The 240,971-nt window shown below is 43.0% G+C and overlaps 5 protein-coding genes and 54 non-coding genes across 78 annotated transcripts; 56 read left to right on the top strand and 3 right to left on the bottom strand.

Annotated features, from left to right (window-relative positions):
- Positions 1-1,278: 1,278 nt before the first annotated feature.
- On the bottom strand, positions 1,279-17,249 carry EFHD1 (EF-hand domain family member D1). Of its 2 annotated transcripts, none has more exons than XM_027464297.3 (4): positions 16,890-17,249; positions 9,490-9,637; positions 4,026-4,160; positions 1,279-2,922 (listed from the first exon to the last, which is right to left on the bottom strand). In XM_027464297.3, exons 1-4 carry the CDS (start codon positions 17,183-17,185, stop codon positions 2,788-2,790), a joined length of 714 nt encoding a protein of 237 aa, XP_027320098.2. In that variant the 5' UTR covers positions 17,186-17,249; the 3' UTR covers positions 1,279-2,787. The 2 variants fall into 2 exon arrangements, with proteins under 2 accessions (XP_027320098.2, XP_071898467.1); XM_072042366.1 differs by lacking the exon at positions 16,890-17,249 and adding an exon at positions 15,398-15,717.
- A 1,511-nt stretch (positions 17,250-18,760) lies between these two features.
- Positions 18,761-18,879, top strand: LOC119717801 (5S ribosomal RNA). The gene has a single exon (XR_005268104.1). It is a non-coding gene; the product is annotated as a 5S ribosomal RNA (ribosomal RNA).
- Positions 18,880-19,013: 134 nt separating this feature from the next.
- On the top strand, positions 19,014-19,132 carry LOC119717800 (5S ribosomal RNA). Its single transcript, XR_005268103.1, has one exon. It is a non-coding gene; the product is annotated as a 5S ribosomal RNA (ribosomal RNA).
- Positions 19,133-19,266: 134 nt separating this feature from the next.
- Positions 19,267-19,385, top strand: LOC119717799 (5S ribosomal RNA). Its single transcript, XR_005268102.1, has one exon. It is a non-coding gene; the product is annotated as a 5S ribosomal RNA (ribosomal RNA).
- A 134-nt stretch (positions 19,386-19,519) lies between these two features.
- Positions 19,520-19,638, top strand: LOC119717798 (5S ribosomal RNA). The gene has a single exon (XR_005268101.1). It is a non-coding gene; the product is annotated as a 5S ribosomal RNA (ribosomal RNA).
- Positions 19,639-19,772: 134 nt separating this feature from the next.
- Positions 19,773-19,891, top strand: LOC119717797 (5S ribosomal RNA). Its single transcript, XR_005268100.1, has one exon. It is a non-coding gene; the product is annotated as a 5S ribosomal RNA (ribosomal RNA).
- A 134-nt stretch (positions 19,892-20,025) lies between these two features.
- On the top strand, positions 20,026-20,144 carry LOC119717796 (5S ribosomal RNA). The gene has a single exon (XR_005268099.1). It is a non-coding gene; the product is annotated as a 5S ribosomal RNA (ribosomal RNA).
- A 134-nt stretch (positions 20,145-20,278) lies between these two features.
- LOC119717795 (5S ribosomal RNA) lies at positions 20,279-20,397 on the top strand. The gene has a single exon (XR_005268098.1). It is a non-coding gene; the product is annotated as a 5S ribosomal RNA (ribosomal RNA).
- Positions 20,398-20,531: 134 nt separating this feature from the next.
- On the top strand, positions 20,532-20,650 carry LOC119717794 (5S ribosomal RNA). Its single transcript, XR_005268097.1, has one exon. It is a non-coding gene; the product is annotated as a 5S ribosomal RNA (ribosomal RNA).
- Positions 20,651-20,784: 134 nt separating this feature from the next.
- LOC119717793 (5S ribosomal RNA) lies at positions 20,785-20,903 on the top strand. Its single transcript, XR_005268096.1, has one exon. It is a non-coding gene; the product is annotated as a 5S ribosomal RNA (ribosomal RNA).
- Positions 20,904-21,037: 134 nt separating this feature from the next.
- Positions 21,038-21,156, top strand: LOC119717792 (5S ribosomal RNA). The gene has a single exon (XR_005268095.1). It is a non-coding gene; the product is annotated as a 5S ribosomal RNA (ribosomal RNA).
- Positions 21,157-21,290: 134 nt separating this feature from the next.
- LOC119717791 (5S ribosomal RNA) lies at positions 21,291-21,409 on the top strand. The gene has a single exon (XR_005268094.1). It is a non-coding gene; the product is annotated as a 5S ribosomal RNA (ribosomal RNA).
- A 134-nt stretch (positions 21,410-21,543) lies between these two features.
- LOC119717790 (5S ribosomal RNA) lies at positions 21,544-21,662 on the top strand. The gene has a single exon (XR_005268093.1). It is a non-coding gene; the product is annotated as a 5S ribosomal RNA (ribosomal RNA).
- A 134-nt stretch (positions 21,663-21,796) lies between these two features.
- LOC119717789 (5S ribosomal RNA) lies at positions 21,797-21,915 on the top strand. The gene has a single exon (XR_005268092.1). It is a non-coding gene; the product is annotated as a 5S ribosomal RNA (ribosomal RNA).
- A 134-nt stretch (positions 21,916-22,049) lies between these two features.
- On the top strand, positions 22,050-22,168 carry LOC119717788 (5S ribosomal RNA). Its single transcript, XR_005268091.1, has one exon. It is a non-coding gene; the product is annotated as a 5S ribosomal RNA (ribosomal RNA).
- Positions 22,169-22,302: 134 nt separating this feature from the next.
- On the top strand, positions 22,303-22,421 carry LOC119717787 (5S ribosomal RNA). Its single transcript, XR_005268090.1, has one exon. It is a non-coding gene; the product is annotated as a 5S ribosomal RNA (ribosomal RNA).
- Positions 22,422-22,555: 134 nt separating this feature from the next.
- LOC119717786 (5S ribosomal RNA) lies at positions 22,556-22,674 on the top strand. The gene has a single exon (XR_005268089.1). It is a non-coding gene; the product is annotated as a 5S ribosomal RNA (ribosomal RNA).
- A 134-nt stretch (positions 22,675-22,808) lies between these two features.
- LOC119717785 (5S ribosomal RNA) lies at positions 22,809-22,927 on the top strand. Its single transcript, XR_005268088.1, has one exon. It is a non-coding gene; the product is annotated as a 5S ribosomal RNA (ribosomal RNA).
- Positions 22,928-23,061: 134 nt separating this feature from the next.
- On the top strand, positions 23,062-23,180 carry LOC119717784 (5S ribosomal RNA). The gene has a single exon (XR_005268087.1). It is a non-coding gene; the product is annotated as a 5S ribosomal RNA (ribosomal RNA).
- A 134-nt stretch (positions 23,181-23,314) lies between these two features.
- LOC119717783 (5S ribosomal RNA) lies at positions 23,315-23,433 on the top strand. The gene has a single exon (XR_005268086.1). It is a non-coding gene; the product is annotated as a 5S ribosomal RNA (ribosomal RNA).
- Positions 23,434-23,567: 134 nt separating this feature from the next.
- LOC119717782 (5S ribosomal RNA) lies at positions 23,568-23,686 on the top strand. Its single transcript, XR_005268085.1, has one exon. It is a non-coding gene; the product is annotated as a 5S ribosomal RNA (ribosomal RNA).
- Positions 23,687-23,820: 134 nt separating this feature from the next.
- LOC119717781 (5S ribosomal RNA) lies at positions 23,821-23,939 on the top strand. The gene has a single exon (XR_005268084.1). It is a non-coding gene; the product is annotated as a 5S ribosomal RNA (ribosomal RNA).
- A 134-nt stretch (positions 23,940-24,073) lies between these two features.
- On the top strand, positions 24,074-24,192 carry LOC140003272 (5S ribosomal RNA). Its single transcript, XR_011811598.1, has one exon. It is a non-coding gene; the product is annotated as a 5S ribosomal RNA (ribosomal RNA).
- A 134-nt stretch (positions 24,193-24,326) lies between these two features.
- On the top strand, positions 24,327-24,445 carry LOC140003271 (5S ribosomal RNA). Its single transcript, XR_011811597.1, has one exon. It is a non-coding gene; the product is annotated as a 5S ribosomal RNA (ribosomal RNA).
- Positions 24,446-24,579: 134 nt separating this feature from the next.
- On the top strand, positions 24,580-24,698 carry LOC140003270 (5S ribosomal RNA). The gene has a single exon (XR_011811596.1). It is a non-coding gene; the product is annotated as a 5S ribosomal RNA (ribosomal RNA).
- Positions 24,699-24,832: 134 nt separating this feature from the next.
- On the top strand, positions 24,833-24,951 carry LOC140003269 (5S ribosomal RNA). Its single transcript, XR_011811595.1, has one exon. It is a non-coding gene; the product is annotated as a 5S ribosomal RNA (ribosomal RNA).
- Positions 24,952-25,085: 134 nt separating this feature from the next.
- On the top strand, positions 25,086-25,204 carry LOC140003268 (5S ribosomal RNA). The gene has a single exon (XR_011811594.1). It is a non-coding gene; the product is annotated as a 5S ribosomal RNA (ribosomal RNA).
- A 134-nt stretch (positions 25,205-25,338) lies between these two features.
- Positions 25,339-25,457, top strand: LOC140003267 (5S ribosomal RNA). The gene has a single exon (XR_011811593.1). It is a non-coding gene; the product is annotated as a 5S ribosomal RNA (ribosomal RNA).
- A 134-nt stretch (positions 25,458-25,591) lies between these two features.
- On the top strand, positions 25,592-25,710 carry LOC140003266 (5S ribosomal RNA). The gene has a single exon (XR_011811592.1). It is a non-coding gene; the product is annotated as a 5S ribosomal RNA (ribosomal RNA).
- Positions 25,711-25,844: 134 nt separating this feature from the next.
- On the top strand, positions 25,845-25,963 carry LOC140003265 (5S ribosomal RNA). The gene has a single exon (XR_011811591.1). It is a non-coding gene; the product is annotated as a 5S ribosomal RNA (ribosomal RNA).
- Positions 25,964-26,097: 134 nt separating this feature from the next.
- On the top strand, positions 26,098-26,216 carry LOC140003264 (5S ribosomal RNA). The gene has a single exon (XR_011811590.1). It is a non-coding gene; the product is annotated as a 5S ribosomal RNA (ribosomal RNA).
- A 134-nt stretch (positions 26,217-26,350) lies between these two features.
- On the top strand, positions 26,351-26,469 carry LOC140003263 (5S ribosomal RNA). Its single transcript, XR_011811589.1, has one exon. It is a non-coding gene; the product is annotated as a 5S ribosomal RNA (ribosomal RNA).
- Positions 26,470-26,603: 134 nt separating this feature from the next.
- LOC140003262 (5S ribosomal RNA) lies at positions 26,604-26,722 on the top strand. The gene has a single exon (XR_011811588.1). It is a non-coding gene; the product is annotated as a 5S ribosomal RNA (ribosomal RNA).
- Positions 26,723-26,856: 134 nt separating this feature from the next.
- LOC140003261 (5S ribosomal RNA) lies at positions 26,857-26,975 on the top strand. The gene has a single exon (XR_011811587.1). It is a non-coding gene; the product is annotated as a 5S ribosomal RNA (ribosomal RNA).
- Positions 26,976-27,109: 134 nt separating this feature from the next.
- Positions 27,110-27,228, top strand: LOC140003260 (5S ribosomal RNA). Its single transcript, XR_011811586.1, has one exon. It is a non-coding gene; the product is annotated as a 5S ribosomal RNA (ribosomal RNA).
- A 134-nt stretch (positions 27,229-27,362) lies between these two features.
- LOC140003259 (5S ribosomal RNA) lies at positions 27,363-27,481 on the top strand. The gene has a single exon (XR_011811585.1). It is a non-coding gene; the product is annotated as a 5S ribosomal RNA (ribosomal RNA).
- A 134-nt stretch (positions 27,482-27,615) lies between these two features.
- Positions 27,616-27,734, top strand: LOC140003258 (5S ribosomal RNA). The gene has a single exon (XR_011811584.1). It is a non-coding gene; the product is annotated as a 5S ribosomal RNA (ribosomal RNA).
- Positions 27,735-27,868: 134 nt separating this feature from the next.
- LOC140003257 (5S ribosomal RNA) lies at positions 27,869-27,987 on the top strand. Its single transcript, XR_011811583.1, has one exon. It is a non-coding gene; the product is annotated as a 5S ribosomal RNA (ribosomal RNA).
- Positions 27,988-28,121: 134 nt separating this feature from the next.
- On the top strand, positions 28,122-28,240 carry LOC140003256 (5S ribosomal RNA). Its single transcript, XR_011811582.1, has one exon. It is a non-coding gene; the product is annotated as a 5S ribosomal RNA (ribosomal RNA).
- A 134-nt stretch (positions 28,241-28,374) lies between these two features.
- Positions 28,375-28,493, top strand: LOC140003255 (5S ribosomal RNA). The gene has a single exon (XR_011811581.1). It is a non-coding gene; the product is annotated as a 5S ribosomal RNA (ribosomal RNA).
- A 134-nt stretch (positions 28,494-28,627) lies between these two features.
- Positions 28,628-28,746, top strand: LOC140003254 (5S ribosomal RNA). Its single transcript, XR_011811580.1, has one exon. It is a non-coding gene; the product is annotated as a 5S ribosomal RNA (ribosomal RNA).
- A 134-nt stretch (positions 28,747-28,880) lies between these two features.
- Positions 28,881-28,999, top strand: LOC140003253 (5S ribosomal RNA). The gene has a single exon (XR_011811579.1). It is a non-coding gene; the product is annotated as a 5S ribosomal RNA (ribosomal RNA).
- A 134-nt stretch (positions 29,000-29,133) lies between these two features.
- LOC140003252 (5S ribosomal RNA) lies at positions 29,134-29,252 on the top strand. Its single transcript, XR_011811578.1, has one exon. It is a non-coding gene; the product is annotated as a 5S ribosomal RNA (ribosomal RNA).
- A 134-nt stretch (positions 29,253-29,386) lies between these two features.
- Positions 29,387-29,505, top strand: LOC140003251 (5S ribosomal RNA). The gene has a single exon (XR_011811577.1). It is a non-coding gene; the product is annotated as a 5S ribosomal RNA (ribosomal RNA).
- A 134-nt stretch (positions 29,506-29,639) lies between these two features.
- On the top strand, positions 29,640-29,758 carry LOC140003250 (5S ribosomal RNA). The gene has a single exon (XR_011811576.1). It is a non-coding gene; the product is annotated as a 5S ribosomal RNA (ribosomal RNA).
- A 134-nt stretch (positions 29,759-29,892) lies between these two features.
- LOC140003249 (5S ribosomal RNA) lies at positions 29,893-30,011 on the top strand. The gene has a single exon (XR_011811575.1). It is a non-coding gene; the product is annotated as a 5S ribosomal RNA (ribosomal RNA).
- A 134-nt stretch (positions 30,012-30,145) lies between these two features.
- LOC140003248 (5S ribosomal RNA) lies at positions 30,146-30,264 on the top strand. The gene has a single exon (XR_011811574.1). It is a non-coding gene; the product is annotated as a 5S ribosomal RNA (ribosomal RNA).
- Positions 30,265-30,398: 134 nt separating this feature from the next.
- On the top strand, positions 30,399-30,517 carry LOC113844551 (5S ribosomal RNA). The gene has a single exon (XR_003499298.1). It is a non-coding gene; the product is annotated as a 5S ribosomal RNA (ribosomal RNA).
- Positions 30,518-30,651: 134 nt separating this feature from the next.
- On the top strand, positions 30,652-30,770 carry LOC113844540 (5S ribosomal RNA). The gene has a single exon (XR_003499287.1). It is a non-coding gene; the product is annotated as a 5S ribosomal RNA (ribosomal RNA).
- Positions 30,771-30,904: 134 nt separating this feature from the next.
- Positions 30,905-31,023, top strand: LOC113844685 (5S ribosomal RNA). Its single transcript, XR_003499400.1, has one exon. It is a non-coding gene; the product is annotated as a 5S ribosomal RNA (ribosomal RNA).
- A 134-nt stretch (positions 31,024-31,157) lies between these two features.
- Positions 31,158-31,276, top strand: LOC113844582 (5S ribosomal RNA). Its single transcript, XR_003499329.3, has one exon. It is a non-coding gene; the product is annotated as a 5S ribosomal RNA (ribosomal RNA).
- A 134-nt stretch (positions 31,277-31,410) lies between these two features.
- On the top strand, positions 31,411-31,529 carry LOC113844674 (5S ribosomal RNA). Its single transcript, XR_003499389.3, has one exon. It is a non-coding gene; the product is annotated as a 5S ribosomal RNA (ribosomal RNA).
- A 134-nt stretch (positions 31,530-31,663) lies between these two features.
- Positions 31,664-31,782, top strand: LOC113844663 (5S ribosomal RNA). Its single transcript, XR_003499377.1, has one exon. It is a non-coding gene; the product is annotated as a 5S ribosomal RNA (ribosomal RNA).
- Positions 31,783-31,916: 134 nt separating this feature from the next.
- Positions 31,917-32,035, top strand: LOC113844642 (5S ribosomal RNA). Its single transcript, XR_003499356.1, has one exon. It is a non-coding gene; the product is annotated as a 5S ribosomal RNA (ribosomal RNA).
- Positions 32,036-32,169: 134 nt separating this feature from the next.
- On the top strand, positions 32,170-32,288 carry LOC113844534 (5S ribosomal RNA). The gene has a single exon (XR_003499281.2). It is a non-coding gene; the product is annotated as a 5S ribosomal RNA (ribosomal RNA).
- Positions 32,289-38,549: 6,261 nt separating this feature from the next.
- Positions 38,550-42,768, bottom strand: LOC101804575 (uncharacterized). 2 transcript variants are annotated; one of them, XM_027464097.3, is made up of 2 exons: positions 42,609-42,768; positions 38,550-42,149 (listed from the first exon to the last, which is right to left on the bottom strand). In XM_027464097.3, exon 2 carries the CDS (start codon positions 42,114-42,116, stop codon positions 41,250-41,252), a length of 867 nt encoding a protein of 288 aa, XP_027319898.1. In that variant the 5' UTR covers positions 42,117-42,149; positions 42,609-42,768; the 3' UTR covers positions 38,550-41,249. The 2 variants fall into 2 exon arrangements, with proteins under 2 accessions (XP_027319898.1, XP_027319899.1); XM_027464098.3 differs by lacking the exon at positions 42,609-42,768 and adding an exon at positions 42,275-42,589.
- SCLY (selenocysteine lyase) lies at positions 42,729-47,938 on the top strand. Its single transcript, XM_038183542.2, has 13 exons — positions 42,729-42,843; positions 43,132-43,293; positions 43,376-43,476; positions 43,567-43,714; positions 44,090-44,217; positions 44,347-44,511; positions 44,814-44,920; positions 45,029-45,065; positions 45,432-45,515; positions 45,647-45,749; positions 45,907-45,982; positions 46,592-46,779; positions 47,676-47,938. The coding sequence occupies exons 2-12, from the start codon at positions 43,143-43,145 to the stop codon at positions 46,749-46,751; spliced, it is 1,260 nt and encodes a 419-aa protein (XP_038039470.2). The 5' UTR covers positions 42,729-42,843; positions 43,132-43,142; the 3' UTR covers positions 46,752-46,779; positions 47,676-47,938.
- Positions 47,939-50,348: 2,410 nt separating this feature from the next.
- On the bottom strand, positions 50,349-56,785 carry SLC35G2 (solute carrier family 35 member G2). 11 transcript variants are annotated; one of them, XM_038183788.2, is made up of 4 exons: positions 56,634-56,785; positions 55,212-56,470; positions 53,370-53,465; positions 50,349-52,165 (listed from the first exon to the last, which is right to left on the bottom strand). In XM_038183788.2, the coding sequence occupies exon 4, from the start codon at positions 52,141-52,143 to the stop codon at positions 50,908-50,910; it is 1,236 nt and encodes a 411-aa protein (XP_038039716.1). In that variant the 5' UTR covers positions 52,144-52,165; positions 53,370-53,465; positions 55,212-56,470; positions 56,634-56,785; the 3' UTR covers positions 50,349-50,907. The 11 variants fall into 11 exon arrangements, with proteins under 11 accessions (XP_038039716.1, XP_038039718.1, XP_027320192.1 ...); XM_038183790.2 differs by having other exon boundaries at positions 55,212-55,855; XM_027464391.3 differs by having other exon boundaries at positions 53,370-53,443; positions 55,212-55,262.
- Positions 56,786-57,397: 612 nt separating this feature from the next.
- Positions 57,398-238,668, top strand: STAG1 (STAG1 cohesin complex component). Of its 8 annotated transcripts, XM_072042767.1 has the most exons (35): positions 58,127-60,350; positions 60,848-60,977; positions 94,675-94,809; positions 101,330-101,434; positions 110,778-110,955; positions 124,574-124,670; positions 155,072-155,148; positions 160,785-160,989; positions 163,745-163,896; positions 168,515-168,588; positions 172,676-172,799; positions 176,803-176,901; positions 181,636-181,715; positions 184,252-184,359; positions 186,631-186,745; positions 189,589-189,706; positions 190,835-190,938; positions 193,881-193,973; positions 194,096-194,185; positions 194,367-194,570; positions 196,589-196,659; positions 202,018-202,105; positions 203,625-203,705; positions 210,722-210,814; positions 214,257-214,431; positions 216,800-216,939; positions 217,846-217,947; positions 219,534-219,682; positions 222,255-222,383; positions 226,666-226,871; positions 230,139-230,310; positions 233,290-233,400; positions 234,341-234,455; positions 236,185-236,265; positions 236,359-238,668. In XM_072042767.1, exons 3-35 carry the CDS (start codon positions 94,781-94,783, stop codon positions 236,380-236,382), a joined length of 3,789 nt encoding a protein of 1,262 aa, XP_071898868.1. In that variant the 5' UTR covers positions 58,127-60,350; positions 60,848-60,977; positions 94,675-94,780; the 3' UTR covers positions 236,383-238,668. The 8 variants fall into 8 exon arrangements, with proteins under 8 accessions (XP_071898867.1, XP_071898868.1, XP_071898869.1 ...); XM_072042766.1 differs by lacking the exons at positions 58,127-60,350; positions 60,848-60,977 and adding an exon at positions 57,398-57,581; XM_072042765.1 differs by lacking the exons at positions 58,127-60,350; positions 60,848-60,977 and adding an exon at positions 61,511-65,138.
- The last annotated feature ends 2,303 nt before the right edge of the window (positions 238,669-240,971 follow it).

Genomic DNA, 240,971 nt, shown 5'->3' with positions numbered 1-240,971 from the left:
GGCATCAGCTAGCAGCACCTGTTTGAGTTGAACAAAGCTACTCTGGCAGAAAACTGAACATTATAAAACTTGACACTCTTGTCCTCTAAACGCCAGAGAAGGTGATCCTCATAGAAGAAAGATGGGCTGGGACAAAATCCAATTAACCCAGGAGACTGGCATCCTTTTGGAAAAGGACTAAGGAGCAAAATCTTGATCACAGACAGATAAGTTCCACAGCTGACTGATACTCTTTTAGGAGGGCAGCTGCAGCAGTTATTTTCCCACATTTACAAGTTCTCCCTGTTCCTATTGACCCACGCAGCCACCTTGTCCTGCTACAAATGCACAGCTAAAAGCAAGAACCCACTCACCCAGGCTCTGCAGCCTGAGCTATGCCCAGGTCAGACACTGTGGATTTCCTCATTTAAACTTGTCAGCTGGAATTGAATCAAAGTTATTAAAAAACAAACATTAGAAGTTTTCTTTCCACTCTCCCCTGCTGCTGCCCCAGGCTCCTCACACAAATGCATGTGCAAATCAGCAAATGGCAGCAGTGCTTACTTTACTGCATGGAAAGAGAAAAAATAAAAAATAAAATTGAGAGCTGTAGCATTGCCATTTTCCCACAAAAATGAAGACTAAGGAGCCCTCATCCAGGTTTTATTTCACCTCAGAGACCCAAGGGCTCAGACACACAACAAATCCGTCAACTACCTACAACACACAGAGCCATACTGAAGGCCTGTATTTACATTTTCCCTTTCATCACTGGATTATGCTTGCACTGATGCACAGTTAAGCCTGCTCTCGAGCCCTCCATGCTGGCCCTGGCAGCAAAACTAAGCAGATCAGCAACAGCAGAACCCAAATGCTTGGACACACATTCAGACTTCCATGCATCTTTTTCCCCCCTCCTATAAAAAGGGAAGGAAGAAATACAAAGCCATATGTAGCTGAAGCAACCTGCCCAGCTCCCAGCTGGGGCAGTACCAGGGCTGAGATACAGTGGCTATTTTAAGAAAAGGGAAGGCTGACAGTGTTCAGCTGTCAACACTTAGCAGTGGACAGCATTTCAAATATTTACATGGTCATGCCTCTTTGTAAGTTGCAAACATTGGACTTTTTCAACCAGAACTGCTCTGTAGAAGGGGAAAGTTGCACTCTTCCTTGCTCATCCAAGTCAGGATGCCAAGCTCTTGGGCTCAAACACTGGCACGGTCAGGAGTGGGGGCCACTGGGGTAGTTTGTGCACTTAACAGTGCAGTCAGGAGATCTAAAATAAGCCACAGACAAGACTGGAGATAACAATGCTTTATTTGTACATTTCAGCAACAGGAGAAATAATTGAAGATGAAATTATCTGCTTTGTTGTAAAGTATAAAAACATTTAATTATAAATATTTAGCTAAAAAAGCGTGATTTTATAAAATATAATCTGTGAAGATATATACACAGTTTAATTGTTTAGCAATTCTTTCACCTGATATTAAAGAGTAGAGGTTTTTCTATTCATTATTCCATGCTCACAGTTTAGTGCTCACAGTTTAAGAAGCAAAACAGACAAGTGAAAAGATGACTAGTGAGTTTTGATCTGGAAAATAAAAAAAGCACAAACTGGGGCAACAGCAGAGGCAGAATTTGAGCAAGTTCATGTTTGGAGAGGTCTCCCCAAGGGAACATTGCTTCCCTCTGTCATGACCTACAGTGTATATCCAGACAAACATCAGACATTTTAACATTTGTGGACAAGTTTCCTGTGTTTGTGAAAGAAAATGGCTAAATACAGTGCAAGCCCTCTGAATTCAATTCAACTAAACATGCTAACCTCTCTGGTTTTCCCTTCTTGAGAAAGGATTGCTCAGTATGCTGGGCTGGTTTTATCTGTCGTGGCTCTAATGAAATCAAACAATGCCACCTTTATGATTCAAGATGAGCACATCTCCAAATAGAAAAACCCAGCATTCCATTCAATTTTGTCATCCATCTGGCAAAGCCCCTTAAAAACAGATTGGAAGGTTGGAAAATACAGTAAAACCATACAGTACACTAAACACGATGGAATGTGAAAGAAGATACATGATTAGGCAACTCAGTTTTCTATTCCTTGTTTAAGAGAGCCAGCTTCCTCTCTTCAAAGTTTTCAGAAACCTTGCATCTTATTGAAAAATTTGTTAGTATGGCACTTCAGAGAAGGAAAACTGGAAGACTCTCCAACATGCTGGACAGCAGAAAAATCTACAGGAAATAATTTGATCCATAACCCTAGTAATTATCTTTCTCTCTTCACAGTGTTTTCACAGTGTCTGGGGCAGAGGGCTTTGAGGAAGAAGAGGGATGAAGTCAGGGATGTGTGACAACACCCGACAGCAGTACAAACATACAGGAAGTCAATCTGTACTTTGTACACCCTGCTTTACACAAGACCTCATTTGTCTGTAAGCAAGGAATGAATTAAGAAGTTAAGAGAAAAGTTATGTATAGAAAAGAAGGAAAGAATGAAGTGGCAAACAACACTTCTCAGCACTCACCCTGATTTGCTACCTGCTGTTTCTACTTCAGGGTGATGCGCTCCTGATGGTTCAGAGGAAACAGCACATACACAAGTCTTATGATTCACATCGTTATGAATGCACAGTAACTGCAAGAATTGCATCCTTAGGAGCTCAGGAGAATCTTCAAGAAAGGAAGACTAGCAAAGCTGTAACAAATTTTAGACAGGATCCAGGCAGTTCTCTCCAGGTAGAGCTCTGATCTGGGAAACGTACCAAGTTATGTGCAATCTTGGAGTGCATATTGGCTGGTTGGTTACTGGGTGAATGCAGACTTTAACTCCCTGAATGCTGCTCGGCGGTGCTTCCTTTCCTCCTCTTCCCGCTTTCGTTCATCCTGTTCAGCTCTTATCTCTGCTTCAAACTTACTTGCTGAAGAAAGGGCTTGAACCTTTATAAGAGAAAAAATAAAAGCTCATCAAGCCTTGCATCCAAAGCAGAGTCTGAATTACTCTTGAGTGAGCAATGCAGAACTGTTTGCTGCACCTCTCATTGCTTGCTGGGAAGCTGTCAGGATGGGTCAAGTATTAATTACACTGCAATGCTTGGGTATTTACACCCAGTACCTGTTAGTTCACTTTGACATCAGTAAAAGAAAGGTCAATTACTAATAAGTCACTAGCAAGTAACCAAAACAATGCCATCAGTGCTAGGTCAAATGCATTATTTCTGTAAGCAGGCAGCATAGCATAAGTTGCAAGTATACAGTGGTAGAAACTACTTCAGAAAACAGTTCCGAATCAAAGCCAAATCTGAGAACATCAGACTACCACAGATAGTCTGCAGATCAAAGAGATGTTTTTTCTTTTTCTGGCTATTTTTCCAGCTTTCATCTCAGTACATCTGCTGTGCAATAGCTGTGCTATACTCTGAGGACAAAACTTCTTATGTAAACAAGCAGGATTATTCTCTTTCCAAAAGAACATTCAAAAAGGGTGCTTTGTCAGATTCGAATTGTATAAAGCTCTTTTTGCCAGCTCCAGGACCCTGTGGAATAATTTTGATTCCAAAGGTTACAAAGAGCTGCTCAAGAGAGACGTCTGAAATTCCATACTCCAAAATACTCCATTCACTGCTAAACTCTGAGTGCTGTGGTCAAGGCAAGTTTTGCAAAATGAGAAAGTCAAGTCCTCCACATGAGCTTCCAGGACGCTTTTGTCTTTAAAAGCGGTCAGCCAGCTAGTCACGTACAGCTCCCAGCCACAGGGATGCAAGTCAGCCAGTCAGCTCTATCAGGGCAGGACCCACAGCAGAGACAGTGTATGAAGCCATTTCAGTGTTGACTGATTCACAAAGGAATGCCCTAGCTAGATTATAGCAAAGTTTGAAGGGAAAAACAATGGCTACGGTTAGGGGCAGATGAAATACTTCCTTTTAGATAGGTAGAAAACTATCTTCTACTGAAAAGCAAGTAGGGTCAGTGTCTCTGTGACAATTAAAACAATTAGTGCCTGCATGCAGAGTTGTTTCATGTTCCTCTTTGCCACACCATACCTTGGCTTCAAAGAAGTTCTTGGCTCCTTTGACTCCCTCAATGGAGACATCTATCTCTGAGAGCTTTGCAAGAGTCAACAGGCCGCTGTCCTCTTCAAGTTCCCCAGCTGCAGCTTTATGGAATATCAGCAGGAACTAGCAAGACAGAGAAGAAACATTCAAGTTCTTTGCTGAGGTGAGAACTTAAAAGTACAAGCAGAGCAGACATTCATCTGGGAGGTAGGAATTTACATTTCAGAACAAAGGAAACCAGTTCTATATAAACCAAATAGCACCATGCAACTTGTGCTTCAGTGCCCTGGCTCTACTACACAGCCCTATTGGACTAACAAGAGTAATATTTTTTATTATTATTTATTGTTGTTTATTTATTTATTTAAGGAAAAGAGGGTTTTCTGTGGAGCAAAGCCATGATGAATCACAGCTCCTAGACCGCTACAGGGCAGGAGGAAGGAGGCCATCTCCACCTGCCCGGTACAACCATATGGTGGGCCCTGATCCAGCATTCTATGTCCCCACACCCTAATGCTGTATCACAGTCCCCCTAGCAGTTTCCCCACTGTTTTGGGGTCTCAGATCACATCCCACAGGAATGAAAGCAGGGCAAAGACTGGCCTGTCTCACACCCAAACCCCAGCCTCCTTGGACAGAGGTGCCAGCACAACTTTGTTAGGGAGGACATCAGCTCAAAGGTGTGCACTTGAAAGTAATCTGGAGACTGCTCAGCTGCCAAGAATCTTGCCTTCAGTCCTTTCTAAGCCTAATTGTCTGTACAGTACGGGAGGGGAAAACCAAATTAAGGTCAAATGCATGAACAACAACAGAACACGGTCACTTCAACTGGTCCTTGCTGAGTACACAGGAAAAGCCACTTAAATCAGTCCTTGGAGTTATGCCTTAGCCTGTTCCAGGGAACCCAGACTGGTTTAGCTATAATGAGCAATGGCAGTGTATTTCTGTTGTGCCCATTAAGTAACACACAGGAGAGCTTCTCAGACGTATCCATCAGGGGTCAGGTCGGGGGCATGCCCTTGTGATAGTCAGAGATGACCAGTGTCTATAGAACAACTTGCTTTGAGACCATTGTCCTGCACTGGACTACAGATGTTTGGCAAACACAGTGTCACTATAGCAGAGTGCAAATTGGCAACCAAATTGCAAAAGAAAACAAAAAAATCTATCATCTCTCAGGAAAGCACTTTTTTTTTTTTTTTAAACAGGAGGGACAAGACCAACCTGCTTGAAGACAAATACCTCTGCATCATCTTCCAGCTCACAACCACACTCCTGTAACTCCCTGCTATTCTCGGGCATCCCAGGAGGTGTCTCAGTGCTGAAGCACGGAAGGAACAGAGACAGGGACAAGTCACCCAAGAACAAAGCAGCACAAGCAGCGACGCACCACTGCGGCACTTCAGTCCAGGGCAGAGCTGAGAACACCACATAGGATTACTGTGAAATCTATCTGCACAGGCACATCTGACATCCTTGGCACTTTATGACTTAGTTCTCTCCTCCAGACAGCCTGTGTTATCCCAGAGGAGGGCAGCAGAGTCCCAGCATCTGCACCGAGACAGCCCCACAGTACCGTTTCAAGTTGCTCGCAGAAACCAGTGGAGATGCAAGAGTTTGGGAAGATTCCCATGGGGAAGGGTGTGGAGATGACGGCAACGCTGGCTGCCCTCTCACAGAGGCAGTGTTACCAGGCCTTGCTTCATGCAGCGGCCTCACGGCCCCTGCATGCTCAGCACAGAGCCGCCAGAAAGCAGGCTGTGCTTGGGGAGGGAAGTTATCCCCCTCCAAACACATGTAACGAATTAAATGATGCTCTGCTGAACAGGCAGAGCATCTCAGAAAGAAACCGAATCTTCCCCAAGACACCCTCTCTGTGCTCGGATCCGCTAGGTTCAGGCTAGTTCCTCTCACTTGCCCGCACCACAGAGCGCAGGGACACAGAGGGCCAGCCGCCAGGCTGCACACGCTGCTGTTAGTCATGGTTCCTCCTTGCAGTTTCTGCTCCACCCTTGTAAGTCCCACTTCCTGGCATTGGAAAAGGGCAGTGGAAGCAGCACAGTCCTGAGGTCTGGTACAGCTGTCGCACAGGGAGGGACTGGAAACACCCAGTCACAAGTGCGCATGAATCATCCTGAAACTAGGGGATGGGGCAGCAATCCTCCAGTGGAACACGGGCTGCTGCAGCCGGGAAAAGCAGGCTGAGCTAAAAGGAAAGCAGGGACCAAGCCATCACAGGGGTGGAGACAGCATAGCTCCGGCCCTGAGGACCTAGTGAGGCAGACTACAGAGCATCATACTGGCTTCCAGAGGAGCTCAGGATCAATCCTTCCTCATGTCAACATACCACCCGCAGCCCACTGGTGATTTGCTAATGAGGCATCAATCCTCTCACTAGAGAGCAGCAGCAGGAATTTACATTAAGTTACCCAATGAATTTCCATTCCTAACTCATCTCATCCCCTTGCTAGGCCCAGGCCCTACCACACATAGCTAACTAAGCCTCAGAAATGTCAACAGAAGCTAAAGTGAATAATGCTGTTACTGATGAAAATCCTGCTCTCGTGGAACATAGACAGCAGGACACTCTTTGTACCCCATAAACATTGTCAGAGTTAAAAGATATATCCACCCTCACATCACTCACTAGCAGAGACCTAACCAGTGCCAGGTCTCAGAGCAATGCTGCAGGCATGCACCCCACTAAACACTGTGGTTACCTCCAGGACATGAGGGCAGGCATTGGTCTGACTGACAGCAGAAGCCTTGCAACAGCTTACCAGAAAAAGCTGTGCCACCCAAGTCTGTGGTTTGCACAAACCCTGCTAGCAAACACATGACGTGGGCCTGCACTTACACCAGTGGAGGTGTGAGGGCAGTGGGTGGATTTTCGTAGGCTGTAGATAGCAGCGGGGATTAGGCATTACTATTATACCAATTATCTCTGGTTTCCTGTGGTAATGATAAAACCAAACATTGAGATATTTTTTCCCCCAGCTGTACCTGATGTTTTTTAAGCCTAAACTGCTTTGCTCCAGTCACAGAGGGAGTCTTGTGCAGTTAATTATTGATGGATTTGTGGACTCTTAAAGGTCAATGGTACAGGCAGCATTCCTAACAGGGCCAGCAGTTTGTCAGCAGCAAGTCAGAGCAACACAGGCCTGCCTTTCTGCTCACACAGGGTGGGAAGGCAGGGCACTGCTCAAACCAGCAACAAAAGGTGACCTGTTGCAAGTGGAAGAGGTCCTTCGCAATTCTCCAGACAGACCTCGAGCAGCACATCCTCAGGCAGGTTTGTCAGCACATTCTCTGGAGAGAGAGACAGGAACCTGAGTTGCACACCGCTAAGTTCGGACATGCATTTAAACCAGGGTTTCTCCTCGGGTTATCAGAGTGGTCTGAGTCAGCTTGATCACTCCTCATGTGCTTCCTGGTCAGTACCAGCAGCAAGAGGAACAGGGCAGGGCCACAGGCTGGTTCAGGCCTCCTCACCCACCAGGAAACCTGCCTCCCTGCGGGTCCTCTGCCCAGCACACCTGCAACAAGGCAAGAAGCATCCTGCTCCTCCCTCCCACATGAAGCCGTGAGCACCTGCCAAAGCTGCTATGTAATTTGTCCCCAGAGCTCTGCCAGCAATACTCCCTTGTTCTGATCTGTGTACCACTCAAGCTCGCATTTGCTCAACCATCTTTTCACATCTGGTGAGAAGCTGCAGCAGCACCAGCTGCCTCCTGCCATGTGCCAAGGGCTGGCAGCAGGCAGTCCATGAGAGCGGCCGTGCTCCAAACAGGTGGCAACAGAAGAGGAGCCACACTGCCACTCGTGCTGCACCGACAGAACCAGGACACCAAGGCATCTCCCAGCACCCTGGGGGATAAAGGCAATTTGCTTTTGTGGGAGAGTGTGTCTGCAGTACTGTTTGCAAAGCCCAGAAGCTGTTCCCAACTCTTTTCCCAGTCTGACAGCGAGCTCAGGCAGCACGCAGCAAGGCAATGAGGGCTCCTCCAGCACATGCAGAGATTTGGCAACCACAGCTGCGTGTCTGCGCTGCCTCCAGTGCTTATCTTGCCCCAGTCTGACCTGGGGCCAAGGACATGGTGCTCTTCCTGCTCCGCTGGATTCTTTGCTACCTCCAGTTCACCTCTGCCTGTGCACATACCCTCCACTGTGTAGAGGAGCTGCCAGCTTTGAGCTTTGCAGGTGCAGGCTGAGAGGCTTTCACTCTGGTTGGAAGCATTCCTCCAAGCAGTACTGGAAGCACAGTGCATGAGAGGGGACAAAGCAAAGGTGTACAAGGAACAGGAGTGTACAGAAGTGTTTCACACAGCTCACTTCAATGCTTAACAGAGTGGACAGGCAACCTCCTTCCCCCCCCCAATATTCCAAATAAAGTACAGGACACATGAAGCCACATCCTCACAACCAAATTCTCATTCTAGAAGAGGCACAGCAAGAGCACGGCCCCTTCACAAACAGGGAAGCCTAGCTGGTCAAGGCACATATCCAGCACCTCCTGGAGGGGGAAGAAGCAGGATAACCACACAGCCCACAGCTGCCACAGGATACAAGCAGTCCAGGCTCTCATGCTGCCTGAGGAACTGTTGGTTAATTTAGAAAGCCACAGGGTTACGCACAGTATTGATTCAGGCAGCAATCAAAGCCTAGCAGAAGATGATGCAAGAGGACGCTGTGATAACTGCTGAAAAGAGGGCTGGGTACCCTTGTCCACATGCAGGTCACTGAAGTGTCCTCTCTTCCTTCACCCAGCAGATGCTCCTGTCCTGCCCACAGTGCTCTCAGCTGCCTCAGCACGACTGATACCCTAGCTGTCTCAGAGCACAGTGGTGACAGACAGAACGACCTGCTTGCTGCCTGTCCCTGCTGAGCCAACACAAAGTACTGAACCACAGCATCACCTAGTTTATTCCTTGCTGCAGGGACACAGAGCTTGCTGTGGCAGGTCACTGTGTGATGTAGAGGGGCCCAACATAAACTGGAAGGAGAAGCCTTCTGCACTCCATAAAACTGGCTGCTCTGAGCAGAGTCCTTCCCCTGCACTTGAAATAAGGCCTGAGCCGCTGTACTGCAGAAACCCAGCAAAGGCTCCTTGTGACTGCAGGGATGTGCCAAATCTGTGCCACCCCCAGCTACAGCAGGGAGCTGTCAGCACTCCTGGGTGGCTGCAGCAGGACTCATATGTGCTCTCCAAGCAAGTAGGGAGGTAGGAGCTCTTCAGCACCTGGTACCATTGTTGCCACATGGAAATGGATGCTGACAGTGCTCCAGCTGAAGCTGTCCACGGTGTGGGGAAGCTCACCTGCTTCTCCGCTGTACCCCACAGCTGGAGGCACACAGAGGGGATGGGGCTACCTACAGCCAGAGAATGGGGCCCAGATGCCTCCTCTCTCTGCCCCACAACCATATTCCCAGCTGTGCCCATGGCCACCCTTACCTCACGGAAGCTGAGCTTCCCATCGAAGTCTTCATCCACCTCCTTGATCATGTTCTTCAGCCCCAGGTGGGTCTGAGGGGCTCCCAGCTTTTCCATCATCAGTTTCAGCTCCATCAGATCGATGTACCCGTCCCGTCCTGAGTCGTACCTGTGGGGTACACAAAGGGGAGAGGGTCAGCCCTCATCATTCCCCCCTCCAGGAATGATCTTCCCAGAAGAGGAACTGTGCAAATGGAAAAAGTGACATGGTGGTTCAAAGCTCAGGGGAGAGGAGAAGCTGTACAACACAGATATATTAAGTTCAGGGAAGTGGCTGACAGCCTTCAAAGCTGTCTCTTCAGAGAGGGAAGTACTCAGGGGAGCTTGGGCCAAATGGCCCCACACAGAAAGAACACAGAGGAACTCAGCTTGTCTCAGTGGGATTTCCATCACACCCACTTGCATGTCCAGCACGAAGGTCACTTGCACACAGCTTACACCACGCAGCAGCATGGTGGGGAAGAGACATGCCAGCTGCTGCCAGGTCTCAGGCTCATTCAGAGAAGAAACAGGGAGCACAGACCAGTCACAACCTCCCAGCAGCAAAAGCACATCTTTCTTTATAAGCAGAACACACCCGTCTGGCTGTGAAGCTCTCTCCTCTCTGAAATGCTTTTGTACTGCACAAGTGCTCTGCTTCAGGGCAGCTGCTTGTTCTGTGCCCCGAGGCTGAGCAGAAAGGCAGGCCAGGGAAGCACTGAACATAGCAATAAGGGAATCCTGGCTAGTGCCCGAGGGCTAAAACACAGCCACTGGTGAGATAAGAAATCCACACCCATCTCAGGACAGCTCTAGGAGCAAGGCTGGAGCTGGCCCATGCTCCCAGAAGAGTGCAAAGGACTGTGAGGACTCCTTGAAGGAGGAGACAGCATAGACAGGGAGGCAGTGCCCTGCGACTGAGCACCCATTCCTCCAGAGCGTTCAGGATATCCAGCAGTTCATATCCGTGAGGGTCATGACTGGGTTTCAAAGTCCAAAGCCTCAAGGATGAGCACTCTGCTATCAGACAGCCCTGTGGCCCTCCCTCATACCACATTCACAGGGAGTGAAAGGCCCCACCACAGCCTGTTTCAAGACATGTTCCCAGAGCAGAAAGCAAGCCAGGAGAAGTGCTGGCCATCGGGGCCTAACACAGACAGGGCTTACACAGGGGGACGGGGCAGGGTCTGCCCAGCTGGGCTCAGCCCTGGAGCCATGCCTGCTGTTGCTCCTGGCCTCCCTCCCCACCACCATCTCAATCCCGATGGAGTTAAATCCTTTCAGCTTGTTGGGGAACAAATCCTAGGCACAGTGCTGAAGCTCTCCCCCCTGGCGGGAGCTGGTGAAACCCTTCCACCCTTCATTCATTCACTGTTAGCTCTCTTCCAAAGAAAACGACAGCTGTAGCCATCCCAGCCCAAGACCTGCACAATTGTGGTTACCCTGGAAGAAAGCCCTTTCCAGCCGAGAAGCCTTGCAGCCGCAGAGGAAGCTGTGGCAGAGGAAGGCGTGAACAAAGCCGCTGGCACTGAGCCACTGGAAGGCGTGGGCGGCATGAGGCAGGGCTGCGGCCCAGAGCATTGCCCCTGCCACAGCACCAGGTGCTGCTCCCCCAAACCAGGGATGCTCTGCTGCTTGTCAGACAGCCCCACCGCTTCCAAAACCAGCTTTTATCCCGTCTCTTCAGTTCCAAGAGGACCAATGTTTCAGGCCCATGAGACCCCAAGTGGCAGGGACATCGCAACCAGGCTGGCTTGCAGAACCTGCTACCAACCTGCCAGCACGTCTGCATCCAGCAAGTGCAAGACCACCAAACTGGACAGCTTTCTGGAAAACTAAGAGAGAAACCAGGTCACAGAGCTGACAGGTCAGGGAAGGAAAGACAGCAGGTAGGTACACTGTAGGAAGGCATTGTTTAATTAAGGCACATGTTAGCAGCATTATCAAACCCAACTCAGAACTGCACTTTCAAGGCATCACAGAAGCACATTAAGTGCAATCTCTCCCATATCTAATTGGGAAATTGCTTTTCCTGTGAATTTGGGAGTAATGGTGTGGAGCTGTTCCTTTGGAGTGAGGCAGCTGGAGAGGCAGTGCCTTTGATCAGATAAAGCAGCAAAACATATCATGGCAGGGGGACACCGGGGATTTTTTATTTTATTTTTTGTTGTTGTTTTTGACCCTAACAAGCTAATGTTGCTCTTTGGCTGTCTGTGGAAGCAGGCTACAAGGAGTCCTTGAAAAAGGGCTGCTTATCTGCAGTCAGGACACTGCCTCACCACTCTCAGAGTGGATGAGCAATGGAGAAGAAGTCAGGAGGAGGAAGACACTCAGCCCATTCCTACCGTACTCACCTTGCCCTTGTGCTACAGGCACTGCCTGCACGAACACCAGGCTCCAGTGCCTGTCCCCATCCCGGCATGGAGCCTGAGAGGCAAACACTGCCCCAAAGGGTTAACCAGCCATGCTGCTGGGCAGAGCTTCAGGGCTCCACCGGCCCTGCAGAGAGGCAGCACAAAGCCAGGATTGTGAGGAATGGGGCAGCCAAGCAGCACACAGTGCCAGCCACACAATAGGTGCTCAGTGCACAGGCAGCGCTTCTCCAAGCGGGACACTGCGTGGGACCAGCCAGGGACAGGGGCTCAGGTGGCATCCATCCACCCCAAAACAGTGCTACCAGTCACCCACAACAGGGGTGACACTACAGCTCCCAGATGCCCAGTGCAAGCCATGGGGCCGCGCAGCACCCTGCTCACTGCTGCATTTCCTCCCTGCCCCCACTCGCCTCCAAAAGCAGCCCGAGTATTTTAGGACCTCGGCACAGCCACACGACTGTCACAGAGCAGCACAGCCAGACTATTTAGGGAGAGGCGTATTTATAGGGCATGAGAGACGGCGTAATTCATTCCCCGCCACACCCCCACGGGCGCAGGCTCTCAGCACAGCAGGCACAGCACAGTTAGTAGCACGGCAGCATTGGTCCTGGCACCCCTCAGCCCTGCCCCAAACCCACCCATCTGTCTTCCAGGAGCTCCCCAGGCCCTGATGGGGCTCTCACCTGTTTCACTGCCTCACAGCAGCCCTAGGGGGTGATGGACACCCCTAAAGGGTAGCACAAGTACAAGCAGAGCTGGAAGAGGACACCACAGCAGGTTTGGTGCCTAAATGCACCCCAGGAGCCACCCCATCCCATACTCCCGGAGGGGCATAGCAGGGCTGTGCCCCACTCGTATACCCAGGTGCCACAGCAGCCTCCTGGTGCCCAGCACCCGCTGTCCTGCTGTGACACTGGAGCTTTGCTCCCTTTGGACTCAAAGCTCCCTGGGCCGCCAGCCAAGCCTCTCCCTGGTGACGCGAAAGCATTACGGAGGGGCTCTTGTGCTGACGGGCAAAGACGTCTCAGATCTCTGGCATGCAGGAGGCAGGGAGGCCACTAGCAGCTCATCAGTGCCGGGCCACTGTGTGTCCCCTCCTGCCACAGCACAGCCAGGCCCCTCGGGACAGCCAGAACAGCGCACGCAGCGATGAGCCCCGCAGCCAGCACAGCGAGGCTTCGCAGCACAGCCGCAGCCACAGACCTGGCAGCAGACGAGACACACAGGGCTGCTGCCAAAATCTGCTGCAACGAGGATGCGGGTGGATTCCCAGGCTGGCTCCCTTCCACCCGGCTGCTGGGGCACTGGGGGAGGAAAGCAGCAGCAGAAATGAGGGGGAAAGGAGAGAGAGGGAGTACTTGCTGGACAAACTTGCTGAAGAGCAAGAAATGTTAGACACAGTTATTGCCCTAGTACAATCACTGCAATGGTGCTGTACAGCATGGCCAGAGGGTTGCACCACAGAAGGAAGGATTGGGAAGGGAGGAGAAGGAAAAGCTGAGGACTGCATTACCAGCACTGACTTGGCAGTCGCCTCCCCACCTGCCTGAATTAAAAACAACTTAAAGGATAGTTGAAAGAAATTCGAAATCCTGGAAGATCAAAGAGCAATTTCTAAACATTCATGCTTCTTGAGAAAGCCTGCCCTCCCTGTGTATGCTCACTGTACCTGAGCAACTGTACTTTGATCTACAACTCCTGCGTGTTGCAATGGCCTAACAGGCTCTGAAACAGAGTAATGGTGCAGAAGCAGTAATATGCTCTTCTTAAATATTTCAAAATCCTTTCTAAGTAGTACTTTATTTCCACCAAGCATTGCATATCACCTTACACACCAAGAGCTTTGAAAACAACTCCTCCATACCAGGGGCAGGAGCAGCCCCACACCACCAGCGAGGGTTTCCAGCTCCTCAGCCACACACAGCTCCAGCTCTTGAAGTGACGTGGGGGCAAAACGAAAGCCTCCTACACCAGGATTTCCTCTGAGGCATTTGGCAAGACCCTCACAGGGCCCAGGCCAGGTGCTAGGCATGCAGGGTGGTCAATTCCTCGTTGGGATTACCTCCCTGACCACAGGGGTCCCAGACACAGCTGGTGACAGTCGGTGACAGCCGGTCACAGCGGGAGCACGGCAGTGTCAGGAGGGTGAGGGGAGTCCGCAGCCTCTCTGCTGGACAAGGCAGGAGGAGGCACAGTCGCAAAACGAGTGGGTGACACACTGAATTCCCTGAATGCAGAAGTGACAGCAGTGCTGGAATTCAAGCGCTTCCTCCCACCCTGCGGACTAATCTGGCGGCTGCTGTCCTCCCCCGCCACGTCCCTCAAAGGTCGCTCAGACCCAGCACGGCCCGGCTGTCACACGCACCCTGATCACGCAGCTGTCCCCGAGCTGCCTTGGCCTGGGAGAGATGGCAGCAAGGTGAGCTGCAAGACCCCAGAGCTACTCGGGGTCTGCTGGCAAGGCTTTGGGAAGGGAGGTTATCGTGGTTACCTCCATCCCCATGCGTTGTCAGAACAGGCAGCTAATTAGGTCACGTTATAATTAGCCTGAGCTGCAGACTTCCTGGTCCCTCTGCCAAAAAAAGCCCACCCCAAGAGCACCTGGGGCCATCTGTGACCCCTCTGGGCTTGGCAGCTGTGGCCCATGGGGCAGCACAGCCCCAGCACCCACTGCAGGCACCAGCACAGCTCAGCATGGGGACACGAGGCTGGAACAGGGGGAGGTGAAATGAGCCCAAGCAAGCCCCTCGTGTGGGGGCTCCCAGACCCACAGAAGGGAAGTCTCACTGCTGGCATCCTGCAGCAGTGAGATGATATCCCTGGCCATCAAATGCTTGTTTTCTAACATTAGTAAAAAAAGATCCTGGGTTGTAGCCGCCGGGACCAATAAGCTACACAAAGAATAAAAGCCTTAATCACATTAACTCAAGCTCTGATTGGCAGGACTTAAGGGGAACATTTCCTCTCCTTCTGGAGCACGTGGTGTTGGCCAGGACTTGAAACAGGTCTCTGGGACCAGATGGAGCAGAGACCAGATCCTCTGCAGCACAACTCCAGCTGCCTTGAACAGAGCAAACCCCAGGAGGGGGTTTCTGTGCTCCTGTCCGCAGGAGGATGCCCAGTGCCGCATGTGGCACGCAGCCCGACCCTGTCCCACTGGGTTCCCCCAGCCCGCACTCAGCTGCGGCCATCCTCACAGGGCACGCAATGTTTCCCAGCGGCACTCAACAGCTGATTAGCATTCAACTGCAAAGCCTAGGTTTCCCACTTGCAAGGCCTGCATTTAATGAGCTCATTGTCTAAAAATTCAGCTGCAATTCAGTTCTTCCACTTTTTATTTCCCCAACCAATGCTATTCCTCCCTTTACCCCTATGGAGTCGGTGCCACTGCCTGCTCCTAGCTCCTACTCTCAGCCTCTGGGCAGCATGCACCACAGCGGGCTGCCTGCACACTTTGTCCTCCCGCCCTCATAGTCCGACATCTCGGCCCCCCATACTGCAGGGTCGCCTTTTACCAGTTATCAGAAGAGGCGCAGGAGCGAGCAGAGCAGAAATCTGGCCCGGACACCTCCCTCCCCGCGCCCAGCTGCCGATGCAAAGCAGCCTGCACAACAAAGAGCTCCGGCACGCTCACAGAAACGCCTTGCCAAAAGCACACGGCTGTTTCTCCCGCAGCAACAGCCCTGTCTGGGGCCAGCAACACCCCACGGAGCAGGGAACTGGAAGTGTTCAAGCAGGCTCCATCTCTTTGCAATGGTTCCAGCCTCCAGGATGCTGAGGGCAGCGTGCAGGCAGGAGGAGGACCTAACAAGTTACAAACCCTGCCGCAGACATCTCCGTAAGCTGAAGTGGCTCTTGGCCACTGACTTTATGCTGACAGCCCACATAGCGGGAGTCCTGCCTCCTCACACCGGACATCAGCTCACCCCCTGCCCTGACGTCAGCCCCAGGAGCACAGCAGTTTGTAGCCCTGAAGGGGAACCTGAGCACAAGCAAACAAAAGTACCCAGGCACAGCCCAACTGCAGGAGTCAGCTGGGGGACAGAGAAGGGTTGGAACACGGCGCTGATAAGGGGCAAGCCTTTCTGCTTACACAAACAACTCCCTGCACTGCCGGCTTGAATTCAGTACAAACCTTCCTGCTGAGAGGGGAACTCCATCCCAGCCCCCAGGAAGGGGGGAAAAAAGAGGAAGCCATGCTCAAGCTTCATTTTGGTACGTGGTAGGGTACACAAAGCCAGGCAAACAGGACTGTGGAAGGAACTACAACGCTGCAGAGCAGAGCTGCAGGGGACATTCAGGAGCTCAGCTGCTGAGGGCAGACATCAGGCATCACTGCGAGCGCTGGGGACGCAGAGCCACCAGCCACCCCGGGGTGTGAAGCAAGGCTGCTGCAGCAGGCTGTGCCCTCCTGGCCACGCAGAGGTACACAGGAGGGGACAAGAGCAAAAGGGGAGCCAGGTGGGAGGGCTGGAGAAACTGGGAGCTAGTGACTGTCACCAGTAATGATCAGCCATACAAAGTGCACAGCATGCAGCCCATGCACCCACCCCCTGATGCAAGGACTTGGACTTGTGCCTCTCCCTGTCCCATACAGAGTTTCTCTGGAAAGCCCCAGCACAGGGGTCCACCACAAGAACCCTTCATCCCAAACCCAGGAGGAGCAACCAGACACGGCCCTGAGCTGTAAGCTGAGCGTGGAGCTCAACAGCAGCCCCCCAGCCCGAAGCAAGCTCGGCAGCCCTCTTGCTGCCTCCTCCTCCCTACCTAAAGCACGGGGGCAATGTGTGCATCAGATGGTGCTGCTGATCCCCCGGCAGCGCCTTCCATCAGAACCGCAAAAACGTGCGGAAATGCAGACACGGCGCCAAGAGCATGCAGGCTTGGGACAGATGTAAAAAAAATAAAAATAATAATAATAAAAAAAGGGGCTGCAGGCGAAGGGCAGCTGGCAGAGCCCCAAAACCCCAGCAAGACCCCCCCCGACCCCCTCCCCCCGGCACTCACAGGCGGAACATGCGCTCCATGTCCTTGATCTGGCGGCGGCTGAACTCCTTGAACTCGGTGTAGGGGTTGAAGACGGCGGCCAGCCGGGGCTGCGCCGCGCCCTCGTTGATGTCGTGCCGCCGGGCCAGCTTGGCGCTCAGCTCCGCGCCCGCGCTGCCCGTCAGCGAGCCCCGCTCCTCCTCGCCCCCGCTGGGGGCCGGGGCGGGGGTCGGGGCTGCCCCCCCGTCGCCCTCCGCCCCGCTCTCCTCCAGCTGCAGCCGCCGCTGCAGCTTCTGCGCCAGCTCCTCCGAGGCCATGGCCCCGCCGCTGCCGCCCGGGCCGGCCCCGAACTTTATTCCCGCACTCGCCGGAGCGGGGCGGGACGGGACGGGCGGAGGCGGAGCCGGGGCGGGCGCTGAGGAGGCGCCGTGGGGACTCGTGGGGGGGGGGGGGAGCGGCACACGCCGCCTCGCCGACCTGACCCCCTCGGGATAAAATTTAAGCCGGGACAAAACCGAGCTCAGCCCTGGCCCCCTGCGAGGGGGGAAAGCGGGCGGCCCCTCGGGGCGAGCGGGTGACCCCGAGGCAGCCCCCGGGCGCTGTGGGACGGGGCAGCCTTAAGGGCTCGGCGGGGCGGCCCTGCGGGAAAAGCCCCCTCGGGGGCACGAGCGGGGGCGGGACACTGAGCCCCGGCACAGCGAAGCCTGAGCCCGGCCCCTGCTGCCCGCCCCGACGTTCCGCACGTCGCGGTGTGCGCTCACAGCGCCTGTGCCGTCACGGCTTCGCACCTCGGGGGCGGCACGGAACGGCGCTGGGCAGGCGGCAACCCGCCGGGCCGCCCCAAAAAGCCACCCCGAGGCCTCTCGGAGCGACCGCCGCCACCTCCACAGGTACCCCAGCTCCGCGCAGCGCACACACCGTGGGGATGGTTCACACTGGGAACACCAAAACCGCCACTGCTTTGCCTAAAGGCCTTGCTAAAGGTAATGGGCTCTCAGGCACTGCCACGAGGGTGGCAGAGGGCACCTCCTGCGAGCACTGGGGAATGCGGACACCTGGGAAGTGCTGCAGGACGATGGAGGCACCACATGGCTCTAGGCGCTCTGATGGCTGCTGGTTTTGCACGTACCTAGCCACATGGAGGGTGCTGTTAGGGACAAATTTGACGCTATTCCACATGCTTGAACTACTCTACAGGAGTATACCAGAGTGAGGAGTAAAACTAAGCGAATAACACGGAACCTGATTGGCACATTAAGAAAGTAATGCATATGTTGTACGATAGCACGAAGAAGTTCAGAAAAAAAAACAAAAACATAAACTAAAAAAAAAAAAAAAACAAATAAAAACAGTACCATTAAAAAACTACCATAACACCTTCCAACTGAACTATTAAAAAAAAAAAAAAGAAAAAAAACATTTTGAAAAAATTGTCAAAAATTGTATTGAAAACATTCTGGAAAATTTTTGACTGTTTTTCAGAATTCACCATTTTCAAAATTCAATACAAAAATGTTCATTAATAAATAATATTATCATTCAACATTGAAGATAAAATCTTGGAATATTCAATATAAAAAAAATATTCCCACTACTCAATATTTTAAATCTTCAATATATCGAAGATATTATGAAAAATAGAAAAATATAACAACACAAAAACAACCCTGGCAACACCGAATCTCAGAGGATAAGCAGGGTCGGGCCCGGTTAGTACTTGGATGGGAGACCTCCTGGGAATACCGGGTGCTGTAGGCTTTTGTCTTTGCCGTCGGGGGCGCTTTTGCGGGGCCAGGGGCGCCGCCTGTTGGCAGGGAGGCCGTGGCACAGGCCGTCGCGGCGGCGGTTGTGCGGCGGCTGTTGGGAAGAGGGCTGTTGGCGGGGAGGAGGGTGCCTACGGCCATACCACCCTGGCAACGCCCGATCTCGTCTGATCTCGGAAGCTAAGCAGGGTCGGGCCCGGTTAGTACTTGGATGGGAGACCTCCTGGGAATACCGGGTGCTGTAGGCTTTTGTCTTTGCCGTCGGGGGGGCTTTTGCGGGGCCAGGGGCGCCGCCTGTTGGCAGGGAGGCCGTGGCACAGGCCGTCGCGGCGGCGGTTGTGCGGCGGCTGTTGGGAAGAGGGCTGTTGGCGGGGAGGAGGGTGCCTACGGCCATACCACCCTGGCAACGCCCGATCTCGTCTGATCTCGGAAGCTAAGCAGGGTCGGGCCCGGTTAGTACTTGGATGGGAGACCTCCTGGGAATACCGGGTGCTGTAGGCTTTTGTCTTTGCCGTCGGGGGGGCTTTTGCGGGGCCAGGGGCGCCGCCTGTTGGCAGGGAGGCCGTGGCACAGGCCGTCGCGGCGGCGGTTGTGCGGCGGCTGTTGGGAAGAGGGCTGTTGGCGGGGAGGAGGGTGCCTACGGCCATACCACCCTGGCAACGCCCGATCTCGTCTGATCTCGGAAGCTAAGCAGGGTCGGGCCCGGTTAGTACTTGGATGGGAGACCTCCTGGGAATACCGGGTGCTGTAGGCTTTTGTCTTTGCCGTCGGGGGCGCTTTTGCGGGGCCAGGGGCGCCGCCTGTTGGCAGGGAGGCCGTGGCACAGGCCGTCGCGGCGGCGGTTGTGCGGCGGCTGTTGGGAAGAGGGCTGTTGGCGGGGAGGAGGGTGCCTACGGCCATACCACCCTGGCAACGCCCGATCTCGTCTGATCTCGGAAGCTAAGCAGGGTCGGGCCCGGTTAGTACTTGGATGGGAGACCTCCTGGGAATACCGGGTGCTGTAGGCTTTTGTCTTTGCCGTCGGGGGCGCTTTTGCGGGGCCAGGGGCGCCGCCTGTTGGCAGGGAGGCCGTGGCACAGGCCGTCGCGGCGGCGGTTGTGCGGCGGCTGTTGGGAAGAGGGCTGTTGGCGGGGAGGAGGGTGCCTACGGCCATACCACCCTGGCAACGCCCGATCTCGTCTGATCTCGGAAGCTAAGCAGGGTCGGGCCCGGTTAGTACTTGGATGGGAGACCTCCTGGGAATACCGGGTGCTGTAGGCTTTTGTCTTTGCCGTCGGGGGCGCTTTTGCGGGGCCAGGGGCGCCGCCTGTTGGCAGGGAGGCCGTGGCACAGGCCGTCGCGGCGGCGGTTGTGCGGCGGCTGTTGGGAAGAGGGCTGTTGGCGGGGAGGAGGGTGCCTACGGCCATACCACCCTGGCAACGCCCGATCTCGTCTGATCTCGGAAGCTAAGCAGGGTCGGGCCCGGTTAGTACTTGGATGGGAGACCTCCTGGGAATACCGGGTGCTGTAGGCTTTTGTCTTTGCCGTCGGGGGCGCTTTTGCGGGGCCAGGGGCGCCGCCTGTTGGCAGGGAGGCCGTGGCACAGGCCGTCGCGGCGGCGGTTGTGCGGCGGCTGTTGGGAAGAGGGCTGTTGGCGGGGAGGAGGGTGCCTACGGCCATACCACCCTGGCAACGCCCGATCTCGTCTGATCTCGGAAGCTAAGCAGGGTCGGGCCCGGTTAGTACTTGGATGGGAGACCTCCTGGGAATACCGGGTGCTGTAGGCTTTTGTCTTTGCCGTCGGGGGCGCTTTTGCGGGGCCAGGGGCGCCGCCTGTTGGCAGGGAGGCCGTGGCACAGGCCGTCGCGGCGGCGGTTGTGCGGCGGCTGTTGGGAAGAGGGCTGTTGGCGGGGAGGAGGGTGCCTACGGCCATACCACCCTGGCAACGCCCGATCTCGTCTGATCTCGGAAGCTAAGCAGGGTCGGGCCCGGTTAGTACTTGGATGGGAGACCTCCTGGGAATACCGGGTGCTGTAGGCTTTTGTCTTTGCCGTCGGGGGCGCTTTTGCGGGGCCAGGGGCGCCGCCTGTTGGCAGGGAGGCCGTGGCACAGGCCGTCGCGGCGGCGGTTGTGCGGCGGCTGTTGGGAAGAGGGCTGTTGGCGGGGAGGAGGGTGCCTACGGCCATACCACCCTGGCAACGCCCGATCTCGTCTGATCTCGGAAGCTAAGCAGGGTCGGGCCCGGTTAGTACTTGGATGGGAGACCTCCTGGGAATACCGGGTGCTGTAGGCTTTTGTCTTTGCCGTCGGGGGCGCTTTTGCGGGGCCAGGGGCGCCGCCTGTTGGCAGGGAGGCCGTGGCACAGGCCGTCGCGGCGGCGGTTGTGCGGCGGCTGTTGGGAAGAGGGCTGTTGGCGGGGAGGAGGGTGCCTACGGCCATACCACCCTGGCAACGCCCGATCTCGTCTGATCTCGGAAGCTAAGCAGGGTCGGGCCCGGTTAGTACTTGGATGGGAGACCTCCTGGGAATACCGGGTGCTGTAGGCTTTTGTCTTTGCCGTCGGGGGCGCTTTTGCGGGGCCAGGGGCGCCGCCTGTTGGCAGGGAGGCCGTGGCACAGGCCGTCGCGGCGGCGGTTGTGCGGCGGCTGTTGGGAAGAGGGCTGTTGGCGGGGAGGAGGGTGCCTACGGCCATACCACCCTGGCAACGCCCGATCTCGTCTGATCTCGGAAGCTAAGCAGGGTCGGGCCCGGTTAGTACTTGGATGGGAGACCTCCTGGGAATACCGGGTGCTGTAGGCTTTTGTCTTTGCCGTCGGGGGCGCTTTTGCGGGGCCAGGGGCGCCGCCTGTTGGCAGGGAGGCCGTGGCACAGGCCGTCGCGGCGGCGGTTGTGCGGCGGCTGTTGGGAAGAGGGCTGTTGGCGGGGAGGAGGGTGCCTACGGCCATACCACCCTGGCAACGCCCGATCTCGTCTGATCTCGGAAGCTAAGCAGGGTCGGGCCCGGTTAGTACTTGGATGGGAGACCTCCTGGGAATACCGGGTGCTGTAGGCTTTTGTCTTTGCCGTCGGGGGCGCTTTTGCGGGGCCAGGGGCGCCGCCTGTTGGCAGGGAGGCCGTGGCACAGGCCGTCGCGGCGGCGGTTGTGCGGCGGCTGTTGGGAAGAGGGCTGTTGGCGGGGAGGAGGGTGCCTACGGCCATACCACCCTGGCAACGCCCGATCTCGTCTGATCTCGGAAGCTAAGCAGGGTCGGGCCCGGTTAGTACTTGGATGGGAGACCTCCTGGGAATACCGGGTGCTGTAGGCTTTTGTCTTTGCCGTCGGGGGCGCTTTTGCGGGGCCAGGGGCGCCGCCTGTTGGCAGGGAGGCCGTGGCACAGGCCGTCGCGGCGGCGGTTGTGCGGCGGCTGTTGGGAAGAGGGCTGTTGGCGGGGAGGAGGGTGCCTACGGCCATACCACCCTGGCAACGCCCGATCTCGTCTGATCTCGGAAGCTAAGCAGGGTCGGGCCCGGTTAGTACTTGGATGGGAGACCTCCTGGGAATACCGGGTGCTGTAGGCTTTTGTCTTTGCCGTCGGGGGCGCTTTTGCGGGGCCAGGGGCGCCGCCTGTTGGCAGGGAGGCCGTGGCACAGGCCGTCGCGGCGGCGGTTGTGCGGCGGCTGTTGGGAAGAGGGCTGTTGGCGGGGAGGAGGGTGCCTACGGCCATACCACCCTGGCAACGCCCGATCTCGTCTGATCTCGGAAGCTAAGCAGGGTCGGGCCCGGTTAGTACTTGGATGGGAGACCTCCTGGGAATACCGGGTGCTGTAGGCTTTTGTCTTTGCCGTCGGGGGCGCTTTTGCGGGGCCAGGGGCGCCGCCTGTTGGCAGGGAGGCCGTGGCACAGGCCGTCGCGGCGGCGGTTGTGCGGCGGCTGTTGGGAAGAGGGCTGTTGGCGGGGAGGAGGGTGCCTACGGCCATACCACCCTGGCAACGCCCGATCTCGTCTGATCTCGGAAGCTAAGCAGGGTCGGGCCCGGTTAGTACTTGGATGGGAGACCTCCTGGGAATACCGGGTGCTGTAGGCTTTTGTCTTTGCCGTCGGGGGCGCTTTTGCGGGGCCAGGGGCGCCGCCTGTTGGCAGGGAGGCCGTGGCACAGGCCGTCGCGGCGGCGGTTGTGCGGCGGCTGTTGGGAAGAGGGCTGTTGGCGGGGAGGAGGGTGCCTACGGCCATACCACCCTGGCAACGCCCGATCTCGTCTGATCTCGGAAGCTAAGCAGGGTCGGGCCCGGTTAGTACTTGGATGGGAGACCTCCTGGGAATACCGGGTGCTGTAGGCTTTTGTCTTTGCCGTCGGGGGCGCTTTTGCGGGGCCAGGGGCGCCGCCTGTTGGCAGGGAGGCCGTGGCACAGGCCGTCGCGGCGGCGGTTGTGCGGCGGCTGTTGGGAAGAGGGCTGTTGGCGGGGAGGAGGGTGCCTACGGCCATACCACCCTGGCAACGCCCGATCTCGTCTGATCTCGGAAGCTAAGCAGGGTCGGGCCCGGTTAGTACTTGGATGGGAGACCTCCTGGGAATACCGGGTGCTGTAGGCTTTTGTCTTTGCCGTCGGGGGCGCTTTTGCGGGGCCAGGGGCGCCGCCTGTTGGCAGGGAGGCCGTGGCACAGGCCGTCGCGGCGGCGGTTGTGCGGCGGCTGTTGGGAAGAGGGCTGTTGGCGGGGAGGAGGGTGCCTACGGCCATACCACCCTGGCAACGCCCGATCTCGTCTGATCTCGGAAGCTAAGCAGGGTCGGGCCCGGTTAGTACTTGGATGGGAGACCTCCTGGGAATACCGGGTGCTGTAGGCTTTTGTCTTTGCCGTCGGGGGCGCTTTTGCGGGGCCAGGGGCGCCGCCTGTTGGCAGGGAGGCCGTGGCACAGGCCGTCGCGGCGGCGGTTGTGCGGCGGCTGTTGGGAAGAGGGCTGTTGGCGGGGAGGAGGGTGCCTACGGCCATACCACCCTGGCAACGCCCGATCTCGTCTGATCTCGGAAGCTAAGCAGGGTCGGGCCCGGTTAGTACTTGGATGGGAGACCTCCTGGGAATACCGGGTGCTGTAGGCTTTTGTCTTTGCCGTCGGGGGCGCTTTTGCGGGGCCAGGGGCGCCGCCTGTTGGCAGGGAGGCCGTGGCACAGGCCGTCGCGGCGGCGGTTGTGCGGCGGCTGTTGGGAAGAGGGCTGTTGGCGGGGAGGAGGGTGCCTACGGCCATACCACCCTGGCAACGCCCGATCTCGTCTGATCTCGGAAGCTAAGCAGGGTCGGGCCCGGTTAGTACTTGGATGGGAGACCTCCTGGGAATACCGGGTGCTGTAGGCTTTTGTCTTTGCCGTCGGGGGCGCTTTTGCGGGGCCAGGGGCGCCGCCTGTTGGCAGGGAGGCCGTGGCACAGGCCGTCGCGGCGGCGGTTGTGCGGCGGCTGTTGGGAAGAGGGCTGTTGGCGGGGAGGAGGGTGCCTACGGCCATACCACCCTGGCAACGCCCGATCTCGTCTGATCTCGGAAGCTAAGCAGGGTCGGGCCCGGTTAGTACTTGGATGGGAGACCTCCTGGGAATACCGGGTGCTGTAGGCTTTTGTCTTTGCCGTCGGGGGCGCTTTTGCGGGGCCAGGGGCGCCGCCTGTTGGCAGGGAGGCCGTGGCACAGGCCGTCGCGGCGGCGGTTGTGCGGCGGCTGTTGGGAAGAGGGCTGTTGGCGGGGAGGAGGGTGCCTACGGCCATACCACCCTGGCAACGCCCGATCTCGTCTGATCTCGGAAGCTAAGCAGGGTCGGGCCCGGTTAGTACTTGGATGGGAGACCTCCTGGGAATACCGGGTGCTGTAGGCTTTTGTCTTTGCCGTCGGGGGCGCTTTTGCGGGGCCAGGGGCGCCGCCTGTTGGCAGGGAGGCCGTGGCACAGGCCGTCGCGGCGGCGGTTGTGCGGCGGCTGTTGGGAAGAGGGCTGTTGGCGGGGAGGAGGGTGCCTACGGCCATACCACCCTGGCAACGCCCGATCTCGTCTGATCTCGGAAGCTAAGCAGGGTCGGGCCCGGTTAGTACTTGGATGGGAGACCTCCTGGGAATACCGGGTGCTGTAGGCTTTTGTCTTTGCCGTCGGGGGCGCTTTTGCGGGGCCAGGGGCGCCGCCTGTTGGCAGGGAGGCCGTGGCACAGGCCGTCGCGGCGGCGGTTGTGCGGCGGCTGTTGGGAAGAGGGCTGTTGGCGGGGAGGAGGGTGCCTACGGCCATACCACCCTGGCAACGCCCGATCTCGTCTGATCTCGGAAGCTAAGCAGGGTCGGGCCCGGTTAGTACTTGGATGGGAGACCTCCTGGGAATACCGGGTGCTGTAGGCTTTTGTCTTTGCCGTCGGGGGCGCTTTTGCGGGGCCAGGGGCGCCGCCTGTTGGCAGGGAGGCCGTGGCACAGGCCGTCGCGGCGGCGGTTGTGCGGCGGCTGTTGGGAAGAGGGCTGTTGGCGGGGAGGAGGGTGCCTACGGCCATACCACCCTGGCAACGCCCGATCTCGTCTGATCTCGGAAGCTAAGCAGGGTCGGGCCCGGTTAGTACTTGGATGGGAGACCTCCTGGGAATACCGGGTGCTGTAGGCTTTTGTCTTTGCCGTCGGGGGCGCTTTTGCGGGGCCAGGGGCGCCGCCTGTTGGCAGGGAGGCCGTGGCACAGGCCGTCGCGGCGGCGGTTGTGCGGCGGCTGTTGGGAAGAGGGCTGTTGGCGGGGAGGAGGGTGCCTACGGCCATACCACCCTGGCAACGCCCGATCTCGTCTGATCTCGGAAGCTAAGCAGGGTCGGGCCCGGTTAGTACTTGGATGGGAGACCTCCTGGGAATACCGGGTGCTGTAGGCTTTTGTCTTTGCCGTCGGGGGCGCTTTTGCGGGGCCAGGGGCGCCGCCTGTTGGCAGGGAGGCCGTGGCACAGGCCGTCGCGGCGGCGGTTGTGCGGCGGCTGTTGGGAAGAGGGCTGTTGGCGGGGAGGAGGGTGCCTACGGCCATACCACCCTGGCAACGCCCGATCTCGTCTGATCTCGGAAGCTAAGCAGGGTCGGGCCCGGTTAGTACTTGGATGGGAGACCTCCTGGGAATACCGGGTGCTGTAGGCTTTTGTCTTTGCCGTCGGGGGCGCTTTTGCGGGGCCAGGGGCGCCGCCTGTTGGCAGGGAGGCCGTGGCACAGGCCGTCGCGGCGGCGGTTGTGCGGCGGCTGTTGGGAAGAGGGCTGTTGGCGGGGAGGAGGGTGCCTACGGCCATACCACCCTGGCAACGCCCGATCTCGTCTGATCTCGGAAGCTAAGCAGGGTCGGGCCCGGTTAGTACTTGGATGGGAGACCTCCTGGGAATACCGGGTGCTGTAGGCTTTTGTCTTTGCCGTCGGGGGCGCTTTTGCGGGGCCAGGGGCGCCGCCTGTTGGCAGGGAGGCCGTGGCACAGGCCGTCGCGGCGGCGGTTGTGCGGCGGCTGTTGGGAAGAGGGCTGTTGGCGGGGAGGAGGGTGCCTACGGCCATACCACCCTGGCAACGCCCGATCTCGTCTGATCTCGGAAGCTAAGCAGGGTCGGGCCCGGTTAGTACTTGGATGGGAGACCTCCTGGGAATACCGGGTGCTGTAGGCTTTTGTCTTTGCCGTCGGGGGCGCTTTTGCGGGGCCAGGGGCGCCGCCTGTTGGCAGGGAGGCCGTGGCACAGGCCGTCGCGGCGGCGGTTGTGCGGCGGCTGTTGGGAAGAGGGCTGTTGGCGGGGAGGAGGGTGCCTACGGCCATACCACCCTGGCAACGCCCGATCTCGTCTGATCTCGGAAGCTAAGCAGGGTCGGGCCCGGTTAGTACTTGGATGGGAGACCTCCTGGGAATACCGGGTGCTGTAGGCTTTTGTCTTTGCCGTCGGGGGCGCTTTTGCGGGGCCAGGGGCGCCGCCTGTTGGCAGGGAGGCCGTGGCACAGGCCGTCGCGGCGGCGGTTGTGCGGCGGCTGTTGGGAAGAGGGCTGTTGGCGGGGAGGAGGGTGCCTACGGCCATACCACCCTGGCAACGCCCGATCTCGTCTGATCTCGGAAGCTAAGCAGGGTCGGGCCCGGTTAGTACTTGGATGGGAGACCTCCTGGGAATACCGGGTGCTGTAGGCTTTTGTCTTTGCCGTCGGGGGCGCTTTTGCGGGGCCAGGGGCGCCGCCTGTTGGCAGGGAGGCCGTGGCACAGGCCGTCGCGGCGGCGGTTGTGCGGCGGCTGTTGGGAAGAGGGCTGTTGGCGGGGAGGAGGGTGCCTACGGCCATACCACCCTGGCAACGCCCGATCTCGTCTGATCTCGGAAGCTAAGCAGGGTCGGGCCCGGTTAGTACTTGGATGGGAGACCTCCTGGGAATACCGGGTGCTGTAGGCTTTTGTCTTTGCCGTCGGGGGCGCTTTTGCGGGGCCAGGGGCGCCGCCTGTTGGCAGGGAGGCCGTGGCACAGGCCGTCGCGGCGGCGGTTGTGCGGCGGCTGTTGGGAAGAGGGCTGTTGGCGGGGAGGAGGGTGCCTACGGCCATACCACCCTGGCAACGCCCGATCTCGTCTGATCTCGGAAGCTAAGCAGGGTCGGGCCCGGTTAGTACTTGGATGGGAGACCTCCTGGGAATACCGGGTGCTGTAGGCTTTTGTCTTTGCCGTCGGGGGCGCTTTTGCGGGGCCAGGGGCGCCGCCTGTTGGCAGGGAGGCCGTGGCACAGGCCGTCGCGGCGGCGGTTGTGCGGCGGCTGTTGGGAAGAGGGCTGTTGGCGGGGAGGAGGGTGCCTACGGCCATACCACCCTGGCAACGCCCGATCTCGTCTGATCTCGGAAGCTAAGCAGGGTCGGGCCCGGTTAGTACTTGGATGGGAGACCTCCTGGGAATACCGGGTGCTGTAGGCTTTTGTCTTTGCCGTCGGGGGCGCTTTTGCGGGGCCAGGGGCGCCGCCTGTTGGCAGGGAGGCCGTGGCACAGGCCGTCGCGGCGGCGGTTGTGCGGCGGCTGTTGGGAAGAGGGCTGTTGGCGGGGAGGAGGGTGCCTACGGCCATACCACCCTGGCAACGCCCGATCTCGTCTGATCTCGGAAGCTAAGCAGGGTCGGGCCCGGTTAGTACTTGGATGGGAGACCTCCTGGGAATACCGGGTGCTGTAGGCTTTTGTCTTTGCCGTCGGGGGCGCTTTTGCGGGGCCAGGGGCGCCGCCTGTTGGCAGGGAGGCCGTGGCACAGGCCGTCGCGGCGGCGGTTGTGCGGCGGCTGTTGGGAAGAGGGCTGTTGGCGGGGAGGAGGGTGCCTACGGCCATACCACCCTGGCAACGCCCGATCTCGTCTGATCTCGGAAGCTAAGCAGGGTCGGGCCCGGTTAGTACTTGGATGGGAGACCTCCTGGGAATACCGGGTGCTGTAGGCTTTTGTCTTTGCCGTCGGGGGGGCTTTTGCGGGGCCAGGGGCGCCGCCTGTTGGCAGGGAGGCCGTGGCACAGGCCGTCGCGGCGGCGGTTGTGCGGCGGCTGTTGGGAAGAGGGCTGTTGGCGGGGAGGAGGGTGCCTACGGCCATACCACCCTGGCAACGCCCGATCTCGTCTGATCTCGGAAGCTAAGCAGGGTCGGGCCCGGTTAGTACTTGGATGGGAGACCTCCTGGGAATACCGGGTGCTGTAGGCTTTTGTCTTTGCCGTCGGGGGCGCTTTTGCGGGGCCAGGGGCGCCGCCTGTTGGCAGGGAGGCCGTGGCACAGGCCGTCGCGGCGGCGGTTGTGCGGCGGCTGTTGGGAAGAGGGCTGTTGGCGGGGAGGAGGGTGCCTACGGCCATACCACCCTGGCAACGCCCGATCTCGTCTGATCTCGGAAGCTAAGCAGGGTCGGGCCCGGTTAGTACTTGGATGGGAGACCTCCTGGGAATACCGGGTGCTGTAGGCTTTTGTCTTTGCCGTCGGGGGCGCTTTTGCGGGGCCAGGGGCGCCGCCTGTTGGCAGGGAGGCCGTGGCACAGGCCGTCGCGGCGGCGGTTGTGCGGCGGCTGTTGGGAAGAGGGCTGTTGGCGGGGAGGAGGGTGCCTACGGCCATACCACCCTGGCAACGCCCGATCTCGTCTGATCTCGGAAGCTAAGCAGGGTCGGGCCCGGTTAGTACTTGGATGGGAGACCTCCTGGGAATACCGGGTGCTGTAGGCTTTTGTCTTTGCCGTCGGGGGCGCTTTTGCGGGGCCAGGGGCGCCGCCTGTTGGCAGGGAGGCCGTGGCACAGGCCGTCGCGGCGGCGGTTGTGCGGCGGCTGTTGGGAAGAGGGCTGTTGGCGGGGAGGAGGGTGCCTACGGCCATACCACCCTGGCAACGCCCGATCTCGTCTGATCTCGGAAGCTAAGCAGGGTCGGGCCCGGTTAGTACTTGGATGGGAGACCTCCTGGGAATACCGGGTGCTGTAGGCTTTTGTCTTTGCCGTCGGGGGCGCTTTTGCGGGGCCAGGGGCGCCGCCTGTTGGCAGGGAGGCCGTGGCACAGGCCGTCGCGGCGGCGGTTGTGCGGCGGCTGTTGGGAAGAGGGCTGTTGGCGGGGAGGAGGGTGCCTACGGCCATACCACCCTGGCAACGCCCGATCTCGTCTGATCTCGGAAGCTAAGCAGGGTCGGGCCCGGTTAGTACTTGGATGGGAGACCTCCTGGGAATACCGGGTGCTGTAGGCTTTTGTCTTTGCCGTCGGGGGCGCTTTTGCGGGGCCAGGGGCGCCGCCTGTTGGCAGGGAGGCCGTGGCACAGGCCGTCGCGGCGGCGGTTGTGCGGCGGCTGTTGGGAAGAGGGCTGTTGGCGGGGAGGAGGGTGCCTACGGCCATACCACCCTGGCAACGCCCGATCTCGTCTGATCTCGGAAGCTAAGCAGGGTCGGGCCCGGTTAGTACTTGGATGGGAGACCTCCTGGGAATACCGGGTGCTGTAGGCTTTTGTCTTTGCCGTCGGGGGCGCTTTTGCGGGGCCAGGGGCGCCGCCTGTTGGCAGGGAGGCCGTGGCACAGGCCGTCGCGGCGGCGGTTGTGCGGCGGCTGTTGGGAAGAGGGCTGTTGGCGGGGAGGAGGGTGCCTACGGCCATACCACCCTGGCAACGCCCGATCTCGTCTGATCTCGGAAGCTAAGCAGGGTCGGGCCCGGTTAGTACTTGGATGGGAGACCTCCTGGGAATACCGGGTGCTGTAGGCTTTTGTCTTTGCCGTCGGGGGCGCTTTTGCGGGGCCAGGGGCGCCGCCTGTTGGCAGGGAGGCCGTGGCACAGGCCGTCGCGGCGGCGGTTGTGCGGCGGCTGTTGGGAAGAGGGCTGTTGGCGGGGAGGAGGGTGCCTACGGCCATACCACCCTGGCAACGCCCGATCTCGTCTGATCTCGGAAGCTAAGCAGGGTCGGGCCCGGTTAGTACTTGGATGGGAGACCTCCTGGGAATACCGGGTGCTGTAGGCTTTTGTCTTTGCCGTCGGGGGCGCTTTTGCGGGGCCAGGGGCGCCGCCTGTTGGCAGGGAGGCCGTGGCACAGGCCGTCGCGGCGGCGGTTGTGCGGCGGCTGTTGGGAAGAGGGCTGTTGGCGGGGAGGAGGGTGCCTACGGCCATACCACCCTGGCAACGCCCGATCTCGTCTGATCTCGGAAGCTAAGCAGGGTCGGGCCCGGTTAGTACTTGGATGGGAGACCTCCTGGGAATACCGGGTGCTGTAGGCTTTTGTCTTTGCCGTCGGGGGCGCTTTTGCGGGGCCAGGGGCGCCGCCTGTTGGCAGGGAGGCCGTGGCACAGGCCGTCGCGGCGGCGGTTGTGCGGCGGCTGTTGGGAAGAGGGCTGTTGGCGGGGAGGAGGGTGCCTACGGCCATACCACCCTGGCAACGCCCGATCTCGTCTGATCTCGGAAGCTAAGCAGGGTCGGGCCCGGTTAGTACTTGGATGGGAGACCTCCTGGGAATACCGGGTGCTGTAGGCTTTTGTCTTTGCCGTCGGGGGCGCTTTTGCGGGGCCAGGGGCGCCGCCTGTTGGCAGGGAGGCCGTGGCACAGGCCGTCGCGGCGGCGGTTGTGCGGCGGCTGTTGGGAAGAGGGCTGTTGGCGGGGAGGAGGGTGCCTACGGCCATACCACCCTGGCAACGCCCGATCTCGTCTGATCTCGGAAGCTAAGCAGGGTCGGGCCCGGTTAGTACTTGGATGGGAGACCTCCTGGGAATACCGGGTGCTGTAGGCTTTTGTCTTTGCCGTCGGGGGCGCTTTTGCGGGGCCAGGGGCGCCGCCTGTTGGCAGGGAGGCCGTGGCACAGGCCGTCGCGGCGGCGGTTGTGCGGCGGCTGTTGGGAAGAGGGCTGTTGGCGGGGAGGAGGGTGCCTACGGCCATACCACCCTGGCAACGCCCGATCTCGTCTGATCTCGGAAGCTAAGCAGGGTCGGGCCCGGTTAGTACTTGGATGGGAGACCTCCTGGGAATACCGGGTGCTGTAGGCTTTTGTCTTTGCCGTCGGGGGCGCTTTTGCGGGGCCAGGGGCGCCGCCTGTTGGCAGGGAGGCCGTGGCACAGGCCGTCGCGGCGGCGGTTGTGCGGCGGCTGTTGGGAAGAGGGCTGTTGGCGGGGAGGAGGGTGCCTACGGCCATACCACCCTGGCAACGCCCGATCTCGTCTGATCTCGGAAGCTAAGCAGGGTCGGGCCCGGTTAGTACTTGGATGGGAGACCTCCTGGGAATACCGGGTGCTGTAGGCTTTTGTCTTTGCCGTCGGGGGCGCTTTTGCGGGGCCAGGGGCGCCGCCTGTTGGCAGGGAGGCCGTGGCACAGGCCGTCGCGGCGGCGGTTGTGCGGCGGCTGTTGGGAAGAGGGCTGTTGGCGGGGAGGAGGGTGCCTACGGCCATACCACCCTGGCAACGCCCGATCTCGTCTGATCTCGGAAGCTAAGCAGGGTCGGGCCCGGTTAGTACTTGGATGGGAGACCTCCTGGGAATACCGGGTGCTGTAGGCTTTTGTCTTTGCCGTCGGGGGCGCTTTTGCGGGGCCAGGGGCGCCGCCTGTTGGCAGGGAGGCCGTGGCACAGGCCGTCGCGGCGGCGGTTGTGCGGCGGCTGTTGGGAAGAGGGCTGTTGGCGGGGAGGAGGGTGCCTACGGCCATACCACCCTGGCAACGCCCGATCTCGTCTGATCTCGGAAGCTAAGCAGGGTCGGGCCCGGTTAGTACTTGGATGGGAGACCTCCTGGGAATACCGGGTGCTGTAGGCTTTTGTCTTTGCCGTCGGGGGCGCTTTTGCGGGGCCAGGGGCGCCGCCTGTTGGCAGGGAGGCCGTGGCACAGGCCGTCGCGGCGGCGGTTGTGCGGCGGCTGTTGGGAAGAGGGCTGTTGGCGGGGAGGAGGGTGCCTACGGCCATACCACCCTGGCAACGCCCGATCTCGTCTGATCTCGGAAGCTAAGCAGGGTCGGGCCCGGTTAGTACTTGGATGGGAGACCTCCTGGGAATACCGGGTGCTGTAGGCTTTTGTCTTTGCCGTCGGGGGCGCTTTTGCGGGGCCAGGGGCGCCGCCTGTTGGCAGGGAGGCCGTGGCACAGGCCGTCGCGGCGGCGGTTGTGCGGCGGCTGTTGGGAAGAGGGCTGTTGGCGGGGAGGAGGGTGCCTACGGCCATACCACCCTGGCAACGCCCGATCTCGTCTGATCTCGGAAGCTAAGCAGGGTCAGGCCCGGTTAGTACTTGGATGGGAGACCTCCTGGGAATACCGGGTGCTGTAGGCTTTTTTTCCTACTTTTATATTTTCATATTTATTAAAATCTTTTCAATTTACTCACTTGTTGAATTTGTGATCACATTCTATCCTCTTTTTTGTTCCCTCTAGTTATGTGTATGTCATTTAGCTATTTTATTAGGCTGTGACTTTTTTTTTTTTTATCTTATTTTAATATGTGTTGGTCATTTGTATCCATCCGCCTGTGCTCTTAGCATTGCACAGCTGTCCTTTAGCATTGGCCTGCAGCACGTCAGCTCCCCCCGTGTCAGCTGCATGCACTACACGAAGAGCCCATGGGTGTCTACGAGTGGCCGTGCCATGCTCTGGAAAGCCCACTGCAGGATCCCGTCCCAGGCGCCCTGTGGGACAGCCCATGGGAGTTTGCTCTTTGTTTTCACCTGCTCCCAGCCTCTTGTCTTTACCCTGGATTTCACTTGCGTGCCCCCCATAGGCTGAGCACCTGATGTGGGGTTACCCCAGGCATTCAGTGTCCCATGGTTGGGCTCTGCCTGTTGGTGTCACCACCTGTAAGTTACCTCGCCCAGGAGGGCGTCGAGCTCATCCCTGCTCAATACGGGGTCACCTCCGGGGTTGCCACACTCTGCCTGCGGAGGAGATGGGTTGTGTCTGGTGACGTGCTGGCTTCAGCCCTTCAGTGCCTGCCACCCAGCTGGCGGCTGCCCCGCAGTGTGCTGCTCCCCTTCCAGCCCAGCTTCAGCAACACCTCCAGCTATAGCTGCTTGTCCCTCACCCAGCCCAAACCATCACTCCTCAGCTCCATCTCTCCCATCTCGTCTCCCCCTCCAAACGCCCTTGCCCAGTGCTGCCACTCCCCGGGCTGTTCCCCCCGTGGTGCCTTGCACTGACCTTTGCTGCCTGATGCGCGTGGTCTCCGGTAATTGCGGTGCTCCCCACGCTGCCTGTTTCTGGTGCACCCACGCAGGAACTGCAAAGCAGCAGCCCCCTGTGACCAAAGGCAGTGTCACAAACTCTCCAGGCAGTGAGACCAGACCCAGGGGGTTTGGGGTGAGAAGTGGGAGGTGGCAGGGGCCTCACCCAGGGTTCCCGTTAGGTACAGGGCAGTGTTGGGTTGTAGGGATCCTGCTGAAGCAGCGGCTGCAGACACTCCCGTCACCTCTACCCATGTGGGCACCGTGTTCTTCCTCCCCGGGGATCACGGGGGGCTGCTCTGCAACCTTGTCTGCCTCCCGCAACTGGCCTGGCTTGACCGCACATGAGCCGCACTGCCACGTCCCGCTGCGCAGCCAGAGCGCGGCTGTGAGCGAGGGCAGGGACGCCCAGGGACACCAGAGCCACATGGCCCGCGCTGGGGCTCACCTGGGGACGCGGGGCAGCGGGGGCACCAGACAGGCGAGGTGGAAAGCCCGGGGGCAGCCATCGCAGCAGATGAGCTCTCCGCCGTCACCGCACGCTGCGCATTCATCCTCGTTCTCCTGCCACGGGGGAGCAGGCAGGGGGGCGCTGCCACTGCCACTATGGGTGGCTCCAGGGGACGCCGTCACCCACTGCCTCCTCGACACCTCTTCCCTCGGCACTTGCCCTGCAAACACCTAACACGGCAGTGCCTTTTGGCACAGGGGTCACCTGTTCCCAGGCTGCCTGTACTCAGGTGGATACACCAGGAGTATCCTGATGGCCCCAATTTCACCAGGTGACATTTGGGGTGCTGAAAAGCCCCGAGCTCACCTGCTGGGGTGTGGGGTCCTGGCTGTGCATGGTGGGCGCTGGCAGACAGCCCTGGGGTGTTGCTCGCAGCCCCCCGCTCTGCGGGCAGAACGAGAGAGGGGTTTTGGGGACCATCAACCACTGGGAGAGCTGCAGGGAAGGGAGGATCCCTGCTGCTGGGAGGGCTTGTATGGCTGTAAGGTGCCGGGGGGGGGCAACACCGTACGCTTTGGGGTGCCCTGGGTCGGGCAGCAGGTTTCAGGCTGCGGCTCCTGCTCCTGGCCCCAAGTTCCTCGCCAGCAGCTGGGTCATAAAGCTCATCCCCGGCTCTGCTGCCCACCTTGGTGCTGCCTGGAAGAGAGGCCAGCACCGTCCCTGCCGCCCCTGACCCTCTGCAGGGGCCCTCCCGAGGAGGGGGGCTCCAGAGGCTGGGGGCTGCCCAGTGCCTGCGCTTACTCACTCGGCTCCAGCCCATGTCTGATGAGGACGTGCTTCCCCTCAGCAGCGCCACGGGTGCCGGGCACCTCACTGGCTGCAGCCTGGAGGCCTGCAGGCAGGGGGGGCTCAGACGGCCTCATCTAAAAGCGAACGCTGTCCCACTGCTGCCCCTGTCTCCCCTTGGCCCAACCCACCCCTCTGCCCAAGCCTGCTGGCTGTAGGTGCCCGGTGGCCTCTCGCAGACCATCACCGTCTGACTGGGACTGTTTGGGGGAGAAACCTGTGGCTGTGCTTGTCCCCAGGGAACAGGAGAAGAGCTTGGCACTCACTGCTGCTACGGGGTGAGCGTGTGGTGTCCACACTCTCCAGCTTCTTCGTGGTCTTTGCTTTTGTCAGGGGCCCTGGGGGTGTTGCAGGATGGGTCACCCTGGGTGACACGCTCCAAGTGCCCCGCCACATTTCTTCCCTGCACCCACCCTGACCAGGTCTCCATACCGGGGCTGGCAGCATGCCGTGGCGAGGGCTGTGCCATGCGGGCCCCATCCCGCTCCTCAGGGGCTTTTCTCTTGCCTTGGGGTCTGTGTGGGACTGGTGCCATGGGGCTGGGGGACAGGTGCCGGCTGCGGCGCTGCCGCCCGAGGTCCACCTCTGCAGAGGGGGCAGGGACAAGCACAGCCACCCCGGGGGTCACCCCTGCTGCGGGAAGCCCCCGGGGGTGCCAGCTCCTGGCCTCTGCCTACCTTTGGGGAAGGCGCTGTGGAGGGGCCGGAGCCGGGTGTAGCGCTCCAGGTTGTAGTCCTTGAAGAGCACTGCCCAGAAGTCACGGACAGCGGCGACATCGCAGCCCAGGAGCCAGGTGAGCAGCGTGTGGAAGGCGCGGTGGGAGCCCTCCCGCTCCGTCTGGCTCAGCGTCTCCTGCCAATGCCACCACCAGCCGTGGGCACGCGTCCGGGTGCCAGCAGCTGGCCCCAGTCCCTGCAATGTGGCCGGGGCTGCGTTCGTCCACCCCGTGCCTCACCTTGAAGACGTGCTCGGGGATGACGTCGTGGTCGGCGAGGCCGTGCAGCAGCGGGAAGACGTCATCCACCGCCATGGCGATCTCGGTGCGGTGCAGCTTCAGCAGCTGCCGCAGGTCCCCATCACCGCCTGGCCCAGCCATGCCGAGGCGGCAGCGATGCGGCTGGGACGAGCGGCCAGCCCCGATGCTCCCCTTTAATACACCCCGGCTGCCAAAAGTGGGAAAGTCGTCAGGCTCCCACAGCGCCACTCATTTCTGTACAATGCGTAACCTGAGCTCGCACCCCTGGCCGTGCCAGCTCTCCCTGCAGCACTGCAGCTGGGCTTGCTCCCGCGCTGCCGGCCCCAGGGGTCGGGGTGAGGCAGATCTCCACCCGACCTGCTACCCGCTGCTGGGGGCAACAGGCACAATCCCACCCCGCCGACCACCCCAGGAGAGGGGAGTCAGCCAGGGTGCTGGCACAGGCAGCCCCCACTTCCTTCGTCCCTGCGGTCAGCCAGGCGTTGTCCCAAAATTTCTGGACTTTCCACAGCACCTGCTTCTCTCATCCAGAAACTTAGCCGCACATGGGAAGTAAAGCCCTGAAATCTAGGGAAAAAGAGACGTATTTGCTGTGGTTACACTACCTGCAAACCACCTTCTGCAGGCTCACAGCTGAAGCACAGTGGGCCCAGGGAAGCACTGACACCTAAAAAACTGCAGGTGCCTGTCTGGGTACAGTGACCAAGCAGCCGTGCTGCCACACAGCGTGACAGTGACGGGCAGTGCCCTGAGCACACCCGGGGATTACCCAGCCGCACACGCAGCTCTGTAATTGCCCATTAAGGGGAACTGGGCAATAAAGTGATTTCTCTAGAAATGCACAGCTGGAAAAAACTTGAGAGCCAATGGGGAATTGGCACTTCATGCATCTTGCATTTAAAAAAAAAAAAATGGGGTTGATATGTTCTAACATACCTGGTCACTCCATACCAGGAGCACAGGAAAGGGAAAGCTCCAAGGCTCCCCTCCCACTCCCCAAATGTTTGGGATTTCCCCAGGATTAGTTTCCAGCCCCTCTCCAGAGACCTGTCCCTGCTGCCAGTCAGCCCAGGCAACTCAGCTGCAGCGCCGGGGCTGTGCACCGCCCTCCCTGCACTGGGGCCATGCCTGACACGGTTTGTGCAGCAAAACCCAGCTCGGGTGGGACCAGGAATGGGCCCAATAAGGGAGACAACCTTGTGCAGAGAGCAAGGTGACGTGGGCAGGGACGTTCATCAAGTCCTGAAAGACTGGAGTGTGTATCTGCTTGATACAGAGCCGTGCCAGGAGACAATGGCTGCTGTCCAGAAACTCGGGAAGAATAACAAGACAACGCCCTCTGCAAGGGCAGGAAATGCCCTCATCCATTTCTGGTTAATGCACTAACATGTTTACACAAAGGAACTCTCTCCCCGAAGCTCCTCTCAGGATCTGGAGAGATTTTTCCCTTGGAGGCAGTGGGAGCAGTGGGATGGAGGCCAGGCAGACGCCGTGCCAGGTCCTTGTGTCCTACAGCAGGGTTCTGGAGTCCCCACCGGCCCCTTCCCAGCAGCATCCGCAGCCCCCAGGAGCTGGCTGAGCAGCCAGCTCTGCCGCAGCGGGGACACACCCGTGGCACCCAGGGGACACAACACGGGTATTAACTGGAACAGGAGGTTCATCCCCTGGCCGGGAGCTGCCGCAGCCTGGCAAGGCACCGAGCATCAACGCAGCCGTGACACAGTTTCAGGGCCTCCACCCTCCACCATGAAAACTGTTTTCCTCAATGTCCCACTCAACCTGCCAAGCCACTATCTGTCACTGCCACCCTTTGTTGTGTTCCAGCACCGCCAAGACAAGGCAGCTGTGCCCTCCCCATGCCCACACACCCGCACACCCACGGCTACAAACGGCCACTCCTTCGTGCACGGGTGCTGCCCAACGCCGCCAGGAGCCGTGTGCCCACAGTGCTGTGCTTGCTGGGCTTGATTGGGCTTGTTTTAAATTCCAACTTTGTGACTGCTTCTCTGCTTGGAAACACAGATAGATTGTTTTTCATGTCCAGCTAGCTCAGCAGTGCAATGATTTGCATTTTGGGTTGTTTTTGTGTGTTCCTTCCCCTTTCTGAGGTGCTGTGCAGGAGGCAGAGTAGGGGCTGCCAGGTGCTGTATGAAGAGGCACGTACTTGCTGGCAGATCAGAGGGGTATTTCTGTAATACCTTGCTTAGTGCAGACCTCAGCAGTGAAAAGGCTGAGAAAAGTCATCTCGTGCTTGCAGAGGGTGTAAAACCCTCCCTGGGGCTGGCACAAGCCCTGCCTGGCCCCGAGGACTGAAGGCTGGGGTGCAGGGGCACCTGGCCACACTCAGGTTTCAGGATGTCCTCTCGTTTGTATCGCTCCTGCAGAAATCAAAACAAAAGTTTCAAGGTCGGAGAACACAATTCGCACCATCCAGCTGCAATGGCTGGAAGTATTTTTCCACAGACGTCCAGTTAAATCAGCACCTCAGTATCCATCAGAAGCCCTTGTAACCCCTGGGATGCGCTCTGATTCCTTCTTCTTGTGAAAAGCTACTGAAGCAAAGGTGCTGTTAACAGCATTTTTTCCTCCCCCACTTCCCCTCCACCCTCCTGAGGCCCCTTAGGCCATCACCCTGTGTGTCTCTTGGACACTGCCTGCCCCCCACTTGTCTCTCACAACCCCCCGAACACGGCCCCGAGTCACAGGGAGGAGCAGGCACCAGGGGGAACTCATCCACAGGGCAGGATCACGGGACCACTGCCGGGAAGGAGAGCGTCTCCAACACTGCCTGCAGCCCACAGCCAGTCCGAGTGAAATGCCACCACCAGGCACATGAGTCTCAGCCCCCTCCCCTTACCTTCAGCGGCTCCAGGCTCCAGCATTTGTTGTAAAAAGGCTCCACGTGGGGCTCGGGTTCTCCTCCTCCTCTCTCTAGAAGCTTTCCTACTGCCGCCCCGCACAGTCCAGATGAAAGCGGATCCACCCACATGCTTTGTGGCTGCTCCTGCAAGAGCCTGGTAGGGAGAGCTGTGGTAGAGAAGATTAATTTTAGCTTCAGTTTCCTCTTTCCTCCTCCTTTAGAAAGAAGAAACAAAAGCCCAGAGGTATGTTATATTAATTTATTTGGGACACACCAAAAAAGGAAAGTCAACAACTGTTAACGTACAAAAGTACAGAATCTGGGACAAGATTTACTGTCCTGATTAAAAAGGCACCATGGTCCCAAAGAAGAGTAATCAGAATACATCATTATAGAAATCTCCCCCCTGTTGCAGCAGAAACAGAGCCAGGCTTTGGCTCTATCCACAGTCAAACCCAGTTAAAAAACAAATATGATTTAAATGCAATAAACACTGCTCAGCCTGTACACAATGTCATGAAAAGAATCACAGCCTAGAAGATGGTCATAATTATTAAACAGCAAACGATTAAGTATGTAACTGAGGAAGACAGCAGGCTTCTGACGTCTTCAGCTCAACTTTCTGCAAGACACATCAGTTAAACTGAAACCAGTAGGCTGAGTATGGGGCTTCTGAATGAAATGTAATTCCCTGTGGTATACAGGAAGTCAGATTCGACAACCTTAAATTCCCTGAATCCCTGAAAATCCTGAAGCGCTATACAGCTGTGTTCCATACTCAATTCAACCCTGTCGGATTTACTTTACATGCTAGCACTTATACTTCATCTATATTTTTAATACAAAGGGAGTTTTACAGCAGTTATTACAAAAACATCTATTTCTGCGAGGTCCGAGCTTGGCTATATTCCCTGCTGAAACAGAGCTGCTGGTGTAAAAGCCCAGTGAGAGGCTAGAGTCCAGCACCTCAGGGCTGGAAGGCAAATAGTTTAAACGTGACATCATTTGCATGGGGAAGCCAGTGAAACACGTCAGAGAGAGGAGGAGAGAGAGGGCTGCGATCTCTCAAGCAGAGGAGGCTGAAGGGTGTTGCAGAACGCGGGTTCGTGCAATGAAACCCGTAACGACACCAGCAGTGACGCGGAATGCACTGCGCTCACTGGATATTCTGCAGCCCCTTACCAAGAGGAACTTCTCAGAGACACAGGGTAAAGATCCTGGCAATTAATAAAGAGCGAGTTCACTGGGAAGCCGACTTATCACTCAGAGCTGGACAAATCCATCCCTAGGCAGAGGGACAGAGCAGATACACGCTGCAGCCTGACTACGCAGCAGGGCCAGGGCTGCTGCTGCTGCTGGGCTTTGCCTGGCTCCGCTGCATCTGACTTGGAACAGCAGCTACCTGGCGTTTCATTCCTCCTTTGGCATAGGACTTCAAAGCAGTCCAAGAACTGATTCATCAAAGTAACAGGAGCTGTCAAAATTATTTGTACATGCATTTATTGTTAAAGGAAGCAAAAGCTAAAGAATGAAACTGCACGAGTTAATGTCAGTAAAATGATATGCAGGACATCTAGGAAAGAAACGGGGAAAAGCTGAGATACTGGAGTGGGGAAATCAACGTTCACACTGAAAGGTAAATCTGAAAACCAGGCAAGTTTGAGCTCTTTCTACCAGAGTATTTCTGTGGACAAACCGAGACTTCACTTTGTGCTGTTAAATGTCATCTGGCAAGCTCTGGGAATCTCACCAGAGAGATCCCCAGCGCTGGGTTCTGTACAAAGTTCAACTCTCTCATCTTTAAAAACCAGTAAAGCAACCCTAACTGAGAAGGGCAGATACCCTTGTACTGCATGTATCTAAAATCACAGACACATCACTGCTGAGGATATATGTGGGCAAGAGGATGACACCTTTTTCAAGCAAACTCTTGGTGGAAAACTATCACTTCCACCCCACTGGTCTGCACGTACCTACAGGGGGAAGAAAAGCAAGCCCAGACTTCGGTGCCTTTTGCTGCAAATACCACAGCTACACACGGGGAAGGTTTTTTCTTCCCTACATCCTAAGACGACAGGACAGTGCAATGGTTTCTAAAACTTCCCATTTTAAGTTGAACGATGCAGTTTGCATCCTTCCCTCTATCTTCAGACCACTCCCCCTCCCTGGGAAGATAAGACTACACCAGTTCGTTTAGGATTCACACCTCTGATCCTAGATTAGGGACTTTGTATTAACTCATCCAATTAGAGGAAGGTCTACCCTGATCAAGGAAACATAGTTAAAATAGAGTCCAGAATAAAGTATCCAGAACCACCGCTGCTTTTACAGCCAAAGCACTCAAATGCCTCCCGATCCCTCTCTCCCTCCCTCCCCAAGCAGCAGAGCAATCCCTCCACAACATGACAAGACGCCTCTCTAGGACTGGGTAACACAACATGAAAACCAGCTTCCTTCCTCACAGAAACGCCAAATTCTGCTGAAAAGGGCTGAAGACCTCTCCCTCCCACGGGAAATGGGAGGAGCGAGGTCTCTTCAGCACATTCATTTTCTATTAGCAACAAGTCCGAGTTATTTCCCTGCAGTAAATCAGTCCTGTTAGGCCACCACTGGCTCAGAAATGGTGAGAGACTTCCAAAAACCCACCGACGTAGACAGGACCTTGGAAGAAGAGGCTCATGCACTACATAACCTTACATCATCCGCTCCGTTTGAGTCTTCGTGTCATTAGTCGCCGACTACTTATCCTTCCAAGTCCACGTGGTTTAGTCCTTGTGTCACTGTTGTTGTCGTCCCAGCACCCTTCCCCGGAGGCAGGATGTTCCTGAGCTCTGGCTGGGGATCTGCGACACTCACTTCCAATTGATTGTGGGATTTCAAACTTGCCTAACGTGTGTACTGCCACCTTGTACTCCAGCAGCTCTGCTTGCTGACCACAGCATACACTAGCAGTTTTCGACCTTGTCCACAGTCTCGTAGAACCCAGGCCTAACTCTCCTGATGCTCATCCGTATATGCTGGCACTCCAGGGGCATGGCATCGCTGGCAGGAGTCGCGGCACCGGTGGACCAGGCAGTGCAGCGGCGCTTCCTTCTGCCCCTCAGCGAGAAGGCAGGAGCCCCTCCGTTCTCTTCCTCAGCGAGATAGGATTCATCCACACTCCTGCCTTCATCCGATTGCTCATCGCTTTTATACGTCATTTCCTTCGATTTGTTTCCTTCCTTCTCCTCCCTGGCAAGCTTCCTGAAGTGCTCCAGACACTGTATCTTCTGCCTTCTTTCCATCATCTTCAGTTCCTGCTTGTCCGTGAAGTCTTCATAGTACATTTTCCTTTCGCTTCTTTGATCTTCAAGAAATTTCCATTCGATGCCAGTCATTTTTATTCCACTGTATTCCTCCAATTTATTTCTCAACTGCGCGTCTGTACAAAATATGTCAAAGAGCTTCTCCGAACTCTCGTTGAATTTGTCTGCTCTCTCCGTAAAAGCCTGGTTCTGTCTCTGCTTTCGGGTCTGATACAATCGGGTAAACTCCTCGTACATTTTGAGGATAAGTTTCTTTATATTTTGTGTGCCGATGGTGTGCAAGTTGCAAACCAACCAGTGCTCTTGCAGGTGCTCAGCAAGCAAGTAGGCTGCATCCTCCTTGGAGCGCTGGGCCTGGCCCGCTCTTTTGGGCTGCAGCAAGTACAGCATGTTCTGCACCACATCCTTCTTGGTCGGCAGTATTCCCTGCGTGAAGCCTGAAGACTCCACGTACTCAACAGCTCCCAGAGTCTTCCGTGCTTTCACCTCGCTGTCCAGTGCTTCCATCACTGCTCGCTTATCCCGCGGTTACGACATAACCTGAAAGACAATTTGAGAGGCGCTGCGTGAACGGGGGCATCTTCTCCCACACCGCCAGCGAGCGGAGGGCAAACCCCGCTCAGCACCGCCGGGCCGGGGCCTTCCCAAGGCGCTGCGGGGCCTACCCGCGGCCGGTCCCGCCACCCGCGGCCAGCGGCGCCCCGCGGGATCGCTGCGAGTCGCCGGGCGCCGGGCTCCGCTCGGGGCACACGCAGGGCCCGGCCCCAGGCCCCGCCGGGCGCTGCTCGGGGCCCGGGGCGCTGAGGGGGCTCCGGGGGAGGCCCGGCCCGGCCCGGCCCCGCCGCCACCGCCTCGCCCCCCGCGGCCCGGCCCCGGGCGCTGAGTCACGGCGCTGCGGGAGCGGGGCCGGGGCCCGGCCGTGGCCCGCTGAGGGGGCTGAGGGAGCCGGGCCCCGGCCTGCCCCCGGCCCGGCGCGGCCCCTCCCTCCCCGGGGCTCACCGCCATCTTGGAGGGGGCTCTGCCGAGCTTGCGCAGGAGGGCGCGGGGGGAACGGGCCGAGGTCGCCGCCGCCATCTTGGAGAGGGGCAGCGCCGCGAGCCGCTCCCGCCCCTTCTCCGCCCCGCCCCGCCCGGCCCCAGCGGGCACGCGCCGGAAGTGCGCAGCGCCCCCCGCCTGTTCCGCCCGCCTCGGGATTGGCCGGCGCGGGGAGGCGGGGAGGGAGCGGCGCGTGACTGTGAGCGCGCGCCTCGCGGCGCCCCGCGGGAGGGGGGGAAGGGGATGGGGGGGGGGGGGAAGGCGGGGGCCGCCTGCCGGGGACCAATGGGGAGGGGGGGATGCGGGGCGGGAAGGAGGGCGGGAGCTGATTGGTCGCCGCGCGGGTGGCGGCTGCGGGCGGCCAATGGGGGCGGGCGCCATTACTGTGGGCGAGGCCCTGAGGGGAGCCCTGAGGGGAGCCCTGAGAGGAGCCCTGAGGCGCCGCACCCAGCGCGGGGCCCCCACAGCTGCGCCCTCGTCCCCACAGCACCGGGAGCGATGGGTGCCGGGACGGAGCCGCCGGGCCCCGCGCCCAGCAGCGTGTACCTGGACTACAACGCCACCACCCCGCTGGCCCCCGAGGTGGCCCAGGCGCTGGGGGACGCTGCCTGCCAGGCCTGGGGGAACCCCAGCAGCACCCACCCCGCAGGTAAGGCCTGGGGCAGGGGCTGGGTGTGGGGGCTGTGGGAGCAGTGACAGCAGTGACGGAGCGGCTGGGCCTGGCCCTGCAGGTAGGAAGGCCAAGGAGCTCATCGCTGGCGCCCGGGAGAGCCTGGCGAGGATGGTGGGAGGCCGGCCGGAGGATGTCATCTTCACCTCAGGGGGCACGGAGGTGAGGGTGCTGCTGTGTGAGGAGGGTGGGGAGGAACGGCGCTGTGCTTTCTCCAGGCGTTCATTGTTCTCTCTGTGTTCCTCTCCCCAGGCTAACAACATGGTGATCCATACTGCTCTCAGGCACTTCCAAGAAAGCAAGGGGCAGGACGGGGCCACGCCGCACATCGTGACATCAAGTGTGGAGCATGACTCCATCCGTCTGCCGCTGGAGCATCTGGTGAAGGAGAGCCTGGCAGGTGAGCTGGGTGCTGGTACAGGGACAGCGAGAGGCAGGTTGTGCACATTTGGCCCCAGGCTCAGGTTTGCAGTATGGAAAGCAGGGGATTTGCCCTACTGGCAGTTTTGCTATGCTAAAGGTGAAAAGCAGACAAAGACAGGGACCTGCTTGCTCTGTGATGTTCCTCTTTTTCCCCCTCAAATGGCACTGATTCCTGAGATGTGCCCATGTTCCCACCAGCTGTATGTTTCACCTGGTTGGCATCTGATGCTGGTACCCTCTGGTTGTATGCCAGCTGCCCACGTAGCCCTCCTGCCCTTTCAGTAGTGTTTGGACAGCCCTGGACGCTGCTGCGCTGTCCAGCAAACCTGAGGGCTTGTTTCTTGACTTGCAGAAGCCACCTTTGTGCCTGTGTCCCCACGAAGTGGGCAGGCCGAGGTGGATGACGTCCTCGCTGCGGTGCGGCCGACCACCTGCTTGGTTTCCATCATGCTGGCCAATAACGAGACAGGGGTCATCATGGTGAGTCTGTGGGCAGCAAGCGGCACGGGATGCGGCCAGGAAGGTGTCCAAGAGACATGGTCACAGAAAGGTCCTTGATAAGGGGGAGCAGACGGTCCCTGTGATACAGACCTTTCTCCTTCCTGCCAGCCGGTCTCAAAGCTGAGCCAGCACATCCACGTCCTCAACCAGAAGAGGGTGGCTGAGGGGCTGCCCAGGATCCTGGTGCACACGGATGCGGCACAGATGATTGGCAAGGGGCGTGTGGACGTGCAGGAGCTGGGGGTGGACTACCTCACCATCGTGGGGCACAAGGTACAGCACTGCTTGCGTGGCCCAGTCGCCTTCACAGATATTCCTGCTGGGGGGACCTTGGGTGGCTCCCACAGCATGGCCAGAGCTGGGCAGCTGTAATGGGCTTTTGGGAGATCACTGCGGGGGTGCGAGTCCCCCAGGTGAGAGCTGGGGGACAGCTTCTGCCAGTCAGGGGCTTTGTTTGGAGAGGCTGCAGGAGGTGGCTGAGGCTTGGGGACAGCTCTGGGGTCGGGCAGGGTGCCCATCACGGGGCACCTGGCGCTGTGCCCACGTGGCTGGTGCAGCTCTCTTCCTCCCTGCAGTTCTACGGCCCGCGGATCGGCGCGCTGTACGTGCGTGGCCCTGGCACCACCACCCCGCTGCACCCCATGCTCTTCGGAGGGGGACAGGAGAGGAGTTTCCGGCCAGGGTAAGGTGCCCGGTCAGTGGCTGAACAGCCAGGGGTCACAGGCGGGGAGGGGCTGTGCCCTGAGGCTAGAGAACAGACTTCTAGTCCAGCAAAATGCTTCCCTTCCAGCACTGAGAACACCCCAATGATCGCTGGCCTTGGCAAGGTGAGTGGGTGATGGTGGTGGAGGAAAGGCTTCTCAGGGCTGCTGCCTGGCAGAGCCAGCATGGACGCATCCTGCTGCACTACTACACCTCTAGAAGTGACAAGCTCTGGGTGCGGGAGGGCAGGTGAACTGCAGGGGAAGGAGATAGGACTTCTGGTGCCAGTCCAAGGAGCTGCTTCCAAGTGTCGGCTGCAGGTTTTGCCCCGCAGTCTGCCTGGCAGCAGGGCAGGCACAGCTGGCACCGCTCTGCAAGCTGTCGGGATGGGACCTGGTGGGGGCAGCTGCTGGGCTGCACTGACGCTGGGAGGCTGGATGTGGAGGGAGGTGTCTGGGGATTGCTGAGGGAACCTCTCTGGGTCTCCTCAGGCTGCAGAGCTCGTGAGCAGGAACTGGGAGGCCTACGAGGCCCACATGCGGGATGTTCGGGACTACCTGGAGGCCAGGCTGGAGGTGAGCGGATCCAGTTCCTGTCCATCTCTCCCCTTCCGGGGACTTGTCCTGCAGGGTGCGGGGCCTTGAGGACACGCTGGGACAGAGCTGCTCGCTTCCCAGAGCTGTCTGCAGCCCTCTGGTCCTTCCAGGCATCCTTTGGGAAGCAGAGGCTCCACTTCAACAGCAAGTTCACGGGCTCCAAGCGACTCTGCAACACCTGCAACTTCTCCATTCTGGGCCCAGGCCTTCAAGGTAGCTCTGCTCCCACCTCCCCTGCGCACGCTTCCCGTGGGGTGCTGCGGGCCTGAGGCACGTGGGAGCTCGGCCACGGCTTGGGCACGGAGATGAGGCGGGCAGCGGCCCTCAGAAGGAGCCTGGGCACGGGGAGACCCGCGTGTGTGTGCTGCAGGGCGCAGGGTGCTGGCTCACTGCAAGACCCTCCTCGCCAGCGTTGGGGCTGCCTGCCACTCCGAGAAAGGGGATCGGTAAGCAGCCAGCTGGGCCAGTGCCTCTCCTCCCAGGAGAGAGGGAGGCAGGGAGAGGGGCCAGGGGGTGGCTGTGGGCAGCACTGCCTGGAGCAAAGCGAGTGCAGAGCTTTGCTGAGAGCAGCACAGGAGGTTGTTGCATAAAACACGGCTGGAACACGTGGCTGCTGCGGGAGGGACTTTGTTCCCCTGGGCTGTGGTGATCCAGCTGAGCCTGGAAGCACTCCTCAGCGTGTGGCACTGCCGGCAGTCTGCCTGTGTCTGTGTGCCTGGCTTGCCCAGCCAAGCCTATGTAGGGTCTCCAGAGGGCTCCTTTGGGTGTGTGTGGGACAGCAGGTGCTTTGGGGCTGGTTTAGAGCGGTGACACGTAGAGCTTGCAGTCCCTGGAAGTACTGGGGAGGTTCTCAGAGGGGAAGAGCCAGATCTGCCCCAGGGCAACGAGCTGGGTGCGAGCAGGTGCCTTTGGGAGGTAAGCAGGGCACTTCACTGTTTTGCCTCGAGTGCATCTGTCCAGACATGCTCCTTTCTACGGCTCTGTGAATCTCTCAAGCGATGTGTGCACTTCTTTGGCCTCCCAGTTAAACCCTCTCCCCCCTGCCTGTGTTTCAGGCCCTCGTCGATCCTGCTCAGCTGTGGGATCCCCTACGAGGTGGCGCAGAACGCCCTGCGGCTGAGCGTGGGGCGGGACACCACCCGTGCCGATGTGGACCTGGTTGTGCAGGACCTCGTGCAGGCTGTGGCACAGCTGGGCGAGGACGGAGCCTCGTAGCCCCCAGGACTGCCCAGCTGCCCCCCAGGTTCTCGGGGTGGGATTTTGCTCTGCTTTGTCCCTGGGAGCTGGCTGCAGGCAGGGCAGGGAGCAGGAGCTGCATGGTTGAGGTGGCCACCCCTTTTGTGGTGGCTGTGCAGGGGCGGGATGGTGATAAGCTGGCAGCAAGCCCCTGCCCACAGGATGTGCCCTTCCTGTCCTGTGGCTGCAGGCTGAGTCAGTTTGGACTCCAGCTCTGACAGGAATAGCTTTCTGCCCAACGCCCCAGCCAAACTGAGCCAGCCTGCAGTTTGGAATTGATGTGAGGGAAGCAGTTGGCTGGAGGGGGAAGCGAGATTCCTGCTTCATCAGCGACGTGCTCCTAGTCCTGCTTTAGCTGTCTGTCAGCTCCTGCTCGCAGAGATCGTGGCGGTGCTGGTTTGTCCCCACAGTGCATGCCCCTCAAGCAGAGAAGCTTGCTCAGATGCTGGGGGCTGTGCTGGGGAGGGGGCTCTGCTGCTTTGGGGCTGGGGCAGCTCACCAGGGGCCTGCTCGGGACTCCCCGCTGCGTGGTGTGCTCAGAGCACCTTGCTGTCCAGAACTCCTGGCTTGCCAACACATTGACACGTGCTCAAAAGGTGCTCCAAGCTTAGCTCCCTCCAGAGCATAACAGGCATGGAAGCTGCAGGGGTTGGAGCCTCCTGCCCTGGCTGTTTTCCCCAAAGGAAGGCAGCCCGCTGCCTTATGGCTCAGAGGAAGAAAGGCCATCTGGCCCCGGGCAACACGGGGACTTGGCAGCAGTGCAGCAAGAGGCCGGGCTGGGAATTGCGCTGCTGCTGCCAGAGCCCTGAGCTCCCAAAGGACGCTGTGGCTGGGAAGGGGGCAGGCATGGCTTTCCCAGCACAGCGTTGCGTTACCTGCTCCCCTTTCCTCCCCTCCTTGCAGCGGGCAGAGCCCCTGGTGCCAGCTCTACGTGCTCCAAAAGGAAACAGCAGTTGTGCCTGCCCTAAATGTGTGCCAGCACCGGAGGAAACGTGTCACCCCTGCGTGCCAAGGCACTTGTTGTGATCACTGCTGTAGGAGGACACGCGTGCCGCACACAGGAGGAGCACGGCAGCTGGGCTGCTCAATCTCGGGCAATCTGTTCTCCCTTGGTATTCATAGGAATAAAAGCAATTGCCACTGCTGTGGCTCTTTCCTAAGTGAAATGTACTTTCTGTGGTGTTTTGGGGGATGCAGGGCTGGCTGGGGTCCTTAGAGGGATGTTTTCTCCCCTCGGTAAATGCTCGTGGCTCAGACCAGAGGCACAGCCTGCTGAGTGGGGAGGCGCTGCCGCAGTGCCCCAAGGCCTGGGGGGCCCTGCTCACTCCCTGCTGCTTGAGCTGGGAAGCCCAGAGCAGCAGTGGTGACACACGGGGCTCTTTGTGGGCAGCACATTTCCAGAGGGCTGAGGTGCCTTGGGACTGCCTGGGACGTGTGGTAGGCACAAAGCCGCCACCTTCTCTACTGCTGGTTTCCTTCTGGGCCGGTCCTGTGGTGCCCTCTTGCAGCCCTGATGGGCAGATGAGCTCTGAACACCCAAGTTTCCCATTTTGGATGGCAACTACAAGGATATCCTCAGCCAAAATGCTTCTTAGGGCCATGCTTCAGCTCCAAGCTGCAGCTGGGCTCCCAGTGCAGGTGCCAGTCCAAGGCTCAGCACTGCGCCCCTGCCACAGAGTCTGGGGTTGGGGGCACAGAGGGGGCTCCTTACTTGTGCCCCTGCTGCCACACTGCTCGGGGGCATGTGAACTTGTCACAGCGTGCCTGCCACCTGCTGCAGGTGCTTCCCAGATATCCTCCACACATGGAACAGCATGGGTGACTGGTGACACCTCCTGGTGGGGGGGGGCCTTGCACCCCTTCCTCTCCGGTGGTTTTGGGAGCCTGGAGCCCCTGGGCCACTGAGTGCAATGGCTTGGGGTTTGCAGCTGACAGAACAGCGGGAGGTGTCATCTTTGCTACTCTGCAGGTGGTCAGAATCAATGGGCTTGTGATGCTCTCTGTTATCATGAACTGTTATATCTGTTAACCCTTATCAACAAGGAGTCTTGTTGATATCTTATCTCCCTGTTCAGAGACACATATTTAATCTATTCCAACCGTTGCTGTGGTTTTCCAGCTCAAATACCCTAAGAGAGCAATTCCCGGCAAGCAGCACTGAAAGCCCCAGCCTCCTCCTGTGCCTGGTGGGCAGGGGGTGCAGAACAAACCCGTTGCGTGCTCAGATCCTCCTGCTGTGTCGTGTCACAGGAGGATGAGAAGCTGAGAGCCAACGCGCTGCTGCCCAACCTCACGCTGTTAGTGAAGCTCACAACAGAACCACAGAATCACAGAATTTCTAGGTTGGAAAAGACCTCAAGATCATCGAGTCCAACCTCTGACCTAACGCTAACAGTCCCCACTAAACCACATCCCTAAGCTCTACATCTAAACGTCTTTTAAAGACCTCCAGGGATGATGACTCCACCACCTCCCTGGGCAGCCTGTTCCAGTGTCTAACAACCCTTTCAGTAAAGAAATTCTTCCTAACATCTAACCTAAAACTCCCCTGGCATAACTTTAGCCCATTCCCCCTCGTCCTGTCACCAGGCATGTGGGAGAACAGGCCAACCCCCACCTCTCTACAGCCTCCTTTAAGGTACCTGTAGAGAGCAATAAGGTCACCCCTGAGCCTCCTTTTCTCCAGGCTGAACAAGCCCAGCTCCCTCAGCCGCTCCTCGTAGGACTTGTTCTCCAGGCCCCTCACTGGCTTCGTGGCCTTTCTCTGGACCCGCTCAAGCACCTCGATGTCCTTCTTGTAGCGAGGGGCCCAAAACTGAACACAGTACTCGAGGTGCAGCCTCACCAGAGCCGAGTACAGGGGGACGATCACCTCCCTAGCCCTGCTGGCCACACTGCTTCTGATACAAGCCAGGATGCCGTTGGCCTTCTTGGCCACCTGAGCACGCTGCTGGCTCATATTCAACAGAGCAGGAAAGGTAGGCAGGGGGATTCATGCAACTGCTGCGTCGCAGTTAGTGGCAGAAAGCACAACTGTGGCCATGTCCTTAGACACTGGTCTTGCTGTTTCCTAGCCATACGCTAGCACAACCAGGAAGCAAATTTGGAACCATAAATCAGATTGATGAGTTGAATGGGTTTTGTAACTGAATTGTTAAGATCCAATCACACTGACTTCAAAAAACAGTGGAAGAGGACTAGGACTTTGGTGTTTCCTTAGGCTGGGAAATTAATTTAGGGCTGACTGTCCTGGGAATGGCTGAACAGTCACTAGATGCCGGTCAGGCTGTTCCTTGTTAACACCACTGTTCGCACCTCAGTCTCAAATGCAAATCTTGTTTTTCCCCTTGTGTAATAGTTGAAACATCTTTTGGGAGAAGTGGTTCCAAAGAAAGAACATTGCGCTGCTCCAGGGGCAGCTTTTTTGTTATCAGAGATCTTCCAGTTCTTGGAGACCTCTTTCACAGCTGGGGACAGGTGGAGATCCAGTTTTGGGGGCTGCTTTTTCCCCCACGCAAGGGGTGGGGGAAAGAAAACCCTAGAAGTCTGGGCTTCCTGTGTCAACTGAGAGAGAAGTTTAACCACAGAGCACGAAATGCTTTACTGATGTATTCTTTTGTTTATACACACACAGGAAACACAAGTACCCATCACAGAAACATTACCATTTCTTCATTTAGAACATTACAGCCAAAGTGGAAGGAGTGTTACAGAGGACACAAACGCTCTGCTTGACCATTTTAATGTTTTTACCATTCATTTCCTACTACCCCAGCACACGGGACTGGCAGTCACCAGTGAATCCCTCTGTCTCCGTATTGCTTTATCCCAGGAAGGCGAGGAGGAAAATGCCTACGGCTCGGCCTGCACTTTGGCAGGCCATCTGTACTTCCACTCACGCACCCTATGTGCTGCAGACAAAAATCCTTTTCTCATACGACATAAAAATGTCAGTGGTTGTACACACTAGAACAAGTTCACCTGTCACAGAAATCTGAAATTACCTATGTTGCTACATCAGCTGTGAAGTTAAACAGTAAGGAGTGGAGCTGACCAGTACATGAGAACACAACAGAGTTGGAATACGTCACTTTCATGTGGTCACGCAACCAGGACTGGACAACAAAACTGCGCTTCATTTAATGGAAGAATCCACAATCTCCTGATAATCCTGTCTTCCTAAATTCTTCCAGGACAGTTTATAACACGCGAGAAAAAAAACACTAACCAAAATAACTGCTCCCCCAATGAGATCGTAAGTACCTGGGAAGATGCGCAGCACGATGAGCTGCAGGACCATGGCGATGACTATCTCCAGGTGCTGTACGGTGCTGACCAAAGCGGGATGGAACTTGCTCAGGGCGTAGTAGACGCCCAGGAAGGCTGCCGTGGAGCAGAGGCAGATGGCAAGGAGATAGCTCCAGGTTTCTCCATCCAGCGGGACGATTGGCTCCTGAAGCACGAACATGGTGGATGCTCCCCACACGGTTCCCGTCCAACTGAAGGTGAACAGTGCTGTCCACATGCTGATGTTGTCTTTGATTGACCTGTAGACTATCATGGAGAGAGCAGTGGTCAAGCCCGCCATAACGGTCATGGTGTAGCCAAAAGCTTCCTTCCAGGTGCTCAGCAAAGAGTTTTCTTCCTTGACGATGTTGGGGATCATGACAAGACAGACACCAAACACGCTGCCGACGACAGTAATTATGTCTACGTAAGCCATTCCTTCATCTACCAGTAAAAAAGCCAAAATGGCACTGAACACTGTAGTGGTAGCCCTCCACATGATGGTCCCATTACTGGGGGGAACTATGGAGAAGGAAGTGTAAGCACAGGTAATAGAGATAACGTTGCAGACCCCGTAGAAGAAGAGCCGGAGTCTGTACCCTTTGGGGCCAAAGGGCGGCTCATGGTAATAACACACAGCGGTAAGGGACAGCACCTGTAGGACCGAGCGGATAAAAATCAGCTCTAGGGATGGCACTTTGGAACGATCGGAAATTAATCTCGTAATTAGAGCCACACATCCATGAGCCACGGCAGATCCAAAAAGGACTATCCACATTTTCCTTGACTGCAGTATATTTCCTTCGGGAAAGTTCTGGAAATGCCCCATCTCACTGGCTTTTGGTAGTTGTGCTGGCTGGAGCTGGGTGTCTATCGTACCAAAAAAGGTCCTTCCTCTCTTTTTCCCATCGCTCAATAGTCTTTTTTTAGGGTTATCCTCCATAAATACACCAGTATCTTCATTACCATCCTCATATCCCTCTTCTCCTGGCTGGGGATAATGAGAAGTATATTTTACCGTTACCGTGTTGGGATGAATTTTCACTCGCTTTTTGACTGGGTATTTTGGGGAAGATGTATCCATTTCCTCGAAGAAATGTCCTAGTCTTGAGGAAAAAAATGGGGATGCACTGTTATCTTTTTAGGTAATGGACAGGGAGAGACTCATTAGTATGCAAATGCTGCTAGTGTTTACAAGCTATTTTTATGAACCAAGTCCAAGTACTAGTACATTGGTTTTGGTTTTGCTTTAATTTTCCAGTCTGCTACTGCTAAATACCTTTGATAGTCAGGCCATTTGGATCTCCTTAAAAGCCAAATACAGAACTTCACTTTAGTCACTAATTTCTGAAAATAACGTACATTCTCATTATGTTAGGGTGCATAATGTTCTAGTATATTCATATTCTATGAGGAAGTTCTCTTGCTAAAGCTTTTTGCATGGTAAATACCCTGTAATTATGAATTATATGTATTGTTAATTGCTTGCTAATGTTACAAGATTATGGAAGAAGTTTGGCAGGAGGAGACGGCATCCTTGTTTGTAAACTGACAGAGAACACTGCAGGGAAACTGGGAGGATCCCTGAGAATGTCAGCGTAGTACCTGAACAAACAACAAATTTTGTAACAATACTTTCACGGTGTTACAAGCTCTTTCTTCTTTTCACATCTTATTTCCAGTGATTGATTTTGCAACAGATTTGTTTTGCAAGTCTGAATCAATATTTAGTTATTTATTTCACATAGAGAAAATTTGGAAGGGCTGATCCAGATGACTAACCAGGCCTCCCGCTGGCTGCCAAGGGACAGGTGGGTTTACAGACACCCCCGCAGCAAGACCGCCCCTCCACCTCCTGCTGAAGGTCCACTTCACACCACACAGCAGCGTGAGCTCTCCCCTCAGTGCCTCTGTTGGTGCACCCTGTGACACACAGCAATGCACACAGCGCCGCTTGTGTCACCGTGGTGGCATCAGCCTCCTGAGGCGAGCAAACAGTCCCTTCATGGCACCTGGTCATCAGCACAAGCACTTCTTTGGCTTTGCTGTTGCAGACACGTGCAGGGGGCTCACAGGGAGCCCCCCTGTGGCCCGAACCCCCTGCAGCTCTCCCCCGAGTGTGCCATCGCTGTCCCCAGGCCCAGGATGACAGCACGGCATTGGTTTATCACAGGCACAGGGATGCCACCAAGATTACTTGGTTGTGCATGGTGCCCTCCACCACCAGCCCTTCCAAATGAAGCGGCAGCAAGGAAAATGTAATCTGCCTTCTACGAACACCACTGTGTCCCAGCAAATAAATATAATTACCTGCTCTTGAGAGGTTCAATTCCAAGCCCGAAGGGGAAAACACCTTTCTGTCATCTACATCTTTGTCCGGATGTCTAAACAGAAACAGCAGATGCTCTGATACCAAACAGAACGGGTTACAATGACCTTAGCACAGCAAGTAATACTCAAGGTAGGCACAAAATGTTTTGATTGTTGTTCAAAGTTGAAAATCTGAGACACACGCTACCATGCCTAAGAGGCTGTGCTCCTGGGGAACTGGCAACCCCAGTACATCATTTCGGAAAAGATAAAAAGAAAGAAAAGAGCAAGCAGTCTGTGCGACCTTGCTAAAGCCACTCCAACCATCTCTCAGAATTACTGACTGAACTAACCTAAAGAATGAATGGTGGTTTGTGAGTGTGAGGCTCCTGCAGTTTAATAGCAAGAAAATGTGATCATCCCATGCCCACCATCCTGCCTCACTGCCTTTGCAGAGGCAAGGATGCCCTGGAGGACCCATCCTCCTGACCCAGCCACCAGTCCAGCCCAGCGCTGCTGGTCACGGCGGTTTGGTCTCTCGTGCCTGCAGGGGACAGGTGTGGAGAGCACTGCAGTCCCTGTGCACAGGGCAACTGCACCAAGACAAGGCAGGCCCCGAAGGTGCAGGGCTACAAGGGAGCGAACAATCGGGCTGTGGACAATCAGGCTGGATGCACGGCAGCACATCCTCAGGGAGACTCAGGGGCGGAGCCACAGAGCAAAAGGCAATGTCAGAGCAGGTGCCAGAGCTCTTCACTGAAACGCTTCTGTCGGGGCCAGGCCTTGGCATTTTCTCCAGCCGTAATCTGCCTCAGCCAAAGCACTGCCTGCCCCTAGCTGAGGAAAATAATTTACATAAGAATGGGACAGGCTTCCTCTCTCCTCAGGGACTGAGGGTTATTAACCCCTTGCTATATCCCAGCTAAGCTGTCGCCTACTTCTTAGAGGTGGAGTGAGTGAATCTGGTAGGGACTGCGAGGAACTGGAGAGGGGCAGGCCCCAGTCCCAGTGCTGGAGCAGGCGGCAGGGCCAGGCTGGACTTGCACAAGTAAGCGAGGTATCCTGGGGCACCACCTTACTCTTGCTTTGGCAGGCTACACTCCTGGCCTTGCAACACCTCGCCAAAGCAGAGGTCAGTACATGTTAAAGGGGTCTGAGGGCAAGAAACACCTCTGGCTACTCAGGAAGCCTTCTGCAAGCACTCCTGTTTACATTTCTGCTGCCAACCCTATTTAAGCACAGCTCAGCTGACAAAATAAACTGTACGACTAAATGCTGGAGGGCTCCAGAGTTTCCATTCACACACAGTGTATATACGGCAAGAAACCTGAGAAGAAACAGCTGAAATGCCAAGGAGAGAAATAAAAAAAAAACAACAACAACAAAAAAAAAACTTAAGCCGGTAACGTAAGCCAGTCTTAACATCTACTACTTTTTTTTTTTTTTTTTCCCTTAAGGCAAGTTGTTAATTTCAGATTCTTTTAACAGGCAAATGCAAAATGAACTGAATGAGGCCAGGAAGGCAGTGCCCCTCACATCACAGCTTTTCCTACCTACCATTTCCATTGTGTTTTAAATTCACAATTCTGCCTTGCCCTCCTCCCCACATCTTAAAATTAAGACCTTCTTGATCTCCACAGTGTATGGATCAGGGACAAAGCATGAGGAAAATAATACAAATGGTGCACAACTGGCATTATTATCAGAGCGGCAGTGAATCCAGCCTGTACAACCTCAGTCATCTCATTAAGAAACAGATGAGTACATGCTGCAACTATTGGCTCATGGAAAAAAAAAAAAAAGGAAAAAATAAAAAAATAAAAATAAAAAAAGATTTCTTACCATGAGCATATCATGCTTTCTTTCTTGTCTCCTGAGGTTAGATTACATTTTCTTCCAACAAATAATGAAAAAGGGAGTAGAAAAGAGACAACATGCATTTGCAAATTTAGTACTGGACCTGTGTAATGTATTCAGGGATCTCTCTGGAGGAAAACAATAGATCATGAGCACATAACTCAAAATGGCTGTCCTATACAGACCCAGTATTTTCTTCAGCACCGTGAACACTAACAGTTGGAAGGTCTGGGGACCCGAAAGGCAAACAGATGAGGCATGAGAAAGGCAGGAAATGAGAAGTAACAAAAAATAGCAGGAGTGCTTAAATCGAAATTTAATTTTGTCCACTAAGCAGTCAATATATGACAAGTGTCATGTCATCTCTCACACAGGACATTTGTTCGTACTCTTTGATGATCTTGCTTCTCTTAACCATCAAGAATTTCAGTTTGGTGCATAACCCAAATCCATGTTTGTCAATCCTCAGCACAAACGTAAAACAAATGGAAGGTAGCACAGCCTGTGCAGAAAACTTGCTGCTTCTCCTTCTGTTGATTCCTTTTGTGGAGATCACAGGAAGGCTTTTTGGTTTGTTTGTTTGTTTCCCTTTGTATCTGGAAACTTAAGATGGTTTATTTGTATGTTCTCTGAAAAAAACAATTTGATTTCAAATCCAATTTAATAGAGTGCCAACAATTAAGTACTATGTCAAATTCTCATGTCATATAACAAAACAAACACTCTTAATTCAAACGACAACTTGAGGCGCCCATTTGAATTGGCAGCTCTTGGACATTGCCGGCTGTCAAAATGCGAACTGGTTTCCCATGGGTGAACACCTGATCACAAGGGATTCAGTAAACACTACAGATCACTAATACAACACACTCCACGAGTTCTTTAAATAAAAAGGCAACCTGCTGCAGCCCCCAAAGCCCTGCACAGGGGTGGGCACCTGCAGAGCCACACGGCCGTGCGCTGCTCCCCTGCCCAGGGCTGGGAGGCTGGGCTCGCTTCTTGCCCTGCCTGAAGGAATTAAGCCTTCGAGGTCTGTCTGGTGGTCATAACCAATATTTTCCAATAAACGCAGCAAAACAGTCTCGAGTTCTGCTGGATCTGGCCAAATTCAGCCAGCCACCTGCAAAGCCGTCACGAAGGGCTCGCAGGCAGGGCAATTGCCGTGCCCCCCGGAGTCAGGAACAAGCAGCCAGCCCTCCCCACGCCCTGAGGTGTGGGCCCGGCAGGTTGTTCCTCTGCCGCTTCTGGGGGAAAAACAAAACAAAACAAAACAGAACTGAATTCTGACAGACTCAGACCGCGATCGTCGCGACTGTCGGCGGGCCGCAGGCGGTGCCTGTCAGGGGCTGGCAGCCGCCCCCGTCAGCGCCCCGCAGGACGCCCCCGTCACCCCGGCGGCTCCGTTACCTGCCTCACCTCGCGCCTCCTCCGCAACGCTTCCCTCCTGCCCACCGCCCGCCGGCGTCCTCCCGAGCTGGCTCCTTCCCGTTCCTCCCCGGGAGCAGCGGCACCGCCCGGCCCCGTGGCCCCGAGCCGCCCTCAGCCCGCTGCCGCCTCCCGACGGCCCTGCCGGGCGCCCTCAGGGACAGCGGGAGGCCGAGGCGCCGTGAGGCAGGGCCGGGGCCATGCCTGCGGCACCGCCGAGCGGCGTGACGGGGGCACAGCACCCGCACGGCTGCGGCCGCGGCCCGGCGGCGCCAGGCGGGGTGAGGGAGCGCGGTTGTGTGCAGCGGGACGGAGTGGCGAGCGGGCTGTGTGTGACAGGGGCACTGCGGGGAGCCTGTGGTGCTTATGCACGGCGGCGAGCACCGCGCACGGGGCGCGGACCGAGCCCGCAGCGCCCAACGCGGGGCTCGGTGAGGGAGCCCCGGCTGTCAGGGGGCCCCCGCCCCGCACCGCCCCCCCTCAGGTCCCGCCCACCGCCGTCGCCATGGCGACGCCTCCTCCCCCCCCCCCCCTTCCCTCCCCTCCCTCCCTCCCGCCCGCACGCGCGGCGCACGCGCGGCGTTTGCGCGCGAAAGACGTTTGCGGCGCCGCGTGCCCGCCCCGGCCGCGCCCCCCCCGGCGGGCGGGAGGCAGTGGATGGAGGGGGGGGGAAGCGCGGGGGGCAGCGGCGGCGGCGGGCGGGCGCCAGGGGGCGCCGGGGCTCCGGGCTCGGCGGCGGCTGCGCCATTGGCGGTCGGAAATGCCGCCAGATGGCGGTTTAGGATTGCGGCTCCGCTGAGCGCGGCCCCCGCCGGCGCCGCCGCCGCCGCCGCCCCGGCCCCGGCCCGCACCCGCCCGGCCCCGGCCGGCTCCGGCGCTCCGCGGGGCTCCCGGGGGCGCCGCCCGAGCGCGGCGCGGCCGCGGGCCGAGGTGAGCGGGGCGCGGGGCGGGCGGGCGTCCGCGGCGCCGATCCAAGATGGAGGCGCGAGGGGCGGGGGCAGCGGGCCGGGGCCGCTCGCTCGCTCGCTCGGTCTCCGCGGCGGCCGGGCCGGGAGCGGGCGCTGCCCGTGCGAGGAGAGAGGCGAAGGGGAGGGGAGGGGAGGGAGGCGGCGCGGGGCGGGGCGGCTCCTGCCGGAGCGGCGGGTCCCCCGGGCGCGGCGCTCTTCGCCGCCATCTCATTGTCCCCGCCGGGGCCGCCGGGGGCGCGGGGCCGGGCTCGGCGGCCTTCCCCCCCCCCCCCCCCCCCCCCTACCGTTACGCCTCCCCCCCCCCCCCCTCCCCGCCGCCACCGCCCGGGCCTGGGCGCCGCGCCCCGGGGCTGCGGGGATGCTCGGGCGGAGCGCGGGTGGCGCTGCCGGGGCCGCGGGCGGGGAAACTCGACGGAGCCGCCGGCAGCCCGCAGCCGGCCCGGTTCGGCCCGGCACGGCCCGCGGGAGGCCGGCGGGACGGCGCCTGGCTGGCGGCCAGGGGCGGCGGGGGGGACCGGGGGCGGCTTGGGGCCGTGCCCGGCCTGTGGGGGCGGGAGGCCCCGGGAGGGCCCTTGGGGACACGAGGCCCCCTGGGGACACGAGGGAGCCCCCCCCCAGCCCCCCGCTGCGGTGTCACGGAGCGGTGGCCCCGGGGTGATGCTGGGGCTGGGAGATGTGCCCGGGGTCAGAGCCCCGCCGGGGGCTGTGTGGGGGACGGGGAGGTCCCGAGGGGCTGGGGGGGTCCCCAGCTGGCCCCCGCCTCGCCCGGAGCTGCGTGGGGGCCTTTGGGGAGAGCTGCGGCCCCGGGAGCGGGGAGCCGTGGCTGTGGAGCACAGCAATGGGACGTGGCTGCCGGCGTTGGTGTCAGAACAACTTAGTTTCCGCTAGCAGCGTGAGCTTAATTAAACTCAATCGAGCCGCTTGATGAGTATCGATGATGTGTTCCGCACAATTTCGTGGTACTTCTGGTTCCGTAGAGTTAATCTGGTCGTCGCCTGTAAGAAGTTGTTGAGGAACAAAAAGCCTTCTCCAGGTCACAGAACGAAGGCAACTGTGCCTGCCTTGTCTCATGAGTTTGGTACGGTGGATGACATTAACGGCTGGGTTCAGGCATCTTAAGGCTTGCCCAACTTCCCCGTGTTATTACACCAGAGATAGGGGTGGTGTGGATGAAGGATTAGTCCAGATTTTCCAGATCCAAAGGAGTTTTTGCCTTGCGTAGTGAGCTTTTGCTCATCTGTAGATAACGAGGTCATTGAGTGAGTATTTCAACACTATAATCCATCAAGCAATTTGAAGAAATCACTGGACAAGAGCCTACATGCATGTTTTCCACTTAAAGGTACCCTGAGAAGAAGTTCTTCTGAGGAGCTGGAGGCTGGTTTATCCTTTCTCTTTGGCTCTCCCATGATCGCCTTTGGTGGATAGCCCAAGAAAGTTCTTGTGGTGGGTGCGAGTTTCTCTTGAAATGGCCAGCCAGCCCGAGGGGCGGTGTGGTGGCGCAGCAGGATTTGCTGGGGAGCAGGGCGGAGAGGCTGACTCCGGGGCTGCGATTAGGCTGATAGGACTGAATTGTTACTGGTTGCTCAATGCAGGGTGCTCTGGTGAAATTCTTGGTCTCCACCGCCAATGGACATGCTGATGGATTTACAGCGGTAGGAGGGAGCAGTGAAAAATGGTACTTTACTGCAGCTGAATGGACAGTTAGGGCCAGCTGTGGAGGTTCAGAGCACCTCTGCTGAAACCGCTGAGCTTAAGGACCGGAGCACGTGGCAGCTGGCAGCGCACGGTGTCCCATGGTTCCTCACCTTTTACAAATGTGCTGAAGTTCACTGAGGCTGCGTTTATGGCCAAACTTCCCCACGCAATATACTGTGGATGGAAGTTCTGAGAGCAGCTGGGATCCTCATCTCAGAGCTTTACAGCTGAGGTCTCCGAGGTTTTAGGAGATAAGCTGCTATCTCTGTAGCCTGCCATTCATATTGCACCAAGTTTTATGTAACGTCTACTGAAACTGCTGCGCACCTTGTGATAGCCAAGAAGGCTCGTGAGTGTTATGTATTTGGATGCACTGGTGGAATGAGTTACTCAGAATGTTTAGGAGCTTGGTGGGTGAATATTCTTGATTTGAAAGAATGCTTGCGTAAAGAAGAACATGTACCTTGAGCTTGCTTTCTTGCTGTTTCCCTTTGTTGCAAGGACTTGCTGTGATATGAGGTGGCTCAACATTGGCATTTTAAATATAATTTTAGTAGGCAAGTGAGCCTGTGGGAGTGTAAAGATGTGGTGGGAGAGAAACGCTTAATTGTGATGACTTACTAAGAAAAGTCCTGTTACTGGGATAAGAACATGTCCTTAGCATAGCATTTGTAAATTGTTTTCTAGCAAAATGCAAAAAAGATTCCAACGTGCTGCCAAAGATTTGAAAGCACTAGCTCTGTAAACAAGGCATACCCCAACCAACAAACTTGGCTTCTTGTCTGCATAAGCTGTGCAGGGACAGCAGAGTGAGTTTTGATGCGGTGCTATTCCTGAATGGGTGGCTGGCATCAGAGATTTGGTTTGCCCAGCTCTGCACCTGGACGCTCCCCGAGTGTTTGGGTAAGGCTCTGCCTTCTGGTGCTTGAAGCCAAAACTGAAAGGCGATGCTGGAGCTGGGCACTGAGATAAGGATGCACCTCATCTAAATCTGACATACTACCACCCGGATTGGAAATGGCAACCAAAATTTGTAAGATACTTGGTGATTTATTCTATTTTTTGACTTCTGGGGTTTTTCCTCTCGTCACTTGTTTATCATGCGGAGCTCTCACGCTCCCCTATTGCAAGTTCCCATCTCTGCCTCATTTGCAGTGCAGCTGTGTTCTCTTGGTGGCTAAAAATAGAAGGTGTAGAGTTAGTTCTCTTTCGTAGAAGGGAAGGAGAAATCTTAGAAAGTTTGAGTTCAAGAGCAGATAATTCTTGTGTTGTTTCTGTTCAGGGCATCTAGAGATGCGCTTTGTTCTTCTTTATTCTTTAGTGTTTTGCATTTCCAAACTGATCTCACTTTGTAGGTTTGGGTGTTGAGTATGTGATCAGAAAGCAAAGACCTTTCTTTGTTCCTCTAGAAAATAAGAACTTGAGAGAACATTATTATAACCCCACGTTGCAACTTTCAGTGTGAAAATATGCTTCCAAAAGCAAGTGTGATTTTTTTGTGAAGTTTTTTTTTTTTTTTTTAATTTTAAGGTAAGCACCACCTTCAGCTGGCTGAAGGAACCAAGGAGGAGTTGCAAAGGGAAAATTCTATCCATTGTCTTCTGCCTTAGCTCTGATATTTCCTACGATCTGACAAGTTCTGTTGAATATCTGAGTACAGGTAATGATTTCACTGCTTGACAATCTGTGTGTACCGTCTGTGGGAGAACACCTATGGATTCAGGTCCTTCTGCTAATATTAAAGGAACTGCACTCCTGGTTTTAATAATTTTACAAGCTTTTTTCATTTACATCTCTGGAGGAGAGTTTGTAAAATGCTTTTAATAATAACTGTATACTTGAAATAGCAGGATGACTCGCACGATAGATGGGTCAGGTTATCTTTATTGATCCCAAATGATATCATGTGCCCTATCTGAAATGTAAGTCCAATCTAAACTTGGTGAATTTGGTAATTCCACTTTCATTTACACAAATGTCAGAACCACTTTATTTTGGAAGAAAACATCCACCTTGCAAGTATGGGTGATGCCGTACCTGGTACAGATGGTGCACATACAACATTTTTTTTCCCCTCAAGCATTCAGGCCCCCAGCTTGTACACGTGCAGATCCAGAGTGCTGCCCAGCCCCAAGCTGCATGTCAAGGGCTCGTTCCATGGCTACGATGCTCGTCTTGCTCGATGCTCGTCCTGCTCGGGATGGATTTGTAATCTGTTTTAAAACACACAAAAAGGCGTGAATTAAGAGCAAGAGGTTGAATTGTGAGGCCTCGCCTCCCTCAGCTGAAAGGCGAGCTGTTTCGGGTGGTTCCCAAAAGTAATGTTTTACTAGAAAGCAGCGTGAGGCAACATGCAGCCAGCATGTGTTCCTTGCTGTGCAGGAGTTCACCAGAATAAGTGCCATTTATTCTATAAATAAATCAAATGAGCCTATATTCTGTAACTTTCCACAGAGCAGACTTGTATTATATTGGCAGGTTAGCCGAGTGAAAACAACATTGACAGATTGTTCGGCTTGTAGGAAAAATATTTCCTTGTAGAGGTGCACGGGAACAGACCTGTGCGTCACAAGCGTTTCTAAATTCCAAATGTTTGCTACGATGAAAAAAATCAAAACAATTCCTCTTGGACGCATGCTTCTTTTATAGCAGAGGACAGCATGTGGTACTGTTTTTTGGAACAGAAAAATCAAATGACAAGCTGAGAACCGCTCTCCCTCCCCTTTTGAGGGTTAGAATCCCATAGGAGCAGGAAGATACCAATGCGTTAGTGCTTAAGAGTGGAAAATACAACTGCCATTTATAAATACTGTCACTTATTTTGCTGTCTACTGGTTTAATCTCTAGAATAGCTTCTACTAGCTGGTCTGTGGCTCTCTGGACTGTGGCCTCACAGAGTGTTGGGTGGGAGAAGAGGCACAATTATAAACTGCCCAAGAGTAAGCACCGCGTCAAGCAGCAGAATTTTTGAAGGCTGTTTTGTTTAGAGTCTCCATTACATGGCTTCTTTGGTGTCTGATCACGTAATCTTGCTGAATGTAGCAGGAATTGGTCCAGAGGTTGAAAATTAGGGATAGTGGGAATTAGAGGAGAGCACAGGGTACGCGTACAGAATGCATTGGTGTAGGCCTGTTTCTGTAGGATCACAAGGTCAAATTCACAGTTGTGGTGATACTGTAAAATAACATACAACAAAACAATACAGTACAGGGCGTGCAAGTTGCTGTCAGAACCTCCTCACTGATGGTGCTGAAGTCTGCCTGCTTTTGACTGCTTCCAAACTGCTTCTCAGCTGTCTTTGAGATGTGTTTTGCTGTATATAATGCTCGGAGAATGAAAGTGTGAGTGAAGATCAAAATGGTAAGGACATCTACCAAGTATTCTGAAGGACTTCTCTCTCTGAAAGACTGACGTTTCTGATCCTCTATCCTTTTAGGTACAGATCACAGTTTGTTTTTCTTTGTCTCCTTTCTATTCCGCAGTTCCAGGTGTCTTTCTTTATCTCATTGAGGCTCGTTCTATTTTAGCTCTAGCTGATCGTTCTACTTGCATTTATGGAAGTCAAATTCACTGATGTGTCCTTCCTCATCCTTCTAAAAAGGGCCAGAAGAAATGGTGTAATTTCTGTAGGTTTGCTTACATCTCCTGCCTTTCCCAGTTGTGGACAGTCTTCTAAAAATATTTTTAATAAGTATTGTTGCTGTAAGCTCTGTTTGGACCAGTGTTTTCTGTCAAAGCGGTTAACACGGAGCTGAAATTTTCTTTACCTAAAACACATTTTGAGACAATTTTTGGCTACTAATTGTTACCCTTTTGTGCAAGATGCTGGGTGCATTGAGAACCTCAAGAGGAAGAGATGTTGAATACTGTATTTCACTTGACATGGCCAGTCTGAATGATGGCAGTGCTGCCCGTTTGGCAGACAAAAGGATGGTAGGTTGGACGTGAGGACGTGCAGGCAGGTCCCATCGAGTGTCCCAGTGTTGAAGTGGAACGAGCAGAACTGCCTGAGTGGGACGGAAGGAGGGTCTCTGTTCCCGCAGCCTGCCCAGTGACTTGAAGACTTGATCTCTTTTGCATTGAGTGGGAGAACGCAGGCAACAGTTAGTCAAATGTCAGGTGTAACCTACGTTACCGGCACTGTCAGAAAAGGAATGGAAACAAAATGCCCTGCTTCTGGCTTTTTTTTTTTTTTTTTAACATGTGTGCCTCAAGATCATACTGTAATACTTATTTTTCTTCCTCAAAGAAACCAGAACAAGCTGTGTTTGCAAAGGAAAGATTTTACACGTTTCTGTTGCTGTGTTTAACTGCAGAGCGCCGGCATTGTGGAATGAAAGCACTCGTGGGTGGTTCTTGTGCGCAAACCTTAGCGCCCGAGGTGGCTGTTGAATTGTGAACCTCTTATCTCGGGGTTGAAATGTTTGTTAATGTTGTAGCCATTAAAGCTGGTAAAACAAACTTTTCTCCTTGGTACGCCTTACTTTTATGATTTCTTGTTACTGCTTGTGTGTCAGTGTCCAGGTAGAAAGTTTAGAGGGAAAATAAAAGTATATTAGTGAGAGAAATAAGAACCAAGGGAAGCAAAAAGTCACGCCTAAAACAGGTGGCTGGCCGTTGTAGCTGCCCTTACTTCCTAGACACTTTTTCTCCAGGCAAACAAATTGTTATGAAACTGCTAAAACTTGGAGTAAAACTACTCAAATCCTTCTGAATATTTTCCCAGAGACTTCTACCAGGACCTCACCCGTGAGGATCACGGGACCTGTTGCAGGAATGTTGTTGCTCACCATTGTCCATAGCCTTTGTGCAGAACTCGCTGTCTCTGCCGGTGCGGTGCCAGCATGTGTCACCTGTATCTTCTGTAGTAAATTCTGAAGCACTGCTAGGTTATGCCACTGATGTAGCTGATTTTATTGTGAAATAAGCAGCCAAGAATAACCCTTTCAGATCTGACTTGCTCGTAAATTTTTTTGGCAGTCAGCTCCTTTGTTGCATCTCCCTCAAACAACTTCCTTGACCTAAAGTCATGCTTTGATAACACCCACATCTAGAGTTTAACTATTGTATCTGCCTTTGTCCTGAAGGCAACGTGTTGCTCCTTTGTAAGTCGTGTTTGTATTCAAGCTTGTGGCAAAAGATAATGACTTTCTGTGAGGGTAATCACAAAAAGCATTCAGTTCGGGGGACAATTGGAACTGATTTGTAGTTCCCGGGTTCCGATCTCTGCAGCTACAGGGCCAGTGAATGCCAGTAGTGCCATTGCTGTCACAAAGCACGACTGCTTTTACTTAGGTTGTTGGAAATTGGAATGCGTGTGCAGGTTCCCTGCTACTGGCAGGGCTGAGCAGGACACGGGGAGAAGCTTATGGGATATACAGTTGAACAAATGTGTGATTGAAGACCATGGGAATATACAAAAATGTTGACTTGGGGCTAGCCAGAAGAAATAATTGTACTGTGAGCTCCTTTTGCACCAAATAGAGTGACAGGGATAAACGGACTAAATTGTTCCCATTGCATGCCTGTGGCTGCTAGTAAAGGAAGTACTGTGCGCAGTAACTACAGCTCCAGCTGTGTTTAAAAAAAAAAAAGTTATCCTTTTTAATCCCTGTTTAAGCTATTGCTAATATTTCTTACATGTTAGGCTCTTTCAGAGGTGACTCGAAAGAAGAATGTGTCTCAGGTTAGTTTAAGAACCATTCTGTCCTTCCTACAAGCTCCCGTGGCTGAAGTTACTGGCAGAGTTCCCTGAAATGGAGGCTTACGTTGAGAAGACAAAAAGTTGTGGTGAAGAAGGGGAAAAAGATACCGGTAGAAGGTTAGAAATGATCTGAACATCACCTTTCTTTTGCTAACCTTCCCTTTATTATTATTTTATTTTTTTTGCAGCAACAAAGACCAAAACTTGTAGACACAAAGAATGACCGTGTTTATGTTTTTCGTAGATGTAGGTTCAGGCAGTTAGGGACTCAGCTGCTGGTGGTTAGTTCTTGTTGTTGTTGTTTTTAATCCTAAAGGGGAACTTTGGTTATTGCATTGTTGTAGATGGCTCAGATGAGCATGCCTGTGGTTGGGATGGGTATTGTTAGGCAGTTCTTCAGATCTCGTTTCCAGCAATATATGCCTCTGACAAATGAACCATTCAGACTGGAAATTCCTGTATTAGGCTTTTAGCTGCAAACTGAATGTTTTTGTTATATTCCAACAACAAAAAAATCAAATTAATTCATGAATATGAGATAAAGGAAATTTTGTGGCCATGGTTAAGTATGCTTTTTTTTTCTCCTTAAGTATTTCAGTGGGAAAATGCTGCTGAGTTTTCATGCTTCAGAGTAAAAACCTGTAACTGACCTTTCTGTGGCTGTAGTGGGATAGCTGCAAGTTGGTACTTTAAAAAAAAATAAAATAAAATAGAAAATCTGTAGTAACCAGTGTATAAGCACCTGCAAAATAGTAACTGGTAGCTTAGTAGAGACCATAAGACATATTCTTTGTAGTAGATCTGCTCTCAGCAGATCTCACATAAGGAACAGATTGCATATGTCTCATTGAGAGTAACCTGCACCATATCCTTCCAGCTCTGTCATGGACAGGATTTTGACAGACATCAGTCTGCTACCGTGTAAACACAGGCCGTTCCCTGAACACCAGACCATCTTAAGCATAACTTCCAGGGTTTGCAAACCAGGCTTTGAGTTCTTTGTCTGCTGTCATAAGGTTGCTAAAAGGCAGATCTTGCCAGTTGGGTATCTTTTGTGCTGTGTTCACATTTCTTCCAAAGCATGAAAAGTTACCGAGAACTCAAATAATGAACAAATGTTTTTCCTAACTTTGTTTAGGAAAGAACATTTGTTTTGGCTGAAATCTTCCAGAGCAACTTAAATCGACACCAGCACGGGAAAATTAGTAAAAATGAGCAGGAGATTTTAGTGCTTGGGCAGCTTATAACATTATAGTGGAATGAGAAGGAAAAGAACAACGTAAGCTACTTTTACCCTTGCCAAGGTCAAAATTGTTAGTGCTTCAAAGTGCCCTTCAGAGGTGAGCAGAAGTGTCCACGTATAGAACTTCTCAGTTTTGCTGTGATGCATCTTACACCCAGGCAAGACGTCAGTCTCCTGGGGAGCAGTTTGGTGACTTTGTTGTATGGGTGTCGTGGCCAGCAGGGCTCTCGCTAGTGGAACCCAGTGACTCCGATGCTATTTTTTTTTTCTCTTAATTATAAATATCCTGATTATTTGTGATGGCAAAAAGACAGAGATGCCTCTGCACTCTCCATATTCTGTTCCTTACAACCTTTCTGCCTTACTCCGTCTTACAAGAATTTTCCTGTATTGCCAACACAGATTTAGCCTTGCAGTATGTTTTTCCTTGAAGACCACTGCCCAAAATGTTGAATTGGTTAATAGTTTAATGGTGATTTTGGAGCCTTCTAGCAACTAGCTTGCAAGTAGACATATGCTATTGTTTCATCTTGCAATTATTTTCCTTTAGAAGCCTTGATTTGTTTTTGTGAAATTGCTAAGTGTTTATCACACAGGTGACTTCACCCTCTAATGGGCATGTTCTAATGTGAGAATATATTCTATAAAGATTTTTATTTTTTACTTTTGTGGTTTTATCTGATGAAAGAACTGGTCTTGGGGAGACTATTAAACTGTGTTCATATCTAGTTATCCTTAATATTTTTACTGTTTTTGTTGTTGTTGTTCATTGCTGGAATCCCTAGCCACGTAACTCTAAATCCAAGTTTATGTTGTGCTTACAGCTACAGAGGGATGTCAGAAGTGTAGTGTCCTGAGATCTCTATCCAGTCATGCTTTTACTGTAGGAAGGAGTTGCACTAGAGCAGTTATTTACTTTTACTTTTGTGGTTCTGCCTGGGCTTTCTTCGTTCCTGGAAGAACACAGAGCAACAACAACAAAGGATGAAGAAGGACCTAGAGTTAATCCTTTGGTCTGTCTTTGGGGGAAGATCATTTACAATATTCTTGACAGATGCTCGTCTAATCTCTTTAATTGCTGAGAATGCCACTGCATTTCTTAAGCAGCTCATTCCAGTGCTTTATATTCTTGTTGCTTGATGTTTTCTTAAGGTTTAACTGACAGCCTTTGCAGTAAGTGTTGCTTTCTACTTTGTCATGTCCAGCTATTTCTGATGTACCTGGATGTATCTGAGCTGTCATTTTTCCCTTGATCTGTTCTCTATCACCGGTTGTGTGCCTTTAATTTCCAGTTCTTCAGTGTTTCCTTGCAGATCTTGTTTCCTTGTCTTCTGATCCAACTCACTGCTTTGTAGACTCTCCCCTATCGGTTCCTATCTTGAAGACTGGAATCCAAAACAGGGCATCCTGCTTTAACACTGAAGGCTTACTAGCGCTAGGTGGATTGCTCTCTGCTTATATATTTTTGGAGTGTTGTGCACAAGGCTCTGCTGCTCGGTTGTTTTCCTTTTGTTCACCCTTCGGTGTAATGCTTTGCAAGCAATCCAAGTTTGAGGTTCTGCGTTAGCCCCTACTTGGCTGCATGTCTGGGTTCACTGTTGGTTTCTGTCACTCAGAAGGGCACATTCATCCTCCTCCCAAATGGAGGAGTGAAAGGCAGGGTGGGAACCAGTATGGAAAACAATTGTCACCAAAACAAATGGGTGTTTGCCCCTCTGGGGAAGCAGCTTCCTCTTTGTGGTTAGCAAGATGTACAATATAAGCCATTTCTTGGCTTCTTGGCTGATGTGTTTGATCAAACAGGAGCTGTGGCTTTCTTCCTTGCTCCTGTCTAGAGCACTAGGACTTGCCTTTTTGATGCTGTTGCCTGATGCAGTTGTCTGTTGTCATTTGATTAGCTGCAGTCTTCAATATTCATGAAGAGTAGTGAAGAAAGAGGCTGCCTTGTTTGTTCACTGTTAAGCTGTTGAAAGCCTACGTGGAACATTGGTTTCTCTACATCCTTTGATTTCAAATGCTGTTTTTTGTTACTGTAAAGTGGTACAAATCCTTATGACTACCTCTGACAATACAGAAAGAGGATTTACTTTTTTTTTATGGTGAAAGTATAATAGCAGCTTTCGCAGGAAAAGAAGAAAAGATGGGAAAGTAAGAAAATGTATGCCAAAAAAGTGTAAAAGTGATATATTTAATGTGAATGTAATCTCTGGTTTTTAGTTTTCCTCTAAAATTTGTCCAATCAACAACTATCTTCCAGTACTGACTATATTTGCCACTTTGGTTTCTTTCAGGCTGTAGGTATACTATTGTACCAAGAGGTGTTTTGGGCCTTCTGACTAATCTTTTAATTATCATCTAATTTGCAACATTTATTAAACAACTGTTTGGATCCCAGCTTCTTCAAATAAGAGTATCTGTATCCTGTCAACATGTAATCTTCAAAGAGTTAGTTCAGACATAGATTTGAGTTGGTACTATAAAATATCATGTCTGTGATGATTTTGAGGCATAGATTTCATTCCTTTTTGATTATTTTTGAAGCTGTCTGTTAATGTGTTTTACCAGCTCATTTTTCTTGGGACTATTGGTAGGGGCGGGATGAAAATTTAGAATTGCAATGAGACTGTCTTGTGGTTTTTAGGTTTTACTGAATTTTGTTCATTCAGTAGCTTTATACAGATTAACATGCCTGAGGGTTTTTCGGTGCTTTTTTGTTCTCGATTAGTGTTGTCCCACCTCTTTTTTTTTAGGTGGCAATCACTGCTATCACCTCTGCTGCCCTCCTGTCATCCCAAAGTGTTCGCTTTTGACTGATGAGCCTCCATTCCTTGCACCCTTGTTGCTGCTGCCTCCACAAGCAATTTGGCTCCTGCTTGTTGGAGCACAAGGTCATCTGCCTGGCAGGGCTGAGGGGTTGTTCCAGGCCATGCCTCTGGTAGGGAACAAGTGCTCTGTACGGCTCTCCTAACAGAATGGGTGATACTGCTTGTTTCACCTTGCTGCTACGATGCTATCTGTGTGTGCTGAATCATTAGTAGCCACTACGCTGGCTCTGCTTTTCTGGAAACACTTGGAATGAATTTGAAATTCATTAGCATTTGGGTTGTCAGCAGATGAACAAGTCTTCCAGTGATGGAAAATCTAAGGTGGCAGTGATCAAAGAAGCTTCCTCTTGCCCTGTATCTCCTCTGTGTGCTAAACTACAGCTCCCTGGCAGTGCTGGCTGTATTTTGTTCTACTTTTTATTTGGTGGTGGCTGTCAGTAAAGGCATGTAGCAAGACAGGTATCTCTCTGCAAGTCAGGGAGTAGTCTGTGGTGTTATGTATAATAATTGTGATACTGAGGTTTGTCTGCAGGTAGAAAGGTAGCTGGCACTTTGCTCCTGTACTTGTGTACCAACCACATTCTTACTGCGGCTGTCTGCATAATGGAGCCTGCTTTGTTCTGTAATTGAGCATTTTCCTAGGTGTAACAGTGTATAGTGCAGGTGGTTTCTCAAACAAATGGTTTCTAAACTCACCTGGTTAGTTTTCTGTGAATATGGATTTCTTCCCTGTTGATGTGACTGGCTGACCGTCAGTACTTTGTTCTTCAGAAGTACCACCTCGTAGCACCCACAATTATATCGCTTACCTTGCCGATATTTTTCATAGATTACAGGAGGAACCTTTGAGAAGGTCAATCTCTTATCCACCTTCCCTTCTAAGAGCTCTCAAATATCCACGTCAAAACAAAGTCAGCTGCTTTCCAATTCCTTGAGAGAGTGGTGTTGGATGTGTGTGAGGTGCCTGAGCTCTACGTGTTTACTTCAAAATCCATTCAGTCTCACTGCCGCCTTTGCTCTGGTTTCACTATTTTCACCATTCTGCCAGTTTCTGTTCTGCTCTGTTCAGACTAAGTAGGGTTTTGAAGACTCTGTTCCTTGTTCAAGTTCCAAACCTGTTTCCTGCTCCTCCATAGCAGTCAAGGAGTTTTCCGCAGTGGCTGTATATGAGCACTCCGTCAAGAGAATTGCTGGGATTTTGTTTAGTTCTAAAGCACAAAACAAACAAACCAACCTTTTGTTCATGTCATTAATTTCACTAACTCGTAACTCTTCTTTACCTAAAACAAAGAGATAAAGAAAAAGAAAAAGCAGGAATAGAGTGGAACAAGAGCCAGCTGGAAGCAGAAGCTAAAAGACTACATATGGGGTATAGCAGCTTGAATCAGGATTTCTTGCCTTTGACAGCAAAGAACTGGATGCTTCGGTGTTAGGAGCGAGAGTCTCACCAGCTAGCCAACAAACTGATTTGCCCTTACGGTGCCTACTCACAGCATGAATTTCTTTTAGACGTGAGGGATTCGTTTCCCCCATAACTTGGGGTGGGGTTGTTGGACAAAGGCGCACAGACTCTGCTCAGAGAAGAGATCAGAGGCTTCAAAAGCTGATTTTGATATTACCTTGTAGTGACTGTAGCTTGTGGATTTCAGGAAACTATTTTATACTTGCAGGCCAAAATTTACTATACTTATCCCTGTCTTTTCCATCTCCCTCTAAGGCAGCCTAACTTTAGCCAAGTCATCATCGGTCCAAGACTTTGCATGTAGAGTAAAAATTAAATGTTGTGTAAAGGAACAGTCAATAATAAACATCCTTTTACATATTCCCATTTGAATAAAATGAAGTTTTATTTATTTATTTGCCTCCTAGTGAAAAAGATAAATACCTTACCTCCTTTGTATTTATTTACCTCCTTCTTAAAAAGAAGAAATAAGAAAAAACAAAACCAACTGTAAAACGTGTTCAGGTTCCAATTTTTCCAGTGAATTAGTCTCATTCGGTTTTCTTCTTTCTTCCTTTGGCAATTAATCTGATAATCTCTTTCTCCTAGATCACTCTCCTGGTGTTTGAGTAAGGTCAATAGCTACTTAAAATGACAACCTTTTTTCAAGTGTGTCTGCCAAATTGCATTTTCATGTTCAGAAGTATCTTCTGCCTTCAAAGAAAACAGGGATGCTCCTCTTACAGCAACCTTAACGGTTCCATTTCTGCTCATTTGTTTTAAAGAATTAGTGGCTTTTGTACCCATTGGTGATTAAACTTTTAAAGGTTAAAATACAGGAATTTCTTAGCTTTACTCTTAATGCTGGTGAGGTGTTTTTAGCTTCAGTATGGGAAATTTTGACGCAACTGAAAACTGGCTCATTTTGCTTTCTCTTAATCTTTCCAGCGTATCTGAAACTGGAAAATAGCTATGTTGACAAGCAATTAATTTGAGTGAAACATGGGGACTAAAATGTTGAAGAGTTCCCTGAATTCTGTCTGCAAAGGAAGATTTGTGTTGGGGGTGCTTTGCATTGTTGGACTTGGCTAGCATTGTTCAGATGGTTGGCATTAAAATGGATTTTTCTTTAAAAGCTGCAGTAACCACAAGTTCTATCACACTGAAACAAGCCTTTGAAAATGCTAATCTTTGGTCAATTGATGTTTCTGTGGTGACTGCCTGTGTCTTCTGCAGGCAAAGGAGTGAGTTCAGTCTTAATACAGCAGAGTAGCAACCTAATTACATTGCTTTAATGTGAACTGGCGAATGTGCTAGAAAAGCATATGAAGTTTGTAATAGTAGCATCCTTTTTTCCTGACCAGTCATCTAATTGTTAGTTGGTACGGTATGAGTCACAGCGCTGTGAGGTTTGGCTGTTCCTGTGACCCAACACAGGTAAGAGACTTCAATTGCAGCCCTCTAGGGGACGGAGAACTGGATCGATTTTAAACTGTGGTTGTGTGCTAGGTGTGTCATCAACTTGTAGCACAAAGCCTGTAAGAAAACTACTTATGGGTATTAATGAAACGAGCCAACTTAATAAAATGCTGTCAGATCTAAAATTTCAGTTTACATCATTGAAGACACCCGATGTATTGCAGTTGCATGGTGTGTCAGACTTGCTGGTGATACTCCTGCCTACAAGGTTATGTCCTAATTCTATTTTTGAATGGTGCCTGCAAAAATGAAAGGCTTTAGAAATGAATTTCATACCTTTCTCTTGTATAGATATCAGAAAGAAAAAAAAAAAGGCATAGGAAGAAAGCTCAAATGCAGTAAAACCTAGTAGATATTCTTATTTTTTTTTCCTAAATGTATCAAATGGGCAGTTAATTGTATGTTCTGTGGGAGTTCTATGTTCAGGAGTTCTTAATCCTTAGGAAGGGTGTGCTATTTTCAACATATATATTTTAGAACACTGAGCACTTGCTTTTGGCATACAAAAAAGTCCAGGTTTCATGCTGTAGGTAAGACAGTTGTCTTCCTGCAAGAATGGAAACGCAGAAGTGATTCCAGAGTTCTTGGAAAAGAGCAAGAAACCTACGGGGTGTTCAGTCAGAAAGGTAATTTGTGTCTTTAGCTATATTAATAGGAACACTTTTGATGAACCTAAAAATTGCTAATGGAAATTGCTTTAGAGTTGCACAGCTTCTGAAGCACCCATTTCTCTCTTGTTGCCTCTTCCAGCCAGGCGTGAGAATGCCGCTGGGCAATTCTAGTGCATGTGTTCTGGTTTGGATGTGTCTGGAGGCTTTGGTTAGGTTGGTAACATGTTTTGCTAGTGGTTTTACAAAGGCCTGTTAAAGAAGCATGTCCATACTGAAAAGCATTATTTAGCAGGCAAGGTATGACAATGGAAGAATGCTGTAATAATGGTAGAAAAGGCTTTGCTGAGTCAAAGAATGAAAGGTATGATTTCTTACCTTTCCTCCCAGTCATGGACTCAGAATCGATTAGGGCAGTACTAGATGTGAAGTATGTAATTAATGATGAAAGTGGCCTCAAGCAAATGGGGTGGTGTTGAACAAGAACTGTATCATGAAGCAGGGAGGTGAGCTCAACCACATTAAATGGGAGAGAGAACCTGTCACTTCTGTAGTATTAAAAAGCTGTTTTAGTATTAGAAAACTGCAGTGGTGGCATACTCCATTTTAGAGTACTTAGCGTAAAAATTTTGAATGAACCAATTAAGGGTGTTAAAATGGCTGCAATAAAATTTGAATATTGAAAGTTTATAAAAGCTCTAAGCAGTAATTAAGGATGCTATTTTAATTTATAAAAGCCATTAAAGTTGAGCGAGGAAAAATCCTGCCGCAGCCCATGAGGGTAAGTGTAAAAGGAGAGTCTGCTTTGAAATTCTTGTTATAGTCTCTGTTGGATTTAGTTAAACAGCTGTGAAACACGAAGCTAGGCAATTCTCTTCTCATATGTGGTATAATTTGTGATATTCCCATGTCCTTGCTAAAGCTGGAGAAGATGGTCCTTGGCATGTTTATCTAATTTTATAGTTCAGTTGATAAGGGATAAGAAACTAGATTTTTTTTGTCTGCTCTGTATTTTCTGAGATTTTTCCACTTTAGAGCTGCTGAGATCACAGTTGAAATAAAAATTATGCTTTTCTGCCTAATCAAGCAGCTTCCTCATTTTTAGCTGATGAAAGCTTTTTGGCACCTTGTTCTCAAGCTATCCTTGCCATAGCTGTCAGGTTACTGCTGCTTGTACAGTGGCAGCTCCCCGAAGGAAACGAAGAGGAGCTCAGTGTAGGAGCTGACTCCTGGTGTGCCTCTGGTGCCTGGACCTGCTCAGCCAAGCAGCAGGAGAAGGTCCAAGCTGCCTCCTGTTACGATCAACCTGCAAAGCTTTGGGTAAGCTCCAGCAGTAGCCAAGGAGCTAGAGGGAAATGAGGAAAGCTCTTCGGCAAGAAGTTCCCTAGTTGCACAAATTTCTTCGAAAGTTCGTCAAAACCTGTAGATGGTTATTTTGAGTATTGAGTTGCATCATGTCACCTGGAAAGATATTTCTCCAAAAATGATTTATACCTGTGGTTTTGAGCCACCTACCCCCTCTCATTCCTTGCAGTAAGGCAATTATTTGTCTTTTGTGTGGTGGTGAGTTAAGTAGAACAGGGCCTTTCAGCTTTGTCACCAGCTGCTTTATAACTGCATTCCACTATTCCATTGATCATAATCAGGATTTTTCATTTACTTCTTACCAGGATGCGCCCTTTTTTTGCTGAATTGAGGATGCTCTGTGTATAGCAAGTGCATGCTTACACCATTCAGAATTTGGGCTGCCGCAGTAGAGACGTATGTGGGCAAGCAAGTTTGAAAGGTGAGACTAAGGCAGATTACAGGAGCTAAGTTTAGCTTGGTGTAAGCTCTGTTAGTTGGTGTAAGCTCTGTTACCTTTTGCCAATAATGAGAAGTAATTGAAGTTCTCTATCAAGCTCTGAGCTGTTCTAGCTCACTGTTAAAGTCGGGTGTTTCCTAAATGAGGTTTGAGCATGCCCATTCCCTCCTGTTGAAACCCGAAGCAGGAGAATTGCTGTTTTGTCACTGAACAGATAATTCTGTAAATGTTTTCGTTTGCTTTTAGTTACTCTGAAGTTTATACTCCCTGAATCTTCCTTGAAGTATTTCTGAAAAATAAGGCTATTAATTTAGTTGGCTTTCCCTCAAATTAAAGGGAAGGGGCTTTTTCTTGTTACACATAGCTGTATAAGTGCATGGTTATTACCTTGACTACTCAAGTTCTTCACAAAATAGTACCAGTGCTCTTAGAGCACTTCTTTTTGTATATATGATTGCATTGATGTGATCTTCAGTGCTCCTCTTAGGAGGAATGCAATCAATAGGATACTTCAAGATTTCTCAGAACAGACTCAGAATCAGATAGAATGTGAATATTAATACATAAAAAAATATATTTAAAAATGGAAACTTTTCCTCTGGAAGTGATTGTGCTGTTGGCTCATTTGGGAGACAGAAATGACTTGTACTGGACCAGGAGGCTGCCTCTCGTCCTGCATCCTTACAGTTGTTCATTAAGCTGACTGTGTTCGTCGATAATCTCTGCTCGTACCAGTGCTTTACAAGTGCCTATCTAGGAAGTCATAAACGGCTTCCTTTTCTCTGAGATTATATTCTAGGTTCATAAAAGCCACTTATCATTCAACGTTTATTTAAACAGTAAAACAATTTGAAATGTCCTGGTTACGGAAGGTCAGCAGGGAAAATGACTGAAGCTAAGTGTGGCTGTGTTACTGTGGGTGAGCTGGAATAGAGTGGGGTGTTCTCTGCATCCGCAGCTGTCCTAGGTTCTTGGTACTTGCCCGGGCATGGGGAGTCTCTAAACCTATGATGCTGAGCTGTGCTTTTCTTATGGAAAGTCCAGGCATTTACTTTTAAAGGCTGTGGTCTATTGAGTACTGGAGAAAGAAAGGAGTTGGTTTAAAATCTCTCTCTTGGAGGAATAACTGCATTTATTATAGCAATTTATTATTTTTCTATTATAAGACACTCACTGAGAGATTTATTGTAACTTCCTAACTGCCCCCTATTCAGGGAGTGTAGTTTTGTGGGGTTAGACATTTCTAGGTACAGTTTGCTAGGTAACAAGATGCAAAATATCTCTGATGGTTTTCATGGATGTTAGCTGTGTTTGCAGTAGTCTTTAGATTTATCAGGTAGATTTTGAATTGATACCAGCTGAGTTAGTGAAGTGCTTTTTGGTCTTAAACTTCCTGAAGAGTTACCATACCCTGTTTCATAACATAAAACCTCGTAACTTTTCCTGAGGTTGTAAGGTAGTAACAGTTACAAGAAAAAAAATGCTTGTCACTGGAAACAATTGTTTGTAGTTTTTCCTTTCACTTGTTTTTGAGCCCTTCCTCTCTACTAAAAATAAAAAGGCTAATAACTCAGAAGGGTAGAGTGATAAGCACTAAATTCTGTGTTAGTAAAGCTGTGGGATATTTGAAATTGTTTCTTCTTGACCTGTGTTGAAATCTGGGTGACAGTGAAACAAGCATTTGAAGTAAGGATCATCCATTAGTTCGTGCACGGAGCAATCAATCCTTTAAAATAACCCTTCAGTACACGTCTCATCATCCATGTGTATTTCAAACGCTTTTAAAATAGCAATGGAGCCTGGAGATTTTTGGTGAATGATACGCTGCTTGGATGGAAAAACAAAATTTTTGCCTGTTGTTTCCTGGGGAATTTCTCAGCTTTTCTTGGTCTATGTGATTTATATCTCCATATAGGCAATTTGATGTCCTGTTTGGAAGATTCATGCTGCTTGGTTTGGTTTTCTAAGGCAGTGAGGCTTTGCAACTGTGTCAGGCACTGATGTCCTTGTCAGAACAGCAGGGTGTGCAACCGGGGACAGACAGACAGACAGGCGAGCAGAGGGGCATTGGGAGGGCTGTTACAGGAGCAGGACAAGAAGTGTTGCTGTTCAGGTCGCTTTTTATATTGTTAATTTTTGGTCTTGAGTTGCTTTGAAATAGGGCAGGGTTCAGATTTTTATGGTAAGGCATCACGTGGTATGTTAATGTATGAAAAGACTGAGTTGCTGCGTGCATCTTTGGAACACAATGGCCAATTTTGATTGAAATTTGAAGGGGTGAGGTGAGAAAAGAGAAATTCCTGTGGTTTTCGTAAGGGTTAGATAGCTGGATAGTTACTTTGTTAATATTAATCTCCCTTTCCTATCCCTCTCCTACCCGCTGCCCCTAAATAAAAGCAGCAGCAGGATCTAAATTATTTTGTGCACCCTCACTGGAATTTGTGCAGAGCTATAGGACAGCAATCTGTTGAGAACCAGGCATCTTTTCCGCTGCTTATGAAACTGCTGGAAAAGACAAACACAAGGAAAGCATAAGTACACAGAAGTCTCGGTTGGACAAACACTAAAAAGAGAACTCAAATGAGTCAGGATGGCAACACGGATTTTTGAGTCCCTAATTCCTGAGAGCAATAATAATGTTCTTACTCGTGAAGGAAATCTTGAACACAGGTTAATACAGAGCAATTAAATTCTTGGGAAAGAGAGCAGAAAAAACAATAAATGCATCAATACCTTCTCATCAATACCCTGTGAAGTAGTTCATCAGATTTTGTTTCCCACTTTATGGCTGAAGATGTGTGCTCTTGCAAATTCATTTATTTAAAGTAGGACTGCGCTTGCCTGTTCCAAAGCCACATAATCCACTTAGGGCCTTGACAGAGAGAAATCCATGAAGAAGAGCAAAATACTGTTAGATGAGATTTTCCTGTTGTCTGGGGGAGGAGAGTTTGCCTGTTCACTCTTTTTCACCAGTGGTTAAGGCAGTTCTCTAAAGGGAAGGGGGTGGTAGGCTCACCCTGTCACACAGAGGCAGCAAGTGGTTGCAGGATGGGAATGCACATTGATCAGTGCACTGGGGAATAAGGTTTTATTCAACTTAATGCATTTAAAAAGTTGAAATGTTATGGAAAAATATTTAAATTTAGGAAGCACTTCATTTGCTTTAATTTTTTTTTTTAATTAGGCAACTTCTTGAGGGCAGTGATCTGTTTGCTGGGGAAAAATCAGCTTGCTTGAGGCTTCAGGTCAAATTGGACACCTGTACCCTTCAAAGTGCAAATTCAGTTTTGTTCATTGCCAGTGACAAGCGGGGAATTATTACTAGACTGCTGGTAAATATCGCTTTCTACAGTTTAATGTTTGAAAAGGAAAAAAAACAAAACATAGCCCTAAAATAAAATAGAAAGCCTGGTGAGTCCCACAGCCTTATTACTGGTACCTTTAAAGAAGGAAAGAAAAAGTGTGAGAATGATGTTCATGATGAATAGGTTATTGGAAAAGAGCCAGGTAGGCTTCATTTAAACAATCAATTTTTCATGATGGTGCTAATGTATTAATTTAGTAAGAAACGATTATGTTCCAGGAATCCTGATAATAAAGCTGGTATTAACGTGGCCTCTTGACTTTGATCTGAAGAAAAAAGTCAAAAGATGACTTTAGTTTTCACTTGTAAGCATCATAGCTCAGATATTTAATTACAAAGGGAGATCTGTGTAGAAAGAAAACAGCGGACTTTGTAAAAATGCATCTTGTTTCTGTAAATGCTAGCACTGCAGCTCCTCCAAATGTGAAGACAGAAGCAGAATGCATGAGAAATGTAGAGACTCATTTGGGGCAGGGGGAGAACTGGAGAAGTGCTTGGATTTAAATGTTTAGGGTCAACAAATGAATTCTAGGAGGGTTTTATGGAAGGAAGGAAAGAATTCAGTTAAATGGTATTTTTCTCAAAACTGACTGCAGGCTGCTGCCAAAAAGTGTATCCAGTTTCTCCTCCATCCCTTTTCCCTTGTTTTCTGAACCAACTTTATGCTCTTGTCAGCACAACCTGCATCACAGCAACAGAAAGCTTCTCCGAGGGACGTGCTTGACATTTGTGAACGCATCAGTTTTTCACTGGAAATATTTCCAGCTTAGAAGGGGAGTCTTGGGGAGGTAGAGGAAATATTTGAGACTGAAGGAGAGAAGCAGGCTTTCAGAGGTGATCCTGCTGGCAGACCTGGGCCCACGGGCAGGAGCGTGAAGGGGGACAGACTCCAGGACGAGGGAGGGGATGGGGCCTGCGGGGGCCCTCACCTGGGCGGGTGGAAGAAGAGGGACAGGGAGGGGAGCTGGTTGCTGGCAGGGGGCTGGATCTGCGGGGCTCCTGTCGTGGTCGCTGAAGGAGAGGAAACTGCGCTGAGATCGGCACCATCAGCGTTCCTTCATGGGGAACGCTTGGAGAAAGCCTCCCTGATGGTGTGGAGGGGACACAGGAAGAGGACGGGGAGCTGGGCATGGTCGTGGCACTCAGACCGTGATGGGGAAACCTGGCATCGCATCTCCAAATTTCAGCTGGTGTCTGGAGGTCACAGGGAGGGTGACAGAAAGGCAGGTAGGGGGTTGTACTGGATAAGGGGAGAGGTAGATTTGGAAAGCAAATGGGAGCAGCTACAGCATGGAGATGATAATAAAAGATAACTTGGCTTGCTTCTTCTTGGAGGGGTGTGTTGGGGTGGGACATGCCTACCTTTCTGAATAAGAAAAAACAAATATCGGAGTGAAAAGGATCGAGTTCAAGGGTAGTGTTGATAAAAAAAATCTAATATATGTAAATGCATGCAGTCAGAAAGATCTGAGTTTTGAGATTATTCTAGGGGAACGTGTGTGTAGGTGCTTTGAGCCCTGCTTTTGGCCTCAGTCAAAATACCAGTCTTGGCAAATCTTTTTCTGTCCAGTGTGGGGTTTTTATCATTACTTATGTATTTATACTGGTGTTTAAAAACAATTAAGAATTTATATGTGAATGGGCATCACTTTTTGAATTACTTTGAAGGTTAAAACACCTTGCCTCTTTCTCAGTTACATAAAGGTTTGATCCATGAAACTGGTCAGCTACAATCTGGAATTGAAGTTGATTAGCATTTAAAACTCTGGAGACAAAACTGAGAGTTGTGTTTAATGGTATCTTATTGAAAAGGCTAAAGGAAACTGGATTGTCAAATTTCATATTGTTTAATCAGTCCTGTACCCCATGAGTGCTGCCGGCTGTCCACAGGCAGCAGGAAAAAAATTGTGCTCATCCTGATGTAAAGCTGGCCTTGTAATGCAGTGCTTTGCTCACTGTTCTTCAGTGTTAGATGGTCTATAACTGGAGATGAAACATTGGCAATAACCGCGTGTGATTTGTGCTCATGCTGCATGTCAGAGGGAGCTGTCCCTGGGCTGCCCCGCCGTGGTGAGCCCAGCACCAGTGCTGCTGGGTGCTGAGAGCTTGGTGTTTATCCTGAAGCAGCAAGTATAACGGGAAAGTGATTTTTTTTTTTTCCTTTTTAACTATGAGAAAATGATCTGAACTGGATTTGGAGGATGTGAGAAAGAAATAGAAACACTTTTCAAGGTTACATTACAGCTGAGAAACGGCTGCCGTGTTTCTGTATCGTTGACAGTGGCAGGCGGCACTTGATCATCCAGAGTCCTTACAAAACTCTCAGATAAGCCTCTGTGTTTTATAGGGGAAATGTTCTCCATTTCAACATGTGCTTAGCTTACAAAAGGTCAGAAAGGACAGTCCAAGAACAGGACATATGTCATAGCCGAGGTGGTAGGTAAGGCAAAAACTTGGCATTTAGTACATGTGCTTCCATGAAAACCTGCTAGTGCAAGGTGGGGGTTTCAGGAAACAGTACTAAATAAGCTACTCTTGGTAGTTTTACAATACCGCCAAGATTTTAAATTGCAATAGTTAATTTTTCCTGAAGTTTTCTTTTGTTAGTAACTAGCTGGTATTTTTGATGTATATTTCTTAACTGTAGCTAAGCTCTGTGCACCGTAGCTATCATACAGTAAGACAAAAGACATCCAACCAAAAATTGATAGATATCCAGGTCCAGGGAAAGTCGGTATTATTCACTTAACTTGAGTGGTAATTAAGAAAAGCTTTACTAGGTGATTTTGTGAAGTCCAGTGAGCTTGAAACTGTATACTTGATTTTGCTTTAATCAATATATCTAGACGTACCATGTTTTTTCTTATTTCAGGGTTTTTACCCTAAAAAAAAAACAAAAAACAACTCCAATTACTTTGTGTATGTTCCTACATTTTGATTTTACAAGTGGCTTAAACCATTTAATGATACATGAATGACTCCCCCCTTATGATTGCAGTGTTTTTTCCATAATTAATCAATTTTGTTCCCATACATAGAAATGCAGGAATTGTAACTTGCTGCTAAATATGTCATCAGATTTTTTGGTAGAGTCTAAACCTGCAATGGGTTTCCAGCTATTTCATTTCATAGATATAATGCTATACTATTTTTGTGTTGTTTTTTTTTTTTTTCTGTAATTTTTTTGGTGTATCTGATGTGTTATCCTGAGCCCCAGTTATTAATTGACAGATGAGTTACACTATGATGGCACTTAAAATGCACAACATGTATTTCTGAAAGCAGTCGTTGCTATAGCAACTTTCTAGTAGGTCACTGGCAGTGTTGTGTGAGTGTGTGCGTATGATTTGGCTGTTAATGCAGACTAATACTGATAGAAAAATGAGAAATGTAAGAATGAGGAAGGAGGTAGCCCTTCCCCCCTCCCTGTTCACTCCCCTCCAAAACAGGGTAAGATCATCTTGTGGGGGAAAAATGCTTAGTTAGGATATTGTGTGAATTGGCAAGAAATTGGCTATCATCTGCCATAATTAGATGCTTCTTTCTATTTATGCTAAGATTGTAAGACCCAATTGCCTTAATCTCATTCTGTTTTTCTTCTGGCATCTTCAAAGTTTGTTTAGGAAAGGAGTAGATGCTCAATTATCAGACAGCAATACCTGGTATTTATTGAGCGTGAGGATCTATTCTTAAAGACAAAGAGCTGCGTTACGCAATGAAAATTTTGAAAAGAATGCATTTTTTTCCTCATCTGGAAGACATTTCAGCAAGGTACCTGCATTTCCATAGCAGTGCGGCCAATCTGCGTGCCCTGGTGGTCCCGTTCCCCCTGGCCACGGGGCCGCTCCATTGCCTTCCTAGCGCTGGCCCTGCGCTCACGTGAATGGGGGCTGAGCCAGTTTAGGGTGCTGATCCAGACAGGAACGACTTAGAAACATGTTTAGTAATTTGTGGGTGATTGCCTGCATTGTGTAAATGGGCAGAAAGCCAAATGTCAGTACAGCCACAGGAGCTGCAGGTCAGGTCGCAGTCACTGCCATGTACACTGGGGCTTTTCAGAGGGGCCGAAGATGAGATTCCTTGCTGACCTATGGTTTTAGTTTGCTCTGAAACTTAACTAATAGTATTGCACAAATACATTCTTTCTTGCATTTGTGTTTTTCTTTGAAATAGATCTCTAATAGGGTCTCTTCTGGTTTTGGTGTTCTGTAATAGCAATGCTCTGCTTTAAGTAGAGATCACTCATGTATCTTTTAGAGAGGTTAAGTTACCGGCAGGGTATTATTTCCAGTCTCAAATTAACAGTGCCTTAAGATATTAGAGAACTTAGGATTTCATGTAACACACTCTAGAAATGATAAACAAAAACAATGTAAAGTGTAGCAAGTGTCCTATGATACTGTAAATCACCGTAATTTTGTCAAATCATAGAGCTGATTAAAAAGAAACATATATAAAAATTTGAATTTTGTTATGCGGTGACTGTTGTTTTCCAAAAGAAACCAACAAGTCGTGCTTCATTTATAATTGAGCCAGTAATGTAGAACTGGTGTGCTCTCTGGACAGAAGCAGTGAGAGATGATGGTAAGCAGCAGAGGGAGAGGGCCACCGGGCTTGGGCTGCCTGCCACCTTTTTTTTTCCCCTAGTGTCTCCTGTCCCTCCATTCACTGGTGCACGGTGAGTCAGACCAGTGTCAAGGCTGTTTTGAGGGCAGAAGCAGGAAGATGAGGCCAGGAGGAGGAAGGAGCAGGGACTGTGTTTCTGGACAGCAGCAACCCATCAGCTGGGTGCATGAAACCTCATCCCAAGACTACTGACAGTCTTTGCTCCGTGTATTTTTATACTGCTGTGTCACCATGTTCTCTGCATTTTGAGAACTTGATTTGCTGGAAGTGCAAAGTGTTGATTTAACCCCTTAAAAAAAATCTTCCTTGGTACTTTTGTATTATTTAAATGACTGTTGAATGCTTTACTAAATGTCCTCATTGTGGATACTGTGTACTCTGGAAAAGCTTGCTCTAGCTTTGCCTCAGGGGTGAAGGTAATGCTCAGAGACTAAAGTTTAAATTTGTTTGGATGTTTTGTAGGGAGATGGTTACAAGGAACAGGTACAAGAGAAAAGGAAAGCTTATCCTCTTTGTATCTTCTGTAAGAATTGTTCCCAGAGGAAGCGTTCCCTTATTTAACTCCTGGGGTTAGAGCTTTTGGGTAGAGCTTGTTCATATCTCATGGGAGTTGAAAATCTGTTTAAGGAAATGCTTCAAAATATTCCTGCTCTTGCTCTCACAGCCTGACAGCTTCAAATGCCAATTACAGTATGTATTTTCACTTTGTGTAGCTGTGTAAAAGATGCTGAAAATTTACTTCGTAACTTTCTGAAGTGCAGAAGAAAGTGTCTGCAACATGTAAAACTGTGTGCTCTGATCCCTTCTCTGTGAAAACAAAAGCCAAGAAGTCTTCCAGGAGAAAATAACCTCTTGGGTGGATCAGCTGCTGGAATTTCCTCTTTCACTGGAGGCCCTGAGCTGCTGGTGATGGCAGTTTCTCTCATCCAGGGCTTCTGTTATATTTCACTCAGTTTCACCAGCAGTGCTTAGAGAGATTTTTTCATTTGCAGTGTCTTCTACTTCATGAAAAAGGGAGGATGATTCTATTCTAGGCAGGAATATTTTCCCTTCATCCATTGCTTCTCTCATTGACTGGAAGGAGTTTTGTAAGCCGAAGGCTTGGTGTCAGCAGGCCTGTTGCACACCTTCATTACAATTACGCAGAGCTCTGTGAGGAGCAGATATTTTGTGCCATCTGCACTCTGAATGCTGACCTTAACCCTGTTATTATTCTCTTCCCCGGAATAAAGTTGTGACTTTCTGCAGAGTCTGAAACCAACCAGATACCCCTAAACACCCCATACCTTTCCTTTTTTCCTTTTTTTTTTTTTTTTTTTTTTAACGAGTTCAGTTTGTATCAGGATAGCCTCAGGATTCTGGGCTGCTCTTGCTCCCTGTTCTGGGTTCCTCAGAGGAGCTGGTTTGTGCAGCACGGCTTGTGTCCGTTCCTGGTCTCACGTTAGCCTGTTTTCTGTAAGGCAACTCACTGCAGCTGATCTATTTCTAGCTGAGGGGAGGTTAATCCTGTGTTTCCCATCTCAGTTCGCAGTGTAATTTAATCTTTAGAAATCATAACAGGGATTCTTTTTTCCCTGATGGAGGGGGAAAAGCTTGCTGTTTGGGTTGCCAAAAAAAAGCCCCCTGTTCTAGCTTTCCAGTACCACAAGGTTTCCTCTCTGTTTAGGTATCTTCAGCAAAGTAGAGCACTGTGCCAGTTCATACTGCAACCTTGATGGCTTCAGTGCCAACACCACGGAGCAGCTTTCATCTGATGAAAGATGAGGCAGGGTCTCTTCTTTCTTCTGTCTCTCTTTAAGTGGTCTGTTTTGACTAAGCAAGTCATTTTACTAAGCCCAACAGCTGCGTTGGTCCAACAAATTGTTTTGGTACTTATCTTCTAGGTCAAAAAAAAAAATATCTTCCTTCTCCAGGAGGATGGAGTGCTGTTGGTATTACTGGGAGAAAGCACATTGGACTTTTCTTCAAAGCTCACAGAACAGCACAAAAATAAGCGACGTGTTGCTCAGCCACACTTTGCAGTTTGTCGTCTGCTTTTCTAAGTAACTTCAGAAATAAAAAACAGGTGTTCCCATATTTCCTTCAGCAGTGCAAAATGCAGTAAAAAAAAAAAGTTTGCAAATACAGTCTGAATATCCAAGGAAATTGGTGACAGTTTCAGAGCTTGAGTTGTTGTCACATGTTCAAATAAATGTGTTTGTACTGACTCAGGAGGAAAAGCAATCTTCAATATACGCAAAGAGGGAGAAGGTGAGAAACATGAAGTTGTTCTAATGTTAGTGGAATTAGCAAAGCCTATTTTGGCCACCCTGTTATATTCCTTACTGCAGTGAATCCATGGCCTTCCCTGTGTCCTTGAAGGCTCCCCAATCTGTGCACTGCTGCACCTTCGACTTTGCGTGCCTTGCCTTGGGCCGAGCAGGACACACAGGTGGCTCTGAGCTGCAGCTCATGCCTCCGCAGGAGCACGAGGTTCAGCCAGTGCTTCCTTACAGAAACCAGCTTGGGGGTACCTGTCCTTCTGCCAGGTGTCTTTGGGTTTGCCAGCGTGTTTATCGAGAGACAGAGCGCAAACAGCCTGGGTATGTATGGAGTCCTTAGGAAGAGACTGGATCAGCTGCTTGTCTGGCTTGCATGTTGACTTCTCTGTCCTCGCCGCCTGTTCCGTATTTCAGATAAAGCTTATCTGGTTTTAGTTTGTCCGGTCTGGAGCTGGGTTCTCAGCTGGTTTCACATAGTACGATTATCTTCTGCCATCTCTACAGTCGTCATGCCTATATCCAGGCCAATGACTGAGCAGTGAAAGAGGCAGTATTTGCAAACATAATTTCCCAAGAAAGTTTCCTTTTACTGGATTTATTGCTGTGTGGAAGACATTTTTAAGCAGCAAAGAATAGGCAGTTTCACCCCCTACTGATTCTTCCTGGGGCTCTTGACTGACTGAGATTCATTTCATCGCTGCATGATAGAAGCTTTTCTTGAGGATTGTTTACTAAGCTAAAATAAATGTTGTCCCCAGGTGCTAATTTGTCTTTCCCTAGTGATATTTCCACTTTGGACTACTGCAGAACTATTTCCAATTTTGTGTAGTACTTGACAACAATTTCTCTCGTATTCAGTATCGTTGCATCGATTTCCCATGCCTGGTGTGTCGGAGTGCTCATTCGGGAACACGGGTGGGGAGCAACCACTTTTAGCATATCTGTAATGTCTTGAATCCTTCCGTTCCTCTCTTTTCTTCCACAGTGCCCTTGTGTTGGAATCCGAGTCAGAAGGCTTGTAGGTGCAGGTGAGGCACGTGGAGGTCAGATGATAGTGCTGTGAAATATCAGACACAATTCTGTATCAAACACCTTCAATGTGAAGTGAGATCACAACCCTTGGTGCAGGTGGGAAGCAATTGCTGTGAGGTCAGTTGCAGTGGGGGGAGAACATTAAAGTTATTTCCCATGGGACAGAGAGACAAGTTACCTTCACCATTGAATGTGGACATAGCGTAGCCATGGGGATGGAGGAAACTAGTGGGTAATTAAGCCACATTCACTTTTGAGTCAATTGTTTTAAATGATTGTCAATTTTTAATTTCCAGGCTTGTTTCAGTAATGCTTAGGATCATGAGCAAGAACTTAACTGGAATAGTTCTGCTCTGTGAGAAGTGTTCTGCTGGTAAATAGTTACTGAGTTGATGCTGTTAGTACTGCTGGTTTCAATGGTGTAGCTTTGGGCAAGTCATCTTCAGGCTTCGGTGACTTACATTAGCCTGGAGTATGCCTGTGTGAGACCGGTGGATTTGGGTTTGCATTTTGATATCAGTCTGAGACATCTATTGTGGTCACTGGGGAAATGTGTTTGCAGGTTGGTTTTCTTATTTTTAGCTCCAACATGGTTACCGGTGTCCATGGAAAAATGTGCTTCTGCTCACAGGTGTGTGACAGCCGGGTTGTTTGGAGACTGGGAGATGAGTGTTCGAAGCTATGCTTTTCCAGTAGAGGTTTTAACAGTATACTGGTATAAGTCATAGGCTGTGTGCCACTTGTAAAAACCAAGGACACGACCTGAGGCAGAGGCTGTCAGAGCATGGTTCAGTGATGTTTGTTCAGCTCATTCGAAACGTTGATAATCTGTCATGTAGGGGTGGCTTTGGGGAAAGTTCTCCTTAGATCAGCGAGCGAGCAGCTCCTGGTGTCTTGCAGCTTGTCTGGGCCCCCGGTGGCAGCGGGACTTGTGCCATCAGCTGGGGGGGTCCAAAGAACGGTCTGATAGCAACGTGGCTGAGATCATGGTTCCTCAGGAAGTGGTTGGGATTGGGAGATAAGGTTTGATTCTGCAATTGGAAGATGGTTTTTATAGTTTCGTTGGCCAATTTTACCTTATCTACCTCTGCTATGCTTCTTGGCTTGTTCAGTTTTCACAGACTCTTCTTAGGAAGTTCAGGTGTTTGTAGTTTAGGTACTCTGATGCTCTTTCTGTTAGCAGCTATGTGAACTTAGGGGAGGTTGTTATTTTAGAGTAAGGTCAAGAAAATGATAACCTCCCTTCTTGAGCATTTGTGTGCACCCTCTGAAGATCATGCAAGTACCAAAATCAGTCACTTCCCAGAGTTTTCCATTTATATGTGACTTCAAAATGCTTGTGTTTTTTGATAATATGGACAAATTGTTTTTCAGTTTCTCTAGGCTTTTCTTATTAGTCCTGTGTAGGGGGGCAGGGGGGTAATACAAAACAAAGAAATGCTCAAAGAGCAAAAGCCTGAATCGTTCTGAGTTTTCTCCTTTCCTCTACTGTTCTGCGTGTCAGGCTTTGCTTTTTTTTTTTTTTTCCGTGAAAATTGGTTTTATTGTTGGCAATTTTCCAGATGCAATGCATAATAGAACACCAGATGTCCACTGCATAGAAAAATTACAGATGAGTAAACACTCTTCTAAGGTAGCATAAAAATCTATTAACACTGCTTCTGGTGTGCCTGTAGCCTGTCTACAGTCTTGGCCCATTGTGCCTTGTGCTGTTTGGAGATGAAAATCCCAAGCCTTTGTGTCTAAGTGTGACTACATGAGGGACCCATGCCCTCCCCAAGATGGGGATTATTTGCAGGAATAAGCACTCATTCAGTGAAGTTGTTGAGTATGAATTTAATCACTGGATTTAACTTCAATTATTGTCACGTATGGATTTCATTGAGGATAAAAAACACGCTGAAAAAGAAGTTGTCCTCCTTTGGTCTCATCTGCTCCCAGCTTTTCCCTCCTGTTGTCTTCCTGTGCACAGGTGGTCTCGTGCCAACTGCAGCTCTGGCTTGGCTCACTGAAACTAACCATGCAAAACCATGAAAGTTTTTATGCTGTTTTAGTGAGCTAAGAAACCAAATGAGCAGGGTAGCCCTTTTTGGAGAGAAGCGTTTCACGTCACGATAACTAGTTTCTGAAACCTTAACCGAGGCTATATTGAACATTTATGCTCTCTATATCATCATTCAGTTTATTTCTGGGTTTTCATTGCTCAGTCATTTGTGTAGAGGATGACTCCAGTTTCATTTCTGTGTGCTAGGAAAGATCTCTTTACTTGAAATTTATCCAATGGTTGTTTTTTGTTTTGTGTTTTTTGTGACTCTCAATGCCCTTGCATCTCCTTAAAAAAAAAAAAAAAAAAAAAAACGTGACTGAGTTGATCTTATCAAGGCTTCTGAGTCTTGGAAATACAGGTGCAGAGAAGCAGAAGACCTCAAGGACTCATCTGTTTATGCTCACAGTCTGAGGACAGTAGAACCTAACTTTTTAGAGCCTGTTTGAACATAAAACACATGTAATAAAAAGCAGGTAGGGAAGAGGCTGGTAGATAACTAATCCTAATGGATGGCAAGGGGAAAACTATTCATTTAGACTTTAATAATCCAGATATTGGCCTAAGATTAGAACTCAGTGCCATAACTCTTAGTCTTGAGCAATCAGACCATAATTATTTGCTTATGAGTGATGGCATGCCTGGAGCCCCCGGTGATCTCGGTCACAGTTGTGAATGCTCAGTGCTGCAGAAAATCAGGTCAAGTGTCTTGCTGGGTGTCCGCAGAGCGAGGAGCAGTTATGGTTAAGAATTTGTAAGAATAACAAAAGAAAAGCAAGCCTGTCTCATATGTTCATTCTGTCAGATCTACTTTGATTTTGAAATAATAATCCAGAAAATGAAAAAGATGGAACTTCTGTTCTTGAGAAAGCTGTCTCTTCCAGGCAATCATCTGCTTTGGGGCAAATTATTAATTTCTTTAGTATTAGCCCTCCTAGGTGTTACAAAAAAGCAGTACATGATAATGGAAGACTAGTGAAATATAAACACTGGACACGATGAAACAATTGAATGACATTTGTCTTTGGAATGAACTACACTGTTAAAAACTGTGGCTAACAGATTGTATCAGCTTTCCTGGGCAAAGCTGGTAGTGTCAGTGCCTCAGTACAGGAATTGGCTTATACGTTTTGGAAATAGTAGCAGAAGATACAGAGAGATGGATTGGTTTTGGCAGTTCACACGTTTTTTGAAACAGAAAACTAAGTGTAGAAATGTGATAGTATAACTTAATGCTTGGAGGTTTTTGCCATTTAGGAATTTTATTCCCAGCTCTACAAGAAGTGATTTGCGTAACCTTTCAGTGTGAGGTCTTGCATTTGTAATTGTGGAGTGCGTGGAGTAATATTGCACGGTAGAAAGTGAGACTTGAGATGATATTTCTGGCTGGCTGGGCAGGACATCTCCAGGCTAAAAGCATTTGCTGAGAGGAAGTAGCAGCAGCTGTTCTGCACGTTGTTTAGAGTCAGTTCTACACATTGGTGAAACTGTAGATAAACTGAGGAGACAACAGAAATTGAAAGCGAAGTTAAATGGACAGCTAGGGGTTGCCACTAGATTATTTTTGTTCCTGCATTTATGTGTAACACATCTGGAAATGTCTTTAAAGAAGGAAGGGGGAGTAAGAAATCTCAGTCAATGGTAATGGACATCTACTGAACACTTTAATTTTGTGTTGGTTTTGATTTCACTTTTCTCAGCTGTCCATTAGCTTTTTGAGCCCACTTCCATTTTTTCATTTTATTCATTAATTTCCTGTTGAAGTTATCCAAGGAAAAACAAATAACCTACCTTCAACTTGGTGTTCTGATGTTGCCCTCCTGAAAGACCTATAACCAAACTGTATGCTACACTCTTCAAAGCTGTTTCTTTACTGCAAAACCAAATGTCCCTGTCTTTGTTGTACTGGAGAGCACAGCACTGGATATGGAGCTGCCCATGGGTCTCCCTGGCTCTGGGTAGAGCAGAAGGATCACCACCCATGATGTGCTGGTAGCGTTCGGCACAGTGCAGCCCAGGAGATGCTGTAGGCCTTTGCAGCAAGGGCCCATTGCTGGCTTGCCTTCGAGTGGTGGTCCACAAGGACCCCCAGGTCTTTTTTTTGGGAAAACCATTTCAGAAGGTTGCAGACCACACGGCAGCTGAGCTTGCTGTGTGCTTTGAATACTGAAAGCACTTGCCAGTGCTAGGTGTTTTTCTACCATTTAGACTTTTGGTCTTTGGCATACACATTTTAGACAATGAAATAATCTTAAAGGTAAGCTAAATAAGCATTATGTTATTTGGCTTTAAATTGTAATACTAATTTTCAAAGTCAGGGCTGTGAAAGAGGTCATTTAGTTTTGCTTTCAGCTTACGTGGCTGCAGGATTAACAAATTAAAGTTCCAAGCCTGCAGCAGAAATCAAGCTTATGCTTTTAGAAATGCATTGGGTTAGTTCTTGTCAACTTTTTTTTTAGTTCCTCGGGATTTAGAATTTACACTTTCGATTCCTAACTATTATTGTCACTTTGCAGATGGGATAGCTGAGCAGGAAGGATTTCAGCAATGTGCTCAAGGCCATGCATGGCGCTGGATGAAGCAATAAAAGGCTAGAATTTATCTGCCTGCCTGCAAGATCCTCTTTGCTCTCTCACCTTGTTGATCAAAGCTCTTGGAGTTCTGCTTCAGTGTGCAGCATGCTACCTTCTAACAGGATTGTCATTTGCTGATGATGCAGGCCTTTTACTAGCTGTCAAATGCTGCTGTTGGGTGGGATTACTGAGGGGACAAATCTTGTCTCTAAATATGAAAAACTTGAGTTTTATAGGTCTTGTTTTTTATCTAAATATGCAAAACTTGAGTTTTATACATCTTGTTTTATGGTGCTATGTCATGGTTTGCCATCGTGTGTTATAGCTTCTCATCTGCACAGGCAAGAAGTTTGGAGCTCTTGAGTTTCCTTTAGACCTTAATGGTGTCGAGAAGGGTTCTGCTTTATCAATTTTAAACCTGCAAGAAGAGATGTAACAGGAAGCATGGAGAGAGAGAAAGCAAAGTCATTTTAAATGGAAAATGAAGTTAAAATGAAGTTATGATGTGGGACATTACCATTTCAATAGTAGAAGATAGTGCACCGTTAGAAGGAGTATTGATATCTTTTGTGCTTGGTTGGGACAAAGTCACTTGGTCAACAAAGGAAAGGGTTTTGAAAAATGGAGTCAGTCAAATACCAGTTGTCTTTTATTTTGTGTATCTTCTAGGTGATGGAATAAATAATCATGTAACTCATTACTGAATTTAGTAATTACTTGTTGGTGTTTTTGTTTCAAGTTTTGGTTTCAGGTGTATGGCATGTAGGTACGTAGGTCAGTTGAACTTGCTCCAAGCGACAATCAAATCTGTCTGCTTTCAGGTTCATGTCAGGGGCAAATAATCTAAAGACCTTGGGGGGGGGGGGTAACTTTTCATGCTTTTCATGTTAGAAGAACCTAGAGCAAATGTTTGCAGAATGCATGTGTCAGACTTGTTGTAAAATTGCAAAGCTTTTCTTAAAGCTAAGCTCATTATGAAATACATATCAAAGAAAAATTAGCATAAAAATGATAACTTACAGGAAAAGGTTGTTTTTTTTTGTTTTTTTTTTTTTTCAAAGAAGCAATTCTATATAATGGTCATTGTTTCAGCTTTGGTTATTGTACATATGTTAAAAAAATAGAAGTGAAAAAGGGGATAGTAGACCTGTTTCTCCAATGTATGCTTCAGCTGAATGGTCTCTTCTACTCTCTCCTTCATACCCCTTTATTGGTCATTTGTAGCTATGCCAGTGTAAATTGATGTCATCTTAGAATCCAGATGTGCAGGTTCAAAAAGCTGCAAACATGCTAAGATGATTAAAACTGGGATTGAGAAAAAGCATCGCATCTTGAAAAATGCCTCAAATAGAAGCAGTTGGCTGCAATTTATTAGGACTTGTTTAACAGTGTCGTGTTTGTGATAAATAACCCCCAAAGTGAAAGTCTGGGTTCCTCTCCTACTCTTCTCCTCCTCTTCTTCCTTCCACAATGTGATAGGAAAGAGGTGACAAAACAGGAATCTTGTCTTAAGCTTTCAAGAGTTCGTATAAATGGCTTTATATGACTGAGTAAGACAAAAAGGGGGAGAATTTGACAAGTTCATAAGAACATCATTAAGAAGCAGGTGTTTCTTTTATTAAAACCAGAGAAAACACAATTGTATATTCTACAATGATCAAGGATTTTTTCACAATTGTTGGATTTTAATTGCAATACTAAATTGAGAACTCTGTTCCAAACTCATAGAGCTTTTCATTAGCCATTGCAGGAACTTAAATTTTATTTCCAGACCAACCTGAAGCAACATGGGTGATAATTAAAAACTGAATTTTGGAAACAACTGGTGGTGTTTCTTTGATGTTAGAGGAGTTTTGTCATTGTATGAAGTTGTAAAGCGGACTGTAAGGGTTTCCAAGCTTCAGCTGAGGAAGAAAGAACATATCCAGAACAACAGCCAGCACAACTGTATTGGATAGGGATGAAGGATACAGCTGACTCGGACTGTGTAATGGGGTGGTGGTATTCCATGCAGTGTCAGACTCCACTTCTGATCAGTTCCATGAGATGGGCAGGATTGTGATGACTCCTTGGATTGAGCTTTTGGCTCTGAGCTGTTCCTTTCTCAGCTTTTCAGTGCTGACAGTTCTTGTATTTATCAGTCTTTGGCTTAACACTTGTTAACTGCTTTTGAAACTTGCCTTTATTCAAACAAAAGATGTTAGAAGGACAACTTCACTATTTTCTAGCTGTCCAAGTCTGGATCTACTACATATAGATGTTTTTTTCCCGTTCAGCATAAGGACTTAGAGAACATACCAGAGGACCTTGCAGTTGCCTTGATGTCAGCTCATTTTCCATTTCCACTGTGTTGAGGCTGTGGGTCCAGCTTTCTTGGTTCCTCAGTCACTTCTGAGTGAAAGAGCTCACCTCTTCTCCTTGGGGCTTTTTATACCCTTAATTCCATGCTTTCTTTTAGGCCAGGATTGTACTTTTTAAGTTATAGCTGAGCAAGTACACTTTCTCTCATGTGTTGAAAGCACTTCTAGTTACTGCCTGAGCATGTAAAGCACAACAGCTGTTGAGGGTGATAACTAAGTTGAAAAGGAAAACTTAACAACAAAAACAACAACAAAAAAAACCCCTCCACATAGCAGCTGTCCAGAACACATTATATGCCTGTGTAAAATATTGCACCGGAAATGCATGTGAATTTTGTTGAACTCCTTTGGGAGATTGATTTGAATGCCTAATACCCTGTTAGAATTGTAGACAAACTGAAGATACAAGACAGATAGAAGAAGATCCTCTGAAGTCCAGTTAACACATGCAAGAGTATGTGTATGAGCGCATGTGTGCGAACACTAAAAACATATTTAGTCTGCTTTAAATAAAGGGAAGGTATTACTAAAATGGACTGACTTTTCCAGTCAAAAATGCATATAAATAATGGAGTACCTGATGTGCTGTCACAGTGATGAGATACTTTAAGTAAGCTGTAATGTAAAACTGTTTATACCATGTAGTAGTAAGTATTGGCAGAAGTAGTTGTAGGCATCTGTGAGTCAAATTGGAACTGTAACAACCAGAGGCAAAAAAAAAGTCTGTTCACATTGTACACTTAAGTTTTTGGTAAATAAAAACTGATGTGTATATATAGTAGGATGGAAAATAATACTTTACATGTTGTACTGTTTTGCTTACACTGGTGCAGTTTTATTTAGATATTGTTTGGTGCTAGTTACGTTACCTCTTTCTGGCTTGATTTTCCTGCTCTGTCTTGTGCAAAACTGCTAGAGCACAGAAAGGACTGCCTGGTGAGAAGAAATTAAGGACTTAAATAATAGAGATTTAAAATATACAGCATTCGATTATTTTTTTTTTAAAGGCAGCCAAGATAAATTCTTGGTAATTACCATTATTCAACTGTACTGCACCATGTAACTGTTCATATTACCACAAGATCTGTAAAAGGAGGGGGGGGGGAGGAAACAAATTATTTTAGTTTCTCCAGAACTTGCATTTTCTGGAAAAAGAGGATAGCAGCTGTATGTTGTATTTTAAGATTAGCACACCTGTCAACTCCTTGATTAGTCTTCCAGGTAGAGATTTTACCGGTGGGTCTAGAGGTAGCATGGATGCAGTCTATTTTATTGTTTAAACTTAAAACTTTGGTTTCATTAAATTAAAATATTTACTGTTGCAGCTAGACACTTCTCCAGCTTCTGACTTAGCTTCTCTGAAATGCAGTCACATAAAACTGTGAACCTGCTAGTGTGATTGGATAGGTGTAGTTCCATTAAGGGAGATATTATCAGGAGCACTACTTTTCACCAGTTTTGTTGTTGTGCCTAAATGAAAGCTTGCACATTTTTGGTGCAGGTCTTTAGTCTTCATTCAAAACCTTAAAAATGGATTGTTTCTCATGAAACAAACTTTTTTTCTTTCAAGTTTAGTCTATTGTGTGAGTAGAAAATAGATTCCTTAAATTTTTATTACCCCATGCTTTATGGTTGCTTATGCTTGTATATTTTTCTTGTTTATTTAAACTTTCTCAGAGTTCTGTTTGTATTTTTATATTAGCTACAGTAAATAAGCGCGTGGTAATACAATACTTTGTGTAATCAAAAAGAAAACAAAAATAGATTTAAAAAAAAAACAACACGTAAAGTTGCCTAAGCAAAATTGTAAAAGCTGAATGCAAGAATATCATTAAGGTGTCCTGGGGACATTTATTCAAAATTTCAGGTGGTCTAATAGTGATGACAATTCAAAGTTGAATTCAAAATTTTTGTTTATAGTGTTTTATTCAATGTATGGCTATTTAGAAATTGCAGCTAATGCTTTTTTCTCTTTTTTTTTTTTTTTTTACAGACTGAGCTTTGACGTTTGTTTCATGAAAGAGGTTTACAAGTAGTTGTCTTATAATAACTTTGAGAAGAAGTTCTATGTAGCTCTTACTTTCAAGAGTGCTGCAAAAATGATTACTTCAGATTTGCCAGTACTACAGTGAGTATTCTTTTTCTTTATGTATTTTAATTTTTCAGCTTTCAAAAGATAGAAGTGAGTAGTAAGCTGAGTATGAGGATAAAGTGTCAGCTTGAGAAGAGTAGATTAATGTGACTGTTCCAGGTCTTGTGTGTTGTATGCTGAAAAACTGTAAAAAATAAATAAACGCTTTCTTTAAAAGATGTTTCTTTACATGGAGATTTTATTTTGTGAAAAGCAAAAGCAAGTATTTGCTACTTTTATGCTTCTGAATGTTGTAAAATTTTGAAAATAGGATTTTTTTTTTTGGTTATAATTGATCATATTTGTGTATTCCTGTTGTGTACTTTCTTACAATAAGCTGTATTTATTGTGGAATAAGTCTGTGGCTTCTGCAATTGGAGAGAGCAAGCGGTGTTAGCATGTGTTAGTCATGTTGGGAAATGAAAAGCTTATACACATGGGAATGTCACTGTACCTGAACTGCTGGGGAGCATGGAGTGGCAGTCGATCATGAGAGCTGCATAGCTGAGAAAGGAATTTTAGAAGGGAGCAAAATGGAGCTTTATGTGATGTGGTGGGTTGGCCTTTGCCAGCTGTGCTTTCATACTCCTCCTCAGCATTCCCTCAGGACACAGAAGATGTCTAAGCCTAGAGATTGAGAGGGAGGTCACTTAGCAGGTAATGACATGGGCAAAACAGACTCAACTTGGGGAAAAATAAGTTGCTAGTTAAAACAGCTTTGGATGGTGAGTATTGGCTGCCACTCGTGCCTTGCCCCCGGCCTGGTGCCACTGCACTTTCTCCCTTCTGTTTGCACTTTGCTGCCCTTTTTGAACCCCGCTCCCACAGCGGTGCCACTGGCCTTGCTGGATGGCAGAGCTGCGGGGCGGCCATTACAGAACTGGCCTCTCCTCACAGCGCTGCTGCCCTGTGGCTGTTAACTCTGTAATGTTAACCGTATGTTGTTGGGAATCAACTATGCAAATGGCAATTGCAGAGTGTAAAAGAGCTGAGGTTTTGTTGAGTGATGTGCCAGACCTTCAAGTTCCTTTCTGTAATTTCTGTAAGAATTTGAACGTTTGGACAATTGTAAAGTTATTTCACTGCCCTTAATAATAGCATGCACAATATTGCCTTAATTTCCAGTGTCTTTAAAACCTTTTTCTGAGTAAGTTAATTCCTGTGGATGAACAGGTGGCTGAAAATGGGGATGACTGGCATGGATACCTCTGTTGGGGGTGGCGGAGCTGCTGGTGAGCTTGTAGGATAGTCTGAGAAAACATTTTAACATATAATATTTTTTAGATGTTCTGCATTACAAGAGTAAAAGTGTGCTTGTGAAATGTGCCAAGGACGAAAAGCTGTTAGTTTCTGTCATTGTAATAGTGGGAAAGGGATATTCCCATTCCCACTTCAAGAATCCAGATGGCTTTAAGAAGTGAATGAAATTTTGTGGAATTTTAAGTTATAAAATGCATATTAATGGATCCCATAACTCAGCATAACAGCTGAAAAACATGAGGCAGTTTGGCATTTTCTTCAATCAGAAGATTGTAAGCCCACCAATATTACACAACTTAAAAACAAAAAAAACCTTTAAGGCTATCCTGTTTAAGCAGAGTCTTAATGTCAATTTGTTATTGATACACTTTACTTAGAGCTGTATCACTTATTCCTTCCCATATTCTTCCCTTTGAGGGAACACCAAAGTAGAAATCCTCCCTTTTTCTGGATTTGTAGAAGTGGCTTCAGAATGCCATGAGGACAGAATTACACGTAACAGAATTATTGGTGTTTCAGATACCGGAGAAGAAAACCCACAACTGTCTGGTTTATTTGACCTGGGTGACAGACTGTTACGAGTCTTGTCTCAGTGGGATGACTCATTTGCTGTGAGGCATGTTCTTCTTTAGATTTTGAAGATCAACCATGAGAGCTGATTCATCCATGATTCATGAGCCCGTGCATTTAGCCATTTTTCTTCATGAATGCTTTTCTTCTCAGGGCTGAGTCTGGTGGTAGCAATTTATAATTTTATCTCTGCCAGAACCTTGAGAAACCTCAACAACATATAAAAAGCTTATAAAACTGTTTTTATTTCCTAAAACTAGTGCAAGTTTTTGGTGTGATTTTTTTTTTAAGGTCATGGTATGAGTTCTGTAGCAAAGACTTTATGTAATAGTAGAAGGTAAATTTAATTCAATTGATTTATTTTGTAGAGACATGACATTTACTAAGTCAATGGAAATACGTTCTTCAGAAGCATGACAGCAAGGGCCTGCCCAGTAACCTGTTAATTCTTCATTATCATATAGTTTCAATGACTTGCTATTATAACTTCAGAATAATACCTGGAGGATTTAGGGGGAATCCTGGAGTTACAGCCAGCTGTTCTAGGATCCCTGAGCCACTGCAGAAACCAGAAAGAAAAGCAGAGTATACCTGAGTTCCTAAAAGGACTTATGATGTATCTGCTTTCTCTGCTCACCTTATTCTTGTACGTCTTCTCACACTCTTGAAAGTTCTCTTACATCTCTATCATGTTCAAAGGTGTTTTGCAGAGGAAGGGCTTAGCCTTTGGCACTACCACCTCTCCTCCTCTTTCATGGTGCAGGTCTCCGTAGGCCAAGTTAACTTTCATAGAATCATAGAGGATGGAAAAAACCTCCAAGATCATCTGGTCCAACCATCCCCGTACCATCACTATCACCCACTAAATAATGTCCCTAAGTGCCAAGTCCAACCTTTCCTTGAACACCCCCAGGGATGGTGACTCAATCACCTCTCTGAGCACCCCGTTCCAATGCCTGACTACTCTTTCTGAGAAGAAATGTCTACTAATTTCCAATGTAAACCTCCCCTGGCACAGCTTGAGGCCATCCCCTGGTCCTATCACTGGTTACCTGTGAGAAGAAGCTGACCCCCAGCTCCCCACAGCTTCCTTTCAGGCAGTTGCAGAGAGCAATGAGGTTTCCCCTGAGCCGCCTATTCTCCAGACTAAACAACCCCAGCTCCCTCAGCTGCTCCCCACAGGTTTTGTGTCCCAGGCTCTTCAATTTCCTCCTCCAAGTCATCAATAAAGATATTAAAGAGGATGGGCCCCAACACTGACCCCTGGGGAATACCACTGGTGACCAGTCAACAGCTGGGTTTCACTCTGCTCAGCACCACTCTCTTGGGGCCTGGCCATCCAACCAGTTTTTAACCCAGCAAAGAGTGTAAATTTTCATCCCAACAGCTTCAGAAAAGAAGTTTTCCTCTCAGGTTACTAGTCACACATATGAAATAAGGATAGGATAATTCTGGTCTATTAAGATGTGGATGACTGCCATCAGAAAAATTGCTTCCTAGCAGCCTTATAATCTGTGTAGGGAATGAGGGAGATGGATGCTGGCCAGATGCTCTTCTCAGTAAGTGTTAAAAACCTGACAGAACTGCAAGCAGTTAAGAGATGCTTCGCTCCTCCCCTGAATTCAGAAATAAGAAGGAAGGGGGCTGCCTGTGTGTATCCAGTGCAGTCTTTGACAGGAGCGAGAAGCAGTTCTCCCCACACCAATGGAACTCAGCCTCAGTGCGAGGGCCTTTTTGCCCAGGAGCTGCATGGTTCAAGCAGAACTCCCTGCTTCTTGAAATGCTGCAGGTGTTTTAGTGTCAAGTCAGCCAAGGACTGTAGATTGTCCTTATCCTCTCTCCTCTCCCCAAATAACATGATTTGCTTATTACTTTGTAAGGAGTAAAGGGAGAACAAACTTATGCTCTGCAGGAGATGACCTCTTTGCCTCAGGTATTATTAGGGTGAGATTAAGCTTGATTAATTTTGGACATTTGTATTTGAGATGTTTGTCTAGATCATCTTACCATCAGTGGAGAGGAAAGAAAATTTTAAAAGCATAAACTGTCTGAACTATTTTGGACACTGACCTTAGCATGAGGTATATTGCACCTTAAAATTTTCTGTTATGTGCATTGTATACATGTAAAAGTTAGATGACATGAAACTTCCCCTTAGTGATTTACTGAGCCTTTCCAAAAGGGCTTCCAGCGAACCAGAGGTATTTTGACAGGAAAATTAGAGAAGTCTGCCTATGGGGTTTAAGACAACACTCTGCTTAAGAAAAAGAAGAGAAGGTTGTTAATTATTCAAATGTTCCTTCTGTATGCAGAGTCCTGAAGTGATTGAAATTTCAACTGCTAAGTATACAAATCTCAGTAGATTGTGCAAGACCTACCCACGGGGTGTAGCAAAATCAAGCTGTCCATGGACTAGATGCAGGCAAAGTAGTATGGTTTGATTAATTTGTTTATATAGCTCAGAGCTGCAGGGGAAGTGTTACAGCCATTTGTTGAGGTACTCTGCCGAATCTGGTTTTAATAGAGAAAAATATTTGTCTTGATGATATTAGGGGTGTGATTTTTACAAGCTAGCGAATCTATGACATTTCCACAGAAATGTGAACATTGCTGGGACTGGCCACGCCTGAAACTTTTGCAGTAGGGCTCTCTGTAGATAGGAGAGCAGTTTGTTTTTTCTATAGAGAGCAAGAGTGAATGTTTTAATTTATCTGCAGCAGTAGAAAGCAGCAGATATTTTTATAGGGGTTCCTCACGGCTGTATTGAGAAGTGTTCTTGTTTCTTTGTCTGTTTTTTAGAAAAAGCTGTCATTGTGAGCCATATGTGTTTTTGGCAAATTAAGTTGCGGTGTGATGGCTGGTCTTTGAGCAAAGGCTGGATACATCCATCCACATAGACATCTTTGCTGCATTGCTCTTCATCAATGACACTATTTAACCAAGTCATTTTGAACTGTTTTTTTTGTTTGTTTGTTTTTTTAAATTTGGTTTAATTTATTTTTTAAATTCATAGTTCAGTATTGAGTTTTCCAGATTTCATATATTATGATGCAGTGAAGTTACTTCTCTAAAAATCATCACAACCAAGCTACATCTTAAGTATTTTGTAGAAATACTGTTGTAAAAACACATAGCTTGGAAACTCCAATGTGCTTGAATATTGCTTGTTTTTAATCTAGGGTGCATGGACTTCTGGGATATGTAGAGCATTCTGTGGATGTTACTTTCAGAAAAGCAGATAATTGCATTCTAGCTTTTATGAAGGATTATGTACACACCTAGGTCTTTTTGTGCTTGCAAATTGGAAAAGGTTGGAAAATAATGCCTTAAAATGCTAGAAGGACACCTAGAAGAATACAGTAATTTCACTAAAGAGAAGTTTCAGAAGATTCTTGATTCTAATATAATGATGTTCGCATCTTTCTGCATTACTAAATAGCTTTCTTGGTGATGCAGTGAATTTGTGAAGTATTCCTCCTTTGTGTATTTTTAAAAAAAGTGGAAGATGTGTGTAGATCATGGCTTGCTGAAGCTTCTCAGTTTCTGTAAACCAGATTACCCAATGCCCTCTGTTGTATGTGAGGCTACACAATATAATGGAATAGGCATGATTTTTTTTCCCCCTTTCCCTTACACAAGTTTTAAAGCAATTAAACTCCTTTTAGTTCAAGGAAATTATATTGGCTTTAAGGAATTCTATGATTAGAACTAGACTTCACCAGTCGTTGAGTAAGCTAGCACATTATTACAGTTATTCCGTTTATGGAGATCTCGCAGATCTAGCAATGGTCTCTCATGGTCTGGCATAGTAGAAATTAGGCACATCAGTAACGAATGGTTTTGCTTGTGGGCTCGTCTTGGGCAAACTTTAGAGCCTCAGAAGATCACTCAAAAGCTGGGATTCTTCAAGCAGCCAAGCCTGTTCTGAAGGCAGTACCTTTGGACCTGGCTTACAAGGAGAAAATTGAAGAATTTTGAGATAATGTTTCTCCCCTACTTAGTACGGCCTTAGTCTAAAATGGGAATGATTAAAAAATTATATGGGTTTCTCTGCTAATAGCCTGAATATTTATTTATTTTTATCGCTGTACAAGTGAAAATGTTTTTCTAACCACAAGAATCTTAAATGTCTTAGGACTGAAGTGAGTTTTCTGGTTTAAGCCTCCTGGTCAGTGTTAATCCTTTCTTTATTAACAGCTGCACAATGGCATTGTCTTGAAGTGTGACTAAAACCACGATTTAACCCTAGTGGGAACCTGTGTAACTGTTCTAATGGTGTGGTGGCTGGATCAGACACCCAATTGCTTTCTCATGACCTTAAAGCAGCTCAAAAGTAGTTAACAAGAGTAAAAGAAAGTTGATACTAGTGAATACATTATGTGGGATGGGTATGTTGAGCTTGCTGTTTAATATAGCCAGTTTTTGAAGTGCAACTTGGTTTCAAAAGAAGCTGTTAATTTAAATAACTTTCAGTCCGTAAGATGACATTCCAGCCTATAAAAAAAGGTAAGGCTTTTTGCCAGGGCTAGCATCGCTTAGTTCCTTAGCTTGAAGAATAAATGTGGCAAAACTTTTAATGCTGACTTTTTTTTTCTTCTTGGCTTAGGACTAAATATTTAATCAGTCAGTTATAGATTACTTGTTGATTTCAAATCATTTTAATTTATCTAGTATTTTTCCCCCCTAGGGATTCTACAAATGAAACTACTGCACATTCAGATGCTGGCAGTGAGCTTGAAGAAACAGAAGTCAAAGGAAAAAGAAAAAGGGGCCGTCCTGGCAGGCCTCCAGTATGTGTAATTTAGTTTTGTTTTGTTATGCATCTATTTAAAATTGACTGCAAACTGTTCTTCATCTAATCATCTTGTGGTCACATAAATAGGCTTTTAATGAGTCCTATGTCAAACTTTATGAAGACTTCTAGTATGAAATATTTATCAGACTGAAATATAACTGTTTGAAGTGATGAAAAAGGGACATAAAATGAGATCATTGTAGCTTTTTTCTTTTACCAGGTATGTACATGAACACTGCAATTTTGTTGCTGTTGTCATATTACAACATTCTTCCAGACATGGGAAGAATCTCAGTGAACATGACCACTTTGTTTTGGAAGTTGTAATGGCCTTCTTCAAGTGACAATTGACCCTTGAGCTATCCTCTTTGTAATTGATAATCTCTTAATGTGAATGGAAGAGTTTCAGCATAGTACTAATATAATGTCTCAGAAGATCCATTAACACATCTTAATAATTTATGTAATTGACATGCGTGATGTCCTACATAAAGATGGGGAGCTTCAACTTTTTATCTAACATAAAATGGGAATCAGTCCTCAATTCTGCTGTCTAAATTTACTAACAGAATGCTTTTCTTCAGTTGTCTTTGTCTGTTGCTGGCCCATGAATGGGAGCATGCTGAAACAATTCCCTAGTATGCATAGTATTAAGGTGGATTTGTCTTCTATTTGCATTTATTTTATGAAATGTTACATAATTGGAAAATACAGAAGTTTTGTTGTGTCTTGTGCTCATTTGTTTCAGTTCAAGGTCATGAGATGCAGTTCTTGTTTGATTGTATCACTTGAAGTACACAATGTGGAATGAGATTTTTGGTGGTAAATCGTGTGTTTGCTGTTAATTGTTTTGATTCTCGTCAGGGTGTTTGTCTACAAGTATACTTCCCAGTATGAATGTCTACACAGCACTTAGAGATTGTTTGTACATGTTTGGTTTTTGTCCTTAAAGCATCCATCTAAATTCCTGGACAGAAGCATGTGTTCTACTCAAGCAAGCTGGCCATGCTGGAGCAAGTTTTGCCATCATATTGGCTTCCAGTTTGGTGCTTCACAGCTTCTGGAATGTGGGAGTGGACATTTAAATGCCAGTCTTTTCCATGCAAGTTTTATTCTTTTCTGGAGGCTTTTGAACAGGGTTTTCCCTGGGGCCCTATCTTCTTCATCAGATGGACATGTAAGCTCACTTTGTCTTAACAAGAAAGATGTAAAGAAAACAGGTTCTGTTTACACACCCTGTAAGCAAAGGGTGAAATCAGAAATTCTTAAGAATATCTCACTGGTAAACTTACCAATTTTTGATGGTCCAATTGAAGGAGGGGAATAAAAGAAAAAGACAGTGGTATAACCTGATTGCTAACCCAGAAGGTTGTTAGTCTAGGAATTAAAGCAAGGTGGGTAGTATTTTATACTCCTTTCGTATTCACTGGAAATGAAAGATGAATGTTACAAAAGGCATTCCTCATCCTTCTCTTTGAGCTTATTAATTGCTCCTTTGGGAATATTCACTGAAGCACTCTCCTGGTCCAGTTATCAAGTTTCTACAGGAGCCTTTGCTTATTACGTGTAGAACAACTCCAGGCTAATTAAGTGTACATGATTGGTAAGTGTTGAAAATAGAGGGGAAACAGTCATTACTCACCCAGAATGATGGGCTGTGAGCTAACTTTTACTGCCAAGGAGCAAGATGACACAGAAGCATCATATTAATGTTTAATCTGAGTCAAAAAAGCACATCCAATGTTAAAGCCAAGGAAGACAGCAGAAAATAAATAATACTGCATCCTTTTTATAACTCTGGCTTGCCCAACTATTGGAATACTTCCCCTAATTCTTGTTTCTTTATTCCTCCCTTCTACCTCCAACCCACAATCTCAAGAAGTTTATACTGGGACTGGAAGAGGTTCAGAGGAGAGCAACAGTGCTGGTCAATCATGGAATCATTCAGGGTGGGAGGGACATTTCTAACCTGCTCAAAGCAGGATCACAACACCCTGCCTGGACCTCTTCCCATCTGGTTTTGTAAACCTCCGGGGCTGCATACTGTACCGTGTCTCTGAGCACCCTGTTTCATTTCTTGACTTGCCGTGTGGTGAAAAGCCTCCTTTTAGCTGATCAGAAACTTTCTTGTTTCAGTTCTTGACTGTAGTCACTTGTCCTCCCACGGCATACTGCTGCAATAAAGCCTCATGGGGAAGTGCCCCCTGCCCGTGTTGACAGCCTGCTGCTGAACTTATTCTAGTTTATCAGTGTTTCTCTTGTGTGGGGCTGAAACTTGTCACAGTATTCCAGCTATGGGCTAACAAGTGCAGAGTAGAAAGGGACAATCCCTTTCCTTGGTGTACTGGCTGTGTTCCTGTTTGTGCAGCCCAGGTTATTGATGGCCTTTGCTTGCCAGGGCACGCTGCTATCTCCTGTCTGCCATGAACCCAGTGTCATTTTCCACAGAGCTATTCCCCAACTAGTCAGTCCCCAGCCTGTGTTGGTGCAAAGATTTGTTCTTCTGCCAGGGGCAGGTCTTTGTCCATGTTGAATTTTGGGTCCGCTGTTAGCCTAGCCCTCCAGGCTGGACCTTGCTATCAGTGAGTGGTCTTCTTGCCAGTTCCCTGCCATCTGCACGCTTGACAGGAGTCGATTGTTCATACCGTTTGGCTATCTGATAAAGATGTAAAGTGGGGCACATTCCATCACAGACTTCTGTTGTACTCCCTTATGGCCAGCATCTGGGTGAAGGTTGATCTGTTAACCTCTAAGCCCAGCAGTTAACCAGTTGTCCACCCATCTAGTTGTCGTCTGCCCATCTGGATCACAACTTCCCAACTTGAATACAAGAATGTTGTGAGAGACTGTTAACAGCATTTCTAACATTGAGATAACTGACATCTACTATTCTCCCCTCATCCATAAATTCAGTCTTTTTGTTATTTTTTGAGTGGCTTGACAGTAGATACGTGTGTTTGGATCCACAATTGCATCCATAGATGATACTGCAGCAATGGAAAAGAATAAATAAGAACATACTATTAAAAAAAAAAAAAAAGGACTGAAAAGGAATAAGCCACTCAATCTCTGCTATCCTTGAGGAGAAATGCAGGCACTTTTGAGAGACTAGTTCTATGCATTTACATTTATAACATTATTGAATACTGAAAATCACGGACTTAGATGAAGCATTGGTTTTGCAAACAATGTATTTTCACTTTTCCTCCTCCACATTGTGAGCCCATCCTTGTTGCAATCCTGTCCACATTCCACTGGTGAATTTGTCACAGGAGGTACAGCTCTAACATTTCTCCCCACTCCTCCATCTGCTAACGTGACTTTTATATTCTCTATAGATGTTGCCCACTTTCACTCTTAGGTGTACAACAAATTATTTAGAGCTATTCTTCTCAGCTGATGCTTAGCTTTGTTTTTCATTTTTTTAATGTTAAAGAAGGATTTCTGTGCCTGAAGGCACTAATGGGTTTTGTGTTTTTTTCTTTTTTTTTCCCCTCTAAAATATGGTGGTCAAATAAGATTATTGAATCTCTGCACACAACTGTTGACTTGCTTATGTCCTTAGGCCATTGCAGCTACAGTAACACATCTGCCGTAAATGTATTGACCTTTTTTGGAAAGAGAGTTTACTCTTCTGTGCCATTTTCCCTAGCTGTGTTGTTCTTTTACAGAGCTGCACACAATGCACTCTGTCAATATTTGTATTTATTTTAAAAAGATCGAGGAGGTAGTGTTGTAGAATGGACTTGTCTTTTATTAGAAAGATGGAGATTTTTAACAGGCTTCCAGAGAAAGAGATTTTCTCATCGCAAATGTGAGACTTCTGTAAGGAGTAGACCTCATTTGAGAATTCACCATTCGTAGTAAAGAACTTTCCAGTTCAGAGAGAACCTGAATGAATTGGGGAACCTTTCCGTCCTGAAAATGCTGCTTTCTGTGTTGCCCCCCTAGTTCTCTAGTTACTGTTCTAATAAGTCTCCTCTGTTTGAATGAGTCTAGTCTACTTCACTGAGTGTACTAGACAAGTGGTTTGCGAAGACATTAGCATCTTGGTCCTTCAGAGTAACTCTTGTAATGTAACCTGATTGTCCCAAATTCCCCAAACCATGCAGTGAATGCAGCAGGAGTTGCACCATGTCCTGTTCTAGCACTGACGGTGGCTGGGGCCTGCCTCCCCCTTGCACGTCTACTTCTAAACACCCAAGCGTGTAGAGCAGATGCTTGTGGAGCAATTGGCTGGGAGGTGAACCTGTCCAGTCAGTGGGATGTATTGGTGCATATATTTCCATGAAGCTGTATGTGAGCATACCATCTGGATACATATTTAGCAAATCGTGTGCTGTGTGTTCAGGGAGTGATGTATGGCAGCCCTCTGCTTGGAGTTGCTGAGTAACATCAGCTGTATAATGTCTTTTCTGGCTGCTGCGTTATTGAAATACACAGGCACGGATGCTCTCTTCTCTTCTAGGTAGGGGATTTGAAACCCCAGTGCTTCTTTCACCATAGTGAGCTGAGGCTCAGATCAGTTATTCATTTATTATTTTTTGCCTCCTCTCTTGGATCAGTGCTCTCTTAGAGGGCTGGTCAATTTAATTGTCATGCTTTATATTGTTTTATATTAACCTACCTGGTCTTACCTCCCCAGGACCTTGGAATAGCTCTTGGAGGTTGGAGGAAGTGAGAGAGACCCATGACTATATTTCAGCTATTGTATTTTGCAGAAGGAGTAGCTAGAGGTTAGCCTGTTTGACTTGGAGCATAAGAAACATCAGTCTGTCCCAGAGGGAGCAATTCTGAGATCTCTGCTGGTATGTGGCTCATCTCATAGTCATGGAAGCTGCTGCATGGCTTTCTCCAACTAACTCATCTCCACATGCTCCTTTCTGAGGCAAGGTGGAGCAAGGCACTTTTGATGCTTTTGTCCCCAGCACAGACTGTGCAGTTTTGCTTTTTGCTTTTTTTTTTGTATGGAAGAGAGGGACTACAATACCTCATATTTGTTTTCATATGTAAAATTTTAACTTTGCAGCAGACTCAACATTATTGAGTCTTGTGTTACGGATGATAAATACCCCAGAGGATTGACTTTCCCTCCTAGTTCCAAATCACACATCCTGATTAATAGTAGGAAGGAATATTCTTAGAAGTAGTTATTTTCACAGTAGTCGAGGTTTGTGGCTTAGTGTGATGTGCATCAGAGATGTCTTGTTTCAGCTTGCTTGCCTGATATTTTAGGTCTGTCCCTTAAAACGAGTTGAAAAGATCTGCCTGCATGGCTGATGCAGGTCTGTGTACACTGGGTGTTAGGGGCCCTGGATCTGTTTTTATTTGCAGGATGAGGTTTTTCACAGAGAAAACCTTGTTTGTTTCTGTGATGAAGATGTTCAAAAGGCGGACTGCTGGAATCCAGTAACTTCTTCCTGGATAACCATGATAATGTTATGAAATGTTCATGAGCTGCCTTTTTTTGATCAGTATTCATTTGGAATGAGCTCAGACATTACCAGAGACTCTTCTGCTTAATACTGTGTTACAATGCAGAGGCCTCTCAAGATGATGGTGCCTTTGAGAGGCAAGTTCTTCAGTCTTACTCAAGTGGAAGGTTAAAAAGTTCCTTCCAGCTATCTTAAGAAATGGGGTGTTGCTTTAAATGACTTATTACATACTATGTAATTACATGAATGCACATATAGGCCATTACTAGAGGGGGAAGACAGGTGAAATTAATGACCTGCAATGCTTTAACTGTCTTTATTTCTTCCTGAAGTACATCAGATCAACTTGGGCCCTGTTAATGGAAAATGTCAAACCGCTGTTTTTTTGGTTTTATTTAGTGTATAAGTTAACGTTCACTCTATTACTTGTTTTTACAAATGTGGGTCACTTTTTTCCCTTCAGAGTTATTTTAAAGACATTAAATGAAAAGTATTATCTAGCTAATGTATTACACAATTCTGAATTTTCACAATATCAGTTTAATTACAGTCTAGATAAGTATTTTGTTTCTTCTTCATTTAGTTTATACCATAAAACAACAGTTAAACTCTGGTCATCAGTATGGTCATTTTAAAGTTTCTTCTTGCACATTCTGGAACTTCTGAATTTCCTAATGCTTATGTGGATAAATTCTCAGCCTTATTTGCTGTCAGTTGAGTCTAATTTACAAATCTGAAAAATAATAACTTCTGTTTTCATGTGGCTGTAAATTGGAGGCTTTCACCTATTCAAGGCTGATCTCTGACAAGAATTACTTGGAACAATGTCCCGGTTGTGAGCATGAACAAAGTCACTTCAACTGATTCCTATGAAAATGAAGCTAATGTTCATATTCCTGGAAATTGTTTTGGTAGAATAATGGACGTTACAATGTAAAGTACTCTGTGTAGGTTGAGCTGTAGAACTTGGTCTTAGAATAGTTTAAATAAGGTAGAAAAGACAAAGATAGGATTTCTTCTGGTCTTTGTGGGGAGACCCTAGTTCAGATCTCACACACACTTGGACCTCACCACTGGTCTGACTCTGTCCTGGATCTCAAAGTGAAAGCGGGGATTTAATGCCCCCCAGCAGCACCTTTCTCAGTGTGAGATTGAAGCCTCCAGCCTGCTTTCCTTGCATTGCTTCTTTATTCCTCCTCCCTCTGGAAGTCTTAATTCACTTCAGCAGTGTCTGCTCTGCCATTGCAGCAGATGCCTGGAATATGAAAATCATTAGAAGGATTTATTAATGCATCTAGATACAATACAGCAAAACAGCTTGTCTTTTCCATGACTTTTTCAGGGATCCCTGTTATAAACAGATAACAATTTTGAGTCTGGAGAGCAATGAGATCTTACTTATCTTGGGATTCTGATGGATACTTAAAATGAAAAAGCAAACAAACAACAACAAAACATTGTGGGTGACTGTGAGCTTAAGAGGGCTTTAGGTAGAAGCCAGCAATTTCTGGCTTCTCACAGGGCTGAAAGGGTGAGAAGTGGCAAGCAGTAAGCAGCATTGTTGCTCCTATTAGAAAACACAGGGCTCTGTTTTTCCCATATCTTGAGGACCGTTTGGTGGATCCTCAGGAGAGGGGACTTAATGTCACTCTTGTTTGTTTGATCTTATGAAATGCTGTATTTTATACCTGTCAGTGATAGTCTGACAGGTTTACTGGAGCCAGGCTTACCTTTGTGCAGGGCTGTTTCTATGTGGAAGCTCTTTGTGGCATTCGAGGTCTGTCTTTTTTGGGTTGAGCTGAAGGACCACCCTAACCTGTGAATGCAAGGGTCTCTCTCTTTCGAGATGCAGGACTACCTGTGTTTGGCATCCTCAGTGTGTGCACTTCACATATCCTTTGATCTCCTATCTGTTTTCCCTTAATCCTTGAAGTATTTAACATCACCCTTTGAATTTCATTTTGAGGGGGACTGAGTACAGAAGGCACTTCTTCTGGCTTATACTAGCATCTGAAGAGGGCATCAGCTTGCCTTCCTGCTTTCATTTAGCAGTACTTCTAGCTAGTTTAAGTGCTTATAGTTTATTGTCACCCGTATTGAGTGAACAGGTGGATTATACATTCCCAAATGGAATCATAGGTTTAGGTTGGAAGGGACCTCAAAGCCCACCTGGCTCCAGCCCCCTGCTCTGGGCAGGGCCCCCTCCCGCCAGCCCAGGCTGCCCCCAGCCCCACCCAGCCTGGCCTTGGGCACTGCCAGGGATGGGGCAGCCACAGCTGCTCTGGGCAGCCTGGGCCAGGGCCTCACCACCCTCTGGGTGAAGAATTTCTTCCTACTATCTAATCAAAATCTAAGTCAAACAACTTTTTTTTTAATTATTATTATTATATTTTTTTATTAAATAGTGATTGTGTGTCTCTTCAGAGCTTGGTAGAGCTCAAACATTCCATGTATTTATTGATAGCTTTCCTGCTGGTAAAGGCAGCTTTGCAAAACAATAATTGGCAGAGATCTCATATTCTTCTACTCATAAATATAGATGTTATCCACAAAACTTTTCATAGAGATTCTCCCATTACTTGAAGCTTTCCATCTTGCATTTGTATGCAAATCCTTAACTGAGTATTTGCAAGAAGCAGTTGTGCCCCACCTTGCCCTTTTCTTTATCTCCCTGTCCCCACCAGCAGTGACAGTTTTAGGGCAAGGACAAGGCTAGGGTACCTCTTTGTCTTCTACTGGCTGTCTTCCAGAAAGGAGATTCCCTTCCTCTGCAGGAAAATTTGTAACATGTCTGAAGTTGGAAGATGCAACCAAAAATGCTGGCTTCACATTCTTTTCTAAAAGCTTTAATGGAAACTGCATGATAGTGTGGTCAAGGTAAATGGTATCATGAGGATACTGTACAATTGTAGAGTTGCTTGCATGTTTTCTTTAACATAATTCCTCAAAATAGCTTCATTGTTCTGTGGCACCTTTTGCTTTCGTCTGCCTTGCAGTAGGAGAAAAAAAAGATTTTAGACATAAGATTGTAGCAGGAATCTCACCTTCCCCCCTTCTTCCCCCAAAACTGATTTTTTTTTGCAAAAAGTGACTTAAATTCAAAACAAAATGTTCACTGTGTGACCTATCACAAGTGGAATCTATAGCATCTGATTATGAGCTTGAAGAATCTGGAAAAAGTTTACATTGAATAATTTAGTTTCCCAAAGAAAATGTTTAACTCCAAATTTTAAAGCAAGAAAGGGGCTATTATTATGATCTGTTAAATTTGATTATAAGTTTAGTTATTTAATTTTACTGGAACTGAGGAGTTGAATCTTTGATATAAAATTTCTATGTCTACTTAAATACAGAAATAGGCTGTTAACAGGACAAGTGTATGTTTCATAAATTATTTGTTGTCTTCCGAAGTTAATTATGTATTCTGAAAATTTACTTCGTTTGCCAACAGAAAACACTTTTTCTGTCCTGTCTGTAATTTGCTGCCATTCATATATGTATATCTACTCATTCTGTCAACTGTCTGTTTGTGTTGATTAATACTAATATGGATATTGATGTGAACTGGTACTTCAACACTGGGAATTCAGCAGTGTTGAATTCCTTGACTGTAGCTTTAAAGTTGTTTCTCAGTGAGTATTGATAATTAAAATTATATGTACCTGCCTGGATTAAGCCATAATCAACATGGTTGCATTTCATAGCTGACATTGCTTTGACCTTGCCAGAGGTCAGACTGGAGACCTGAGATCCCTTTCAGACTGACTTATTCTGTGATATCCGCATGTATTTATATGTGTGAGCGTGTAAATATATGTGTAATATCTGTATATGATTTATAGAGACACTTTTGAGTGATGTCAGATGTCACAGCTATAATAAATTTTTTTTTTCACTCTGCTGGTTTTCTTTGCCCAGTCTGCCGCTAAGAAACCTCGGAAGTCTCCAGGAGACAAAGGTCGTTTGGAGGCTGGAGCCAGAGGAGCAAGTCGTGGAAGAGCTAATGGCCACCCTCAGCAGAATGGAGAAGGGGACCCTGTCACTTTGTTTGAGGTGGTTAAGCTGGGGAAGAGTGCTATGCAGGTAAAATAACTAATTGTGTTACGCTTTCATCATTCAGTGTACCCCAACTGTAGGAGTTTGTTCTGAGCTATGCTTTTGTAAACAGTTGGCTTAACTTATAACAGTGTATATGATAAAGAACAGAATGTGCTGTCATTGAGTTGGGGACTTCCACGTATTTCTGAAAAAAGAGACAGATCAGAAAGGTCATGTATTTCAGTTGAATTATCCATTATTTTGTCCATTGCTTTCAAATTGTAAATACATGTTGGTATTAAGCAGTCCGTTAAATGATAGCCTGTAGTATGTTTTACAGGAAGAAAAAGTATAAGATGATACTATTGATGGATACAAAGTTTTCTTTCTTTTTTTCCCCTTTTTTCTTTTTTTCCCCAAAAACAGCTGCTGCTGGCTGAAGCACTTTTGAGTATTTCACGCTGCAGCTTGCATTCTTGCTGTTCCCCACCAGAGCTACAGATGAAGGCTAAACAAGTTGCCTAGACTTCCTCTGTGGCTGAGGGACAAAGATGGACACACTCTGAGGGCGAATTTTTCATTATAAGATAAATATCTAAGATAGTTATATTGAACCGCCTCTGGAGGTGTTTCTTACTCGTTTTAAGTTTTGATCAGTTACTGAGGTCTTAAAGCATTTATTGGGCCAGATGAGTCCCATCTCAAGAACCTCTATAGATGATTGTTTCTGACAGTATTTGTATGCTTTTTGTAAGTTACTGTGCTTCAGCTATTTGGTTTTGGCACTCAAAGGAGAAACATGGGCCCAGAATACCAATAACCCATTGCAGTTAAAAGCCAACAGTGGTTCCTACTGAAGGGTTGTTTAAGCAAACTTCTTTTACTTTGCATTTCAAAAAAAGGGAATCATGCAATATCAGTTTGTATGTTTTGCTTACGTGGTGCCAACTAACACGAGCAAAATTATAAATTAGGAAAATTAGGAGCAAAGTGCCATTCTTAATGTTGCTTTTGGTGTAGCATAAAACCTAGGACTAATGTAGTTTTCCACATGAGTTCCAGCTATGGAATATTTTCTCTGAGCCTCAAATCTGAGATGTAGTTTTAAAGTACTAATAAATAGGAAGAAAATATCAGTAATTTTGTTCTTCATAGTGGCTGTTTTTACAGTTACAAAGGATTGACCCTTCTTATCTACTAGGTGAAGACAGAACAAATTTACTGCTAACAAAGCTACAGATTCTTTGTGCCTCTTCTTCGTACATGTTTTATATTGGGGTTTCCAACTTTCCTTGGTTTTCGACACATTTTCAAATTTTATTTTTGGCAGGATTTGAGGAAACATCTGGAGTCTATTTTCTGGTTTTACTGCAGTACCGAACATATATTATGCTTTACGTAGTATGTTTGTCTTAGAGTTATTGATATTTGCAGGCGCCAAATGAGAAGGAATGTGTGATTGCTTTGATATTTGATGACTGAGTGCGTGTGTGGAATTGACTTTGATACATTTCATCTATTTCAAAAGAGATGCCAACAGAAGTCTTCCACAAATGAATTTCTTAAAAGAAATAGCCTGCATGTTTGTAGTAAGAAACCTTTGGAATTCAAGTTGAACTGAATTCAAAGGAATTGTTTTGAAAAAAGTACTATTTGTGTACAGATATATACATAAACACACACACCCCTATATATACATGTGCTTACACATGCTTAAAATGCCCTTAGCCTACATCTTGCTCAGATGAGAAAGAAGTAAATAGCTCTTTGGAAGCTGTTCCTAACATGTAAACAAATAGTAAAAGAGTAGGCAAGTCTATTTGAAGGCGTGGGGCATAAGTGCCCCATTTTTAGGGCCATATTTAGCAATCATAATCCTAAGTTCAAGAGTATGTGCCACTTGTGTACCTTCAAAAAATTTACTATTGATAAAAAATGAAATTGACAGACCCGTGTAGTGGGAAGCAAGATGCAATTACCATGTGATTAAATTATTTTTAACTTGAACTTCTGGATGATAATCCCACATTGAAACAAAGGTTCTATAAACCAAGTTTATTAGCATCTTTATATTTTTTGTTTTCCTTATTAGCTTAGGGATTTTTATTTAACAATTAGGAATGCTTGGCATTTTTCTTACTCATAGTTTTGATGCAGGTTTTTTTCTGGCCAATTTTAGCAATTTTGTCAGTATTGCCAATTTTCAGATAAATTACTTATATTTGCATTTGATAGAACCTCTTTTTTGTTGATATTCAGTTATTTCCCTGTAACATGAACCTACTTTTTTCTGTAGTGCACTTAAGTTTGCTTCCAGCAATGAAAAACAGAAAAGTTCAATTAATATATTTAGAGATTATTTGAAAATTTTCCTTAACGTGCTTTCATTCCTGACCTATCTGCTCCAGCTGTGTGCTCTCAGAATATATTTTAGTTGTTAGATTTTTCTATCTTTGTATTGCCACCTCATGGAAGCCTGTAGCTGAATTCAACTCTCATTTCTTTTAAGTTTGTCCTCTATTCTGGATCTTATCGCAGGGTTCCTTTACCTCTCTTCAGGATTACTGCCGTTTGGTTCTTCCAGGGAAACAAAGTAATGTTAATATTTTGTTTTTCAAGTACACATAACTTCAAAGCTGCTCTTTGCATATAAATCTTTGCTTCTGTTATGAAGTGTTAGTTGTATCCAAGCTAAGTTTCACTTGAACTCTGTAAATCAGTCTGATACCCACATTAACCTAGTATTGGATTGTTGGCACTTTTAAAAAGTTTGTTCTGTAACCTATTGTGTAGTTGGTTGCTTTGGAAGATTTTCTGTTGGCAGCTCTCTCCGTATGTAGTGCAATATGACCTACCTACCTTCCTGTTTTCTGCTGGTACTGTTCTTTAGTCCATTAAGATTGTTTGCAGAGCTTTTTAGACACACATTTTTCTTTGTTAGGGAATTAATGACACTTTTCTGCTTTTTGTCATTTGTCTCTTTTTTGCACCTTGAATGTTTTTATGGACACAGCTATATCCAGCATATTTCCCCACTCTAAACTTCTGCAGGCAGAGCAGACTGTATCATCATTTCTCATGTGCTGAACTGCCTGAGCTTACCCTGGTGGGAATGAAGGGCATGGATGAATCTCCACTCCTGCAGCTGAGCCCCAGTGCAGAGGCTGACTCGTAGCTTAACCTTTCGTAGGCACTTATGTACTGGTCTCTGACCCTGGTGTTAAGGCAGCAGTGAAGTAAAGAGCATGTGATGGTTGCAGATTTTGTTTAGGCTTCAATCTGAAAATTTCTTGAGAGTTAATTATGTCCAATTAGCTGTAATAAAGTTTGTACTTCGGTGTTGGTCAAAACAAGCGTAATAGCATTTTGCTTTCTTGTGTGCAAAGGAGATTTGTGCCTCCCCCAGAAAATCGAAGATAATCATCAGTAATCATACAACGCATTTGATACCCAAACCTGAACAGATCTATGCCGAGATTACTCTGTATTATGTGCATAGCCAGTTGTCCTTATCTGCAGTAAACTGCAAACGTCAATTTAGATGTTGATTTTTGAAATATTGGAACCCTCTGCCTATGCTCAGCTATTAAAAGATACTGTGGTTTAGAGTTAGACATGGTTCAGAGTAAATATGGTTCCACTGTATGGCAACGTGCATTTAGGATCTGTATCCAGAGAGAGCTTTCTGGCACACTGAAGGGGAATTTTTCATTGTGCTACTGGTTCTTTGTCTCACCAGAAGTCAAGAATATACCTCAGTCCTCGCTCTTCTTGTCTGCCCATCTGGGCACACTTGAATACTTTGAGATGCTCTCCCTGTTCAAGTTTAGTTGCACTTGTAGCAGGGTCAGCTTACCCTGTCCCATGAGGAAGTTCTCTTGGTTTCCTAGTTTCAGTTCTTCACACATTATTTCTTCCTCGCACCTGCTGGGCCCAAGCTGGCTAACTGTGACGCTCATTTACTGGCTACAGAGTTCACGAGCATGAACTTTCATGAGCAGGAGGAACATCATGAGACCTCATCTTTCCACTCAGTTGCTTATCTGAAAGGATTAAAACATGTCATTAATACTAATTTAAAATATTTCCGAAACGTTAACAGTACTTTCAATACAATACTGATTTTCAGCGTTTACCCACCTGCCTTTGTTGCAGACTGTGGACTTCAAAATCAATACCTGCAAAAATAAAGGGTATGCATCCCTTACAATTACATGTTTGATCTGTTGGAAGTAGGAACAGAGAGGGAAAGCAGACAAAGCTTTCAGCAGCGCTTTTTTTGTTGTTGTTCTGTATGCACTAGCATCATACTGCATGATTGCCAGTTCCTTTTAGTATTAGGTTTAGAATAGTTACAGTTACCAACATCTGTATCCAAAATAGTTTTCTGATGGGAATTCCCAGTACCTCCAGTGTCTTCTCCTATCGCTTTTAGATTTGACAACTTGTACCAGATAGGTAAGATAATCAGTTCTTCCAGAAAGCTGATGTGGCTTATATATCTTGTTAATAGGGCACATCCTCTACTGTTCTAATAGCTTTGGATATACATAACGTTTGGGGCAGAAATAGACCATTATGGTCTGTAAACTACCTCCTTGCACAGGTCAGGCTGTGGAATTGCACCAGTTCCTGTGTTAAGTCAACAGATTCTTCTCCGCCCCTTTTTTCTCTAGTAATAATAATCTGAGTTTCATTTAAGTACAGGTTAGGGTGGGCCAACCTTAGCAGCTGCAGAGAATCAAAGGGTTGAACCTTACCCTTCTTCCTCAGGTCTCGCTGCAGAAGGTGCTGGTGGTGGCAGGCACCTCGGCTGTTGAGCGGGGAGCAGGAGAGGGCACTGCCTTGAGGCAGAGGCCCCCAGCACCACCCCACAGAGCCAGGCTGCTCCTCAGATGTGCTTTCTCCCCGGGAAGGAGGCTGACAGCAGGGCAACTGACTGCACAGCTTAATCAGCTGCTTCCCAGCACATTCAGCGTGGATTAGATTTTGCTTTGCTTACTTCTCAACTCCCTGGAATTTTATCACACGGTTATTTTAATTACATAATTACTATGCAATATAGATAATCTCTATGCTCCTTAGTCCTCCCAGTGGTTCTAGTTAAGAGGAATTGTTATGTGCTTGCTTTAATCTTGCATGAACTAAGGCTGCTGTTGAACAGATTGGTCCCACCTTCTCTCACACCTACAGCTGTTGTTTTTTTACACCTTTCTTGTGTGTTTTGTAGTCACACCAAGAAATAAATTTAATTAGAACATGACACTTTGATGGATTTTTTTTCAGCTGGATCAGCTCCCTGATTCAATTCATCTCTGGCAGCAGCTCAGACTTATTCTTGATTGAAGTGACTGTATAACCATGACAATAGCTACCTTTTACGGGAGGAATTGTTTTACGTATATGCCTTCTTACTCGAGCTCAAAAATGAAACCCTGCTGGGTCTAACTGGATCATACCAAAAGTCCAATATCCTGTCTCTGTCAAAGGCAGATAAGCAAGAGGGTAGATAAGAAGGTAAAATATAGTTCAGGAGTTTTCCCTACCTCTGTCTGTTTGCATCTCAGGGTGAATATGGTTTCTGTATAAACAGTAGCCTTAATGGCTTTCTTTTTCCCGAATTTGTCTGTTCTCCCTACTAGAAGTCCTCTTCAATGGATAGTGTCTCTGCATCTACCTTGACTATTTCAGTAAAGGTCTTTGCTGAAGATGTAATAGTATACAAACATATGATATACAGAATCACCCACATTTTTTTTATGTTGAAGGCATTTTTTTAGTTTAATTATCCTCTGTTGAATTCAGACAGTGCTTTTTTCTTTGACTTGAAGGATGAATAATGACCTTGAGTTTCACCAAGCTGTCTCAGAAACTCCTCAGGAGTTTTAAGTACGCATTCTGTAAAGCTTACAGGATAAAATAACTGCAAGTATTATTGTCATTGGAAATAGTATTTAGTTCTGATATTGCTAGATGGATTTCTTCTGCAGCCTAACCTTGCTTTGCTTTTGGTTATATGGTACTGGATTAAAAGGAAAAATCAAAACTAGGTACATGTTCTCATGATTGTCACGCTAGCAACAATTTCGCCACCAGATAAAACATGAATTAATTAAGGGGGCTTCCCTTAATACCAAATGAGTTTTTCTGCTGCTTCTCCCTTGTGTAATTCACAATTGATGATTTCACTGCTAAGGTATGCTGCTTGTATGCCAGTGGTGCAGCACTGAAGACATTTATGCCTGAAAATACCCATTACAGTTAAAGCCAGAGAAGTTTTTTACTCTCCAAAATGCAATCATTTTTTGAATTATCTGGGGTGATCCACGAACTCTTTCCAAATTAGGCTAGCAAAAGAATTTGGAGTATGGCTTTTAATAAATTGATGGGTCTCTTCGTGGTATAACTGATTTTGTTTCTGCACTCCCTGAGGATTTTCAAAGCTCATGCACAGTGTATATAACTGGTTTTTATGCTTAGTAGCACCTCAGAACCATTCATGCCTGTGATTGGCTCCAGTTAAACAGACACAACCCTTAAGAAATTGTGTAGTATGTAAATTGTGAGAGATCAGCAGCTAACACGAAATCTGTACCACTGTGGAAAATTGTCTTGGTATGAGGCCTTTGCATATTCTACATCTTTTCTGAGGACTCAGGTGAGGAAGTGCAGCTCTGAGTAATGCAGATGCGCTGTAACAAGAGTACTTCTCAGTAGTTCTTACAATCTTAATCCATCTGCAAGGATAATTTTTCCAGTACCTTTTATGCACATAAGACTAATGCCACTTAAATCATGCCATTGTAGCACTCTGAGAACTAAATATTTTTATCTTTCCAAAGTATTTTTATCTTTCCAAAGCGTGTTTTTTTCACCCAAATGTTTCCCTGTAATGTGTTACAGTGATTTCCCTGCATAAAGTTATTTCATACACATTCTACTGCACAGAAGTAAGTATTTATGTGAAATGCCAAACACAGATAGGTCTGTATGGAGAGTGTGGATTTCTTAGTTTTATTGGGAATAAATTACTTTAAGATTTTATTCCTTCCCACTCTATGCTTCAGGAAAAAAAAGAAAAAGCTATATAGATAGACACTGCATTAAGCAGATTTTCTTGTCTCTGCTTATGAAAAAGAGAAACAAGAAACAGGTAGTGTTACATTAAAGTAAGATTTACCATAAAGAATCATTTTCAGAAAATACTCACTAGGAGTTAGCAAAGCATGAACTCTCATAATTTAAAATGACCATCTTTAGAGAAAAAAGGATAAATTGCAGCTTTTCAGTCTACAGTTCTGTTTTATTAACCTTATATTAGTTTTTTCAGTGGGTGTCTATTATACTTGCTGTCTGCAATTTGGAATGCTACCAGTCATCTTGAGGTCTAATGCAGAACGTGAAACTGCACATACTTGTACGTGCTAGGGACTACCTTCTCCCCAGTGACTGTCTGGGTGATTACCTCAGTCTTCACAAAAATTGACCTTAAAAGATTTGTGTTATTAAAAAAAAAAACAAAACTAAAAAAAAATGCATAAATTAACTTAAAGAATTTTACACAGAGCACTACAAGTCCTTTGCTACTTCCATTTCTTACCTTATGTTCTTATTTTCACAGTTCTCTAAGTTGCTCTCACCACCTGTTAAAGCACGTTCTTTAGCTTTTCTCTTCAGGCTGCTCTTTATACAGATAGTGGAAATTTTTAATTTCTCTCTGCTTTCCTTTCTTGTTTCAGTAAGCTTCAAATTTCATATGAGTAACAGTTTATTGGCAGAAGACATTATTATGCCTTATATACTTTTATTTTGATTTTTTTGGTAACTTTTATATAAACACACTGTACGCCCATCCCAGTCATATTTTGTCTGTTGTTTTCACTGTAAGTGAAGCATGACCATGATCAGCTGTATGAAACGGCAAATTATTTAAATGTTCTTCAGCCTTGATTTGCCTTAGTTTACAGTTGACTCAGATCTTACACTTGAACATATAGTGTCATTTGTTTTTACTTTGTTTTAGTAGCACTGCTGCCAAATTGTTACTTAATTTAAATTGGGAAGTAGCTTTATGAAATGAACTTTCATTAATATTTAGCGAGACTGTATAATTTACATGAGCTGGCAAAGTATCATCTGCAGTTAGTCCCTGTGGTTCCTCCAGCACTTAACGCTCTGAACTGTAGTAATGTTCTTGCTCTGAAGGAATATGAAATGGATTCGTAGCTGAAAAGCCTACAGGAGGTAATAAGATAACTAGTTTCATTATTTCGTTCATTGCATCACACTTTTGCTTTTACTGGCAAGTCAGGCTGCTATTTCTCTTCAGTACTAAAAAATTTTCTGATTTATCTTTTAGCGGACTTGAGATGTGAAGGTCAGTATATCTGTAGAGTTTCCATGATTGGTTTTAAGCTGTTTATTCAGACTGTGGATCTATTTTGCGACTTCCTTAACTTTCTTTAAGCTTCTCATTTCTTGCCTATTAGGCATGTTAGATTTTGTCTTCCAACTGTGCTACATGGTAGTTTTTGAAGCAGAGTCATTGCAGAGTAAATTTCTGTGAGATTCTCTTGAAAGCTGTTACGGGCTTTTGAAAATCTCTGTGCTGACTACGTATTTGTACTATCTGTCATCTGTCATTTGCAGAAGATCTTGATTTTTCACTCAGTTCTCATAAGAATAGAAGCATTTTTCAAATTTGAAAAAATACTGAATCTCATTTATGTAGAATGTACTTGTACGGGCTTGTCACAATGACTGACTCAGAGATGTGGTGCATCTCTGTATATATACGTATATCTATAGCTTCTATAGATGTACATGCATGTATATATGTGTGTGCGTGCATATATATATTTATATGTAGCTGCTTTCTTTTTTCTTTTGTGAGCAGGGAGTGAGAGGGAGTTGTGGGTGGTACTGGAGTAATTTTCATCTCTGTAATCAAGCTCAATAGTTTTTGACTTTTCTTAAAATTTAGTTACAATACTCCTTGCCTTACTCCAAGCTGGTAATGACGATGAGAAGCTCACGTAATTTCTCGTTTGTTGTACTTCATAACCTTGTCAGGGCCCTTCCCTTGTGCACACTCACTGCATGTGGTGAATCCTGAAAGTGCTGGTTTCCTGCACCTGGGCAGAATACTGCGGCACATGCTTCCTAGGAATGCTGAATTTATCACCTCTGTCATGCAGAGCACGTGAAGTGCCTATTTCCGTATGGTAGATCCATGCTCCCTACTGCATCTGAAGGTAGAAACATCTGGCAGCAGATGGGCACCACCAGAACAACTTGTGCAACCTAAGCTTGCCATCTTGCAGAAGTGTTTGGCAGCAGTAGGCGAGAAGCCTCTCATTGGGATTAATTCTTCTGGATGGAGCCTGCTTGTAGCTCCCTCCTTTCCAAAGGTCCTTCCCTCCTCCTGTCACTACATGTGCCTTCACTGCACTGTCCATCCTGTGTTTGGGACAGATGACAGGGAGGGGCCAGGGCAGGATGGTGACCAAATGTGGGCCATTGCTGGGAGAATTATTAAGGGAGTTTGCTGCTTGCTTGTGCCTGAGAAGCTCTTGAACATGGGGTGACTGGAAGGAGGGTGCTCACAAGATGAAATCATCTGACAGGGTTTGTAGTAACCTGTGGACTGTTGGCTAGATATCCTTGTTTTTAACAGGAGTCTTTTCCTCTATGCAAGTTTATGCAAAATTGTCCTTTTCTGGCAATGATTCCTTGCTGCACCCTTTGCTCTACTGTTTCCTGCCTGATTTCTTTTTCTCTCATATTCGGCCTTTTTCCTGGTTTTTGGATTACTGCTGGATTTTTTGGTTCAGTTGATACTTGTCTCTATTTTCAGTCTGATGTGTATCTTTTTATTTTTTCATCCTAATGTTTTCAGTTTTTATAGCTCTTTTCTGTTGCATCAAAAGTTAACAGTTTGATTAAGTTCCAACTGTTGTAGCATATGTAGTCTGGCTTCATTATCTCCTGTTGCCTTAAACTGTAATCTCTTTTTAAAAAAATTACCAACAAGCATGCCAAATGTGCATGAGAGGTTGAATTCTGTAGATGTGTGGGCGTTACTTTGATTTTGATACACTAAAAATCCCCCCTTCGTGTTTAGGGGTTAGCAAATGGGATTTGTGTGGCTGGGTGGTGATACCCACAGGTTGGGTGCCTCTGTGCCTTGTCACCCTCATCTCCCCTGAGATGCAGCGGATTCTACCTGGTGTAATCATGAACAGGTTTAGGCAGGAGTTACCTTACCTCGCAGTGCAAACGTGCTCTGCACAGATGAATTACGCTGTCAACTCCACTGAATATTGGCTATGTATATGCAAGTATGTATAGCACACACAGCCTGTTCAGTGTAAAGGGAGCAACTGGCTGGCTGTGACTACGTGGGCTGTGCATGTAAAGCTAGGTGAGATGAATCGTACCCAAATATTAAAAATGTTAGCTAAAACTTTCTGTCAGTCCTCTATTAGGTGCAGACAATACAGGAGGCAGTCTTTGCCTGCTGTCCCTTGCTCAAGGACATAGCATGTCCCTCACAAATCCTTTGTATGTAAAGAGACTGAAAAAGAGCAGAAGGTAGATGAGCTGAACTCATGCTATGGTTTTGAAGTAGTATGGCGAAAAGCAATTGAATAACTGCTTAAAAGAAGAAGAATGAAAATGGAAAGATCTTTGTACAGGTCTTCCCTCTGACCCTCCTCTTTTAAATCCAGATGGGTTCATTGACATAATTTATAGCACAGACCAGAATGACTTGCAGTGAGCAAAACTGAATTTGGAAAGGAATCTCTCGGGCTAGCCTTACTTCTACAAGGAGTGCTTTATGTGAAACAAGTCTATGGGTAGAGCACAGACACTGGCTGAGAACTTGTTCCTAACACACAGAAAAAACATCTGAGATTTTCCAGGCTCGAAGAATATAATAAACTCCAGAAAATGTTAAGAGATGTGTGACAAGGATGATCAAAGATAAGGACATGAAAATATTTCTGTGCAAGCCACAACGGCACAGAATAGGATTCTTCTGCCTGAGAGATGCCAAGTGGAGAATATGGTGGAAACATGGAAAATGGAAATAGGTGCTGGAGGTTTGTGTTCTCTTCTTCCTTAATAATTAGGTAGCATCAGATAGAACTAGCTATTGGCAAGTTTAAAACAAAAGTTGTGCTTTTTTGCAGTGAGTATTTAACCCTTCAGACACACTGCTACAAGGTGCTGTAGATGGTAACATTTTCTGGTTCACAGACACATTCATGAAAGGAAATATAACGTCTGTTGAACCATATTCACACTCAGGAAGCTTCTGAGCTGCAAATTAAGAGTCTGGGAGAGTAACTGGGAAGTATTGGTATATTCTTGCCCTTTTACCTTTTTCCCTACATGAAGCCCTGTGGGGTGGGAGAACCTGTGGTCTGACCCAGCACAGCTGCTGTTTTTTTCAGTGAAAGAATTAGCTGCTGGCAATTGGATGTTGCTCTGATATCTACACTAATAAAGCTGTTCAAACAAATGTTTTAAGTTGTCAGTACAGCAGCAGGCTGGTCATGAAGCTTTGTCAATATTTGTTTTAGTAAATAATTTTTTACATTTGGTTAAGTTTGGTTTTATATGTTGTGGTGAATTCTATGAATGATTGATACTGATGGGAAGAGGGCTAAATTTGTGATGAAAAAATAGCGAAGCATTCTGGATAGTCAGTTTTGTGCTACTGCTTTATGTTTTCTCAACAAGATTAATTTAAGGCCAAGACTTTCTTTTTGATTTCTTCTAAGTAGCAGATGGGCAGTGTTTTGTAAGATTTCTTCTCCTACTGTGCATGCAAGTGTATTTGTAGACAAAACCTCTAAAAACTTATTTTTTTGGCAATTTGAATGTGTAGAAATTCATGCTGGTTGTTGAATAACATGAGAATGCTGATATTCTCATCCTGACTTGGGTTAGGAACAAGTATAGTGACCTGTGTTAAAGATGGAGCGTGTTGGCTCATTTCACAGAGGCTGTTGTTCCTAGTATGTACAAAACTGTTTTCTCACTGTTTCCCTCTTCCAAACACTTGCTGAGGTCCTGCTAGCAATCAGGGGAGATTTCACGTGGATAAGATGGGAACTGCAGAGGGATGTTTCAGAACCTATCCTTATGTCTGACAGTTCAGAAAGAGGCAATTTTTTTCCAAGAGGTTGAGTAATTTGAATTCTGACCTTCCCATTCATTCTTTTTCCAGCTTGGTTGAGAAGCTGATTGAGGGGGATTAATATTTTTAATTTTATAGAAATGCATTATAAACCTGAACTCCCCAAAATAAAACAATCCATTTACAAGGTGTGCTCCAGTAGTATAGTCAGGCTAATCAAGCTTCTCTTAACGAATACCATCACATACATGGAATAGTAAAGATTTTTTTTATCCTAGTAAAATAAGTAAAATATATTATTTGGTTACATTAAATATGTACAATTCATTACCTTTATTGTGTACATAATTAAGGAGGTCCAAACAGAGAGGTTTAGTAATACTGTACGTTAGTGACGTGGAAGGAGGTCATACTTGTATTCCTTAAGCCTGAATCGGGCTGAAGAGGGACCTCATCAAATCCTCTTGCTCTTCTAGAACAGTTCTTAAAGCATTTCCACAGTTACTTTGTTTGCTTTGTCCTCATTGCTCCATTGTACTTACATCAGGAGTTTTAAAAGTCCTGGGTCCCCCCGCGCTGACGGGGTTCGATAGTCAGAATATGTCTGTATGGGAAGCAGCTACAGGCTTTGCCATTTGCTGTGTGGCTCCGTGTTCCTTTTGGCTGATGTACGTCTGCCATTAACTCTTTCCAATGCTGTGACGTGATTGCACTTTTGTGTTGACTGGCAAAATTCACTTAGTGCCATTTCTCTTCAAGCCACTGAAGCATTACTGTGTCGCCAGAGATTAATACATGACAAATGACAAACCTTGACACCTGTTTGCTTTCTGTCCTTCTCCCTGCTATCCCTCATAATAATCACTGCATGCTATGCCTGCTTATCAGTGATTATAAAAATATATCCTGGCTATATATAGTTCTGAGTGCAGATTGAAACTGACTCCACTTCATATACAGTGATTCCGGTGAATTATTGACTCCCAAACACTGTAAGACCAATCTCTGTATGTTTTATGTTCACAAAATAGTCTTAATTGCATTCTGTCTTCCTGAACAGCGTTTATGAATGATTGATATACTGCTTAGACCTTTAGAAATACTGAGATGTGCATTATGTGTTGTAAATTCAGTTTTTATCCCCGAATGTTTCTACTCATTAGTTTTCTGGGAGTGCATGTTGGTCATTCTGTATGGAATTACAGTATTTGTTTTTTCAACACAACTGTGAAACTGTATAAATACTGCGGGTTTTGAGAAATTAAAGTGATTTGAATTTGAATCTGTGTTTATACGATTACAATACCAGAAAACAATGCATATTGCTCTGTTCTCTAACAATATTTGTTCTGTCTCCACCTTAAGAGAAGGTGTATAGATTTCTGCATTTGCACACACATAAAGTTATGCAAAATAAATTCTCAGTTATAAAATTATATTCTGAAAAGAATAGTGATTGTCTTTAATAAAACACTTTTTAAGAGTGTCTGATAAGTATTCTTTTTTTCTTGACAGTCTGTGGTGGACGACTGGATTGAATCATATAAACAAGACAGGGACATAGCACTTCTGGATTTAATCAACTTCTTTATCCAGTGTTCAGGATGTCGAGGTACAGAACGTTGGATACAAGTTGTATAGAATAAATCTGACAGTCATACAAACGTGCGTTAGTGCAAATGCTGGTAAAGATGTGGGAGGCACGTGGATTGGTACTCCTCATATGCATGGTTGATATAGAAATATTGTCTGCATTCAGGAATAATTTTATTTAAAGCTTATTTGTCAAGGGCATACCCTTTCTTTTTCTCACTTTCCTGCCATCATCCTAAAGTGTACAAATCCTCCCAGAGATACTCTACTCGTCAGCAAAAGGAGACCAAAGATCTGTTAATCAAGGTAGGCGTATCTTTACTTCCCCTTTCTCTTTCTTCCCAAATATTTTCTAATTACGAGAATTAGTAGGTGTAGCTATACTTCAACTGCTTTTTTATTCCTGTCTCTCTAGGAAAACAAGATTTTTTTCATCTGAAGAGGAGGGAGTCAAGCTTCAGTTACCTTCAATTAGCAAGAGAAGATTTTTTTTGGATAAAGCACCAATTTTACTTCTTCCTTTGTAATACTTGTATCAAGTCAGCAGTGTGGACAGTCTTTTATACCCTATTTAATCAGCCTCCATTACCTGGAATAGGACACTATTTCTAGCATTCCTTTACCACATTGTGCTTTCTAATGAGTTTTTCATGTGCTGTTTTTTTACAGTTAACCTTGAAAACAGAGAGAGACAGAATTCTACTCCCTCTGTAGCATGTAGAACCAAACTGTTGTTTGCTTCCTGATGCTTCCTGTAATTTGCTTTGAGTATAATTGAAAATAACCTATAATTCAAAAATGCTTTTTCCCCATTTTGTAACTGATGTGCAAATACACCATTAGACCATCAAATGGTTTGGGTACAAGTCCCTTTTCTTCCTTCTTAACTGTAAGGAGAAGTCCCAAGTAGAGTTAAAAGCATCAGAGAAAAACCTTTTTTTGTAGCTTAAGGAAAGAAATTTATTTTATGGATTATAGGAAAGACTGGAGTTGTGAAAGCATTCTGTGAAAGGGCTAAAGCTTAGGGTTTAGGTTACCAGCCTCTGTCAATGTCTATACTGTTCACACAGATTGCCTAAAATATTTTTCAGACTTGTTTTGCAGCTTGTGTAAAGATGGTTGCATTCTGTTCGCCCTTTTTTAACACTCTCTTTTAAAGGTGTATATGAAAAAAAAAAAAAGACATGTCTTTTCAAGAATTTGGGCGGCATTAAACCAAAGGGGATTCATGGCCATATGTTTTTATTTTTAATGGAAGCTTTTGGTGTAGTCATGTCATAAGTATATCTTCATTCCCTTGCTGTTCTCCTGTAATTTCTACTTCCTTTTTTTCTCCTTGTTGGAGAAAGCAGCACTCTTAAAATCTCAGAGGAATTGTATTTTTTAACTTCTTGTTTCTGGTTGACACAGGCTGAATGCCAGCTGTCAACCATATGCTATTGGAGCCATTGCTTCTCAGAAAAGCTTTCCATTATTGGCACAGCACTTTAAGTGGTTGATGTCATTTACTTTTTTTCTTGGTGGTAGTTTTATGTTTTCTTGTGGTTTTTGTTTGTTTGTTTGTTTCATTTTTTTATAGTGACTTTCTATCTGTTTTCAGTATTCTGTTTTGCACCCACAGGAGTATCTCTCTGCCGAGCTCACGTTAGTGGTCCTCCGATTCTGAACAGCAATGATAGGAAAAAGAAAGCAAAAATGACTTGTCCCTTGACTTTACAGTGTGTTTTGAGGGATTTATTTCTGTGATGGAATTTTTGCAGTGTGTATGGTCGCAGCTGTAAACAGGGTTACAATCCTGGCAAACGGCTCTGTTCTTTCCTGTTCTCAGTTGTGGCTTTTCCCTTTCCCATTCTAGTAAACATGCCTGCTCACTAGAATAAGTAAAAGCTTTTTCAGAAGAGAGTGTATAGCATGAAATGCATAATAAGCTATCCTTAATTAAAATGAGGTATGGAAATTTGGGGATTTCCTCTGTTTTGTGAGGAAGACCAAAGTTTATTTTTCATGGCAAGAATATATGCTCTAATATATCACAGATAAAATTCCTCAGGAAACTTTGAAAGTGATGCTAGGTTTGATAAATCTAGTGCTATGATAGGGCGTGGAAGCATTTGATATCTAAATCTATGTGAAATGCATTTAGCTTGACATTTCTTGCAACAGTTGTAAAAAGGTGAAGAGGCTGCGCCTGTTTTTGACTTCAATTAGATACTTTAGGCACAAAATTTAATAGCTTTACATAGCAATAGTATTGACCCTGACAAAAATACCCTTATATTTAGAGAAATACAGATCTTTATGCATTTATCCCATTCTACTGGGCAGTGCATACACTTGAATGAACCTCTTAGCATCCTCCAGTTTTTCTTAGAGATTTTCCTGAAATTATAAGTGATCTGTTATAAATATAAATAAGCAGGCATGTTACATAAAGTATTTAAAAATGGAAAATTTATGTATTTTGCAGGCTAATGTACAAGATCTGTGCAACTTTGAATAAATATTAACCAGATATTCAAGCATCTGTCTGTCCTTTGTCAGCTCTTCTGAGTATTTAATTAGTTATTCTCTATGTATTGTGTTCTGGTTCATACAATGACAATTAAAACACCAGAGATTTATTTTTAGCATGACTTCAGTAGTCTTTCTTGTATTCTAAGGTTCATTTAGTATAAATAAGAAGGTTGTACTGTTGAACTACCAAAAGCATCTCTGTTCAATAACTGGATTTGCACTGGGATTAAAATCACTTTTTATACCATCTTTCCACTGGTTTTCCCACTCAATCGGTGTGTTTGTTGCCTTTACTGATTTTGATTACCAAAAAGAGACAGTTAAAAGAGTTAAATTTTCCTTTATCCTGTATTTTCTATTTTTTTTTTCTTTAAGAATACCTGCCTTTCACAGTTTATTGTAGTTTTCTTTGTGATGTGACATGGTGTTTCTGTGAGAGAATGGCTGACAAGGGGTGGTAAACTGAATAAAAATAAATTATGTTTTGTTTGTTTTGTACTATTTTTAAATGCATTGCATTTTCTGAAAGGAAGGAGGATCTTGTATTAGATAGTACCTTAGAAAGATGAAAAAGTTAGTGTTCAGTTTTAAAATAGCTTTTATGTTTGGAAAAAGAGCAAATAAATGCTGTTTACCATCACAGGAAAAAGGTTTGTTTGTTTAGTAGGAGGTATTTATTTTTCAGCGTATTCACAGCCCATAAAGAAGGTGTTGTTGTATTTGCCGCCTTCTTTGTCTGACAGAAAATAAATTTAGGGTTTTGTATTTTTAGTTAACGGGGAACTTTCTTGAATTTAGGCTGTCATAATGATAAACGGATTTTTTAATTAACTTCCACTTGGCTGGAAGGAGAAAGTGTATTCGTACGACTGAGTTTTCAATTTCAAATTTTGTAGCTTGGTCTGTAGCAGTGCGGATACAGGCATCCTCCTCTCTTGCAGACAATTTGCTGATCAGTGTTCAGTTTTCTGTGATTTTTTTGGTGCTCTATTCCATTGCTTTCTTATTTGAAGTTTTTGGTTTTTGTTTTTGTTTTTTCTTGAATACTTGCATAAAGCGCAGCGTAGTGTGCTTAGATCTCTGAGCCAGTTGCAAGCAAGCTGAAATGTCTAATCAGCAATATGCGTGCCCAGGTCCCAGAAGCATTATAACTGTGTCAGTATGATGCTGCATCTGGGCTAATTAGCTGTGCCTCTCAGCCTGAGTAATTAGCTCAGGTATCATGCTCTGCTGCTATGACAACCAGGCTGTTTCCATTTCTGGAACTCTGTGCATTTAGAGCTGCTTTGGGGATCTGCATTACTGTCTGCTTTTGCCTTCTGTTATTGATATAAAACAAACAGAAAACTCCACAAGTACTCTGACCTTTCTGGATTTTAAAGGCTGAGAGCCATGCTTGTGGAATAAATATATTTTTTTTCCTAACCAGAAGCAATTAGTGGTTGAAACAGCCTGTGAAGGACAAACCAACCTATCAAGTTCATGTAAGAAAAGAAGCTTTCTTTTGCAGGGGAAAAGGGTCTCTCACATGTTGAAGAGAACTACTTAAGTACTTCAAGTACACAGTGAAATTATTCCCATTCTTTCTCTTGCTTCCCTCTCATTTCTTCTCTGATAGGTAAGCCAGAAACCTGTAACTTCTTAAGAGGATTTGCAGAAGTGGTTTGAGCTCTGCATCTTCTGCTCGCCTTGCCCTGTATTGGACAGCTTTAAGACACTAGTTCCTGGAGAAACAAAATTGGTGAAACTTCCTCACTGTTAAATTCTTAGCCTTATAGCCTTCTCTGGATTTTAAAGGGCTCCCCCTTCGAAAGTTTGTGATATGGCACGCTCAAGTTGATTTTAGGAGTGGTACTGTTGGTCAAGAACATGGGTGGATTTCCTTTATATGAAGATTTTCTCATGTGTCACATTCCACCTCAAGATCTTCACTATTATTTTTTGTTGTTTGTTTGTTTTGTTTGCTTTGTTTTGTTTTGTTTTGAGGAATTAAATGTTAATGAATAAATATTCAAACTGCCATCAGTCAACTATGATTGTTGCTGTTGTTTAGTGTTACTTTTTTAATTGCAAGTAAGCAGGAATCTGTGTAAGAACTTTGTGCACAATATTGAAAGCAGAATGTTTTTTATTAACATTTTCCTTGTGAATCGGGCAGACAGGAATCCACACTCTTTCAGCTTGAGCTTTGAATCTATAGTTGTTCCTGACACATTCTTGTAAGACGCTCTGAAAAATTCTGTGGTCATATGGTACAGACAGAGTCAACAAGCGCAGGATTTATGAGCTAGCTTGCTTGAACACGAGACACACACTCATTTTGATTTTTATTAATGTTCTATGCCCTTAATTGAGGGCATGGAGCAAGCTAATAGATTTATGTTTTACCTAAGGAAATTGAAGGCTAAAACCAGGAATTAGCGCTGTGAAGTGGCCATTGTATGATTGGCAAAAGAAAAGAACAAACAACTGCTTGCTTTGCTGTTGGGCAGGATTTCAGAAAGCAAATTAGAGAGGAAATAGTGTTATTTACTTTGATTAATAATGTTTTAATAGGGGAATAATGTTGTAAATATAATAATGTTTTGGTTTAAGAAGGACAGTCATTTATTGGTTAGTTGAACACAGTTTTGTTTGTGGTCAGTGGAATGATATTATTCTTACAGATGAATGCTATTGAGCATTGAAAGAAGACTGAATGACAAACGCAATTTCCTGCAAACGGTCCTCACATGAGGAACTGCAAAATTGTTTGTGAGAAATGTTGTTGGCTTTGGCATGTGGTAAAATGCTTCCTCTTCAGTCATTCATGTATTACTACGTAATTGATAGTCTGAACATATTTAATATTTTTAATAACTTAGAAAATAAAGTTATTCATTGTGTCGGAGTTCACATTTTTATTATGGGTATAAAGCATAAAACACACTTTAATTTTTTTCTATAAAACCCCTTTTTAGTGTGTGAGTATAGGGGAGAATTTGTGAAGTAAATGACCATTGCACATTAAAAAAAAATGATGCTTACCTGTAAATTACCTAAGTTCCAGTAATGTTAAGGTTTTATAAAATTTTCTGTATGAATAATGTACAGAAATAAATATACGTCCCCAATACCTCTATGAGGTATTAAAAAGATACCGCTAACCACATGCAAAAACTGGCAGGTAAGACTGAAGGATAGAAGTGAATTAATTTTCTTTTTAATTTCACGTGTGGTGAAGATAAACCAGATCTGAACTTTCTACTTCTTGATTCTGAGCCTCAAGGTCATTTTTGCAATGTGTTTATTTTGAAGTGAAAGCTTACAACATTCAAAGTGAAAATAAGATGCAAATTATTAACTGGCTTGGGTAGAAGATAAATTAGGTTACCAGAGCTGCGTTAAATGTTTCATCAGCTCAGTTCTTTAAGTGAAGTTAGATAAAGTTGTCATATCAAATATTTGGCAAGTAATGTGGTTATGTCCAAAGTGAATTTTTGTGAAAATTTGCATATGGATTCTTTTTGTTAAATGTTTTGAAGTTCAAGCTTTAGTGTCAGTGGCTTTTAAATCAGAAAAGTTTTCCATTTTTCTTCCTGTTTTCTGCAGAATGGCCTCTATACTTTCATCTCTTGTACTTCTTCCTGTCTTTTTCTATTCTTTTGCTCTTCAGAATTTGCATGTGGGAAGAATAGCTACAAATCTCTGGTTTGTGGGTTTGTTTGTTTTATTGTTAAGCTTTCCGCCTTCCTGACTTTTTTGGAAGCCTTGAAAATTTAAAAATAAAAGAATTCAGACGTGAGAGTATGGAAAAGGTTTGAAATACTACATCACAGTCTTGTAAACACCTATGAGCTGATGGCCTCTTTTTCCTAAAAGGTGCATCCTACTGCTTTCAGAAACCAGTAGAAAAAAATGCAGAAATCTGCTGACTGTGCAGTACAGTGGACATGAATGAAGGGCATGTTGGGTCTGTGATTTCGTAAATTGCTGAATGAAATACCTGCTGTTTTGACCTCTGACTTCAGTCCAAGATTTTACCCTAGGAATTGGTAACAGGAGCAACAGTAATTTAAAACAAACATTTACATTTTTTTTATTACTTTCTCCATGAAAACATTGAACTGTTTGTATATCAAGTATGACCAAAAATAAGTGGGCTTAAAATCAGATATTAAATGTTTTATTAATGTGAATTAATTTAAAATTTTAAAGTATTTGAAACAAATTTATTTAATTAATTGACAAGACTAGAAATACTGGAATGTTTTAGAGCTGTCAAATGCATGATGTAAGGAATGGCAAGCTACCTTTGAATTTTTAGTGAATAAAAGCAAGGTCTGCACTGCTGGTGCTGTATCATACGTTCAAATCTGCTAAAAATGAAAGCACTTGTAAGCATGGAACAAAGTTTGTGTTCTTCTCCTGTGTACTACTTAGTGAATTCATAGCTTGTAATATCATTTATGGGACTGCTCGTTGAAGATAAATGGCCTAAGGCTTTCACATATAACCACTTGTTTTCCAATGTGTTCAGTTAACTACATACATATCAATCAGGAAAATGGTACTACTCATGTGACTGTAAAGGCACTATTTGAGAAGTTTCTATCAGGTCTATCATGATGCTTTAGTGCTACAATTAATTTAAAAGGGAAGACCGATAAATACCTCTTGATTTTAAGGCTTCAGAATAGTTTTGTTACAGGTCATATCTGTATAATTTCCTCTTTAGTTATGCTTGGTTTGTTTTTTATGTAGTATAAATTGTTGTAGGAGGAACCCCTCTGTACTAAACAAATTAGGAAAAACATCAGTTTGGTGTTTTTTTTTGACAGTACTGCTCTAAGTCTTATGGGTAGATTATGCCTGCCTATGAGTTCATCTTTACCTATGCATTAGTTATGTTTGCAAGATTTTTTTTTTTAGATGACTTAAAATGTACTTTCTTTGAAGACATAAACTATAAAAAGCCATCAAATACCACTAGATCTTAGTGCTTTCTAACTAGGTTACAAGTACAATGACTTCTTGCCTCTCTTGCCTTTCCAAACATACAAATTCTGCTGGTGTTAGAGTCAGATTTTCCACACCAAGAGTACGAATTAAATTCTAGAAATTCCTTTTTTTTTTTTTTTCTTTCAGGTAACACTGTAGTTGTTCTCTCTTTTTTTTTTTTGCATTAAGGAAACCATACTTAGTTTATTAAATATAGTGCTAGTACACACTTCAGCAATTACTTTTGAAGAGAAAGTCAGGGATGATTAAGAAGATCTGCATTCTAATGAAACAGCCTTATTCTCCGGCACAAAGAAAGTTGTTAAACCCAGTATTACCTTAATCTGCAAGGATTCCATAGTAGCTGGATATAGAAGAAACAGAGCAGCTAGGGTTTCAAAGAAGGTGCATCAGAATTGGAAAGAATAAAAAGCGGACTCTTACAGAAGGAGCCACAATCCTCTAACATTCCAGTACTACTTACTTTATTCACTATTTACATCAGCCTTCAGCCTCAGTCTTCTTCAGCCTAAACTATGACCAGCCGAGCCTTAAAATTTTTCACCTTCTTTTAACTGGAAGTTATGCCATTTCATGGTACTGCCAGGATCAAATCTGTTACAGGGCACACTGGTATATATTGCCTTTACCTCCATGTTCTCTTCTTTTCCTTTTTTTTGCCTCAAGCAAGAGGCATGGTACAAATTTCTGGGATACCTGGAAGGGTGGAACAGGGTGTTGCACAAAAGTACCATCAAATCTTGCAAAAAGAGGTTAGGAGCAAGCTTTCTAGTACTCTGTATTTTTGCTTAAGTAAGCAAAGCTGAACGCAGTTTTTGGATAACTCATCAACTGAGAAGTGGGTACATCAGTAGAAATGTTTGGCTTCTCTTTCAGTTAACATCATTGGCTTAAATGAAACTGGTATTCATATTTTCCATCTGTAGCATTGGTATTTCAGTTTGAAACTGCCTGATTTCGTAAAGGGGTGAACTCTACAGTTACAAGGTTAAAACACCTTTGATGAGAAAGTCTTTTCTCTCAGGAGTAGTCTGCTGAGTTTAATAGGCACCATCTGTTGTGGAAGTAAACCTCTACAAAGTCATAACGTGATCTTTTGAAATTCCTTTCCTATAGTCGTCAGATTTACCACCTTCCCTACTATTTATTTGATTTATTAATTCATTCTTGAAATGAGTCTAGATTGCTTGTAAAATGCTGTGATTTAGGACAGAATGATCATGAAAAAAGGGCCTAGAAATTTTTGCCACTTTTTGAAATGAAAACTTACTGTAGATATATTTAATTATATAGATCATAATATTGTTGTTGTTGTAGACCATATGTAGATATAGCCAATAATGGTATTTGAAATAACCTTTTATTACAGTCAAGAGATTATCAGATCCCACAATTCTCAGGGGATTAACCCACTAAAACAAGTTCTGCTTCAGATCTAATTTAGTATGGCAAGAATGCATTTGCTATTGATCTTGTTTATTCCCAGTACAGTCTCTGAATGAAGAATACATAAGCAGCTGTATGAATTGAACTGGGAAGTATTGCAGGTAGCTCTATGAAAAGAGTTAGAGGTCATACTTTTCTAAAATACTGCTAAAGAATGACATTGTTTTTTTTTAAAAAAAGTCATTGACATTATAAAATTAATTTTTGGAAATTTCTGCCTGGATAGTTGTGAATATTTTTGTAACTTAAATGCTGAACCTCAAGCAGTTTTATTTTGGAGATTGAATGGGGCTTCTGTTTACACAACTATGAAAGGCAGTAAATTGGATCACCACAAAGCACCTCTTTCCAAGCGTTTTTGTATCATCCAGTTGTAGAATCAGATACAACAAAATACAGAACCAGCCCTATCTCAAACAACAAAAATAACTGACCTATGATGTAGTAAAAGTTGTTTGGAAAGTAAAATTGCAAATCTCGAAAAAGGAGATCCTTAAGTAAACTAATGAAGTGAGAATCAAAAACTGATCAAATCACGCTCCTAGATGTAGAAACAATTTTGGAATAATATCATTAAACTACCAGAAAATTATGTAGTCTTCAGTTGTTCTTCCAGAGAGACGACAGACTGAAGTTTTACATAGGCTTAATTTGTCTCTGGGGACAGAAGTAGGAGTAATACTTCAGAGCTCAGGCAGGTGGATAACAATAAAATCAATGAATGAAATAAGATAGAAAGTGGAAGCTACTACATTCTGTAAAAGAAAGCCACATTGTTTTAGCGTACTGGCATCCCTTAAGCAGAAGAACAAAGTAATGTGGAAAAGCAGGTGTGCACAAAAGCTGTTAAGAAAATTAGTATATGGCCATCTATTAAAAGAAAGGGCGAAATTTTCATTTTGGGAGACTAAAGCTGATTAGTAAGTACATCATATGGTTTATATAGGGCAATGGGAATCCATGGAGTGCCTTTAATTATGCTATTGAATAATGAGGAGATTTCTGAGGGACCTAACAGTGCTGCTAAGTAGCCTTTCTTTTATTAAATTGAGAACTATCATAGATTATACTTCTATTTGATGATGGAAAATATACTTTTTTTCTAAGTAGTTTAGCTGAGAATAGTTTTGCAGATTTTGTGGCAGTGGTGGAATTTCAAATTGTGGTGACCTGAATACATGTATATGTCAGGTTTCTGTTTGGTTGATTAAAGCCATTTTTGCCTACCGTTTTCATCTTGTAGTTTTCAAGTCAGTTTAATTAATTAGCCAGTTAGGGTGACTCTTTGCTCATTGATGAAGAAGAGGAGGATATATTCAAGAAGAGCGTCTTTGGAGCTTAACCAAAGATTGCTGTTATTCCTGTGTTCTTACTGGTTGCCTTTTAGCTATTTTTTTCCTGATGGTGGAGAAGACTAAAAAGGGCAAGATTTTGCACACCAAGCATGATACGTTTCCACAGATCCCCGTAACAACTTGAGTCATTTCTTCCAGTTAGAGCTGGTTTTATTGAGTCCCCTTTTTGTTTGTTTTGTTTGTTTTGTTTGTTCTTATGATCCCAAAGAAATTGAGGATCTTTACAACTGGAGTTTATGTGAATTGAATTTGTATTGTACTAAGTGAGCGTGTGTACGACAGTGTGTATGTAGGGAGTTCCTTTGGTACCAAGGATATTGCTCATCCAACTTTCGTTTGAACTGAACTCAACCCAAATCCTCAAATTCCCTTCAGACTATTTTACAGCCCCAAAAGGCATTGAATCCTGTGTCATCCTAACCGCTTCTGTAAATCAGCCTCAAGGATCATGTCACATGTCAATTTTGGACTCTGAAACTGTCAGTGAATTATTAAATGTTTGGGAACTGACAACGGTTGCTGGGCCACTCAAGTTACCAAGTGTCCTTTCTACCCTGACACTAAGTCTTGTAACAGAATTTCCTGTGCGGAGGTTTCAGAGTACAGAGCCAGCTGAAGATCTCAGTTCTTGTGAAGCAAACGCCAGCAGGGAATGTAGTGGAAATCATTAAAATCCCTTCTTTCAAGTCTTTGAAGATGAGTTACTGCAAATCTGCAGTGAGGTGTTTCTTCTAGAACTGTGATTTAACAAAAAGATAAAATCTGTTTTTTGCAGTCCAAAATAGAAAATCAAATGTATTAACATTTACTTTTGAAGAGAGAAGAATGTGAGTTTTATGCCTGAATAGAAATCATAATTTCATACTGCTAAGTCACTGTTGGTAAAACAACAGTAAACCACATTCTTTTCAGCTTCAGAGGAAAGGTGTAAGTTTGTTTTTGTATCTTGCTGTATTATTTGGCCAATGGGTAAATGACCACTGTCAGAATAGATTTTTGCCTTGAATTATAAGAAGATTGATTTATGGATTGCGAGCACTTTGATTTATGATTTTCCAAGCAGCTGTTGAACTGTAAGTCTTTTCAGCCAATTACCACTGACTTTGCTTCCAGGAGATGAAGTCCTTTCCATTAATAGGCAGAAGAAAATATATGCTAGTTACTTTCTGGTGCTACTTGTGGGTATTTCTGTAATGGATTGGAATTTTATGGCCTGATTAACAGAGGAACCATAAGGGATTCAAACTGTCTTGAATTCTTTATCTGAGTTACAAAGGGTTTAATCTTAATGGTAATGGTACAGGAAACATGCATGAGTTAATTTGCTCTTTGTTCTCAAATTATATTCATGTCTTTTTTTTTTTTTTTTTTTTTTACTGGACACATCAATCTTTCAGTGCTAGTATTACAACCAACATAAGGAACGTTTATAGTTGATCCTGAGATTTGATTTTTTGGTGATGTGTGCAAAGTGTAGCTTATTTTCTGCCAACTTAACTCATGTGATACTTCACTACTGAATATACTTTTTGACAATTTATAATGAAAGCCATGACTTAAGCGTAATTTACAAAGTGTACATGAAGTTATACTAATGTCAGACTTTTTTTGGGGGGAGGGGAAGGGGAGGAAATGCATTGGAGCTCTAAAGATTTTCAAACACTCTAAATATCGTGCTTCTTTGGGCCAGGATGTAAAAAACATACCAATAGGAAAGATACTAGCCCAGGCCCATAGCAAGCACTCAAGCACTTGCCAGCTATTTTGTCAAATAGCAGTGAAGGAAGTCGTTACTCTCAAATGTGTCTGATACCTAATTTTCAACCCATTTTTATTTCTGGTTTCCATGGTAGCATGTGACAGTAGGTATTGTACTTCAGCTGTGTGATACTTTTTTGCTACCACTATTTTGATTTCTAATGCTTCATTGGCTACTTCTTTGGGAATTTTTTGGAGACATAATAAATCATTTAATGTATAGATAAAGATACAGATACTTTGTATAAATCATTCATAACTTCTGGGTTCCCACATGGAATTTTGTAGAGACTTCTCCTAACTATCTTTTCCCCACTTCTTCCATTTTATTCCAGTTATTCTTTGTATTATAAATGCATTGGTTGAGATTAAAGAGTGAAACTCTTTAATGGTATTCATACCATCTTTATGACCAAATCTTAGTTCACAGGGTTCTTATGTTCTTAACTCGGCTGTCACAGCCAGCTTCTGTCCTAAGTTTCTGGGATCTCTGCACTCAAATGAAGCTTAGATGTAAGGAGTTTGCTGATAAGAAGCCGTGGCTGGGTTCAGCAGTTCACAAGGCGTTTCCAGAGTACATTCGTAACTGCTGGGTATGAACTTTTCCTTCTTGAGAAGGAAAGGGTGGCCTGTGAAAATTGGCAGTTGGTTTAACTTTGTATATTGCTTTATGGCTCTGATTGTCTGATATATTGGCCTTTATTACTGTGTAGTGTTACTTGGCATATTATGTGTATAACTCCACTATTGGTTTTTATACCTCCTTAATTAGGATATAAAATTAAATTTAGTGTTGACATAGTGCTTTTCTGCACGAATGGTAACTTAGTAGCTTTATCTCATTGATTGCAGAGGTGTTTAATACATCTTAGGGAGAAAGGGCAAAAACATAATCAGAGGTTGGGGCAGGAGGGAAGGATTTTGACATTCAAAGTAAGTTAATAGATCTCAGCTATGTGTTAGATTAATTTTAGTTTAATACAGTGTAAATCAATGCATATTAGTATAGTACAACATTTTAATAGTAAAGTGCGTTTATTGTAGCATACAATATTCATAGTATTGCATTGGCTTTGCTCTGACTATGGTAGGTTATAAAATCAACAGAGATACTGTGGACCAGTTTCAATGTCCAAGCTGTGAAGATGGGAGACAAGATACAGATAAACTGCAGGGCTTGTATCTAGGTTTAAAATGCACAGATGAATGCACAGATGGATATCCTGTAGCTTTCTTTCAGGGTAATACTCAAAGAATTGATCTTATTAAGTGGCTAATGTATCCCAGTGTTCTGAAGGGAGACTGAGCAACAAGCTGCTTTTGCGAAAGACGAGTATCTGCACTCCTCACCCCGGTAGTGTTCCTGTCTGCCTACCTGCATAAAGCAAAGCTTGCAGTTCGTTCTGATTAGAAACAGTGAGATGCATTTGAAAAACGCATTTAACCCTTAGGTATTTTGAGACTTCGATCTTGTGGAAACAGTGTAAGGTGGCAGGCATTTTGAAAATGGGAAATGCTTTGTGCATTTCTTTTTGTTCTTAACAGCCTGTAATAACAGCAAAAAAATACTAAAAACCCTAGGCGAAAAATATAATAATGTGCATGAGATCCATTAATAAGGAAAACTCAACGAGAAAGGGAAACTGAAACATCTGTTTTGTACTTTCCTGTAACAGACGAACGAAGGTTGTAGAGGTAAACTTGTGAATTTAAATGCAGGGAAGTATAAAACCAGAGGAAAAAATGATGGACTCCAAAATCTACAAGAAAAGAAGGTGTTCCCTGAGACGAGTGTACGTCATGGTGGTTTAGGTCTGCTTCAGCGGCCAAAATGGCAGTAAACCCATTTCATTTGATGAGTATGTTGTGGGGCTGCTTTACGCTGCTGCAGAATGCTGCAGCCAGAATATATTGCTGAACAGCACCATATATTAAAAATGTAACTCAATTTTTGAATAATCTCATTAAGTGGATGACCCATGATATAACATCCTTTGGTGCTTCTATTATGTATTTCAAGGAAAAATTCATGTAAGAAGGACAACAAAAAAATTGCTAGACATTGTCTATGTTTACACTAAATTACAGCTGAAAGTGTCATGCCAAAAAAATGATTTCAGCATTACAGTTAATCTTAAAAATTTGAGCGTATTATGATAAAGACACCCTTATGTTAAGATTTCCAAACATCTTAAACTGATAGTGGGGAAGAGGAAGCACTGAGAAACCTAAAGGGTTGCTTAAAGTGCTGAAAGGCAAAAGGAAAAAAAAAATGCTCTGAGTAGTTTGTTACAAGCTATTGTGAAAAATAAATGCTCATTGCAAAATCAAACATTAGCTGTAGGTTATGTTAAAATATTTTGCCCAAGCATTGCTTCGTATATTCCCACTTTAAATAAATTTCCCCCGCTCCGTAATACAGAACCAGCGGAGTAAAGTGACTGCATCAGTGGCATCTTGCATTTGGAAATCTACAGAGAATTGCACTAGCAGCATAGTAACACTTGATTATTTTCAGTGCCATTTTTAATTCAAGCCAAATACACCATTTCAACTAATTCTACTATTCATATTTGTAAGGTAGAGGGTAGAGGTAGAAGCAATCTGAGAGGAGATTGTAAATAAGGATTTAAGCCATTTTCCAGATTAAACCTGCTGCCCTTGATGCATTCCTTTGCGTTTTTGATCTTTTTCCATAGTGGTACTTGATTAATTTTTCCCCTTGAGTCCACCATCTTTGTGTTAATTAGCGTTCTTCATTTCTTCACTTAAGCTCTCTATTCCCTCTTGTATTTCATCCTCTATTTATTGCTATCGGTCTTGCAGCACCCTTTCTGTTAGTTACTGCTTTATCATTTAGAGTACTAGAAAAACAAACTTTATATAAGACAAAGTAAGACTGATGTAAACTTCATTTTGCTCACAAATAGTGAATCCTAGATATCGGCTGATGAGAAACAAGTTCTATGTTGACCTCTCGTTTTTTTGCACCTCTTCCAAATTCCCACTTAAAGTTGTTGTCAACACTGTAGTGATCTCTGTGTGTTTTCCAGTCTTTCCTCAGTTTGCATCTCCAGTTGCCACTCCACACCTTTTTGATGACCTCAGATTTGCCCTAGGATTGCTGTTTCTCCAGCCTTGTCGTGACAGCTGCCAGCAGTTTGTCTTTTCTCAGTTCAGAGGTGACAGTTCCCTCTTGCATTATATTTATCACCAAGCATATCCAGATTTTACTGATTTGTGCTCTGGTATGTGCTGTTTTGTTCTCTTGCCCCTGCCAAAGTGTTTGAGCAGCTATTGTTAAGTTCACTTGGTGTTGCTTTAAGCTCACTTTTAATATGATGCTTTCTGTTATTTTTTCTGTTATTTTTCAATAGTAGCCCAATCCTGATGAGGGGAAAAAAAAAGGAAGCCTTTTTTTTTTTTCACGGGCTTTTTTTGTGTAAGATTTCAACTAATTTTTATTTTTAAGTCCCTTTCAAGTAAAGATACTGCCTCTCTTCTATAACTGTCTAACACACACTATCATTGATTTAAAAAAAAAAGTTCTTGTGACAGCAGTTATGACATCTATACCACTCCCCGTGGGGAGTTTTTTCCAGATAACATATTAAATGTTTAAAGCATGGCTGTTACTGACTTCCTGCTCCTTATCTTCAAATTGCTTAATGACTGGGCTCAGAGTACCTAGAAGATTTTGTGAAGTTCATGGAATGGAAACTTGTTCTTAAATTTGTGGAACAGATAGATATTTGCAATAAGAAAAAAGGAGGTCTCAAGCCCAGGCCATATAATCTTCTTCGAATCTTCTTCTTCTTCTTCGAATATAATCTTCTCCAGTAAGGAAGGGCTAATGAAAACTTTTCCTCCTTTTCTTATTTTTTTTAAATACCCAAAGAAAGGTGTTAGTCAGTGTACATGCAAATACAGTTGTTTGTATGCTGCACTTTGAATTGATCCACAAGACTGCAAAGTAGATGCCTGGAAAATGAAGAATGTGCAGTTATGGACCATTTTTGACATAGTTTAGATTGTCCAGACACTCATGGGAACTCTGAACAGTAAGAAAATAGCAGTCTGCAGCATCCTAATCAATTTATCTTGTAAGACCATCCTCTTTCTTCCTGCATTTGCCTGCCAAGTTCATTGGCTGTAGCAAGAGCTGCACACAGCCAAGATGCAATAATTTCACCTGCACAATCCCTGTTCATTTCCAGAACTGTCCTGTTCCCTGTGCCTAATGAAGCTAGACAGTCACAGTGCACACACGTGAGACTAAATGAAGGTTGCAGAGAGCATCTTAATTCTGCGATGTGCACATACTATGCGTTTTTGCAGGTGGTTTCTCAATTTATTATTTTCTTAGACAAGAAGCACCTCCATACATGTGTTCAGATTTTCAAAAAGTATTGGAGTGAGCAAACAGATAATATAAAATTGATTTTTTTCCTAGGAAAGAAGGAAAAACAGTTACATGAAAAAGGAAAATTTCACCTTGCATAGTTTTAAATGGGGAAAGAGGAAGATAAAGGCATTGCTTTGAGCCAGCTCTGCTAATTTTTGCATTGCATTTTCATGGATTGTGGGCAGTAAATGCTTTTAGTCTTTAATATACTGGAAACAAGTGATTTCAGGAGTAGCAGGAATAATGAAGAGTGATATCTAGTGTTTCTGTGTTCATTGTCATCTTCACTGAACTGTACAGAAGCTGTTGAACATACTCATGAAGTGTCAGATACTCTTGATGAGAGATGAAGTTCTGAATGCCATGTAATACACTCAGAAAGTTCTTGAAGCTTGTAACTTTTTGGACGCCAAATAAGCTATATAGCAAACACTAGTGTAGAAGAGGTTGGTGTGCTCCACTTGAAGCTTTTCTTGAAGAAGCAGTGGCATTCAGGATGTCAGCGTCCCTCTATTTCTCCTGTCTCAGAGGGGTTTTTGGTGTCTTACCAGAGACTGAGGTCGTGGTTTGTAGTGTCTTTGGTTTCTTCTCAACTATCTGCTTTTGTAAACTTTATTGGAGCCTTTTATATCTAAGATCTGTTAGATTGGTTGAAAGAAACAGTTCAGATTTCATTAAGCAGCATACTTACAGACAGAAATGAACACATAAGTCTCATCTCCTTTTTCTAGATTAATAAAAAAGAAGAGAAACATTTTCAGGTAGATGATGACTTTCATTTAACCAGGATAATCAAATGTTTTAGACTTAATTTATTTCTAAGACATTTCTGTATCTCCAGTCTTGGTTTGTGAAGCAAGTACTTTTTAGGAAGTAAACTGTTCTTTAGCTTTCTGCTGCAAATCTGTTTTGCAGTGGTTACAGTTGTACTTTAAGATATCTGCTGTTTTTATTTTTTTCATCAAGTAGATGTTATGAGAAGATACCAGCCAGCGTTTGACTGCCTGGTAACTATCAGAGTGAGGAATTCTGAAAAGCAAATTTAGAAAAAGATTTAGAAAACTGGGAGGTGTTGTGTAGATGTAAGTAGATATAAGTAGATGTAAGCAGATATAACTTTGTCCCTGCATAAAGCATCTTTGGGAAAAATCACAGGAAAGAAAACAGGAAAATCAGTCGTCAACAATTGTTAAATAATCATAATCTATTTATTGTTGTCCAAATTGGTGGATTAAAACTTTGCTATCTAAAAGAATGCATAATAAAGAATCTGTAGTATATGAGGTGTGTTGGAACAAAGATCTGTTATTTTTACTGTCAAGAGTATTTTTAAAACTGATCTGGGGTTTATTGTAATTACTAGAAAATATTGTAAATGTCACAAGGAGAGTATGGTGGCACATCACAGGTACTGAATACAGGTAGAAAGCAATTTGTTTTAGCCAAAATCAGTTTATCAGACAGTTTCTGTGTTTTCAAGGCCTTTGCTATTTATTATCCCACACTTCAACTGTGCATTATAACAGGAGACACCTGGTACCAAGCTGCAGTTCACACAGCAGCAGCTCCTACCACATTGCTACGTAGCCTAACAGCATGGGGCTTGTGCAGTTAAGATGCCTGTAGCCTGTTGTTAGCAATGGCAGTAATATTTCTACTCAGCCCTTGGCTACAGGAATGCTTACACAGTTATGCTCTGTTAGTGTGCTCGTGTTTGGTTGTCTGAGTCCTCCAGCTTTGTTGTCATTGCACTCTCCAACCTGGTATTTGTACATGCTGATAAGATTCGCACCCAGGAAGCAAGAGGAGCTCAGGTGCATATTGGGCCTCTCATTACAGAGGGAAGTTTATGGGTCTGCATGTTAGCAGTGCAGTTGATGTCCTGGATGTGAAGCCAGCCCTGATAAAAGTACTCTCAAAGAGAAATAAACCTAAATGGACATAATTCAGATATTTATGTTGTATCTTATGCTTAACTTTCAGCCCTTCGTCCAAACTACAGATGTTTCTGTCACTGGATTTGAGTAACTTCTGACAGCATGAAGCCAAAGTTTGGTTCTGCATATGAAGTGAAGAGCTGTTTTGCTCTAGAGCCTGTTGTCATTGTGAATAATTAGGAAATATAATCTCTTTGCTTGGCAGTGCTTTGAGAGGTGAAGTAAAGAATTGGAGATAAAGGACAAATTTATGTGTATAAACAAAGGAGTCTATGTTATAAACTTGCATCACATCTGCATCTTGAGCATTGAATGCATTTCTGACCATCCCACTTCCAAAAGAATATGCATACATGTAATTAGGGAGGGAAAGAACCGAGCAATGGGAAAAAGAACGACAGGTAGAGGAACAATTATTTACTGTTTCTTGAAAAAAAAAAAAGAAAAAATAAGATCCCATGCTTATCAAATCAAATGATCAGGCAGCAGCTCTAAAAATAGAATGAGTTCCTTTCTTACAGAATATAGAGCTAACCTGCGATTTCATTGATGCACAGTTCTGGGGAGATGAAAAGTACAAATGAATTCAGAGGTGATAGATCCACTAGCAGCATTAAATACAGTAGTCACAGTGTGGCTTAACAACCTGCAGCTCAGGTAAACTCTAAACTACTACCCAATGCAAGGTTCATTTATATGTGACCTGAAGTTGCACTCCGAACACCTAGTGCCGATTACTGAGTACAAAAGTCCTTATGTTATTTTTCTGTTTCATCAGATCCATGTAGAATGGTTCACGTAACAAGTTTCCTTACAGCACTTGTGCAGGACATTGCTAGAATGAGTGGTGCTCACAAAGAATGAATCGTAGAACCAGTACTAAGCAAGCAGGTGGAGAGTTTCAGAGGAGTTTAAACCGAGGAAAATGATGGAGTCAGCTCTTTCCCTCTCTCCTCAGGCATAAGCATCCTCCTTGATCACAGACTGCTCGTTCAACCACAATGAAGTGAGGCAGTGCAGGGCAGGATGCAGCTGCTGGGGGTCTGTGATGGTGGATGCTTCCACCAAGTGCGTTAAGACATAATCAGGAACAAAGCACTGCCTTTAGGATAGCAAAGGCTCCAGAGCTTTTACTCATGTTCATGTCATTTGCTGTTGTTCAAGTCTGCAGTTATCTGACAAAAAGGTGGGTGCCTTGTGAGAATTATTACTTCAAGCCATCAAAGCATGAAAGGATCCATTTTGTGAAGTCATTCACTACAAATACTACATTTAGTGGCTTTAGTTATTAATTATATGGCTTCTATTATTCAAAGTCAGTGACGTTAACATCAAGATGAAAGCAGCTTACTGTTTCCAAATGCAAATACTGTAGTTATACTAAAACAGTATTATCTGACTCAGAGTGAAGAGGTTTCCTTTATCAAAATTTTAAGACATAAAGTGTGCTATTTCTGGATGCATTAAATTATGTAGGCCTGCTGCTTTTTCTAGTAGTAGTTTGTGGAATTAATATGTTTTTGTTGTTTGTTTTTTCCCTAAAGAGCATTATTTGCCATTTTATCAATTTTGTTACTATGAAATCCTTTGGCAGTGGTGACTGTCAGCTTTACTTCTAGCTCTTCTAAATAATTTTGTTACTGGCAAACTGTGCCTGCTCCATTATTCATCTTCCCTTTCAAAGCATTTATATCTGCTGTTTAGCATGTTTCTATCAAAACCTGTGTTTAGAAAGATTTATTCCATTCTGAAAACTGACCATTTTTTCCTATTACTGCTTTTTTAAATCTTTTAATCTAAAACAAACTTTCTCTATTACTGCATGACAACTTACTTAAAAACTGAGAAAAGGAAGTTCATTATAGAATTTTGAAAATGGATATGTGTTGCATAAATGAATGACTTTTAGCTGCTTATTGATGCTTGTAGAGCTCTAAGGGATTTGTGAAGCATTACTTCACAAAAATAACATCAACCCATGAATAGGCTCAGTGGTTCTGTAGGACATAACCTTCTAGTCTGCCACAGTGATCAGATTTAATAGTAGGTAGTTCTTTGGGTCACTGCTGGATTCTGTATTTTTTCTCACTTTCATTCTCCAGACACTTGGGATACTTGTTTAAAAAGAAGCAAATTCTAACACCTAACTAGGAGATTAGGAATTTCATAGGATTCAGTTTCTTTAAAATAGACTTCAAGTTTCTATCATTTTTTACAGTAAGAATTCATAATTATTTTTTCAGTCAAGGAGAAATAACTAGGTTGACATTGACACAAATGATTTTCCTCTTTGTAACGTTTTCAGGCAGACTTCGGTGTTTTTGTACCTGTACCTGTAATGAAGGAATTGTTTCCTTCACTGGTGTCTTCTGGATCATATATCACTTACGTGTTTTTTTGGAAAGATTTGAACAGTCAGAGTGTATGAATCACTAGTTGTATGCATGAAGTTACCAACTTCTAAATCTCATTCAGAACTTTGAACTTAAAAGTGTAACATGGAATTGTTCACTTCAAAAATGAAACAGCTATCCGGGTATTGGAAATAGCAAGCATTTGATAATGAAATTCCACTGTTTTGTGCAGTGAACCCTATGGTAATCAAAGCTTAGAGGTTCTCCCAGCTTTACGGGTCCTTTTAATCAGCTGTATTGATACTGTTTAAAGCTACAGTCACTATTACATTACTGGTTGTTTAAAGTCTGTTTCCATTTTAGTAAACTTTTGAGGTTTCCATACTGAATATCTTCCTTTAGCGGCATTTGGTTTTGCTAAGTCAGCAGTTCAGTGCTTGTGATAAAGGTCTGTAAAACGAAACAATAACACATTTCTGTGTGTTGTATTATAGAGGACATAAAATTAGAAATGCTTTAGCAGTGGTCCCTTTGGATGGCCTCTCGCTGTCTCAGTCAGTTACTGCGTGTGCTATACGTGCATGCCACTGTTGGACACGTAATGAGCACAGAGTAGGAACTGTAGGTGGCAGTCAGGCATTGGGAGGAGAGAGCATACAAAAGGGCCCTAAGAATGAGGAAAGGACTATAACGACCAAATTTCCTCCATTCCAGAACTTTGATTTTGTTGCAATTTTTTCTCCACTTTAGCATCACATTGCTATGGAAAAGTATGTCTCTGTCCTCAGGTAATTTCATCTCATGAAGCAATTTCTTCATGATGACAAGTAAAAAGTAGTTTGTTATTTTCTCTGCTATCCTGTGGAAGTCTGTTTTATTTGTATGTTTCTTATACTGCTTAAGACTCATGGTGGGGCTAATGCAGTTCTCTGTAAAGGCATTTCTGGTCTTTATCTTTTCTTTGCTTATTCATTTAATTCAAAGAAAGAACCACTTGGAAGAAGTTTTACCAAGAAACAGGATCTGAGCATTCAGGAAAAGAAAGTTGCCCCTAAATCTTTCTCCTATTTAATATTTGTTTTTATTTGTTCTGAAGTCTAGAAAAGCTCTCTTGAAAATAACTAGGCAGTGATAGAAGGGGAGAGGAGGTGGGAGTTTCTGCTGTAGAAGTTTAGACATAAAAAAGACATAAGTTTAGACATAGTTTAGACATAGAAGACACGAAAAGAGGAAGGCCAGATGCAAAAGCTTGTTTTAAAACAGTATATAGTTCTGTAATGTACAGTATTTGCTGAGATGGAGGGACTTAAACTAGTGAGGTATCATCAAGGAGTAGGACATAGCAAGTCAAGGGCTGTCCATGTAGTTCTTATAATGCAGTGGGGACTCTGTCGATATGAGAACACAAATAGAAAGCGCCCTCTATGAGAGGTAATTCTCATTATCAGGATGGCGAAGTAGTGAGCTTAGTCATTAGAGGAATATTCCTAGTTCTGCAAGAGCAATGTGAAGAGCACAATCGTGATGATGGTCTTCAAAAGAGGACAAGAGTAGACAGGGGACATAGATACACAAGTCTTCTTGGGAAACACAACCAAGGAAAAAGAATGAACTTGTTCCGAGAAATGATACTTCAGAGTCAAGTGCAAAATGACCTAAAGCAAAGGAAAATAGGAATTATATCAAAAGAGCAACTTGATTCGTGTACTCTGCAATGGTCTAAAAATCAAAATGGAATGTGGAAAATCAAATAATTAAATATAAATATTCAAGAGTTGTAAGAGCATGCTGGACAAAATCAGAGCAGTGCGTACAATAAGGAAAACAGAATTAAGAAAAACAAAATGATATTCTGGTAAGCAAATTAATAAGTGGAAGATCAATCAAAGAGTTGGACTGCAACAAGAGAATGCACTTTTCCTAAGCGTGTCACTTGAATGGTAAGGGCTTAACCTTGCAGAGAGATTTCAAAGAATGCTTTTGAATCTATTTGGGGAACTGACACATTAGATACTCAGTTTCTGTTTTCTTGTAGGAGGACAAACATAGACAAACTGTTAGAATCCTTTCTAATAATTGCCTACGATTCTCTGGTTGAAAAGATTTTAATTGCATGAAACTGTGATTTGTTTTTTTTTCCATTGGGATTCTTGCTGATTCATTCAGTAAGTTCATGGTCTAAAGCAGTTCTAAGGATGAATTAGGGCTGTGTCTTTTAGGATGATAATGGCTTTTGAATACTGCTTCATCTGTGACAGAAGCAGGGCAACGTAAAGCGAATGCCACAGGAATAATCGGGGAATAGGTCAGTAAAAGCTCCTTCTGTTCCTAGGTCTGCTGGGGAAGTTAAAATTCAACTATTTAGGGTATCTTCCTTCTGGAATCCTGACTTCTGGGTTCAGTAATGTATTCAGTTTTAAAGATGAGAAATTAATGGAAAATTAGGAGCCCTGATGGGATTTAGGATGTTCAACACCTATTTGGATGTTCTGCAACCAGCCCGACACTGTTTCCATTTAGATTAATATCTTTTGTTTCCAATCAGGTCACATCTACCTTAATATTTCTATGTAATGGTAAGCAAGTAACATGAAAAGAAAATATTTATATATATATTTAACCAGTGTGTAATTTTTGGTTAATTTCAAACTGCTCTCTTCTGGGAACAGTAAATGAAATTTTACGGGAGTATACTTTGACCCAGGTTAAGTCATGAGAAATAATGTTCACCTCAGTCTTCGTCATCTTTCCTGTTGAGTTTTGTCATTAATGCTTTTCAGATGGTTAAAGCCTGCACTTTACGGACATTGTGGAAGTGGATTATTTCTGTTTTAGTAAGCGGGGGAGGAAGTTACAGGAAACACACACGGACTGATGCTGGGGGAAAGAAATATTGCCCACACAGCAATTCTGTAATCATCATCCATCCTAGCAAGATCTTTGCTAAACTTGCCCTCTCTTGACAATTTCACAGTGCTCTGATCCCAGCTATTGACTTGGAGCCGATGCAAAAGAGTGCATTGCCTTTTTCATATTATACTTTTCAGTGCAAATCTCCTAATGTCTTCAACTTGATGCCTTTATAAATCTTTCTTCCAGTTAACCAGTTTGTGCGGTTGAGAGCTAATAATTACTCACCGTGTATTTAAGGTCCCACAATTAATCCTTCTTTGGCAGGAGAGTGTGGACTTATTTTATATCCATTGACTTTTTAGTCTTGAGCTGGAATTTTCTCACTTCTTTTTTTGCAGTTTCCTGAGTGGTAAAAAAGAGAAGGGATTATATTGGCTTTGTAGCTTCTATGAATTAAGGTACCAGAGATTAAAACTGACTATGAATCATAGAATCATAGAATCATAGAATATCCTGAGTTGGAAGGGACCCTTAAGGATCATCAAGTCCAACTCTTGACACCGCACAGGTCTACCCAAGTTCAGACCATGTGACTAAGTGCACAGTCCAATCTCTTCTTAAATTCAGTCAGGCTCGGTGCAGTGACCACTTCCCTGGGGAGCCTGTTCCAGTGTGCAACCACTCTCTCTGTGAAGAACCCCTTCCTGATGTCCAGCCTAAACTTCCCCTGCCTCAGCTTAACTCCATTCCCGCGGGTCCTGTCGCTGGTGTTAATGGAGAAAAGGTCTCCTGCCTCTCGACACCCCCTTACGAGGAAGTTGTAGACTGCGATGAGGTCTCCCCTCAGCCTCCTCTTCTCCAGGCTGAACAGGCCCAGTGCCCTCAGCCGTTCCTCGTACGTCTTCCCCTCCAGGCCTTTCACCATCTTCGTAGCCCTCCTCTGGACACTCTCCAACAGTTTCATGTCCTTTTTATACTGTGGTGCCCAGAACTGCACACAGTACTCGAGGTGAGGCCGCACCAGCGCAGAGTAGAGCGGGACAATCACCTCCCTCGACCTACTAGCGATGCCGTGCTTGATGCACCCCAGGACACGGTTGGCCCTCCTGGCTGCCAGGGCACACTGCCGGCTCATATTCAACTTGTTGTCTACCACGACCCCCAGATCCCTCTCTTCTAGGCTGCTCTCCAGCGTCTCATCGCCCAGTCTGTACGTGCAGCCAGGGTTTCCCCGTCCCAGGTGCAGGACCCGGCACTTGCTCTTATTGAACTTCATGCAGTTGGCGATCGCCCAGCTCTCCAACCTATCCAGATCCCTCTGCAAGGCCTTTCCACCCTCATTCGAGTCCACAACTCCTCCAAGTTTGGTGTCATCAGCAAACTTGCTCAAAATGCCTTCTATTCCTACATCCAGATCATTTATAAAAATATTGAAAAGTACTGGCCCTAAAATGGAGCCTTGAGGGACCCCACTGGTGACCGCCCGCCAGCCTGACGCAGCGCCATTCACCATAACCCTTTGGGCCCTGCCCGTTAGCCAATTGCTCACCCATCGTATGATGTTTTTATTTAGCTGTATGCTGGACATTTTGTCCAGTAGGAGCCTATGGGAAACCGTGTCAAAAGCCTTGCTGAAGTCCAAAAAAATCACATCAGCTGGTTTCCCTTGGTCTACCATACGGGTGATCTTATCATAAAAGGAAATCAGGTTAGTTAGGCAGGACCTACCCTTCACAAACCCATGCTGGCTGGGACCAATGACTGCTTTGTCCCCCAGGTGCGCCTCAATACGTTCGAGAACCATCTTCTCCATGATTTTACCAGGCACTGACGTGAGACTGACAGGCCTGTAATTGCTAGGGTCTTCTTTCTGACCCTTCTTGAAAATCGGCACAACATTTGCCAGCTTCCAGTCTACCGGGACCTCTCCAGACTCCCAGGATCGTTGAAAAATAATTGAGAGAGGTTCCGCGATGACGTCCGCCAGCTCCTTCAGCACCCGGGGATGAATCCCATCCGGACCCATGGACTTGTAGGGATCCAGGTGGAGTAGCAGATCCCGCACACGTTCAGGGTCAGTTGGGAGTTTGTCATCCCCACCGTCCCGGTCCTCCAGCTCGGGGCACCCTGGGTCCCGAAGCCCATCATCGGCATTGAAGACAGAGGCAAAGAAGGCGTTAAGCGTCTCTGCTTTGCCTATGTCATCGTCTGTGAGAAGATCTTCCCTGTCAAGGAGCGGCCCTATGTATTCTTTAGTTCTCCTTTTTCCATTCACATATCTAAAAAAACCCTTTTTATTTTCTCTCACAGACACAGCCAGCTTCAACTCTAGGTGTGCTTTAGCCACACGAATTTTCTTCCTACAGACACGAGCAGCATCCCTGTATTCTTTCCATGTCACCTGGCCCTCCTTCCAGTAGCGAAACACTCTCTGTTTCCGCCTAATCTCCATAAGAATGTTCCTGGTCAGCCACGACGGCCTCCTGCCCCGCCTGCCTGACTTGCGATATTTAGGAATTGCCTGATCTTGTGCTTCTAGGAGGCATCGCTTAAAGAGTGACCAGCACTGGTGGACATCGAGGCCTTCAAGAGCAGCTTCCCAGGGGACCTTGCTGACTAGTTCCCCGAGCAGCCTGAAGTCCGCCTTCCCCATATCTAGGGATGAGGTTTTGGTGGCACTTTTCCTTCTGTCACCGTAAATTTTGAACTCAACCACTTCATGGTTGCTATGACCGAGGCGGCCACCAATCACCACATCTCCCACCAGACCCTCTCTGTTTTCTAGCAACAGGTCTAGGAGGGCACCTTTCCTAGTTGGCTCCGTTAGCACCTGCGCCAAGAAGTTATCATCTAGGTGCTTCATGAACCTCCTGGACTTGCTCGTGTCAGCCGTGTGGCACTCCCAGTTAACGTCTGGCAAGTTGAAGTCCCCCATAAGGACAAGGGGAGTTAATCTCGAGGCCTCTCTTAGTTCTGTAAAGAATAAGTTATCGGCGCTATCGTCCTGGCCAGGCGGTCTGTAATAGACTCCCACAACGACATCCCCTTTATTCGTTCGTCCCTTGATCCTTACCCAGAGGCTCTCAACTTTGCCATCGCCGACCTGAAGTTCCACACAGTCCAGCCCCTGCTTCACATACATATCATAGGATATGTATGTGAATCATAGGATATAGTGTGTTACCAACTTTCAGGAGTCTCTTTACCAGTGAGCAATTTGTTTTCGTTAGCTCACAACTGTGGCCTGTTAGAGTAGCACTTCTGCAGTGGCCTTGTTTCTGTCACATAAACTGTCCTTTCTTCTGCAGCTACCAGAATTGCCAGCTTTTAGTTTTTTGTTGTTACTTTTCTTTCACAGGGCTTTCCCTGATAACTCGTTATTCTTCCCACTTTAAGTATACTTTCTGAAGCCACTGAGTTCACTGTATGCTGTATTTCCTGGAAGTAGTGTGTTCTGTCTTATACACAGATTTATTAAATTGTATTCATGCATTTTTGTGTGGACCTTCTTAGTCCCTCTCTTCTGTAGTTGCGGTTATGTTGCGTCATCTGTATGTTTTTTTCTTTTCCCTTCAAAAAGCCACATTGGCTGACATGATTAATTACTGATGAATTAAATTGATAGCTGCCTTTAGCTGAAAGTTACATTGGAAATTTGTCACTAAGGAGATAGACTTACATGTCAATGAGGAGACTTAAAAACACAATGCGGGAGAGTAAGTTTAAACTGAGAACTCTCAGTTTATTAATGGGCTAAGATAATTTAAATAATCTGCATTAAATAGTAAGAGTTAGCTTCACAATAGAGGTAAAATTCAATTACAAGAGGATAAAAGACTAGTAGCAACATGGCTAAGGCACAGGCCGTAGGAATACAGTCCGCACCTTCAGTTAGATTTAGTAGAAATTCTGTTTAAGGATTCACTTTAAAATCAGAGAGTTTAGCTTTTCATTAATTATAAAAACTACCATTTTCAACAGGATTGTGTTTTTCTTGGGGGTGAGAGGAGGGACGGACGGACGGATGGACAACAGGCAGGCCTAAGCTGTTCCCTGTTGCCACTTAGGTAGAAATGCTCATTTTGCTTAGCATGATTTCGAGTAAGAGTGGTTTGTCACAAAAGGTGGGAGCAAGAATGAGACATGACAGTGAGCTGATAAATGCTGTCAATCATTGCTCCTCTTAACACTTGCTGATACCTCTGTGAGCTCTTGTCCACACTGGCATCCGCAGGAGATGTCGAGAGCTTGTTCCATCCTGTGCATGCCCCCAGGGAGCTGGGACAAATGTGTTTGTGGAGTCTGTATGAGCCTCTGCTGGGCCACCTCTGTGTAGCGTCAGGAGAAATCCTCAGGTGCCCAGGAGATGGATGTTGCTGTCTCAGTTCTGGTCATGGACAGTAAAAGCCTTCCCATGGTTCAGAAGAGGCTGCCTGGGGTCTGCAGTCTGGTGGCTGCAGCCTCTCCCCTGGGCCAGTGCAGTGGGCAGGTTCCAGGTTTCTGCCCTTGTGGCACAAGATATCCGATTTGTTGTCTGACAGTAACATGGGGAGTGCCTCTGGTACCAGCCATCAGCTTTCTTTGAGCCCTGTTTCTGCATCTTCAAAGCTGCTAAAGAAACAGGGATATATAGACCTAGTCATAAATAGTCTGCATTGCAGTGATGCAATTAAAAAATGCAGTCCTTTAAGCAGTTACCTCTAGAAACCAATTGCTTTCGAGAAAGCATTCAAAGGAAAATTTTACTTTACTTGACTGTTAAAAAAAAGGAGGTGATTTAAAAAGTAACAATATCCGAGCCACCAAATAGTGCCCGCAATATAATTGCATTCCATAACCTCAGGGAGGAAAGGTGCAGAGAACCACACTAAAATACACTAAATTGGAGGGAGGTTTAAATTGAGGGAAATGCATTAACAAGGCTTTTTAGTTGCACTATTTTTACTTTTTCTGACAAAGTAACATGGTAATACATTGTAAATATATGAAGTAAATATGCAATGTGCAATGTAAATATACAAAGTAACATGGTTATATATTGTACAGAAGTTATTTAATACGTAAATTGAATTAATAACATTTGAATCAGGACTATAAAAGTCAATAGGTTCTGTACTCAGTGAGTGTTGTTACTAATCAGAAGAACAGATGACAGCATGCAATGAGAGAAAGGTATTAATGCAGTTGAGATGGGTTTCTAGGAATAGCTGTTGGCTTTCCAACATGCTGAGACATTGAAACTGTTTCACTTATTTAAAACAAAACTTTCATTGTTGGGAGAAATATTTAAAATGTAGCTGCATATAGAGGTGATTTCAAAGCCCATAAAACAGGTCTTCAGCTCAGGTCATACAGTAGTATTCTTTTGAGTTCTTGTTTTATATCAATACAGTGCATTACTAATTGCTTATTAAAAATATGCAAATTACCATGCACAGACGTAAATCACCATTGTTAGAACTAAGCTTGAGTGTTAACCTAATGTGAAAGAGATAAGTAAATAGTATTTCATAAAGAAGCACTAACAAGTCAAGAAATCAAAATTTAAGCTCTGCTACGAAACAGTATCCCTTCTAAGAGATAAAAGCTGTAACTATGCTTACATGTTTTGAAATGCATATGTTTCTAATGCTTGTTTTTCATGGAATAAAATAGTGTAATAAAAACATTCCCACAATATTTAGTATGCTTAACTTCTCTTTTTTTATTCTTCGCACAGGAGTTAATACTGTTAGCTGTTAAGTCTCTATGATTCTGATTCCAGTTTTTGAAGCCATGCAGTGGATTACTAATCCAATTGAAATTTTTGCAAAACTAGGGAGATTTACTCTTTGTAATGTTAACAAGGTTGGGATGGGAATTGTAGTTCTGCAGTTTGCTTATGTTTTATGTGTTTCCTCCTTTAACAAAAGACAATTGTCAAGTGGCAAAAATGTAATGCAGTAACAAAAAAAAATATATTCCCTATGGTGCATTATATGGTTGGAGATTTAGGCAATGTTTAGTTTTAAAGGTAATAATGTGATATAAAGTGTGATTTCATTCAAGTTGCATGTATTTTCATTAATTGCTATTGTATTATATTTTCAGTTCTGGTAGCTTTGTACAGTGAGAAGTTATTCCTGTAAACTTCGTTGTTCAGGTGATGGGGAAATGGTGTAATCAAGATGAAGGAATAACATAGATGCAGTTGCTGCTTTTGGTCCTGATCTGGCTCACATCTTGACTGAGCCTTTTGGAGCCTTTGGTTTTGGAGAGACGTCTTGACTATAGCACCACACGATGAAATTGTGGTAGCTCTGGTCTACAGAGCTCCATTCACACAGTGCTGTGGCTTAGTAATAAACCATGCTGGTCTTGAGTTAAGCAGTTTGGAAACCACTCCTGTGCCTCCATGTAGAGGTCATGGTATATCTGTAATCTATAATCATAAAAAAGTAGAGAAATACTAATAACGGCCATAGAACTGAAAGACTTTTATTTTGCATACAAAATTAAAAAGATTTGGTAACTGCATATATGGTGTGAGTCTTGCATTGGTTTTTAGTTGCTCCTCTATCATGCTTGCTCAGTTGTGAAGAGTAAAAAGGTGGAAAATGTTACTAACTTCCATTCTGATGGTTTTACTTGTCTCTTCAAGAGTCATTGTTTCTCAGTGTTTTTTGTATAATCACATTAAATGCTCTTTCATATGTATTATTGAGCTGTAAATTTAGCAGCAGAAAAACACTGAGATTGTTATTTTGATGTGAAAAATGGGTTGTGTTAATTTCTTTTGTTCCCTTATTATATTACAGGTACTGTAAGAATTGAAATGTTCAGGAACATGCAAAATGCAGAAATCATAAGGAAAATGACAGAAGAATTTGATGAGGTATGTTATACAAATAGTGCTTTAAACATTATGAAATACATTACGGTATTCTTTTGTTTTAAAATAAACATGCAGTGGGTAAGAAACCAGTGGATAAGCAATGTCTCAGTATAAGAAATTATGTTGACAAGCAAAGCAGCATTTTCAACTATTGGATGAGGATCAACAGGCCAGCATGAGCTTTAGAAAGAATAATTATGAAAAACAGAAGGTAGTGAAATAATTTGAAAGGCTGATTAGCCACTGATCTTGAAAAATCAATGTTGTGGATTGAGTAGGCCTTGGATACTGAAATACCAGTACCGAAAAGTTTGTGACCCAAGCAGGTGAAGGGTGTAAGTGTACTATCACACAAAAGCATGAAGCAAGCTTGCATCAAGCAAGCTATAGAATCACAGAATCATTTAAACTGGAAAAGACCTCTAAGATACCAAGTCCAACCTTTAAGCTAACAATGCCAAGTCTAACACTAAACCATGTTCCTTAGCACCACACCTACATGCCTATGAGAGAGCCTAGCCACATGTGGCTGCAAGAACTAGCTTGGGTCCGTGGTAGTCCTTCATACAGAATCTTGTACCTTTGAATGATTTTAGGAATATTCTTGTCAGCTCATATCTTGGGTAGTAGAGATGACTGTTTTAGAGGGATTAATAAGAGGAAGCAGTAAGAAGAACAGTAGAAAATTTTCTCATCTAACTTCAGTTGGTGGTGGTATGTTGGACGCTGTAGTTGACTACTTGAAACTGCCATCATGCGACACAGAACTCTGGATTCTTGACACAGGACTGCAGGCTTGGCATTTGCAGCATTCCAGTCTGTTTTCTATGTGCAAATTTATGTTTTGTTCATTTGAATTGGCAACTTAAACCAAACTTGACATGAAAGTTACCATTTTGGAAGTGTTACAAAAAGAAATCTCTCTTTCAAAAGATAGAAACATTTTGTTTGAAACAAACATATTACAGTTCAGATTGGGTATCTTCTGTCAAAATAAAAGTTTTCCTAATGAACAGTTTTTAGCTTTGAGATTTTACAACTGTAATTCCTTTGATTTTTCTTGTATAAAAATATTCTGAATGTTCAGTTTGCTTAGTAAGGAAAACGAACATTGAAACGCAAATTTTCTGTAGGGCAGCAGTCTTTTTCTGACCAATTATAGATAGAATGTCAAGGCTGTGATTCAAAAAATTAAGCAAGAAAACTGACGATATGAACATTGCTCTGCTCCTACAAAACCTTTACTTTGTGTGTTCTGTGAGATACTCTCCATGTAGATGAGACCATCCTGTGGCAGATCTTAGATACTATCATACAGCTTCTGCCAAATATCACATCAGTGCTCTATGTTTTTACAAGTGTTTGATATCTGGTAAAGTTAGAAACACAACTGCACATATTTTCCAAGTAAGTATTCAGAACAGAAGCATTTCTCAGAGAAGATAAAGAGCTGGATTGGCCTTGCTGGGGCATCCACACCAACAGGGATTGATCTCTGGCCAGGTTTCCTGTTGACAGATCCTGTACAATTCTGGCTGTTCCCTAGCATCTCTGCATGAAAAGTACAATTATAAAAAGTCTGATCTTGCTGCTATAGAAAAAGAGGCTCTTTCTTTCAATGAAAACGTGCAACTGTCTTGGAAAATTTAGGAACAAATGCAGATGAATTTTATTTCTGTGATTAGGGTTCAGTCCTTTTTGCCAAGTATGATCATCCTGGGAGGGCAGGAAGAGATTATGTCAGAAACAAAGAGGGAGGTAGAGGAAAAAGTCTCTCCCTTATGTGTTTATGCATGGTGGGAATGTACATGTAAGCAAAATATTGCAAAGAATTACAGTTACTAGTGCATAAATTTCTTTTTCCATTCGTTAAAATTTTTCTGAACTTCTGCAGTTCTAACAGAAAGCTTCCATTTAGTCTTCTGCCTTAACATTTGAGTACGTATATGAAAGAATTTGTAGGTTTTAGTATTAAAGCATGAAATTGTTAGCCTTAGACCGCAACCCAGTGAACATTTTGAAATCTGGAATAAACACATGCCCTGTTAGCAGTGGAAAACATTTTAAAATTTGGTGCAGTTCGTGATGTTCGTATATCCTGTGATTGCAGCACGGTGAGTTTATAATTGTTATACAAGCCATTTGTTCATTTTACTAATCGTAGTATTTCAGAATGTTCTCTGCATAGCAGGATATCATACGTCATGAAAAAAGACCAGCCAAAATATAAAGTTACAGAATGAGAGCAGCTTCCATTAGTGTTCAGGGTAAAATATATAATGAAACAAAAAGTCTTTCTTAGCCTTCACCAGATTTTAAAATTACAACTGTGATTAGCTTGGCATTAGTCAAGTTCTTGGCCCTTTGGTTTGTATTTACCACTTCATTATGAACAACAGTCATTTGTTTCTGGGAGGGCTGTATAATAGATAATGGAATAGTTAGCTGGAAGGGATCTTTAAGGATCACCTATTCCAACTGCCTGAATAATAGCTAGTAAGTAGCTGGTGGTTGCAGACACCATTTGCTAGTGACAGTCCTTTGACTAAAGGCAGCTCAGGCTAGATTTGGCAGATTGTCTTGATCCTTCCCACCCCCCGGCCCTTCTTTACTTGCGGGAGAAATAAGAAAGCTTAGGCAGGTCTACTTCTTTCCTCCTTTCAGCAGTGCTATTGGCTGTGCTCCCTGATGCCAGGTAGACTGACTAGACAGCTTCCTTGAGCCACTGTTTATTTTTGTTGTTTTTGTTTCTTTTTGTTTGTTTGTTTCTTTTTGGTTTTGTGTGTGTTGTTTTTTTTTTTTTATTGCCAATTCTATAATAAGCAGTGAAAAAAAGGGAGCCAGAAAGAGTTCAACGTTGGAAGCTGGGTCAGGTGGTCATATATTATCTCAGTAAAGTGTCAGCATTTTTTACACAGATGACCAACAGCCCTCTTGATTCTTCATTCTAAATACCACTGTTGTTGGCATTTTACCTGTAGTACCTGTTCTGTTACCCCAGAACTCCCAAATCCCGATGTCCATCTCCCCTGTGTCATCCTGAGACAAGGCAGATGCTTAGGGCTGCTGCCACCTTCATTGTCATCTTTAGACTTGTCATTTTCAGAGGGAGGCAATCCACTTCTGTATCATATTTTCCTCCCTGTACCTAAAATGCCAGGTCTGGTGTATCAGATTGGAGTTGAAAGGGGCTAGTGCTCACTGGTACATGTGTGTAGGTGGTATAAAGTGTCTTTTTTGTATTTGTGACTTGATAAATATATTCTACAACCCTAGAGTTATTAGGAGAAAATGGTAAAAGTGTAGTAATAGCTAGAGTAAAATTTTGCATTGTGTATTCACTAGCACAGTATGGTGCCCAGAAAACATCTTAATCTCCATTGTAGATGTTCAGTTTTGCAGCTTCCTTTATTTTTTCTAAGATATTTCATTGTTCTTCCAGTGCTGCAGTAGTCAGCTGGCTGTTGGTCCTGATTTCTGTATTTGCAGCAGGGATTGGACCATTAATTGTTCTTATTATGAACAGAAGAACACTTGCACAGGACTTGGAAATGATGGAAATAGCTTCATTCATTGCTGCTACCAGTTCAGATTGAAATGGGGAATTCCGCAGAGAAGCCTTTTCTGCTGCACTGTTTGGATGCTTGGCTTATTAGCACAGGCGTTTCATAGACAAATTCCCTCATAATTCTTGGGCTACAGTAGCAGATGAGCAATAAATTGGTTTGGTTTCAGTTTTCTAACAGTTGTACCATCAGGTATCACATATATTGGTATCACCAACATGCCACGTTTTTATTGGTATTCAGAAATAAATGATCCAGCAAACTAGCTTTATTGGCGATTTATTCTTCCAGTTTCAGAAGATGAGATGTTCTCTGAGCAGTCTTCACATACTTTTCAAAAGGACCATCTAATATGTAACTGTGGGTTACGAATACGTCATACAAATATGAGTAGTTTTGCACAGCACTAGAGGTCCTGCAGTTCTGTTCTACAGGTTACATATCCATACATCTAGAAAGCATATAATATTTATGTAAGCTCACATACAGAGTTCCTACAGGTGCTCTGGAGGCAGAGAATTAATCTGGAGGTTATTTGTGAAGATAAAGGTACAAGCAGGAAGAAGAAAAGGGTAAAAGAATTCTGGGGTGTTCATATGGGTTACTGCCAGGCAAATTGAAGAGAAGCCTCCAGCATTTTAATTTCAGTACTAAATTTATATAATTAAAAGCCTAATACAGGGCTCATATTTAGACGGCAAGACACTGTGCCTTGCTGAAATTTACAAATAAACATTAGGCATAAACAGACTGTTTAAGAAATAAAAAGAACACTTAAAAACACACGACACGGTTAATGATGTTGCTGTTTATCTGATTTTTAATATCAAACACTTTGGTCTGATTTACAAAAGTTCTTAGAACTCACAGCTACAATTGAACATGCTAAGATTTCTGTATCAGGAGCGTGAAAACTCTGATTTATTTATTTTTTTTAACAAAGGTCTTGTTTCTCTCAAATTGGGTATTCAAAGTTAGAAGGAAAAATAGTGTTTGTTAAGGTAATGTTTGTTACTCAGCATAGTAATGAAAGAGAAACTATGGGTCACTATGACTGCCTTACAGTTTTGTATTTTTCTAACATTTAAATGCTTGTCTTGGTATTTTAAATCATTTAAATCATTTTAGTATGGTTGGAATGTGTGATTTAGTTAAAATTGGTACGTTTTTTGGTTTGTGCAGTGGAGTATCTTGTGTTAAGTATAGGTTAAAGCATATTTGATTAGAGCTCCTCTGCTCTTAAGTTACTGGCTTTACAAGGGTTAGCCTGTGCAGTAAGACAAGACCTAAGGTAATAGAAATAACATGTTCTTCCCAAAAACAGAATAAATATGTACAGATAGATTTAACCTTTATGCTGCTGACTTCCTATTTTGGGGGAGACATTCAAGATGGAAAATTGAAAATTGCCTTGATCTTTTGGATAATCTGGAATTGGCTTGTGTTTTCTAATCGGGGGGGACAGCCTCACTGAGATTGCTTGGTTGCTTGAAGGAAGAATAGTGAGAAATTAGTCTTGGAGAGGAATTAAACTTGAAAAAAAATCTATTGCATCTATCAGAAGGTAGGTTTAACCACTAGAAAAAGGGTAAGCTTATCAGGTCACAAAAGGGCAATCATTACTTTCTGATAAGATCTCAACTGCAAACTTGAATAAAGCAGAGTTTGTGGGGAGAGGCAGCCAGATGATTAGAATATTAACATGGGATGGAAGGTGGGGAGTGGAAAATGATACAACCCTTCGATCACACAAGAATTTCTTTAGATTTTGATCTTAAATACTTTGAAATGTGCCTTGCTTATCCTTTATCTGCATTTCCTAACCCAGGACATAAGAAAAATAATTGAGTCTGGATGCATATTTTGGACTATGCAGAGATAAGAATGCAAGTGTAGAAAAATTACAATCAAATCTCTCAAAAAGGGTTTTCATGCCAACAAGTTTCTTTGTTTATTGAAGAATAAATTGTTTTTTCTGGCTGTTTTCCATTAGCTAGGAGGAAAAAGATACTGTTTAACTTAGAAACTTGGTCTGTATTTACTTAGTATGCTCATTTTCTTGTTTTTCAGGACAGTGGTGATTACCCACTTACCATGCCTGGGCCACAGTGGAAGAAGTTTCGATCCAATTTTTGTGAGTTCATTGGAGTGCTCATTCGACAGTGTCAATATAGCATCATCTATGATGAATACATGATGGACACGGTGATTTCTCTTCTGACTGGTTTGTCAGATTCCCAGGTCCGGGCTTTCAGGCACACCAGTACGTTAGCTGGTAAGTAAACAAAGCACAAAGAAGGGAGTTTTCAAAAGAGTTACTACAGGTTAGTTGGTTTGAGAATTACTGCTAGTTTTGATATAGGTGGAATTTGGCAAGTCCTGAAAACTCTGGAAAGCTTTATCAAATCCAATTAACACACATGGTATAACTTTACTGACAATACACTTTTCCTTTTGGAAGGGAGTACGTCTAAGCCTCACAGGGGACTCCAGTAAATCCTGTGAATCAAAAGTGGCATACTTAAGTCATGTGTTTCTTTATTAGTTCATTTGTTGGTTAGCATGACTTTATAATTTGGCATTTTAGAGTACAAAACTTATTCTAAGTGTCAATAGAAATCTGTCTTCACTCTTGAGAAGCATAAAATTTGGGAACATTGGGCCATATTCTACGTCGCTCTGTCTTCTACCTCTGGCCATGCTGCACCTTTCAACACACCTGCCTACATTTAAGTCAGGCAATGATTATATCACTAGATAGAAATAGACTTTTCTAAGAGTGTATATCATCTGACCTATATTAGATGTCTCCCATAATATGGATGAATTGCTGTGTAAAAGTAGCTGTCTTTCTCCAATTATAAAGCAATACCAGGATTACTAGCTTCGATGCAGGTGTCTAACACTAGTTCCATCAGGTAATGTCCTACTGACCTCATGTGCTGAAATGCATCTTATTGGAAGACTTTTCTCTGGACCATTTATAGATCATATCAAATATGTGAAGCTTTTATAGGAGATGTTTGTCATTAATCTGAATATTTTTGCTGCTGTTATTTTTTACTGATGTAGTTAGTTTTCACAGTCAGCCTCTTACAGTTTTGTTCAGGTTTCCAAGTATTCAACACCCATAGTGGAAATCAGACTTATTTTTTTAATTTCATGTCTCACTAATCTAAGAGGCGGATTACCAGTGATTTTGAGAAACCAAGTCCAGATGTGAATGGAGCTTGATTTTCAAACTGAAAATCAAAACCTTGAACTTAGAGGAACTGAACTCTATTTTGAAATCCCCTTGTATCCTTCACTTTATTTGGTAACTGGGAGTGGTAAAATAACAATAATAATAATAATAATAATAATAATAATAATAATAATAATAATAATAATAATAATAATAATAATAATAATAAACCTTGAATAATTCAGACATAATTGACCACATTGAGAGTTTGCCTCTACAAATTCAGTCTTCAAAAGTAAACACTACTTGAGCTGGATATAAAGAACCTGTTGGGAATCTGTGCCAGTTACTTAATCAGAGATGGAAACAATTTCTTTCCAGTTTATACTGGATACTGATCTTCAATTCCAGGTGATTTTGATTTGCTTTTTGCTTAGTTTATGATTGATTGTTTTATAGGAAAGAGATTGTGGAGTTAGGATAATAATAATACACATCTTAGACCATTATTTTGATTGGTTCACCCCTTTGTGGGACAGATGTTCGAAAAGTATGAGAAGCTTGATTGGAAGAGGAAACAGCCCCATGCACTAGAAACATGACCCAGGAACCATGCTTTGTAGAGGAAATAGTTGCTATCATGTAACTAGAACCTGCAAGCAAGGATGAGCAAATGCCAAGGCCTAAGTTTTTCACAACTGGCTTCTGTTATTTAAGGCACTGATGGCTTTTTCCATTAGATCAATTGATTTTGCCATACACTTAATTATTTTTATTTATTAACAAACATGAGAGCTTTGTTTTGATTCTGCAAATTTTCTTCAGGCTAGCTTTTGCACATTTCATTATACTGCTACTCTGCAGAGCAGAAGTCAGCACGATGCAAGGAAGCTCAGTCTTGATAAAAATTATGAAAACCTACTTTTAGAATTTCATCTATTTTTCAAGGAGTGTTTCTGAGGTCTTTGCTTTCAGTTTTCGTCCATGCTAGCCAATCTGAATGAGAAATTATTCATTATGGCAAGAAACTAAGGGAAGAAGACATGTGGGTACTTCTAGGTTTGCAAACTTTAAGCAATAGCAAGATAAGACAAAGTTAACTATAAGAGTAGCTTCACTTCTCCATTTGTATAATTGCTTTTTGAACTTGAGGACAATGCTGCGTACTTAGCCAGAGAGAATGTGATTGATCGATAAATTTCTTTTGCTGTTTTCAGTGTTGTAAATTGTGATATTCTATGTAACCACACAGAACATGGGAAAGACACTTAGAAATGTTTTTGTAAAACTAAATTAAGACAGAAAAATATGCATAAAAATAATAAATCCAGAAGGTTTGAAAATGTGTATAAAGGGGCACATGAAGTTCAAATCATATTTTTTATGCAATTATACACTTGACTTTAGAGCAGGGTCAGACTTTTCTTTCAGAGAAACAATGTTGTGATCCCTTCCAAATTGACTAATCTTCAGAAGTTACTGGTTACCTTTAGTGTGGAGGCATCTGTAATGATATTTCTCAACAGAGAAATGTCTGTAACTGCACATAACTGGCTTAATGGTGTGCACTGATCCTGTGGGTTCATGTGCTTGCTCTGACATTAGAAGTTGCATATTTTCTGGAGAGAAGGGAGCTGTCTGGAGCTCAATGTGGTATGTGTACTCTGATTTCTGATTTTTAGGTCAGCCAAATTATCTGGGTATTTTTGGGGTGGGAAGTGGCTGTCCAAGTGGTTCTGTGCCAGGGTCAAGTTGGTTATTTTCTCTGCATGTGGATCTGCTTGAGGCAATATTTTTGAGCTCTGACTACAGGTAAAGAGTCATATTCTGTGTTCTGCTTTTGCAGCTATGAAGCTTATGACTGCTCTTGTGAATGTTGCCTTAAACCTGAGCATTCATCAGGATAATACACAGAGGCAGTACGAAGCTGAGAGAAACAAAATGATTGGCAAAAGAGCTAATGAAAGATTGGAGCTGCTGCTTCAGAAAAGAAAAGAGGCAAGTGAAAAGATGATTTATTTTTTTTTCCTGGTACATGTGCACGACCTCCAACAGAAAGTCCAGGGTGGTTTGTGATTTTAGTACCACAGTAAGAAATGAGAGATTACTTCTGCTGTGGTGTTCGTGTGATCTCAAGCATGTTACTAGGGCTGCACTTTAAAATTTTGTATTATTACATGCAGTTGAGTTTGTGTGCTGTTCTGCACAGAAGATAATTACTGTTCTCAGTTTTATACACATGACCAGGCAAGAAGAAAACTAGTCTCAAGTTGTATATGAACATTACTATGGTTACACAGAAAGATTTTGAAAAGAGAGTCTCATGTAGTCCATCATCATGCTGCCCGTTTCTCCCATTGATTGCTGCAGTTACTACGTAGTGTCTCATTAGTACTTCTTTTTGTAGCTACTTTCAAGTAACATGGGAGTAGGGGCTATAGCACCTGGTCTCAGGGAGAAGAAGCTAGGAAGACATTAAAGTCACTTTTAGTAAGTACCAGTCTGGCATTAGGTGAGCAAAACCCTTAGAAGGTTGCTGTAATGATCCCTAAATAAAATACCGTGTCCCAGGAATGCAGTTTTAGAGTTGTACTTAAAAGAAATCTAAAAATGATAAGAAGTAGAAAGTGGATACATAATACACACAAGCATGCATAATCTTTAAGGATACCATGCAAAATTCATAAGATTGATTGAAGAATTCAAGTATATATGGAGATTGTAGTATATATGGAGATAATGACTTAGATTTAAATTTATCATTTTTAATATACTCGTTTTGAATACATTTCCTCCACCACTGCTTTACTCTGTGGCAAATTAAGGATGTCTGTCTGCCTTACCTGTGTGCACCTTGGATTCTTTTATGTATAACTGACTTTAAATTGCTTGACTTTATAGTCCTAGTCTGGGGATAATTACAGTGATGTATTTTTTTTTTGTATTTTACCCCTGCAATCCATATCAAAAGTTTTGTTGGACTTTATAATTATTAGAATATAGCACACAATGTAATAATACACAAAGCAAGAACCACCTCTCATGCCCTAACTGCAAGGAAAATACATGTATTTTAAAGGAAACATGTCAGTGTTGAAGCATTTTGAAAAGCAGAATTGCTTAGCTAAAATAGCTAGAACACAGTTTCTATTCCACACTTGTTAATGGTTGCTTGAATTTTTCAAAGAAGGACAATTAGCTATTTACATTGAAGAACTTGGTTCAGTATCTCAGTGTCTGTGGACATCTCCTGTACTTGTTCTTCAGCTGTTCTTTTCAATGTCTTTTGGAGATGCAGTATATAATTGCTCTGGGCAGGCTTTGAAGCATTGATGCCCAGGCCAACATGGGGCAGTGAAACCCTGAACGAAGAATAAAGGTTAAGCATTTGGCAGCCTTCACCTCTTGGCATGTATGTTCAGTCTCTCTCATACCACCACACATGAAAACTAATCAAAATGTTGCATAGGTGTAAGCCAGGGAGAAGTGGTGATGACTGAACACGTTCTCAGATGTGTGGTGGTAAGCGTAGCAGAGGAAACCACATAAAATAGCTTCCTTAGGTTGAAATGGCATAATGGCCCCATGTAAGTATTCCTAAGATAGTACCGTTTATTTCCTGTTTTTAAATATGCTAAATTTACAATAGCATTCAGTGATGGCACGTTCAGTTGATTCTTTCGATGCAGTGCCATCATAATAAAACTTTATAAGCACCTACATCAGCATGTGTTTATCCTCATGAAGTTACGTAGGCCAGTTTGCAAGCTAAGTGTGGGAATTAATTAGAAGTTGAAAGTACAGCATGCTTTTTCTAACTGGTTTCATTCTTGTGTCATCTTCTACATATCTAATGTGAGAGCAGATTAATGGTCTGTTCTAGTCAGTGAGCTTTTCAAACCGGATGATTTTTGTACTGCAGTAAGCCCCAAAATAGAAAAAGTTCTGTTTTAGTTGCTGCCAGTAGTACTTCAAATTTTATGCTTCTCATACATGTCTTTTTGAGTTACCCAGTATTTCTGCAAAGTCAACAGGAGAATGTTCTCCTTGTTTTTACTTAGATTTGAGGGGGGGAATGTTAAATTACTTTAGCATTGGTAAGAGCGGGAATCCAAAGGCAGTTCCCTGTCCAAATGCCTGAAGTTAAGCATTCAGATTGAAGTACATGATCTAGAAAAGTTGAAAGTGTAAAAAACCGTTACAGAGAAACATCAAATTTGTGAAAGAGGTGTTAATTCATTATTGAAGCTGAAATACATGTGGATATTGCATCTCTTAAATATTAGTGAAAAAAGATTCTATAGGAATTAAGCAGATGGAGAGTCTTCTGTGAACACCCCACCTCTGTTGAAGTTAACATTATCTTAGTGATAAGTGACACGTTTGTACATGAGCTGACAAGAGCTGGCACTAATAATGCTGATGCTGACTTTCATTTATTTATACCAGTGCCTTGGTTTGTGGCTGGGAGATGGAAAATAATTCATAAATGTCAACAAAGTACTTTTGATCTTTAAATAGCTCAGAACGGTATCTCTTGGCCAGTTTATGCTCACTGAAGTAAAATGGATTTCACCTGGAACTACGAAAACTCTGATTCTCCTACACCAGCTCTGCCCCAACACCTGGATCCCTGTATCAGCTGTATAGCTGATAATTTACCATATTAATAGGGAGCTGTAGATTCCTTGTAGAAAAAGGAGGAGAGAGTTAGCCATCCATGCTGTCCCCTCATGTGTGCTTTAGTCTTTGTAGCTGCTCGATTTTGCATTCAAAGATACGTCAAAGTACACTTTCGTTTAGCATCTTAACCTTTTCATGGCTCATAAACTTCACTCTCTCCTACCTCTGTCCACCTCTGTCATACCTGAAGTTCTCAGGGAGCTTCCCCTTTGCCTTTCAGGGCCTCAGTAGGTTTTCGAACATCCTCCTGGGGCTTCTTGGTTCATTCCCATTGTCAGTTTATTCCATAGTGCGTACTAGCCCCCTGTCTCTGGGGACGTTTGCCAGCTTGTGACATCAGACAACTGAGGAGTGATTAGAAATTCACTCTCTCTTTTGCATTATATAAATTCTTGATTGAGTATTTATTCTGTGCATATTTGTGTTGAGCTTAAACTGAAAACAGAAGCCATGCCTAAATATGCTTGTTTAGTGTACCAAGCCTTCGGTATACGCAGTGCTGGCATGCACCCAATTCCTCTCTTTGTACACAATCCCTTTTACTAGTAAATTTATTTCTTTCTCAGGTGTTTGACAGTTTAGTCAGGATCCCCCCATGCCTCAGTTTTTCCATTTGCAAAATGGAGGCTGCACCTCCCTACATTGTAGGAAGCTTTGAGACTTCACTTACTGAATATTGCAAGCTACTTTAGATCTTTTCTGGAAGGTATTGTAGAAATATTTATAAACATGGCTTGAAAAATATAAACCCTTAGGTGAAAGTGTTTATGAGCTCATGTTATGCAGGAAGACAAAACAGCCTGATAATAATTTTGCCTCTGGCTTTAAGATAATTTGTCTGTTAAATGTATGATTACACAGTTCTTATTGTTTTGTTCATACATACAGTCTGTACTAGCAAGGCTCTGTTGTGGTTTTCATGCTGAAAATATGAAGATGTTATATTAACATATATTGTGGTATGCTGCTTTGACACTAAGAAACACCTTGAAGGAAGAATGATGGCTTCGAGTGTTGTAGCAGTTCTGTTCCAAAAGTTGATTGTATAAAATTGGCATCATCTTATTTAACAAAACTGAGTTTTGCTGTAATCGAGTCATCTTTATTTAATTTAGCACAAAAGATGACAATATGAGAATACTTCAGTTGTTTCCAAGATGTTCTTTCAGGATTTATTAACATATCCACTGACACAAAGTAAACTTTCTGTAGTACTTATAAAGTGCAGTCATATTACAGAGGAACTATTAAGGGATGTTTTTAAAGCACTCCTACTACTTGTAGGACCTTTTTTATTTAGGTTCGATGTTTGGTTCGGTTTGATTTTTTTGCAATCTGAGGCCTGGAACTGGGTGTCAGCTGTGCTCTGGTGGTATGCACCCATGCTCTGATTCTGGAAAGCCTTCTTGCTCAGAGTTTCGGTTATCATGGGCGCTGAAGTTAAAGCAACTTAAATATATATTTGAGATTGAGCACGTGCAGAAGTACTTTCCTTAAGTAGGATGTTGAGTTTTACAGGGTGACTTCCTGGTCTGTAGCTGCTTCTTTCAGTAACAGGCTTCGTTTCTTCAGTTGCCATTTGCAGTTCTGTCTGTTTGACTAGTGGACTGCTGACATTACTGAGCACGTAGCTTCTACGTGCCTGAATTTCTATAGCAAAAGAACAGTAATGACCTCAAAAGACTAATTGGGTACTAAATTAATTGATGTTTATAGAGAATTTTAACTTTCTTACATTAAGGCATTGCATATATATGTATACACACGTATGTGTCTGCACACAATAGAAGCATGTGCTGGAAAAACAGAAAATGGGGAATTTACTAATAATTAATTAAGAGCTGTTCCGTGGTCCTTCTAGCGCTTCTCAGTAAGGAATTGTAGAATATCAAATTATAATGAGCAGTGATCTTTTATTTATTTTTTTTTTCAGCTACAAGAAAACCAAGATGAAATCGAAAATATGATGAACTCTATTTTTAAGGGTATATTTGTTCATAGATACCGGTAAGAAAATAAGTGCTACAGTATACTATGTTAGCAAAGTGTAATCACAAATAATGCCAAGGACATTTTCTATGTTGATTTTTCTTCTGATGTAATGTTCTGGATACCATAAAAGCAGTATCAAAATAACTGAAGTTCTAGAAGAAAATCTAAGTGTAACCCCCAGTAATTGCCCAATAGATCTGTCTACACAGCTTTTTTTATTACCATTTTTAATTCAGTAAAACAGCTTTAAGGAGTTGTGGAAGACAACTTCTTCTCTCGAAAAAGAAAAGTTGTCCACAGTGGGAGCATAAACATCACATAGTAATGTAATCATGATCGCTGTATATCATAATAGGGCAGTTTGGGTGGTTGGGTATCTCTCTATACTGCATTTTCTTCTGTATATCTTATGCATAAACAACAAATTTCTGATGTTTTCCATAATAATACACATTGACCACAACTGTAACATTATTTTAGGCGTTTTCCTCTTTAAACTGCATAAAGGCACACAAAAACCTTAATTCCACTTAACACGTAGCTTTTGCTTGTTAATTGTTTTGGATGTTTATATCAAGAACAAGTAATTGCAAAAAAGTAAAGAAGTGATTGCACTGTTAACACATTACAATTTTCTTTCAATAGTTATTATTATATGTCTTGTAAATAGAAAAACTCATCAGGTTATATATTCATGTGCATGTGTTTATGTGCATGTGTGTGCACTCTATTCTAGTAGATACAGATGCATGCTATTTTGGAGCGTGGCTTATCAGAGACCAGTAGTTTTTAAAGACAGATTTAGGGTTGTTTTGCATCACTAAATACCTCTAAGCATCTGCAGCATCTTGGTGAACCAACTCTTTAAATGTTAATTAGCTTATCGAAGTCAAAAGATAAAATTCAACAATACTAAACTATGCAATTAACCTTTTAGATTTCAGTTCTGGTTTAAAACATCATCATGTATGAAATCTTTTAGACAAATGGCAGGAAGCAAGAAGAAGTTGTTCGGGAGGAGGGTTAGAATGTGAAAAGGAACCTGTAGTGGGGCTGAGAGATAATTGTAAGTGTGGAGAAAGGTGTGCAGGAAAATTTGGAAGAGGCCTGTGGTAGGAAATGTGTGACTGAACAGCACAGAGGAGTTGGAGCATGTCTCTTAACATCAGTGCAGTTTAACAAGGTCAGCTTATATTACCTTCAGCTTTGGTCTTGATTAACCTCAGCTGCTAATCAAATGGACTGAGAGAGCCCAGAAGGTACAACGGACAGCCACTGTAGCAAGAGGCTGAGAAGCATACCTGTGTCCACTGGACATATCCCAGTTATCCATTATAGACTGTGTTTCAGTGTCCTAAAAATTTTTGGCCCTGATGAAAATATTGAGATGTAATCTAGCATGAAATAAATGCTATTTCCTGCCAGTGCTTGCTATGGTTTATCCTAAATTTAATGGGCCTGCCTTGGTAAATCAACATTTAAAAGAGGCCGGTGAATTTCTTATCTGATCCTCCATGTCCAAAACTCTTCAGAAGGTTCCATCGTGGGGGACATCTTTACTAAAAGTAGGAACATAGGTTATGAATTTTGCTGCAAATAGAAGTCTGAGTGTTTCCCATTCACCTCACTCATACACAGTATTTTGCAATTTGTGCTGTACAGAAGCTCAGAGTATATATACTAAATCTCATAATTAGTTTAATAGCTTTATACTTTGTGTCTGTCTTTCTCTCTTGAAGTGAATGTTGGTAGTGTCTACGGATTCCTGAGAATCTTTGGATTGAGAATCAGTTTTTCATTGTCTGCCCGGGGAATGTTGAATGTATTCTTACAGAAAAGATAATTTTTCCTGATTTTGGCTGGCTGTGTTGCATGATTAAATAGCTGTTGACACTTGAGTTCTTCTTGGGATTGCCATTAAATCCTTCCAAAATGCTTCACAGTTACCAAATTTATAAGGTGTTGAAATAACCTACTTGGATCTGAGGACTCAGCCTGTCATACCCTAGAAGAAATGTCTATATGGCTACTTTTTGTGGCTGCATATGTGGTTGCTCCTTTTTTTGTTTCATACTTAGCAGACTTACAGATTGCTGTTTGTCTTGAATTCTGATTCCAGATTTTGCTTTTAAAATAGTTATAATTCTATTTAAGAGATTTACTATTTTAGTTTAGTGTGAATTAATATAGAGTTAGACAGAAGTATGTATGTATATACATATATATGTGAATATATGTGTAATTGTAATTAAAACTTCATTGTGGCTGCATTCCCCAAAACAAATGCAATTTTTGTAGTGCAAACCCTTTAATGTATTATTTTAGCACATTCATCCTTACAGCATCTAAAACCTGTTTGAGAATTCCCTGGTAGGAACAGCTTACTTAATGACTTACCCTGCTTGTAATGCACCTTGTCTACATGGTGGATTGACAGTTACCTTCCAGTTTTTGAGGTTATAGCATAACTGTCTTCAGGGAGTTTGACAGACCAGTTTTAATGACTCTGTTTGGAAGTTGGTAGAATCAGTGTGTTTCACTTTGGATAGAGAGGCAACAACAGTGATTTGATGACATGTCTAGAAATTCTGCAAATGCATTCATACGTTATCTTTAAATGCATGTTTTACTCTGTTATATTGGTACAGTCTCTTCCGTAATAAGAAGTTTAATGAGAAAAACAGAGAACTGACTTCAGAAATGTCTCTTCTAGTCACGTGTCATATTATGATTGTTTGTTATGTCCGTGTGGGAATTGTGGTTTTCACCTTGGTGCCTGGAAGATGATACAGAGTCTTCCAATGTGAAGGTTGGAAGGACATAGGCAGTTACAGTATGGATAGGATAGCAGTTTTGTTATACTATATTCTGTGAATTTATGCAATAAATATCTTGAGCATAAGATTGGGAACATTTTATTTACATTTTGTAAAACTGAAGACTTTAGGAAAAATACAGTTGCACTTAGCAATTATTCTACTGCTTAAAGCTTGAAATTTATTTTTTTCATAAATTAGATTGGGGGGAGCTCTGCTGGTGCAACTTTAGAATGAAATCAATATTTATTACTGTTCCCAAAGGTTTTTGTTTTTGTTTTTTAAAAAAAACAAAACAAAAGCACAAAACAAGGGTCTCAGTTATAAGCAAGGCCAGTATTTGCAAAGCACCATTCCCTTCTTCTGTGCGGTGGCTCTCTATGTTCTTCTTTTATTACTGCTGAAATTTGGAACTGTGAAGCAGTGCCAGCTGGAGTGGCACAAGCAATTTCTCATAGTAACAGATGTCTCAGAGATGAAATTACTAAAGGGCCAGATGGCCCCAATCCCTTTTCCCATTGTTTAGCTGTCGTTCATTATTAGTAAATATGCCATGCTCTATGTCAATCAGGCAGGGAAGTGCCAATCAGATTCAAGTCATTTCCATTCCTGATCTCTTTAGGTGATCTCAGACAGTTTCCTGCTCCGTTACCTAAGTAAGAAGCTCATAAGTCTGTCTTTGCCTCTTCCATCACTTGCCACAGTCAGAATGTAGGAAAAAAAAAAAAAGCAAGAAAAATTGAAGAAACTAATGTTGACATATAAACATTTTTCCTGGCTTTTGTTCCAGGGGCTTTCATATGCTGCATGAAGCAGGTTCTGCTGACATAACAAATTCCGTTTTTCCTCTTTGACAAGCTCCTTTGGTAAAACCAAGTAACTTTCTCCATCTTGCACTTATTCTGCATCTCTAGCTGGAAACTGAAGTCAAGCCTGCTTAGAAAATCACAGTGACAGTGTTTCAGAAATAATTATTGAGAGGAAGTCTGTAGCACTTGGATTCATAATTCTGTTTGAAAAGAGGGAAGGAAAAGGTCAAGTAATAGACTAAGAGGCAAAATAGAATGAGATTTTTTTTGAGATAATGGAAACGTATCTGAATGTAGAGAGATTGAGATGATGAGATAGATCATGAGTGAGCACTACATAGTGACAAGCCCTATATAGTGAAGTTCATCAAACCCAAGTAAAGGCAAAATATTATAGCTACAGCAGTGGAAATGAGTAAATGAGGTAAATGGTACGTGTCTGTAATCTGGTTAACTTTTTTTTTTTTTTCTTGCTAGTGATGCTATTGCTGAGATTAGAGCTGTCTGTATTGAAGAAATTGGTGTCTGGATGAAAATGTACAGTGATGCCTTCCTGAATGATAGCTATTTAAAATATGTTGGTTGGACACTACATGACAGGGTAAGTATTGTGTATTACTATACATAGAAGAGTGTACTGTAAATAGCTACTCTTCTACTACCCAAGACATGTGTAGTATATCATTTTTGGTTTATAAAGAGATCTTTTTTTTTCTGCAGGTCATTTATCTTTCAACCAGTGTTTTTTGATGCATTCACTTAAATCAGGATACAGTTACCCCAAATCACATGATGATTCACATGGTTTTTATTTTTTCAATCTCTGTTAGCATATCTTAATAGAAAATTTTGCATGCTGCTTTTCTTCTAATTAAAAGAGAAGTAGTCTTGCTGACATTCCCTAGAACCCTCATGTCTGAAGCAGAATCAGAACGAGATTTCCAGTCAACTCTTCCATTTGCATTGCTCACTAGTTAGAGGAAAGAGAACATCTCTGTGTCCTAGAATTAACCAAACAGGCCTATTGGTGCCTCAGTAATGGAATTCTCAACAACTCATTTTCTCTTTGCTATTTTCGGTTTACAGGCATTTCAGCTCCAGCTGCCTTTAAAGGACATTTTTCTAACCTTATTCCTCCATCTCCTGAAAGCATCCATCAGTTCTTTGTGGATTCCTCAAATCTGTCTCTTGGTGCCAGCTTAAAAGAGCTCAGATGGTTGGTTGAGTTAGTTTTGGAGAGCAGCCATCACCCTGGCCTTTCAGCCTTTATTACACTAGAAATTGTTCAAGGTCTCTAGCTTTGTATTAAAAAAAAAAAAAAAAAGTTTAAAGGTTAGGTGGAGTTGAAAAGATACATATATCTGAAGGTTCTTTCCTGTCTGACCACTGTTCTTTAGTACTAATGGTATCCACAACCTGCCTTTTCTGGGTGGTATCAAGCCCACATACCAGTCAGTTCCTGCAAGTGTAGACCATTTCTAATGCTAATAGAACAGGGCTTTACGCTCCTGACTGTACGGGATACTTTTCTACATCAGGCTACAAATGGGATTAGCCATCATCCCACTTTCACCAAAAAGACTAGACATACTTCTTTTACTCTAAACAGTCTTGCTAGGAATGTCCAAGAAAAGCAGGTGAGACCTACGTATAGTGTTGAAATGCTTGTTAAATTCTGGCATGCTGGTTTAGACTACTTTTTTTTTTTTTCTCTAATAATGCTGCTGGAAAAATTCAGAAGTCTGCAAGTTCATTCTCATGACTTGCATAACTAATAGTTAACATCTTTTTTAAAAAAGTTGTTTTTTTTTTCTCTAACTTACAGAAATCCCTATATTCAGCATATTCATGTAAATATTCAGCATATTCATGCAAAGGATATGGCTTGGTCACTCTTTTTCTGAAGTCTGAAGAAAATCATTTAGGAAGAGACTATACTGCTGCTGAATATTTTGCTTTAGCTATAGCTGTCACGGATATGCATCTTCCTTTGACTTGGACTAGTAGTTCACTTGTTAAGAATAGCCTCTGTGCTTTTAGATACAAGATATGCAATTGCTTTCCTCTCTAAACCTGCCGAACTTCTACATTTCATCTCAATTTTACAAATCTTGAGTAGGAGGAAGATCCTTGTTATAGCTGTAATGAGCCCTAACAATTATTTACTCTACAGACACTACTGAGAGTGCATACCTAAAAGCAACAGTGGAGTTTTGGGCACTGTAATCCTAGCAGAACATTTTCACAAAGTAGCACTTCAACATTAGAGAGAATCTAGTATTGCTGTGCTTCACAGCTATCAATCCCTTTCTAGTGTGTGTTAAGTCCAGCCATTTCTCACATAACTCCTTTTAACCATCTGTGAAATCTATCCATTCCTCAAGGCACTATCTGTGACTTGTGTTAGCTTCTCACAGTGTGATCTGTTGCATCCAGCAATTTCTTATGTCATGTCCAATAGCTTTCTCACATCCTCCAGAGTCTAATCATGCGTCTGCAGCCTTAACATATATTTTACCTCAGCTATCCTAAAGTTAATATGTTCTTTCCTATCAGACAAATTTTCAATTACAGTGTTGCATTAGAAAAAATAAAAGTTTTCCATCTTGACCAGACATGGAAGAATACCATCAAGCTGCTCTCCTGCCTCTGCTGTTTTGTAATATTTATTGTTGCAAGCCTCAGATGTGCCTTGGTGTTCTCAGTCTATAAATCACTAGCTAATCTGACTGTTTAGTATCCTGATATGCATTCTATGTGATGTTTTTTTTTTTGTTTGATGTGGTTTATGCTTACTGTACAGGGTGAGAGAGAATAGGGGAAGAGTCAGAGTTAGCTGAACTGTGTGCCAAAGGATGAAAAGGAAGCAAATGGAGAGAAAGAGACGTTCGGGGGACAGAATGGAGGGGGAAAGTACAAAAGGAAGCACTTACTGAAAAAAAAGATCGAGTAAGAACCAGTTAAAACATGCAAGCCCTCCAAAAGTACAAGATCTCTTAATAGCTTGGTTTTCACTGGCGCTGTCTGGAAGACTTGCCTACTGGTACCCCAGTTTCTTGGTTTTGCATTTTTTTTTGAATTCCTCTTGTGCTTGACCTCCTAAGAAGTTCCTTAGTTGAGTAAACTAATCTCTTTAGTTACGTAAGTCTCTTCATTTTATTGCCCTGAATCAATGTGTTTCCACCTTTTATCCTAAGTTTCTTAGGAATTACTTGAACTTGAACATCTGTACCCTTGGTAGGCGAGAAATTTCTGCTGTGTTTTTCCCCAAGAATATTTGGGATGTGAAAATCTCACATTAATGCTCACTTTATGTACTACTTATGGTTCTCATAGTTACTCAGGAAACTTCTTGTGTCTGGTGTATTGATGATCTGTGGCACATTTTCCCTCATCCGTTCTGGACTTCAGTGCAGTACATCCATGTACAGCTTGACTTCTGCCTTTTTTACATTCTCATCCAGGTCATTGCTGTTTGTGCTTAGTTGTGGGTTTCTGTCAATAATCTCCACTGACTCTATTTTAAAACCTTCATAACAGGATTAGCAAACTAATGTGCTCTTCCCTCTCTGAAGAGATGAATTTCAGCCTTGAACACCGTTTTAAAAAACTGACCTTTTTGCTGTCAGAGACAGTAAATCCTCTCAGTGTTTGTCTGCCAAGAAGGGCAGTCATCTCCAGGGGTTGCCTCTGTCTGTGCCTCTATCTTCTGTTGCCATTTTTCAAATTGGTGAAAAGGAAACTTAAAAAATTGATTTTTAGCTTCTGTTTCTATGTCAGTCTCTGAATGTTCATTCAGGTTTGAGCTTGAGCAGTTTTTTTAATACAGACTTGATTATAGAATAGACAGACTCAGAAATGAAAAGCAGGTTTATGTTTATAACCTTTTTATTACCTACAAATATTTTTTAACAAGAACCCATAGTTTACCAAGACTTTGCAGATGTGAAGTACATTTGCAGCCAGCCAGATGATGCACATGTGCCCAGGGGAACCACGTATCATCAGTGTTCCTGTAGGTGACAAATCTTGATCAGTAAACCATGGCCTTGCGATGTCCATGTTTCCTGCCTACAGCCCACCAGATCAAAGCGATCCCTGTCTAAAGAGTAGCTGGGAGTTAGGTTCTGCCCACCAGAACAACTCAGACATGCAGCCTACACTCAATTGTTTTGAACAGTTGTCCGTTGATTGTAAGCAGCAAATATCAGGAAAAATTTACTTGTTAATCTCTTGCCTAAAGATAAATTGCTGTGCTATCTTTTCACCAACCACCTTGAAAACAGATGTCTTTATTTTGTATTTGCTTACAGGCTTGTTTGTCTTTTTGTACTGTGGAGTTACTTGAAAGGAAAAGGGAAACAGTAAGAGACATTAAAGTAATGCCACATTAAATTCTTTATACATGCAAATAGAAAAATTAACATTGTTTGTAGGCAGCTGCATGTGGTTTTTGGTTTTTAGCTGAATTGCAAATTGGCTTTGGTAACTCATTAGCATAAAGTTGTAAATGTACATTAAACAAATTATGAAATTATATTATTTAATATTCATGGCATTTGATTAGAATATTATATCAGCTAATCTTAGTGTGTTTTATTTAGCAAGGTGAAGTGAGGTTGAAGTGTTTGAAAGCTCTTCAGAGTCTGTATACCAACAGAGAGTTATTTCCAAAACTGGAGCTGTTCACTAATAGATTCAAGGTAAGAGGAGTACAGAAAATAAAAATATCATCTATCTCATCATGTTCCAGTCTTTGACTCGTATATTAAATGCAAAAATATACTTATTTGCTTGTCACAAGGCTTGTAACTACCATAGCAAAACTATTAATGAATGCTGAGATTAAGACAAATTAATTTCACAGTGTTTATCTTGTAAAATTTATCTGGTTTGGCCAACGTGATTATTTATCTGTATTATTGTCATTTATTTATTGTCCTTATTCAATCTGCTTCTGCTTATTTAATTTTAGATTTACTGAATTTGAAGGACTTGTACAGGGGTTTTCACATAAAATAAATCCAAAAGTAACAGCCTGAAAAAATGGTTCATAAGACAGAAGTTTACAATGCGCTTTCTCTCCTCCTTCTCTCCTTCTCTCCTTCTTCCTCCCCACCCCTCCCCTATTAATTTTTGATTAATATCTTAACAAGAGTGTGTCTGTTAATTCATTTTGTGACATATCAGTGTTACTTCACAAGTGAAGTATCTGGAGAGATGACTGGAAATGCTGTCATTGCTTCTGCTTGGATGCTCTGTAAAGAAAGCTTCCAGGCACAGTCACCAGTTCTGCTGGCACCTTTTACCATCGCTTTTGTGTTTTGGACACAGAACTATGGTAAAGGCTATCACCCCAATGAAAGACTAATTTAATTTATTTTTTTTAAATCTTGATTACAATGATGATGAAAAATCCTGTTTAGAAAAGAAGTGGAGATTTAAGTATTCATAAATACTGTGCAGCAGATTCAAAAACTTACTGTAGATTTTATACTGTTTGGCTAGTTATGTCTGCCATTGCAGTTACTCTTAAGTCCTCCAGTTTGATCTAGAAAAGCAAAAAATACAGAAAACTTGCCATATATTTATTCTGTATAAACAACTGATAAAAACACAGTGGTAATCAGCCTTTCACTACCACATTCATTTGAGAATTGGAAAAGAAAATATGCTGTGGTAAAATCTAGATATTAAAAAAGTCTATTTGTCCAAAATTGTGGTAATATAATAGAACAGACTGATGAGAAGGGTGATGGAATCTCCTTCTTTTGAGGTTTTTAAGGGCAAGTTAAATAGATATCTGTCAAGACTGAGCTAGAGAGTTGATTTTTAAGTAGGAGACAAAATAGAACATTTTGTGAGATCCTTCAGCGCCTATATTCTTCTGGTATTGTAAAGTCAGTTTCAATAACCACTGCAGTAAACTCAAAATTTCCTCTCATAGAAGAGTACCTGGCAAACAGGGATGGTAGAAGCTTCATACTACTTCTGTAGCACCTCCGTAAGTGTGGTTTGCTTAACATCTCAGGACAAACAGAAATTAGGTAGCTCTCCAGAAACATGAACCCTCCAAGCCTGTGCAGCATTTCTTGTTCCTTCTGTGCAGACTTAAAGATTTGCTTGTATCTGCTGTTTCTCTAATGTGATTTCTTTGAAATAGGCATCTAAAACTCTCATGGTCCTATATCTGCTTCTCTTTACTAGATGCACTGGATGCTTCCTTCTTTCTTAGCCTGCTACACTTTAATTGGTAGCTGAGTAATTATGCTTAGAGTCTGAACCTGTCCCATCCATCAGCAAAACTGACCATGGGAGGCACTGTGAGAAATGGTTATGAAGTAATGTGCTTCAAAAATCTACAGGAACATGAAACATCTAAATACTTCTTCCTGGCTTTTTTCACAGTGCAGACAATTTTCTTCGTTAGAAGTCATGTTAGCCTGTACATTGTTTCTTGGTTTAGAATGGAGCAAAGAATTTTCACTGCTGTGAGAAGAAAAAATCAGAGGAAAGGGAGCCCTGTTAGGAGTCTTATCTTTCCTCTGTTCCAGTAAAGATGTTTTGTCCATATAAATCTGTTACATTATGAAGTAAATTATGGAAAAGGTGAGGTCAAAGTCTGTGTGAGCATAAGGAAAAAAAAAGTTCAACGCGATGGAAGATTCACCTGTTTCTGTTCCAGCCACATTCAGTAGAACAAAAAGCTGCCCTTCCCTGCACATCAGCTTGCAGCTGTGCTGACAGGGATGCAGCCTTTGGCACCAGGCTGGAGTAAACTTTCATATTAAGACTCTTGCTATCTATGATACCAAACTTAAATGCTGTGCCACCACAAACTCCCCCACCACCCCATGCAGAATGCGAAATGCTCTTCTCGGTTCCATGGCTCTTTACACGTATTTCGGCAGTAGCCCTGAATCCACCCGCGAAGCTCAGCTGCGGTTCAGCTCAATCCATTCAAATTGTCAGGAGAAATCTCTCTAGAGATGGTCTAGTTGTTAAAAGCATAAACAGATTTGTTCCAGAATTACTTATATTGGCTTGTTAATATTTTACCACATAGCCATGTGAAGGATCTGATAATGTCACTTCTCCAAAGGGAAGATGTCTGTTCTTTACAGCATTTCTGTTTGTGTTGCTAGCAGTTGATATGCCTGAAAATAGGTCCTGTCTATCCTTCCCCCCCCCAAAAAAAAAAAGCTTTGTCCATGTTTGTCCATCAAAGCAGAGACTTTTGTTTTGTGGTCTGATGCAAACATTATTTGAACCAATATGGAAAATAAGTGAATTAGCTCTTTTGCAGTCAGTGCAAAGGCAAAGCATCAGCAGATATAGCTGTAGCCACTTAATTCTCGGTCCTCATCCCTGACCCTTTGCAAGATGGTGCTGTCTCCATGTCTTGAATGGCAGCAGCGGATTTGTTCTTCAGCAAGTGTTGTTCACAGCCTAATAAATAATGCAAAGTGATCTTTATAGTGTAAATTAATATTTCAAGTTAAAAATAGAGATGTGTTATATTCTGCTGCATGGAAAATTTCTGTCAAAGCAGATTGAACAGCTGGGTTTTGGAACCGAGAACACTGCTGAAATTTCATCTTCCAGGGGCATTAGGTGTTAAAGTCTCATTTCCAAGGGTTGTGGTATCGGGCTGATAGGTACCGTCACTGAGAGATTCTGGCACTTGGGCAGAAAATAAGAAATTACACATCCGTGCTGTTAATGCTATGCCTGGTGTTCCTGGCAAAACTGAGTGAACAGCCTTTTTGGATAAAGAAGCATTGTCACATCTGTCATTGTCAAAGACTCCATATTCAGAGAGCTCTTGCTCTGTAGTCAGGAGAGAAGAGCCCTTCCCTTCCAGGATTCCTTCAGAGGTGTAAAAGGAGTTTTACACTTGTGTTCTTACTCCTTTCTATGCAGTTAGTTGTCTCCTTGTGGTTCCTGCCATTTCAGATAGACTTTGAAGAGCTGTGTGAAATTCCACCGATACTTTTAAGAGTAGTATTGCTCTCACAGTTCCTTCTCTTGATGTTGTTATTGTTATTGTTAGTTGTTGTTGCCTGGCCACAAACTGGAAAATTGGCAGCAATTTTTATCCTGTAAACATACACAGTTTCCTTTTTGGAAGATGATTTCACTGCCTGAGTCTCTTCTCACAGTCTCGAAGACTGTCTAGCTGTAAGAGTTAAATGCATCGGATTTCAGGAACTTCATGGTGACAGAGGTGCAGTCAGTATTAGTGACAAGAAGTGTCTGTGCAGACCTGTTTTTGTTAAGTAGGAAACATTTAAGACAGCCACAATGCATTATTTATATACTATTTCTAAATTTCAATATTGAAATAAGCATCTGTTGCTTTATATACACAATCAGCCTTTTATGCCTGGAAGAGTAAAAAAGATGTAAACACTTTTTATTCTGTTCTGATTTGTTCTTGGCGACTTGTGCTGTTGCTTTCCAATACACACTTACTTTTCTTCTTTTCCTGCCTTCTATTTTTCACATCCCCAAATATCATATATTAGTACACAGTCCTTTACGAATCAGTTCAAGCCACAGAAATAAAGTTTTATTTCACATGGCCCAATTTATTTTCATTAACATGATCAGCCAAACAAAAACATCAAGACATACGACGTTTTTATGGATGGATAGAAATTCTCTCCACATAGGGAGGACAGCAACACTCACTAATCACGTGTTGCAGGTAAACAGTAAGCAAACTGAAACTAAGCATAAAGGACTTTAGGGGGCTTCTCCTCATAACTGCTGGGTCCTTAAAAGGTGTAGAATCATCATATTTGATTGGAAAGTGGTATGCTTTTCTGTGCTGGAAAGAATATAGGAAAATACAATGTCATACTGTGGAATTTCCCACTTGCTTGTGGCAGCTCTGTAGTGTAATAGTCGAGGCCAAATTAAAACCTTAGAGTGTTGCCAGGCATAAAGGCCCCAGCTTTATAGGCAATATGCAGGTGCATATATTTATGTGCAGTTTTCTGCACAGAATTTCCAAATATGCATAAGATGCAATATTATTGCATATTTATAACTTTATCTAAAACTATTTGTTTACAGGGGAAAGAAGTAGGGCATTTTTTGTGCCACCAACTCAAACACATTCCTTTTGAAGAGAGAAATATTAAGTAAGACCAATGCAGAACAATGTTTCAACTCCAAAGTCTTCTTGCTTTTTTCTTGGAAAGTATACAAGCTTTTTTTTTGCATTTCTGTGTGCATACCTATTGTTCTTTGTGCACATAGCACACAGCATCCTAAGATGTAAATTAAATGATTGAATGGTATCAAAGGATTTTCATGCGTCCAGCTGAAAGATCTTTCTTCACAAAAGTACTTATTTTTTCCTATAGCATTCTAAATCAGATAGCTTTTTGTGTGTGTTTTTTTGTCACTGTAATAAAATTCCTTTTCAGGATCGCATTGTATCAATGACACTTGATAAGGAATACGATGTTGCTGTGGAAGCCATTCGATTAGTCACGCTAATACTTCAGTGAGTATTCTTCAAAATTAGTATATTCCCTCTAAAAGTTACATAAGCCCATAATATTTAATTGATTTGATTTCTTCATTTGCGTAATGAAGTCAATCTGATACTTTACATTTACTATGAACTGAATATATAATGGTGTGATCATGAAGCTAAAATGAAATACTCGATCTCATAGAAATGCAATAGGCAAAGTATAAAAACATACATATTTATTGAGACTCTTAGTTTTAGTGCATCCGCTGTTGAGGAAAAATGCCAGGCAGCATTTACACCATTTGCCAAGGGCAAAATGATTGCGAGCACGAGTTACATTTGCTGAAGTAACTCTAGCAGTAACAAAGATGGTGGGTTAGGAGATTTGATTATCTGATAGAGCTGGGAAGAGAATCATCTGGCAAGTACATTGACAGGGAGAAAATGGTTGCTTCAACACCCTTACTTGGGTTATGTGGAGGTGGTGGTATCTTGCGGTTTAAAACACTGGGCCTGGCAGGAGGAGACATGCTTCCAGGCCCCAGTTCTTTCTTACCCAGGTGCAGTGGCTTCCCTGAGGTAAGGATCCATTCCACATGTAACCAGCCCATGTGCAGACTGTTTGAACCAACCTGTCTTTAGTAGCCTGTGACCAAAGCAGGCTCATGAATGTGCTGCTGGAGGAACTCTTTCCTAAGGTTTTATCACATGTTCCCTGAAGCATGTTAAAAAAAAATGCATGTTACAAACGGATGCATAGAACTCCTGCGTCATAGGTTATACTTGGTGACTCTGAAGAAATTTTTGGACATGGAGAATTGATATGAAAGATGAGACTATCTTTCCCTCTTAGTAAAAGAAATCTGGGCTTCATTTTTTATTTATGGGTCACGCTGCTTTGCAGGTATTAGACTTATAATATCAGGAAGAAGGGGAATCTCTCATCTACTATGTTTTTTAAAGCAAATATAACAAATATCACAAACAACGTGTAGAACATGACTATCCCTTTTGGGATATTGGGAATGCAGTAAGATTTTAGGTCAATATTTGTCCAGTGCATCTTTTTCTTCCCTGTCCTGTTTTCTCTTTGGTTGCGGGATTAAAACATAGCTAAGTGCAAGCAATGTGCTTGCATCATTCTTGGACTAGAAGAATAAAGGTCACATTGAACAGCACAGGGCAGCATTCTGGCAGGTAGGAGCTCTGAAAAGATGTTACAAACAATTGTGAAGGGGTATGACCAATTAAAAATTATTTGTGGTACAAAGCCAAATAAGATGCATAGAGTCCTGATGCATTAATGTTTCTGATAAATACTGACTAAACAAGGAGGGAAGTAATACTGTTCCTGTATACGATGTCAGTGCTATCACTGATGGAATATAATTACAGATCCATTGCTCATAGCATTTTTCAAAAATACCACTGCAAAAGGAAAAATTTCCCAAGTTTCAGAAAACTTGCACAAAAAATCTGACTTAAGCTCAGAAACTACAGAGGTGCCAAATCTGTTGTTTTATCGAGACAGAGGTAAAAGATTCCTTGTTCTTGTCAATAAATAATTACACAAAATAAACTTTTCATCATCTTTCATCCAGCACAGCATGGGGTGATCAGATTCACTTCCTTAATTTTGAAAGTGAGAGTATGTGTCTAGTCAGCACAATAGCTACTGTAAGAGCGATTTTGACTTTTTGTTGTATCTATTACTATTATTATATATATTATTACTATTGTAATTCTAAGCCCACATCATGATTCAATCCTAAAGAGATTATTAGATGATTTTATTGGTATATGTTCAGTGCTAGTTTTGTGTCACGTATGGTGATGAAATCTGGGTTTAGTTTTCCGCTGCCTCTGTCCAGAGAATTTCTGACTACTTCTGTAGCTGAGACAGATTTATCCTCCTGGCCTGGCCCTCTCTGCAGCGGGAATTGGGAGTATTCTTTCCCACTCACCAAACCAGCAGAGAGGTGCCTCCTGCCCAGCAATGCCAAAGAGCAGGAGTGCCATGTGAAGAGACCCAACTCCTGAGAATGGAGTAGGACAAGAGGCTGAAGGAGAGGAAGGGTTGCTCAGTTCAAACTTTGAACATTTTAAATATTTAATGGATTACTAGCTTTAAAAGCAAACAGACATTGAAATAAATAAATGTAATCAAGCCATTGTGTTTTCCTCATGTAACATTCTGGGTTTTTAGTTTAATAATGCTTGATAATAAGTGCTTGGTATCTTACAGTATGCATACTGTAGTTAGTGTGGTGGTTTGAGTAATTAAGCTGGCAAGATTTGTAAGCAGTGATGATTTTTTTTACATTAATTATTGTATGTATTGGTACAACTGAGAGAAGAATATCAAACAAATTTTCAGTCTTACAGGCCCCTTAAATGTTTCCATATTTGGAAATTAAACCAAAGGCTTTTGATGTTAGTGTTCCTCCATCTAGGATTTTGTACAAAGGAAATCAATCTTGTAACTGTCAAAAGCAATTTATAGGAGGTGAGGGGATTGAAACAAAACACTAGTTTTACTTGAGGTGTTTTCTGACTATTTCAGTGGAAGTGAAGAAGCTCTGTCAAATGAAGACTGTGAGAATGTTTATCACTTGGTATATTCAGCACACCGGCCTGTTGCAGTAGCAGCTGGAGAATTCCTTCACAAGAAGTAAGTTATCAGGTACCATGGGAGAAGACCAGATTCATAAATGCTTTCTAGTACTGGTAAGATCAAAAGGCAAAAAAAGCAGTAGGACAAAATACACCAGTTTATCAAGTTACATGTGTAATTTCAAATACAGGCTTACTATCTTCTTTAAAATAAAAACCTAAATACGTAAAGAAATGAGATTTACCTTTCTCTTGTTCTAGAATTCAGATAATCTTTACTAACTCCTCAAGGACTAATTGTAAAAGGCTGCACACACCTCACTATATTAAAGTTGTTTTAAATCCTGAAGTTCTTGCTGAACTACTGTCATGGTAGCATAGGGCTTATCCATCCCTGACAGTCTACCTGGTATGCAGTCATAATTTTTACAAAGTTTTAAACCAGTTTATTTCGAAATTGTGAACTTAAGAGGTTTTTATATATTAATCATTAATAACATTGTTTCTAAATTCACTGACGTCCCCTGAAAATACGTTACATTATGATTCCATCTTTCATGTACTGAAAGATGCCAAAGGAAATGAGCTATTGTTTCCATGGATGTGAATCATACTGCACTGATGACTGTGAGCAGGACATTGCCACATCATGGTAGTTAACCTTCTGATTTTAGGGTTTGCAGTTAAATGTCTTTTAGTAGTAGTGTTCTTTTTCCCTCAGTGATTGGGAGATCAAAATTCTTTAATATATTTATAGATACTATACTATCTACTATATAGATACTGCCAAGATACACAACAGAAAAAAATCAATTAAAAATATCAGTTTTTCTTTGCCATTTTTTTTTTTTTAATTTTCTGTGGTTTATTTGTGATTTAGAAATCTACATTGTACCTGTAAGCTTTTGTGTGTGGATTTCTGGAATTACATCTCTGTGATCAGACATTGTCTGTTTCGAGGAATTAATTTACAAAATTTGGTTACATTTAGTCTCCTACATGATGTTTTACAAGGAAATGTTTTTTTTTAAAGTTGCATACTGAAATTCCCTTATAAATTATATGTGAAAAATAACTTCAAAACATGAACAGATGGTAAATAAATTTGTTTTAAGACATATCTATACCTTAGTGTAAAGACAAAACTTTATCCTAACTTTTCTTTACAATGAGATACTATGCTATGTTCTGTTAAAATATGTCTCTCTATGTATAAGTAAATAGCATCGAGGAAAAAATGTCCCAATCCTAAGATGTTTTCTCTTTGTTTCTGCTGATGTGTTAATTTTAAATAGAATCTAAATTCTATTAAACTGTTAATTTTAAATAGAATCTTCTCAAAGAATTTGGGATTTATCTTGAATAATTTTATACATTTAAATACCACTTTCCAAGTGTAAGCTAGTCAGTGGCTTCCCCCTCTGTAGTTAGCAAAGGAAGGCAAATGATACAGAAGATCACTGACTGAGCCCTGAGGTGGATATTTAAGATATTTCAGCACCTGCTGAGGTGCTCGTCTCTGAGCTGTTAGATGAGCAGAGGAAAAAGCATGATGTCTTTACCTAAAATACAAATGTGTGAGTAATTTATCCTTTTCAATGAATTCTGTAAGTGAAATCAGAATACTAGGTTTCACATTTAGAATTTGTTTCATGGCTGCAGCTTCTCTGTAAAAGCAAGGAGCAGTTTTTAAACTTCTCAAAGTAAAACAATCATTGCTGTAGCTGAAATGTAGGTATATCTGAGATCTCTGTAAGCTGCTAACTTTGAGTGGTGAGAGTAGTTTGGAGCTAGCCATGTATCAGAGAACTCAATGCAGAATGTATAATTCACCTGGGAAAAAAAAAAAGTAACTTGACTGGTAGCTTGCTTTATCATTTGTGCCGCTACTGGTACCCAAGGTTGTTTGTTTAGTGGGATGTTAGGTTTATTTATACCACATGTTAGTCAGCACGACTACAGTGAAGATACAACCATAGTTCTTAAGACATTGTAAGTGCTACCACCATTGTAAGATTTGATAACTAAAAATATAAAATTTTGTAAATTAGGCAAATATATAAAGCTGTACAAAATCCTTCAGTATAAATATGTTCTAGAGAGCTTTTTCCTGTATGAAATTCCTCCAGCCCTGTGAACTTGAAGACTGAAGATAAATTTCCCTCTTCAGGCAGGAAGAGGTCATGGCCTCTTTCCCTTGAAAGAGCTTGAGATACTTTCACTGTGCTTTATGAACAAATCTGCTGTATCAGGAATGACTGTTCATCACGTTTTTGAAGAAATAAGATTTGTGTTGATAAACATCACAGCTCCTTTTGCTTATTTTTAGACTGTTCAGCAGACATGATCCCCAAGCTGAAGAGGCTCTAGCAAAGAGGAGGGGGCGAAATAGTCCAAATGGAAACCTCATTAGAATGTTGGTTCTTTTCTTTCTTGAAAGTGAGGTAAAAAAAAACATTTTTAATTTTCACTTGTTTAATAGAACCTGGAACTTAAGTAGTGACTTAGCAACATACAGTAACAAGTTGGTTGTTTTTTCATAATTTCAGAAATACTGTATGTCCTTTACTCTGCCCCCATCTCCTTGTCCATCAAGCAAATTCAATCCAAAAATCTTCTGCATGGTCTAGTTTGTTCTTGCATGTCCCCAGGGTATGTACTTATTGCTTCATTGCTGGTAGTACAGTGTCTACCAGGTTTCATTGCTACGTAGAAATGTTACTGGATGTTTTGGTTTTTTTTAGATGACCAAGTTAGGAGTATACTTCTGGGGTTACTCTTTGTGAAGTAAAATTATTTGAACCAGAAAGGAACAAAATTACAATCAGAATCATGTCATAATTTGGAACGGAAAGGATCTGAGGGGCAGTTTAGGTCAAAGTGGAGTCAGCTGTGATACAAGATGAGGTTGCTCAGGGCTTTATGCAGCTGCAGCTTAAAAACATCTGAGGATGGAGACTGCAGGCGTATATACAATTGTGTTTGATGGCCACATTCATGATGGGATTGTGCTAACAGTTAATGTCTATCGAGGTTACGTATATGGGATATTTTATGGTAAAAGTGCTAACAGTAACTTAGGCAAGGAAAGGCAGTTGAATGGAGGAAAAATTGAAAAGATAAACTGTCAGGTACAGAAAGCTTTGAAGATACTAAAGGAGAAATGTTTAAAAATGATACATTTGATTCAGTAATTAATAGGTGGCAAAGGAGGACTGAAAGAAAAGAGTGTCAGAAACATTTCTCAATAGAATGAATGGTAGTATTTTTTGTATAAAAAGCAAAAAAGGAAGGTATTGCTACCAGGTGTTTGAATTTTTATGAGTGCTTGAACAAAAGACTTGACTGTGAAGATGAAAATAAACAATCAGAGATTCTGAGAAGGAAGGATAATATTTAGGTACAGTGTTAATGTTTAGTTAATGTTAGCACTGTTTAGAAAGACCTTAAGAACCAACAAGACTGGGTGAAACATTGCTGCCTGTGTGGGCCTCCAGTCAGCTATCTAAATGTATTTCTAGCTACAGCTTCTTCAAAAAGTAGATTACAATAGATCATTCTGTCTTCTAGTGAAAATCCTGAGCTGAATGCAGAGAAATTATGAAGTTTTTGCTACCTGATGTAAATCACCCAGTGATAGGTCATTAGGTGAAGAGATCAAATAGCCATGGGCCTTAGATATGCCCACAGCCACTAGAAGATGAGAAAAACCACATGCCCAAAGAGACTAATTGGCAGAGAATGAGGAATATTTGTTCTGAAGATACAGCATAAGAAAATGGGCTTACTTGCCTGCTTCATTAGGACAAACATATTCTTTCAGATTTCAGTGTCAAAGTTGGTGTTCATTGCCGGTCCCTCACTAGAAGCTGTTATCTGTTGATATGGTGCCCGTGCTGAACTATGGTTCCTAGTGTTCTTCATGCCTTAAATCCATGTGTGTGTGGTGGGGAGTTACCTAGAATTATCTTGTCCATGCATCTGACAAGACAATGAACTCGTTTTTGCTCCCAAAGCCATGATCAGCAAAATGTTTTCTCATAGAAGCCATACGCTGCTTGCTGAGACCCTTCTCTCTCAGGGTTAGCTTTTGCTATCGCTGTTTTTGAGAAGGTTGTTTCAAACGAAGTAGGATATCATGACTCCAGTGTTAATAAAGATCCAGAGATCTGGGAGTTTCCATCTGCATGGGATGAGAAGATGTAATCACTGCAGTCTGAGAGCGTGCATTCAGAAGACAGTAAAGGTGCATCTATGACAAGCATCAGAAAGCTGACATTTTCCTCAAAGTTTACAGAAACTGAAAAATAAATAGACGTACTAGCATCCCCTTGCATAATCTCTTAGGTGTTTTCCAGTTTAGAAGTCATTTCCATGTCTGGCAAGCAATTCAGCTCTGCACAATGTGTTTGTTACTTTTTGATAGTGTTTAAAGATTATTTTCTAAATCTGTAGAAGCCCATGTATCATTTTTCTCAGTTTACAACAGTTGTGCTCATTCATATAGAACCCTTTTTTACAATTAAAAATAAGTTACTGTTCATTCTATACCCCCTGAAATCAGTAGGATTTCTGCTGCTGTTTTCCGAGAAACCAGAATTAGTATACAACACTTTTGGCACTCCATCTGTTGTAGACAAATCACAAAACTATACCTGTTGATGACTTTGGGTTGTTACATGGTTATTCCTAAAATTTTAAATGCTCTGTCTCAGTTATTGATATATTGTTTGAATTGTGTTGATAAATACTGCCTTTTTTTTTCCTATCTCAGCAGTTAGATGTAATACGAACACCGTTATACAAATTTTCATTTTGTTGTCTGTTGCATTCACACTGATACTGGATATTATACTAAAATTAAAAAATATTTCCATATCCATGTTCTGCACAGAAAAATAAATGCCTGTTCAGAAAGAATGTATTACAGACCCTTCTTAGTCTCATGTCTCACCACCTCTCCTTTTTATAATACAGTAGCAAAGTGAGAATATGTAAGTTTTTGTCTCTTAAGTCAGAACTTTGAGAGGTTTTTCACAACAAGCTACTTTATGGAAAGATAAGCTCAATTTATTTTACTTCCATTTTCCATTGAAGTTTATTGCCATTGTCATGCAGTTGTATCGTTCAGATGAAGGAAGAACTTCCAGAGTTAGTTTCAGACTGAATTTTCTTTCCCCCTCATGTAAGAAGACATGGACACAGTTCATGCCTAAATGATTGTGACAGTTGAGGAACTACAGCTTGTACCAGAACACTGTACTGACCATTGCTTTGGATTTTCTAGTTGCATGAACATGCAGCCTACTTGGTGGACAGTTTGTGGGAGAGCTCTCAAGAACTGTTGAAAGACTGGGAATGCATGACAGAATTGCTCTTGGAGGAACCAGTCCAAGGAGAAGAAGGTATTTGTTTAACCTCTCTGCTGTACTGATATTGCGCAATATTTTTAAATATGCCTTTAAAAGGTGCTTCACTGTGGCAGATACAAGTATTTGTTGTGGTTTGTTTAGACAGCATATTTGAGGAAGTACAAATTACTTAGATTTTAATTTCATCCATTTTTAATGCACTCTGCTTCAGAAGCAGCAGTTTTGCATTACACTTTCCAACTCATGAAGTCTGCTGTAGTGTTGTTGCCTAATATTAAAGTCTAGGGTTCTTGTCTGAATGTTTAAATGACTAGTGCATACATGAACATTTCAGTAAATTCAGTCGCTAATACAATTTTGAGTAAACAGATACTTCAGGTGGTGTTAGTTAAATATGGGGATTTTCCAGACATTGTTAAATCCTAGTAAATTCTTAAAATGAAAAAAATAAGAGAATTCTTTTGCAATTAATTTTGTATCTTCTTTGGTTAAGAATATATCTGTGGGCATCAGGTAGCCAGGGAGGTTGGTAGCAAAGAGTTGCTAATGTTTGTCATTCAAAGTCCCTTATAATTCTTTAGGATTTTTCTTCTTCACAGTGGTTAGGTGGTTGAAAAAACAATGTAGTCAGTCATCTCTGTGTTTCAATGTCTTACTTTCGGTATTCACTGCTACAGGTGTGGTCTTTTATTTATACGATAATTTCCTTAGGAAAGGACCTGGCACTTCGGTTCTTTTGAGGTTTCTGTATAGCCTAGCGGGGTTTGGCCCTCTAGATGTGAACAGAAGTACTTCAAAAAGACCAGAAATAATACTTCATGATTGTGCGAATATTTTGTAAGGAGTGACAGTGAATAGTCAGTCCCTCTCTGTCCTCCGTGACACTCATTATTTTATAGATCTTTGTTGTATTCCTCCCCTTCATTCATCATTTTTCCAGACTGCCTTTCTCTGGACTTCTTTCAGTTCTGCCATATCCATTGTAAGGTGATGTGATTGGTAATGCATAGCGTGAGCAAGCCAGCTTTCGTTTTATGAACAAAATGATGTCTTTTTTTCTCTCTTTCCTGTATTTTACAACTGCATTCACAGATTTATCTTCTTTAGGATGCCTTTCAGGCATCATCAAAGCTGATCTTTGTTGTTCTCTTCCCTCCGTAGCAATGTCTGACCGGCAGGAGAGTGCTCTTATTGAACTGATGGTGTGTACAATCAGACAAGCTGCTGAAGCACACCCTCCAGTAGGCAGAGGCACTGGCAAAAGAGTAAGTGGTACTATAATGGGTAGCTCAGACCTGTGTGTGTTATGATGTTACCATATTAACATAAAATATTTTTCTTTACTACCACATTTTGACACTTCTGAATGGAATTTTTATAGTTGGTGTTTCATGTGAACGTTTTTTGAAGAAAAATAATGTTCTGTTTTTAGATTTATTTTTTTTCTTTTTCACTTTGGGTTTTGCTTTGATGAATTAAGTAATGCGAACTTACAGCATGAAAATATTTTTTAAATTATTTTTAAATTTCCTTTTTATCATACCCCTGGCTTAGACTTGGAATCTACCAGCATCTACAGCCTTCACTGCTCATCTAGATTAGAACTGAGAGTATAGAGCTCAGGAGTAGAACAAGATTATCTTTGCTGTCTTCATAAAAAGGAATGTGCTGCTAATATGGACATCAAATTTGAAGAAGAAGCCAACAGTAGCTTCATCTCAAGAGTAGTTAAGTACTGGAAAATAGGCTGGGATGAGTGATAGTGCAGTTTCCATTACTGGTGGTTTTCAAGATCTCACTGGACAAAACCCTGAGCACCATCGTCTGACCCCAGAGCTGGTTCTGAGCAGGAGGGAGGGATGGGACTGCAACCTTGCAAGGTCCATCCCAACCTGAATGCTTCAGTGGTGTTATATATCCATCCTCTTAGGCCTTTTCCGTTGAGTGCTCATAAAATTTCAAAATTTAATATACTGACCATACTGTTTTCTAGGTTCTTTTTTTTTTATTATATAGTGGTTTTTTGGAGATCTACATCAGCTGAATTCCATTCCTAAGGCTAGGCTTGCACTTCAAGCTTTTGAGTGTAAGTCACCAGGTCAGGGTAATCACCAGCTTTCACCTGCATTCTCTATAAATACAGCGTTTGCACTCCAAAAGAGTCTTAGCTTCCCAAACTTCTTTCCCTGATTTTTTTTTTAGTCCCCCTCTTACTTAGATTAGAATGTAATGAAATAAAACCATGTGAACATTTGGTACTTCTGTTAGGTTTTGCTCTGAATAATCGTAACTAGATTATTAAAGGAATCCTCAGACCTACTTAAGGTGAAATCTAGAGATAGACTTACCACACTTTATTGCTAAACTAAACACAGCTACTTAGCTTCTTAATTTTTATGTACCAAAAACAGATTAGCATCATATCCTAAAACAGCATGCCAGGAAATGTTCCAGGAAGCCATCAATTTAAACTTGCTTTTTGTACTTTACTTTATAATGCATATTCTAATAAATTCATAATTTATTAAAACATTTCAGGGATAAGGGGGGCAATCTACAAAGGTACTTTCTCAGATTTGCATGGGCATGTAAATATCTGCTGTTACTAAAACCATATTGCAAGTATAACTTCATGTTTTGCCTCTAGCTGTAAACCATTCTAGAAGATGAAACGATCTTTAAATTAAAGGAAATATTCATGTTTGTATTCTCTGTTTGGAACACTAAATAGTGTAACTATTAGCTTTCTGGGGAATTTTTCTCTGTCGAAAGATCTACATTTCAGTTGACTTCAGAAAATTTCTTAGCCTTAGATTTTCAATGTCTCTATTTTTAGAAAGGTAAAGAATAAATGTCAACTTCTGAAGGATGATCAGAAGAGCGTCAAGATCATCCTTAGGGACCCAGCTTAAGTAATAGTGCCACTGAACTGATATTAGGTCACCAGGATATGACTGGGTTGTTCAAGTGTGGGATCCTGAGTTGCTGACTGCCTGAGTTGCTAGCTGCATTCATCTTGCCTTCTGATGAGCCAGCAGCTTTGGTTGGCATGGGCGAGAGCTGCACTGTGTGCTTGTACGGGAGTTGTATTTGCTGCCCTGTGTATCCATCTGCTGTGTACTATGGAATTGTTTTCTGACCTTACTGACAAACCTTTAGCTGTTCCCCTTCACTTCCATGGTCATTTGGGGTTCCTGCTTACCCAATAGACTACTTGTCATCCAAGCACGTTTTGTTTCCCACTGACTCAGAGGTGGAGGTATGACATTTAGCTTTTGCTTCTTTTCAGTTAGATCATGAGTTGTGGGTTGGTAACTTCAGAGATCTCTTGACTTGTCAGTAGAGGTGTGTCATGTTCTCATGATCTCACTAGCATATTCTCTGAGCTGAAATGGGAGTAGATTTCTAATTATGCACTCACGTTCTTGTGAAATAGTTTCCACTCTGACTTTAGCTTGTAACCCTTACTGTGCAGTCTGGCAGCTTTGCTATATGTAAATCTTCAGCTAATTTTAATATTTTGTTATAATTATTTGTTTTCAAAAGTATTCTATATGACCATTGCCCTTTTCTGAAGCCAAGAAGCCAACTCTAAGCTTTTATGAATCATGCTGTATTTATTATTATCTATCTATTCATTGTTTTAAGGTGGTTTTGTGATGACAGCATTTGTAGCTTCAACATACCTGTCACTGAAATTTGTAAATGAGTTCTGTGAACTTGGATGCATGTTCTCAGTGAGAATTACATTCCAGTCAAGAGATGAGGCCATTAATCTGTTAATGAAAGTCACTGTTACAGTGAGGTTTGGTTTTGGCTTTCTTAATTATACTTCAGTTCGCCCTGAGGTCCTACAATGAACACTTTGTTTAATGTGTGAGAGGCAGACCGCAATTCATTTGGAAGCAGTAACAAAAGTTCCACTGACTTGGGTTATATTTGAATTTCAATCCTAAGAACATGTTAATGTACAGCAACAATATCAGTCTGGATGATGTGATATTTTTGTTTTCAATCACTTCTTTTAGGACACATGGTCCTCCTATTTAATCACTCTTCAATCTAAATGTTTCTGAATGTTTTTCCCTCCTCTTTTGATTTATTAAAAATGTACTTGCATGAGTTTTTGTTTTTAATATCAACATCAAAAATATTAATACTATATGAATAAATTATATTTACTGTAGCTATTTTTGATCACTTGCAGGTCTTGACAGCAAAAGAAAGAAAAACGCAGATAGATGACAGAAATAAATTGACTGAGCATTTCATTATTGCACTTCCTATGTTGCTTTCAAAGGTACTTTTTTCTACAAAATAAATTCCTCTCTAGCATTTACAACTGACTTTAAACTTTTTTATTTTGTAGCGTAGATGTTTATTTTTACTTCACTGTTTTGTTTTGTTTCAATGATGTTCTAGTATTCCGCTGATGCAGAGAAGGTTGCAAATCTCCTGCAAATCCCTCAGTATTTTGATCTGGAAATCTATAGCACTGGCAGAATGGAAAAGGTATAGTACCTTGGGCAAGAATGCTGGTTGCTTTCAAGTATCTGATAGCTATTGTAGTCACACGGCACTGTGCCTTCATTTGGCATATTAGCAATCTAACCTGGTGTATTTTTGACTGACTTTTTCTTTGAGTTTCATTGTTCAGACAAGGTGAAAGCTGAGCTTCTTTTCTGATCTACAGCATCTGGATGCCTTACTGAAACAGATTAAGTTTGTTGTGGAAAAGCATGTGGAATCGGATGTTCTTGAAGCCTGCAGCAAAACCTACAGCATACTCTGTAGTGAAGAATATACAATCCAAAACAGAGTTGACATAGCCCACAGCCAACTTATTGATGAATTTGTGGATCGATTCAACCATTCTGTAGAGGATCTGCTGCAGGAGGTTTGTTTCCTTAAAATTAATTTAGTTAGACTATGTAAAGTACATTATGATAGACTGGAGAAAAATATTCCTATATTCCTATTAAGTCATGAAGTTATCTATGTGAAGAGATAGTACAGCAGCAACTGTATCATCATTATTTGGAACTATTTCTTCATGTGGAAAATTCCCTGGACTAGCATTAAATCTGCAAATGATTGATGCTGTAAAACAAAGACCACGGGAAAATCCTACTTCTGAAAATGTATTCTAGTATTTAAACAGTTCACATGTGAAATGAAATGGATGAATAGGTGAAAGCTGAGGAAAAATACAGAAAAAGGTGCATTTACATTTATGCTTGGGGTGATTCCTGTAGTCCCAAATGGACTGCAGAATTAAAATTGGATTATGTCTTGAATGGAAGAGAGGATTTAGTCAAATATTTATGATGGCCTATTGAAAGAGCTCTGGAAAGTAGGAAATAAAGATACAGGTCTGAAACCTGGAGGTGTCTGGGATTTTCTTCCCCTGAAGAATTTATTCTTCAGAATGCATAACACAGAATACATTAAATAAGGATAGAAACCTTACTCCTTTTTTCTTGCTTTACATAAATTTGTGTAGCACTACCTAATTTGTTATAATTCTTCTGCTTTTTAAACATAACTTAGCGGCTGCACAGATCTTTTTCTGCACATCATATTGTCATGCATTGTGATAAATCCACTTAATTTTTGACATACATTTCTAGAAAATTAAGCTACAGTCTTTATTTTAGAACTGTGTATTAAATAAATTATTGTTTTTTTTGTCTTTAAGTAATATGTTACACATACAAACTTGTCATTTCAGACTACATAAAAACTAAGTAAATAAAAATAAAATTTTATTTATAGAGTAAATACAAATAAAGATGTATGACATGGAGGAAGATGTGGAGACAAAAATAAGACAAAAGTGAGAGTAAGCAAGAAAAAGTATAGCAATAGCAAGGATTTAAAATGCTGGCCTTTTTGATATTCTCTGCTGGGTGATTCTTTGCAGAATAACCGATTTTCTTAAGCTTATTTTATCATTTCAAATAGGTTTTATATTTGAAAATTTGTATGCTTGTAGTCAGGCAAGTATTACATTATTTTATGGCTTCCCACTAGGTTGATAATGAGAGAAACATTGATTGACAATTGCATCTGAAGGCAGGGAGATGTTTTAATTGTTGGCCTTTAGCTGGAAAACAGCTAAACAACTGTTCCGATTGATCAAAACAAAATGGAGAAGAATTGCTTTAAGTGGATTACCTATTTCAGAAAATTGCTGGAAAAATTAAGTTTAAGAAGCGCCTTATTTCCACGTATTTTTCAGTTTACGATAAATATTAGGATAATGATATTTTAAAATGTAAAAAAATGAAAAATTCAAGATTTGTTTGACTTGTGCAGTATTTATTATTGGACTGTTGTTTCCTCAGATTTGTAAATCTTAAAACCAAAAACAAATAACAAAAAAAGCTTCCATCCAGTTCTGAATATTTGTCATTCTGTGCAATGTAATTGTCATGTATTACATTGTGTGACACAGTGAATAGCAATGAAGGATATGGAAAAAAAAGGAATTTTCCCACTGACCATTTTAAAATACTTTCTATTGACATCTGCAGGTATCTGGTTCAGAGTGAGGCAAGCATTTGGCTTTATACTGGTAGCACATGGTTAAATTGCAGTTCAGTAATTTCTGTAAAATTAGATAGTTTGTGTGTTTGGTTTTTTTTGTCCAGGGAATGGTTTCTACTACTGGGGGGTTCAGGTTTTTTATTTTATTTTATTTTTTGCATATTGTTGAGTGATCTTGCTTTTCCTAGTGCTATGCAGTAGTTATTTAATTATTATTATTACAGAATCTAGATAAAAGTCACTGTAAAATTTAGATCCCATTTTGCTGTCAACATAAAACCTCAAAGAAATGTGCTCCTCTCCATGCAGAAATGTACTCTTGGGTGAACTGCTGAACTCCATTCATGAATTTCTTTTCATTTTCAGGGAGAAGAAGCTGATGACGATGACATATACAATGTTCTTTCAACATTAAAGAGGTTAACCTCTTTTCACAAGTACGTGTTTTGTTCCCTTGAAAATTTGCCGTTATCATTTCAGCAAGTATCAGATGGTTTCTGGTGTTATAAAATGAGAAAATGTAAGGTGTAAAATATGAAATAGAGATCAATGAATGACTGGTGGCACTTGTACTACTTCTCGGATTCATCAGTGTCCTTGGCTAGTTAATGGCTACCTTTACAGGTTTAGTTTGCAAATGGCATAGCCTCCGTTGCACTAAATGATTTTATACCTGTTCTATCACAAAAATGATACTCTCCTGCATGACATATAGTCAGTGCACAAGGGACACTTATCTCTGACACCTGTGGATGCAAAATAAATCTTCGCTTTGACCTTCAGCTTAGGAAAGCCCTGGAGGAAGTTGTTTTCTGTTTCTCAATGCCTTTGAAGTGTTTCTGCTGAAAATTAGGAAAATGAGCAGTAGTAATAATTAATGATTGATGATAAAAATTTGGAAGATGCTTTCTTCTGCATCTCCTGCAGAAGTGCCAGGAATAGTTTCTTATGGAGTTGTTGGCAACATTTTTATTTTGTGGGTTACACAGATTCTCCTTCACTAAGCTCAGGGTGAACCAGCCAGCTGGAACCAAGCAGCAGCTTTCCAGGGTTCTGCTGCTCTCAGTTCTGCCTTTGGGCACTCTCATAACTTGTAGAGCAACCTGGAAATTTTCACTTGAATTGTCTGAATTTTGGTTATAGCACAAAGAACTAATCTTCCCCTTGTATCAACTATAGGAAGTAATTGCTCTTGTTAAGCATGTAGGAAAGCTTCATATTCAGATGTCTGAGAGCCACAAAGCATTTCTTCCTTATGACGGGATTTGAGAGGATCCTTTTTCTGCCACCTCTTTTATATACCGGTTAGTGGTTTTGGTTTGGGGGTTTTGGTTCTCTTTCCTTATTGTGCTTAGTATTCACGTATCTTGAATCCTGTATTGGATCACTGTATGATACGGTTCTGAACTGTCTTCTCTCTGTTTCCATTCAACAGGAGTCCCACAGAGATCATTAAATTGTGTCTAATTTCTGTAGTGCAGCAGGCTGACACGTGCAAATTAGGTTTTCGGTCTCCCTGGTAACACACTGGAGCCACTTCTGCTTTTCCTGAGAGGACTGGTAAAAGCTGTAGTTCACAGTGAAGAAAAAAGCACAAATCTAAAGACTTCCCTGAGGTTCTCCCATATTTATTTTTTTCCTTTAGGTTTCCAGATCTCTAGAGAGAGATTTCAGATTCTAAACAAAGCTTTGTGGAATGACACACAAATTAGGGTAAGGGACATCTACCTTCATCTTTAAACAATAGGAAAGAGAAAAGAATCAAATCTTAAAAGAGCTGAAGAGCAGCTGTGTATCATTTCTCAGCAGATTTGTTATAAGTAACAAATTATTATATAAAGATTATAGTTCAGTGGGAATTTCTAATTAATATCTGCTTGCATCTAAAGAAGTAACGAAATCTTTTCATTACTCTACTGAATGTTACATCTGCCATGACTTATTTGTGAAGGGAAACAATCATACTATCTGACACAGAATTTTTGCCAAATCTTTAGCTATGAGGTTAGGATCTTCAATTCTAAAGTTGCATTGAGCATTCTAATCTCAAAGTACAGTTGCTCTTGTCTGATACTGTCACTGTCTGTCATCTACTGCAAGCCAAAGTCAGTGGAAGAAGTTGAAGTTGCAGGCTAACAACAGATCTTTCAGATCTTATAAAACTGCTCTGACAAAGGAAAGCAGCTGTTGGGGGCTTTGAATAGAAACAAGTCTCTCTTGTGTTTCAGTGAAATTTACCTTATTTGTGCTTATATTTCCTTTGTAGTTACTGCTTCTTCACACTCTAGGAAAAAGTTGGAATGACCATGGCAGGAATTATCAGAAAAGCCTTCCAGACCAAAAACCCTTCTGTACTGAGATTTCCCAAGCCTGAGCTAATCCTCTTTCCACGTGGATCATTTCCTGATTATTTTTCATTTGGGAATGACTTAACTTTTAAGTAGATCCTTAGAAGATCAAGAGGGATATTCTGTAGACCATATTCGCTGCCCAGTTTTCGTCCCATTTAAGTTAATTTAAATCAAGTTTGTTAATGAAGTCAGTCAGTACTAGAAAAGATCCATCTCCCTATATGCTGGAACGGTGCAACTAATTCAATGGGAGATGGATGTTTTGGAAAGGCCAGAAAGCTAATTCAAAAAGAGTTTGCAGTACACTTTATAATTGAGGTCTTTATCAAACAAGGATATTTGTATTTCAGTATGAATGAAATTCACCATTACAATGTTTATTTCCAAGTTTTCAGAATGTAATAATAAATTATTTGAGGTCTTCTGAACAGAACACCTGGAGTAAACATCTAAGCTCGTTTTCTAAGATTATTTTCTTTGCCAGGGTCTCACTGACATTATAGCATTTTTTTCTGTCCTTATGTACATGGAAATAATCTTTCCATATAAACTCTTTCCAAATAGGCTCAATTCATCTGAGCTTTCACAATCAGTGCTGTAGCAGTTTGTGTATCCGCAGTTGTTATTTAATCACTCCAGTTGATTCCATGACATGAGTCTCAAGTATCACCTCTTTTCCTCTGGATGTGCCCTTTTCCATACTTCCTTGTGTATAGAACATGGTTTCTTATTTAGAAATCAGTATTGTTGGTATTACTGCCCAGTAGTCCTCAAACATAATACAGAATTTGATTCCTTCCTGCCTCCACTCTGACTTCAGAAGCTTGGTGATGGCTATAGTAACTCTCCAGACATGACTTGTCTTTTTATCAGAATAAGCAGGATCAGGCAGGGCTCTTCCCAGGATAGGTATATTCATGATCAGTTTCTCTTCCTGTTAGAGAAACCCCTCACTTAACCTTTTTTTTCCAGTAGTTGACCAATACATCGTAACAGATTCCTTCAGACTAAGTTATTCAAAATCTGGAAGTAGAAATGATGATAAATGAAACCTCAGTAGAGAAATAAGACTGCATCCAGCAGAGCTGTTGAAAGCCCCAGGTACTGCTTCTGTGACTTTGTGCTGCATTAATAAGAGAACAGCTTCGTGGGCAGAGAGATCACTTCTTCTCCCAGGAATTTTTGTAGGCTGCTTTCCACGCTGTCAGAAACACTGCGGCGCTGGTACCTTTACTTCATCTGGCTACTTTCTGGTTGAAATATGTCCCAGGAGACAGTGCTACCCATAGGGATGAAAATAAACCTCCTTTGATGAAGTGTTGGGCCTTGTTTTCTGTAGTCCAGGAAGACTCTGAAATGGAAGGGATTAAGATAAGGAAAATGCTGCGTTGTATGAATTTTCATTCTTGGAGCCTCTGTGTTGGAATATCTGAACCTTTGTGGAGGATTGGGTTGTGTCCAGTGTATCTTTCACTATCATTTTGGTTGCTGAGTAGTTCAAAAGAGAAAAAAAGTGTACTAGAATATGCCTAAATTTAATGTGGAAGCTTTTATTCAAGGAAGTTTATATTGAAAAAAAACACTCTGAAAATTGTCTCTAGTTAGTATTTTTCAGCTTTGGAAGCTGGATAGCTCTTCCTGAGGACAGTTGTAAGGCCAAGCTCCAAGCAAAAAGCTAAGGTGCCCCCAGCTGTCAGGATAATGGGGAATGCCCCCTGTGACAGCTGCCTGACAGGAAGGGCTCTAAAATGAAAACACAGACATGAGACAATTTTTCATCTTGAATTCTCTGTAGAGTAAGCTATGGCGATATCTGCATCTGCACACCAAGGAGATTTTACTGCTTTAATTACAGTGCTGTAATTAAGGAGGTACAACTCTGCCTTGCTAGCAACCCTGTGATTTGCTGAGGCAGGATCTGTGTGCTTTATGTGACTAATCAGAGGCATTTCTCTGACAGCCTATCATTTATCTATAAAACATTTTACTTCCACACTTTGAAGATAAATCCAGAAGGGGGGGAGATGTTGATTTTTTGTTGCGGGGGGGAGGGGGGGTGGGGAGGATTGTTTGTTTTGCTTTGGTTTAGATTTTCCTATAGTTTTTCTTCTGTTCATGGATCTTAATTAGAAGCTAAGATGCACCTTTGCTTAATGGCACAACCCTAGAGAGCATACTTTATTTATTTTCAGCTCAAGGACATTAAATGCTACATTATCTGTGAAACTTTTATCAGTGAGGTTTTCCAGATTATGGGGCCAACGCACTCCAGACTGAGAAGCATTTCATACTAAGGGTCTCAGCAGGATCTCAGAGCTCCTGATTCACCCTCTGTTCGTTACAGAAGTAGAGAATTTTTCTTTCTCACTGAGCAGGGTAGTTAATTATTTAAACAAAGTCAGGCAGCTCCAACACAGGGCAGAAGCAGAGGGGTGGGAAAAGTGAGCATATCTTGGTGATGAAGGTGCTGGGATGAAAGGGAGCCAGACAGATGAGACTGCTTTATCTAATTTATACTAGCCAATTCAGTCTGAGCATCCCTTCTTCTTCCAGGTGAGTATTTTAATCACCATATTTTTTATTATTTTGAGGTGGCATTCTCTGTTATACATGTAAACATATAAATGGTTTTAAATTTTCAGTTTTACTCTACTAGAGAACAGTATTAAAACTAAATTTGTTATGAAATATAATTCTTGTCTTTCATGTAACCTTAATGTTTTGTAATTTATTTAGCATTTCTCAGTTCTTTATTAAAAAACTATAACGTAAGCTGTTGGAGGTGTGTAAGACTGTAAAGTAAATGTTGCTAATCTCGTTTGTATTCCTCTCCCTGACAAATCAGTTTGGTACAACTGAAATGTGAAACACTGAATGGAGGGAGTGGTTAACACCATCTCTGTCTCATACACATGTATATCATTCTGACTTCAGATATTCCAGGATGTTTAGTGATAAAATATAATATTTTTTGCCAAATGATAAGGCAGAAGATTATGTAATTTTTCCTTAAAGCAATTTTTCATTCAGTATACACTACTGCAGTTGGGCTATAGTTGCTGTTGCATGCCAGAGAAGTGCCTTCTGAAGTTCTGCCAAGGTTTAGAACAAAAGAGGCAACAATTACTATTTAGAGGCAACACTGAGAAGGGGATTGTAGCTACATTTAAGTAACTTTGAAGTTGCATGATATGCATCAAGTTTACCTCCTTCCTACAGAAATCCAATGTAGTAGAATATTATTTTCCTCTATCATCAGAAAACCTAAATTATGCTTTTAACATGATGTGAACTAATTGTGCAACTGCCTTGTCAGCATGCTCTATTGTCTCGGCTTTGCAAAAATACCAAACTGTTCACTGAGCTGCCAGGTCAGAGTATATTCTTGCTGTGATGTGAAGTTTTTAGAAATATAACTAATCTCTTTATTATCTCTCATTCTAGTGCTCACGATCTCACAAAATGGGATCTGTTCAGTAACTGCTACAGATTACTAAGAACTGGAATTGAACACGGAGCTATGCCAGAACAGGTACCAACAGCAACATGTGTCTTGCATCATCAGTGTTTAAAAGACTCTAGTGATAGAGAAGTTCAAGAAATTAATGCACTAGTGGCAATTATTTAGGGAAATTGTGGAGTCTTAAATGAAGTTACTCTTCTAGTGAAGCGTTGTCCAGGAGGTGGAAAATCTTGGATACTGCTCTTGTTTTTTCTTTTTACTCTGTGTGATTTTGAGCTACTTGCCTCACCTTTCACCTTTCTCATTTGTAAAGTAAGAAATAACTAATGTTCCTGGCTGTGAAAAGCACTCCATAAATCATGATTTTTACACAGAAACCCATCATTTGTAAACTTTGGCTGCAGTTCAAATTATTGCAGTTATTGTGCATTGAAGGTACAATGGATGCTTATGAAAACCATGAACCTTTCTCATTTCAGTTAGAAGCCATTTGTTAATTCTAATCCAACTTCATTTAGGGAAAAAAAAAATCCATTACATCTGTTGAAGTGTTTTTGAGGTAGGAGGTGTTGGTAGGTCTGAAGCTTTTCTCACAGCCAACGGAGGTGAAAGTAGCTGGAGCCATAGTAGAGACTGACTCTTCTAGCCAAACTCATTGCCACATGCCTGTTTTGAAGCCAAGGCTTTAAACTGTGGGACCTTCTGCTCTCTCAGTGTTTGCTACTTAATGCTGGAATTGTGCTGCCTGGAGGGAAGGGGCCAGCAGATATAAAAAAACAAAAAAAATGTTCTTGCAACTGCCAGCCATCTTTTCAGCTTCTGGGCTTAGTAGATACATGTGTAAGCTCCTCAAATACTTCTGTAAGGCGTTGAAAAAAACTTCAGAAACCTGAACTCTCCTCAGTATTTCTTTCCTCAGTCCACTGGAAGGAGTTTGCTGGAAAGGAACAGTTTGGCTTTTAGTAATATATTTTAAAAAAAAAAAACATCTTTTAAAGCAGCTAAAAGGTGTTACAAACTTGACTTAGTATGCACAGAATCGTTAACTGTTGAAGGCATCTTCATACTGAAAAGATTGTGGAATTTTTAATACCTGTTATAGAACCGAAATTTTAAAAAGACATTGATGCTTTTTAGGACATCACAAATACTAATCCTGTCTTTCCGTGAGAAAAATATTTATTACACTTTTTCGTTTTTAAAAATTGGGCTACTAGTTCATTTGATAACGGAACAAATTTCAAGGCATTTTTACGAGTGAAGTAAGATTTATAGGTATTTAAACACATACTTTTGAACTGAGATATGTAGATGTTGGGTTGTACATCTGTCATGCTGCATTGTCACCTTTTGCTGTATTCCCAGGCACAGTTTTCTGTTTTGTTTTGTTTCCTAGCATATCCACAGTATTTTTTTCATTGTAATAGGCTAGTTTCTTATTGCACCAACCTGACTCTTGAAAACAAAAGATACTATCTGAGAGCTGCTCCTGTTTTTCTCCTCAAAATGCGTTATGCATTTTACATACACTTCACTGATTTGTTTGGTATTTCCAATATGCTCAGATTCTGTGTTTCCTCTGTTACAGATAGTTGTTCAGGCACTGCAGTGTTCGCATTACTCTATTCTCTGGCAGCTGGTAAAAATCACTGAAGGCTCCCCTTCCAAAGTAAGTAGATTATACAAACTTTGCTGAAGAAACACAGCTTAACCTAAAAAGACATAAGACCTGATTCTTTTTAACTCCACCAAGTACAGTCATTTCATGCCCTTGTGAAGCTGATACAAAGTTTGTGTTTTGACTTACTCACTACTTTAAGATCTGTTTAATATCATGCATATGTCTCAGTAAGCCAAACAAACAGTAGAGGCTTGTCTCCATCAGGATTTGATACTAGTTGATTTTTATATTTTTATTGCTGAAGATACTTAATGCACTTTATTGTGAGTTTGCAGTTTGCATGAATGAATAAGTTGACAATGCTTGCCTAACAGTTGCAGGCAATGCTACTGATTTGTACACCGCAGATAGCTTAGTATTTTTGTGTATTTAGCTTGTCTACCTTTTACATACATCTTTCATATTGCTAAATATAAATGTAGACTTACTGTCAGGTGACAATACTAATAAAAAGCAAGTGTATGCAAGTGTCATGCACTAAGGACAATGTTACCTGTAACTTGATCATTATACTTAGCTTTTCCAGGGCCTTTCCTTTGCAATTTCTCAGTGAGAGGCCAATACCTGGTCTTTTAGGACTTCTTCAGAAGTAATGCATCACATTAAAGTTGTGTGAAAACTGTAATAGTAAGTGTACTTCTCCATCAGCTTCAAAAAGTGCTATCCTAAAGTACTGATAAAATCAACGTTTTATGTACTTAAAATGATAATTCTATTGTAATTTTTTTTCAATGTTGACATTGACATTTAAAAGCTACTAGAAAATAAGAATTACTGTTACTACTTATTCTGAATTTGGGAGGTGTTTTCTCAATCTCTTTGGCATGGTAGTAGTATTTAGTATCACATTTCAATTCCTTATACCTGGAAAGACTGGATATATCCCGTTTGGTTTAAATGAATTCAGAATCTCATCACAATAAAGCATCTCAAGTCCTCCTAGCTAGCAGCATTGTTTTCCTTAGGGAGGAATTTCACTTTGACAGAAGGAGACAAATAACTAAAACAAAATTCAGGAGGCCATATAACACATTAGCCTGTAAGTCCATAAAACCAACACACCAAAGCCTGTTCTAATGGTTCCCTAGTAAAGAAAACTGGACTGCTGGTTATCTGTACTGGGTGCAAGGAGGCAAGAACTTTGAGCACTTTCGTCGACCATTCAAGCCTAGGTGCTGTCTTCAACAGCTTTATTAAATTCCTCCCCAAGTGCTCTGATTGTTGGGGATTTGCTAGGTGACTTACCCCCTCCTGAAGATTCCCAGCAACTATGTCCTCCTGCTTTCTGGGCCTTTGAGCAGTGGATGCTATCCTGCCCTGGTCTGGTTGTATAAGCCCAGAGCATTCAGTGAGATTATTATCTCCCTTCACTGCATTTTCCCATTTTTTTTAAATAAATACAGTGAAATGGTGCAGTATAATATTGATAATGCAGAGTGATAACCAGTAGCAATACTGGAAAAAAGGTTTTGTGTTTTCTTGTCTCTAAATTTTAGCAAAAGAAGCATACTTAACATAAAATGCAGGTAGTAGCCAATGTATATGTCATCTATCTGCACAAGACCTGGTCAAGAGCTTTGCATTTTGGTTTCAAAGTATGAATGTGGTCTGTTGTTTGCAATGTCAACAGCGTGGTCCAGTTAAACTGAACAAGAAAAGGCTCTTTACCTCGGTGAATGGGTTTTTCTTGCAGACAAGCTCAGTGCAGTTGTATATTTTTCCTACTTTCAAAATAGGATACATTTATGTGATACATTGTTTTATGAAATGGATGAAAAACAGCTTTGACCTTTCATGTGCTTCTAATACTATTCATGCATTCTGTTCTGACTCATATTAGTCATTCCGTGGATCGTAGGAATTTGAAAGACTATGAAAGTTCTGTGGTGAACGACCATCTGAAGTACAAGTCAATTATGTTTCTGGAATCCCCAGTGAAAATCATAATCACTCTAAGCTAGAGAGCTCTTATTACTTTAATGTTTGGGGTTTCACCCCACACCTACAAAAGTAATCAATGTTTTGCATCCTTAGTTCTACAGAGCACTCCGTTAATGTCCTTCAGCTCTTCCTACCTGGCCAGGAGCCACAGCTTTGCCCACATGTGTTTGTCCTATGTGTTTTTATATGAAACTTTTAATTTTAATTTGGTGACTGTGTAAATGAATCCAGAATGCAGTGTATCAATCCTTTAATCTGTTAGATCATTTTACCCATGGTTGTTTGCCATGATTTAGGCTTGCTTATAAGTTAGCAGACATTAAATGGAATCAATCACTTCAGAAGTAAAATGTATGGGAAGACAAAATCATTAATGGGGAGCATATCAGAATGAAGAATGGTGTATTTCATTAGCATTTTGAAGTTATGCAGGCTCTTAAATGAACATTTCTGACACATTGTAATATGTAGATCCATCTACCTTTCTAGTGGTCCTTTGCTGTAGCTTTTCTATACATCTAAGGACATATGGAGGTGATGCTTTGTAGACTGAGGTAGTATCTTTAATAGGCCAATGAATATAGCTGTAAAAAAATATAAGATTTTGGGCACATAAGCCCTTGAGGTTTAAAATAACAGAAGATTTCAATACAAAATATAAGGTTTTATAAATTTTATGGTTTCCATTTAGATACAGGTAAGCTGTCTGTAAAAGAAAAGGAGAAAGTTGTAATACACTGTAATACAGTTTGCAGACTGCAATTTTGATCATAATACTTAAGAGAGTGATAACAGCACAGAATACTTTAAGGACATTTTAATGGAAGGGTTGTAATTACTCATTATTTGAAGTAGTAAGAAAGTCCAAATTCTCTGCCAAATAAGATTCCACCAGTTAACCTAAATACAGCACAGAGTTGAGACAGAGTTATTTCAAAACTCTTTTTTAAGGTGTGCTGTGGAAAAAAAAATGGCATCCTGTAGTGTCATCTTGGTGTCTAAAATCTGAAAGGAAACACTGGTGGGTAAGGATGACATGTTTATGCCTGGAAGTATCCCTACTCCGGTGCTCTAATTGTTGGACTTGCGTCTTCTAAGTGTTCAGAAGCTGAGGACAGGACCGTGGCTGTCGGTGAGCAGAGCAGGGCTCTTCGTGGTAACCTGCACATTGCTGGGGGGAGGTGATTTATATTGTTCCATTTGTGGGACCGGTCTGTTGTAGCCTAGAGAAAAAGCTTTCTTCAAATTAAAAGGGCCTTGAAGGTAGTTTCAAAGGAAACTGATAATCTCCCAGTGAGAGTTCTCTTGTCTGTAGATCATGGGGAACAAGTCCAGTGTTTTGAGCTAGAAGACAGGTATTAGATTATACAGGTTTTTTTTCCATCTAGATCTATGCATGCATGCAATAAACCAGGTGCCTGGGACCATTGTACAATGCACTGTACATGTACGTAATGAAAAGAAAATATCTGTAGAAGAATAGAGTCCTGAATCTTAGAACAGTAAGAAAAAGGATGAGTAGAGCAGGCATTCATAGGCAAGACAAAGGCAAAACAGTTCTGAACGAGCAGCAGCCAGACTAGCCAAATGCATAGCTATTACTAACTGATTAGTAGGCAGAGGAATCACAGAATCACAGAATCACAGAATCTCTAGGTTGGAAGAGACCTCAAGATCATCGAGTCCAACCTCTGACCTAACACTAACAGTCCCCACTAAACCATATCCCTAAGTTCTACATCTAATTAGTGGAGAGGAATTAAAGGATTTCAGGAACAACGTAGTGACTTGGTAACTTTTCATATTTATATTGGCACAATGAAAGCAAGCACAAAATGCTGAAGGGAAGAAAAGAGTCACAAGATGCAAAAGGTTGTGCTCCCCAGTAGCGTTGAGAGCTAAGGGCTCTTGAACATTGTAACGTCTGTCAAAGAATTGGAGTTGCAAGAAGAAAGTGAATACTCAATACAAATAGGTTAGAGGAAAGGCAATGGTAAAATATGAAGAAACGCCACTAGCAAAAGTACAGCATTTCTAAATAGCTTCAATGTAGAAAAACAAACAAACAAAAAAACCTTCAGTTTAAAGCTAGAAAATAATTGCAAAATTTTAGGTAAGTCTTGTGAGCACAGTTGTTCAGTTACAGTTGGTGGCAAAAACAGTTTAAGTCCTTGCTTTTAGTGGCTCATTCTTGTTCCATGTACTAGTTAAATTTTATATAATCTGTACAGTTCTGGAAAGGATTATTTTTATCCTGGGTCACTTCAGTAATCCAGTTCACAGTGTGACCCTGTGGCTTTAGCCTAGCAACCTAGAGGACAGTAAATTTTTTATACATTTTTTTTTTTTTTGCTGAAGCCCACATACCATGTAACCACACCTCAAGAACCTTGGCTGTGTGCCTTAGAGTGGTGAAAGACTTGAAAATCAAATTCATTTTTTTCCTTACCATTTTCTTAAACAAACAAACAAGCAAGCAAAAAGAAAAAAAAAATCATTACCACTCTATAGTAGTCTGGAGACTTCTCCAAATTTAGCAAAGTTCCAGATGGCTCTGTTGCGCTGTTCAGGGGGGCTTTCTTTTGCTGTTTCTAACTTTCCAAATTGAATGTTTGTCATGCCAGCAAGCAAGAGGATAATAAATAGCATGTACCTAGGTGTTATTCAGCTGTTGACAGAAAGAAAAATGGGAGACATGCAATTTTTAACCTTTATCTAGGATTTTTTTGTAGGTTTTAGTTTCTCTTTTGAATTCATTAGCATCTAAATGGAAGATAATTATGATGAAAAGTAATTTCTAAAGATAGAAAGAAATTGAAGTGATTGTAATACCAATACTTAAATGTATAAATCATATGATTATGTAACATAGCAAACGTATAAGCCTGGCATCAGTCCTAGGTAGAATACTTGGAATGGCTGATAGAAAACAGTCAGTACAAGGCTGAAGGACACAAAGAACATGGCCAACAAATGAGACTGGAAGGAACAAGGAAATCTGTTCTTGAGAAGATTGCATTTTTGACTGATAAAAACACTATTTTGAAATAGCAATTTCTGTGGACATTAGTATCACATTGCATTTCAGGTTAATATGTGTATTTAATGTAATTTATATTCAGTAGCTCCAAACTTGCTAATATATTAGATAAAAGTTGAAATTGGGAAATCATCACACAATGCAACAGCTTCTGATGCACTCCAAGAGGAGTCCATTTGCAGCTAAAAAGTGATTATTATTTTTAACAATTATGAGGGAAGGTAAAGCAAAACTTTTTAAAATGTGGATCAATTGATAAACAAATTACAATTAAATAAGCAAAGAGGCATTTTAATGCAGCCAAACAGAAGACATATCTGGAAACAAGAATGCTGATCAGTGCAAAGTTGTGACTTAGAAGAGAGCAGAGCTACCTAACATGTCATGTAATCATGGTGTAATGCAGTTGCAGAAATGAATCCTTGCCTTTATTAACAGAGAAAAATGATTAGGATTAAGAAGGCAATATAACTTACAGATCTTCAGAGTCCAGATTAGAAAACCACACTTAAGTCTATTGAAAATTACAAGAGGTTCAGAGATTTAGGAACATACTGATTGCTTCAGTGCACTTGCAGACCTGTCTTCTGTTGTGAATCAGTACAGAAAAAGCATATGGGCCACAAAAAGGCTTTCAATAAACAAATAATAACAAGATCTTACGATAGGATGCAATAAAAGAAATTAACACTAGAAATGAGCCATATGGATTGAGCATCCATCATAATCAAAAATTGGTGCATATGCACTACGTAGATTCTTCAGATTTAGGTTAGATGTTGTTCTGTAGGCACACTGTCTTCCATCAGAAAGCTGATACAGGCAGGTACCATGGAGGGAATGTCAGCAGCAGTGGTATGCCAGCAGCCTCAGTGCGAATTAATGGCTGTGATGAGCCCTCCTCTGTATGAGATCTCTGATGGTGAAACCTGGGAAGTGAAAGATCTTCAAAGCAACGGTTGCAGGTGAATGTACGCAATGCAGCCGGACAGAGGCAGACAGGGTAGAAGCTGTATTTGTATCACCTGAGCAATGCAGAGTAGCAGAATCTATAAATCAGTGCTGACAAAGCTGGTCATTTTGACAAAACTTGAAGCTAACACAAAGTCCTGGTGATTTGTGGTTTGTATTTTTTTCTGTGTTGAGATTGGTCCTAATGTAAACAGAGTAATTAAGTAGGTGCCCAGCTATGCAGTTTTCAGTAAATTTCTTGGTTACAAGACAGAGGCTGTCGTAGCTTTTCACATAGGAGCTTTTCACGAATATTTTCTTCAGTAATTTCTTATTTGCAGGTGGCTGCTTGCTACATACTTAGGATTATGCTCCAGTATCTTATGTTTTATTTTGATTTGTTTTCACCAGTTCACTTTGTTTTCTGTAAAAAAAATATGTATTCATCAGGGTACGTCATAGGTCAAAGTACCCAGCTTTCCTATTGAACCTGCCACTTCTGGTACAGCTAACATATACATGGATTGTCTCTAGATGAAGGTGATCAAACTAGGCATTTGTTTGTTTATTTTTTTTACCCACAAATCATTCTTCCTCCAGATTTACAAACCTCCCTCCTTCTTCCCTAAGTCATTAGATTTCTGTGATATGCCCTCACATTTCCAATATCTGCACATGGTTAGGAGAATGTTTTTGTTGAATTTGAGACACCTTATTGGTGTTTTTTGTTCACATTGATTAATCTACATACAGAATTCTTTATAAACCACTATTGAACATTTTCTTCTGAAACACTTATACTCTACATCCAAATAAAATACAGATAATTTTACCTCAGGAATGTGTTGTTTTATTAGTAGTATTTATTACAAGGAACTTTGGGCCATTCTTCTGAAAATTAATGACTTGTTTTACTCTGTGCTATATGAATAGCATACATTTTATGGCCTCTCTCTTTGTTTTGCTAGTGTATAGTATTGAACGTATGAAATTATCGCCATCCTCTAATTTTGATTTTTCCTAGCAAACTTTTATTAATATTTATATATTTCCATTTTATTCCTTATTCTAGGAGGACTTACTGGTATTGAGGAAAACTGTGAAATCCTTTCTGGCTGTCTGCCAGCAGTGTCTATCAAATGTCAACACTCCAGTAAAAGAACAGGTAAGAGAAATGCCTGTCACATGCTTTTACAAAAGTGTGAGTATTAAACTGTAGGAAAACTCAAAATGACACTTAATACACCAAACTTAAAATAAAGTCGTGTGTGCCTTCTGTCTAAGTAAAACTGAACAAACACTTCATAAAAAGAACTGTATTAAAATTACGTTCAAAGCACAGCTAATGTCACATTCACTTTTGATATAATAGTGGATGCTTAGGCTCACGTTCAGCTGTCTGAAGGCATCTAACTGAATCATCAAAAATTAAAGTCTGTTCCTTTACTTAATTACTGTATTAAAAGACAGAAACAGGCACTTTTAGAGGATGATTGAGGCCTCAAATTGGCTAAATCTTTCTCTGTGTATTTCTGGATTTTTTCCCTAGTATTGAGTAATGGAGAACTTAGAGTGAGTACTTTCCTACACAAGTCAAATGTCTGAATTTAGATTGGAAAAACTGAAGCCTTGATATTTATCATTATTTTATCATCCTAGTAATTCCATTAAATGTAGCAATTCATGCTAATATTGTGTCTCTTTTACCCATGGTGGCTAATGAGAGAAAACTGACGTTTCTAGCAGTATACATCATACTTCTGTGTATTTTCTAGCAGGAAATCTATGTTAATTAATTTTACAAAAATACTCTGAATTACACTAAGAATGTAGTTTCACACTATGCAAAATTAGTTGCTTGACTGATAGGTATGTCGCCTTGGTAAATCAGAATAAAATATCCAGTTACACAGTGCCTTCATTATATAAAAAAACAAGGGTTTTTTTTAGATTCTCATGAATGTAGTCATTACAACTCAGGTTGCTGTGCTTCCCTGTTTGGAAAGCTGACTGAAAACATAAGTGCATACATTTCTCTGCATGTGAGTGTATGCCAAAGGTTTGTATTTATGAAATATAATTATAGTAAGGTATCCATTTTGGGGGATTCACTGTTAGTTATCCAGGTATCTGTGTTAGATTTTTGGAAAGCCACACATGCACAGAGTGAGAAGCTTCTGCTATATATGTCTAGAAATTGAAATAAATTAAATCCAAGGACTTGTTGAAATAATTTGTGAAATAATTTTGTAGAGATACAATAAACAATAGCTGCTTTGTTTGCAAAGATGTTAGGAATGTTTGCTGATTTCTATCAGGTCTGTTGACATCTTCTAGTTGTCTAAAATTGCATTTCTGTGTCAGCACTTCCACGATTTTGCAAAGACTGTAACTAAGTGGCACACATGTACTTGCTTATGTTTGTGTTTTGTTTGTTTGTTTTTTTAAGATAATACTTCTTAAAAGATAGTTTTATTTTTTCAAAAGGTAGCTCTGCTTAGTATTTACACTGTGTCCTGCAAGTTGATAAATATGAATATTAAAGGCTCAGAGATCTTCCTACCTTACGTGCTTTTAAAGGACTCCTATATGTCATTGTCTTGCAGCAGACTTAAGTTTAGTAATTGTATTTAGTATTCTGAGTAGTTACTCTTAACATAGAATATACTTTATTAACATTGTATAATGTGAAAATAACATCTAACTTCATGAAAATACTAACGATTCTAGCATAAACTAGGTTTAATGTTGCTTCTACATCAACAAATGGTAAATGATCCTTGCCATGGTTTTGTGCTTGATGTATTTTGAAATGTTTTAATTCTCTTTCTCTCAAATCTTCTTTTAATCGGTAATTTAAACGTTTCTTAGAAGCTCCTTTTCAGTTCACAATTCTGTGGAAGCTTTCTAGACTCTGCTAGACAAAGCCATGGCCAACCAGATGTAGAGACAGCAAGAGTCCCAGTCAGAGTAGGTTGGGCTAGAGACCTTCCAACTAATTCTTCTATGAACTTTTTAATTTTCTTCCTTAAAAACTCTCTTTCTGCAAGTGCAGGAACTGTTCCTTAATCCTTTTATTTGGCTAGATCTTTGGAGAATTCATGTTGTATTTTCTCACTAGCTTATTTGTTTCTTAATCTATAAATTCTTCTCAGAGAGAGTCAATTACATATTGAAGGAGAGAAAAGAGTGTTAAGTATTTGTTAGAAATAGAACTGAAACATTACAAATTTTCTTCGACTGAGTGAAATAAATGTGTGACTAGACATATTTACAATAGATAGACATTTGTACATGCTGTCTTTATATTGATCAGAAAAAAAACTTTCACTGTGTAATTGGTACCCACCTGCTTTTTAGAGGTCTACATTAGTATTATCTTGAATGTCAAATGCATATCAAAGGAGTTCAGAGCAGCTGAAATCATCACTGAAACCAATCCCAATATTTTTTGGATGCTGTGAAGAAAAATCCCAAATACTGGCACCTGTCTCCAAAGTCTAAATTGATCATAGTTTACAACTATTTGCATTTTGTTCTTGTGTAAGTGTAGCTCATTCAGATTTTATAACGTACTCCACGAGATGAGTGAGCTGGTGTGACATTTAGAATTCACAAAGAATTCATGGTGGAGGTTTGTAAAGCAGGTTGCTATCACTCACAACTTTTCTGAGGGTTCAAAAGTATGTTTAAATACACATTTAACTGTATTCTTCTTCACAGTTAAACAAAAACTTGATCTAAAGTCCATCTTAAACACTACTAGGTGGGAGTTTATAAAAGCATGCATTCAGCTGTTTGTAGAGGGGAATATAGGGCTGAATTAAAGCCTACCCTGGATTTCATGAATCAGGCAGGGCTATTCTGCAGTCTGTGTTCATTTGAAAACCCCTTTGGCCTACCTCCTACCTGGGAATTGTGATTGATACTGCCTGGAGTGAGACTCCTGCAGGCTCCTGGGAAAGACGCAGCGTTTCCAGCGCTAATCTTCTAGGAGTCTTTTTGCACGTTTGTACTTTCAACCTTCCTCTCTTTCTCTATTCTCAGAATCAAAGGTTAAAGATAAAGAAATGAAAATGATTAAGAAATACTTTCTGAAAGATGTTCAGGTGTTGAATGTAATGCAAATGAATACCACTGGCTATAATGCTCCAACATAAGCCATTGGAAAGAACAGTCATATTCTCATGCATGGGAGCATGCAGATAAACCCTTGAAAGAAACAGAATTATTTATAGCTACTTTTTTTCTGTTCCCAGTTAATAAGGGTATAACAGTGATGAGTAAAAATCATTAAAAATTCTGCCCTGATTGTCTGTTACCTAGATTTGAAAGCCATGCAGAGTTACTTGGTTGTTTCCACAGAGAACTGTGAGTGAAATTCTGCAAGGATTGCATTGCTTACATCTGTTTCCCTGTATTTTCAGGATCTGAGAATGACTCAGCTTGGATTTTGCCTTATAATGTTACTCTTTTATTTTCTCGTTTAGCTTTTCTCTCTATTTAATAATAGTGGGAAAATGTCTAGAAATCAGATAAATGGTATTTTGTTTTGCACTTACTTGACTTATGCTTCTTACTCTTAATATGTCTCTTTTACCTTTCAGGCTTTCATGTTGCTTTGTGATCTCTTGATGATTTTTAGTCATCAGCTGATGACTGGAGGTAGAGAAGGTCTTCAGCCTTTGGTGTTTAATCCAGACTCAGGCCTTCAGTCAGAACTTCTCAGTTTTGTGATGGACCATGTCTTCATTGACCAAGATGATGAAAACCAGAGCATGGGTATGTTTAGCCTTCACGTTTTCTACTTTTATCTTTTTTCATAACAAACACAAAAGAGAGAAGAAAATAGAATTTTCAGAAAAGTTTGCTCAAAAATGTTTTCAGAATTACTATTCTTTATTGGTGGGGGAGGTTTAAGTGTGAATATGAAGTATTCAATGTTATATCTGTTAAAGAATAAACAGTAGTTACAAAGTTCACTTCATTAAAATGGGTGTTTTTAGAAGACATGGAACTGGCCTGTAAACTACATTTTATTAATCCATACAAAATTATTTACTGATCTTTTCCTTAGTATTTATTTTCCAAAATACTGAAGTCTTAGTTCAGTGACAGACTTCGTTTAGTATGGCTTCAAGGGAAAAAGTATGCCAGAAGAGTACATGGAAGAAAAATCCTTTCAAGTTTCAAAACAGAGTTACAGGATTGTGAGGTGAATCTTACCATCAAAGCTCTAGGCAAGGATAGTCTTAAGAAACTCTGGTGTTACTAAATAAATACCCACTCTGCTACCCCCCCCCCCCCCCCCCCCCAAAATAAATAAATAAATAAATAAATAAATTAAATCAAGCTCAGGGTTAATTTGAAATTGTTGGAGACTGGGAGACTGCTTGGAGAAGTATTGCATTTGCTTGCTTTATTGTTATTTCCTAGGTATCCGTGTGTGTGTGTGGCCATGCTTTGAGAAGCAGGAGTTAAAGCATCTCTTCTTCCTCAGAAGGATGACTGGAGATTTTTGGCTTTCATTCAGGGAGGGGTGGATTTGTCATTGACATCTGTTTTTAAATAACTCAATTCTGCTGTGTGTTACAAATGCCTAAGTGAGATACAGAGGTATCCACCTTCTGAATCCTAAATATCTTTGGAAAAGCGATGGATTCCCAGAGGGTCGAAAAATATGAAACATCTGCTGAATGTGTACTGTAGTGTTCTTTTTGCAAATTTTGTGAATTTCCATTGAACTCAGTTACTCGTATGTTATGGTGGCATATAAGTGCTATTTTTGATCTGTTAAGACAGTAGTGGATAGAACTACGGTCTCAGAGAATTTACTCTTGCTCTAAAGGTCCTTTCATCCTTCTAGCTAACGTCTTTTTTGAGCATCTTTTTAAGGGTTACAATGGCCTAAGAAGAATGCATTTTGACACACAACTTCACCAGAAATCCACAGTGCAAGTTAATCATACTTTGTGAGTTCAAAGTTCAGAGTAATAAATCAAGAACAGATTTTAGGAGGACAGTATTTATTTTTCTTGGCTCTTGAGGAACATTAGGGTTTTTTAACATCCTGTGATTGGACTGGGAAGACAGCAAAAAGATGGATGAAGATCTTTTTATGTAATCTCCATTCCCTAATGCTACTCTGACTCCATGAAGTCAGTGTGATGATTTACAACTTCTGGTGTTAAGAACATATCAGTAACTATAAAAAGAAATGAAGAAAAATGGGGGGATAAGGGGATGCTATTGGGCTTCAATTCTATGGGTTAAATCATCCAAAAAACAGCATGTATACATACTCACAGTCAACTCCACTGCTTGTAAGAGGTGTCCTGTGGTACAATACATGACTTACACACTGTGGCTCTGTGGAAACTACAGTAAGAGTGCAGCAAAAGAGTCCTTGTGATACTGTTCCTCCTGCCCCCTACACAGGCCTGTATTTCTTCAGACTGGTTGGAAGGCTTCCTTTAAGAATGATCTCTTCTAAATACCACAGAATATTTGCTATTATTACAGTTGTTATAGCTGATTTAATTTTCTTCTATAAAATGTGTAATACAGTTTTACTATATGATAATATATTTCACATGTGTATAGTTTCATTTTCATTCACAGAATGGAGCCTTACATGGGGATTTAATACATATGACGTTAGCATTCGATGTCTCTTCCAACTGAATTTTATTTCCTGTTGTTTATAGCTGCTGTAAGACCATGGATTTCATACCTGCAATCCAAGGCATGCAGAAGAAGCACTGGCTTCTAATTTCTCTATATTAAATACTTATAGTTCAGTTTTGTTAAAGAAGCATCTTCAAATGTCCTTTGATTTCAGAAGCGAAGCACAAAGCATTCAACAACTCTTCATTATGGCCTTTCACAGGGTAAAGAAAATAAGTGATTCAGTTCCATGTGGATTGTGTTCAGTATTACTCAGGACTATGGCATCCTTGGTGAATGGTCATCTTCCTGAACTTCCTTGAAGGTCCTAACATTCAAGAATAATCATTTTTGATTTTAGCTTCTCCTGCAACAACTGTTGCTTCATTTTAAATAATTGATTTTTTTCTAAAAGGTACTCTTTAATAATGTTGTTTTAGAATATAACATAATATATTTTTTTTATTGTTGTTGGTGCTTTCAGAGGGAGATGAAGAAGATGAAGCTAACAAAATAGAAGCCTTACATAAGAGAAGAAACCTCTTGGCTGCCTTCAGCAAGCTGATAATTTATGACATTGTGGACATGCATGCAGCAGCTGATATCTTCAAACACTATATGAAGGTACAGCTCTGTGTATTCTCCCTCTCCTAAGTGAACACAGATTGTTGTGTCAGGTCACTTGTTTTTCTCCCTTCCTGTGCAGTAGTTAAAGATTGAACACTTGAAAGCTTTTCCCGCCTTGTTTGATTTCTGTACTAGTTTTTCTTTTTTAAATTATACCTGTCACTGAGAAGCAGTAAGCTCGGAATTTGCCTTCCTACACAGCAGGAGTGCCTTGTTAAAGGCAGCATCAAAAGTTGGTCCTACATGGTGCCAAGTAGTTTTAGAGAGACTTACTTTGCAGAGAATTTCTTATCCTGCTCCTCAAATGTGTTCCTAGAATCCACAACAATAGTTGTTTGTTCAATGTCATATTTCAGTGGGAATTTCTCAATCTTGGTGCTTGCCAGAACAAGGAAGCAGATTTTTAATTTTTTTTTCCTGTGGGAAAAGATCATTTTAAACAGGAAAGCAGTAAAAAAGCTTGGTGTTGTAAGTGGGTCTGTCTGCAGTACCTGAATGTTTTATCAACTATCAACATAGGTGTTTCCATGCAATATTTAGGCCCAATGAAATTCAGAAAGACTTGCTGTTCAGCTGCCACTTTACCCTGTACTTGCAATTTACCTACCCGAAGACATGTATGTTAGCACTGCTTACACTGCCAAGCTACATAAAGCCCCTCAGTATATGTCAGATTGCCAGGTGTACCCCTCCTGTCTCTCTGTAAGAGATTAGTCATCACAGAAGACAGAGCAGCAGTTTCAAGCTGTATTTGAAATTGTTTTTTGGTCTTTTTAAAAATAATAATAAAAAAATACCTTTTCAATATAAGAACTGCAAGTAATCTTTCTATAAGAAAAGCTGTGAAAAATTATATACGAGTTTCAATTTTAAAAGGATTTTTTTGCCCACATTTTTTCCTAGTACTACAATGACTATGGAGATATCATTAAGGAAACCCTGAGCAAAACAAGGCAAATTGATAAAATCCAGTGTGCAAAGACACTCATTCTCAGTTTGCAACAGGTAAGAATATTGTTTTTTTATTAGAAGTCCTTCATTGCAACAAATGCTGGACAGGATATTTCTCTGGTGCCCTTTACATTGAAGCAAAAAAATACACTTCTGTTAAAAGACTATCTTGCTCCTCAGTTCAAGTTGCTTTGTCTCTTTAACCTCTGTATTCCTAAGGCAACAATAGGCAAAGTTTTGCCGGATTAAAATGGAAGAAAGGGAGAAAAAAGCCTTGATGGCAGTTTGGTCCAAGCTGATTCATAGTGTTTATTTACTGGTACCTATCAAGCAAAAAGAATTAGGATGACTTTTTCTCCTCATAATTAGCTGGAAGTAATGCATCTTTTCTATTTTGTCTAAATATTGATTGATATTTCAAACTTCGAGATAATTAGTTTAAGTCTTTCAATATTATTAAGCATGTTTTTTTCCTCTGAACAGTTTATTTTATATCAACCATAAACTCTTAGTTTGATACAAAAACCATCATTGTTCTGCTGGCAGCACCAAGTGTGTGTTTCACTAAATACTGTTTCAGCACTGGCAATTCCAGCTATACCCATTACACAGAGAAATTTCTTACATAAGTTAGATGTTTTCAAATTGGCTGGGCCTTCCAAAATTCACTCCAGAGTACAAAGGGATTTCCTATAACAATCTGAAAGCTGAGTGAGATCTGTGAAAATGTGAGAAAAACAGAAGAAATTCCAGAAGAATTAGAAGAATTGACAATGGCAAGTGTAAAATTAGTTCCTGTCAGAACTTGGAGAGAAGAAGAAACCAGGTGCCATACCTGTCAATTGTGTACAGCCTAACACCATGTCATGAAAAAAAATATATATTAGATAAGCTATTGCAAGTTTCTAAGTTATGGGTAGCAGCCTGTATCAATTTTTCAAGGAGAAATCATGTAAAATTGAGCAGCTTTCATTAGTTATATGGTAATAGAGCCTGTGGATAGGAGAGAAGGGGTATATTTAATGAAATTTGATTTAATATTTTTGTTGACATAGTCTCCTTTGATGGTGTCATTAGCAAGTTAGGAAAGCGTGGTCTAAATGGCAGTAACATAAGTAGATACAGAAGTGATTGGAAAATTACTGAGTAAATCATTGTGCTGAAATGGCATTATCAAGCAAGCTTTGAAGGTGTTTACCCTGTAACACTGTTCAGATATTCATTGTCTTGCATGATGGAATAGAAAATTTGGTTCCTAAATTCCTAGATTATACTGATCTGCTGGGTGGTGCAGGTACTTTAGAAAGCAGCATAAGAATGCAAAATCATCTCGATGAGTTCAGAAAACAATGGATGCAGTCCAATGAAGGTATGTGCAAAGTGCTGCTTAAAACTTATTTTCCACACAAGTACAAGGTGGGGGCCAGTTGATGAATATCAATTACACAGAAGAAGGTCTGGGAACTGAAGCAGATTAGAAAATGAACGTAAGTGAACTCTGTAAGATCTTTGCTAAAAAAAAAAAAAAAAAAAAGTGATCATAATGTCCATTTGTAGCCCTAGCTGGTTAAGAACAAAAGTCTTTGTCAAAAACTGTGTTTTCTAGCTCACAGATTTTAACAACTGTATTCTTTCTCTAGCTGTTCAATGAGCTTGTTCAGGAGCAAGGTCCTAATTTGGACAGGACATCTGCCCATGTTAGTGGAATTAAGGAATTGGCCCGTCGGTTTGCTCTCACTTTTGGCTTGGATCAGATCAAGACAAGAGAGGCTGTGGCCACACTACACAAGTGAGTGGTGGTAAATAAACTAGATTTTTATATTACTTAGGTTAGAAGTTTTGCTTAGTATACCTCTTCCACAGGGACATAATCTTAACCTGGTCCTGGAATAATGATTTATTTCTTCTAATTCGGGTAGAAAAATAATGGGGGGTAAATACATATCTGTCTATATAAGAAAGGAAGGAAAACTAGCTGCTGCCTGTTTATTTGTGTGATTGGAATGACCATGTTTATCTATCTCAGGTAAAACCTTAGGTATCATACACAGTTGTGAGGACTGTATCTAACAAGTGTAGATAGCTCTTTGTAACACGACATTGTGGATTCTGTATGCACCTAGAGTTTTTATAAAAAGATACTCCAAAAATATTTTGTGCTCTAATTTTTTTAAGCAGATTGAGGCTTTTTATGTAACTAGTGCGTAGGAAAGCATAGAAAGGTGCTTCTAAATTTAAATTATGACATCCACATGCCATAAAAAAAGTTAAGATATTAACATTGGTTGTCTCAGAGTGTTTAGACTAAGACTAGCAAAGCAATGATCAGGGCTTTGAATCTGAAAGGATGTGAATAATAGAATGAATATGGCCAGGAAAAAAACAAGAGTGATGCAGAAGTTTGGAGGCAATGAAGTAAAAATAAGTCCTATATGAAGATGGATATCAGAAGAATTGTACCTGCTAGTTTACACTTCCCTCCTAAGTCTGGACAGAAACCCCAGTTTCTCCTTCTTACCCACCTTAAGCTTTCAGCAGATATCTGGAGAACTCTTGGAGAGTTGTAATGTTTGTCCAAACAAAAGGTGACGTCTTAGCACTACTCGAGTCCAGATGGCAGCAGTGTAGGTGGTGAGTGTGACCGCTCCAGTCACATTGCTAAATAGTGTGTCATACTCGAGATGGGAAAAGTGTGAGATATTTCGGACCAAAAAGTAATGTGAGTTCCTTCATATCTCAAGCTAAGCATGCTGTTGTTTTGTGTTGAAGACGGCATCTTTTTTATTCTGCCTTCAGATTGGTTAATTACGACAGTTATTTATCCTCATGATGTATATGTAAGGTGATAGGTATTTTCTTTCACACTCAGTCCTCACCATCATTTTTTGCTGCTTCCTTAAGCATCCAGGTCTGGGGCCATCTGCACCAATTTTTTTCTAAAGTAGTTCTGTGTGAGGAGGCAGCTTCTTCCCACACTGTCATCAGTCACTGGTCATGTCATCAGTACTAGCGAAGACTTCCAGTGAAAAAACACATAGATCCTGAAAGAGTCTTTTGATAATCTGTCTTATCTCAGTACCCTCAGCCTTGCATGCCCCATAACTTCTCATGTACCGAGAACAACTGGCCCATGTTGTCAGTCCTTTCCCAGAATTCAGGGGGAATGTTGTAATACACAGTGAACCTGGATCCCTCTGAGAAGAAAAAAGTTCCTTTAGCTGTAATAAATGGTTCAAAGTGACTGAAACTGAAGGTGAGTAATGAAAATAAAGGAAAATAGATGTAATCACCAGGCCGAGTCTTGTCCGCTTTGTCAAGTACATTTTTGAGCATCCTTTATGCTCTTCCCAAGGCTTTTTTCATAGCATAAATACCTTTGTTCTGACAAGAGAACCTTTCAGCAAGCAGACTGTGAGAGGGCATGTGAGCAGACCAGGATGGCACAACATCTATTTCTCTGCCATGGTCACTACAATACAATTGCCAGGAGAACCAGAGCTGCAGATACTCCATGCATGTCCCTGAGAAAGGTCCCCATTCCTGGCATCTCAACAGCGTTGCCATCCTGGCTGTTACAGCTCGAGCTACAGTGCTCACTGTTTGCGTAAAGGCATCTGAGAGCCAGTCCTAGGCACAGGTCTTGTCACTATGGTTTCAAGATATATGAATGTACTTGGGCATTTTTAGGCTCAAATTTACCAGTACCAACAGTTTTTTCAAGATTTACAGTCATTCTGTGCTTGCCATCCACTCTCTCCTGCACTCTTTTCTGGAGTGCAGGACCTGAAAGGAAATCAATATGCTGCTAGACACTTAACTGTGAGAAGGAGAAGAAAGGTCCAGACATGCATTTGCCTTTATTGGGTAATGTGAAAATAAATTGTTTTATTTAATCTCAAATGATAAAGCAAAGATAAGGGACTTACACATGGATCAGTGTCCGGTAAGTAAATTCTCTTCTCTGACTCTTGACACATATGTTTCATCTTGTTATTTCTGATATCTTGTTGAAGCTTCTGCTTCGTGCAAAAACAAGAGCAAGTCAACTGGCCATTCCTGCTTAAGGCAGTGGCTTTCAGCACCTGCCAAGTTTCTTACATTGTGATAAGTTCTTTTTAACCAGGCAACTGGCAATATCTTCTCCTTGAGTTTGAGTCCTCATAAATTCAGAGGGAGCATTTGATTCCCCTTAAATCCAAAAGCTGCTGTTTGCTAGCAATGAAAAAAGAAAAAGAAAAAGAAAAAGAAAACGTTAGGATTATCACAGTTTGGATTTGGGGCAGCATTTGGAGGTGACGGGATGACTTTCTTTTTTTATGTTCTAACAAACATCTACAAATTTTGAAACTTCTTTACTGCAGAGATGGAATAGAGTTTGCCTTCAAATATCAGAATCAAAAAGGACAAGACTATCCACCTCCTAACCTTGCATTCCTTGAAGTGCTTAGTGAATTTTCTTCTAAACTCCTGCGACAGGACAAAAAGACTGTGTAAGTAATAGTCTTGCTTTCTTCTGTGGGTTATGCTGAGTTGTGTTAATCAGTGTAGTGTGTGTTTAAACTCTCTGCTTTGACATTTTCATTATCTACTGGGGGTTACAGGAAGTCCCAGTGAGACTTTTCACATACTTATTCATTGATTTGTATTTTAAAGTAATAAAAATAAATGAGAAAAGGAGAATCAAATCCATTGATTGTTAGGTGAGCTTTAGAACTTACAAAACAATGTTCTTTAAAATTTCCCATGGGGCACAGAAAATAAAAAAGAATAATTTTTCAGGCTAGCAGAAAAAGGAATGAACTGTTAGTAACACAGAAAATTTACAGGCCTGTAAACATTGCAGTAACATCTCTTTCTGTTAGATATTTATATAAATAATAAGCATTTATTTTTGTTTATATTTAATATATTGAGTTAAAGTGGGCAATAAAGCATCATCAAGGTTTCTGTTACTGGCACAACAGCATAGAAAGACAGGGTGAGAAACAGCACTGTTGTTAGTTGGGACAGAGGAAGGTGATAGAGATCTCAAGGGCTAAAACAAGCAGCCTGAATTTGGTATGCCAGGCAATGACTGCAGATGAAATACCTGAAAATGAAATAAATCAGGTATTATTGATAAGAACTGAATAAACAGAAGGAAATACTTAGCAACATTTGAAACAACGGCCAAGGGTAACTTTGGATATTAAAAGAATTGGTGAAGAAAACTGCATTAGTGAAGGCAATTTCAGAGTAAAAATGTGTTGTCAGCATCACTGCAGAGATTACAGTCTATGTTTCTAATATGTTCTGTAACAAATAGCCAGGATTTGGCCACAGCATAGAGGTAGAAAGGGAAAAAGGAAAAGTGCAGTCAAACATCGTCCTAGCACTATGTGCCCAGTGCAGAACCAAGTTCTTTGAAGAGTTTTATAACCATTTAAAAATATAATTGCCAGATCTTCTCATTTATGGTTGTAACTATCTTTCCACTTGATTTTCTGACCATATAGAACTAGCTGAACTGGCTCTTCCTGCCAAGTGTTTCAGTAGTTTTTCAGTCAAGATATTTGTTTTAAAGGACCTTTCTATCGGGGTTAATAATTATGAATTTTATAGCTCTGGGCTTGTTCTGTGTTACAAAAAAATGCATGCATCTTGGTTAACTTTGTGTAAATTTTAATGTATAAACAGTTGAACCAATTTATTTAATTGTATAAGTAATTTGTCAAATCAGCAAACACAGTACAAGAAGTGGTTGAACCAGCTTGAGAATGAGATGATCTAGTTGGACTAGCTTGGCACTTGGTTTTTCAGTCTGCCCTTCATTGTGTATAGCCTTGAGTTTTGTCACCCTCTATTTTCTTCTTCAGGACAGGACTTATCAGTACAAGGATTTTACAGCTTCCTTTCTAGCCAAAGCATGGGTTCTCCTGCATCTGTTAGCTTAAGTGTCTTTAGCCTGATTCCAGTTGAATTTATTGAAGCTTACTCTTCCTGCACAGTTGTCATCCCTTCCACAAGATTCTCTGGTGTCTAAAGTCTGAATTCGTATTACATGTACACAGTGTGCATGACAGCTTTATTAACCTGATCCTTTATATGAAATTCAGTGTTTCAAGGAGTCTCGTTCCTTAGCATTCCACATCACCATTTATTTTTTTTCTTACGTTTTTGTCAGGACTGCAAAGATTGCTGTGGTGGAAACCATTTCTCCTGATTTTATCTGACTTTCTTGTAGTCATCTGTATCTGAGCTATTTCTTTTAACTGCATTTTGAAGATTAATGGAAAAAAAAAAACACACACAACAAACAAACAAAAAAAAAAAGGGTTTGATTTCTTAGATCTGTTCTAAATTACTGTTTAAAGATGAGTTCAGACATGCCCTAGATTCCATTGGCTGTTGTGGCTGAGTAGAGTCAAGATTACTTGCTTACATGCAAAGATGGTTTTCTGGGGATCTCTGCGTTCCCTCCCTTGAGAGATCTGTCATGTTCGCACCCATCAGGCAGTGGGTGCGTTGCCCATAGTGCTTCGCTGACAGTTCATTCCCAGCTATGCTCTGGACAGTTGATTTGCCCTTCTCTGTAGAATGACTCCTCCAATCCAGAGGGACCTCGCCCCCTCCCTGCAAAGGGGTAGCCTACGACCAGGAAGGTGCATGACCACCATCTGGTGGAGAAGTCCTGTGTACAGGATCATTTACCTCCCTCCCTGGCTTGATCTCCTTCTGCCAAGTGACTGTAGTTAAGCTCAGCAATGGGCTGTTAGTCTGGAGGGAAGAGTGCTCTAGAATAACCCTGCAAGTCTCACCAGCATATCTCCTGTCTTCCAGAAGCCCTCCAGCTTGCCTCCCCTACTTAAAATTATCTACTCAGTATGTCTGCATGTGCCATCTGCCCTTGGTGCAAAATGCCATTCCTGTCACAGTTCAGCAAACACTGCTCTCTGGCTGGGCTTCTACTTCCTGGTTTATTGCTTTATTGTTACTGTTATTTGGGGGGAGAAATGGGAGATTTTTTCAGTTTGGGGGTGAGGCAGTAACACTGGTTTAAATTAGTTTTGCTGTCTGATTTATTTATTTGACTAATTCTTTTATATGTAAGCCCCAGAATTAGTGATAGCCATTTATAGATTTATTCAAATCTATGAATATATCATAAACTATGCATTTCAGGGGCCAGGCTCTTACAGTTAGCAGGAAAATACTAACAGAGTTACAAACATGCAGGGCAGATAAAGGCAAGGAAATCCACAGGAATTCATCTAAGACGGTACAGAGGTGAAATGCCTATGGAGATGTTTCTCTCCAATAGACAACTTAGACTAGACAACTGACTGCTGGAGCACCAGCACATGTTCTTACCGCCACAAGTTTGGAGTTCCTAACGTGGCTGAAGCTGGTAAGAACTGCCGATATGAAGCTGCTCTAAAATGGTGAGCAAAAGTTGTCTCAGGTTTGGCATCAAATAAGTAGAGAATGACCAAGTGGTACACTTCGTCTTTCTTTACAGTTTGGGCATAACCTGTGCACTCAGGTTGTGTGAACATAAATTGGTTGCAGGAAAACTTCTTACGTTTCAAGGCAGTTCTGCAGATAAGTTCTGTGAAATCAGGAAGCACTCGCATGTTGTGCTGTTCAGTACTGTGAGAGAGAGCAAATAACTCAAGAATTTCCTATTCATTCCAAGGTTTGGATATTACTGGCTGTATACATGGAAAGGGGAAGCAGTCACAGTACTGAATAAGAGACAGAAAAATGTCAGTTTCTTGAGTAAAGTGATCCTATTCACCAAATAGAAACAAAATCCCATTAAAAAAAGTTTGATGTGTTTGTTACCCAGGCATATATATATAGTGTGGCTCCTTGTCCTATTCTTTCATCTAGACTGCGCAAGAAATTTGAGTCTGTCATGAGCTTAACAGAGCAAAAGGGAGACGAAGAATTTGTTTCCTTACTGAATTTGTGGGTTTGACTCTCAAGTGATGATAACCTGGCAACGTGGTGTTGAATGAGATTGTAATCAAGGTGTACATTGTCATATATTTGTTGAAAGACAGAAGTAATGTTGAAGTATCCTGAGTTTGGTTGCCTAACTTCTGAATGCTTGGTTCTGTAGCTTGAAACTCATTGGAATCATTTTATATGGATTTGCTTACTCATTTTATGGACAAGCTTAACTAAACAATCGTTGGAAAAAGAAAGCAATTCAAATGCCCTCCAGGCCATATACAAGAAGAAAGTTGTTTGGTTCTTCTGATAAATTAATACATGTTTTGGACTTCTCCATAGCAATGGAACAGATCTTCAATATTTTAAATGAAAAATAACTGCTTGCATTTAAGGAAACCATTCTTTTCCTGTTACAAGATGCAAACGAATCTAAGAGTCTTCACAATAGTGGTTCTAATTCAGTCTGTCTGTTGACACAGTAGCAATATATAGAAGTGGCTTCCTTGCTATGCAAAACAGAAAAGGAATTCAAGTAAAGCGTGCTGTGAATGATTGCAGACAAATGTGGAAGGAAGATGTCAGGGAGAGAACGTTTTGTATTGTTTATCTGAGTAACCTGTACGCAATTAACCGTGTTACTTTGTTTTGAGGGAATGATGTGAATTCTTAATCAGCTAAAGATACAGTGCCTTATCAACGTATGTTATTAAATTAAAATAAGGAAACACCGTGTGGGATTACTGTTAAGCTGTCAACAATATGAAGAGGCCTTGCAGATTAATTACAGGGAAAGCAACATGCTGAGCCTCTGCACTCATTGTCTTCTATTTTCAGTCACTCCTACTTAGAGAAGTTTCTGACAGAACAGATGATGGAAAGAAGAGAAGATGTATGGCTTCCACTAATTTCCTATAGAAACTCACTAGTTACGGGTGGCGAAGACGACAGAATGTCTGTTAACAGCGGAAGCAGCAGCAGCAAAGCCTCTTCGGTGAGAAATAAGAAAGGGCGACCGCCGCTACACAAAAAGAGAGTAGAAGGTTTGTATGGTTTATGTTGCCTACTTGAGGTATTTCTCATTTTGTACATACATTACAGCTTTCCTTATACTTTGTACGTAGAAATAACAAGACGCTTGTTCTACAAGCTTAAACACTTCCTTATGAGAAATGTCATCACAAGTCCTTATTCCTGCTTGTCCACACTAAGATTTGCTGATTGAGAACTACTGAAAGCTTTTATTGAAGTTGGAAACAGGAGGTGATTGTAGAGCTACCTGTTCTACACCTTTCTCAGTCACCGATTCTTGTTTTTTCTACCTGTGTTTCAGCCTGGAGCAGTTGTTAATAGCGTGTTAGAGCAAACCCAAGGCAGAAATTCAGATACAGATCACTATTTTTGTAGGACCATTGGAGTATGCTAAAAAGATGCGTGTTTTTGTTCAAAATGATATCAATACCTGGTGTATTTATTCTTTCTGTGATTTGAGGAGCATTAATCAGGAATTTGGCCATGATATCTGATTTTTTTACAAGATTGCATCTGTTCCTGGTTAATCTGCATGAAATCGCAGGATGTCATGCACATTTATGTGAATATATTTTTACTGTTTCAGTACAGTAAGGTATAAGTGGGATCTTTAAACTTCAGAGATTTTTCCAAGGTTGGAATCTACTGTAGTAACCCCTCAGTGAAGAATCTAAAGCCAATTCTCCTGAGTATACAGCCATTTACCAAAATACCTGACTTCAAAAGTTGGTCTGTATGCACTCCTACTGTCAGGTCCATTCTCTCCCCTGCAGCTTGTGCTGAGCAGTACATGAGATACATCTTTCAGTTTCTAACAGCCAACCTAGAGTCTAGGTAAATAAAGCACTGCTTGCTTCAGACATTATTTTGCTTCCTTCACGTTGCTTTGTTTTTCACAGAACTCAGCTGCTGAAGATTTTTTCTTTCTTCCTGTTATTATTTTCATTATTCTACCAATAACCTTATTTTTCTTGGAAAGTGTAGTAATATCCTTGCTTCCCTATAAGGCGAGTCGTAGGCTTAGGCTTTATGACATTGTTTGATCCACCTCTTTTCATTCCATCTTCTTTCAGTGATTAATAGAAGAGTTTATTTGCAACACTTTCCTTTTGACTATCACCTTTCCTCGTAACAGCTGTGGTCCTGAATTTTTCACCAACATCACTGACTTAAAATAATGGAGGCCCAAATCCATGGTTATTCAGCTGTTTGTTCGGTTCCTGAAAAATCTGAATGTACAGCAGTTTCCAATGAGCTGTGGTACAGACTACGCCAAGACTTTTTGTGGGTCTGACATCTACAGAGTATATGAGGGTCTGCTTACATCTTATCAGCACTGTGTCATCAGAAGACACCAAGGATTTATCTTACCTTAGGCAGTGTTCCAGTGTCACTGTGCACTACAGTAACCTGAAATTCCCCATTAGTAATTGGTGGCCAGAGAGAGGACAGATAAACACTGCCTCTCCTGGAGTGCTCATGTGGGTAGGGTATGTGCATGTCCTTTGACCACTGTAAATACAGCTCTGGGTTACAGTATGACATCTAAGAATAACACGTTTTAAAGAATACCACTTAGGAAGTGACTCCCTTCTCCATTCTTCTATGTGAAACCTAATAGACCTTAAATTCACAGATCACTATGCAGACCTTTATTACTCATAAAAGCTTTTCTGTACAACCTCAGCATATAGGATCAGGGAGGATGCAAGGGGTTTATTTTGTGTGTACAAATAATGAGCTCATGAAATAATCAGAGATGTAATCCTCTTCACAGAAAATAGCTACTTACTGTTTTCTGGTCTGTAGAACTTGAGCTGTGAAGAATCAGTCTTATGAACAGTTGGATGCCTACAAATTACCTGATGGTCTGTACACAGCATGTACAGGGGTCTTTATTTTATCTTTACGTATTTTTATAACCCTTCCAAAAGTCCTACCTTTAATTTCCATTTGTCATTAAAATCACAAATGTGGACCCCTCTTTGAATCCTGCTAAGACTAAAAAGAAAAAAAAAATCCGCTCTAAAGGAACTAAAGCAAAGACTTGGTCACTGCAGAAACTATCATAGTATTGAAGAACCAGAGCTAGAACCCTGTGGTTCCTTTCACCTAAATCCAGTGTCTGTTGGGGTCAGCAGACCGTCCAGGTTGGAGAACATTCCCTGTTGTTACTGAAAGTCAATCTGCTCCCTGTATTAGACAGCTCTTACATTTCTTTACAATGCCTTAAAATGAAACATGAATAGGATTTAAAAAGAAATAGCATTATAAAAGGTAAATTCAAGGACAAATAGGCAACTTTTAGACAACTTTTAAGCCTAAAGGGTAGTAAAAGGCATAGAAAAAAATGAAAAGATACGTTGAGATCCCCACCTGCTATCTCACTACATATTTCTTCCTGTTAGTAAATCTGTGATCTTGTCTTCTCCTGTCCTATAATCCTGTCTTTCACTTGCTCCAGCAACTTCTGCATGTCTCTTGCCTACACGCTTGTCTGCTCTCTCACATGCTCCTCTCCTTCTCAAGCCCTCCACTCTCCCCTCTGGTTTGCTCCCTTCTCAATATGAGCACAGCATCCCATTTACACCTTCATTCAGCTTCCCATCTCCATTTCTCCCTTCTGCTCTAAACTCTAAATATACTATCTGAAATCATAGTTCAGAGTTCACACCAGCCAGACCACTCCTTATTTAAAATGTCCCCTCTGTACTTCACTGAAATGGTTCTTACTGAAGCTTCTAACGGCGTGTGCTGACCAGATTTGGGGTTTTATCCTCCCTCATTTTGGTGTTTCACTATGTCATTTGCTTTATGCATACGAGATTCATGGTCTTATATTTAAATTACCAGCTAAATACTTAGGAATTATCTGCTAAATGTGTGCAAGGCACCTGACCATTTAGTCAGTACTGGAATGCAATATTTGTTTGCAATGTTTTTTGTTTTGTTTTGTTAAATATTTCTACTTTTAATAATACTGCTGAGAATAACTAGTACTAATCCTTCCTTAAAATAACACAAAATTTATCATTTTGAGTATTTATCCAGTTGATCTCTTAAAGGCACACTATTTCAATAGATACTAAACTATTAAAAACATAAATTTGCAGAAGGTGTTGCCACTAAAATGAACTGTATTGAAGTGTGTCAGTAGATGGAAGGCTTTAATTACTAACTTAAGGTTCGGTGAGTTTGCTGGAGGGATGCTAAAGGCAGTAATACTGCACTGCTTATTATCACAAATGAATCAGTAATTTTAAATGTTTCTTTCCTAGATGAGAGTCTAGAAGGCTCATGGCTGAACAGGAATGAAAACATCCATACTCCAGGGACACTGCAAGCACCACAGCTCACCTCAACTGTCTTGAGAGAGAACACTAGACAAATGGGAGAGCAGATCCAGGAGCACGAGTCAGAGCAGGGATCTGAACAAGATTTTTTACACAAGTAAGTGTTGGAACATCCCTACTAAATACAGTGACAGCCAGGCAAAGGCCTGTTACTTATACAGACAATCTGTGGTTCCATAGGCACAGTGTTTATCTGAAAAAACAACTGGAAAGGTCTTGGCTATAGCTCAACAATACTTTTATTATTTTACACTCTCAGGAAAAATATGTTGTAATGAAATCAGGGTAGAAATTCTTTGTTAAAACTATCTCAGACCATAACCATGTGATTATGGTTAAATCTTTGTAGTGTTTGTGGCCCCAGGCTGGATTGAACTGTTTCTCTAAAGACCTGTTAGATTTTCTCTTTCCTTCTGCCCTTGTACAGTTAAGGTTCTCCAGACATCTTAACTGATTTCTTGTAAATTAACCCTTCAGTCCAACTCTAGCTACTGAATTAGTAATTTCCATTTCTGGGCAATTTTGCAGGCAGTTTTATTTGGCCCTAAATCATGTACACATTTTTGTCAGTCAACTCCATTTAAATCCATTTAGAGGGGAAAAAATGGTGGTGGTTATCTGTCAGTAGTTTATTTAAGAACAAAGATTTCAGAGAATGCTATTATTTGCTAATTCTACTAATGTGAAGATAAAGTAGTAACTGGTTTGGAGACTATTTTTGTAACTTTTATAACTAACTTTACTGATCTGGTTTATCTGTATAAAAGAGCAGTATTGTGCTGGCCAGATGAGTCAGGTTTCTACCAATGTAGTGTAGTAAACCTGGCAATAGTTTTCCTCTTACTTCTGTCCATCATGTTTTTCTTGATATGTATTCACCAGCTTCCCAGTTCTTCCCAAATGTGCAGTCACCCTGCTGTATCCTAAGTTCTACTGCTTCATCCGACATTCTCTAATCATAGAATTTTTTACATAGAAATAATTATTAACAATGGTCATTATGCGTTGGGATGTTAAATATCCTCCAGTCTCCAATGTCAGTGGTGTACATACAAGCTATTAAAGCTTGTGGCCATAGGTGCTTGTAAAATCTGAGCAACATAAAAGAAATGTCCTCTCGAAGGCGCAGCCTGGTCTCCCTTGGCTGTGTGTGCAACACGCGCAGGCAGTAGCAGAACAGATGAAGCCCTGATATGATCCGTGAGTCAGTGCTCAGCACAAGAGATACTTACAGCTCAGCTGGCTACAAATAACTCTTTATTTTTGGAGCACTTATTTGTTGCTTCCATAAATGAGTTGAGCCACCTTTCTTTCCCCATACTAAGCATGTGACCACCACAAGACAGAGTGAGGTAGGGTGGGAGGATTTCTGGGCTGCTTCACGCTGCAGCAGGGACTTGCATGGTCCTGTGTGAAGGACATGGGCTCAAGTTTTCCCAGCTGGTGCTCCCTGGAAGGAACGAGGGTTGGCACATAAAGGTGCAAGGCAAGTGGGGGCATGAATTTTATTTTCTCACCTCTACAGTTCAGTCTGGCAGAAAACTCCAGCTGGCCACAAAGAAAGCACAGCTGAGGAAGAACCCCTGTTAAGTCAGACCCCCCTATAGTATCTTTTCACCTTACTCCTATGGCACGTGTGACCTGGGTTCATGTCTCTTGCTTGCCTTCCCGCAGCCAAGGATTTGCCTCCCCAGATGTTGCCGTAACTTCTAGGTTAGAAGGAAGACTTTGTGGTTCTCAGTTTCTCCTTTTTTTCTAATCTGCAGTAAAAACAAAAAGTAATTGATGAAGTGAGAGCCTTTTTCCTGACCCTCCCTGATCTAACCTTGGTGTGCTGCACACTAAGCTAAGTCTCTCTCTGTGAATATTTAATCATTTAGGGAAAGTGGGACAGCTTCCACTCACTCACCATGTTTCACCCTCCTGAGCCTGATGAGCAGGACCCGCCGTAAGATGTGGGAGAACCTTATTTCTGGGGGGGAGCTGAGCCACGCTTTTCACCTGGGGCTCGAACCCCTGTTTCTCCTATCTCAGATGAATGCTGCAAGCAGAGTAATATTGAGCATCACTCTCCTCTGTTTTTTTTTCAAAGAGCTGGATTCCACATGCAAGTTGACAATGTGAACTAAAGGAGAGGGGAGGAAGTGTTTCCTTTCAGCCTGCCTTTAGTTTGTCTTCCCCACACATCCTATAGATCACCTTAGCTTCCCACTTAACATGCTCTCACATGAGTCCCAAGATACCTTACAGCTGGATCACGATGACCCTTGTGAACTGAGCCCAAGGATGCTGTGCGTTCTGTAGGAAAAAATCACTTAAAATTAGTTATGCTTACCTGCTGTACATAGGCATCTAATGCTGCTTTTAAAATGATGGTTGAACTCAATGTGATGGTTACGGTCTTTTCCAGCCTAAATGATTTTATGATTCTATGAAAAATGAGGGTCAAAAATATGCTTACTGCAGTCTGAGATTACGTCATTAAAAACTGGTGTTGCTCTTGAAGAGCTGCACTTCTTTTCCTACTGTCTCTTTGCGCTGCAACACACAAAACATACCAAATATATTGCTGTCTACTGCTGGATTGAGTTGGTGTTAAGTACAGCCTTTCAGCATTTACATGTGGGTAAGTTACTAGATGCTGAAGTTGATGGGGACTAAATATTTAAAAGCAATTTGTTTTTCACTTTGTGTGACATTTTTGTCTTAAAATGTGTGTCAATTATTAATTTGGATCTATTCTGACTCATATTTTGCCTGATCTGAGGCAGTGAAGCAGGATTTAATGAATTTTAGAAGTACTCCCATTTCAGGTGCATGCCACATTAATAAATGAGTAATGTTAGCATTTTATGTAGCTGTTTTTATTACAACAATTAATGGATTTTTTTTGTGCACATGCAGTGGGAGGAGACAAATTGCAGAAGGGAATCCAGAAGACTTGTACAATGATGGATGTGATTTAAATATCTTAATCAGAAACACCCAGACACAAAACCTGAGGAGATATTGTCTAAACATAGCCAACTCAAAATTGTTAGTGTTCTCAGTCATAATGCTGCTTTATGTTTGTTAGTCCCCAGATGCAGATATCTTGGTTGGGCCAACAGAAGCTAGAAGATTTAAATCGAAAGGACAGGACAGGAATGAACTACATGAAAGGGAGAACTGGTGTAAGGCATGCAGTGTAAGTGTGTTCAGAGCATCCTCATCTCCAGCTCAGATTCATTTTAGGTGCCAAAGTTGCATTTGAATGTTACCTTTTCTGGGTTGTTGCTAGTAATTTCTGTGACATTTAACTCTCCTTAATAAAGGCAGAGTAACAGCTTTGTCATGTGGGGATGGGTACAGGGCCATATGGCCCCTCTAGCCCTGTGTCCTTCCTCTCAACATGGCTGTGAGCAGGTGCCTGGTGAACAGGGCAAATGTGCGGAACAATCTTCCATAATTCTCAGCCAGCATTCAACTATTTTGAGGCAGTTTCCATGAAATGCTGTTATGTCTCTTAAGTAATTTGCAGTGAATTTTTCTTCTAAGTTGTTGTCCAGTCCTCCCGTGAACCTGTTTAAGCTTCTTTTATCTACATCATCTTTTACCAAGGCGTCCCACTGGGATACACATGGGCGAATGCTGAAGCGTTCTGTTGTGCAAAGTGCTCCGTGCTCTGGTGCTGATCTAACCAAGTCTTCCAGCATGTCAGTGCTCTTCAGGATGGGGGACAGAGTCTCGTGCAAGATCAAGTCCTTACGGCATTTAAACTGGTTTGGGATTCCACGGTGGATTCCCAGGCATTTACCAGTGATCTTGACAAACAGCATTAACTCCTTTTTGTAAAAGGGCAAGCAAACACAGTGAGGTTATTGCCTTTTTCTTGTTAAGGACAGTTTTAATTACTGTTTATAATGATACTACACTAGACTTCTTGCTTTTGCCTCTGCAAGTGCTAGGTTTGTTTTTACATAAGATTTTCTTCAAGCTAATATTAAGAAAATATGCTGGCTTGATTCTTAACATTTGATTTTATGTGAAGATATTAAGGGATAGGATTTGAGCATTGTTCTTAATGAGAAAATTCATGGTTGGGAAATTAAATGCTTGAAAATGATTTCTTTCTCTTTATTAAACAGACGAGGTCTAATGGAAGATGATGCTGAGCCCATCTTTGAAGATGTAATGATGTCTTCACGAGGTCAGCTAGAGGACATGAATGAGGAATTTGAGGACACAATGGTCATTGATCTGGTCAGTAAATCTTATTAATAGCAAGTTTAAGATGGTTGAAAGATAATTTAAAAAGCATTTTTAGGTGTAAACAAAAATGTCCAAAATTTGAGCCTACTTTCTTGTTATCTGAGCATTAAAAAGTGAAAATTATCTGAATATTCCATGGAACCTAAAACTGCAGATTCAGGCCCAATTGATGTTTTTTCATAGAAATACAAGAAGCATTGCTTAGCACTCTTCATGATGTTCTAGATTAAGGCTGTAGCAAGTGCCTGAAGCACTCATTCACCTTTAACTTGTCACCCTATGAGAATTTGGTTGTGAATTATAGCGTATCAGTTGTATCAGTGCAGATCACACCTCTCAGGTGAGTGCTAAAGGAAGAGCTGAGCTGACTTGCTCTGCAGTCAGCCAAGTGCTAGATCCACTAAAGGGCAGAGGGAGTGCTTGGTGGAGAAAAGAGGTGAGACCAGCACACCCCATCTGATTGAACATCACACAAAGCTGCCTGCTCAGCATCACAGAGTGCAAAAGGATGGTCCAAAATCCAGTAACAACTTTTGACTCAGGCTGTTGCTTGACATTATGAAGAGTTTAGAAATTTATAATCCAAAATTATCCTGGGTGGTGTTTTGTTCCCTGTGCCATTGTCACAGGCATCACTAACTCTCTTGCTGACAGGTCTTTATGAAACCTCACTGTGATCACAGAGTTGTTTCTGTTCTTTAGTTCATTTGTTTTCTGGGAGGTAGGGTGGATAGGGGATCCTTCATCATGGTGTCATCCAGTTTACAGCTGCATAGAGTTGTGCTGGCACAGCAGAAGGGAGAAAGCTGTAGTGGATAGGCACTGAGAGAGTACCTTACACTAGTGGTATTGCTCCTAACTAGGTGGCATCATGAGATTGCAACTTCGGCTCTTTTTGTGGTAATGTGACTGACTAACGGCAGGATTGTGTTTGCAAAGACCATCACCTTACTATAGCCTCTGTCTACTGAATGAATTCTTTTCTTGTAAAATGGGAAGGAGGATCAGTTTGCATTATACACTTCACTAGTTTTTATGCTTTCATATTTCTCCTTTAATATCCGAATTATAAGGCGTAGGTTATTTTAGGATTAGGCTATAATATCTTGGAAAGAAAATGTAGGCAATAATTCAGTTGCTGAGATTATTACTAGCATTCAAATGATTATCATGTAAGTTAAGTCTTTCTTTAAGTGGCAATCCATGGAAAGGAAATGAAGGAATTGTTCAAGCCAGTGCAGGTCACATTTATTCTTAACATTTCTATGGCAGGACAACACAGGTGAGTCCTCAGAAATATTCTAACATCATAAGGACTGTTTAAAAAAATCCACTTTCTGACCATGTCAGAGCTGGGATTTCATCATAAATGTAAAAGCATAAAGCAGACAGTTTCTGTGCAGTCTGGCACATAGTCTTAATACAAAAACACCGTTAAGTCAGCAAGGGCCATATGCAAGTCCTTAGCCATGAGGATGGTCTTAAACCTACTTTAGTATCCATCAGCTTTTAGCCCATTCCTTAAATAAAATGTGAATTTAAGAAGTACTCTCAAGTGTCAGAGCCTATATTTGTATCTGAGCTTTTATGGAAATCCATGCATAACTATTTTTTAAAGGAGCAGGTAAAGACATTAGTGCCTGTTAGCTGTTAGCCACAGGAGTCCTTTATAGCCAGTTAACTGATCGCATGTACTAAAATGTCTGACTCACCTCTTTAGCCACCTTCAAGAAACCGACGAGAACGGGCTGAACTGAGGCCAGACTTCTTTGACTCCGCAGCTATCATTGAGGATGATTCAGTAAGACTTTACTAGTACTTGCTGTTTATCTGAGGTTCTTTTATGATTACTGCTGCACTTAATTAATTACTGTCTTTTAAATCATTTTTCTAGGGATTTGGAATGCCTATGTTCTGAAGTCTGCTGAAGACATTTTACAAATTTGGAACTCTATTGTTTAGAGCTAGAGGCCTATATACTGTGATAGCTTGTATGAAAACCACATTTTTGATGTGATACGGTTTGATTTTTAACCAAATGATTAAGGTCAATCCCTTTTTGTAGTGACAGAAAGAAGAGGAACTTCTTAATGACACAAAGGAATGTTGGCCAATCCAGTCACCTCAGAAAGGCTGACCTAAAAAATCATTTGTATCCCTGTTCTTGACTGTCCTAATACAGATTTTTTTTTTTCTGGATGAGGAAGAAGTTTTAAATTGTTAAGACAGCTGTCAAAATAAACACTGTTCTACATATGTTTTCTGAAAACAACATTGAGTGAAAACAGAACTTTTTACCTTTATTTTTCTGCTGTACAATTTAAAACAGTTTTAACATTTGCCTTTTTATGTTTTAAAAGCTAGCCATTTTTATTAAACCTATGCCTATCAGCCATTGACTAGCAATGATGCTATAAGCAGGTCATTCTGGCTACAGAAAAGTGTTTTTGAACACACTGGATTTGATTAACATTATGGTACGCTTATGTCCTCTCATAGGCATTGAGAAGAACACTCTTATAGAAGAGGTTAGAATTCTAATGACGTGCATCTCTGCCAAAAAATTTCAGATTCTGATATGATAAACCCAGATTTTATACTCTTGAGAAGATTTATTTTTATTTATAATGGGACATAAAGTAAGAGATGTCCATGAAGCCACTTTTCCAACAGATGCTGTGTAACATTCATTTTATATAGCACATGGGGACACAAAAACAGTAAATTTTCTATTGGTACTTGCTCTGTGCATTTTTAGCAACTTATACCAGCAAATAAAGTATTCTCAGTAAAACACACAAATGGTTCTCAAGTAATCACTTTGCTGTTTTTACTACCTACTTCAAGCCCTGCCAGTCCAAGGTACATAAACAGCAACTTTCCTATTTAAAAAAACAAAACAAAGCAAAACAATAATTCAAGGGTGGGGAAAAGGAATCACTTTAGCATACTAAAAGCAATTTTAACTGTACCATAAAAAAGTCTACTTTCCATGCCGTAAATACCCTTTTGCGCTATTTTTGTAAATTAATTTTGCCAGTTAGAAGTACTGTATGTGCTGCATAGAAATTTGTGCTTAGATGGTGAAGTTCTTAAGCTTACAATGGAATACAGCTACATTTTCAGTGTTAACTGTGCATATTGAGAGTAATTATTTGAAAAAAATACGATTTTTCAAAAAAGTAAAAAAGTCAAAAAAAAAAATAACACAAAAACCCAAAACATTCTCAGCTAATTCATTGTAATAAGAGATTTTTCAATGTCTTCAATAATTTGGAATTTCATTATGCTTCGATTTTATGACTCTGCCTAGTAGCTGCTACTTAGTTAAAACTGGCCTGATATCAGAGGTGCTGGCCATCCACAACTTGCACTGACTCTAGTATCTCTAAGAATCAGCCCCAAAATGTTAATCTTCCTTTCTGCATTCTAATGTTAGCATTTGAGATACAAAGCAGATTGACCCACTTGGAGCACAGCAGTTTTAGAGGTGCTTTTTTTTTTTTTTTTTTTTTTAGCAACAGCAAAATAATCATGGAGCTTTTTTTGTTTTACAAGCTTATTTAAAAACAAAACAACATTAATACCCAGTGCTTACTTGCTGGGAGGGAAAAGAATCTAAAAACAAACCAGCATTTCACAAAGCTGAGGTTTGTTTTTTTTACAACATGTGCAGTTCTCAGACAGAAAAAAATGTTGCCAAAAATGTTTGACTAGGTAATTCAGCCATTCCTCTGAAATCGGTTGGGTAATGTATAAAACATGAGAAGTGGCTGAAACTTAATAAAATAACATTACCTCCCTTTCTCTTCTGTCCATCCCAAAGGTAATAGGGGTGGGTAGGAATGGCTGCATTAAATTGTCATCACGATAACTCTGTGAGCATAGTAGCATAATAAATGCTGCCCGGTTTGAGTCATAGTCTCAGACGAACCTTGTGCTTCACAGTCCTCTGTGTGGAAAACTGATTCCTAATTTAACATTGTAGAATACTGTATAACAAACATTTATTATCACGGTACCTGCAATGGGTTTCCAGTTCAGTTTGCAGTCAATAGGTTTTTGTATTATGAGTGTCTCCTTGATTGGTTTTGCTAGTAATTCTGTAAATTGTACATTTACAATATGAGGTTTTTTTTTTTCCTTTTGTACAATTTAAAACTGATGCTTCACCTTTCATTTAATAAACTATTCAAAATCATGAGTATGATGAGCACCCTGTTCACTACAACTTTTTAAATACTGCTTTGGGCCTTCACATCCTGTCATCCCAGGTATCAGTATTATTATTAATATATTATTATAATATATTATTAGTAACCAGATGAAATACTGGAAGATAGTTCTCATGTAATATAGGCTTCACAATCAAATTTCTTACACCTACCTTAGCCGATCAGCCTAAAAGAAAAGGAAAGCCCTGTCTGTTCTTTTTAAGTTTTTCTCTGCTGCACTATATTTTTGTTTTTTGGTTGATCTTGGGGGTTTTATTGTGGGAGTGCTGTAAATTTGGTAGCTCATCACACAATTTGGGAGAGGTGCACTGTAGAAAAGTCTGAGTGTTCTCTGTCTTTGCCATACTGTAAAGCAACTAATGTTTAAAATGTCACAAAGTTTGAGAAAAATTTTTCTCCTGTCATGTATGTCTCAAATGATCTGGACCATGTAGAAAGAAACAGATGTGGTTAAGGCCTGGAAGAGCTAACCATCAACTGGGCCAAAGGAAATTTTGCAGGTTCACTAAATTAAATGCTTTTTGTTATTCCCATGTCTCAGAGAAAGAAGTGCTATTTTTGTCCAACCCATGAATGATTTCATCTTTGTAGTGCTAAAGAAAAGTGATTTACTTGTCATCTGGCATGCCTCCCAAAGAAAAATCATCTGAGACAGAAAAAGTAACAAGATCCAGCAGGTGAGGAATGGGGGATTCAAGGAAAAGACAGTACTGTCTTTTCAGAAGGATTCATGGTCTGAACTGCATTCTGGGTCTACAGAGACACAGCCTGAACGCTGACTCTTCGACTGCTTCTAAGTTATGCGTAACTCCTGATGCAAAACGGAACACAGTAAGTCGCTTGCCATGCTTCTAAGTTCAAGGACTTGTGTTTGTTGAAAGGATTTTTATATCTTTTGTTTCTGCAGGGGACTGGAATTCAAGAGAAGCTTGGATAGCATGGCCAGATCAGCTTTCCAGTGTGTTTCCAAAGCACTGTGCAGGTAGAGCAACTGAGTGCGTGGAAATCAACAGGATATACAAGCCAAATTCTTGGGGTGGCAAGGGGTAGAAGAGAGGATGAAGTCTACTTAACAAAGGTTAGGAAACAAGAACAGTTGGTTATGCTTTTTTCTTTGTGACATAACAGTTGCGGGATCTCATTTAGTGTCTCCTGACTCTGGTCAAACTGAAAAAACTACGTACATATTATTTTGCTGACATAACTATTGCCTCTAGACTTGGGACAGCTGCTGATTAGCTTTGAAAAATTCTCTTATTCCTTCTTGATTAACTCTTACAAACTCTACATTAAACCATTTCTCACAATAAAAGAACTCACTTCATTGCAGGGACACACCCCCATATCTACATTTCAGCTTACCTTGCCTTATTGTTGCAGCAAGCTGTTTCCCAGGGCCCTAGGAGCAGGCAGTGCTGAGGTGCAACCAGGTACATTCATGCAGCTTCGGTGTGTTCGCGGCCAGGACAGTATAGCTGTAACCTGAATACATTGCCTCCAGTTATTACAAAGCTGGGATCATAGTCGAAACAGTCCTTCTGTACTGTCTTTTCAGTGTTTTTGTTTTGTTTTGTTTTGTTTGTTTTTTGTGGGTATGATCTGCAGGCTCCATGGCTGAAGCCACCAGGACAGCAGCCTGCACCTACCTGGGAAGAGATGCTCCCTGGAAAGTTGCCATCTTATCTCTTTCTTCCACTTCACGTGCTTGGGGAGTGAACAGGAGCAGCTGTGATGTGCAGGTGTAGTAATTCTCTACCTTATAACATTGTACTGTTAATTACTGAGGTTGTTCACAACAGACAGGTCATTACAGGACTTCACACGCTTGGTATGTGTTTGCAGTAGCGCTAAACATGATAGTAGCTGTTACTCACTAGTTTCTGGGGCTATACTTACAATGCAGCTCCTAATGTTACTGGGCTGTGCTCAGCCTGCACATCTACTGGAGGGGTTCCTTGCAAGTCTGGCAAATAATCATAGGAAAAAATTACGCTGGAAGGCACCACTGGAGGTTTCTATCTTGACCCCTGTTGAGGGGAAAAAAATTGTGTCCCCCATTGGAATGTCCCTTTTTTTCAGTTTGGACAAATTGTCTTGTGTTCTTCAAGGGGAATCTGGCACCATCTTCCCTATACCACCTGTGCCCCCACAGCGTGGGTACAACTTGATTCCAACCTGGGACCTAGCACTGCTTCAGCCAGGAAGTAAAATCTACAACTTGAGAAAGCCTAACAGAGGAACAGAACAGCTTAGCCTGAGATCTGCAAAGCTT

Source organism: Anas platyrhynchos, chromosome 9 (assembly GCF_047663525.1).
Source record: "Anas platyrhynchos isolate ZD024472 breed Pekin duck chromosome 9, IASCAAS_PekinDuck_T2T, whole genome shotgun sequence".
NCBI lineage: Eukaryota > Metazoa > Chordata > Aves > Anseriformes > Anatidae > Anas > Anas platyrhynchos.
This window is presented reverse-complemented; position numbering and strand designations above follow the sequence as displayed.

Bases quoted from the DNA above. Each gene is read 5' to 3' on its own strand.
- LOC101804575 (XM_027464097.3), bottom strand. From the start codon at position 42,116: ATGGAAGCACTGGACAGCGAGGTGAAAGCACGGAAGACTCTGGGAGCT.
- SCLY (XM_038183542.2), top strand. From the start codon at position 43,143: ATGGGTGCCGGGACGGAGCCGCCGGGCCCCGCGCCCAGCAGCGTGTAC. The intron at 43,294-43,375 runs GTAAGGCCTGGG...CTGGCCCTGCAG, and splicing joins CAGCAGCACCCACCCCGCAG to GTAGGAAGGCCAAGGAGCTC. The intron at 45,066-45,431 runs GTGAGTGGGTGA...GGGTCTCCTCAG, and splicing joins TGATCGCTGGCCTTGGCAAG to GCTGCAGAGCTCGTGAGCAG.
- SLC35G2 (XM_038183788.2), bottom strand. From the start codon at position 52,143: ATGGATACATCTTCCCCAAAATACCCAGTCAAAAAGCGAGTGAAAATT.
- STAG1 (XM_072042766.1), top strand. From the start codon at position 94,781: ATGATTACTTCAGATTTGCCAGTACTACA. The intron at 172,800-176,802 runs GTAAGTATTGTG...TGTTTTATTTAG, and splicing joins GTTGGACACTACATGACAGG to CAAGGTGAAGTGAGGTTGAA. The intron at 226,872-230,138 runs GTTTGTATGGTT...TTTCTTTCCTAG, and splicing joins ACACAAAAAGAGAGTAGAAG to ATGAGAGTCTAGAAGGCTCA.
- EFHD1 (XM_027464297.3), bottom strand. From the start codon at position 17,185: ATGGCCTCGGAGGAGCTGGCGCAGAAGCTGCAGCGGCGGCTGCAGCTG. The intron at 4,161-9,489 runs GTAAGGGTGGCC...CTGTCTTGCTAG, and splicing joins GGAAGCTCAGCTTCCGTGAG to TTCCTGCTGATATTCCATAA. The intron at 2,923-4,025 runs GTATGGTGTGGC...TCTCTTATAAAG, and splicing joins AGAACTTCTTTGAAGCCAAG to GTTCAAGCCCTTTCTTCAGC.